At 37.6% G+C, this 288358-nt stretch overlaps 1 pseudogene; it reads right to left on the bottom strand.

Moving 5' to 3' along the window:
- Positions 1–152780: 152780 nt before the first annotated feature.
- On the bottom strand, positions 152781–286671 carry LOC103350272 (cyclin-dependent kinase 17 pseudogene; annotated as a pseudogene).
- Between the last annotated feature and the right edge of the window lie 1687 nt (positions 286672–288358).

The following is a 288358-nucleotide window of genomic DNA, read 5'->3' as shown; positions in this document are numbered from 1 at the left end:
GTATGGATCTTTGTTGGAAAGATGTGTTTCTTGTAAGCAGCAAATAGATGGGTTTTGTTCCTTAACCCAATCAGCCAATTGGTGTCTTTTAACTGGACAGTTCAGGCCATTCACGTTCAAAGTGACTAATGATAAGTGGTAACTTTGCCCTGCCATTTGCCAAAGATAAGTTCTAATATATGCTTTGAATTCCCTGTGATCTTTTGCTGTGAGCTTTCCTTCCTTGGTTTCCTTCCTTTACCTTCTTTCATATTGATGACCGTGTTTCTGTGTTTCTGTGTGTAACACATCTTTAAGCATCTTTTGCAGGGCTGGACGAGTGGCAACAAATTCTTTCAATTTCTGTTTGCAATGAAAAGTCTTTATTTCACCTTCATTCACAAATGATAGCTTTGCAGGATATAATATTCTGGGCTGGCAGTTGTTCTCTCTTAGTACCTGGGCTATATCTCGCCATTCCCTCCTAGCTTTTAGAGTTTCTGATGAGAAGTCAGCTGTGAGTCTGATTGGAGATCCTGAGAGTAATCTGACGTTTCTCTCTTGCACATTTTAGGATCTTTTCTTTATGTTTCACTGTGGAGAGTTTAATTACAACGTGTCGTGGTGAGGATCTCTTTTGGTCGTGTTTATTAGGGGTTCTGTGGGCTTCCTGTACTAGGATTTCTCTGTCCTTCTCCAAACCTGGGAAATTTTCTGCTAATATCTCACTAAAAAGGCCTTCTAATCCTTTCTCCCTCTCCATGCCTTCAGGAACTCCTAGAACCCGAATGTTGGGTTTTTTAATAGTATCTTGAAGATTCCCGACAATATGTTTCAGATTTCTAATTTCCTCTTCTTTTCTTTGGTCTGACTGTATCCTTTCCTGTTCTCTGTCTTCTAAGTCCGATATTCTCTCTTCTGCTTCACCCATTCTGTTTGTAAGGCTCTCTATTGTGTTTTTCATTTGATCTATTGAATTCTTCACTTCAGTCACTATCACAGTTTCCTGTTGTACTAGTTGTTTCGTTTCATTTTGATTCCTCCTTAATATTTCATTTTCACGAGAGAGATTTTCTATCTTGTCCAGTAAGGATTTGTGTAGTTCCAGAATTTGTTTTTGAGAACTTCTTAATGTTCTTATCAATTTTTTGAGATCTGCTTCTTGCATTTCTTCTATGTCATCATCTTCATAATCTTGAATTGGGGTGTCTTTTTCATTTGAGGCCGTCATGGTGACTTCCTTGTTTTTATTACCCCGGTTTTTGCGTTTGTTATTTGGCATATTGGAGATATTTGGTTTCTTCACTGTGGTGCTTTTTCTTGTTATACTATGACTCTAGATTAAGTGGACTATCTGTTTTTGATGGAGCCTTAGGGCTTGAGATGGGTGTGGCCTGAGAGCTCTGTTTGGTGTGCCAAAGGTGACACTCCCAGGTTAGGCGTGGTAAATCTCTCTCTCTCTCTCTTTTTTTTTTTTTTTTGATTCAAAAGGGAAGTAATTCCGCACAGCTGAACGAAGTTGGAGGTAGTTAGCAGGCAAATGATATACCCACAGGAGCCAGAGATCGGAAGCTCTTTCCCAAGATCCCCACAGGGAATCTGTTCGGCCCTCAGAGTGGGCTCAAATTTTCCTTCAGCCTCCCACTGGGTTGCCAAAGTTACGGAATTGTAGCGTCTCTGGAGAGTGCTCACGTGAATTCCGTGAGTTCTCTCCCCCACCGTCTCTTTTTTCACAGTCTCAGTTCAGTAGCACCACAAATTTACTAGCTCCTAATCTCCTGTTAATTCGCCCCGCCCAGAGTCAGGTTTTTCTGCTAGGCTCAGGGCCGGTGCAGACCTGAGGTCGCTCTGCTTATGACGTATGTCCAAGATGGCGCCTGCTCTTTGTCTTGCTCGCCCTTGAGAGGTGAGCGGAGAGAGAGAAACCCGTGTCCGTACTAGTCACCCTTTTTTCTCTCTCTCTCTCTCTTCCAGTTAGCCTTGTGAACTTCCCCCCCCGGGGGTCGTTCCCTCTAGTCTCCTCTCTCCGCTTGCCTGCCGGTGTCTCGGGCTATTGAGGTTCGGCTCACCTCGCGTTCCAGCGCTGGTGTGTTGAGTCTGCCGCTGATGTCCCGAACTGTGGGCTCCCACGCTCTCCACGCAGGTCCGCTGTGAGTCACGCGTTCCGGAAGAGTTTCTTCTGCTGTTTCCTCCCCTACTCTTCCTTGAACCTGCAGTATCTCCACTTTTATTAAACTATCTCTCCCCAGACTATCAGTGTGCTCCCTTCCTATTCCGCCATCTTGGAACACCTCCAACAATAGCTACAAAAACAATCAAATACCTTGGAATAAACTTAACCAAAGACGTTAAAGATCTCTACGATGAAAATTACAAAACCTTAAAGAAAGAAATAGAAGAGGATACCAAGAAATGGAAAAATCTTCCATGCTCATGGATTGGAAGAATCAATATCATCAAAATGTCCATTCTCCCAAAAGCAATTTACAGATTCAATGCAATACCAATCAAGATACCGAAGACCTTCTTCTCAGATCTGGAAAAAATGGTGCTGAAATTTATATGGAGGCACAAGAGACCTCGAATAGCTAAAGCAATCTTGTACAACAAAAACAAAGCTGGAGGCATCACAATACCAGACTTCAGGACATACTACAGGGCAGTTGTAATTAAAACAACATGGTACTGGTACAGAAACAGATGGATAGACCAATGGAACAGAATTGAAACACCAGAAATCAACCCAAACATCTACAGCCAACTTATATTTGATCAAGGATCTAAAACTAATTCCTGGAGCAAGGACAGTCTATTCAATAAATGGTGCTGGGAAAATTGGATTTCCACGTGCAGAATCATGAAGCAAGACCCCTACCTTACACCTTACACAAAAATCCACTCAACATGGATTAAAGACCTAAATCTACGACCTGACACCATCAAGTTACTAGAGAACATTGGAGAAACCCTTCAAGATATTGGCACAGGCAAAGAATTTCTGGAAAAGACCCGGGAGGCACAGGCAGTCAAAGCCAAAATCAACTATTGGGATTGCATCAAATTGAGAAGTTTCTGTACTGCAAAAGAAACAGTCAGGAGAGTGAAAAGACAACCGACAGAATGGGAAAAAATATTTGCAAGCTATGCAACAGACAAAGGGTTAATAACCAGAATCTACAAAGAGATCAAGAAACTCCACAAAAACAAAACCAACAACCCACTTAAGAGATGGGCCAAGGACCTCAATAGACATTTTTCAAAAGAGGAAATCCAAATGGCCAACAGGCACATGAAAAAATGTTCAAGGTCATTGGCAATCAGGGAAATGCAAATCAAAACCACAATGAGGTTTCACCTCACCCCGGTTAGAATGGCTCACATGCAGAAATCTACCAACAACAGATGCTGGCGAGGATGTGGGGAAAAAGGGACACTAACCCACTGTTGGTGGGAATGCAAACTGGTCAAGCCACTATGGAAGTCAGTCTGGAGATTCCTCAGAAACCTGAAGATATCCCTACCGTTCGACCCAGCCATCGCACTCCTTGGAATTTACCCAAAGGAATTTAAATTGGCAAACAAAAAAGAGGTCTGCACCCTAATGTTTATTGCAGCTCAATTCACAATAGCTAAGACCTGGAACCAACCTAAATGCCCATCAACGATAGACTGGATAAAGAAATTATGGGATATGTACTCTTTAGAATACTATACCGCAGTAAGAAACAACGAAATCCAGTCATTTGCAACAAAATGGAGGAACCTGGAACACATCATGCTGAGTGAAATAAGCCAGTCCCAAAGGGACAAATACCATATGTTCTCCCTGATCGGTGACGACTGACTGAACACCAAGAGGGAAACCTGTTGGAGTGAGGTGGACACTATGGGAAATGGTGGCTTGATCAGCATAGCCCTGACTGTTAATGAACAACTAAATACATTATCCCTCTTAGTAGTTTTTTTATCTGTTCTACTTAATATGACTGGTTTAGATCTGTAATTGATGCACAGTTATTCTTAAGTGTTGAAAATTAACTGAAATGTGATCCCTGTTGAACATGGTGGTGGGAATGGGAGAGGGAAGAGATGTATAATTTGGGACATGCTCAGGCTGACTTGCCCCAAGTGGTGGAGTTGGAAGCATACCAGGGGATTCCAATTCAATCCCATCGAGGTGGCATGTACCAATGCCATCTCACTGTTCCAGGTGATCAGTTTCAGTTCACAGTTGGTCATGGTGATGGGACTGGGAGTCAAAGGGAGCACATAGACAAGTCTAGTACCTGCTAACGCTAACTGATGGAGTAAATAAAGGGGAGAGTGATCCAACATGGGAAGTGAGATACTCAGCAGACTCATAGAATGGCAGATGTCCTAAATAGCACTCTGGCCTCAGAATCAGCCCTAAAGGCATTCGGAGCTGGCTGAAAAGCTCATGAGAGTATTTCAGGCATGGAAAGCCAAGACACTCTGGCAAAAGATCTCTGCGAGTGAGATCCCAGTGGAAAGAACAGGCCATCAAAGAAGGAGGTACCTTTCTCTGAAGGGAGGAGAGAACCTCCACTTTGACTATGAGCTTGTCTAAACAAGATAAGAGTTGGAGAACTCAGAGGGCTTCCATAGCCTTGGAAACTCATGACTGGAACATAGGGAGATTACTGATGCCATAGACAGGAGTGTCAATTGGTAAAGTCAACAACAGGAGTCACTGTGCACTTACTCCTCATGTAGGATCTCTGTCCTTAATGTGCTGTACATTGAGATTTAATGCTATAACGAGTACTCAAACAATATATTTCACTTTGTGTTTCTATGGGGGTGCAAACTGTTGAAATCCTTACTTAATGCATACTAAACTGATCCTCTGTAAAAAAAAAAAAAAAAAAAAAAAAAAAAAGAAAGAAATTATCAATTCCCAACTTGACTCTCACTGGGATTAAACATGACAATAGGTCTGCTCTGATTTCATCATCATTTAAAAAAATCATCTATTATTTTTCACTTTATGTTTCTGTGTGGGAGCAAACTGTTGAAATCCATACTTAATGGATACTAAGCTGATCTGTATATTAAGATAATCGAAAATGAATCTTGATGTGAATGGAAGGGGAGAGGGAGTGGGAAAGGGGAGGGTTGTGGGTGGGAGGGACGGTATGGGGGGAAAGCCATTGTAATCCATAAGTCGTACTTTGGAAATTTATATGCATTAAATAAAAGTTTAAAAAAAAATTTTTACAATAACATATTTTCATTTTGCTTTATTATCACAAGCTTAACTCTTCACCAAAGAAAAAATTCAACAAGTGTGGGGAGCAACTGAGACTAGACTAAGTTACTGGAATTAAGACTTATTCTATGCATCTGCTCTCCCACAATATGGCGCTGGGAGAGGAGTAACTTCTGCGCAGCTGCCTCTCGCCAATTTGACTGATGAGCTGCAGGAGCTGATCCTGCTCCTGATTGGAGGAGAGCAGCGTGCTCGGCGTGTGGGTAGCAGAGCATGAATTGGTGGAAAAGGACTATAAAGGAGGAGAGAGACAACATGCACCAGGAACATCTGAGGGAACATCTGAAGGAACACCTGAGCAGCCCCCGAGAGAGCCGGCTGGCAGTGTGCCGCTCCTCTGTGGAAGTGGGGAAAGTGGCAGGGGGTATCGCCCCTCCACGGAGGTGGAGGGGTCGGCAGCCAACCCGGGAAGGACCAGCAGCAAACCTGGGAAGGGCCGAGCAGACAAAAGAACAGCGCAGGGTCCTGTGTCGTTCCTCTGCGAATGGGGGAGTGACAAACAAGTAGTAAGTAGATCTATTTTCACATTTCTGAGGAATCTCCATTCGGTCTTCCATATGGTTATACTAGTGTACATTCCCATCAACAGTGTATTAGGGTACCTTTTCCCCTACATCCTCAATAGCATTTGTTGTTCTTTTTTTTTTTTTTTTCAAGGAACACAAGGAACACTTTGCTTTATTACAGTTGAGTTTTTTTTTTTTTAGCTTTTATTTAATGAATATAAATTTCCAAAGTACAGCTTATGGATTACAATGGCTTCCCCCCCATAATGTCCCTCCCACCAACAACCCTCCCCTTTCCCACTCCCTCTCCCCTTCCATTCACATCAAGATTCATTTTCAATCCTCTTTATATACAGAAGATCAATTTAGCATACATTAAGTAAAGATTTCAACAGTTTGCTCCCACACAGAAACACAAAGTGAAAATACTGTTTGAGTACTAGTTATAGCATTAAATCTCAATGTACAGCACACTAAGGACAGAGATCCTACATGAGGAGTAAGTGCACAGTGACTCCTGTTGTTGACTTAACAAATTGACACTCTTGTTTATGGCATCAGTAATCACCCTAGGCTCTTGTCAGGAGCTGCCAAGGCTATGGAAGCCCCCTGAGTTCACTGACTCTGATCATATTTAGACAAGGCCATGGGTCAAAGTGGAAGTTCTCTCCTCCCTTCAGAGAAAGGTACCTCCTTCTTTGATGGCCTGTTCTTTCCACTGGGATCTCACACGCGGAGATCTTTCATTTAGGGTTTTTGTTTTTTTTTTTTTTTTTCCCCAGAGTGTCTTGGCTTTCCATGCCTGAAATATTCTCATGGGCTTTTCAGCCGGATCCACATGCCTTAAGGGCTGATTCTGAGGCCAGAGTGCTGTTTAGGACATCTGCCATTCTATGGGTCTGCTGTGTATCTCACTTCCCATGTTGGATTGTTCTCTCCCTTTTTTATTCTATCAGCTAGTATTTGCAGACACTATTCTTGTTTCTGTGATCCCTTTGGTTCTTAGTCCTATCATTACGATCAATTGTGAACAGAAATTGATCACTGGGACTAGTGAGATGGCATTGGTACATGCCACCTTGATGGGATTGAATTGGAATCCCCTGGCATTTGTTGTTTTTGATTTTTTAATGATAACCAGTCTAACTGGGGTGATATGAAACCTCATGGTGGTTTTTATTTACATTTCCCAGTAGCTGGTGATTCTGTGGATTGTGTTAAGGGTCTATTGGACATTTGAATTTCATGCTTTGAAAAATACCTGTTCATGTCCTTTGCCCATTTATTAATTGGATTGTTTGGCTTTTTGTTGTTGTTGTGTTTCCTGAGTTCTTTATAGATTCTTGATATTATTCCTTTACCAGTGGCATGATTTGTAACTGTTTTCTCCCATTCTGTCAGTTTTCTCTTTAGTTTTTGAGTACTTTTCCTTTGTTGTGCAGAAGCTTCTTAGCTTGAAGTAATCTCATTTGTCTATTTTTGCTTTTATTGCCAGTGCTTTTGGGTTCTTATACAAAAAGTCTTTGCCTTTGCCAATATCTTGCCATGTTTTGCCCATGTTTTCCTCTAGTAATTTGATGGTTTCAGGTATTATATTGGAATCTTGTTCCATTGTGAGTTGACTTTGTATTGGATATAAGGTTGAGATCTTGCCCATATGCAGAGATCCAATCTTCCCAACACAATTCATTGAAAACTGTCCTTTCACCAGAGACTGATTTTAGCTTATTTGTCAAGAATTACTTGGTTGTAGATGAGTGGATTAATTTCTGGGGTTTCTAATCTGTTCCATTGGTCCACATGTCTATTCTTGTGACAGTACCATATAGTTTTCATCACAACTACCCTGTAATATGTCTCAAAATCTGGGATTGTGATGCCTCCAGCTTTATTTTTATTGTTTAGTTTTACTTTAATTATTGGGGGTTTCTTGTGTTTTCATATGAAATTTTAGGGTCTTTTTTTTCCAGATCTGAGTAGAGCATCTTTGGTCTTGTGATTGAGACTGCAATGAATCTGTAAATTATTTTTTTTAGTATGGACATTTGGATGATATTAATTCCTCCAATCCATGAGCATGGAAGATTTTTCTGTTTTGTGTGTCTTCTATTTCTTTCCTTTGTGTTTTATAATTTTCATTGTAGAAATCTTTCACATTCTTGGTTAAGCTGATTCCAAGGTATTTAAAATTTTTGTAGCTATTGTGAAGAGACTGATCTTACAAGTTCTTTTTCAGCCAAGTCATTGTTTGCTTATACAAAGGTTATTGATTGCTTTGTGTTGACTTTATATATTGCAACTTGACTTCCAATAATCTCTTAGTGAAGTATTTGGTTCCCCTATATGTATAATCATATCATATGCAAAGTAGGATTATTTAATTTCCTCCTTTCCCATTTGTATCCCTTTGATTTCTTTTTCTTGTTAAAAGGTTCTGACTAGAACTCCCAGGAATATATTGAATTGTAATGGTGAGAGTTGGCATCCATGTCTTGTTCTAGCTCTTAGTTTAAATGCTTCCAGCTTATTCTCATTCAATATAATTTTAGCTATGGCTTTATCATATATTGTTTTATTATACTGAGATGTGTTACTTCTACACCCAATTTGCTTATGGTGTTTTTTTTTTAAAACATGAGAGGATGTTTATTGAATGATTTATCTGCATCTATTGAGATAATTTTATGATTTTTCATTTTAATTTGTTAATGTGATGTATCATACATACAGATTTGCTTTGTTGAAACTTTCCTGTATACCAAAGACAAATCTCACTTTGCCAAGGTGAACGATATTTCTAATGTGTTGTTAGATTCTATTAGGTACCATTTTTGCATCTATTTTCATCAGGGATATTGGTCTTTAGATCTATTTCTTTGTTGTATCTTTTTCTGGTTTTAGAATTAAAGTTATGCCATCCTCAGAGGTGTTTGGGAGGATACCCTCAATGTCTATTGCTTTTAATAGATTAAGAAGATTTGGAGTTAGTTCTTTAAAACTTTTGTGAATTCATTACTGAAGCCATCCAGTTCTGATTGTTTCTTTGTTGAAAGTGTCTTTATAACTGATTCAATAGCTGTGTTGGCTACTGATCCATTAGATTTTCTATGTCTTCATGACTCAATTTTTGTAGATTGTGTTTGTCTAGAATCTATCCATTTCTTCCAATGTGTTGGCATTGAGCTGTTTGTAGTAAATACTGATGATTCTTTCATTTATTATAAAATCTCCTTTTTCATTTCTGATTTATTTTAAAAAATATTTATTTGTTATTTATTTGAGAGACAGAGTTACAGAGTGAGAGAGGGAGAGACAGAGAGACAGAGAGAGAGGTCTTCCATCCACTGGTTCTCTTCCCAAATGGCCACAATGACCGGATCTGTGCCATTCTGAAAACAGGAGCCAGGAACTTCTTGAAGGTGTCCTACAAGGGTGCAGGGGTCCAAAAATTTGGGCCATCTTTCACTGCCTTTGAAGACCTGTAGGAGAGAGCTGTGTTGGAAATGGACCAGCTGGGGCATCAACTGGCACTCATATGGGATACTGGTACACAGGCAGAGGATTAACCTACTATGCCACAGCATTGGCCCCCATTTCTGATTTATTAACTGGGGTCTTCTCCCTTTTTTTTTTGATTAGTTGTGCCAATAGTATATCAATTTTGTTTATTTTTTTTAAAAAATCTCTTCATTTCACTGATCTTGCGTATCATTTTTTGTTTGTTTCAATTTTGTTTATTTCTTCTCTAATTTTAATAATTTCTTTCCTACTACTAATTTTTGGTTTTGTTTGTTCTTGTTTTTCTACATCCTTGAGATGCATTGTTACGGGTAGAATTTCTCATCCATGTCATAAATGGATTTCCTTAACTAGTATATTTGATTCTCTGTGTTTTTGAGTAATATTATGATCATCCTTTGGATTCCTTTTCAGGCATTTTATCAGTCACTTTGTCTTCACATTCTAATATTGAACTGTTGTTGTATTCCTTTAGGGGAGTCATATCATCTACCTTATTCACATTTTTTGTAGTTCTCCATTTATTTTTAGCCATTTTTGAAAACACTTGTTGACTTTCCCTTCTGAGAGTTTTTATCATGCAAATATGTCTTTCATGGCTTAGTGGAGTGTCTTCTCCTTCAGCAGATATCCAGAAGCATGTACTGGTTGAGGCCAGGGAGCTTTGCTCAATATTTGAGTGTGAGGCAAGGGCCCAAAATGATACAGAAGTTGGGTGGTAGATTTCCTCTATCAACAGCATGGAAGAAGGTATGATTACATCAGGTGGCATGATCACAGCCTGAGCTTTCTCTGCAAAGGGGAATCAACTGCCCTGGGTGAGCCTACAGTGTCTCAGTATCCCACACATTCAGGCACATAGACAGCACAAAGGGTCTATGTGCTCCTCAGTTTGAATGCAACGGTCACAGAATTCCCATAATCAGTGGGAGCAAGGGATCTACTCTCAGCTTTGTGAAACTTTCCAGTCTACAGAGAGTGCTATGCCATTCCCAGAGCCAACAGAGACCAACAGAGATTGGTCAGTGTTCCACCTTGGCAAGTTGAATCCAGGCACTTTGATAGAGTGAGTCAAGAGGAGCACTTCACAGGCCCAAGTGGGTACTCCAACTCCCTGCCAACCTCCAGACATGTTTTGAAATCAGTGGGGATCATGGATTTATCCCTCTGATAAAATCCCCCAGTCACTCACAGGCCACAGCAACCTCTACTTGCATTATTGAGATGGAACTTCCTCTCTGTGTCATTGGTGTCTTTTTGAGGAAAGGGGAGATGCTGTGTGCTCTCCTTCCCTGAGGTTAGGTACCTGCACCTTGCTTGCATTTCAGGCTGTACTCAAAGTCAGTGGGGACTGCAAAGTTCTTTCTCAGGCAATGTCACCCATGGCATGCGCTGTTGCTGCTTCCTCTCACTTCGTTCCAAGAAGATGATACCCTCTCCAGTCACCGGCTATGGGAGTTGGTGGTGGTGTCCAAATTGCTGCAGTGTGATTGTATCACCTCCAGTGCTTTACAGCATCTCTTTTCTTTCTGTAAAATTTCCATTGTGAACTTCCCTCCATTGTCCCCTGGGAATGCAGTATTTCCCCTTTTCTTCTATGATCTTCCCACGGTCAAAGTCAGCACATCTTTTCCCTATTCAGCCATCTTTGATCTCCTTCTTTCTTTTTTTCAGAACTGTTTTATGTTTTTGAAAGTCAGAGTTAGAGAGAGCACTCTTCTATCCACTATTTCACTCCCAATTGGCCACAAGAGCTGAGATTGGACCGGGCCAAAACTAGGAGCCAAGAACTCCATCTATAGCTCCCACATGGTTGCCAGAGAACCAACCAGTTGGGCCATCTTTTGGGGCTTTCCCAGGCATATTAGCAAGGATATGGATTGGAAGTGGAGCTTCTGGTACATAACCAGTGCTCACTTGGGATTTCAGCATCCCAAACAATGGCTTTAGCCACTGCACCAGAAAGCTGGCCCCAACCATTTACTTTTTTTTTTTTTTTAAGTCATGAGATGAGACATTCTTTCAAGATTTTATGTCATTTATTTGAGATGCAGAGTTACAGACGGAGAAAGAGAGAGAGAGAGAGAGAAAGAGAGAGAGAGAGATTGAGAGAGAGAGGTCTTCCTTCTGCTGGCTCACTCTCCAAATGGCCAAAATGGGTAGAGCTGGGCCTATCCAAAGCAAGGAGCCAGGAGTTTCTTCTGGGTCTCCCATGTGTGTGCAGGGGGCCAAAAACTTGGGTTATCATCCACTGCTTTTCCAGGCCATTTGCAGGGAGCTAGATAGGAAGTGGACCAACCGGGACTTGAACTGATATGTATATGGGATGCCTGCACCACAGGCAGGGACTTAACCTGCTATGCCACAGTGCTGGCTCCATCAACAATTTGCTTTCTACATTTGTTGCTTCCACATGATTTCTGTTTTGAAATGCTCATCTTAAGAAATGTCTCTACCTTATGGTTTGGAGCCTTGGATTTTCTACTGTTACAATTTTAGATCTGTGAAATTCCTATGCATTTTTTCATGTACTAAAGATTCATCCCAATTAACTGGTCCTCATCTGTGGGTATAACATGATTCTTAATTTGCACTCCTACTAACAGCAAATGAAAGTTACTGGTTTTCTGCTTTTTGCAAAAACACTTGGTATTAGAAGACTTTTTTTAGGAGAATTATTTTATTTATTTGAAAGACAGAGTTATAGAGAGAGGTGGAGCAAGAGAGAGAGAGGTATTCCATTCCACTAATTCACTCCCCAAATGACCGCAATAGCCAGAATGTCATTACATAAATGAAAGTAGCAAAGTTATGGAGAAACAGCCACAAAAGTAATAACTGGGGAAAGTGTTGAGCCCACTTGTTAAGATTTCTGTTAAGATGTAATACTGGAGTGCCTACATTAAATTCACTACTCTGTTTCATCACTCCAGATTCTTACTAAATCAGATCCTAGGAGGTAGTGGTGATGGCTCAAGTGATTGGAATCCTGCTATACTTGTGGAGGACCTGGTTTGAGTTCCAAGCTCCCACCAATAGCCAAGTCAAGCCCCAGTCATTGGAGGAGTAAACTAGGGAATAGAAGCACTGTTTCCATCTCTGTCTCACTCTCATTCCCTCTAAAAATCCCACCTAAATAATGTTTTAAAGCGCCAGCAGAGCAAGTGTTTATCATCTTAATTAAGACACTGCGTGGGATCCCACATTCTATATTGCAGTGTCTAGGTTCAAGTCCTGTCTCTGCCTTTGGTTCTAGCTTCCTGTGACTGAGACAGCAGATGATGGGTCAAATACTTGAGTATGTGCCATCTTCATGGGACTACCAGCCTGGGTTCTTGTCTCCTAGATTCATCCTGACCCAGCCTTTTCTACTGTGGGCATTTAAGGAATCAAGCAGTGGATGGGAACTGTTTGACTCTGTTTATGTATGTACATGTATTTGTATGGGTGTGTGTGTGTGTGTGTGTGTGTGTGTCTTTCTCCCTTTTTTAATATCAATTAAATAAATTAAATAAAATATATATACTTTTAAAGATGATCAGAGCTGCCTAATGGAGTCCAGGAAATCCTCAAGAATGAGAGTGTGTGAACTGAATTAAAACTACAGAAGAAACAAAAATTTGTACATAGATATGATACTAATATAAAACATTTTGACATAGAAACTAGAGAAAAATTGAAATTTTGTGCTAGTTAGTAATGTGTCAAATTTTTCTTCCTAAAATCTGACATTGAGATCAATATTCCCCAGTGTTTCTTAGACAATCAATTATTGTATAAGCACTGTGAAGAATCAAGTAATACAGGGCAAGATAATGCATATCTGGCTTCTGCTGTCAAAGGTAGGGTATGCATATACTTGATCATCCAAACAAGTAAGATGTTATTAATAATTACAGCATGGCATCTGCCATTCTATGGGTCTGCTGTGTATCTCACTTCCCATGTTGGATCTTTCTCTCCCTTTTTGATTCTATCAGCTAGTATTTGCAGACACTATTTTTGTTTATGTGATCCCTTTGGTTCTTAGTCCTATCATTATGATCAATTGTGAACAGAAATTGATCACTGGGACTAGTGAGATGGCATTGGTACATGCCACCTTGATGGGATTGAATTGGAATCCCCTGGTATGTTTCTAACTCTACCGTTTGAGGTAAGTCAGCTTGAGCATGTCCCGAATTGCACATCTCTTCCCTCTCTTATTCCCACTCTTACATTTAACAGTGATCACTTTTCAGTTAAGTTTCAGCACTTAAGAAGAATTGTGTATTGATTACAGTATTCAACCAAAAGTATTAAGTAGAACAAACAAACAAACAAAAAACTAAGAGGGATAACATATTAAGTTGCTCATCAACAGTCAGGGTGAGGGCTGATCAAGTCACCGTTTCTCATAGTGTTCATTTCACTTTAACAGGTTTCCTTTTTGGTGCTCAGTTAGTTGTCACCTATCAAGGAGAACAAGTGGTATTTGTCCCTTTGGGATTGGCTTATTTCACGCAGCATAATGTTTTCCAAATTCCTAACAGGGATCACTTTTCAGTTAAAATTTAAACACCTAAGAATAATTGTGTGTTAATTACAGAGTTCAACCAATGGTACTAGAACAAAAAAAAAAATACTAAAATAGATAAAGTATTACATTGTACATCAACAGTCAGGACAAGAGCTGATCAAGTCACTGTTTCTCATAGTGTCCATTTCATTTCAACAAGTTTCCCCTTTGGTGCTCAGTTAGTTGTCGCCGATCAGGGAGAACGTATGATATTTGTCCCTTTGGGACTGGCTTAATTCTCTCAGCATGTTTTTTTCCAAATTCCTCCATCTTGTTGCAAATGACCGGATTTCGTTGTTTTTGATTGCTGTATAGTATTCTATAGAGTACATGTCCCATAATTTCTTTATCCAGTCTACTGTAGATGGGCACCCATAGAATGGCAGATGTCCTAAACAGCACTCTGGTCTCAGAATCAGCCCTTAAGGCATGCGGATCCAGCTGAAAAGCCCATGAGAGTATTTCAGGCATGGAAAGCCAAGACACTCTGGGGGAAAAAAAAAAAAAAAACTAAATGAAAGATCGCCGCGAGTGAGATCCCAGTGGAAAGAACGGGTCATCAAAGAAGGAGGTACCTTTCTCTGGAGGGAGGAGAGAACTTCCACTTTGACCATGGCCTTGTCTAAATATGATCAGAGTAAGTGAACTCAGGGGGCTTCCATAGCCTTGGTAGCTCATGACAAGAGCCTAGGGTGATTACTGATGCCATAAACAAGAGTGTCAATTTGTTAAGTCAACAACAGGAGTCACTGTGCACTTACTCCTCATGTAGGATCTTTGTCCTTAGTGTGCTGTACATTGTGATTTAATGCTATAACTAGTACTCAAACAGTATTTTTCACTTTATGTTTCTGTGTGGGAGCAAACTGTTGAAATCTTTACTTAATGTATGCTAAACTGATCTTCTGTATATAAAGAGAAATGAAAATGAATCTTGATGTGAATGGAAGGGGAGAGGGAGTGGGAAAGGGGAGGGTTGCGGGTGGGAGGGACGTTATGGGGGGGAAGCCATGGTAATCCATAAGCTGTACTTTAGAAATTTATATTCATTAAATAAAATTTTTAAAAAAATAATTACAGCATGGCAACAGGTGAAAATTAGGATTTTTCTAGGTTAATTAGAATTTATGACACTATATACAAAGAAAATAGTATACAATATGATAAGAATTAGGGTTCTTAATCCTTTTTGAGACCTTATACAAGGCTGTGTAAATAATATTTCTCCATAGGCTCAGGGACAGCATCATCAACCTGCACCCTGTGGAGTTGTACAATGTCCTGCACTTAGCTTAATACTTTGCTATTTACAATTAAAATTATGGATATTTCAAAGAAGGATGTCTACACTTTCATCTTGTTGTTTGCTGCACAAATTATGTAGACAATGTTGAAAAGAAAATATAGCTTACTGGTTTGATGGGAAGAGGATAAGAATAACAGAAGATTTGGAAACTAAATGGTATAAACATGGCTGAAACACCTGAGAATAGTTACATAGATAAAATATCTAACTATAACATAAATAACTATGTTAATAAGGTAATACTAATTGAGGTGATTCAGATAAGTAGGGAAGAGGAAATAAGAACAATTTTTCCCAGAAACATTTTATTTAATATGTGCAATCTTCATGCATTTCGAAAATACAACTTTAGGAATATAGTGATTCTTCCGACAGTATCCATCCTCTCACCCTACTCCTTCCCCTCTTCTTCCTCCCTCTCCTATTCTCATTGTTATTTTTTACTAAGATCTATTTTCAATTAACTTTATACACATACAATTAACTCTATGCTAAGTGAAGAGTTTAGCAAATTGCATGACAAAATAAAGACTATTCTTCAACAGTTGAGAGATAGGCACTGTTCAATGTCATTGCATTAAAGTGTTAATTTAACTTCTATAGGTGATCTATTAGTTATCACAGATCAGGGAGAATATATGATATTTGTCCTTTTGAAACTGTCTTATTTCACTAAGTACGAAGTCCAGATTCCTCCATTTTGTTGCAAATGACCAGATTTCTATTATTTTTTTTACTGCTGTGTAGTATTCCATGGTGTACATATCCCATAATTTCTTTATCCACTCTTCAGCTGACAAGCATTTAGGTTGATTCCATATCTTAACTATTGTGAATTGAGCTGCAATAGACATGCAGGTACAGATAATTCTTTCATATGCTGATTTCATTTCACTTGGATAAATTCCCAGGAGTGGGTGGCTGGGTCATATGGTAGGTCTATATTCAGATTTCTGGATTATTCCCATACTGTCTTGCACAGTATCTGTAGCAGCTTACATTCCCATTAACACTGGCTTAGGGTACTTTTTTTCCCCCCAACATCCTCTCCTGCATTTGTTGTTTCTTGATTTCTATATGAAAGCCATTCTAACTGGGGTGAGGTGAAACCTAATTGCCTTTTTGATTTGCATTTCCCTGACAGTTAGTGATCCTGAGCATTTTTTCATGTGTCTGTCGGCCATTTGAAAAATGCATGTTCAAGTCCTTTCTGCATTTCTTAATTGGGTTGTTTGTTTTGTTGTTGTTGAGTTTCTTGAACTCTTTATATATTGTGGTTATTAACCATTTATCAGTTGCATCGTTTAAAAATAATTCCTCCTATTCAGTCAGTTCCTTCTTTACTTTGCTGAATGTTTGTTTTGCAGTATTAATTTTTCAAAAAACCATCTTTTTGTTTTGTTGATCTTTTGTATTGCTTTTTGGTTTCAATTTTATTTATTCCTTCTCTAATTTTAATTATTTCTTTTCTACTACTAGTCTTGCATTTGGTTTGCTCTTGTTTTTCTAGGTCTTTGAGATGCATTGATAACCTTTCCAATTTCTTGATGTAGGCACCAATTGCTATAAACTTTCTTCTTAACATTGCTTCTGCTCTATCCCATAAGTTTTGATTAGTTATACTGTCATTTTCATTCATTATCAGAAATTTCTTGATAACCCTTTTGATTTCTTCAATGACCCACTCTTCATTCAAGAGCATGTTGTTCAGTCTCCATGTGTTTACCTAAGTTCTAGAGATTCTTTTTTTTTTTTTTTTTTGAGATTCTTGATCTTGAGTGTTGATTTCCAGCTTCATTCCACATGGTCAGAGAAGATGCATACTATGATTTCAATTTTTTTAAATTTGCTGAGACTTGCTTTATGGTGTTGCCTATGCTCTATCCTAGTGAAAGTTTCATGCAGTGGTGAGAAGAATGTGTATCCTGCATTGGTAGGATGAATAGTTTTGTATATAACCATTAGGTCCATTTGGTCTATAGTGTTGATTAACTCTGTGATTTCCTTGCTGATTTTCTGTCTGATTGATCTGTCCTTTGCTGAAAGTGGAGTATTGAAGTCCTCCATTACTATTGTATTGGAGTCTATGTCTCCCTTTAGATCCATTAGCATTTTTTTGAAATTGCCAGGTGACCTGTAATTAGCTGCATATATGTTTACAGTAGTCACATCTTCCTGTTGAGTTGATCCCTTAATCATTACATAGTGTCCTTCTTGGTCCTTTTAACAGTTTTTGGTTTAAAGTCTATTTTGCCTGATATTAGGTTGGCTACACTAGCTCTTATTTGGTTTCTGTTAGCATGGAATTTCTTTTTCCATCCCTTCACTTTTTATCTGCTTGTACCTTTGTTGGTGAGATGTGTTTCTTGTGGGCGGCAAATAGATGGGATTTGTTTTTTAATCCATTCTGTGTCTTTTAACTGGAGAGTTGATGCCATTTAAATTCAAGGTGACTATTAATAAGTAATGAATTTGCCTTAGCATTTTTCTGTAAATATTCCTATTGTTTACTTTGGATTTCCTTTGTACTTTTCTGCCTTCACCTTCTTTCATAGTGATGACCACATTTTTGTGTTTCTGTGTGTAACACATACTTAAGCATCTTTTGTAAGATTGGACAAGGGGTGACAAATTCTTTCAATTTCTGTTTGTTATGGAAGGTCTTTATTTCACCTCATTCATAAATGAGAGCTTTGCAGGGTACAATATTCTGGGCTGACAGTTTTTTTCTGTTAATACTTGGACTTTGTCTCACCATTCTCTTCTAGCCTGTAGGGTTTCTAATGAGAAGTCAGCTGTGAGTATAATTAGAAATCCTCTGAAAGTAATTTGGTGTTTTTTTGGTGTATATTTTAGAATCTTTATGTTTTACTGTGGAGAGTTTGACTACAATGTGTCATGGTGAAGTTCTTTTCTGGTCATGTCTATTAGGAGTTCTATGTGTCTCCTACACTCGACATCCTTTTCCTTCTCCAAATTAGGGAAATTTGCTGTAGTTATTTCACTAAAATTACTTTCTAAGCCATTCTCTCTTTCCACACCTTCAGGAACACTTAAGACCTGTTTGTTGGGTCATTAGATGGTATCCTATAAATCTCCAACAGTGATTTTTAGTTTTTTTTTTTAAATTTCTTCTTTTATTCTTTTGGTCTGACTGTAAAATTTCTAGAGATTTGTATTCTAACTTGGATATTCTTCTGTCTCATTCAGTCTGTTCTTAAGGATTGCCACCATATTGTTTTATTTGTATATTGAATTCTTCATTTCTAATATTCCATTTTGATTTCCCTCTAAAGTCTCAATTTCATGGGAGAATTCTCATTCATGTCATGTATGGATTTCTTCAGTTCATGAATTTGCATCTAATTACTTCTAAGTAATCCTACAATCAAGTTTCTGAATTTTGTTTCTGGCATTTCATCAATCTCTTCATCTTCACATTTTAGTACTGGAGTTTTGTGTTCTTTTGGGGTCATCATATTGTCTTCCTTATTCTTATTTCTTGAATTGCTGCATTTATTATTAGGCATTTGTGGTGACACTTGTTTTTTTCCCCTGTGATGGTTGTTATCTTTTGACTATGCCTCTGTGGCTTGCTGGTATGTCTACTCTTTCAGACAATATCCTGAGGTATGTGCTGGGTGTGGTCAGGGAGCTCTGTTCAGTGCTCCAGGATGAAGGGAGTGTCTCAGGAGATACCCACGTTGGGCATGGTAAATTTTTTTTTAAATTTATTGGAAGGGATGTTTGTTCTGCTCTGTTGATATATTCTCATGCTCACTCCCTCTCATCCAAGGAGACCAATTCCTGGACACGTGCCCATAGAACCACAGAAACATACCAAGGATCCATGCAATCCTCAGTGTGAACACGGATCCTGCAGCAATGACCCTCACCAGGGTGTTAGGGTACCTAGTCATGTGGAATCACCCTCAGTGACTGCCTAAAGTGCCAGCCACACCCTGTGCCCTCCTCTGCAGCCACAGTGTTTTCACAGTCCCAGCACACAAGCTCCCACAATCAGGAGCTCATAGTCCCCTGTCAATTCTCCCAGCCAGACTCAGGAGTCTCCTCTCAGCTGGTTGCTGGGCACTTGAACAGGAGCTGGCACAGCTGTCATGTATGTCTAAAATGTCTCAAGCCCTCTTTTGGCTAGTTACAGGATGCTGGTGCCAGGTGGTTGGGGAGAGAGAAATGTGCCCTCCCCCTTTTTTTTTCCTTGGTTGGCAAAAACACTGTGGTTTCAAAACAGACTCATGCCAGCTTCATTACCAGTGGCTTGGGTTGCTGCAGTCTGGTCTCACCTCACTCCAAAGCTGTTACTAAGGCTTTCAGCTGCTGCAGTCTTGAGTTGTGCATGGCCACACCCTCCATGTACATTCACAGTGTCCCTCTAATTTGTGTGTTGTTTCCTCTGCTGTTTTCTTTTTAACTTTTCCCTGAGACTGCACTCTCTCAACTGGTTTTAAACTTTCTTCCCTTAGACTAGAGCAGTAAGCTCCCTCCCTATTCCATTATCTTTGCCTTTCAATAAAAACAATTTTTAAACGTTATAGGAAAAGTGGGGAAAGGCAGAATTTCTGAACAAATGAGAGGCAGGCTATCAATAACATTAGAATCCTTGGTATCAACAGTATTGAAGCTAAGCTTTGTGAACATCAAGTTGTAATTGTTGAGCATATATTTTTAACATTCATTACAAGGAAACACAATGAGGTGAGTACAATGGTAGAAGGAAATTGTAAGATTTCATGTTTATAAAATACATTGAAACATCCTTGTCCAAATAATAGACATTTCACAGTTTCAGGAAGTGAAACATAGGAATAGGAAAATAAAATTTACTTTCAACTATCTTTATATATTTTTGAACCTAAGAAGTGAAGATAAATTGTCAGACTGATAGATTCTCTCTTAAATCTTTTCACCAATTAGTACACAAATCATTTTGTCCTTAATTATGGATATTATCCCCAAAGACTTTTAAAATTATGAGCCGAGAGGAAGACATTTGCAACCCCAGTGTGTATAATCCCGTGTCAAAGTGCCTGGATCAAGTCCTGGCTACTCTGCTTCTGATTCAACTTCCTGCTAATGTGCATTCTGGGAGGCAGCCATTGGTGGCTCAAGAGCTTGGGTTCCTTCTACCTACATTGGAGATCTAGGTTGAGGTCCGGATCTTGACTTCTTCTTGTCCCATCCCCAGCTATTTATAGGATTTGGGGAGTAAACCATTGGATGGAAGACCAAAATAGAATTCTTGACTCAGCTTTATGGTTTCATACTGGACCAGACCTGGCTAGTGCAGCCATTTAGGGAGTGAAGCATTGGATGGAGAATTTCTCTCTCTCTCTCTCTCTCTCTCTCTCTCTCTCTTCCTTCTCTCAATCTTGCTCCAACTTTCAAATGAATAAATGTTTTATAAATGAACATAGCTTTTGACAATAAGAATTAACTCACTCATTCAGCCAGTGATGTCTGTTTTAGTTGCTTAAGCCTCACAAAGGACTTCTGAGTTAAAATGCATTATTCCATTTTATATGTGAGAAAACTAAAACTCAGAGTTGAATTTTTCTTAGTCACATAGTAAATTAACTGAAAATCAATTAACTGGTTTATTCATTGAGCTAATTATTGAGTACCCAGCATGCTTAGATGGTGTGCTATGTGCTAAGAATGCAATGTGAGCAACCCAGAATGGTGTTTATACTGTGTCTTAGTCCATTCAGGTGCCTTAGCAAAATGCCATAGATTGCAGGGCTTGTAAACAGGAGAAATTTATTTCTAACAGTTCTGAGAGATGGAAGTCTGATAATCAGTATGCTAGCATAGTTGTGTTCTGTTGAGAACTCTCTTCCAGTTTGCAGACTGTTGACTTTTTGCTGTTTTCACAAATGGAAAAATAAAATCCTTTGCTGTCTGAGTGTCCTTTTTTCAAATCTGACAAATAAAAAGTATACATATTTGTGGTATAAAACATGATGTTTTGATACTTGTATGCATTTGTAATATTCAACTCTGAGCAAACATCTACTTGCATATTTAAAAGTTTATGAAGATGAAATTGAAAGATGAATTTATTTTGTAGCAAAAATTTTTGAAATCCATGAATAACATTTCATGATACACATTTTTCATGACATTATTTATTTTTTATTTCTTAACTTTTATTTAATGAATATAAATTTTCAAAGTACAGCTTAGGGATTACAATGGCTTCCCCCCGATAACGTCCCTACCACCCGCAACCATCCCCTTTCCCACTCCCTCTCTCCTTCCATTCACATCAAGATTCATTTTCAATTCTCTTTATATACAGAAGATCAGTTTAGCATACATTAAGTAAAGATTTCAACAGTTTGCTCCCACACAGAAACATAAAGTGAAAAATACTGTTTGAGTACTAGTCATAGCATTAAATCTCAATGTACAGCACACTAAGGCCAAAGATCCTACACTAGGAGTAAGTGCACAGTGACTCCTGTTGTTGACTTAACAAATTGACACTCTTGTTTATGGCATCAGTAATCACCCTAGGCTCTTGTCATGAGCTACCAAGGCTATGGAAGCCCCCTGAGTTCACCGACTCTGATCATATTTAGACAAGGCCATGGTCAAAGTGGAAGTTCTCTCCTCCCTTCAGAGAAAGGTACATCCTTCTTTGATGACCCGTTCTTTCCACTGGGATCTCACTTGTGGAGATCTTTCATTTAGGTGTTTTTTTTTCCCCAGAGTGTCTTGGCTTTCCATGCCTAAAAAACTCTCATGGGCTTTTCAGCCAGATCCACATGCCTTTAGGCTGATTCTGAGGCCAGAGTGCTGTTAGGACATTTGCCATTCTATGGGTCTGCTGTGTATCTCACTTCCCATGTTGGATCATTCTCTCCCTTTTTGATTCTATCAGCTAGTATTTGCAGACACTAGTCTTGTTTATGTGATCCCTTTGGTTCTTAGTCCTATCATTATGATCAATTGTGAACAGAAATTGATCATTGGGACTAGTGAGATGGCATTGGTACATGCCACCTTGATGGGATTGAATTGGAATCCCCTGGTATGTTTCTAATTCTCCGTTTGAGGTAAGTCAGCTTGAGCATGTCCCGAATTGCACATCTCTTCCCTCTCTTATTCCCACTCTTATATTTAACAGCGATCACTTTTCAGTTAAGTTTCAGCACTTAAGAAGAATTGTGTATTGATTACAGTATTCAACCAAAAGTATTAAGTAGAACAAACAAACAAACAAAAAAAACTAAGAGGGATAACATATTAAGTTGCTCATCAACAGTCAGGGTGAGGGCTGATCAAGTCACCGTTTCTCATAGTGTTCATTTCACTTTAACAGGTTTCCTTTTTGGTGCACAGTTAGTTGTCACCTAGTAGGGAGAACAAGTGGTATTTGTCCCTTTGGGATTGGCTTATTTCACGCAGCATAATGTTTTCCAAATTCCTAATAGGGATTGCTTTTCAGTTGAAATTTAAACAGCTAAGAATAATTGTGTGTTAATTACAGAGTTCAACCAATGGTACTAGAACAAAAAAAATACTAAAATGGATAAAGTATTACATTGTACATCAACCATCAGGACAAGAGCTGATCAAGTCACTGTTTCTCATAGTGTCCATTTCACTTCATGACATTATTAAAGATATCTTCTAGGGGCTGGAGCTGTGACATATAGGTAAAGCCACCATCTGCATTGCCAGCATCCCATAAGTGTACCGGTTTGAATCCTAGTTACTCCACTCTGATCCAGCTCTAATCTATGGCCTGGGAAAGCAATAGAAGATGGCCCAAGTCCTTGGACCCTTGGACCCACATAGAAGAACTGGAAGAAGCTCCTGGCTCTTGGCTTCGGACCGGACCAGCTCCAGCCATTGTGGCCATTTGGGGAGTGAACCAGTGTAGGGAAGACCTCTCTCTCTGCCTCTCCCTCTCAGTAAATCTGCCTTTCAAATAAATAAATAAATCTTGGGGCCAGCACCCTGGCTCACTTGGTTAATCCTCCATCTGCCCTGGCATATCATATGGGCATCAGGTTCTAGTCCCGGTTGCTCCTCTTCCAGTCCAACTCTCTGCTGTGGCCCGGGAGGGCAGTGGAGGACACGTATTTGGGCTCCTGCACCCGCATGGGAGCCCGGGAAGAAGCACCTGGCTCCTGGCTTTGGATCGGCACAGCACTGGCCATAGCAGTCATTTGGGGAGTGAACCAATGGAAGGAAGACCTTTCTCTCTGTCTCTCTCTCACTGTCTATAACTCTACCTGTCAAATAAAAATAAATAAATAAATAAATCTTTTAGAAATGATATCAGCTTTCTCCTCAAATATAATTTCTTTATGTTGAAAACATTCAAAATAGTTTTCTCTAGCTTTAAATGTATATATTAGGTGATCTTTATCTATAGTCACCCTCTGTGCAATACAGCCAAAGAATTTTTCCCCTAACTACAAATTACTATTCATTAATCAAATTGTTATTGCTATTTTAGTACTACCTAATTTTTCCAGCCTCTGATAACCACCAGTGTACTTCCAACTACTACGAGAAAAGCTATTTTAGATTTAACATATGAGGGAGATTATGCAGTGCTTATCTTTCTATACCTGATGTATACCCTTAACTCCAGCAATGGACAGAATATTCAGCCAAAAATCAACAAAGAAACAGAGGAGTTAATTACTTTGTAGACAAATTGGACCAAGTCAACAACTGCAGAATACGCCAGCCAACAGCAGTACAATATTCATTCTATTCAACAGCATGTTGAGCACTTTCCAGGATGGATTATGGTCATAAAACAAATCTCAAGAAATTTTTAAAAAATCAAACTTGTATCAACTATCTTTTCTGACAGCAGTGCAATAAAACTAATAATAACTAGAAAAACTTTAGGAAATGTAAAAATACATGAAAATTAAACTACTCTTTTTTTAAAAAGATTTTTTTTTTATTTAAAAGGCAGAGTTACAGAGAGAGAGAGAGAGAGAGAGAGAGGGAGAGAGAGAGGTCCTCCATCAGCTGGTTCACTTCCCAAATGGCCACAACACCTGTAACTAGGCCGATCCAAAGCCAGGAGCCAGGAGCTTCCTCCAGGTCTTCCACTTGGGTACAGGGGTCCAAGCACTCGAGCCATCTTCTACTGCCTTCCCAGGCCATTAATAAAGAGTTGGATGAGAAGTGGAGCAGCCAGCACAGTAGCTGGTGCCCATATGGGATGCAGGCACTTCAAGCAAAGACTCAACCTATTATGCTACAGCACTGGCTCCTAAACATTTTACTCTTGAACAACCAGTGGTTCACGGAGTAAACTTATAAGGAAAGTAAAAAATATCTTGACAAAGTATGCTAAAACCTATGGAATAAAGCAACAGGCATACTAGGAAGGAAGTTTATTGCAAGTAATAATTACACTGAAAAAGAAAAACAATCAGAGAATTTCAAATAAACTGTCTATCAATGTACCACAAGGAACCAGAATAAGAGAAAGCCAAACCAAACTCATAGAAAGACTGGATGTTAATGGTTATGAGAACTAAGCTCATAACCTATTCACCCATCCAAGCCCTCACATCCCTTACCGTCACACATCAATTTGGAGTATTGGAGGAGGCATAAATAGTCCATTGCATTCCACCCCTAGACATTAAAATAATGTGCAAAATGCATTCATTCCATTCCAAAAGCCTTAGCTCACTCTAGTATGAAATATGAATCAAAGTCTAAGGCCTAGAGTCTCATCTAAATATCAGCTAAATCAGATATAGGTGACAGACAATTTAGCATATGTCCTGAGGTAAAATGTCACCCAGTTGTGACGCTGGGAGATAAATCATGTTATGTGCTTCCAAAATGAAATACTATTGTGGGGCAGGTATAGGATGTACACTCTCATTCAAAAAGGTAGAATAGAAATGTTGAGGGGTTGAATAGATCCTAGCCTGAAGCTCAAAATGGCAAAAAAAAATTGTTAAATTTCAACACTAGAGAAATTCTTTGTTAACTCCATTTCTTATCTTCCAGATATACTGGGTGAGAGCTGATTTCCCAAGGTCCCAGTTTACCTAGCGCCTTGGGCTTTGTTGAATGTAGCCCATGCTGTAGCTTTTCCAGGCTGGAATTGCATACTGAGGATTCCTCCCCATAGAGCAATTTTGCATTTCTCTAGTGGAAATGATCTCCCATGATCTGTCTTCTGGTTCTGTGCTTGAGTTTTGTGCCCAAGGCTGCTTCATTATTTGAATCTACATCTTCAATTCCATTTCCATGGCTACAACATTCTGCCCCAGCAAAGATGGCACCAACTTGCTGATATGAAGGATTTCCACCCCATTGAGAGGGATGACCAGTGTGGAGCTTTGAAATAGTTCTTCCCCATTGAGGGGTAGCCCCAGTGACTTCTAAAAATAATTTTTTGAATCGTTCTTTCCTTGTATTAATGGGTAGCACCTGGGTTTCCTGAAATGGATGAGACAAACTGATTTCCTTATCTAGTGATGGCTTAGTGACACTCCATTATCTCCTAAATAGGCTTTCTCATTTTTTCCCAAGAAAGCTGAGAATTTTCTAAATATTTAAGTCCCACTAACCTTTTGTTTTAAAAATCTATCTTTAAATTACTCCTCTTTATATCATTGATATTCAAGAGAAGGTGAGTCACACCTTCAACAATTTTGTAACCAAATACCCACTTTCATTTCTCACAAATTCATATGAGCCCTATTAACTCAAGCCCTTTGCTACCACTTCCTAACAAGGAGGGCCTTTCTTCCACGGTCCAGTAAAGCGTTCTTCGTTTCCATCCAAGATCTCATCAGAATGGCTGTTACTCTTATTTCTACTAACATTTTGTACATGACCACTTATGTGTTCTCTAAGATCAAACTTTCCACACAGTTCTCTTTTCTTCCCAGGCCCACACCAGAATTAACCTTAGCAATCACTTCATGGCATGGTAGGCCTTTTCCTAGCAGGACATCAAAACTCTTATAGTTTCTACCCATTCCTTAGTTCCCACATTTCATCCACATTTGTAGATATTTGCTACAGTAGCATCTCCATCTTTCAACAATAGTGTTCTAGTTTAGTGCTTGTGAGCTGCTATTAATAAGACTCTGCAACTTAGATAATTGATAAGCAACAGAAATATATCTTCCATAGTTCTGGAGACTAGGAACTCTGAGATCAAAATGCTGGCAATTCTGGTGCCTGGTGAGAGCTTGCTTCCTCATAGATGACCATCTTCTTACTCTAACCTCACATGGTGGAAGGGACTAGTCAGCTCTGAATCTCTTTATAAAGACACTAATTCTGTGCACATCCATGATCTAATTACTCCCAGAAGCCCCATTCCCCATTGTCAATTATGATCACCTTGGGAATTAGGATTTTAAAATGAATTTTGGAGGAATGTGAACATTCAGTCCATTACACACTATAATAGACTAGGCAGGATATAGTCAATTTTTTTCTTTAATGTAATCTGAAGAAAACTTTCAGGTAATATTTCTCTTCTATGCAACTATTATTATGGTTAATTCTGATTGGCATGGGCCATATTTGATATTGGGAAGTGAAGAAGATATGTTCCTTGTCTTTCGAGAGTTTTAGTAGACTCATGCCTAAGCAACTGACTAAAAACAAACAAAACAGAATAAAATAAGTAGTAAGTAGATTTGGAAATACTGGAATGTGGGAAAGAAAGAGGAGGAGAATTAAATGATTGAAAGGCTTCATGAAGAAACTTAGCTGAGACTCATAATGTGTGGATTGAAATTCAAGATTATTCAAACAATTTCCAGAAAGGTCACATTATGATAATTAAATTGGCAGATCTGCAGAACTTAACTCTACAATTAACAGATATCTAGCGAACAGCAGTATCATTTTGAAATTAATGATATTAAAAATTAATTTATTGGTATGTATTTAATACTGAACAAGAAGAAAGACAAAAAAATCACAATGGTATGAATATTCATACCATTTACTGTCTGTTGAGTATTAGTGAACAGTTGTAACACAAGCTTTTGGACAATGTATTATAGAAGAAAGAGGAAATAAAACCCAGAAAGGCAAGAAGAACCAAATTGTGGAAAGAGTTGCTTTTCAAGTGAAGTTTAAGTTAGCTTTCTAGGTAATGGCAAGCCTCTTGTTTTCAGTATCTAGCACCTACATCTGACATGAAAGCAAGCAACATGTGTTTGTTGAATGAAAAATAAAAATGTGAAATAATAAATAATGAAAAGTGTAACATTCATCAATTTATGCCACAGATATTACGGATCAGTGCTCTAAGCATTGTGCCATAAAAACAAGGAAGGATTTCTGTCCTCATATATTCCCCAGCTTTTGTGTTACACATATGCCACATATGCCAGTCAGTAATGACAATGCTCTAAGAGATGAGACTTTGGAGAGGAAAAATAAAATCCTTTGGAATACAACAGGTAGACTTCTTAACCTAGCTCTTGTGAGTGTTCAGATTTGCTTTTTCAGGGAAGGATGGTTAATGAGGGACAAAGAATTGGAAAAAATGGCATCTATGGTAAGGCTTGAAATATGAACAGGAATTGGGGAGAAAGAAGAACAAAGTATGTAAAGAACTAAATGGCGTGGGTGCAAATTTGGCTACTGGTTAAGATGTTGGTTAACATGACTGCATCCCTTATCAGAGTGTAGGAGCTGGATGCCTTCCATAAGCTCCTGATGCCATCTTCCTACTAATGCAGACCCTGGGATGCAGCTATGATAGCTCAAGTAATCAGCTTCCTGGATTGACTTCCTGGCTTCTGGCTTAAGCATTGGCCATTGTGGGCATTCAGGGAGTGAACCAGCAGATGAGTTTCCTCTTTTTCTGTGTGTCATTATGCCTCAATAAAGTAGATTTTTATAATAAATGATGGAAAGCAGTAGTAAAACATTCAAATAAAACAACAGAAGGAACTGTGGTTGGAGATGTAGAAAAGAAAGAGATAGAAGATAAAATTGTAAACTGAGACACTAAATGTCAGAGTGTCAGTGAGGTGACTACAGTAGTAGCTCATGAGTAAGGGGTGACTAAGGCAGTGACAATGAGAATGGAAAAGAAGAATGTCTTTGAAATGCCACAGACTCAATGTTGAATAGATACTGCAGGGCAGCAGGATTGGGGGGCTGAAGGGATATTTAGGATTAAGTAGAAAGAGGACATAAAGTTGACTGAGTTTTTTTTTTTATTTTATTTTTTTATTTGAGGTGTTAAATTGATATTGACAATAGGGGTCGGAGCCATGGCTCACTTGGTTAATCCTCCGCCTGCGGTGCTGGCATCCCATATAGGCACCGGGTTCTAGTCCCGGCTGCTCCTCTTCCAGTCCAGCTCTCTACTGTGGCCCAGGAAGGCAGTGGAGGATGACCCAAGTGCTTGGACCCTGCACCTGCATGGGAGACCAGGGGGAAGCACTTGGCTCCTGGCTTCGGATTGGCACAGTGCCGGCTGTGGTGGCCATTTGGGGGGTGAACCAATGGAAGGAAGACCTTTCTCTCTGTCTCTCTCTCTCTCTCTCTCTCTCTAACTCTACCTGTCAAAAAAATTGATATTGACAATATAATTTGACATTGGGAATACAGTCATTTCATTAGGGTTTTCCAGAGAAACAGAAAAAGGAAACAGGTAGGTAGGTAGGTAGATAGATAGATAGATAGATAGATATGATAAGGGATTGCATCACATGCTTATGAAAGCTAAGAAATCCACAGGTCTGCCATTCACAGACTGGATACCCAGGAAAGCTGATGCTGTAATTCCAGTCCAAGCCTAAAGTCCTGAGAACCAAGTGTGCCTCGGGAGCAAAGGGATGTCCTGGAATTCTCCCTGCATCCACATCTTTGTTCTGTTCAAGCCTTCAGTGGATTGAATGATGCCTCCTCCCTCATTACTTAAGATGGACTTCTAGCCTCAGTCTCTGTACAGTCAAAGGCCTCTCAAAGGCACATCCAGAAGTACTGCTTTCCTATCTGTCTAGACATTCCTTATCCCAGTCTCATTAACACATGCAGTTAGTTAATCACCACATATTTTGAGGAGATTTTCGAGGTTAAAATAGGAAACATAAATATAATTTAGATATAGCATGTTTAAGAATTTGATGGAACTCAGACAATGCTGTTCCAAAATATGACATCTTAGTGATTGAGAAAATAGCAGAAACAGAAATGTCACTCTCACATTCTCCTTGTACTTCACCCCTGAAGCAAGTCATAAAATGTTCATACCAGAATTGTCCTCCATGTAACTGGAAAAAAGAAGCATTCTATCCTTGGAGACACAAACATATCACCAAGAAGCTGAATAAATAAGACTTGCTAATCCCCTACCCCCCAGTTTAGTCTTGCTAAATCATAGTTCTGGCTGGCACCACTGCTCACTTGGCTAATCCTCCGCCTGCGGCGCCAGCACCCAGGGTTCTAGTCCCGGTCGGGACTTTGGGTTCCATAGGCTGCTCCTCTTCCAGTCCAGCTCTCTGCTGTGGCCCAGGAAGGCAGTGGAGGATGGCCCAAGTGCTTGGGCCCTGCACCTGCGTGGGAGACCAGGAGGAAGCACCTGGCTCCTGGCTTCGGATCGGTGCAGCATGCCGGCCGTAGCAGCCATTTGGGGGGGGGGGGGCGGGGTGAACCCACAGAAAAGTAAGACCTTTCTCTCTCTCTCACTGTCTAAATCTGCCTGTTAAAAATCATATTTCCATTGTACATTTATATTTTTGCACAACTGACCACTCTTCATAAAACCTAAGCATAAAATATACAAATTTCTCTGTTCTTCAGGGTCTTCATTACTGAAACATTTTTTCCCTCTTCAAAATACACTTGCTAGAGTAGACATGTGGCACGGTAGTTACTGCTGCTTGAAACACACCACACATTAGACTGCCTGGTTCAAGTTTCAGCTGCTTTGTTTGTGATCTAACTTCCTGCTAATGCATCCTTGGGTCCCTGACACCCACATGGGAGATCTGGATAGAGTTCCAGGCTGCTGGCTGTGCCTTGTTCCAGCTTCAGCTGTTACAGTTATTTGGGGAATGGACTAGTGACAGAAGATCTCTCTGTGTCTGACTCTGTTCTTTGCCTTTTGAAGAAAATTAAAATGACCACACCCAATTTTTTTTTTTTTTTAATTCTGCTTGCCATCTCTTCGGTTTTGCCTAGCAGAGTAGATATATTGTATCCTATGCTTAAATGTCATCCAGTGCTTAAGGACAATCCTCAGGAATTCTCTTCAGCATATCACCATGAAGCTCTTTCACTTTTTCATGGAAAGCAAATTAACAAACAGTGACTATCTTATATTATTCTTAAGCAAGAGATTCTTGATATGGGATTGCTTCTCCAAGGAGGTTCATTGCTTTACTGCATTAGAGAACATAAAACTACTGCTAGTCTCCTACCAAAATGCCTTTTTAGGTAGAAATCAAGCTTGTTTAATCTTTACATGTGTATGCTTAAATAACAAAACTTGTAGAAAAATATGTTCCACTGATTATTGAATACAGAAAAATAAAATTATGTTTGGGTATTTTTTAATTTCTGCACATAGAAGATAATGAAATAATCAGAACAACTCCTTCTCCTTGGAGAAAAGGTTGCCAGCAAAGGACTTGTCTAGACTGCCAGCACAGATCCTTCAGCATCCACTGTTTTCACTAAGCTAGATCTTCCAGGACTTCTTAGAATATTGACAAATCCCATGTTCAAAAAAGACCTAAGTGTAGTACTTTGACATTTATTTTATTAAGGAATTATGGGGTAAGTGAAAACCTTTTACAAAATGGACTTGCTCTATTGAGTTTTGTAATATATACCTAATTGCAACCAGAGAAATCATAGTTCGACATAGAGAGATAGGCATTCATCAATTTGGGATTCTTGGCATATATAAGATTTGAGACCAAGTATTATCTAGAGAGATACATCATTTGAGTTCATAGGAAAGAATAAAAAAAGTAGAGCAAAGGATACAGGAAAAGGGAGAAGGAAAAGGAAAGGGGTAGAGGAAAGAGAAGAAGGGGTAGGAGAAAGAAGAGGGGAGAGAAGGGAAACGGAGAAGAAGGTAATTCCAGATAGTGGAGGACACTTCTTAGAGAAAAATACCTTATAGCTTTCTGAAGATGACACTTCTAGAGGAAGAGGCCCAAATGAATAATCTAAACTGAATATTCTGAAGAATATTCTGAAGGAATAGTTGAGAGGATGAAGACAGGTAGGACAATTGTATCCACATGCGTTCTTTGGTGATTCAGATCCAATCTATCACACAAACATTCCCACTAGTTTTCAAGGGGAAAGAGATGGCAAGTTTTAGAGACACTACTTATGAGAGTCATGATAAATGTGATGGAAGTGAGTGAAATGTTTTAGGGTTTAAAGAAAATCAGATTTTTACAATATCATTTTACATCACCTTTAGCTCAATTTCTGTACTTAATAGCTATGATAAAGTCTGGTAAGATGACAAAATTAGCTGCTTGTGGAGAGTCTATTTCTCATTAAGTCTATCCCTCAATATTTTGAGTAAGGAGCAGAAATTGAATACACAAGGTCAGTGCATTTCAGTCATTCAGGTTAATCCTTATAATTCAGATATATTAGGCAGATAGATGACACTTATGTCTCATCATTTTTCATGTCTAGTTGGTCCTTAATCCTAATTGTGCCTGACCTGATTTAAAGTTAACAAAAATTCATTTTCAATGAAGTAAACTGGAACCATAGAGCATTTGTTATGTGTTGGAACAAAGCCTATTAAACAGTAAACCTCTGCTCTATATTCCAATTATTGTTCATAGGTTTTAAGGGTCCAGGTTAAGTAGAGTTGTCAGATTTCACTTTATTGGATAATGAACTCAGAAACATGAATTGATAACAACAGCTCAGATTTGTGTCATGTTTTGCAATTTGCTGGTGCATCCATTAGTTCATTATATTCTGATAAGGCTGGAAGTTAAACATGTCTGGCTCCTCATCTGTACAATGAGGATAAGAATTGTATCTTCCTCATAGGGTTGTTGTGAGGATTAAGTAAATTGTGGGAGCTTAAAACTGGGTCAAGCACATAGCAAATGATCAGTGAATGTCAGGGATTTTTTGGTTTGTTTCCTTGATGCTATTATGATTATTAAGGTCAATGTACTTGGTACAGTTTGTATCCCACAGGAAGAAGAAGAAGAGAAAAAACATGATGAAATGGGAGTGAGGGTAGTCAGATAAATAAAAAGTGGAAGAAATGATTAATACCAGGCATTTACTTGTAAGGGGCTGAACTTTGCCTATTTGAAAAGGCTTTTCACGATAGTACCATGTCATTAAGTAAAGTGAATTGAAGCAGATATATTAAACTGGTATTGATTGGCTTTGTAAATATCCATTTTCTTGCAGTCAGTAATGGGAGACCATTTAGATTAAAGTGTGAGGAGACAGACATACTAGGGATTAAATTGAAGAACTAAGAACTACCATCTGTACATATGAGCCTGTGTGTTTAACATTAATCTGCCCAGATTTGAGCTACAGTTTTATAGCTGAATTAAATAACACTTTCATATGTTTATCTTGCAATGAAGCTGCTAAAGTCAGAAAGACATTTGGAGTGCTTTACTGGGCTGGATACAATAATAAAGAATCCCAACAAATCGTTCTCATTGGTTGTTTTTACTCACCTGCTCATTTTGTTCTCTCACCTGACATCAAGCCCTCATTATGCTTTACCTGAGGATTGCATGTTTTGTCATCCTTCCATCTTCCTCTCCTCAATCCACCTGCCATGAAGTCTACCAAACACATTTTGGATCAAGGTAGTCCCACTTCCTGGTGAGTAATCCAGCCACACCCTGTAGCATGAATTTCACAATCTAAGCTAAAAACTTTATCAACACTCATTCAATTTATTCATTAATCCTTACATTTATTGTTATTTAGAGTATGATCCTCCACCCCCCAACACACACACTTCGTTGCACCATAATTAACTGTGTGATCCAGGAAAAAGTGTTTAACCTCTCTTGGCCTCATGTTCCTGCGTTAGCAGTGATTGTCAAACAAGGGTGGTAATGCATCACAGAGGACATTTGTCAATATACAGAGGCATTTTCTTTTCACAGTTTGTGAGGAGTGATGCTATTGACATCTGGTAAGTGGAGACCAGGAATACTGCTGACCATCTGACAATGCAAAGGGTACAGACTACCATAAAGAATTATCCACTCTTAAATGTCATCAGTGCCAATGTTGAGAAGCTCCACATGACAGAGGTTATCAACCTACTGACTCATACAACCATGAAAGTTGAAAGTTGAGTACTGTACTAGTGGCTGACATTCACAGTCAATAAATGTTAGTGCTTATGACCTTTCCAATCTTATGTCCTGTCTTTTCTGATTTCTATTTTTATCTTTAACAAAATCTTTCCTACTTAATATGTGCCAAATATTTGACAAATATTGTCCTATTTAATTTTAAAACTCACCTTTTTTCAACTTTTACTTAATAAATATAAATTTCCAAAGTACAACTTTTGGATTATAGCGGCTTTTCCCCCCATAACTTCCCTCCAACCTGCAACCATCGCATCTACCACTCCCTCTCCCATCCCATTCACATCAAGATTCATTTTCAATTATCTTTATAATATACAGAAGATCAATTTAGTATATACTAAGTAAAGATTTCAATAGACTTCTTCCATACAGTAACACAAAGTATAAAGTACTGTTTTACAAGTTTTACTGTTAATTCACATAGTACAACACATTAAGGACAGAGATCCTACATGGGGAGTAAGTGCACAGTGACTCCTGTCACTGATTTAACAATTGACACTCTTATTTATGACGTCAGTAATCATCCAAGGCTCTTGTCATGAGCTGCCAAGGCTATGGAAGCCTCTTGAGTTCGCCAACTCTGATCATATTTAGACAAGGCCATAGTCAAAGTGGAAGTTCTCTCCTCCCTTCAGAGAAAGGTGCCTCCTTCTTTGATGGCCCTGTTCTTTCCACTGGGATCTCACTCGCAGAAATCTTTCATTTAGGTCATTTTTTTCCAGAGTGTCTTGGCTTTCCATGTCTAAAATACTCTCATGGGCTTTTGAGTAGGATCCAAATGCCTTAAGGGCTGATTCTGAGGCCAGAGTGCTGTTTAGCACATCTGCCATTCTATGAGTCTGCTGTGTATCCCGCTTCTCATGTTAGATCATTCTCTCCTTTTTAATTCTATCAGTTATTATTAGCAGACACTAGTTTTGTTTATGTGATCCCTTTGACACTTAATCCTATCAACTGTGAACGTAAACTAACCAGGGCCAGCATCCTATTGAATGGGGTAAAGTTGGAAGCATTTCCACTGAATCTGGTACGAGACAGGGATGCCCACTCTCACCATTGCTATTCAATATGGTACTGGAAGTTACAGCCAGAGCCATTAGATAAGAAAAAGAAATTAAAGGGATACAAATTGGGAAGGAAGAAGTCAAACTATCCCTCTTTGCAGATGATATGATTCTTTACTTAGGGGACCCAAAGAACTCTACTAAGAGACTATTGGAACTCATAGAAGAGTTTGGCAAAGTAGCAGGATATAAAATCAATGTACAAAAATCAAAAGCCTTTATAAACACAGGCAATGCCACAGCTGAGAAAGAACTTCTAAGATCAACCCCATTCACAATAGCTACAAAAACAATCAAATACCTTGGAATAAACTTTAAAAAGGATGTTAAAGATCTCTACAATGAGAATTACAAAATCTTAAAGCAAGAAAAAAAAGAGGATACCAAAAAATGGAAAAATCTTCCATGCTCATGGATTGGAAGAATCAATATCATCAAAATGTCCATTCTCCCAAAAGCAATTTATAGATCAATGCCATACCAATAAAAATAGCATAGACATTCTTCTGAGATCTAGAAAAAATGATGCTGAAATTCATATGGAGGCAGAGGAGACCTCGAATAGCTAAAGCAATTTTGTACAACAAAAACAAAGCCAGAGGCATCACAATACCAGGTTTCAGGACATACTACAGGGCAGTTATAATCAAAACAGCATTGTACTGGTACAGAAACAGATGGATAGATCAATGGAATTTAATAGAAACACCAGAAATCAATCCGAATATTGAAATCCAACTTCTATTTGATCAAGTATCTAAAACCAATTCCTGGAGCAAGGATAAGCTATTCAACAAATGGTGCCGGGAAAACTGGATTTCCACGTGCAGAAGCATGAAGCAAGACCCCTACCTTAAACCTTACACAAAAATCCACTCAATATGGTGTAAGATCCAAATGTATGACCCGACACCATCAAATTATTAGAGAACAATGGAGAAACCCTGCAAGATATAGGCACAGGCAAAGACTTTTTGGAAAAGAGCCCGAAGGCATAGACAGTCAAAGCCAAAATTAACAATTGGGATTACATCAAATTGAGAAGTTTCTGCACTGCAAAATAACAGTCAGGAAAGTGAAGAGGCAACCAACAGAATGCAAAAAAAATTTGCAAACTATGTAACAGATAAAGGTTTAATGACCAGAATCTACAAAGTGATCAAGAAACTCCACAACAACAAAACAAACAACCCACTTAAGAAATGCGCCAAGGACCTCAATAGACATTTTTCAAAAGAGGAAATCCAAGTGAATAACAGACACATGAAAAAAATGTTCAGGATCACTAGCAATCAGGGAAATGCAAAGCAAACCACAGTGAGGTTTCATCTCACCCCAAGTAGAATAGCTTACATACAGAAATCAACTAACAACAGATGCTGGTGAGGATGTGGGGAAACAGGAACACTAACCCACTGTTGGTGGGAATGCAAACTGCTAAAGCCACTATGGAAGTCAGTTTGGAGATTCCTCAGAAACCTGAATATAACTCTACCATACAACCCAGCCAGCCCACTCCTTGGAATTTACCCAAAGGAAATTAAATTGGCAAACAAAAAAGCTCTCAGCGCCTCAAGGTTTATTGCAGCTCAATTCACAATAGCTAAGACATGGAATCAACCTAAAAGCACATCAACAGAAGACCAGATAAAAAAATTATGGTATGTGTACTTTAAAGAATACTATATATACATTAGTAAAAAAAAAAAAATGAAATTCAGTCATTTGCAGCAAAATGCAGGAATCTGAAAAACATCATGCTGAGTGAAATAAGCCAGTCCCAAAGGGACAAATATCATATGTTCTCCGTAATCTGTGACAGCTAACTGATCAAACTCACATTAACTACCAGGTAAGTTTAGACACATTTTCACAGGTGAGGAAACTGAAGCACAGGGAGTTCCAACCACTTTGGTAAAGTCACAGAGCTTGTAAGCTATAGATGTGGGATTGGAACAACCACAGATCAGCTTCAGGGCCTGTGTTCTTTTTTTTTTTTTTTTTTTTTTTTTTTTTTGACAGGTCGAGTTAGACAGTGAGAGAGAGAGACAGACTGAAAAGTCTTCCTTTTCCATTGGTTCACCCACCAAATGGCTGCTCCAGCCGGCGCACTGCGCCGATCCAAATCCAGGAGCCAGGTGCTTCCTCCTGGTCTCCCATGCAAGTGCAGGGCCAAGGACCTGGGTCATCCTCCACTGCACTCCAGGGCCACAGCAGAGAGCTGGCCTGGAAGAGGAGCAACCGGGACAGAATCCAACGCCCCAACTGGGACTAGAATTCCGGGTGCTGGCACCGCAGGCGGAGGATTAGCCAAGTGAGCCGTGGCACCGGCAAAGGCGGCAACTTTTCCAATCCCCTCTGCTGATCTCTTCAGATTTCAGTTCATTTTCATAATATTGGAAACATTTCCATACCACAGATAAGAAACTAATGAGCTTTTTAAAGAATGAGAACATCCTATTACCCCTCATAGACACCCTTCAAGTACTACAGTGCGTAGTCTGAAGTAGATCATATGTGAATAAATGCACCAATCTATCAACCTGTTGACAAGAGATCTCAGGCACAATTTTCCTTCTGTTTGCAGTACAGGAGCAGGGGTAGAGATTTTGACCTTAGAGAAGAATGCAGTCCACTGATCCCCCTAGGAAACATACAACATTCCAATACATTTTTTTAAGGCCTACTTTAGAAGTTTCAGGTATAAGTCCCAGATCTGCTACTTCCAAATTCTGCAACCTTAGCCATTTCAGTTACTCTCTCTGTTTTTGCTTTTACAGCCTGGAAAAAAAAGAAATTAATGCATACATCACATGCTCTTGCCATTCAACACTATTGAAAAGATCAAATGAGAGAAAGCACCTAGGAAATGAAAGTAAGAATTCCTCTTTGTATTTCTCAAAAAGGGAATAGGTGAAAAGAATGCGTTAGGAGTGTTATAAAACTTGTCTGTTTTGCCTTTAACAAATTAATCAAAAATTAGCTAGTGCTGAAGATAGTTGATGTCAGAAGTCTCAAATTTGAAAATAAGCACAATTTCCAGTAAATGCTTTCTTGTTTATGAATATGTTTAGCTTTCAAGAACTCTCATTTTCAGAGCAATTCATAAACAAGCTCAGCCTTATCCTCCTCCTCCAAGCTGCCCTCACCTCCTCTCTCATGACTGAAAGTGGACCTCACTCCCCTGTAGTGGATTCTTATGCTCAGTCATTTTTCACTTCTGATTCTATGAGGTTGCTGGAGACAGACATGCTGGGTACAACATTTTCTTTTCTTTTTTAAAAAACATATTTTTAGCCTTGTCTTTGACTTTCGTTGTTTAAACTCATTGTTTGTTTTTTGTTTTTTTTTTGTTTTTTTGTTTTTTGTTTTTTGTTTTTTTTTTGACAGGCAGAGTGGACAGTGAGAGAGAGAGAGACAGAGAGAAAGGTCTTCCTTTGCCGTTGGTTCACCCTCCAATGGCCGCCGCGGCCAGCGCGCTGCAGCCGGCGCACCGCGCTGATCCGATGGCAGGAGCCAGGAGCCAGGAGCTTTTCCTGGTCTCCCATGGGGTGCAGGGCCCAAGCACCTGGGCCATCCTCCACTGCACTCCCTGGCCACAGCAGAGAGCTGGCCTGGAAGAGGGGCAACCGGGACAGAATTCGGCGCCCCAACCGGGACTAGAACCCCGTGTGCCGGCGCCGCTAGGCGGAGGATTAGCCTAGTGAGCCGCGGCGCCGGCTCTGTTTTTTTTTTTTTTTTTTTTTTTTTTTTAAAGAAAATTCTGTCATGGTGCATCATGTCACAATTAGAAAGATAGCTCCCTTTCCCCCAAATCCCACTCAGCTCTGAGACTGTGCAGGTTATCAGTACTTTGCAGTGTCTAACATGTGATTCTAATGTATGTGCTTCATTATTATTTGTGAGAGAAAGTTAACTGCTATGCTTGGATACACATGTGGTATTTTCTACACATTTAGGAAAAGTCATGTCCTCACATGTGAACTTTAATATCATACGATAAAATTCATTTATCTAGAAATCCTACCATAGTTCCCATTTCTTCTCATTTCCTTCAGAGTAGAGGAGTAACAAGAAATAGGGAAGATTTAAATGAAGCTCCTGTAAGTGCCTTGGATTATGCTAGATATCTTCTGGTTCAGATCTCCCACAGTCTCCCAGCCTTCCTCCTTTAGCTTAAACTTTTATTGCTCTGCTTTAAAAATTGCAAAAAAAGTATCTCTATGTTCCTGAATCTGTATATATGAAATACATGAGATTTGCATGCCTTAAATAAAATTAAATTTAAAATACCCTCTTACTATAATTAGCTCACTGACTTGAGGGAGTGGTACAGCTAGTACTGTAGGTCCCAGAACACAGGCTCATGAGGTCATTTATCTACCCTACAGATATCTTCCTGATGTTTCATCTTTTCTTGAGAGGTTTTTTTTTTTTTTTTTTCCAGTGACCCCACACTCAAGCAAAATGTAACTACCACCTGCATGCACCTCCTAGACTATGTTGTCAGGGTTCTGTAGGGGTTCCCAGCTGGATTTATTTCAGGTTCTTGCCTCAGCATAAGCAATGAATGTAAGGCAAAGACATAGATAAAGTGAAAGAGTGGGAAAATAATTTATTTAAAGAGATTAAAGATATAGTACACACACAAGTGAATGCAGGCAGTCTCATGAAGAGAATCTCATCCACTTCAGTTTGGCTTCACCCTAACTGAATGTACAAAATGAGTGGAATTCTGGCAGGGTTCAGTGTGTGTGATGACCCTTGAAAATCTTTCAATACGTCCCAACATGGAGTTTCACTTACTCATGTTCATCATGGATCTTCAAGATGGAGGAAGCTCAGGTTCATTATGAAAAGTTGGTGTACCAAACTGGCATAGAAGTGGGTGAAGATTTTGTGGCATAGGGTTATGACACAGAGACTGCTGGAAGCCTCTTAGCTCCTTTTCCCTCACTAAGTCCCTGCCTAGGCTGCAACTGGAGCCCATCAAATTTTCCTAAAGAACATTATGTCATTGACCAGTTGAAGGAGGGCCTTGAGCAGTGCAGGCCAACCAGGAACACAGGCATGAGCTGAATATGTGTATTTCGATGATGCCAAGCAGTTTTGAAGAAATAAATGAATTGACAGTGGAGAGAGATAAATTTCTTTTACAAAAGGAGAGCCTTTCATAGCCACTCATTTGTCTGCAAAGGTCTGCAGTTTCTCTGAATAGTCAAGTAGAAACTTGCCAAAGAAATAAACTTGAGATGTGTCATTTCACTCTGCTACAGTCTGGCATTCTGCACACTTCAGTCTCCTGTGTGAAAGGATATAGCAGTGAATATCCCAACATGTCATTTAATGCAGTAAAGTTTTGCATTGGAGATACTTACCAAATGAAGAATGATGCTCTTTAAATAGTTAATTAATGCTACCCATTAATGTTGGTATGTTATGTATTTCAATGATAATGTTTGGATATCTTTAAATAATAATCTAAATATTGTGTTCTCTAGACTGAATGAAATCTGGTGGCCTACCTGTTGACAATGCATAATTAGGTAAGAAACTATTTGTGCAGAATGACAAGAATACAGAGGAAAAGAATTACAGATGGACTAGAGTCTTGTGTCGTACACAAAAAACATTTCCTACTCTTGTAGAATTCCAACAGCATCAAGATACAGTAGCATGAACATTCATTTAAGAGTCACAGATCTCTGCATAGCAATTTCTTGCTTGCCACTCACTAGTGGGTAACTTTCCAGAGTGTTAAACATACTGAGCCTTAGTTTTCCTATCTGTAAAGGGAAGGTAGTAGTTCCTAATCACAGGCTGCTTTTGAGGTTTAATTGATATAGTATATTCAAAATCAACAGGTGCAATATAGGTTACAGAACATAGAGCAGAACACAATGTGGTCCCACTGCCAAGAGTTTAATCTAATGAGGGAAACAGACACAAACAAGTATGATCACAATTGGACAAATACCATGAGAAATACAATAGCAAAAATGATTAAACAGTGGCTTGGAGTACTGCACAGAAGATTAAGCTGTGACCTGCAACTCCAGCATCATATAACAGAGTGCCATCAGAATCCTGACTCCTCTGCCGGGATCCAGCTCCCTGCTAACCTGCCTGGAAAGCAGCAAAAGAAAGTACTTGGGTATCTGCCACCCAGGTGGTTTATCCAGATGGATTTCCTGGCTCCTGGCCTTGGCCTGGCCTAGCCTCGTTCATTTGCAACCATTAGGGAAGTGAACCAGGGATTAGAAGATTTCTCTCTCTCTCTCTCTCTCTCTCTCTCTCTATCTCTCTATCTCTCTCTCCCTCACTTTGCCTTTCAAATCAATAAAATAAATTTTTTAAAATAATTATGAAACAATGATGAAAATATCATGAAAAATGCCCAGGGTTATTTTATTGTGCTGTCTATTTTGGAAATAGACTTGAAGAAGGGAAATGTCATGTTTCCTTAAGTTGCTTGGCAGAAGCCCTAGCAACAAAGATGTCATACTTAAAAAAATGGATTTGATAAATGTGACTGATTATTGCAGTCTCATCACATAAGTAGGTGAGGCACTTTGGTTAATACCATGGTAAATAATAAGATAAGTAAGACAGAGTGTTTGTTCCACACTTCAGGGAATCTAAACACTAGAAGATATTAAAGAGAAGAAATACATTTGGACAAAGAATAGACAGGCTTCTTCTGGCAGCAAAGGTTCCCCTTTTAGGCAGCTTTTGGAGGGAAGAACCAAACAGAGAAATGCAACAGAGAAAGAGAAAATCTGACTTGCTAGCAGATAAGCCCAATCAGCTCTGTCAACCGGAGTGGTAGTTTTCCTCAGAAGCATATCCTTCCCAGTAGCCACAAGAAGAAGGCAGAACCGTTCAGCTGACATGAAAGAGATACAAATAAGTTAAACTGGCTTCAAAGAAGATGAATGAAAAAAGATTCTTGCTAATCCTGCAAATTTGAGGAGTCCAAGCTTCAAGCGTTCACATCCGTTGAAAACAATTTGCACAGTATTCCAGCTTAATTGATAATTAGATAGAACTGGTTAACTAGGAGGTCATTAGGCTGAGTACCTTGAGTTCCCACCTAAGTAAACTTAAACCAAATTGAGGATGAATGATCATAATCTAAGAAAAGAAAACTCAAGCTTGCTCAAATACAACCCACTAACTAACCTCTAATATGGACTTTTTATTTTGAAAAAAAAAATTTTTTCTTTATCTTGTTTCCAGGAACACCTTACTATAAAGGTTATCCACATGTGCCCTTTTGATGGAGCCTAGAGCGCTTGTGATCTGGTGCCCCCATTCATTAACGAATGTTCAAAAAGCTCTGCAACACTCAAATATGCTTAAATTTATCTTTTAACAAAGTGAACTTGTATAATTGCTAAGTAAACAACAGAAGTTTTCTGCTGTTAGTTCCTTCTTTTTTGTCAATTTTTCTTGGGTACCCACTCATTGAAAGAATAAAAGTCATGAGCTACACAAAGGAAAGGTAAGGTACCTGGTGCCTTTTGTAGCAGATGGGTACAAAGATTTCACTCATCTTGCTTCAGAAAATGTATGTCAAAGAGAAGAGACCACAAGACTCCAGGAAATTTTTGATTTTTATACACATAATAGAAGCTTAAATATTACTATTAAATAATTGCCACCATTTCATAATACTTGTCAAAGGGTATGTTTACATGTGCTCTGGCAGATCATTTTTATCTTGTCACTGTAACTGTGCAAATCACAACGAAATAACAGCTAGCAATGGGAAACCTCCCCCTCTTTTTTTAAAGGACAGTTTTTAGAGATACAAGCAAATTGTGTTTCTTTCCATCAGAGTTACTAGCTTCTGTCATTCAAATGACTTTCCTTATTTCTTCAGAAAATGCAAGCTTATGTTTTATCAGAAGTTGTAGGTATCTTCCAATAAATAACTTAAAAAATTTTTGGCAAAGAGTATTCCCATGAAAAAAAATGAATAATATTACAAATGGTTCATTAACACTCTATTCTTAAACTCATGATAGAAAGCTATATAAAAAGACTAATCCATTTACTTTATTATTTTAATAAAATATGGAATTGGGCAGATATGGGAAAAGGGATCTTTTGGAGTAATGATTGATTTCAAATATTTTGTCTTTTTTTTTTAGTTGGTAAGTTGGAGAAGTGAGTGACAATGTCATGTTCACTCATTAAGACAAAGATGGAGAAATCAAATATTCTGATTATCATGTGCCCCACTCTTGTCTACATGCCAAGTACAGAGCTTTCAAATCTTGACTAGACATAGCAATATAAGGGAAAAGTCAGTGTATCTCATAATAATAATAACAGCAACAATAACATTTTTGAAAGGCTAAGGAGAAATAACTTTGTGAATCTTAACGTACCAAAGAACATAAGGCATATAAATATCTTACAGAAATTAAGTGGGTAGAATAGTATCAGCAATACCTGTCCCTCCACTTTCAACATGTAGGGCACAGCAGAGAGAACTCCTGTTGTCATTTTTCTGTTCCCTGTACTTCCATTGGCAGAAGAATGTTGTCAGCTCAGCATGATGCTGGATAACAGGAGTACGAAGTCAGATACATTTTGACAACTGTGGGTGATACCTAGAAACTCATGAAAAAGTTCCTGAAATAAGTACTGAGTCTCTTAAATTATAGATGGCAAAAGCTAGAAAATCATAACAATTATTTCAAAAGAATCAGCCTCCCTCCAGGTCACAGTGTTATGGGATTTGAACACAGAATATTTCAAAGGAGTAGTGTCCTTTGATTTGACATGCTTTACAAGAAGTAAGTGTTAGCAACTCTTATTTTTATACACATCAAAAATGTATAGCTTATCAATTTCTGTCATTGTCTAATAACTTGGAAGAAAGGAAAGATTATGTCTGTTATTTTCCTACTTCTAGTCCTTTCTTGTTAAGATTTTTATTCTGCTCAAAATGCAGATTATATTTTTTAAAAAAAGGTGTATTTGTAAATATGAATCACCTGTGGTGTGGACGCAATGCAGCACAGGTACTGAATGCCAAAACTTTGCAGACACATCAACCTGAGTTGTACTGTCAACTGATAACTAGAGTTGTTATGTCACACTTGTTGTCTGTGTCAGATACAACTTATATAGTTGGCTATCAATAGCTAATCCACCCGCTTGTAGGATGCTTTCCTTTACTGTAGAGGCTAAAAGGCTGAACACTACACTTTCCTGATTCCCTTGCACTCTGGATTCTGGAGGCAAATTAGATTTATCAATTTGATATACTTCCCAAAGTTTTGAAAGGTAGAGGGGACATTATATAGATCATATTCCCTAATAGTTAGTCTCCTCCCTCTCCCCAGTAAAAATACTATGGAAACAAGGACTTTTGTGAAGCACTGGCCTAGAGTCTAGCTCTATAAAAATTGTGATGGTTTTGAGAGCTTCCTGGTCTTGTCTTCCAGTTCCATAATATGCAGCTACAGCTGCGTGTTCTAACAGTCAGTAGGTCGGTAGGGATCTCCTGAATCCCCACCTTTTCCCTGGGAAATCAGTGCTGCCCCCTAAGATTTTTGGGTATGGTTCCTGTGGGCTCAGCCTAGAGCCACTCTTCCTGTTCAGTGAGCTTTGTAGGTACTTAAGTCCACATGTAAAGTCTATCTATGCAGAAACTGCCTGAAGTACTTTCTTTTTCCTGGACAAAAACCTCATTAATAAACCCACCTTAAGCATTATTTTCCACATAGGGGCAAATTGGGTGTTCTTTAATAGGAGTATTGTGAGAATCATGCCAGCTGACTTAATGTAACATGTTTGACCCAATGCCAGGCTGAAGTACCCAGTATATTAGCTATTATTTTCAATATAAATTTAATGCTGCTCTGTTTACATGTGTACTTGAATCTTTGCTAAGTAATAGTAATAGTGTTATATTAAACCACATTTAGCCTGAGGATGCCTCCATACCTGAGTCCTTATGTAACAAATTGGAATATATCAGTACATGAACCTTAATGAAAAGTCTAACCTAAGAGTTACTTTTCTAACAATTAGCTGAGTCTCAGCCAATCACAAAGGCCAAGCTGCCAACTAATGCAAACATTGAGCTATATCCAATCAATTTGTTCCTATACTTAGATATTTTGTCTATAAATATTGCCTCCTCATGTTGTGAGGCAGAACTTGACCTCTTCCAATGCAGTAAGCCATTGGATTCAGGAATCATTCTTTGCTCAAAGTCTGCTAAATTAATTGGCCTAAAGTTTCTATTTTATCAGGAGGAGCAATTGATAAAAAGAAATAGAATAGGAAAATTGAGATAAGATCTTCTGATTGTATCAGTAACGAGGCTGTAAAACACACATGCTCCATAAAAAGAGATCTGGGTCACAGAATTATGTGGAAAGAAGAGTCACCAAGAAAAAAAGAGGTAATGTGTCCCTAGCCAGCAAAAACTGTTAGAAGAATGATCTAAAAACAAAGAAATAGCTGAAAGTGAATGGGGTGGTGGGATCTTTGAGACTAACTATCACATTGAAACAATTAACCAGAAATTTAGTAAGAATGAGCTGGTGCAGGTGTTATAAAGCACAAAATAAAATTTTGATAATGCTACCAGTACCTGAAATCCCTGCTGCCTGGATCAGTGCCCTTTGATCCAAATTATTTGATTGGTATTTAATCCCTGATTGAAGTGAAATGCATGTACTCAGGGGGTTAATTTTAAGTACTATCAGAAAAAAGGATTATGAATGTATGTATATTATAGTTCGTTATTATTATTATTTTTTTTTTGACAGGCAGAGTTAGACAGTGAGAGAGAGAGACAGAGAGAAAGGTCTTCCTGCTGTTAGTTCAACCCCCAAATGGCCGCTACGGCTCGGAGCGCTGCGCCGATCTGAAGCCAGGAGCCAGGTGCTTCCTCCTGGTCTCCCATACGGGTGCAGGGCCCAAGCCCTTGGGCCATCTTCCTCTGCCTTCCCAGGCCACAGCAGAGAGCTGGACTGGAAGAGGAGCAACCTGGACAGAATCCGGCGCCTCAGGCGGAGGATTAGCCCAGTGAGCTGCAGCGCCGGCCTATATTATAGTTCTTAATCATTTCACTATCTTTTGGATCTGTTGGAAGTTAGGTATTTTCCTCCGCACCTTTGGCAGGTTCAGTCCTGGTAGTTTAAGTTATAACTCTCTTATGCAAACTGGAGGTCACATGATAGGACAGAAATTTAGAAGAGTCTCTACAAAGAGACTATAATGGAAGTTATTGATCTGCTCATCTCTTGGTCTTCAATTTTTAGCTGGAAATAACTTAACTGAAAACCATCATTAATACAGGGCAGGTCTGCTAGCATGGGAAATGTATAGAGATATAATCAGATATCAGAACTTTTTAGACATGTATGAACGATCCCCTGTATTTCCCCAAAGAGCAGAGGAAATGTCTTTTACTTTATTTTTTGTGTGTTTTTAAAGATTTGTTTTATTTATTTGAAAGGCAGATTTACAGAGAGAGGAAGAGAGAGGGAGAGAGGAAAGGGAGATCTTCCATGTACTGGTTCATTCCCAAAATGGCCACAATGGCAGGGACTGGAATAGGCCAAAGCAGGTGCCTGGAAGTCCATCTGGGTCTCCCACATGGGTGCAGGGGCTCAGGCATTTGGGCCATTCTCTGCTACTTCCCCAACTGCATTAGCAGGATATTGCTGATTGGCTTTAGCAGGTAGTGGTGCAGCCTCCACTCCAACCAGCAAGCAGAGGACTAACCTGATGAGCCACAATGCTAGACCTGGAAATGCCTTTCTAAAAGCAGTCTTCCTTTTGATCTTCTGGTTCCCTCAACAAAAGGCATTATAAATTCTCATCTAGACACAATTTTGAACTGGGACTCATCTCTTTTTGAAAACATGTTATGTGCACTTCTGAAATCTTAGAACTAAAAAACTAATAAGTAGAGTTTATTACTCACTCAGAAAAAGGGATCAGATTTCCTGGTGGTCCACTCATGTGAGTTTTCTACTGTATCTAATTTCTTCCCTTATCTGTTGTTATTTTAATTCATATAACATATGCCTTAATGAGATTTATTTTTTTCTATGCTGTAAATTAATTGTTTCATTCTCAACATTACACTTCATTATATAATGGATAAATCTAGTGTCAGATTCACATACTTTTAACCAAATGTCATCATTTCACTTTGTTATATATATGAGATTGATGTAGTTTTTTACATAAATATGACAGTGATCATGAAAACTAGTTTTTGAGAAATAGAGCTTATGAGGTTCAGACAATCAGCTTCATCTTCACTGTCTTCTTAGGACATGCTGGTGTCCTATAAAAGAGAAAACATTCTCAGCAAACAAAGAGAAAAACACTAAGGAGGGCGGGGAGATGGAGAGAATAGCTTTTCTTTTCTTATACAGTCAAAAATACTTTCTGATTTAGGGAGAATAAATTAGAATTTTAATGTGATGGAATGCATAATTTGCAAATAAGGAAGTCATACCCAACTCATTAGGAAAGATCCTCAAGAAATTTTGACTCTCCTGCTCTTGTCAGATATCCTGTAATAGATGTCTGGTCATCATTTCACCTCTTAGGGCTTTTGTGCTCATTGTCAACAGAATTAAAAGATGACTCTATGTTCTTCAATCTGATTTCTACAGTGCTGCGGGCTTCGCCTTGGAGGTCTGGGTGAACAAGGGGATATCAACATGGTGGGACTTCAAGAAAAATAGAGCAGCTTTGTTTTCAAATCTTTGATGAATTTCACTTATGGTTTTGTTTAAAATTAGCGTTCACTACTAAAAAATATAGTAAGCCCTGATTATCTGAATGCACTTCTATTTATTTGAAAATCAGAGGTACAAAGAGATAGACGAAAGGAGAGAGTTTCCATTTACTGGTTCACTCTCCGAGTGCCTAAAATAGCCAGGGCTGAGCCAATTCAAATCAAGAGTCTCTAACTCAGTCTGGGTCTCTCATGTAGGTGACAAAGACCCAAGTATTTGAGCCATCATCTGCTGCCTCACAACACACACATTAGGAGGAAGTTGAAATTTGAAGAAGAGCAGCTGGAACTTGAACCCAGTCACTCTGATGAGTTGCAGGTGTCCCGCGTGCAACTTCTGTGCCAAGTGTGCCCCTGCTATTCCATCATTCCAAATGGCTGTCTTACTTGCCATATCTTCCTGTTAGTACTGGATTCAGATGTGTCAGAAGGAATTCATCTAAGAGGTAGAAAAGAATGAATGTGGTCAATGGAAACCATAGGAAAAGGTATATACATATATTTCTAATATGTTAATGAACTAGTGTCAACTCACATGGTACCCATGGTGTCTTTTTTATTTTTATTTTTTTTAATTAAATTTTTTTTTATTCAGGCAGAGTGGACAGTGAGAGAGAGAGAGACAGAGAGAAAGGTCTTCCTTTGCCGTTGGTTCATCCTCCAATGGCTGCCGCGGCTGGTGCGCTGCGCTGATCTGAAGGCAGGAGCCACGTGCTTCTCCTGGTCTCCCATGGGGTGCAGGGCCCAAGCACTCCCGGGCCACAGAAGAGCGGGCCTGGAAAAGGGGCAACTGGGACAGAATCTGGCACCCCGACCGGGACTAGAACCTGGTGTGCCAGAGGATTAGCGTATTGAGCCGTGGCACCAGCCACCCATGGTGTCTTGAGTTAACCCTGTGTGGGTCTAAATTCTGTTACAATCAACAGACAACAGGTATTAGTCTTCAACATGCAGCTACACTTAACCAACCAACAAATTATTTCCTGAATCTTACCAGTTCTCTCAATTCTAGGCCCCAGGAATAAAGAGGTATGTAGCTATGTGTATCAGCCTCTTGGAAGCTTCTACAGTCATGGAGAAAACTGACATTAAATGAGTCTACACCAAATAAGCATGTTCATTTTTTTTAAACTTTTTATTCTGAAGGAAATTTTGTCTACAGCATAGATGCAGAGATAGCACAGAGTTCCTGCACATTCTTCACCTTGTTTCCCCTAATGTTTTCCTCATACATACCAATGAAATATTAGTCAAAACCAAGACATGGACAATGGTAAATACCATTAACTAAAATTAGAGACTCTATTTGAATTTATCCTGTTTTTTTCTTATTATCCTTTCTCTGTTTCAAAATCTGCTCTAGGTACCAGATTAAATTTAATCATTATGCCTACCTAGTCCATCTGTGACAGTTTCTTCAATCTGTGAGCATTCCTCTGCTTTGCCTTCCTTTTCATGACTTTGATTCTTTATGGAAATATTAACAAGGCATTTTGTCAAAGTTCAACAATTTGGGTCTCTCTGATATTTTTCTTGTGATTAGGCTGCAGTTAGGGGTTTGAGGAACGACTACCACAAATGGGAAGTGCTTCTTCCTCACATCACATTAGAGAACACATGCCATCAACATGTTTCTGGACGTGTAAACCTTAAGTTGCTATTTTTACTTTTCATACTCTATTCACTAGAAAGGAGTTGCTGTGTCCGGCCACACTGATGGGGAGAAAACGTTGTCTTCATCTCCTCAAGGGAGGAACATCTACAGTTGATTCAGTCTTCTCTGAAGAATTGTCTCTTCATCTCATTTCCAATAGGTTTAGAAATTGTGAAAAGCATTAGGAACGAAAGTAAAAAGTGGATGTGAGAGGCAATAACAGGAGAAATCTGATCACAAAGCACTATGAACAGAACATCAGCCTTTGTTTCTAAGGCCAGTCCCTGCTAAGGACACAGGAGAGGCAAATTATAAAATTATCTTTGTAGATGAACATATGTTTTCTCATTTACTTTCCGTCTTCTACTACCTACAGTAAGGATTCCTTATAGGTATTCAGGACTGGTGGTAATGGCAGCCAAAACAAACAAACACAATATTCTATATGGAAGTGAATAGAATTCATATATTTCATTGTGGGCTATCATTGAAATACAGGGTATTTTGAAGGAATTATTAAAGAAATAGCTAATATGAGTAAATAGCTAATATGAGTAAAAGAAAAAAGAAAGTTCACAATTAAATTTTGCTTCCTAGAATCATCAAGAAAGATTATACTCGTTTTCTTCTACTTTTTCATATTTGTTAAATCCAATTGATATGCAAAAGGAAAAATATAATCTGCATTACCGCAGGATTGTAGACTGACATATTTAAGCTACACCAATGAAGAAAGTAATTGAGGCACGGATATGGGGGCATAGGGTGGAGTCGACATTGACACTTCAGGTGGAATGAAGTAATTAGAATGTGTTCACATCCTAGCTTAAATACCCGTGACCTCAGTTCCTTGGACCAAGGAGAAATTGCCAGACCTAGATGTCTGGCTTCAGAATCTCTCCTCAACAGGATGTGAAAGTACAAGCTACTTGTGAGCTTGCAAGTGCTATCCAGAGATGAAATACAAAATGCAGGGAAACCAATATTTTAAATGAAATTTTAAAAGATGTGACAACTGCATTATGAGATCAAAGAGAAACAAGATTGATTAGGTAATTGATTCTCTACGTCTAGCAAAAAAGTAGATGAAGTAAGTACATAAGGTGCTTTCTAAGCTCCCTGTCCTTGTTTTGTGTGCTTTAACTTCCTTTCCACAGCTCTCAATCCTGTGCCCTATTTCAGAGCCTTTTTTTCCACTCATCTTGTGAACCTCAGGACACTGAGGAAATTTGATGTTCAGACATTTTATTTTTAGGATATCACATTATGTAATATCTTAGGCTGGTGTCATTCATTCTAAAAACTGCTGTTTTGAACAAGAACTAAGAAAAATGTACCCAGTAGATATCAACCTTTTATATCCAAACTCTCTTAAAAACACCTTCTAAAAACTCAGCATTCCCTCCTGAAAGTGCTTTTCTTCTTTTATCTGTTAACAAACACATATGTGACTCTAGGTTCATTTACAAAGTCTAATGCCTGTGCCTCTCTTTCTGGCAGTGGTTCTCCATTAATTAACATTCCTAAGAGCACAGTTAGGCACAATATTTAAAAAGAAAACTTGTATTTATTTGGTTTCCCTGCTGTGTAAAGAATGTTACAACTCCAGTATACCTAGTTCTTTGAAAAAGTATCCTCTTGTTTTGCATCAAAGATACCACAAAAGCAAAGCCAATAGGAAAGGAGAAAAGTTACAAGGATGTTGCATGGGTGCTAAGGCTTAAATATCAATGTGACTCCACCACATGAAGAGCCTGCAATGGCGTCTATTCACCACCCTACATGCTCTTTTCATCTCAGAGGAAGACGTTCTGTGGGGTGTCACTGACAACAAGATCAATGTCAGTTTAAAAATTCTGCACAGTAAACAATAATGAGGTTCTGATCAACAAGTATCATAAAGCCAAAACATCTTATAGTTTATGCTGCATTAGTAAAATACTTTTGAAATGGTATTTAATTGAAAGGCATTTCGTTAGCCCCATCCATCACTAGCTCAGTGTACCCAGCTAATGTAGCTGGTCTGATGCTTACACAGAATTCTGTAGGAGGCCTGAGCCGTGGCTCACTAGGCTAATCCTCCGCCTTGCGGCGCCGGCACACCAGGTTCTAGTCCCGGTTGGGGCACCAGATTCTGTCCCAGTTGCCCCTCTTCCAGGCCAGCTCTCTGCTGTGGCCCTGGAGTGCAGTGGAGGATGGCCCAAGTGCTTGGGCCCTGCACCCCATGGGAGACCAGGAGAAGCACCTGGCTCCTGGTTTCAGATCAGCACAGTGCGCTGGTCAAAGCGCACCAGCCGCAGCGGTCATTGGAGGGTGAACCAATGGCAAAGGAAGACCTTTCTCTTTATCTCTCTCTCTCTATCACTGTCCACCTTGCCTGTCAAAAAAAAAAAAAAAAAAAGAATTCTGTAGGAGTAAAGAGCAACAGCAGTCCTAGAAGGCTGCTGGAATGTCCACAGATAAGCCAACCTAGTCATTAACTTTATTGCTAACAAAAAGGAAAATCATGCACATAATTACAGGGATTGCAAATCCAGCAACAAGAGTTGGCATCAGAGAATTATTTCGCCGCCACTTTTAATTCATGGGGATCAGAAGCTGCCTGTATGTCTTCAAAGGAACACAGGGATGAGAACAAAATAAAGAGCATTGTCTTTACATTGTAGATTATTTTTCACCCCCCAGCAAACCTCTATCCATTGCCAGCTCATCTATTTTTAGAAGGGAGTGAACCCAATGAGTCAGTGGCTTTAAGTTTCTTATGACTACTCAGTCTAAAGTCAATCCAATATTAGTTGAGTTACTCAAAGTTACAAGGTTAGTAGTTTGTGTGTGTGTGTGTGTGTGTGTGTGTCTGTGTGTAGAGCTACAGCAAGAACCTAGGTCTTTAAGCCAGTCTTACGTCTTCTACATCTTCTATATGTATATTTTGCTCACTGTTACCACTAAAGTAGGATATAAAGAAAAACTTTGAGGTTCAGTCACAGATAGGATGCCTCTAACTACCATAGTGGAATATAAACACAGGACCAGATAGATCTACCACTTGTACCTTCTTTAAGCATTTTTATATTCATATTCTGTAAGTTTCAGCTAGCAGTTTCAGAGTCATTTACATCTCTCTTAACTGATGCACTTAAATGCCACATCATTCTCTACCACAGTTCCTGACAAAAAGTAGGCACTCTCCCTTCTCCAGACACATTCCCAACTCCCTCTCCTGATGTAATGAGGCAACCTCACCTTGGAATCCAATGGAACCTTACTGCCAATGATTTTTGTTGTTCAGATTCCTTCATATGAAGTACAGACCATAACACCTGTATTTTTCCCAAGGAGCTGATGTTAAAACAGAAGGAGAAAATACACATAAAATTATTTAATTTACTGTGGGTTGTGTGATTGATTGTATAGTCTTTTCATAAAGCAATATTGCTTGAAGCTATTAGAATTTCTTTCCTCTGAGAAACCAGACTTTGTCATCATCTCTGATTGTCTTTGGCAAATTGTGATACCTATTGATCATAAGAATCCCCTTCAATATATCTAGTGCCAGGAGATTTGGTAGTAAATAATAATAAAAAAGCAGTCCTTGTAAGCTTTGTCAATCTTGGGATATTGGCAAGATGAAATATTACCATGCACAGTGAAGATAAATCACAGCTCCCAATGGCTTTACAGCTGGAGGCCTCCCAGTGACCCAGCTCCGCTCGCAGAAGCAGCTGAAGTAAATAATAGCAAAGTCATGCTGCTCATTGTGAGTCCAGTCCATTATTACGTGATATGCATAAAATGTAGGTCAAAGCTTCTTGCTAATGCCATATTTATCTTCAGAACATGAAGTATGAGAATGCTATTCTGGCACTTAAAAACAGAGGTGATAAATGAGTAGTGCCCCAAGTGCTATTTAAATGACTACATTCAGTTTCTATCTCCTCATTGAAATATAAATTCTGTAAGGGAAAGGATCATGTTTATTTTGGGTTCTACCATCTTTTATGTAGACTGTCAATCAGAGACGTGGAAGAGTTGATACTGTTTTGCTTAGTTATTTATAACTGTTTTTCCTATACTAAACACAAATATACAAAATACATAAACACACACACATATACATGTGTACACACACACATAGGCTAGTAACCTCATAATTTACCCTCTAGTTGGATGGGTGCTTGTTCAGCAAACAAATGGTTGTCAGAGGGAGGCTGAAGAAGGGGAAGTTGCTGCCACCGATCGCTTTCTTCTCTGGGTCTTAAGCATATGTCAGAAGAGGAAATCCTTGTTTTCAGGTATCAAATCAGCCAGAAGAGGAACCGATCAATGAAACAAGACACAAGCTATTATGGATAGAAAAAGACAAGAAAATTAATGGGATGTTCTCAGCACAAACTAATTGGCGCAGAAGACAAAGTAACTCTGGAACACGGAGAGAAGAAAAAACACATGGAGAGAATTCACAAAGTCAAGGAAGCTAATGGAGAATGGTAAATACAGCATGTTGCTTTTTAAATGTCAGAGCACAAAGAAAAATTTAGAGTTAAGTTATGGGTTTCAACAGTAAGAATTTAAAAGAAACAGCGTGGAAACAATTGTTGGAGGGTTAGTGATGTGCTTAGATGTAATTATGTGAGGAATATGGCAGTTTTCATTGTGAAAAGCTGTGGTTAGGAATATAGGGAATTTTTTTTAAGCTAAGTAAGTAAATTCGGATTGTTGGAAAAGATCCAGCAGCTGCTGTGCATAGAATTTAGTGCCTGCATCCTAGCGACTAGTAAATTACATTTTGCCTTTAGTTAAAGATGACTTATCCAATGCTGTTTTTTCCAGATAGATGATGTAAAATTTTTCAGAAATTCCATTAAATCAGTTGAAAAATCTTGGAGAAAATATTTAGTGGCTTTTTTGCCTTTGGGGCACGAACCAGCTGATGAAACAATTCACTCTCTCTTGCTCTCTTTCTCTCTCTGTCTCTTTCTCTCTGTGTGTGTGCGTCTTTCCCTTTCTCTCTCCATAACTCTGTTTTCAAGTAAATAAAATAATCTCTTTAAAGAAAAATAAGTTCAATCAATGGAACCTAAAATCTATAAACCAAGTACTTTAATATGAATGGTGTATGCCATTCTTAACTGTTGTATTCACTATCTGGCTATTTTTGATGGAATTTTGAAATATTTAAATTATTATTGTTATCTGAATTGCTAATGTCAATCTTATTAACAGTCCAAATGTGAGTTATTGTTTCTGATTTACTAATAAACAAGAAAATCACATACTTGGGGACATTTATCATCTGACTAATATTAATGTTAGGAGGCTAATATTGATCTGAATCAAGTCTAACAGGTATACAAAATATGATAAAATCCAGACTAGAGCATTCGACTGCTCTGGTATATATTGTGACCAAAAATCAGAGCTAAAGTAAATTATTTTATAGATAGATTAACATTTTAGGTAAGTGGTTTCAGTTTCAACTGCCTATCAAGACCAATACTATAAATCAAGCTACATTAGAGAAAGAAAACAAAGAAGTAAAAAGGAAGGGAAGGAAGAAAGAAAACTTTCGAGTACCTTTTTAACTATGGTAGGGGCATCTGTGAATTTGTATCTGTTAACTTTTATTTTAAGATAGAATTAGTGTAGCAGTACCAAAAGGAACAGAAATTGGATTACAATTGTCTGTTTACTTATATGAAACAATGAAATCAAAATATCTTTCCAAGAAAAGAGTTGATCCTGCTGATCCATTTTCAGACAACTTTCAAAAGGAACATTTATCATTATCTCTCCTAATCTCTTTTGCCACATGAGCCTTTAAATAATTGACAACATGAAGTGTTCAATGAGTAAGTAAATTAGAGATCACTGTAACCCATTATTTTTCATATGCTCATTTGAGACGTAAAACATACAGGAAGAACTACATGTAGATTGAGCTGTCCATTCACCGTCCCAGATATCCTAAAATATCAAGACAGATCAATAGGAAGGTAAACAGTCATGCTCTATCTTGCAGGCTATATGTCCTTCAACAAACTAATTGTTCTGAATTGTCTTCTGACATAATAATATCTTCAGTCTTCGTGAACATTGATGATAAGTGATAGTCTTGTGAAATCCAGTTCACTACAATAAATTGTGGGGCCATTATCATGCGGTGACTAATGTGGTAAGGTTGATACAAAAGTGAACAAAACCAGTGTATTCTCAGCTTAGATGAAGCCGGAAGAAGTGTGTAAGTCCTTACAGCATGGCGGTGAATACCATAGTGGAAATCTTGCATGGCATCCTGGGAGCCAAGATGGAACCCAGCGTGGTACTTCAGAAAGGCTTACCAGAGAATGTCATAGCCTCACTGACAAAATAATAAGATAATGATAAGCGAAGTAATAAAGTAATAGCCTGATGAGGAAGAAGGAGCCAAGAAAAAGGACAATGTTGTGCACCATTAAATGTTCTTTGGTCTTAAGAATATTGTCTATTTTTTTAATTCCAAAAATAGCACTCTGACATAAAGACACCATATGAAGAATTCCCTTTTAGCCTTACTAGAAGCAGCCGTAAGAGTAATTTATGTTTGGGTTGGTTTCATGACTCTTTGCTTTCCTCTTGAACACTTCTTTTTTTCTTCTCGTGGATGTAGTTAAACTACTCACTGGCTTCTAAGGGTTCTGTTGAAGTGGTGAAGTCATCATGGGTTCCATGGTTTGCCTAGCTACTGGGACCCACTATGTCACTACTGTTTCTTTTCTTTCACTTGAAAACTAGATTATTTCATGGAAATGATCTTTCTGGTTGCAAAAAAATTGAAAACAGCAATATAAACAAAAAGGCCAAGATGAAAAAAAAATCACCCCAAAATAAGCTCAAAACAATTTTAAATAAGAATATAGATGAATAGGACCAGTCAGTGATGTGGCATAGTGGTGATATCAAGCCACCTGTGATAACAGTATCCCTTATGAGCAACAGTTCATGTATTGGCTGCTATACTTCTGATCCAGCTCCCTGCTAATGGCCTAGGAAAAGCAGTAGAATTTGGCCCAAGTATTTGGGCCACTGCCACCCATGGGGCAGACCCAGAGGAAGTTCCTGGCTCTTGGCTCAGTCCTGGTGCTTGTGACCATCTGGGGGAGTGAATCAGCTGATGGAACTTCTCCATCTGTATTCTAAAATATAAATAGATAATGATATATATTTTAAATTGAACTACACTACATTTTAACTGGTCATTTAATTGTCAGTATACCACAAATGCCTTTAGTTATCTTTAAGTATTGCTTGGTAGCAATATTTTAGAGGTTATATAACAGCTTATCCTCAGTAAGTACTATGATTTATTTGAGTTATTTATTTTCAGACAACTATGTTCCCTCCAAATTTAGCCCTCATACATGACTCAAATTTTCCCTTATTAAATATTTTATCAATGAATAGCTTCACTTTTGTACTGGGTTCTTTTTTGTTGTTGTTCATTGCCTTGCCATCAATAATGTAGTTTTTAAAATTTTTCAGTCTTTCAGTCTGTGTCATGGAAAAGTGTGCTATAAATTGAAATAAGATTAGCATATTAAGAACTGGAAATTGATCCAGTTACATAAGAATTTCTGACACTACCTTATTTAAATATTTGTTCCTAGGTGTTTGTATGGCTTGATATAGGATGAATTGCAATGTTTTCAACTTGTTTTTATTTATTTTATTTATTGTTTTAATTATTTCTGTAATATATTTCAACCCACAAGAATATTTTGTATATTTATACCTTCAGTTATAATCTTTGCAAAGTACTTCACCATAAAGCACACACATACGCACACACTCATACTTGCGGTCATACTTGCGGGCCTTCCAAAGTTCGTAGAAAAAGGAATTAAAAGGTCCAGGCCAGCTCTGTGGGGTAGTAGGTTAAGCCTCCACCTGTGGTGCAGGCATCCCATGTGATCTCCTGGCTGCACCACTTTCCATTCAGCTCCCTGCTAATGTGCCTGGGAAAGCAGTAGAGAATGGCCCAAGAGCTTGATCCCATGCACACTCATGGGAGACCCAGAGGAAGCTCCTAGCTCTTGGCTTCAGATCAGCCCAGCTCAGCCTGTTGTGGCTGTCTGGGGAGTGAACCAGTAGATAGCAGATCTCAATGTCTCTCCATGTCTGTCTTTAACTCTGTCTCTCAAATAAGTAAATAAATCTTAACAACAACAAAAAAAAGAAAATAGAGATAAAGATTATTTGGGTTAAAAAAAAAACAAAATTTATGCATAGTTTTTCATGATATACATTTTCCACAAACATTTGGAGAATCTTTTGTCTATTTAACTTTTTAAAAATTGACATATTTATGGAGTACCCTGGGCTGTTTGATTAATGAGGACATTGTGTTATATCTTCTTTCTTTAGGACCCTGATACTTTTATTTTATTTTCATCTTATTTATTTTATATACTGTTTTAAATTATTTATGGCAAAAGGTATATAGGTATATAAATATGCAATTCTTAATAAACATTGAAATATGAATAATAATGTATAGTAAATATCAATGAGCATCTTTTAAATTAGAATTCACCTTGTAATTTTCAGTAAATATTGACTTAGTGCCTTATAACTTGATTGTAAGAATCATGTTTCATGAGTTGAAGGCACATATTGTAATAATTAAGGCAAATACATTCTATTATAATTTTAGAATTGAAAGCATATTTGACTTAGACATCTTAGTCATACTAATTAATGGTCTTCAAAAGGGAGTGACAAAATCTTATTTAAGCCCAGAAAAGCATTATCTTTTTAGCAAAGGTGGAACTCATAAATGTGTTTTTGCAATTCTTTATTGTAGAGAGTAGTCAGTAGTCAGTATTCTGTGGTTTGCTGTGATGTGCATAAGAAACACAGGGGAAAAGGAAAACATTAATTAAAGAACAGCAAATTGAGACAACATTTTATTTGGCAGTGACCAGATAATGAAGTTATTCTTCTAATTTTAAAGGCAAGTTTAACCTTTTTAAAAATAAACTTTTTAAAAAAAGTTTAAGATGTAATACATGTACATTTTTCTGGAGTACAATGCAGTATTTCAACAGATTTACATAGTGTGAACCAATGAAAGCAGGCAACTTGCCTTGATATTTCTTTTTTGTGTGTGTGCTCAGAGACTACCAGCTCTTCTCTGCCAATTCTTCATGTTGTAGGTAACACATTACCTTGAACTATACTCATTTCTCTGTACTATGGGTCACTAGAACTTGTTCGTTCTTCCTACTGTGTTTTCTGATTAAACAACTCAAATATTCCCTTCAACCTACTCTTCTCAACTTCTAGTAATAACTATATTTTAAATTGAAATAAATTATTTTTAACTTTCATATGAGAAAATATGCAGAATTTTCTTTATGTGACTGATTTATTTCACTTAACATAACAATCTTCATTCCTATCCGTTTTGCAGAAAATCTCAGAATCCCATTCTTTTTTATTACTGAATAATATTCTATTTTGTTTATATTTATTTGAAAGGCAGAGACACAGAGAGAGAAGGAGAGAGGGAGGGAAGAAGGGAAGGAGAGAAACAGAGAGAGAGCAAGAAAGAGAAATCTTCCATTTGCTGATTCACTCCCCAAATGGCTCCAATGGCTGGGGCTGGGCCAGGCTGAAGCCAGGAGCCAGGTGACTCTTCTGGGTCTCCAGTGCAGATGCAAGAGCCCAAGAACCTGGGCCATCTTCCACAGCTTTCCCAGGCCATTAGCAGAGAGCTGTATTGGAAATGGAGCAGCCAGAACTCAAACCTGCACCCATATGGGATGCTGACAATGACAGGCAGAGGCTTAACCTGTTACATCACAGAGCTAGCCCCCTTCCCATTTTCTTTATCCATTCATCCTTGGAAGTACATTTAGGTTGATTCCCTATCTTGGCTATCGTGACTAATTCTGCAACAAATGTGGAAGTAGAGTTATTTCTGTGGTCTACTGATTTCATTTCCTTTGGCTATACACCCAGAAATGGGATATTTGGGTAATAGATCTGTTTTTAGTTTTTTGAGGAACTCTTATCTCATCTCCATAATGGCTATACTAATTTGTATTTTTACTAGCAGCCTGTAGGATTTCCTTTTCTCCACAAACTGGGAAACATTCGTTATTTTGTTGCTTTTTGATAATAGCCATTCTAATTGTAATGAGATGATACCTCCTTGTGATTTTGGTTTGCATTTCCCTGATGACTAATGATATTGAATATTTTTTCATGTGTTAGTTGAACATTTGCACTTCTTCTCCTGAGAACTGTCTATTCAGATCTTTGCCCATTTCTCAACTGTGTTTTTATTGTTGTTATCCTGTTGAATTTCATGAGTCCTTTTCATATTCTGAATATTCATCCTTTATCAGAAGCAAAGTTGCAAATTTTTCCCTCCATTCTTCAAGTTGCCTCTTCACTCTGTTGTTTTGCTATACAGAAACTTCTTTGTTTAGTATAATTCCCATCATCTATTTTTCTTTTTTGCTGGTGCTTTTGGAGGCTTATGTACAAAAATCATGCCTAAGCCAATGCCCTGAAGTATTTCCCTACTTTTTTAAAGATTTTATTTATTTATTTGAAAGGCAGAGTTACAGAGAAGTAGAGGCAGAGAGAGAAATTTTCCATCCACTGGTTCACTCCCCAGATGGCGGCAATGGCCGGAGCTGGGCCAATCTGAAGCCAGGAGCCAGGAGCTTCTTCCATTCATCCCAGGTGGGTGCAGTGGCCCAAGGACTTGGGGTATCTTCCACAGCTTTTCCAGGTGCATTAGCAGAGAGCTGGATTGGAAGTGGAGTAGCTGGGACTCGAACCAGCACTCAGATGGGATGCCGGCACTATGGACAGTGGCTTTACTTGCTACACCACAGTGCCAGTCTGCAATGTGGTTTTATCTGGTGCTGGGTCTCACTGCATGCCTGACTGTGAACATAAAGTGGAAGCCATAACATCAGTCCCTTTGTTACTCTCCAGATACTGGAGTTTCCCTTTCCTGTCTGCAGAGTTAGGGGAAGAGGTAGCACAAGCAGTTCTTTGATCACTCAGGCTGACAATACATGGGGTCATATCTGGGTCTCACAGACCCTGGGCCTTTCACAGCCACATGGGTCCATGCTTACCCTGCACCAGGCAGAGAGTGGTCCAAGTCAAAATGAATTCATCCTGCTAGTGCTCAGGTTTCTAACTAAAGCTGTGGCCAATCCCGATGCTGTGTCCTTGAGTACTGTCCCACAAATAAAGGCCTTAGAGTTATCTGATATTGCATATCACAGTGACAGGCCTAATTCTGAACTTGAAGGCAATGTCCTATCACTTTCCTAAGCAACACCCCAAGGTTAAACTTCTCTTATGCAGTCTGCGGGAATTTGGGGTCAACGCTTGACCAAAATTTTAGTCTGAGGATACTGGTCCAGGGGCGGATACATTGGAGCTGTGTCTGACTCCAGATTTCACTGTCGCAGGTCTAGTGGCCTGGCACTGAGTTTTACACATTTAGTTTGACATTTATTCATTTTTCCTTCCCCAAGCCAGGAGCGACTCTTAATGCTACAATACCAGGAGCAGGGGTAAGAATAACATGGCAATTCTCCTTATTGTCTTCTTCAAATTGTCTTTCTTCTTTTAATATTAAACTAGGCACAGTGGTCTGTCTCCTGGCTTTTTTGGCTCTTGTGAGGGTGATTTGATACTTGAATAGCTGTTCAAATTGGTATCTCTGTGGAAAGATTTCTAGAATGCTGCTCAGCGCCATCATGCTTACTTCAAGTAGAAGTTTAATCTCTTCAGAGGACACACAAAAGCATGCAATGGACAAGTCAAACAGTTTGTTTCCACCTAATCAGTAGTTTTTAGATATACCCTGAATTGAACCAAATTGCCCAATATTTACATATAAAATTGCTTAATATATACATTTACAATGTTTGGTGCTGAGTTGAAGTATTTGATTTTACTGAAAAATACCTTAATGATTATATAGGGCAGAAATTTGGTATAAGAATTTCTGAGATGGTAGAATAAAGGGTTGTACTGTTTTAGACTAGGGGAAAACAGCTTTTAAAAAGTTGAGGAAGTGCGTCCACAGGGGAGCGTTGGAGAGAAGACTGCAATGGAAACTCTCCGGAAAGAAGAAGACTGCTGAGGTTCAGTGTGGAAGGTGTGGATGCACAGACATAACACGTGACCCCAGCAGCTGAGAGCCAGGGGAAGTGCCAGCTTTGGAAAGTGAGATGACATCAGACTGAAGCAACCTGTGACATTGGTGTCATAGCTGGAGGGAGAGCCTGATGGACTACACTGTCTTTGAGTCTGGGCTGGAGCCCTAAGAGGACAGGGTACCTGTCAACTCAGAGGAAAAGAGGGGCATGTTTCTCTCCCCATCACAACCCACATCGGCGCCCAGAAAGCAGCTGAGAGAAGGCGGGCAGCATTTTGGACATAAGCAGCAGCTGCGACAGCTCTTTTGCAGGCATCCAGTAAACAAGACCCATCAATTTGTTGCCTACAAGAAACACAACTCAGCCAGCGCCATGGCTCACTAAGCTAATCCTCCACCTGTGGTGCCGGCACCCTGGGCTCTAGTCCTGGTTGGGGCCCCGGATTCTTTCCCAGTTGCTTCTCTTCCAGTGTAGCTCTCTACTGTGGCCCAGGAATGCAATGGAGGATGGCCAAGGTCCTTGGACTCTGCACCAGCATGGGAGACCAGGAGGAAGCACCTGGCTCCTGGCTTTGGATGGGCGCAGCGCGCTGGCCACGACACGTGCGCTGTAGCGTCCACTTGGGGGTGAACCAATGGAAAAGAAAGACCCTTCTCTCTGTCTCTCTCTTTCTCTCTCACTATCTAACTCTGCCTGTCAAAAAAAGAAAAGAAAAGAAAAAAGAAACACAACTCATCAACAAAGTCAAACACAAAATGACTGTAAGAGGATACTAAAAGTATGTTCCATGCTAATGGAAAGCAAAACGAGCAGGTGTGACCATTTTATTATCAGACAAAATAGACTTTAACACAAAAACTGTTAAAAGAGACAAATAAGGCCACTTGATAACAATTAAGGTGCCAATTCAAGAAGAATATAAGACTATAAAAAGTGTACATGTACCCAATGCCAGAGCATGTGGCTATTTAAAACAAATGTTAATATATCTAAAAAGAGATTTAGACCCCAAATACAATAGTTATGGGGGACTTTGACACCTGATTATCACAATGGATAGATCAACTAGACAGACAATCAACAAAGAAACAACTGAGCTAATTGATACTACAGACCAGATGAACCTAACTGATATCACAGAACTTTTCATCCTACATTTGCAGATTATACATTGTTTTCATCAGTGCATGAAACTTTATCTAGTATAAACCTCAGGCTAGGCCGTAAAACAAGTCTCATCAAATTAAAAAAAAAAATGAAAACATACTATGCATCTTCTCTGACTGCAATGTAATGAAGCTGGAAATTAATAACTCAAAAAAGCAGGTGTAGCCATTCTAATATCAGACAAAACATATGGAGTCTTAAAAACACACTCCTGAATGAACAGTGGGTCACAGAAGAAATCAAAAGAGAAATAAAAGAATTTCTGGAAATGAATGAAGACTACAACACAACATATCAATACTTATGGAATACTGGAAAATCAGTTTTAAGAAGAAAGTTCAAAGCTATTGGTGCCTCACAAAATTAGAAAGGCACCAAATAAAAGAGCTACTAGAGGATCTCAAGGACACAGAAAACACCAACAAATCAAACACAAAATTAAAAGGAGAAAAGAAATAATTAAACTTAGAGAAGAAATTACCCCCCCCCCGCCATAAATTAAAAGCTCAGTGAATTGAAGAAATGGTTTCTTTGAAAAAATAAGAAAACTTGATATACCATTGGCCAGAGTAGCCTAACCAAAAAAAGGGAGAGAGAAGACTCAATCAATAAAATCAATAAAATCAGAGATGAAAAAGCAAATATAACAACAGATACCACAGAAATAAAAAGAATCATTGGGACTTACTATAAAGAGCTGCATGCCAACAAATCAGAAAATCTGGGAGGAATGGATAGATTCTGGACACATACAATCTACCAAAACTGAGTTATGAAGACAGAAAACCTAAACACACCCATAAATAAGAGATTGATTCAGTAATAAGGACCCTCCCAACAAAGAAAATCCCAGGACCAGATTGCTTCACTCCTGAATTCTACCAGACATTAAAAGAACTGATTCTAACTCTTTAAGCTATTCAAAACAAGTAAAAGAGGGGGGAAATCCTCCCAACCTCCTTCTGTGAGGCCAGCAGCATCTTAATTCCTAGACCAGAAAACATACAACAGAGGATGAGAATGATAGACCAATATCCTTGATGAATCTAGATGCAAAATAGTAGCTAATAGAATCCACAAATGCATCAGAAATATCATTCAAGCAGATCATGTTAACTAATCCCTGGTATGCAGGGATGGTTCAGCATTGGCAAATTACTAAATGTCATACATCACATTAATGAACTGAAAAGTAAATACCATATGATTATTTCAATAGATGCAGAGACGCATGTGACAAAATACATGATGAAAATCTTAAGCAAATTGTGTATAGAAGAAACATTCCTCAACACAATCAAGGCAATTTATGACAATCCCATAGCTAGCATCTTATTAAATGGGGAAAAGATGGAAGCATTCCCTCTAAGATCCAGGACCAGACAAGGATACCCACTCTCAGCATTGCTATTCAATATAATCCTGGAGTTTTAGCCAGAGCTATTAGGTAAGAAAAATAAATCAAATGGGTGGAAATTGGAGGTCAAATTATCATTATTTAAAGATGTCACGATTCCATATATAGGGGTATCAAAAGACTACACTAACAGACTATTGGAACACATAAAAGAATTGGGTAAAATGGCAAGATAAAAGTTAACATACAAAACTCAACAGCCTTAATATACGGCAACACTGCCATGGCTGAGAAACAGCTTCTAAGTTCAATCCCATTCACAATAGCTACAAAAAATTAAATAATTTGGAATAAATTTAACCAAGCATATAAAGATTTCTGTGATGAAAATTACAAAACATCAAAAAAAAAAAGAAATAGAAGAAGATATAAGAAAATGAAAATATCTTCCATGATCATGGATTGGAATAATTAATGTCATCAAAGTCTCCATTGTACCGAAAGCAATCTACAGATTCAATGTAATCCTATTCCAATTATACCAAGGACAAAATGATGCTGAAATTCATATGAAAACACACGAGATCCTGAATAGGTAAAGCAATCTTATACAACAAAAACAAAGCCAGAGGCACCATAATACTATATTTCAAGACATACTACACAATAGTTGTAATTAAAATAGTTGGTACTGGATAAAAAAAAGGTTTGTATACAAATAGAACAGAGCAGAAACTCCAGGAATCCATCTACACATTTACAATCAACTGATGTTTCACATAGGAGCTAAAATCAACACTGGAGTCAGGACAGTGTCTTCAACAAATGGTGCTGTGAAAAATGGATCCCTGCATGCATAAGCAAGAAACAATACCCCAAACTTACACCTTACACAAAAATCCACTCAAAATGGATCAAGGATCTACACCTATGACTCAATACCATCAAATAATAAAGAACTTTAGGGAAATTCTGCAAGACATTGGCATAGGTAAACACTTTTGGAAAAGGCCCCAGAAGCACAGGCAATCTAAACCAAAATTGACAAATGGGATTACATCAAATTGAGAAGCATCTGCACTGCAAAAAGAACACTCAGCAAAGTGAAGTGGAAACACAAAGAATGAGAGAAAATATTTGCAAACTATGAAACTGATAAAAGGTTAATATCCATAATTTATAAAGAAATTCAACAACAATGAAACAAACAATCTAATTAAGAAATTTGCAAAGGGCTTGAACAGGCATTTTTTCAAAAGATGAATCTCAGATGGCTAACGGACACATGAAAAAATGCTCAGGATCAGCAGCCAACAGGGAAATGCAAATATAAAACACAATGAGGTTTCACCTCACCACAGTTAGAATGGCCATTATAGAGAAATAAACAAACAACAAATGCTAATGAAGATGGGGTGGAAAGGTACCTTAACCAACTGTTGGTGAGAATGTAAACTGTTGCAGCCACTGTGGAATACAGTACCTCAGAAAGCTGAAAGTAGATCAATCATATGACCCAGCAATTCCACTCTTGGAATTTACCTGCATGAAATGAAATCAGTGTATTAAAGTGTTATCTGTACCCCCGTTTTCACTGAAGCTCAATTCACAATGGCTAAGATATGGAATCAATCCTGATTTCCATCAACTGATGAGCGGATAAAGAGATTATGATACACACACACAATCTGTAATACTACTGTGGTTAAAAAAATGAAGTCCATTATTTTGCAACAAAATGGATGCAACTTGAAACCATTATAGTTTATGAAATAACCCAGTACCAAAAGGACAAATACTATATGATTTCTCTGATCTGTTGTAACTAATAGGGTGCCTAAAAGCAATGTATATATATATATATCTTAATAAAATCTTAATAAAAATTGAGAGTTGTAATAAGAGAGGAAGGAGGAAGAAATATGGCAGCAGGGAGAGTAGTATGGGAAGTATCACTATGTTCCTTAATCTGTATATATGAAATACTTGAAATTTGTTTACCTTAAATAACATTTTTAAAAAGTAGTTTGGTATATAGAAAAGAATGGAATATGGAGTCACCTCTTCATTGGGTAGTATTCTTTATGTATAATTTTAAAACTTTTTTCAAATTGTGTATCTTGTGTTTTATCTATTTAATAGGAGTAAAACTAACTAATTTGCTGGAGTTTATACTAATTGTTAAACTAAATAACTATATGGAATTTTAAAGCACAAAGCACCCAGCCCCGAAGACAGTAGGTACTCATGATCATTCATGTTTTGTCTTTAAATATTAAACTTCAACACCAGTGTTTACATATGAGAAGGAGAAACAAACTTTAGTTTACAAACAAACTAGTTTATCATGATGCCATAATAAACATTTTCATGCAACAGGCTTATTATTTCTCACATTGTATAGACAAAAATATAGACATACAACTTCAGTAATGTTTCACTATTATACTTCAAGCATACTCCTCAATAAGGAGATACACCCAATCCTCCTGACACTATATCCATACTAATAAATTTTCACTGTCATATTGGAAACAGATATTTAAGCACTGATATATATAGAACAAATTATTTACAATAGCCAAAAGGTTGACAGAACTCAGGTGTACATTACCATTTGAATGGATATAGAACATGTGGTATACACAAGCAATTGCCATTACTCAGCCAAAATAATAAGTCTTTCATATTCTACAGCACAGATTAAAGTTGAAAACTTTATGCTCAAATAAACTAGAAGAAAATGAAAAATAGTGTATGATTCCACTGACTTGAGTTATCTAGAATAGGCCAACTTATAAAGGTAGTAGACTAAATGTTATCTGGAGCTGAGTGAGAGGGAGTAGAAAATTATTCTCTCATTGGTATAAATTGATGTTTTGATAACAGAAAGTTCTAGGAGAGAATAATGGCAATGCTTGCATAACATTCTGAAAATATTCAATGCCAATAAATTGTATACATAAATGATTAAATGATAAATCTTATGTTGTATATAATTTATACCAATAGAAAAATGAGAGTGAGAATACCAGTGGCTTCAAATCCCTGAAAAATGCAAAGAAATGCTCTCCCAGGTAAATAAAACACCCTCAAGTGCGAAATCAAAGTCTCATATTTACAATATAGGCAATGTAATGCATCGGATCAGCAATGAAGACTTTGCTGTGTCCTGTTTGGTTCTAATTACCAAGTTAGGAAACAGAGTCCACATTATAAGTGAGCTTAAAGTGGATTAAACCTGCTAACATGAAAGAAGTGAAGTCTAAATGAATTTGCTAAATCTGAGGAAAATTTTCCATGAACCTAAAACATGGTCCTTCCAGCATACCTTTTCTGGGAAGAACTACTTGGGATGGGGCCAAAGGGTAACAAAGTTTAATTGTGAAGGAAAGAAATAACAATGAAAGGGACAGTACAAATAAATCACACATTAAAGTAACCAACCAAAAGACATTATTATGGAATAGATTAAAATTATTCTTAAATATAGATGTGTATGTGCATCAAAGGTGTGATATAAAATTTCAGAGAACAGATGGACAGAACTATAGGAAATATTACAGCCATATTTAGGAACAGCTCAAGAATAATTAAAAATAAAAATAAAGTAAAAGCTATAAAAAGAGAGAAACTGATCAAAATAAAATGGAGGTAAACACTGAGAAAGACTTCAGAGAAAATGATAGACACAGGAAATAAACAAGAGATCTGAAATATGAACTACAGGATTCCACACAAAAGCAAAATACCGAACAGAAAAAAAAATAAACTTGGAAGTTAAAAAAACAAGCAAACAATTCAAAGAATCTGCCTTTGGTACCAAAAAGTCGAGTCTGTTGATTTTTTTTTCTTTTTTACAGGCAGAGTTAGACAGTGAGAGAGACAGAGAAAGGTCTTCCTTCCGTTGGTTCACCTCCCAAATGGCCGCCATGGCCAGCGCTGTGCCGATCCGAAGCCAGGAGCCAGGTGCCTCCTCTTGGTCTGCCATAAGCAGGTGCAGGGCCCAGGCACTTGGGCCATCCTCCACTGCACTCCCAGGCCACAGTAGAGAGCTGGACTGGAAGAGGAGCAACTGGTACAGAATCCGGCGCCCCAACCAGGACTAGAACCCAGGGTGCCAGCAGCGCAGGCGGAGGATTAGCCTAGTGAGCTGCGGCTCCGGACTTGAGTCTGTTGATTCTACAGACATCAAATATAAATATTCCTCTTTAAAAATGCTCAAGATAGAAAATAGAGACGTTATAAAATGGAAATATTTAGTATTTTTCACTAGTTTCAGTGTGCAAATAGAGATGTAGTGGGGGCTTGGATGGTGAAAAGAGGGCCTAAAATGCCTTCGTGAAAAGAACCTGTGACCCAGGAATTTTGTATTCATTGGATCATTAAACTGTAAAGGTACAGGTAGATACTTTCCAACATGCTAGGAATTAGAGGATATTGGCCCCATTATTCTTTCTTAACAAAAATAAAGGAGGATGAAAATTAAATATCAATTATCAAGTTTGCTTGGAACATTATAGCAGAAGAACTAGTTGTTAATGGTGAATTTATTTGTTAATGACTCTAAGGTTAAATTAAAAAAAGAAGTATTCTTATAGAAAATATTGTAAATGGTTTAAACTGAGATAATACAGAAATGACATCATTTAAAAGGAGAGACAAAGATGGGAAGGAATAGAAATGATGGGAGGAATGTCATTCTGCTGATTTCTTCATACTTACTAACAAAAGGTCAAAAGATACTTGTGGGAGTTGGTATATCAATAAATAGTGCTAATATCAGAGTTTCAGCAGGGTGCAAATGACATACTTGAATAAGATAATCAAGATGAGTTTAATGAAGGGACTTTTCTTAATGTTGCCAAGTTTAAAGGAACCAGCAAGCAATAATGAAGTTCCTAGGAACTAGCAGCAGTGGAGAGCAATTACTTCACTTAAAAGGTCATTCAATGAAAACTTCTATTGAATAATGGAAGCCCGAAAGTAACAGAAACTTTTAAAATATATATTTATTATTGATTTGGAAGGAAAGGAAGATAGAGAGAAATCGTAAATCTGTGGCTGTCTCACTTCCCAAATGTCCACAAGATCTAAGGCTGGCTTAGGCTCAAGCTGTAAGCTGGGAGGTCAAGTGTGGGTCTCTCATGTGAGTGGGAGAGACTCGAGTACTTGACCCATCAGCTGCTGTGTGTACCAGCATGCGCCTAACTAGCAGGGAGTGCAGCCAGGACTCAGGCTGGGCACTCTGAATGCATGTGTCTCAAGCACCATCTTAACTGTTGTGTCAAATGGCCACCTCTATTAGAACATTCTGCTAGAGCCCAGGCAGTCAAATTTTCAGGGCACAGACTAGAAGAAAAAATTAGAGTAGTTTTTGAAAAACAGGAAGAGCATATTCAATACAAAGCGATTTAAGAAAAACACTAAAAAACATAATATAGTCTGTAAAGAGGAAAAGGAAGAGAAGGAAAGGGAAGGGAGAGGGAAGGAAAGGAAGTAAAAATCTTTTCATCACTTGTTAATGTGTGAAATCAATAGATACAATATGAAAACAGAGAGAATAGAGGTACTATATGGAAGTATATGTTTAAAGTTAGTCATTATTACAATAAGGAAACCTTCCAAAATAACAGAAGATGCAAGAGTCAAAAACAGTGCAAATATAACACATAGTGACTCCATCCTAATACGAAACCTAAATCTAAATGACGTTTAATAAACAATGTGATTCTGTAAAACAGAGAATACACAGAGATTATATATATATATATAATATATATTTATAGAGAGAGAGGAAGGGGGGAGTAATGGTGATTAATTGTAATTAAGTATAAGAATGAATGGGGAACAATTTCTGAGAGAATTTGAAGTGCAGGTAATGTGAGCATGGGAGGAGTTGTGCAGAGTTGATACACAATCTGAATAACTGCCTAATAAGATCACCCTGCTACATGAAGATTATGTGGTATAAGAGGAAGAATAGGAGCAATGAAGCCATGGCTAAAGGGCCTCCAATTGACCATGTCAGGAATGTCAGTGGATCTGTAGTACGGTAGTGGCACGGTTGCTAAGAAATGGATATACACTTCTGTGCTTTGAAAGGACAGTCAATATATTTCAGAAAAAAAGGCAAACAATTATTCATACATTAAAAGCTCTTCCTTCTTCATATTGAATTTTTAATGAAAATTATAGTAAGATGACTCTTCCAGAAAAAAAATGGAAAAGAGAGATAATCCTAAGTGTTAATGAGGACTTGGATATACTGTTGGTAAGAGTGTAAATTGCTATGACTTCTTTGGAAAACAGTTTAGCTCAACCTACTAAAGCTGAACCTATGTACACTCTGGGACCCAATAATTTTATTTCTATGCATAAACCCAAAGAGCTGTGTGTATAGTCCCACTGGAGGACATGCATAAGAATCTTCCTAGGATAACTATTCTAACAAGCTCAAAACTGAAAACTTCCCGGGGTTTATCAGCAATTGAATATAAATTGCAGAATAGTCACTCAATGGAAAACGATATAGGAATGGGAATGAACAAATGATACCTACGTTAAAAAATATGGACAAGTCCCACATAAAATGTTGAGTGAAAGAATTTAGATACAAAAACTCACAAGAATGCAGTTCAAATAATGGTCAAAAGCAGGTAAACTAATCTACCACGTTATAAATCTTATGGAGGGCTGGCACCATGGCTCACTAGGCTAATCCCCCGCCTTGCAGCGCCAGCACACAGGGTTCTAGTCCCGGTCGGGGCGCCGGATGCTGTCCCGGTTGCCCCTCTTCCAGGCCAGCTCTCGGCTGTAGCCCGGGAGTGCAGTGGAGGATGGCCCAAGTCCTTGGGCCCTGCACCCGCGTGGGAGACCAGGATAAGTACCTGGCTCCTGCCATCGGATCAGCGTGGTGCGCCGGCTGCAGTGCGCCGGCCACAGCGGCCATTGGAGGGTGAACCAGCGGTAAAAAGAAGACCCTTCTCTCTGTCTCTCTCTCTCTCACTGTCCACTCTGCCTGTCAAAAAAAAAAAAAAAAGTCATATGGAGAACATCATTGGATAGGGGTTGGTGACTATTCCTGAGGATAAAATAAGAGCTACTAGGATCACACTAATTCACCATTTCTTGATCTGAGTGAAAGTCACATGGGATTGTTCAGCTCATGAAAATTTATTGATTCATTCGTGATTGTTTAGTTTTCCCTCTGTTATATTTCACTTTAAAAAATGAATGCAGTGCTTTTCAGTTATGAGAATGGCAGAAATATAAAAAAAGTATTTTGGCTAGGGAATGGAAAGAAAAATGTTTTCTTGCAGTAGTGGCATGAGTATAAATTAGTGCAACTTCTATGGGAAGCAATTTTTTTTGTATATTTATTTATTTGGAAGGCACGTGCGCACACACACATACACACACACACACGCTCCACACAATGAAAGAGTGCTCATAGTTGCTTTATCCCACAAGTGTCCCCAATGACTAGAGCTGGGCCAGGGCTCAAGCTCTGAACTGAAAACACAATACCAGTCTCCCGCATAGGTGGCAGGAACCAAATTACTTGAACCTCACTGCTATCTCCCAGGAAGCTAGAGTCAAGAGCAGGAACCTGGAACCAGGTACTCAGATATGGAATGTCTTCAACAACAAGACCAAATGGCTTCCCCCAAAGACAGGTTTAACCATATATACAAATGCACTTGTTCATTTTTCCCCATTTAATTTACTCCTGAGAATATATTTCTCAGATACTTTCCCAAATGAATTTTATGATAGATGCTCAAAGTTATTTATCGAAACATTGTTTATATTAGCAAGAAACTGAAAAAATCCTAAAGACCATCAATGGAGGCATGTTTAAATAAGTTATGACAAGATTTCATCAATGGAAAATTATGGAGTTATGAAACAAACATAAGGAAGAAATTATGCACAGGTAAGGAATAACTATCTGGATAACATTAATTTTTTTTAAAGGGAAAGGTGTGTTAGTTTACATTCCCACCAACAGTGGATTAGGGTACATTTTTTCCCACATCCTCACCAGCATTTATTATTTGTTGATTTCTGGAATGTAAACTTGTACAGCCATTATAGAAGATATTATAGATTCCTCAGAAATCTGAATATGCACCTACCATATGATACAACCATCCCACTCCTGGTAATTTAAGCAATTGAAATGAATCAGCATTTGAGAGAATTATCTGTACCCCCAAATTCATTGCAGATCAATTCACAATAGCTAAGATATGGAATCAACCCAGATGTCCATCAACTGTTAACTAGATAAAGTAATTAATCTACCATCGACTACTACTCTGCCATAAAAAAGAAAGAAATACTGTCTTTTGCAACAAAATGAATGCAACTGAAAACCATTATTCTTAGTGAAATAAGTCAGTCTCAAAAGACAAGTGTCCTATGTTTGCTTTCATCTGTGGTAACTGAATACCAAAAATATAACGCATAATGCATGGGAGTAAAATTGACACTCTGAGCTTTGATCATAGGTTGCAACCCTTGTCTCTGTGTTGAGAAACAGTGCTTTTTTCTTCTTACTTTTTGTTTAACTCTTTACTTAGGTATGGCTAATCTTAGGTGTATAAAGTAAAGTAAAAGTAGATCATTGTAAAAATTAGGAGAGGGAATAGGAGAGGAAAGAGGAGAAGTGTGGAAGCATTGGCAGGAGGGAGGATAGGGTGGAAGTATCACTACATTCCTAAATCTGTACAATGAAATACATAAAATTTGTATACATTCAATAACATTTTTAAAAATATAAAATAAAGAGGATTCCTAATGTGAGCGAATTATAGTAATACGAATAGCTGGAGCTTGTTAAATTTGTGCTTTCCTTGATAAATGATAATCAAGAATATCACAAATGATATATATCTTTGAGTATGGTTACATAACTGTCTAGGATATATCATGAAAATATTTATATAAAATTCCTCAAACATTCGGAGAGATTTGTGTTTATTCTTCTGTGAATAATGAGGGAAATACATACTAAAACAGAGTAATTGAAAAAAAAAATAAATAAATAGAGGTAGAGGCCTGAATTGTACCCTCCTGCATACTTTAAAAGAGTATTAGCGTGACTTGATCAGCCCTCGCCCTCACTGTTGATGAACAACTTAATATGTTATCCCTCTTAGTATTTTTATTTGTTTGTTCTACTTAATACTTTTGGTTGAATACTGTAATCAATACACAATTTTTCTTAAGTGCTGAAACTTAACTGAAAAGTGATTGCTGTTAAATATAAGAGTGGGAATAAGAGAGGGAAGAGATGTGCAATTCGGGACATGCTCAAGCTGACTCACCTCAAACGGTAGAGTTAGAAACATACCAGGGGATTCCAATTCAATCCCATCAAGGTGGCATGTACCAATGCCATCTCACTAGTCCCAGTGATCAATTTCTGTTCACAATTGATCATAATGATAGCACTAAGAACCAAAGGGATCACAGAAACAAGACTAGTGTCTGCAAATACTAGCTGATAGAATCAAAAAGGGAGAGAACGATCCAACATGGGAAGTGAGATACACAGCAGACCCATAGAATGGCAGATGTCCTAAAAAGCACTCTGGCCTCAGAATCAGCCCTTAAGGCATGCAGATCCAGCTGAAAAGCCCAGGAATATATTTCAGGCATGGAAAGCCAAGACACTCTGGGGGGAAAAAAAAAAAAAAAAAAAAAAAAAAAAAAACAACTTAAATGAAAGATCTCCACGAGTGAGATCCCAGTGGAAAGAACAGGTCATCAAAGAAGGAGGCACCTTTCTCTGAAGGGAGGAGAGAACTTCCACTTTGACCATGGCCTTGTCTAAATATGATCAGAGTCAGTGAACTCAGGGGGCTTCCATAGCGTTGGCAGCTCATGACAAGAGCCTAGGGTGATTACTGATGCCATAAACAAGAGTGTCAATTTGTTAAGTCAACAACAGGAGTCACTGTGCACTTACTCCTCATGTAGGATCTCTGTCCTTAGTGTGCTGTACATTGTGATTTAATGCTATAACTAGTACTCAAACAGTATTTTTCACTTTATGTTTCTGTGTGGGAGCAAACTGTTGAAATCTTTGCTTAATGTATACGAAACTGATCTTCTGTATATAAAGAGAATCAAAAATGAATCATGATGTGAATGGAAGGTGAGAGGGAGTGGGAAAGGGGAGGGTTGCAGGTGGGAGGGACATTATGGGGGGGAAGCCATTGTAATCCATAAGCTGTACTTTGGAAATTTATATTCATTAAATAAAAGTTAAAAAAATAAAAATAAAAAAACATAATTATGATATTACAAACCAATATTTATGCCATAAAAAAAAAGAGTATTAGTGGCCAGCGCTGTGGCTCACTTGGCTAATCCTCCACCTGTGGTGTTGGTACCCTGGATTCTAGTCCCGGTTGTGGCGCCAGATTCTGTCCTGGTCACTCCTCTACTCCTCTTCCAGTCTAGCTCTCTGTTGTGGCCCAGGAATGCAGTGGAGGATGGCCCAGGTCCTTGGACCCTGCACCCGCATGGGGGACCAGGAGGAAGCACCTGGCTCCTGGCTTTGGATCAACGTGTTGCACCGGCTGCAGCATGCTGGCCGCAGCAGCCATTGGGGGGTGAACCAATGGAAAAGGAAGACCTTTCTCTCTGACTCTCTCTCTCACTGTCCACCTTGCCTGTCCAAAAAAAAAAAAAAAAGACGAGTATTAGCTCATAAGTAGGTAAGTAGGGATAATAAAATGATAATACTGAATGCTTCCAGGGAGATGGGTAATAAACAGCTGATCCTAGTATTGGCAGGAAGACTTCCTCTGTATCCCTTACGGTTTTTGAATAGGTAAATGGATCATCTATTCAAAAAACAAACAAAATGTACATTGAAATGAACCAAAGTATTTCACTAGGCAGGAAAATATTTTTTTTTTCTTTTTAAGCCTTTAATATGGTTACCAGAAATTTTCAGATGTATAAGTAGTTTATATTGTTTTATTGCAGACAGGACAAAGGTAAAGTAGAAACAACTTATTCTACTTTGCACAACCTGTGTTAGCTACCTCCTGGTGTTTCTTTTGTTTTTCTTTTCAATTTAAGATATATAAATTTCATAAATACAGATTTAGGAACATAGTGATACTTCTACCCTACACTCATGCTGATTTTCCCACCATTCCTCCTCCTTTCTCTCTTACTCCCCTCTTAATTTTTATGATGGTCTACTTTCAGTTTACTTTACACTCATAAGATTAAACCTACACTCAGTAAAGAATTAAATAAATAAGAAGAAAAACAAAACACTGTTCCTCAATAGTCAGGACAAGAGCTGTAAAACATCACTGAATCTCAAAATGTCAGTTTCAGACCTATACATCACATATTGGTACTCTATTAGTTACCACAGATCATGGAAAATATATGGTATTTGTCTTTTTAGGACTGGCTTATTTCACTTAGTATAATGGTTTCTAGTTGCATCCATTTTGTTGCAAAAGACAGGATTTTCTTTTTACAGCAGAATACTATTCCATAGTATATATAAACATTAATTTGTATATCTAGTTATCAGTTTATGGACATCTGGGTTAATTCCAGATCAATTGATCTGCAATCAACATTGTGGTACAGATAACTCTTTCATGAACTGATTTCTTTTGGTTTGAGTAAATTCCCAGGAGTGGAATTGCTGGGTTATATAGTAGCTCTGTTTTCAGTTTTCTGAGGTATCTGCATACTGTTTTATATAATGGCTATACTAGTTTACATTCCTATCAACAGTGGGTCAGGGTAGCTTTCTCTCCACATGCTCACTAGCATTTGTTATTATTCGATTTTTAGAATGATATCCATTCTAACTGGGATGAGGTGAAAGCTCATTGTGGTTTTGATTGCATTTCCCTGATGACTGTGATCCTGAGCATTTTTTCATGTGTCTGTTGGCCATTTGATTTGTGTGTTTCGAAAAATGCTTGTTCAAGTTCTTTGGTCATTTCTAATTGGATTGTTTGTCTTGTTTTTGAGTTTCTTGAGCTCTTTATAGATTCTGGATATTAATCCTTTTTCAATTGTAGAGTTTACAAATATTTTATGACATTCTGTTGGTTGTGTCTTTGCTTTGTTGTGTATTTATTTTGCAGTATTTAAACTTCTAAGCTTGATTAATCACATTTATCTATTTTGACACTGATTCCTGTGCTTCTGGGGATCTTTCCAAGAAGTCTTTGCCTATGCCAATATCCTGTAGTGTTTCCCAATATTCTCCTCTATTGCTTTGATTGTATCAGGTCATATATTTAGATCATTGATCCATTTTTAGTTGATTTTTATATAAGGTGTAAGGCAGTGTTCTTGCTTCCTACTTCTGCATGTGGAGATCAAATTTTCTCAGTACCATTTATATAAGAGCATGTTCTTTCTCCAGGGATTTATTTTAGGTCCTTTGTTAAAGCTTAGTTGATTGTAGATGTGTGGATTGATTTCTGGAGTTATCACTCTGTTCCATTGGTCTATAAGTCTATTTTTGTGCCAATATCAGACTGTTTTGATTATAACTGCCCTGTAGTATGTCTTGAAAACTGGTATTATGATGTGTCCAGTTTTGATTTTGTTGCATATGATTGCTTTAGCTATTCGGGGTCTCTTGTGTTTCCATATGAATTTTAGCATTATTTTTTCAAAATCTGAGAAGAATTTCTTGATATTATGGTTGGGATCTCATTAAATATGTAAATTGCTTTCTATTAACATTTGTTTTAAATAACCAGGTGCCCTGGAATTGGGTGCATATACATTTATTATGGTGTGACATCTTTGTGGTGCATTAATCCCTTAATCATTACATAATGCCCTTCTTTATCTCTTTTAACAGATTTTGTGTTCAAGTCTATTTTGTCTGATATTATGATGTTTTTGCTTTCCATTAGCATGGGATATCTTTTATTATCCTTTCACTTCAGCCTGTATGCATATCTTTATTGTTGAGGTATTTTTCTTGCAGGGAGCAAATTGATAGGTCTTGTTTTTTATTCCATTCAGCCAGTTTGTATCTATTAATTGAAGAGTTAGGCCATTTACATTCAGTACTTGGGCTTCCCGTTCTTCCTCCAAATTATAGAAGTTCCCTTTATTTATTTCACTGAATAGGCCTTCTAATTCATTTTCTCTTTCCACATCTTCAAGAACTCCTAAAACCTGTATGTTTCCTCAACTGATAGTATCCCATAAATTTCCAACACTTGTTAAAATTTTTCTCATTCCTTCTTCCTTATTTTTTTTCTTTTGGTATAAGACAGTTTCAAAAATTTGTCTTTTACATCAGATATTCTTTCTTCTGGCTCATCAAGTCTGTTGTTAAGTCTTTCCACTGTATTTTTTATTTGACTTATTGAGTTCTTCATTTCTAGTATTTCAGTTTGATTTCTTTTGAAAATATCAATCTCATGGGATAATTTTTCTTCCATTTCATGTATGGGATTTCTTTAACTCAGAACTTTTTTTCTCATTGCTCCTGAGTAATTCTATGATTAATCTTTTGAGTTCTTTTTCAAGCATTTCATGAATCTTTGTCTTCACATTCTAATATTGAAGTGTTGTTGTGTTACTTTGGGGGAGTCATGTTGTCTTCCTTATTCTTATTTCATGAATTTCTGCATTTAGTGTTAGGCATTTGTGGAAATAATTATTGATTTCCACCTCTGCTGGCTTTTATGTTTGAACTACATCTCTGTGGCTTAGTGGAGTATCTGCTCTTTCAGTGAATACCCAATGGTGTGTGCTGGGTATAGCCAGGAGTTCTGATCAGTGCTCAAGGATAGGTCAGTATCCAGGTTGACATGCAAGTTGGATGTTTCCTCTATTGTCAGCAGGGGAGAGGGTCTGGTCACCTCTATTGGCATAATCACACCCCTACATCCTCTCTTCCAAGGTGATCAATGCCTAGCATTTGCCCACAGTGGGTTCACCAATCACCTGAAGTGCCACATAAACCACACAAAGGATCTGTGAAATCTACATGTGAGCACAGATTGTGCTACAATGACCCACTCCATGCAGTCAGGACCTCTGACCCTATAGTGCCTAGCATAGTGATTGCCCAGAGACCCAGCTACACTTTGCACCTATCTTGTAGTCATACAAGTCTATGTACCAAAAGTCATGGTGCATAGAGGACCCACTCTCTCCCTCTAGCCTGTCCCATCCTTGGAGAGGTAGAGATGTTTCCAGAGCCAGCGGCCTGTGCATGCTCTCCCTTGGTGATTTTAGCCCCAGAGCCTGTGATATGTTGAGAAGTTGGGGGCACCTCACAGTCTTACATTCGTGCCCATCCACCTGTCAATTTGTCCAGCCAGACTCATAGTCAGTGGGGAATGAGAAGTTTTTTCCCTCAGGTAAAATCCCCAGATCACATGTGTTACTAGAGCCAGCTCAAGATGCTTCCTTCTCCCCACTGGTAGCTGGGTGCACATACATGAGCTGCTGCAGCTGTTGCTGGTGTCAGAATGGAGCCTTTTTCCTGCCAGTTGCCAGGCATGTACAAGAGCTGCTACAGCTAGTACTGGTGTCAAAATGGCACCCTCTCCCAGTTGGTTGCTGGGTGCCATTGTGTGGGAATGGGGAGGGAGAAGCTTACCCTTTCTTTACTAGGTTAGGTTGATATCCTATCTCCCTTAAGGCTCCAGCCTAGACTCAAAGACAGTGTGCTCAACAAGGCTCTCCCTCCAGCACTATCACCAGTAGCACAGGCTGCCGTGGTCTGCTCTCACCTCACCCTCCAAAACTGGTATTTCCTCCATCTCTTTGCTGCAGGGATCACGTGTTGTGTCTGTACTCATTGCTGCATGTCTACAACTTCCACACTGATTCACATCGTGCTCTTCCTTCTGTAGAATTTCCACTGCAGATTTCATTCCAAGTCTTCCCTGGGAATGCACTTCCTCCACTTTTTTGCTACTATTTTCCCCGAGACTAAAGCAGTATTCTTTTCCCTGTTCCAACATCTTGGAATTGACTGAAAATAAATACATTTTACCCCAGAATTGTTGTAACTATAAAGGAAAGTGAATTTCTTACCTGGATACTATACCAATGCAGTAGCAAGTATTCTAAAGTTACACCTTATATTATTAAGTGTGCAATTCAATAAATTGTTGAAGACATTCAGAGAAGGCAGTTTTATAGTTCCTGTTTAATGGGATATTGTATACCCTTGTGGATGTATTTATTGGACTGTGTCATTGTCAATTTAAGATCATGTCAACTTCTTTATTCTTTGAATTGGAAAGAAAATAGATTAGCTAACAGTCAATTTATACTTGCCTTTCTGTTTTCCAGAATTTCTGTTTTCATAATTTAAATGAAATACTGCAGAGACATGCTCTTTGTAAGTGCCTATGTTTACAGAATATTTTATGTATAAAAGAAAAGTCAGAAACACTTTAATTCTAACATTTCCTTTTGCTTATATTCCTGGGTTTAATAACCTTTTCCTATTTCAGAATTATAGAAATGGAGATAATGTGTCTGTAATCTTAAGCACTTTACGAAAAATCCATTGTTTCATTTATTTATTTATTTTTATTTTTATTTTTGGCCAGGCAGTGTTAGACAGTGAGAGAGAGAGAGACAGAGAGAGAGTTATAGACAGTGAGAGAGAGACAGAGAGAAAGGTCTTCCTTCCGGTGGTTCAATCCCCTAATGGCCACTATGGCCGGCACTGTGCAGATCTGAAGCCAGGAGCCAAGCACTTGCTTGCAGGGTCCCAAGCACTGCTCTCCCAGGCCACAGCAGAGAGCTGGACTAGAAGAGGAGCAACCGTGACAGAATCTGGCGCTCCAACTGGGACTAGAACCTGGGTTGCTGGCGCCACAGGCGGAGGAAGATTAGCCAAGTGAGCCACAGCACTGGCCTCATTTTTCTAATTTAAAACATATATGGACATTTTCAATGAATGTATTTGCAAAATTTACTTCTCTTTAAAAGGTGAATATGTTTAATTACACATATGTACCACATTTAATTAACTATTCCTCCATTAAAGAACATCTAGGTTTTTTGTTTTCCCATGTCTTGGTATTGTGGCTAGTCTACGATGAATACACAAATAGTAATATCTCTTCTAGATCCTGATGTCAATTCTTCTGGATAAATACCTAGAAGTAGGATTGCTGGATTATATAGTAATTGTATTTTCAAATTTATGAGGAAACTCTACATTGTTCATCATAGTAGATGCACATTTTTCACCAGTTTGTATGTAATATTTCATTTTTTCTGCATCTCCACTAGCACTTGTTAAATATGTATGTCTTTACTTTCTTTTATAATAGTCATCCAGACAAATATAGGGTGATATCTCACGGTGGTTTTGATTTTCATTTCTTAAGATTAGTGATGTTGAACATCTTTTCATATACATGTTGGCCACCTATATGTCTTCTTTTAAGAGGACTCATTTTAAGACTATAGAGGTCATTCATCTTTTTTTAACTGTGTTACTTATTTTATTTGAGTTCCATATGCATCTTGGACATCAATCACTTCTCAGATGTATGACTTGAAAAGTATTTTTTTCATTCTATAGGTTGTTGCAAGTCTGCTGGCCGTTTTTTTGTCTTGTTGAAGTTTTGTTTTGGTTTTGGTGGTTTTTGTTTGGTTGTTTTTGTTTCGTGTAGTCCCATTTATTTATTTATTTTTGTAGCGTTTGTCCTTTTGGTGTCATATACATGAAATCATCTCTAATTTTTTGTTTTCTTCTAAGAGTTTATAGGTTCAGGCCTTACATTTAAGTCATTAATACCTTTTCAGTTGTTTTTTATGTGTGGTATAAGATAAAGATATAATTGTATGTTTTTGTAAGTGAACAGCAAGTTTTCCCAGTACAGTTTGCTCAGGAAACTATTCCTTCCATCTTGCATATTCTTGGCACCTTACGCAAAGATCTGTTGACCAGATATACATGGGTTTATTTCCATGTTCTTTATTCTGCTTCAGTGATCTTGATTTCCATTTTTATTATTTATTTTAAAAGATTTTTTTGACAGGCAGAGTTAGAAAGTGAGAGAGAGAGAGACAGAGAGAAATATTATTTATTTTTTAGCATTTTATTTCAGGATGATTTGAAATTTATGAAACAAAAGTTGTGCGGTAGTAACACAAAAAGTGCCCATAAGCCCTCACCTAAGGTCCCCTTTTAATATTTTATATCAGTATCCTTGTCAAAATTAATGAACAATACAAAGTTTCCCCCAATTGTTTTATCTAAAAACCTTTTATTCCTCCAACATCTAGAAATCAGGGAATGTGGTGTCTCCAGCTCTATTCTTCTTTCTCAAAGTGGATTTGGTCATGTATTTTTTTTTATTAAAGATTTATTTTATTTATTTGAAAGACAGAGTTACAGAGAGAAGTAGAGACAGAGAGAGAGGTCTTCCATCCTCTGGTCACTCCCCAGATGGCCACCATGGCCAGAGCTGTGCCAATCTGAAGCCAGGAACCAGGAGCTTCTTCCAGGTCTCCCATGTGGGTGCAGGGAACCAAGGAGTTGGGGCATCTTCCACTGCTTTCCCAGGCTATAGCAGAGAGCTAGATTGGAAGTAGAGTAGTCAGAACTTGAACTGCACCCATATGGGGTGCCGGCACTTCAGGCTAGGGCTTTATGCCACTGTGCCACAGTGCTGGCCCCCATGTGTGGTAAAAAATACCATTGGGATATTGATGGGACTAGCACTGAATCTAAAGTTTATTTTGGATAATATAGAGATTCTAGTAATTGTTGGGGACACTCTCCCCCTACCTAATAGCTCTGGGCGTGGAAAGGTGCCTGCATAGCCTCTTGCCCTGAGGACTGAAACATTCTGCAATAACTAAAGAACACCCTGTGGTTAAGATAACATGTGCCTGCTTGCGATAACTATGTCCTGCCACCTGACCTTCAACCTTTAACAGATCCTGAAACAGCTCCTCTTTCCCACCTCCTACTGCTTCCCCTAAGAAGTATATAAACCCCTGTGTAAAAAATAAACTTTGCAGCTTGATCAGAACTCTTGTCTTGCTGCCTTCCTTGTGTCTCCTGTCCCTTCATTCCTCCTTATAGGTGCTTGGCCCTAGTTGACGTCCCGTGGGACGGGACAAGTAATATCAACTTTTCCTAGCCATATGCACAGTCTCTTTCCAATTGTGTCTTCTTCAATTTTCATCAATATTTTATTTTTATGGATTCATTAATTTATTTATTTGAAAGGCAGAGTGACATAGAGAAGAAGAAACAGAGATAGGTCTTCCATGCCCTGGCTCACTCTATAAATGGATAGAACAACTGGGGTTTGTCTGATTTGAAGCCAGGAACCAGGAGCTTCTTTCTGGTCCGCTATAGAGGTGTCAGGGGTGCCATTTCTGCTGCTTGCCCATACACATTAGCAGGGAACTGGATCAAAAATGATGCAGCCAAGAGTCAAGCTGGTCCTCTGATATGGGATACAGGCATCACAGGCAGCAACTTAACCCACTGCACCGCAACACTGGCCCCCATCAATATTTTGTAGTTCTCAATATTGTACCAAGTCTTTTGTCTCCTTAGGCAGGTTTTATTATTTTTGATATTGTTATAAAAATGATTTTCTTTTCTTAATCTCATTCTCAGCCTGTCCTTAACGTATAAAAATGTAATGCATTTTATATGTTGACTTTGAATTATGCAACTTTATGGGATACCTTTATAAGTTTAACAGTTTTTAATGGAATCTTGTATGGAATATTTTCTCTATCTATCTATCTATCTATCTATTCTGTCTTCCTCCCTTCCTTTCTTCCTTATACCCTTCCTTCCTTCCTTCCCTCCTTTCTCTTTCCCTATCTATCATCTGCAGATAGTAGTAATTTTACTTCTTCCTTTTGCTCTGGCTGGGACTTCTGATACTATGTTGAAGAGAAATGGAGTGGGCAAGAGTGGGCATCCCTGCCTTGTTCTTGATGTCAGAGGAAATGTTTAGTTTCTCATCAGTGAGTATGAAGTTAGCTGTGGCCTCATAGATAGCCAATTTATTCTGAAGACACAATAGGAAATATTAAGGACACAACAGGAGATAAGAAAGAACTAGAAGCCACAGGAGGTATGAAAATTACTGAGAAATCAAAAAATCTTTCAACTATATTAAAAATATAGAACAACAAGATCTGGTTTCTACTGGAAAGTTTACTTCATTTTGAATATAGACTATTTATCTGTAAATATTTGTATAAATATTAAATTTCATGTGAGTTTGCAGATAACAAATATGGCACAAGAACACACATAAGACACAAGGGTCTACTGGGAAGACAATTAGGAAGTTGACATGACTACAGGGAATCCTAAGAGAAGCTTATTAAATCAAAGTTTTCTCAGTTTGAATATATAGAATGTCTACTCTGTGGGGACAGAGAATTCACATAGTTGAAAAAAAAATATTTGTTCAATGAATAATTGATTTTTTATCTTTTTAAGAAACTCATAATATCTCATAAATACAAGTATTTTCATAATTAAAAAAAGACTAGGAAGAATAAATATATGAGTATTAATGCAAATACAGTGGATAAAGAACTTGTATAGTAGTACTTTGCGAATAGTAAGGAAGTACTCTTTGTTTCACTGTACCTTAATTATTATTATAACTATATTTTAATAAATTATAAGCATTCATGATTGAAGTAAAAGTATTTAGAAGTAGTGATACACTGAGACCCTTCTATAACTCTGCATTAAGTTATATGGTTCTAGAATATGCTACAGAAGAAAATAAAAGCAACAAATCAGAATTTGCCCCATGTCTCCAGACACAACTGTTAACATGTTTAACAGAATGTTGTGAATTCAGCTTAATATAGCACATTGGTGCCTAGAGAATAGATGAGTATGCATTTCCCTCAGTAAAATTTGCAATCTGGTTAGCATTCCTTGGGTGTAGCTAGACTATCCTAACCTTGGACATTTTTCCCAGTCACCATGCCTGATTCTCTGTCAATGAACAGATGATATGTAAAGAAAACAGCATTATCTGACACCAATATGGCCCTTTAGGTAAAAATGAGATAACCTGCATGACCAGAATTAAGGTTGAAGTTTTAGGGAGGTATAGTTTTTAGGAAACAAGGGTCTTAGTTCTTTGAAGGCAGCATTATTGTAGAACTAGCGACTAATGAGGGCAAAAGTAGAGATAGGAGAAGACAAATATCATAAGAATTTAGTAACCACTTATCAACAGTTAATAAAGTGTGGCTTCACAGACTTTTGATCTTCAGTGAGTTACATAAGCTTTCTTTCTACGCCTTAGTTATTTATCTATAATATCCATCATATGGAGTTGTTAATTTGTATAAAGCCAAGAAAACATGATAACACATAGTAAAGGCTCTGTAATTGTTGTCTGTTATCTCATACAGTATTACAGGCAGTTTTGTGTGAGGGGAAAGCTCATATCCCATGACACATGGTTGTAAAATCAGAATCAAAATGGAGTGAGTGTGGCTAAAAGCTAATTGCAGATCTCTTGCTTCTGTACATATTAGCCTTGCTTGCTAACGGCTGAGTGTGTATCTTGTGAAACTATGTGGACCCAAAATTCCCAGGAACTAGGTTGACCGAAATGTGTCCTTCACTGTTATCTTACCACCATATCTTGGATCTGTTATAGAGTTTGTTGTTGTTAACTGTTATGTTACAACCATATTCTGGTTTTCCTCTTTATTGTTCACTGCATACCAGGGGTCTGGTTCGAAATTATGAGCCCTAGTGGATAGAATACTATAAAAAGCTGTGTAACCCGCTGTTGGGGACCGCACTCTGGTAAGGAGTGTTGGTCCCAATTGGTGGCCAGTTCTGATCGGTTACCTTACCTCTCATTTGTCTCTCATTTGCTTCTCATTTTCAATAAATTTCATGCGTGACTGTAACTTGTTTTTGTAACATTTTGTTTTAGCTGAGGAGTAGATGCAACATGATACATTCTCAAAAAATATTTGCTCAGTAAAAATAAAGAATTCTGAAAAGGAAAAAAGGGGGTTTAGGATATTACTGCTGAATCATTCATTCACGTATTAAACAAACCCTTTATTAATATCTATTCCCTGCAATGGCAAGTGAAGTAGATCTCTTCTTTGTTTTCCCAGAAATTACTTTTTAGAGGAGATGACTGCAAGCAAATAATACATCAAAATAAAAATTTTAGTTTTAATAAACTCCTCAATTTTGTCATCTGCAAATGAAATATACCTCCTTTCTAATGTTATTTCAATGATTATAGGGTATTTAACTAAATAATGTATTAGATGTTTTCAGCATTTCAGTAGTCAATGATCTAATATACTGATCAATCTTCACTCCTGAGTCTGGCCAACTGTTTTTGTTTTAGTTTTTAAATAAAGTGTTATTATAAATAAAATTTTATTGGAAAACAGTCATTTTTTTTTACATATCTACAGCTGCTTTCTTGCTACAAAGAGATTTATGGGCAACTGAATTGTTCCCAAGTAAAATATTTATTATATTTTATATATATATATATTTTATATATATTTATTATATGGCCTTTAAAGAAGTTTTCTCACCCCTGAGCTAATGAGCGAGGGAAGTCATGTTTACCAAATATTAGATCTATTATGTTTTATCCAATGATGGATAAGTGATGGATAACAATCAATTGTATTGTGAAAAAGGACAGATTCCTCCAGACTGAGGTTATCAGAGAAATATTTTCTAGGAAGAAAACATTTGAATTACACCTGACAAATAATTCAGGAGACCAAAGTGATTGGGGAAGCGAATTACTGGCAGAGCTTTCTAGGAAGAAAGGGTTCGGTTCAATAGAAGCATGGCAGGTGGAAATCTCCACACTTGTTTGGATACAGCCTGGCAGCATGATAGGAAATAAATTGACACGTGTTTTGAATGCCAATGTGGTTGAACTTCACTTGATTTGCAATAGAAATTTACCAGAAATTTCTGAGCATAATGAAATAATTAATATTTCAAAGGTATTCATTTGGCAAAGTGTGAAAAATGAATTGAAGTAAAGCGATAATGAAAAGAATACAGTCATTAGTGATTTAAAAAGCAGCACAGACTAGGCCAGTGCCGTGGCTCACTTGCCTAATCCTCCACCTGTGGCGTCGGCATCCCGGGGTTCTAGTCCCGGTTGGGGTGCTGGGTACTAGTCCCGGTTGCTCCTCTGCCAGTCCAGCTCTCTGCTGTGCCCCAGGAGGGAACCAGAGGATGGCCCAAGTGCTTGGGTTCCTGTACCCACATGGGAGACCGGGAGGAAGCACCTGGCTCCTGGCTTCAGATCAGCGCAGTGCCGGCCATGGTGGCCATTAGTGGAGTGAAACAACGGAAGGAAGACCTTTCTCTCTGTCTCTCTGTCACTGTTCATAACTCTCTCTCTGTCTCTCTCTCACTGTCTAATTCTGCCTGTCAAAAAAAAAATTTAAAAAAAAGCAGCACAGACTTAAGATAAGGAGGGTTAACACTAGGATGATAAATGGAAAAGAAAAAGGTAACCACAAATACTGCCATAATTACTCTGAGCATGTAGGGTAGAACTGAGGGAACGAGAAAAGCTAGTATGTTCCATCAGCATTAATGATGGCAAGAATTGATGAAAGTGATGACCTAGTCAATATCCAGGTCACTGTGGGCTGAGGAAAGATCACTGGATTGTGGTACCCAGGAGTCAGTCGTTGCCTGTACAGTGTTGGTGGCAGATATAAGGTTCTGACTTAAAGAGATGCTGCACTTGAAGTAAAGGAGAGACAATAAGTAGTAAGTGCTGATAGTAAAATCTGTCCCCCTGTCATAGAAGGCTTCTGATGTGCTTTAAGCACTTTCAGGGCACTTTTGCAACCAGTTATACTAATGATCTATTATTAGCATGTCCATCTCACTGGTGACGAAATTAACTTAGCATGATTAATTTCACCCAGGCTTTCACATTTAGTGACTATTAGAGTTCTAACCCAGGAAATCTGACAACAAAGCCTTGTGTGGAAGAAAGCAAAGTAGATAAATCAAACGAGTGGTGCTCTTAATTTTCTTGCTGATTATTAGAACTTTCATTGATATTTGGTAAGGATTATTTAGAAAGAAATTTTATGGTCATGGGGATGGAGATGCTTAATTTGGAGTACAACAACTACTTACCAAAACCTTGGATGGTGGTATTTTACTTAGTGAGCCTCTTCCTTCATGTTGAGAGGAGAGTAGTTACTTAAGGCTGGCCTGGGTTTGCAGAAAGGGCAGCCGACCTGTTAGACCTGTGATGGTGGCTGCAGCATCCTATCTGAAGAAGTAGCAGCTCTTGGTGGACCAGTTCTGCAGTCCTGTTCTCTAAGTCATCCTAGAACTTCAGGCTAAAACCTACAGAGGGAACTCAAGCTCTCTAACTGATTGTGTAAATACCAAGTTATCTCTGTTAAATTTCTTTTTATCTAACCTAGTTAGAATATTTCTATCAGACCTATGTTAACCTGCCCTATAGAGCAGTTAAGCAATAAAATTATCAAGCATGAGATTGATAACATTGAATTTCTGTGGATTTCTTTTTTTTTTTTATTTTTTTTATTTATTTATTTTTTTTGACAGGCAGAGTGGACAGTGAGAGAGAGAGACAGAGAGAGAAAGGTCTTCCTTTGCCGTTGGTTCACCCTCCAATGGCCGCCGCTGCAGCCGGCGCACCGCGCTGATCCGATGGCAGGAGCCAGGAGCCAGGTGCTTTTCCTGGTCTCCCATGGGGTGCAGGGCCCAAGCACCTGGGCCATCCTCCACTGCACTCCCTGGCCATAGCAGAGAGCTGGCCTGGAAGAGGGGCAACCGGGACAGAATCCGGCGCCCCGACCGGGACTAGAACCCGGTGTGCCGGCGCCGCAAGGTGGAGGATTAGCCTATTGAGCCACGGCGCCGGCTATTTCTGTGGATTTCTACAAAACTTCTTTTTAAGCATTCTCTGTTTAACATTTGTGCCTCAACAAGCAAGGGCTGGAACAAGGGTGGTATTTATTGCATGGAGCTGTTTTTAAAATTGACAGACCCTTAGAGGAAAAGACCAGCAGTCAACAGATTAAATTTTTCAAGTTTCAAATCCTTTCCTCTGATACATTTTTTTTTTTAATTTGAAAGGCAGAAATCCAGAGATTGGAGGAGACAGAGGAAGAGAGAGAGAGAGAGAGAAAGAAAGAGAGAGAGAGATTTTTTATGCGCTGGTTCACTTTCCAAATGGCTTCAACGGCCAGGGCTGGGTCAAGCCGAAAACAGGAGCTTCTTCTGGGTCTCTTACATGGGTGCAGGGGCCCAAGCACATGGACCATCCTCCGCTGCTTTCCAGGCACGTTAGCAGAGAGCTGAAACGTAGTGGAGCAGATAGGTCTCCAACGGGCATCCATTTGGGATGCTGGCATCACAGGCAGAGGCTTAACCTGCTATGCTACCACAATGGCCGAGATACAGTTTATTCTTTTATGGGAATGACAGAATCCAATAATCTTCATGTCTTCTAGAATTTTAGGAAAATATGTTGCAAAAAATATCTGCCCAGTGCTAAAGAAATCCCTGGGCCACCAAATCCGCATTCACAGAAGTAAGGTTAATTAATGCTGAACATTCCCTAGAAAGGTGGCCTCTTCAAAGCCTAACTCATTTGGAAATTTTCTTTGGTTTCTATTTGACCTTTCCTGTTGAATGGTATTATTATAATGCATATTCTACTATTTCAAATTTAGAATTAAATATATTTTACGTTGAAGTACAATCTAGTCCATTTACATAACTTCCATGAATGAGTTCCTTTTTTTAACTACATGTATCTATAAATCAGAAAGCTTTTTTATTAAATCCATTTTGCTCTTACTTAGATTTTTTTTTTCTATGCACTATAACACAGGTTAAAAAAGATACATTCCTGCACTGATTATTATTTATCTCTCATGTGAAGATTTGACTTTCAGTATATTGATGATGTAATATATAAAAACCCACAGCAACTATGTTCCTTTTGTGAATTTGTTTATATTATAATATTATAACATGCTATTGTCTATATCACGTAGTTTTCTATGATTTTAATTTCATCTGATACCATTTTTATAAAGCTTTAAATAGACTATCATTTGTTCTGATTGAACAACCATGAAATTTAAAAGATAATTAATGGACAAAAAGAATCCCTTATTTCCCCAAAAGTGTCATTATTTCTTCAGTCTATTTGATCTGAAGTTCCTAGGCATAAAATGGTTGTACAAGTATATGAGTCATAAACTATTTGTGTTTATTTACATCCTTTTGTCATTGATATGTGTGTAATTTAAGGGATTAGAATTTATTGAGTGAACCTTAATTTTCAATATTCAAAATCTTAACTACTATTTCATTAATTTGTTCTCCCACCAATTTGGTCAACATAATAGATTTGAACTTTTTATTAATGTTTTCACTGAAGTAAAATGAAATCCCACCCCTAAAATCCAAACAATTAGATTTGCCATAGCTTTGCTGAACAATTGCCTCAATCTTAAAAGAAATTTTAAAAAATCCATTCACCATCATTGTTGCTATCAGAGTTCTTCCAGGCCTGAAATAATCTTGAAAATGAAAATACCTCTAATAGCAACTAAGATGCCCCAATCTAGACTGCCCGTTGTGATCAGACTCAGTTGGGAAATCAATGCTTAGAATCATCATTTACATCAAATCTGAGTCTCTTTTTATTTTTCTCATGTTTTATTAGACTTTACCTTCCTTTTTGTTATTCATGACACATATGGCAATCGGATTAGAGAACTGTTTTTGGCATTTGAAAAGTGTCCTCATTTGGAAGGACATCCAAGTACAATAGACTTAGTTTCTGGGCTGTTACAAGTTGTAACTTAATAAGAGCAAAGAAATGTAGAATAGAATTTTTTTAAAAAGCTCTTATTTTCTACTTTATTCTTTCTCTTCTATGTTTTATTTTTAATTTGTCAAGTTCATTGCTTTCACAATTTGAAATTTGCTTTAAAAAGATTTAAACAGTTACTTTGTCACAATTCCTCCACTTAACCTTGTGAAGTACTAATACCTTTCAAAACTTGAACATTCAGCTCCACCTTTGATCACTGTCTCCCCAGAATTATTCTAATGCCTCAGTTTATGATCAGCCTGACATTTAAGATTTCGCTCTTTGGCCTTCTGCATAGTTCACTTGTTAAGTCTACTCAGATCCATCCCAATGTTTTTACCTGCTGTTCCAATTCCTTCATGTGCTCTTTCTACACCATGATACTCCAACTTTCTTTTTCTGCTATTGAACCATCCTTGTCATCTGCTTGGCTTGTTTTCCTTTCAGGTATGTGTCATCTTTGATGATGATCTATTTAGAATAACCCCCAAACCACCCTAATCCTGAGTATAACCACAAGGTTGGCTGTAAAGATTGTACAGTGATTCTTGCTATAGCCATCCCTCAGAGTGCTTTGGCGTTTTTAAATTTTTAAAATTGTTTTTAAGATTTTTTTTTATTTATTTGAAAGGCAGAGTTACAAAGAGGCAGAGGCAGAGAGAGAGAGAGAAAGAGAGAGAGAGAGGTCTTCCATCCACTGGTTCATTCCTCAGATGGCCTCAATGTCCTTATCTGTGCTGATCTGAAGCCAGGAGCCAGGAGCTTCTTCTGGGTCTCCTACACAGGTGCAGGGGCCCAAGGATTTGGGCCATCTTCTACTGCTTTCCCAGGCCACAGCAGAGAGCTGGATGGGAAGAGGAGCAGCCGGGACCTGAACAAGCACCCATATGGGATGCTGGCACTGTAGGCGGTGGCCTCACCTGCTACAGCACCGGCCACCACTTTGGCATTTTTAAAAGTCTCCCACTTCATGTGCAAAAACAGTTCACCCAAAAGTATTCTACTATCTTGATCATTGTTTTGTTTCTGAACATTTAGATTTGGTACCCTGCATACTCTGCTGAACCCAGTTTCCCTGCAAAATCAAGCTACCTTAAACCCCAGTTTCTTCTTAATATTCTTCACATCTGTGTCTCAATAATCCACATTTCCATGTAAAATTTACTTTTATCTTATTTTTATTTATAAAATTGAACAGATTACATGTATTCCATACATACAGTTTTAACATCATAATGATGCAACCTACCCTCCCTCTCTCAGTCACACAGTACCCTGTCTGACACCAGCCTCTAGGTCATACATAGATGAGGGACCTTAGGGCTCACATATACTTTGAAATATTAATTTCCTGACTATTATCTTACCTTACCAAAGTGGATTTTTCTTTTCCAAATCAAAAATCAGTTTTTCCATCTCTCTTGTACTGACATTAACACACAATTGCATAGATTATCATAAGAGACTAGATATTGGTAAACTGCTTCTAGGACATGAAACGTTATTCCATGTGTGTGAATGATTAAAGTGTTTTTAAATGTTTTAAAGTCAGTCACTTTTACACAATAATTGTGTATAATTCTAATGTGTCTATTATTTATATAGATGCAGTTCAGTATTTTCTAAACTTTTATTTGTTGAATACCATGAAATTCTTTGCTCGTGCCCTTGGCTACCAAAGTTGAATTTTATAAGGGCGTAAACAATGTCTACTTATGTTGCTTTCAATAACAAGGGGATAGGCTAATAGATGATTTTTTAAATGATGATGAAATCAGATCAGACCTATTGTCATGTTTAATCCCAGTGAGATTCAAGTTGGGAATTGATAATTTCTTGACACAAATCTCAAAACTGATCAACTACACAAGACTGCATTACCACACAGCATCTGGATATAATTGGTCCCTGTTTTCCCTCTGTACTAGCCAGGGCCTCAAAGGACATAAACAAAAATTAGAGAAAGCAGAGACTGATTGGCTCTTAGGCACTTGGGAAATATTTGAGCTATTAGAAATCAGAACATCCTATTCCAAATCTAATTCACATAAAAGGAATTCAAGTTCTTTGAGTTTCAAAACTGGAGTTTCCAGTAGGCTTTTGATTCTTTTTCCTCCTATCACAGTTATCAGAGCAGGAGGATAAACAATGCCTATCCAGTCCTTGTATTTTTCTGAAGTTTCCTGACAACTATTTTGAATCCTAACATTAAGCTTAGTCATGTGTCTTTGAAGATTTTAAATATATAAATTGAGATGTCTGAGTTATTCCAAAGTTTATTATTATAAAATAATATAAGAAATTACAGTAATATTTAAAACAAATGACAGAGCAGGAAAAATGATGTTAATCACTTGTGGCTTTTACAATTTGAGAAATTAATGGTTCATCTTGATATAAAAACACGGAATAACATTTCTTGTCTGTCCACTTAGCACTGTCAGGAAAAGCTCTCAAAACTTGTCAACAGATGTTTGTTTATCTTTTCAATGTCCACACTGAAGCACTGTTTAACAGAATCACTGAGGTAATGGTTAATTAAGTAGAATAATGCACCATTATTTGTGTTGCTTATTATTTTTTTTTGACAGGCAAAGTTAGACAATGAGAGAGAGAGAGAGGCAGAGAGAAAGCTCTTCCTTTCCATTGGTTCACCCCCCAAGTGGCCGCTAAGGCCAGCGCCTTGCGGCCAGCGCGCTGCGCTGATCTGAAGCCAGGAGCCAGGTGCTTCTCCTGGTCTCCCATGGGGTGCAGGGCCCAAGCACTTGGGCCATCCTCCATTGCACTCCCGGGCCATAGCAGAGAGCTGGACTGGAAGAGGAGCAACCGGGACAGAATCTGGTGCCCCAGCCGGGACTAGAACCCAGGGTGCCGGAGCCACAGGCAGAGGATTAGCCTAGTGAGCCTCGGCGCCGGCCGTTGCTTATTATTTGTTATGAATTCAGACTGTGTTGTGAAAATGCAGCTGAACTTGGAGATTTTTATCTGGTACACATAAAAATAATTTCTGTTGTAAAAAAGTTACCCTGAAGGTTAACTGTAGGGCATTTCCCAGTTTTTAAAGTCACTCTAGTGCTCTTTGCCCTACATTATTTTACCAACTGCCTTTAAAATTACCCAGGCCCTAAAATATCCTTTCAACAACCTTGACTATCATACTCATTTCCTCATTAATTTGTGAGCAGTGTAAATCTTGTTCATTTTATACTTGTATAAGGGTTGTGATTGCACCTTTTGGAATTGTACTTGAGTTCTCTGTCTCTTTTGCAATGAATGTTAAGCCTCTGTGACAAGTGTTTCTGCAAATTTAACTCATTAATTCTCCACAGTTGATGAAATTAAAAGAATTCTGAAAATCAGAAAAGGAAGATCTCTTCTGTGAAGGCTTAAGCTTAGGCATTAATTTAATCTGATTTCCGGTGCTTCCTGGCAGAGGAGCCTTCTATTTAGAATAGGATGAGAGTAATTATCTGACATGTCCTTGAAGGCTTGAACTAGATGAGTATTAATGAGGTATCAGGCTGCCTCTTTCCACCACTTTCCATGTGGACACTATCTGAATACTATTTTCTTAACATTTCTTGCCTAAGCAGGCCCTTTGATTTTACTCCATGGACCTCTAGCCCCGACTGCATAAACACCTTGCTGTTGCCTGCAGCCAATTAACTGTGGTATGAAAGGAAATGCAGGATATCATAACACACTTGTTCTATTCTATTCTATTTTGTGAATAGAAAGGATGCAATAGAAAACAAAACCATTCAAGGAAAAAAATCACAGATGAATACAGATTTTATCTGTGAAAATGGCTTTAGAATTGAGCAGATGTTTATTTTCTACTTTTAAGATGAGAAAATTTGAGAGTACACATCAAAGGGACAACATCATTGTTACAAAAGTTCCTAGGGGTCAGAGAAAGCAGACTTCAGGCATAATGCTGTGGGCAGTTGATATGGCCACTGTGCAGACTTCAAAGAGCAAAGAGGGTCTGAAGGATGCAAAGTGGCTCTATTGGCAAGTTCTAAAAGTGGCATCTCAACCAGTGTTTTAAAACTGTGATAGGTTTTGTGAAATTCAAGGGTAATAATTTATATGGAATGGAAATAAATACTTTCTGATCTATATTACCGTCATAATCCAAACTGTTTTCAATCTTTGCATCATGAAATAGAGGCAGTTAGTAGAAGGTATTTTTTGGTATTTTCTTTTCCAGGAAAATTCCTATTGTCCTTAGTTTTGGTATTATACGATGTCATTCACATTAACAATTAGCTAGTTTAACACAAACTGACTGAATAAAACTTCTCTTAGCTGATTCTATAAAGTCAATAACATATTTGATGAAGTATGCATATTGAGATTTGGTATGGAGATTGTGAGATATTTTTACTTTTTGCTTGTTCAGTGAATTACTTTGTCTCAGGAATTTACTATATGAGCCATAGCATGACACACAGACAAAAGCAAATGGAAATAGTTCTATTTTGTTGTTCATCAGTCAAACTGTCTGTCCGGTATTTTATAGACCACAGACTTAACTGCCCACATTTGTTTTTCTAGAATGTACTTAAACCATAATATGTGCTAGCATGCCTCTAAAAAAACTCTTATGATGGAATTCCTGAACTTATTGAATATATCTGACTGCAGAAAATACAGACATCTCTCTGAGGGAACATGGCAGGAAATCCAGCAGCTGCCACCGTGACTGGAGAAATCCCTTGGATGCAAAACCGCCTCTGTCTTAATTTCCTGTCCTCCTTTTTGTTAGCTTATTTAACCTGTAACTTTATAATTAAAGTACAATGTTTTCAGCTCACTGAAAATAGCCTTATTCAACCTGTCTCCTGTCTTGTGGGTCCCTAAGCCCTGTTTGCAACAGGTTTGAGGGATGATTACTCCTTTTTTTTCTGAGCTTCTGCATTCTGCATGGAATTTTATACTTCTGATGTCTTACTTTACAGTATGAAAGCAGATTAGAACTACCATTATTACTTGAACAAAGGGAAAAGATATATTCAAATAAAATTGCATTTTCAGTTAATAAAAGGAAGCCCAGAAGATAGGTTGCAAAAGCAACAACTGTAAAACATAGCCTTTTGGGGCTAGCACTGTGGCATAGTGGGTAAAGCCAGCTACTCCACTTCCAATCCAGCTCCCCGTTGGTATGCTTGGGAAAGTGGTGGAAGATGGACTAAGTGCTTGTATCCCTATGCCCACGTGGGAGACCTAGAAGAAGCTCCTGGCTCCTGGCTTCAGATTGGCCCAGCTCTGACAACTTGGGACATTTGGAAGTGAACCAGCAGATGGAAGATTTCAATCTCTCTCTCTCTCTTTCTCTCTCTCTCTCTCTCACTTTCTCTCTCTCTCTATCACACATACACACACACACACACACAACTCTGCCTTTCAAATAAATAAGTAAATAATTCAGAAAAAAACTAGCTTCTTGGCTGTTAATTATGCACTAATATGTGGATTTTTTGGTCTCATATCTATAATTTAAACAATACAAATATAAACAATACAGTGCAACTATTTCTCCTATAATCAGAAATGCATTCCTGTCCATAAGTATTTAACCAAAAACTCAAGCAGTGCTGCTTATTATTCTAAATTTGTCTCACTGAAAGATGTGCATTACACAGGTAAGATCCTGATACAGAACATTGTGTTCCAAAACTCATGATGAAGAGATAAATAAATAAATCTAAGCAACACTTAACATAATCTAAAACATTGAAGGATAACTGCCATATAAATGCTTCTTTGAAAAAGAAGAAAAGGAAATAATATGGAGGGGTTTGCAAGGTTACATCATATCAGGTCCCCAAGATGGGTTGGTAAACTTTTGCCATGATGGTCAAAGAATTACAGATAACCATTTCATGTCTTGGAAGAATATATCCCTTAAAACTACAAATAGAGGTCGGCGCTGCGGCTCACTAGGCTAATCCTCTGCCTGCGGCGTCGGCACCCCGGGTTCTAGTCCCGGTTGGGGCACCGGCTTCTGTCCTGGTTGCTCCTCTTCCAGTCCAGCTCTCTGCTGTGGCCCGGGAAGGCAGTGGAGGATGGCCCAAGTACTTGGGCCCTGCACCAGCATGGGAGACCAAGAGGAAGTACCTGGCTCCTGGCTTCGGTTCAGCTCAGTGCCGGCCATAGTGGCCATTTTGGGGGGTGAACCAATGGAAAGGAAGACCTTTCTCTCTGTCTCTCTCTCTCCCTCTCTATCTCTGCCTGTCAAATAAATAAATAAATAAAAATAGAGAGCTACTGAGACACAAATCCTGAGTCAAGGATTTCAGCACAAAAGGAAATCCAGAAGGGTGATGCCCTGGGTACTTACTACTTCTCCGCATTGGGCATTGGCTGATTCATAGGCAGCTGCAGAGAGGCTGAAAATGCAGGGCTGTGCAGAGGAGAAGCTAAGCAGAGTTTTCAGCAGTGTCACATAGTGAGGAACCAACACTGATGAGGGTTTTGTTTCCTGGAGAATTAAGAATTAGGAGGGATGGATAATTAAAAGCCTCCAGCTATTATAGCTGTCACATATCTGTGGATACCATGTTGCAATGTTCACATTTATGTTTTTGCTGTCTTGCTTTTAAAATTAGATTTTGTGGAACCACTGGGTCACAAATTGTTTATCAGTGTCTAGACTTACGAAACACAAGGACAAGAATTGCAGTGTTTTCATTGTGCATGCAAATATAATTTTTATGCTTTGGTCTTGAGAAAATTTTGTTGTTATCTATCCGTTCACTCAGTCAATAGTCACTAGTGCTTAAATAATGACTTTCAAAGCCTAGACATAGAATAGACTGCCAAGGTGGCATCCTTGCTCCATTACTTATTAGCTGTATGTGCCTGGGCAAGATAATTTGCCTGGAGTAACTTCAGTTTTCACATCTGTAAAAGGATAAAAATAGTACTAATATAACAGGAGTTCCTTTGGAGGAATAAATGTTAAAGCATATTCAACCAATGAGATATATATAGTTGTGTTTTTCTCTGCCTCATCCTCCTCTTAGTCTTCCTCTTCATCTGCCTCCACCTTTTCTTTCTCTCATCTCCAGCCTTCTGTGTAGCCAGGAAAACAGAATTTTCTTACTTGAGGATAAACTTTAGTTCATTAAGTCATTATTTTTTCCCAATAAGTTTGTTTAGTGGATTTTTATATATCTGAGTACTACAAAAATTTCGTGGAACAATGAAAGCAAAAGATATCTATCTTAATGCAAATATTTTTGAAATCCATTATTTTTTAACTTTTATTTAATAAATATAAATTTCCAAAGTACAGCTTTTGGATTACAGTGGTTCACCCCCCCCCCAAACTTCTCTCCCACCCAGAACCCTCCCATCACCCACTCCCTCTCCCATCCCATTCACATCAAGATTAATTTTCAATTATCTTTATATACAGAAGATCGATTCAGTACATATTAAGTAACAATTTCAACAGTTTGCATCCACACAGAAACAAAAAGTGTGAAGTACTGTTTGAGTACTAGTTATAGCATTAATTCACATTGTACAACACATTAAGGACAGAGATCCTACATGGGGAGTAAGGGAACAATGATTCCTGTTGTTGACTTAACAATTTGACACTCTTGTTTATGGCTTCAGTAATCACCCGAGGCTCTTGTCATGAGCTGCCAAGGTTATGGAAGCCTCTTGAGTTCGCCAAATCTGATCTTATTTAGACAAGGTCATAGTCAAAGTGGAAGTTCTCTCCTCCCTTCAGAGAAAGGTACCTCCTTCTTTGAGGGCCCATTCTTTCCACTGGAATCTCATTCGCAGAGATCTTTCATTTAGGTTGTGGTTTGTTTGTTTTTTTTTTTTTTTTTTTTTTTTTTTTTTGCCAGAGTGTTTTGGCTTTCCATGCCTGAAATACTCTCATGGGCTTTTCAGCCGGATCTGAATGCCTTAAGGGCTGATTATGAGGCCAGAGTGCTCTTTAGCACATCTGCCATTCTATTAGTCCGCTGTGTCTCCTGCTTCCTTTGTTGGATCATTCTCTCCCTTTTTAATTCTATCAGATTGTATTAGCAGACATTAGTCTTCTTTTCTGATGCTTTGACTCTTAATCCTATCATTATGATCAGTTGTGAACTGGATGGATGATCTTTCTGATGTGTTGTTGCATTCTATTGGCCAGAATTTTATTGAGGATTTTTGCATCTATGTTCATCAGGGATATTGGTCTGTAATTTTCTTTCAATGTTGCATCTTTTTCTGGCTTAGGAATTAAGGTGATGCTGGCTTCATAGAAAGAATTTGGGAGGATTCCCTCTTCTTCGATTGTTCTGAATAGTTTTAGAAGAATTGGAGTTAGTTTTTCTTTAAATGTCTGATATAATTCAGCAGTGAATCCATCTGGTCCTGGGCTTTTCTTTGTTGGGATGGCCTTTATTACTGTCTCAATTTCTGTCTCAGTTAGAGGTCTGTTTAGGTTTTCTATGTCTTCATGGTTCAATTTACGTAGGTTGCATGTGTCCAGGAATCTATCCATTTCTGATAGATTTTCCTGCTTGCTGGCATACAAGTCCTTGCAGTAATTTCTGATGATTCTTTTCATTTCTGTGGTGTCTGTTGTTACGTTTCCTTTTTCATCTCTGATTTTACTGAATTGGGTCTTTTCTCTTCTTTTTTTAGTTAGTTGGGCCAATGGGGTGTCAATTTTGTTTATTTTTTCAAAAAACCAGCTCCTCGTTTGGCTGATTTTTTGTAATGATTTTTTGGATTCAATCCTGCTGATTTCTTCTCTGATTTTAATTATTTCTCTTCTTCTACTAGATTTGGGTCTGGTTTGCTGCAGATTTTCTAGATCCTTGAGATGCATTGAAAGCTCATTTATTTTGGTGCCTTTCCAATTTCTTGATGTAGGCAGCTATTGCTATAAACTTTCCTCTTAACACTGCTTTTGCTGTATCCCATAAGTTTTGGTATGTTGTGCTGTTATCCTCATTTACTTCCAGAAAGATTTTGATTTCTCTTTTGATTTCTTCTATGACCCAGTGTTCATTCAGGAGCATGTTGTTCAGTCCCCATGTGTTTGCATATGCTCTAGGGATTCCTGATTTGCTAATGTCCTGATTTGCTTCGTTCCTCTGTGGTCTGAGAAGCTGCATCGTATGATTCTAATTCTTTTGAATTTGCTGAGACTTGCTTTATGGCCTAGTATGTGGTCAATCCTAGAGTAGGTTCCATGTACTGCTGAGCAGAATGTAATTTCTTTAAGTGTAGGATGAAAAGTTCTGTAGATATCTGTTAGATCCATTTGGGCTATAGTGTCATTTAAATCTACTGTCTTCTTGTTGATCTTCAGTCCAATTGATCTGTCTATTTCTGAGAGTGGAGTATTGAAGTCCCCCAGTACTATTGTATTGGAGTCTAAGTCTCCCTTTAAGTCCCTTAACATATCTTTTAAATAAACCGGTGTCCTGTAACTAGGTGCATATACAATGATAATCATTATATCTTCCTGTTCAATTGATCCCTTAATCATTATATAGTGCCCCTCTTTGTCTCTCTTTACAGTTTTTGTGGTAAAGTTTATGTTGTCTGATATTAAGATGGCTACGCCTGCTCTTTTTTCATTTCTGTTGGCAAGGTATATCTTTTTCCAGCTTTTCACTTTCAGTCTGCATGCATTTTGTTGGAAAGATGTGTTTCTTGTAAGCAGCAAATAGATGGGTTTTGTTCATTAACCCAATCAGCCGATCTGTGTCTTTTAACTGGGCAGTTCAGGCCATTAACGTTCAATGTGACTATTGATAAGTAATAACTTTGCCCTGCCATTTTCCCAAAGATATTTTCTAACATATGCTTTGAACTTCCTGTGATCTTTTGTTGTGAGGTTTCCTTCCTTTACCTTCTTTCTTATTGATGGCCATGTTTCTGTGTTTTGTGTGTAACACATCTTTAAGTATCTTTTGCACAGCTGGATGAGTGGCATCAAATTCTTTCAATTTCTTTTTGCTATGAAAGGTCTTCATTTCACCTTCATTCACAAATGAGAGCTTTGCAGGATATAATATTCTGGGCTGGCAGTTTTTCTCTCTTAGTATCTGGGCTATGACTGGCCATTCCCTCCTAGCCTGTAGGGTTTCTGATGAGAAGTCAGCTGTGAGTCTAATTGGAGATCCTCTGAGAGTAATCTGATGTTTTTCTCTTGCACATTTTAGAATCTTTTCTTTATGTTTCACTGTGGTGAGTTTGATTACAATGTGTCGTGGTGAGGATCTCTTTTAGTCATGTTTACTAGGGCTTCTATGAGCTTCCTGTACTAGGATATCTCTGTCCTTCTCCAAACCCAGGAAGTTCTCTGCTAGTATCTCACTAAAAAGGCCTTCTAATCCTTTCTCTCTCTCTCTCCACGCCTTCAGGAATTCCTAGAACCCAAATGTTGGGTTTTTTAATAGTATCCTGTAGATTCCCAACAATATTTTTTAGATTTCTAATTTCCTCTTCTTTTCTTTGGTTTGACTATATACTTTCCTGTGCTCTGTCTTCTAAGTCTGATATTCTCTCTTCTGTTTCACTGACTCTGTTTTTAAGGCTCTCTAATGTTTTTGTCATTTGATCTATTGAGTTCTTCATTTCATTTTGATTTCTCTTCACTATCAGACTTTCCTGTTCTACTGGTTTCTGTGTTTCATTTTGATTCTTCCTTACTATTTCATTGTCGCGAGAAAGATTTTCTATCCTGTCCAGTAAGGACTTCCATAGCTCACGCATTTGTTTTTGAAAACTTCTAATTGTTCTTATCATAAATTTTTTTGAAATAGGTATCTTGAATTTCTTCCATTTCATCATCTTCATAATCTTGGTTGGGGTGTCTTGTTCATTTGGGGGTGTCATAATATCTTCCTTGTTCTTATTTCCTTGGTTTCTGCATTTGTTGCTTGGCATTGTGGAGATCTTCTTTGGATTCTTCTTCCCTCGCTGTGGTGTTTTTTCTTGTTATACTATGACTGTATTAAGTGGCCTGTCTGCTTTTGGTGGAGCTTTAGAGGCTTGAGATGGGTGTGGCCTGAGAGCTCTGTTTGGTTCCTCAGGGTTAAGGGTGTGTTAAAGGTGACACTCTCAGGTTAGGCGTGGTAAATTTCTCTCTCTCTCTTTCTTTCTTTTTTTGATTCAAAAGGGAAGTAATTCCACACAGCTGAGTGGAATTGAAGGTGGTTATCAGGCGAATGATAAACCCACAGGAGCCAGAGATCGGAAGCTCTTTCCCAAAGACCACACAGGGAATCTGTCCTGCCCTCAGTGTGGCCTCAAATTCTCCTGCAGTCTCCCACTGGGTTGCCAAGGTTACCGAGTTGTAGCGTCTCTGTCCAGTACTCATGTGAATTCCATGAGTTCTCTCACCCACTGTCTCTTTTTTCAGAGTCTCAGTTCATTAGCACCACACATTCACTAGGTCCCTATTTTCCTGCTATTTGACACTCCCCCCCACCCCACCCCCCCGGTCAGGTTTTTCTGCATGGCTGAGGGCGAGTGCAGCCCTGAGGTCTCCCTGCTTATGACGTATATCCAAAATGGTGCCTGCTCTTTGTCTTTCTTGCCTTTGAGAGGTGAGCAGAGAGAGAGAAACTCGTGTCTGTATCAGTCACTTTTTTTTTTTTCCTCTCTCTTCTAGTTAGCCTGGTGAACTTTTCCCCCATGGGGTTTCACGTCTTGTTCCCTCTAGTCTCCTCTTTCCACTTGCCTGCCAGTGTCTCAGGCTATTGAGGTTCGGCTCACCTTGCGTTCCAGCGCTGGTTCGTTGATTTTGCCGCTGGTGTCCCGAACTGTGGGCTCCCACGCTCTCCACACAGGTCCACTGTGAATCACTAGTTCTGGAAGAGTTTCCTCTGCTGTTTCTTCCCCTACTCTTCCTTGAACCTGCAGTGTCTCCACTTTTATTAAACTGTCTCTTCCCGGACTACCAGTGTGCTCCCTTCCTATTCTGCCATCTTGCCAGTCTCCTCCTCCTTCCTTTTTTCAAAATCACTCTTTCAAAATAACTAGTTTTATATCCCCCTATTTCCTAACCCTGTGTGGAACTTTTTTACCATCAAACATTCTGATTCTTTCTATTTTCAACAATTGTGTGTACAGTCAACTTTTTGTAATGATTTTCTCCTCTCTGCCTACAAATCACACCTCACCAAGAACTTCCATCTGGATCAAAATGCTCTAAACTTTGTTTCTGTATTTTTGATATAGATGTTCAGCCTTTTAAAATTAGTTAAAGGCAAGTTTTCTCACTGTTCTTAAGCCCCAAAATTGACTCATTTCTTTTTTTTTTTCTGTTGTTATCTCTCTCTGTTCCGTCTGGGAATATTCCTGACATGAATGAGATAATTCATGAGAAATCAAGACAGTCAACTCAGAAAGTTGGCCAGATCTGTAATTTTAAGCTAACATTCTATTTATTTTACAAATGTGTATTTAAAGTAGGAAGTTCAAACTGGAAGAAATAAGCAATCTTCTAAAATGAGCTTCTCAAGTAACAATGAAAACAACAAAAAATAACTTAGGTTTCCTATTTCTTTATGTAGCATCCATGCAAGCATTAAAATTACTGCTGTTAACCTAAGGTACCACATTAATTTTCAGAAATGTTTCATTTATAAGAAGACAGGATAAGTCATGCTCCCTTATAAGTACTTCATATTTCCATTTCAGGTGAAGAGAAATTGAATTGAAAACAGTTAATAAAAAGTGTAAGCTGAAAATAAGTAAGCTCCTGACATTCAGTAGAAATGGCAGCTTGGCTGGGAGAAGAAAATGTGGTTTATACACAATATCAAATTTATCTGAAAGATTATTGGAGAATTAATGAAAATTTATCTGCTTAGGTAATGCAATTCCTGTTACTAAATGAGTTCTCAATTACTTCTGCTGTGCATATATAGACAATTGGACCTTTAGTGACTAAACCAAAAATAATTTTTAATTATGTTGAACAGATTTTCTAAAACTAACATAGCACATTGTTAGAAAACAGTATTCAATATTGCAATCAAGATTCTTGGAGAGATAGTGTTATGATCATCATAATGTACATATCACACTTATAGAAAAATCTGGTGTTAATTATATGTTTAATATTTTACATTAGAAATATTATCTGTTGCTTTCTTAATTTCAAACAACAATCATAAACATGCAGAAATTACTAGTCACTTTTTAATATAAAAATATTAAGATATAATTAGTAAATTTAAAGATTCAATGTGAATCTAAGTTGGTCTGATTCCAAAGTCCATATTTTTAAAACCAACATAACCTTAACTTTCAAAGATTGAAGATCAATTAGGAAGCCATTGAGCATTCAGATTAAAGACATGTCTGTTGAAACATAGGTAGTGATAATGTTTGAAAAAAATTGTAAGAATATTCATGAAAGTAAAATTTATAGAATTTGTTAGTAGATGGAGAAAGAGAGAATTTAGAGAGGACTCTTGGCAATCTTTCTCAGTTGTACCCAACTCAAAACTCCCTTTATATGTAAACAATGATCAAAGCCTTTCTTGTTTGTCCTGAAAAATAATTTCTAGATACAATTTAAATATGATATATAAAAGAGAAATTAAAGAAAAATAATTTAGTGTAATATGTTCTGCCAAATATAAATTCTTAGCAGAAATACTCTGCTCTGGAAGGGCACAGTGAAGTTGATATGTCTAGAGTGAAGGAATGAATGATGAACTGATTCTTCACGTCTGCACACAAATAAATAATCACCATGACTGTAAGAGCTGCAAATTTAAATATATGCTATGCTTGTGTATTGGTGACTCAAACACCACGAGTTGTGCTGCCAACAGTGAGATGATTTTCTGTAATGGTGAAAAATTCTTGGCACTGTTTGGGGAAAAAAGGACAATTTCCATAGTGCATGAATTTATGAAAATTCAATATACATTAAAATGTTGGCAAAATTTCTTTATGTGTAATGTAAAACAGAGTCATATTCTAAGCTGAGGGAATTAACAAAATGCCTGTGTATGTGAGTGTGTGCCTCTGTGTATGTGCTATTCCTATTTGAATGTCTGGGAGGCATTTAAGTTTTCAAAGATGTGGAACAATTCTTTTTGGGCTTGAGCAGCCTGATCTATAGGATGTGCAGTATATGTACCTCCTACATACTAAGTGTTATTAACAATTCATAATTTCTCCTGTTGAGAATTTCTGTCTAAGCTTCTGGGTCTGAATGTTGGGGGTAATATAGATACCGTTAGTGATGATAGGGATCATAAAAGAAAGCTCATGTTTTGGCATAAGATAACGAGATGAATCATAGATACATTGAAATGGAGAAATCATGTGGTATGTTCATACAGAGCTATCAATCAAAAGTTGGAAATGGGGAACAAGGATTCAAAAGAGAGTTTACATAATGGTTTTAAACAGTAGGAACAGGAGCCATGGTCAAGACAAGGGTGTGGGAATCATAAGCAAAGAAATGTGAAGACATGATTAGAAATTACATTTAGGTAAAAGGAAACAGAACGGCAACCAGCAGGTTTGGTGAGTGGCACAGTGGATTAGGTCACCACTTCTGTACTGGTTTGAGTTCTGGCTGCTCTGCTTCTGATCAAGTTCGCTGCTAACATACCTGGGAAATCAACAGAATATGGCCCAAGTACCTTGGCCACTGTCAACCACATGTGAGACTCTGATAGAGTTTTTGGCTCCTGGCTATAGTATCATGTACCTGTCAACATCCCATGACCAGGAGGAAGCTTTCTATCTTTGGCCAGGTCACATCAAAAACTCTTCAGTTCCAATTCATGCTCATTGAGACACTATACAAGTTATTTTTGGCATTAACAGCTACCACCTTAGCTTCTTCCTCTTTCTATCATCCCTCATGTTCCAGCAAACCAATGGGTAAAACTTGGATGAATAAAGTCAATCAAAAAAAAAATAGTAGGAATAGCCATCCAAGAAATTTAGAGGCAAAAATAGGCTGGAAAGAGAGGGACAGTAGTCCCATTTTACTTCTTAAAAAGGGCAGTAAGTACATATAGGTTATTTTTTCCTTCATGCTTTTCTGTCATTTTCAGGTTTGTTTCATTGAACACAAAATAATTTTATGCCCAGGGAAGATCAAATAGATTATGACTATGAGTGTAGGAATATGTAAAATCAAATTCATAAAACTTGTAGCAATATTAATGTTGAGAAAATAATTACAAATGAAAACAGGTTAACTTAAACACATTTTCTCTCTAATAAAGTCAAGAAACACTTTTAGATTCAAAGAGGATAAAAATTTTAAAATAAACTGTTAGTTTGAGAAGTTTAACATGCAAACTTTTTAGGTAGCTAATTATTGGTGGATATTAGACACTTTATGGAAGCAACTATTACTTGATTACTCATAATAAAGGATGACACAAATATAAAGACATTATTATGTGTCTTTATTTGTGTGCAGAGAACATTTGTACTCATTTCCTTGAAAAAAATTATTAAAATGTTAATAGACTAGTACTCTTTTACACTTATTGATTCATTGGTCTCCTCAAAAATACTTTATCAAATACTTTCTAAATTATTTAGGTCCTGGATTAGGCAATTGAGACTACAGAAATAGAGAAATAAATTGCAAGGGCCTTACTCTATATTCAAGTATGCACATTAAAATGCAATGTGTTACATTACATTATATTGTATATTTTATAAATAATGTGTTATATGTAACTGAATTACCTATAATCAATTTATTTCATTCTGCGCCAGCATTTGAATCATCTTCCTCTGTATTAATTCTTTCCAGAATCTTGCATCATTCATTTGGAAATGTTTGGCTCACCAACTCATGTAATATCCCATTTCAAACTGATATTAGTTAGGCACTGGATTCCAAACTGTAATTTCAATAATTTTTAAAATTCAGAGTCAAATATTCTATTCTTAATCCATTCAATTTCATTAAAACAATCATAAAACTACATCAATCACTATAAGTCAGTTATGGATATGGTAAAGCACCTATAGATTCATCAAGGCAGTGACACCTGAAATTCAAAACTGGTAGAAGCTATAATAGTTGTCTATTCCAATGGTTTTAAAATTTTTCAAGCTCTTCATTTCCAAATGGATGGCTAGGAGCTTGACAAAACAGGATTAAATACTTTAAAATATTTATTTTGCTTGCTTGAAAGGCAGAGTTGCACAGAGAGAGAGGGAAAGACACACAGAGAGAGGTCTTCCATCCACAGGTTCACTCCCCAAATGGCTGTAATGACCAGGACTGAGCCAGAATGAAGACAGGAGCCAGGAGTTTCATCTGGGTCTTCCACATGGGTGCAGGAGCCATCCTCTGCTGCTTTCCCAGGCACATTTGTAGGGAGCTAGATCAGAAGTAGTGCAGCCGGTACTTGAACCAGAGCTATAAGGGATGCTGGCATTGTACGTGGCAGCTTTACCTGATGCACCACAACACTGGCCCCAGGATTAAATATTTTAAGTTATAAAATGAGGTGAGTATATTTCTATTTTCATATCATTGACATTTGCAAATGATAAGAGTGCAAAATCAGTCATCATTTTGAGTTGTAAAGAGATTCAAATAGGAAAAAATAATCATGGTATCATCACAAATTTAATGGTGGTTTTAATTTGGATGAAACTCAAAATTATTTTGAAAACTGATGACTCAAAACTCATGGGGCAACATCAAAATATTAACACTGCATCAGCACATAGCTGTCTCTACTTATTCCAGAACTCTTAGTTTCATATTTCAGAAAAATCATCAACCCCTATCTGCCCAGTACATTATATGGCTGAGAAGCAGTTCTGGTACCTTAAATGTAGTCATGGCAAACTCAAAGTGTTATGGAAGTGGAAAAAGAATAGAGTCAAGAATTCTTTGTCATTAATGATCAAAACAACATTCAGTGAAAGTATTTATACATAATAATCTTGATGGCCAAGTCTGTTAGATCATATTCTGCTTCTTTTTACATTATTATCAAGTTCCCAGGGTTATTGCCAAAACAAAATGTAGCAACAAACTATTTGACAGGGGTGTAAGTACTTCAAAAAAGTCATGGGAAATAAAATTAAAAGATACATTTATTTTGGGTCAAAAAAGATAAATCTATATGTATGAGAATTCTTTGAAAATTTCATAGAAATTTATATTATGGAAAAAATTAAGCCTTAAAAACAGAGTCAGTGAAGCAGAAGAGAGAATATCAGACTTAGAAGACAGAGCAAAGGAAAGTATACAGTCTAACCAAAGAAAAGAAGAGGAAATTAGAAATCTAAAAAATATTGTCAGGAATCTACAGGATACTATTTTAAAAAAAAACAACATTTGGGTTCTAGGAGTACTTGAAGGCATGGAGAGAGAGAGAGAGAAAGGATTAGAAGGCCTTTTTAGTGAGATACTAGCAGAGAACTTCCTGGGTTTGGAGAAGGACAGAGATATCCTAGTACAGGAAGCTCATAGAACCCCTAGTAAACATGACCAAAAGAGATCCTCACCACAACACATTGTAATCAAACTCATCACAGTGAAACATAAAGAAAAGATTCTAAAATGTGCAAGAGAAAAACATCAGATTACTCTCAGAGGATCTCCAATTAGACTCACAGCTGACTTCTCATCAGAAACCCTACAGGCTAGGAGGGAATGGCAAGATATAGCCCAGGTACTAAGAGAGAAAAACTGCCAGCTCAGAATATTATATCCTGCAAAGCTCTCATTTGTGAATGAAGGTGAAATGAAGACCTTTCATAGCAAAAAGAAATTGAAAGAATTTGATGCCACTCATCCAGCTGTGCAAAAGATACTTAAAGATGTGTTACACACAGAAACATGGCATCAATATGAAAGAAGGTAGAGAAAGAAATCCTCACAGTAAAAGATCACCGGAAGTTCAAAGCATATATTAGAAAATATCTTTGGGAAAATGGCAGGGCAAAGTTATTACTTATCAATAGTCACATTGAACGTTAATGGCCTGAACTGCCCAGTTAAAAGACACAGATCGGCTGATTGGGTTAATGAACAAAACCCATCTATTTGCTGCTTACAAGAAACACATCTTTCCAACAAAATGCATGCAGACTGAAAGTGAAAAGCTGGAAAAAGATATACCTTGCCAACAGAAATGAAAAAAGAGCAGGCGTAGCCATCTTAATATCAGACAACATAAACTTTACCACAAAAACTGTAAAGAGAGACAAAGAGGGGCACTATATAATGATTAAGGGATCAATTGAACAGGAAGATATAATGATTATCATTGTATATGCACCTAGTTACAGGACACCGGTTTATTTAAAAGATATGTTAAGGGACTTAAAGGGAGACTTAGACTCCAATACAATAGTACTGGGGGACTTCAATACTCCACTCTCAGAAATAGACAGATCAATTGGACTGAAGATCAACAAGAAGACAGTAGATTTAAATGACACTATAGCCCAAATGGATCTAACAGATATCTACAGAACTTTTCATCCTACACTTAAAGAAATTACATTCTGCTCAGCAGTACATGGAACCTACTCTAGGATTGACCACATACTAGGCCATAAAGCAAGTCTCAGCAAATTCAAAAGAATTAGAATCATACGATGCAGCTTCTCAGACCACAGAGGAACGAAGCAAATCAGGACATTAGCAAATCAGGAATCCCTAGAGCATATGCAAACACATGGGGACTGAACAACATGCTCCTGAATGAACACTGGGTCATAGAAGAAATCAAAAGAGAAATCAAAATCTTTCTGGAAGTAAATGAGGATAACAGCACAACATACCAAAACTTATGGGATACAGCAAAAGCAGTGTTAAGAGGAAAGTTTATAGCAATAGCTGCCTACATCAAGAAATTGGAAAGGCACCAAAATAAATGAGCTTTCAATGCATCTCAAGGATCTAGAAAATCTGCAGCAAACCAGACCCAAATCTAGTAGAAGAAGAGAAATAATTAAAATCAGAGAAGAAATCAGCAGGATTGAATCCAAAAAATCATTACAAAAAATCAGCCAAACGAGGAGCTGGTTTTTTGAAAAAATAAACAAAATTGACACCCCATTGGCCCAACTAACTAAAAAAAGAAGAGAAAAGACCCAATTCAGTAAAATCAGAGATGAAAAAGGAAACGTAACAACAGACACCACAGAAATGAAAAGAATCATCAGAAATTACTGCAAGGACTTGTATGCCAGCAAGCAGGAAAATCTATCAGAAATGGATAGATTCCTGGACACATGCAACCTACGTAAATTGAACCATGAAGACATAGAAAACCTAAACAGACCCCTAACTGAGACAGAAATTGAGACAGTAATAAAGGCCATCCCAACAAAGAAAAGCCCAGGACCAGATGGATTCACTGCTGAATTTTACCAGACATTTAAAGAAGAACTAACTCCAAAATTCTCAAACTATTCAGAACAATCGAAGAAGAGGGAATCCTCCCAAATTCTTTCTATGAAGCCAGCATCACCTTAATTCCTAAGCCAGAAAAAGATGCAACATTGAAAGAAAATTACAGACCAATATCCCTGATGAACATAGATGCAAAAATCCTCAATAAAATTCTGGCCTAAATAGCACTCTGGCCTCAGAATCAGCCCTTAAGGCATGTGGATTTGGCTAAAGAGCCCATGAGAGTATTTTAGGCATGGAAAGCCAAGACACTCTGGAAAAAAAGAAGACCTACATGAAAGATCTCTGCGAATGAGATTCCAGTGGAAAGAACAAGACCATCAAAGAAGGAGGTACCTTTCTCTGAAGGGAAGAGAGAACTTCCCCTTTGCCTATGACCCTGTTGGAATAAGATTGAAGTCGGTGAACCCAAAAGGCTTCCATAACCTTGGCAACTCATGACTATAGCCTAGGGAGATTACTGACGCCACAAACAAGAGTGTCAAATTGTTAAGTCAACCACAGGAATCACTGTGTACTTACTTCTCATGTGGGATCTGTCCTTAATGTGTTGTCCAATGTGAAGTAATGCTATAACTAGTACTGAAACAGTATTTTACACTTGTGTTTCTGCGTGGGTGCAAACTGATGAAATCTTTCCTTAATATGTACTGAATCGATCTTCTGTATATCAAGAGAATTGAAAATGAATCTTGATGTGAATGGAATGGGAGAGGGAGTGGGAGATGGGAGGGGTGCGAGTGGGAGGGAAGTTATGGGGGGGAAAGCCTTTGTAATCCATAAACTGTACTTTCGAAATTTATATGTACTAAATAAAAGTTAAAAAAAGAAAAAAAAAGGAAGGAGGAAAGATAGATTTAATGAGAAATGTAGGTATAAAATTATAGATGTTTTGATGAAAACATTGTCAGTCAAGTCATACAGTAAAATTCTATGGTAAGAATATTTAGTTTAAGAAAAGTAGTTGACATCTATAGTGTAGTTATTAAAGACAGCTTGTGCCTGTATGTACAACTTCATATTTAAAACATCTATTTTTAAAAATATGTTCATTGTCAAAATGTCCAACAGTTAATTCAAAAGTTTTCTTCTCCTGTTAGTGATATAAACTGGACAAATTAGGAATTATTTGGATTTTCTAATTAGCTGCCAGAGTGGAAAATAGGATAGTCTACTTTGCCTATGCTGTTACTTTAGACTTTTTGAAAATTAATTTTAAATATTATTACTTAGAGAAGCAAAACATAAATGAACACTGGACCCTCTACTTGCAGTTCCTTCCTATTTTAGGAAGTAATAGACTAATTGGACTGTAATTAACATTGTGTTGTACTGATTTCAGGCATAAAAAAGCATCCAATGCAGAAGCACATTTTTGAGAGAAGTTAACACATCAGGTGATGAGCTTCCTGTTCATCTCACCTCTCGATCTTGAGGCATGTTCTTGGATATGGCACTAGAAGGTCTACCCCCAGGAGAGCAAGGTGAGAGGCAGAGTGAGGAAATCAAGGCTCTGAACCACTAGAAATGTGCATGGCAGGAATCTAGAGAAAAGTTAACTGTGATGGAAACTATCAGACATCAGAAGAGGGAATAAAGTAATCTATTGCCAAGGACAGTACTGAACATCATATGGTAAGATTATCAATGCCTTACAGAGAGCAAACGTTGTGGGCTTGAGAGGTGAGAGATACCAGAAGGTGTACAATGCTGTGAGGCATTGTGGCTCTAGCAAGTGGGGAAAGACTTCACTTAAAGGGGCAATTCCAATATTCAGTAAGTAGGAAGAAGGAAGGACTAAATCCTAGTAATTGGCTATATTCTAGAACCAAATTAAAGCAATGAAATAAGTTGTTTCTTGGGTAAGCCCTGTGGCATAGCGGGTTAAGCCACCATCTGTGGTGCCAGCATCCTAGTTGGACACAGATTTAGGTCCCGAATGCTCCACTTCCAATCCAGAGTTAGTTCCTGGGTCCCTGCCAACCATGTGAAAGACCCAGAAGAAGATCCTGGTTCCTGACTTCAGCCTGTCCTAGCCCTGGTCATGGAGCCATGTGGGGAGTGAACCAGCAGAAGGAAAATATCTCTGTCTCTCTCTCTCTTCCTGTAACTCTGCTTTTCAAATAAAAAGAGAAAGAGATTGTTTCTAATAAAGATACCATCAAGCCTTATGGAGCCAAAAGCATCTCATCAGTTTATCTGTCAGAATAAAAGTCAGTATCAATTAAAGCAATGCATAGACATCCAGACTCTCCATCCCTCAGCAAGTCATCCACACAAATTCTGTATCTAGTGAAATTAAGGTACTTTTAGCAAAAAGGGAAGGGACTTCTCTCTCAGCAAGCCAACACTATCAGAATTGTCCAAGAAAAATCTTTTAGGTGAAAGAAATGATACTAGAAAAAAAGCCTGAATCTAAGAGTGACATGTTGTTTTACTTCGTCTTCAGTAACAAGTAATAGTTTAACCCTCCACTCCCCTCTCCACAGTTGGCAGGGGTAGGGAGGGTGCTCTTAAACAACAGAAACTTATTGTCTGAAATCCAAGAATTGGCAGAGTTGGCACCTTCTGATTCTGAGAACTGTGAAGGAAAATATGTCCCATGCCTCTTTCTTAGATTCTAGTGTTTTTCTGGAATTATTTTGTGTCCCCTGCCTAGTCAAAGCTTTGTTTGATCTCCGCCTTCATCTTCATATGTCATTTTTACATGCATCAAAGGTCAGTAAAGCAATGGCAAAGGGCATTAGATATTATAGCACACTGAATGACAACACATATACAGCACATCAAAATTTGTGGGAAAAAAATAAAGCAGTGCTTAAAGGGTAACTGCTAGTATAAATAGCTTATATTTGTAAAACAAGAAAAATTAAATTCCATGTTTTTATGTTCAAGCATGAAATAATAGGAAAAGCAAGAAAAATTTAGGTTAAATTAAGTATAAATTTGAAAAATATAAGTAATAACAGGAATGAATGAAATAGAAAAATTTAGTAGTGGGAAAGAATAGAAGTAAATACTTGGCAAAAATCAATACACACAATTTGTAAAACTTTAATTACACTAATAAAGATCTAAAGGTATAAATATATTACATTTAAAATATATTAATATTAAATATTAAAATTAAAAGCTGTGATATCTCTATATATCTTACAGATACGGAAACTACCACAAGGAAATATTATGAGCAATTTAAAGCCTATTAATTTGATAATTTAGATGAAGTGAGGATATTCTTGAGCCACACAATTCAGAAAACTAACACAAGACAATGAAAGAAAATATGAATAGCCTGTTTAAATAATTCATTGTCAAAATCTTCCCAAAATAACATTCATGCCCAGAAAATATTCTTGTCAATTCTATCAAATATTTAAAAACTTCAAAGATCGTTTTAGAAAATACAGAAACATAACCCATTTTATAAGCCAGCATATCTCAAATTATAAACACTAGCACAAACATTATGAGAAGAAAACTACAAACCAATATCTTTCATAGATATTGTTGTAATCTTGCTTAATAAATATTCATTGTTGACATTCAAAAAATAAATAAAAATATATTATTAACAAATTGAGTCATTCGCTCATGCAAGAATGGGTAAAATTAAGAAATATGTTGGGAGCTTGTGGAGCAACTAGAACTCTTACACTTTGCTGTCAAGTAGTAAGGGAGTAAAAACTGTATAACCACTTTGGAAAACAATTGTTTTCCTATCCCTTCCTTCTTTCCTTCCTTCCCTTGCCTTCTCTTCGCTTCCATTCCTTTCCATTTCTTTTTGTTTCACCTACTTAAACAAAGACAAAATAATTTTAAAAATGTTGAGACCCAGAAGATATTTTTGTGAATTCTATCAAACACAGCAATGTTCCACAGCTCTCCATTCTTTCTTCTGGGTATGTAGATGTACATACGAATTATTGGTTCTACTCTGAGATCATCCTTATTTTTCATGAAAAGTGTCAAGTGTTTACAACTGAGTACTTTTATCAGTTTGCTTATAGAATATGGAGGTGTGGGGGCAGTGAAGAGCTATTTTGAATTTCTGGTTCTTATCACATAAGTCAGCACTTATAACTCATGCCTTGCTGTCAGGTAGAAGAGAATATAATATAGTATAACCACTTTGAAAAACTCTTTAGCAGCTTTGCATTGCTTTGCTTTGCTTTGCTTTTTTTCTCCTCTCTCTCTCCTTCCCTCCCTCCCTCCCCCCCTCCCTTCTGCCCTTCTTTCCTTCCTTCCTTCCATTCTTTTTTTTTTTGACAGACAGAGTGGACAGTGAGAGAGAGAGACAGAGAGAAAGGTCTTCCTTTGCCGTTGGTTCACCCTCCAATGGCCGCCGCGGCCAGCGCGCTGCGGCCGGTGCACCGCGCTGATCCGATGGCAGGAGCCAGGAGCCAGGTGCTTTTCCTGGTCTCCCATGGGGTGCAGGGCCCAAGCACCTGGGCCATCCTCCACTGCACTCCCTGGCCACAGCAGAGAGCTGGCCTGGAAGATGGGCAACCGGGACAGAATCCGGCGCCCCGACCGGGACTAGAACCCGGTGTGCCGGCGCCGCTAGGCGGAGGATTAGCCTAGTGAGCCGCGGCGCCGGCCCTCCTTCCATTCTTTCTTTTCTCTTCCTTTTGAAAAAAAAAAGAGAAATCTTCCTTTTACTGGGTCAATCCTCAAAATGCCTGGAACAATTGGGGCTGGCCCAGACTGAAGTTGGAAGCCAGGAACTCAATCATGGTCTCCCACCATGGGAGGCAGGGACCCAACTACTTAGACCTTCACCTGCTGCTTCCAAGGATCTGTATGAGCCAGAAATTAGATTGGAAGTGGAGAAGCTCGGATTCAAACAAGATACTTTGTGTGGGATGTGGACATCCCAAGTGGTGATTTAATTACTAAGCCAAACACATGCCCCATTTAGCAGTTTCTCATGATGTTGAAATAAGCTACACAATGATTAGTAATACCCTAAGGCATTTATTGAATGAAATGAGTAGGTAAAATGAAAACTTGGATCTACTTGGTGTTTCCTCAGGAGAAATGAGACATAGCTACAAAAAATCTAATACAAGAATGATTATAGCAGTGTTATTCATAATAATCAAAAACTGGAAATAAAGCACATTTTTATCAATAAGAGATTGAATACAAAATTATTGGATAGTCATACAAAGGTACTCATTGATTTAAATAAAAAACTATTCATAGACTATACATATATATGTGTGTGTGTGTGTGTATTTGTGTATTACCATAGGATTGCACGTAGTTACCTAAAAAGGTTCATGTAAAGCAATATTAAAAGGTTTAAAAGGTAAGTTTAGGGGCAGACATTTATTAGCAGTTAAGATAATGATTAACATGCCCCAAACCCGCATCAGTGGACCTGAGTTTGACTTGCTCTGGTTTCTGACTTTAGCTTCTTGCTAATGCAGGATCATAGGTACAGAAATAATGTTTCAAGTAATTTGGTCCCTGTACTTATACGAGAGATCTGGATTGAGTTCCTGACTCCTGGCCTTGTTTCAATCCAGTCCCACCCATTGTAGGCATTTAAAGTGAACTAGAGGATGGAAGCATTATCTCTTTTTGTTAGTGTGATTCTCTCTCTCTCTCTGCCCTCAAATAAATAACTTATTATATGTATGTAATTTTTAAAATGATAAGTTTTTTGGCACAAAACATTTTGAAATAAGCACATAGTTTTATATATATGCATTTTCAGACTTCTCATATGAATGAATTTCAGATTTTTTTCATCAAGACAAATATCTGTAAAACATTTTTAATTTTTTTATATGAGCAGCAGAGAGAGAGAGAGAGACAAAACCATACAATAATTCACTATTCAATTGCCTATACAGAGTAGTCTGAACTGGGGCAGGATTTAGGATTGTATACACAATCTAGGTCTTCCACCTGGGTAGCAGGAATCAGTTAACTTGAGCAATCATTGGCTTTCTCTCAGAGTCAGAACAGGCAGGAAGCTGGAGTCAGAAGCCAGAGCTGAATAGCAAACACAGGCATCCCAGTGTAGAAGGCAGAAATCTTAATTACTGTCTAAATACATACTTGTAAACATCATTTAATTCCATTTACCACTAACTTTTTGAGCTCCTCCCATGTTGTATGAAGTCCAAGAAAGATACAACACTAACAGATGTGGATAGAAATGAGATGAGAGGTCACCTATACCAAGGGTCAGAGGAGGGGGAAGAGGACGGGTGTTTGGTAGACTCAGTAATTATAAGAAATAACAGGGGATGTTTCTGAGATCATGACAAATTGTAAATATTAATTACAGTGTTTCCTACAGTTTTGTTAGAATGAATTGATTTATATACCCCTATAATTTTTGCATTTAATTATGTGTAAATTGTAATTCAAAATAATGATCATAATGAACCATTTCCAAACTATTGCTAAAGTTCAAGTGCTTATATTTAATGTCTGTAAAACATCTGTACCACACTCAATGAATGTTCAATTATCTCCATCCTCCTCTCTGTTCTTAAAAATTGGCTCCTCTTCTTGACTCCCACATTTCTGACAATTGGCCTTGGAACACTAGATTTGCCCTGTCTAAATGATTCCTATCAAACTTGTCATGGTCAAATCAAGGCCCCTTGCCAGAGGTTTTTTTTTTTTTTTTTTTTTTTTTCTCTTACCAACGTATATTAATAGAAAATAGCTAAGGCTTTTCAATTAATACCATGTCTATTGCAGCAAACATCACCCCACTAATAAAAAAAGAATAATGTTTAAGAGAACCAGAGGCCAGCGCCACAGCTCGCTAGGCTAATCCTCTGCCTGCGGCACCTGCACACCGGGTTCTAGTCCCGGTCGGGCCTCTTCCAGGTTAGCTCTCTGCTATGGCCAGGGAGTGCAGTGGAGGATGGCCCAAGTCCTTGGGCCCTGCACCCGCATGGGAGATCAGGAGAAGCACCTGGTTCCTGGCTTCGGATCAGCATGATGCGCCGGCCACAGCGGCCATTGGAGGGTGAACCAACAGCAAAAGGAAGACCTTTCTCTCTGTCTCTCTCTCTCACTGTCCACTCCACTTGTCAAAAAAATAAAAATAAAAATAAATAAGAGAACCAGAGGCAGAGAGAGAAAGAGAGAGAGACATAGAAAGACAGAGAGAGATCTTCCATCTGTTGGTTCACTCCCAAAATGGCCAAAATAGCTGGAGCTGAGCCAATCTGAAGCTAGGAACCAGGAGCTTCTTCTGGGTCTGCCATGCAGGCATGCAGGCTGAAGGATTTGGGCTATTCTCCACTGATTTCCCAGGTCATGGCAGAGAGCTGGATAGGAAGTGGCATTCTTATTTTTGTATTGGAGTCTGTGTCTCCTTTTGGATCCATTGACATTTGCTTTAAATAGCCAGGAGCCCTGTTATTAGGTGCATATACATTTGCTGTAGTCATATCTTTCTGGTGAATTAATCCCTTAATCATTACATATTACCCTTCTTTATCTCTTAAAACTTTTGGGTTTAAACCTAGTTTGTCTGGTAATAGGATAGCTATCCCTGTTCTTTTTTTATTTTCAGTTATCATGGAATGTTGTTTTCCAAATATTCACTTTTAGTCTGTGTGTATTCTGTTGGTGAAGTGTTTTAGGCAACAAATAGATGGGTCTTGTTTTACAATCCATTCAGCCAGTCTTTATCTTCTAATTGGATAATTTAGACCATTTTCATTTAAGGTGATTATTGGTTAATAAGGACTAGATCCTTCCATTTTTCCATAAATATTCTTATTGATTTCATTTTTACTAGATTTTCTGCCTTCACATTCTTTCATTATGACTATTTCTCTGTGTAGCATTTCCTGAAATATCATTTCTAAGGCTGGATTAATGGTGATAAATTTTCAAATTCTTTCAATTTCTGATTGTTTTGGAAGATCTTTACTTCATTTTCATTCATAAATAAGAGCTTTGCAGGGTACAGTATTCTGGATTGACAGTTTTTTTTTTCTTTTAGGACTTGGATTGTATTTCTACATTCTCTCCTAGCCTGTAGGATTTGATGAGAAATCAACTGCAAGTCTAATTGAAGAGCCTCTGAAGGTAATTTGGTAATTCTCTAGTGCACATTTTGGAATCTTTTCTTTATGTTTTACCATTGAAAGTTTGAACTATAATGTGTTGTGGTGAGGATCTCTTCTGTTCAAGTGTACTAGGAGTTGTATGTGCTCCCTATATTTAGATGTCCCTTTCTTTCTACAAATCAGGCAAGCTCCCTCTAGTATTTCATTGAATAGACCTTCTAATCCAGGAGATTATCTTGTGACTGGAACCCACATTTATTAAAGTGACAAGATATCCAGGTTCCTACATTGTGACTTATACCTTACCAATTCCATACTGAACATTCTACTTCTGATGGTGGCAGAAAAATGAGCCTTTATCTTGTTGCAACAACTGTTATTTATTCATATAGTGGTTTATTCTTATTAATATTTACAGCAGAATTGTTAGAATAATATTTCCAGAGTTTCAAATAGTCAGTTTGTGGAGCCAGCATTGTGATACATAGGTTTAAGCTGCCTCCTGTTATGCTGGCATCCCAATGGACCCAGTTTGGGCTTTGTTTCTCCACATCTAACTCAGTTCCCTGCTAATGCATCTGGGAAGGCAGCACAAGATGTCCCAAGTGTTTGTACTCCTGTCACACTTGCGGGAGACCTGGATGAAATGCCTGGCTCCTGGCTTCAGCCTGGCACATCCGTAGCCCTTGCTGCATTTTGAGTAGTAAACCATGGATGCCATAGATGGAAGATTCTCTCTCTCTCTCTGTCTCCCTCTCTCTCCCTCTCTCTCCCTCTCTCTCTCTCTCTCTGTATCTCCCTCTCTTCTGTATTTTTGCCTTTCAAATAAATAATAAATAAATAACTCTTTAAAAACAGAAAAACTCAGCCAGCACCGTGGCTCACTAGGCTAATCCTCCACCTGCGGAGCCAGCACACCTAGTCCCAGTTGGGGTGCCGGATTCTGTCCTAGTTGCCCCTCTTCCAGGCCAGCTCTCTGGTGTGGCCTGGGAGTGCAGTGGAGGATGGCCCAAGTGCTTGGGCCCTGCACCCACATGGGAGACCAGGAGAAGCACCTGGCTCCTGGCCACGACGGCCATTGGAGGGTGAACCAATGGCAAAAAGGAAGACCTTTCTCTCTGTCTCTCTCTCTCTCTCACTGTCCACTCTACCTGTAAAAAAAAAAAATAGAAGAAGAAAAACTCAATATGTAGTTACATAGAATTGAACCTGAATATTCACTATATTGTTTACTTCATATATAACATTGAGGCACTTGCTTGACAGACTCAAGACTCAATTTCCTCAATTCCTTTAATTTTGTCTGCATTCTGTACTATACACAAACATACACACACCTATTCACACAGAGACACGTAATTAGATAGATCGTGGAAAATATACAGACACACACATACATATAGAAATATAGAATATATTGTGTACATAGTAATACAGAGTATGTTGTGTATTTAGTAATACAGAGTATATTATATGTATATATAATACAGAGTATACACACACAAATATACACACAATAAAGTGTATATAGGGTTAGTGTTACTGTATAGAGCTGCGTATATGAAAATGCTGGATCAACGTTAGCAGTTACTAATGTAAGTTAACAATGTTACTAGATATTCCAAAGCAATTTCTTTTTGTTTTTAATATGAATTTCCAAATAAAGCATAGATTAAATCAAGGATCAACTCAAGGCATTGATGAGAAGAGTGAGGGGCAGTTTAATCTGAGAGTTGTTGAAGACAACTGTTATGATTTACCTAGGATATTGCGGACACTAGCCTCTAGTTCATGAACAACAATCCAATGTTATCTACAGAGCTACAGTCAATATTTTTACATTAAACAGTATATAATTACCAAGAAAGCATAGAGAATTTTCTTAGCTCAGTGCCTGGCAAATGATGATAGCTGAATACAAGCTAACATTTAGGTGAATGAATGCCTCAAAACTAGACCAACATTTTAGGAGAAAAAACTGAGGATACAAAAATAAGATAATAAACTAAAAGGACAAAGTATTTCAAATTCTTTTTCTTTTATTTTTTGACAGGCAGAGTGGACAGTGAGAGAGAGAGACCGACAGAAAGGTCTTCCTTTGCCGTTGGTTCATCCTCCAATGGCCGCCGCGGCTGGCGCACTGCGGCTGGCGCACTGCGGCGGGCGCACAGTGCTGATCCGATGGCAGGAGCCAGGTGCTTATCCTGGTCTCCCATGGGGTGCAGGGCCCAAGCACTTGGGCCATCCTCCACTGCACTCCCTGGCCACAGCAGAGAGATGGCCTGGAAGAGGGGCAACCGGGACAGAATCCAGCACCCCGACCGGGACTGGAACCCGGTGTGCCGGCGCCGCAAGGAGGAGGATTAGCCTAGTGAGCCGTGGCGCCGGCCAAGTATTTCAAATTCTAAGTAATAGTAATTTGGAGATTGTTATGGTGAAAGTTGCATCTAGCTTCTCCAAGTATTTTATACTTAAGAAAGCAGTTTTATAAATGTAATATAAGATTTTCATTTAGTAAACTATTTTAAACCAAAATTCATGAAAGCCTTCAATTTGTTAAAGTACAGTAAATGTCTTCAGAAGATGATATAAAGCTAATTATTTACCATACTTCCATCCAAATATAGTTACCTGGTTGCAGTTCCAGAGTATCCCAGAACACAGTTTAGACAGTGTTGCACTGAGAAGTTGTAAAGTGTTCAGTAACATGGTCTGTGTGTCATTCAAATCTCTATCTTCAGGACAGGTAACAGAAAAAAGAAACCAATGCCCAACTCGATAGTCGATGGCTGAAATGAGATTTAATTCTAACCTGCAGCCATCTGCTGTGTGAACTCATGTGGCCAGGTTTCATCCTAGAGATAAATAGGGAAATCCACAGGGCAGAAAGAAATTGAAGTGGTGATTAGCAAATGGGTACTCTGTTATCACTACCATTCCCAGGTAGTGTGATTTGCAGTCAATTATGCAGACTTTGTGGGTATTTGCATACTTCCTCTGATATGAAATATAGGCACACATGGCTTAATGACTTCCAAAATACGTAACATTTTAAAAATTCTCTTATGCAATCTGGGTTTGAAAAAAGTGACACAATGTAAATTGTTAAAGATGAGGAAGATAATTTTAGAGGCAGGCAAATTAACTTTCAAAGTTAGCATACATTGGCAAACTCTCCTTAAACTAAGCAATAATAACCAGTCATAATTTTATTATTCTATATGTTTTTAAAATAGTTTTAATTATTTGACAGAGGGAGAGAAGGAGAGAGGGAGAGAAAGAAAAAAAGAGAGAGAGAGAGAGAGGAAGAGCAAGTGCAGCAGAGAGCTCCAGTACACTGGGTCACTCTCCAAACGCCCTAGTTGAGACTAGGCTGGGCTTAAACCAGGAGATAAGATATCAATCCAGGTATCCCATATGGGTGTCTGAAATTCAAATACTTAAGCCACCACTTTTGCCTCTCACTTTCTGCATTAGCAGAAAGCTGTTGTCAGGAGCCAGAGGTTAGTATCAAAGCAGTTTACCCTGGTATGGAGTTTAGGCATCTTACCAGGTGTCCTAACCAACTTACTTGTTCCAAGTTTTCTTGATTTAGTAATAATACTGCTTTTCTATACAATTGTTCTATTATTACTATCATTGATAATATTAGTAACAATCATAATGGTTGCTTTAGAGAACGTCATCATTTCTTAAAACTGTTTCATCATTTATTTTCTTACCTTACCCTTTTTCATTATGACATATAAAGTGAGGGCACACATCTCACTGTAACAGTTGTGTTGGGGCAGCAGGGTATTTGCAGGTCTGCCAATAAGCAAAGTACAGAGTAAGGATCTGCTGACCTCCAGCCTGATGTTCTAGTTTCTAGATTACATTTTCCTTTCTCTCAAAAATGCTTTACAGTGTTTTCTTAGGATGTCTACCTCTTCTTGGTTTAGATTTATCAGCTTTAATTTTGTACAACGATCATGAACTCTATATATCTGAAGCCTGGCTTTTTCATCTAGTTTTCTTCACCCTTGGGCCTTCTTTTTTACCTGCAGATGATTAAAACATCTCACTACTTGTAGGGATGCCCTTTGTAACACCTCTGTAAACTCAGCCTTAGAATCTCTGATGAAAATGCCTGAAACCTCAACTCACAGATGAAGGATCAAACAATAAAACTATACCAGAGCTTTAACAATTCTCTTTTTAAATGACATTTTATATGAATTTTTCACAATAAAGGATAAGAAAGTACTCTAGGTTGTAGACATATTTATTGTTTACTCAAGGGTGAAGATAGTGCTGATAAGAGAATATAATACCTAATATATTACTTAATACTTTAAAGTAATTCTTATGGTGTTTCTTGAGTGGATAAAGTCATTCTTTTCATTGTAATAATAATTCACAAAATATTGACAGAAAAGCAACCATTGCCAGAGTTTGTGCTACTCTGATTGATTGAAAGATAAATAATATAAAAAATAAAGAATCCTGGGCTCTGGAGTCTGCATAGTCTAGTAAGGAAGAGAGGAAAAAAAACAATGTTTTATATTGTTAGAATCCAAGTGAAAATAGACTTCTAATAGACTTCTGCAGAAGATTCCTTGGCAACGACAGAAGGCAGCTCCTTTGCAAGGTTTTCAGAGTCAATTCAGAGAAGAGAACCTGCTTCTGTGCAAAAGCACGGGTTGGAATCCTGCAATCCATGAACTGGGAAGGGAGTTTGAAAATCCAGGCAAAAAGTTTCCACATATTGGAAAGGGATATTCTTTATTGCTGCTAGATTACACATATTTGAAAAAATGCTCTCCTGTGGCTGTGTACAGAAAGTTGGCTTGAGTGGAAGTCTAGATAATGAGGGTGGTAATCCTATTGTTTTCTCCTTTAGATGTGATGGTAAATATCCTACTGCAAATATGGGAAGTAGGATATGCAAGTTTATAATTTAAGCAAGATATATAGGCTAAAATTATAATGTTATAAAGGCGAGACTTAAGACCAAGAGACTAATAAAATCAGTTAGAGAAAATAGAGATAGAGATATCTTCTAGAATTTTGGGTGGGAATATACAAGAAAGACATTTATTTGGAGAGAAGAATTGCCTTAGAGAAGATCAAGCTTCCTTCCTTCCCTTCCCAAAGGCAATCCAGGAATATATTTGAAGCATAAACTAGATAATCCCTCTTAAATAATAAAGTTTAAGACACTGGTTTGTAGGCAGGGATTGCAACACTGACAAAATGCTACCTAACTGTGATGTGGACTCTAGATCTTTCTCTTCCTCCTATGCACCTCAAGATGTTGTAGGAATATCTTCTAAATTAGAATAACAAGCTTCCTGTGTCTCCTTTCTAGTGGATACTCTTTTATCTTCCCATGTAACTAGAAAACTTTGATGTGAGCAGTTTAGACCTTCTGTGTTTAATAATTTAATTTTGCTCATTCAAAGAAATTTGCATATACCTGATATGAAAATAAAGCTGCATAGTATGACAAACAGAATATTACAATTACAAGTACCTTTCTGTGAGCATAACTTTTCAATCTTAATGCCAATCTGAATCTCCTGTTTTCTCTCAGATATGAGAATATGTCTCTGAAGCTTCGATGAGTCATTTTTTGATGGCCTGCTTAAGAAAGTCTGTTTTATCTATAAGAGGTCCCATTTATAAACTTCATTGACAGATTCAACCAATGCAAATGTAGTATTTCTGGTTGACCACCCCCTAAAGAGGGGATGATTCACATCATGACTGAAACCTCTTCCGAGAATGGGTGGAGTCAATGTTCTCATTGTTTTCCCAAAGGCAGAACAAGCTGTCATAACACCAGATATTCTGTTTAACTTAATTCAGAAACACAAGAATCTTAATCAATGCCTGCTAAGAGCACTAGCGGGATTATTGCCTTGCCACTGTATTGTGTCTATAGGATAGGTCAAAGACTATAAACACACTGTGCTAAAGCTATAAGGAGTGTGAAAAGTTGTGCAGTGGAATGTGTGAATGAAGTAGTTTCTGGTGGTTCCCAGGAAGCAAAGCCAGTTCATATGAATAAACAGATATATGGAGCTACAAATTATTCATCCATTTAACTCTCAATGTGTATTTTCATAGGTGACAATGGAAATCTCATCATTCCGTTGCTAGTGTTATTATGACTTTATTGATGAATTCCAGAGAGTATAAGTTTTAGGGGAATAAGTAATAAAATTAAAGCTCAAAACAAGAGTCTTCAGAAGACTTCACAAGTCGTCAGGGAAGAACATGAGGTTTTGACATGTTAATCAATGCAAACACTGTAGTGGAAAAAATGGGAAACAATATTCTACAATTAATTAGTGAAATTTAACTTAATAAAGCATTTAAATTCTCCAAAATTCTTTAATCCTATTTGAAACTCTTCTCTGACCTTTTAAAGAATTTCTGTATTTATGTATTTATTTGAGAGTCAGAGAGACAGAAAATGATAGACAGAGCTCTCACCTGCTGGTTCATTCCCCAAAGGCGCACAAAGACCGGAGCTGGGTTGGAGCCAAAGCTGGGAGCCAAGAATGCAGTCCAGGTCTCTCATGTGGGTGGCAGGAACCCAATTATTTGAGTCATCACTGTTTACAAGGTTTGCTTTCAGAGGAAGGTGAAGTAAAGAGCTAGGGACAGGAATTTAAACCAGGTACTCCAATGGGGTACACAAATGCCTGAACTGCTGGGCTAAGTACTCACTCCTCTTATCTTGTCCTGCTCCCTAAATGCTTAATTTAGCAAATAAAAGGTGTCAAATGGAGATCCTGGTGTCTTTGACATAATCAGTTCTAGGCTCAATACTTTTACTTTCTTGCCATTGGGTTAAAAAAACAAACAAACAAACAGAATCAGGCAGGTGTTTATTTGTCTTTAATGTCTTGATCTCACACCGGAAGAGAGCAAAAGAGGGAGGTAGACCAAAGACTAAAAGCCCCTACAGTTACCTGGGAATGTAGGTCATCAAACCAAGTAAAATGAAAAGACATTTTGCAGACATAGTCAAAATGAAGCCAGCATAGGTTTAATATTTTAAAATATATACACACATATTTCCTGTCAGAGAATTTGGTTCATTTGATAGCTTGGATAAATATTTATATACTGTGCATTATGCACTTGAATTTAATGTAAAATCAGTCTAAAATAGTCTCGATTGCACCATCACTGGCAAGTTGCATACTGAATAGCATTACTGCTGTAAGGGAAAGTGTTCTGCTGATTTGCCTCAGGTAAAATGATATTCTTGTATGTGTCCCTCAACCACGAATATATTAACTTCTTGTCAAAAGGACAATATAGAAGACTTCCATTTTCAAATTACTCTTCTTTTCCAAATAGCCAAATAGAATTCTGGTAAATCCAGAAAATATTACAGCCATTGTAATACTAAGCATTAGAGTATAGAAAAGAAGCATTCTCTTGCTCTCAAATAACAATGTCATAATAATGCCATTCATGGACATGAAAGGCTACCATTTTTAACTTTCTTTGACTTAAACAATCTAATTTTAGTTTCCTTCAATATGCATTCCATTTTGTAACTGAACCAGCTGCTAAAATTAGACAACCAGCATGGGATCAGAACAGGACTAGCAGCAGTTTCCTATTCTATTCCCCAGGTTAGGTCCTCTGCTACACCAACCTTCTACAATTTTCTCAGTGAAATTTATTTGTGATTTATAAGTTAGAACAACTTGTTGTCACTAGTTTTAAGCATTTTTTATTAGCAGTCATTGTACAAATAATATGGGCTACAGTGTGGTATTACAATATAAGCACACTATGTGTACTGATAAAAACAGAACAGCTATCCACAATTCCCCTTCCTTGGCCTTACTTCAGAATACTTTTAAATCTATAAAATAAAAATTTGAGATTCTACTACACATTTCCATATAACCCACATCCAACTTCTATTATTAACATCTGATATTGCTTCATTTGTCACTATTTATGAGCCACACCCAGCTTCTCCCATTTTAGTGTATCCAGACTTTTTCTATCCTTCCCACCCCCCAAGCCTTTAATAATCAATGTTTTGTGTTCAGATTGATGTGTTTTTGCAGGATTGTTTTTAGCTCCCATGTGTGAGGAAAATCATACAATATTTGTCTTTCAGTGTCTGGCTCAACTTACCCAACATGATGCTCTCCAGTTCTATCCATTTTGCAGCAAACAAGATTTCATTCTTTCTATCACTGAATATTATTCCATTATATGCATATACACATATGTACATATACATATATGCACCTACACGTGTAGATGCATATCACATTTAATTTATGCATTCTTCTTATGATAGACACATTGATAATATGTCTTTGGGATATATTTCCTGTAGTGTGATGTACGGATCATATGGCAGTTCTATTCCTATTCCCCATTCTCTACTACATCACCAGCATTTTTAGTTTTTGGTTTATTTATTTATTTATTTATTTTAATGCTTTGACAGGCAGAGTGGACAGTGAGAGAGAGAGAGACAGAGAGAAAGGTCTTCCTTTTGCCATTGGTTCACCCTCCAATGGCCGCCACGGCTGGCGAGCTGCGGCCAGCGCACCACGCTGATCTGAAGGCAGGAGCCAAGTGCTTCTCCTGGTCTCCCATGGGGTGCAGGGCCCAAGCACTTGGCCCATCCTCCACTGCACTCCCAGGCCACAGCAGAGAGCTGGCCTGGAAGAGGGGCAACCGGGACAGAATCTGGCACCCCGACCGGGACTAGACCCCGGTGTGCCGGCGCCGCAAGGCGGAGGATTAGCCTAGTGAGCTGCGCCGCCGGCCTCTGTTTTTATTTTTTTAATAACCCCTCTAACGGGTGAGGTCACATCATTTTGGGATTTTTATCTGCATTTTCCTGATAGCTAGTGATGCTGAGCATATTTTCATATATTTGTTGGTGACTAGCATTTTCTCTTTTTTTAAAGATTTATGTATTTATTTACTTATCTGAAAGTCAGAGTTACACAGAGAGAGGAGAGGCAGAGAGAGAGAGAGAGAGAGAGAGAGAGAGATCTTCCATCCGATGGTTCACTCCCCAATTGGCCGCAACGGCTGGAGCTGCGCTGATCCGAAACCAGGAGCCACAAGCTTCTTCCAGGTCTCCCACAAGGGTGCAGGGGCCCAAGGACTTGGACCATCTTCTACTGCTTTCCCAGGCCATAGCAGAGAGCTGGATCAGAAGAAGAGCAGGTGGGACTAGAACTGGCACCCATATGGGATGCCAGCGCTTCAGGCTAGGGCATTAACCCATTGCACCATAGCACTGGCCCCTAGCATTTTCTCTTTTCAGAATTGTGTATTAAGCATCTTTGCCGATTTCCGAACTGGATTTTTTTGTTGTTGTTGTTTATGTTGAGTTTTTTACTTTCTTATATATATATTTTTATTTCTATTTCTATTTTATTTTATTTTATTTGGACAGGCAGAATAGAAAGTGAGAGAGAGAAACAGAGAGAAAGATCTTCCTTTTCCATTGGTTCACCCTCCAATGGCCGCTGCGGCCAGCGCACCGCACCAATCCGAAGCCAGGAGCCAGGCGCCTTCTCCTCGTCTCCCATGCAGGTGCAGGGCCCAAGCACTTGGGCCATCCTCCACTGCCCTCCTGGCTCCCGGGCTACAGCAGAGAGCTAGACTGGAAGAAGAGCAACCAGGACAGAATCCGGCGCCCCGACCGGACTAGAACCCGGTGTGCCGGTGCCGCAGGCGGAGGATTAGCCTAGTGAGACGCAGCGTCGGCCAGACTTTCTTATATATTCTTGATGTTAATCCTTTGTCGGATAAATACCTTGCAAATACTTATCCCCTTCTGTAAGATGTCTCTTCACTCTAGTGACGATGCAGGAGCTTGTGAATTTATTTTCCTATTTGTCTAGTTTTGCTTTTGTTGTCTGCACTTTAGAATATTTTTTATCCAGTGTATGTTCTTTGCAGTTTTATAAAAAAATCATTTGGCTGCAAGATTAATTTCTGGGATCTCTATTTTATTCCACAAATCTGTATGTTGGTACATGTGTCCTACTATGTTGTGTAAATTATTATTGTTTTGTAGCATGTTTTGAAATCAGGTATGATGATTTCTCCAGTTTAATTTTTTTTTCTCAGAATCACTTTGGCTATTGTGGATGAATTTGGGGACTGTATTTTTTTTGTAATTCTATAAAGAATGGTACTTTGATAGAGATTTCACTGAAATCTGTATTTAGATATTTTAATTATATTAATTCCTCCAGTCCATAAACAGGATTATCTTTTCATTTTTTGTGCCCTTGATTATTTCTTTTGTCAACATTATAATTTTCACTGTAGAAATATTTCATGTCTTCAGTTAATTTTATTCCTATAGAGTTAATTTTTGGCAGCTATTACAATGAAGTTTTGTTTTTAATGTCACTTCAGAAAGATCATTATTGTGCATAAACATGCTACTCTGTTTTACACTTGACTTTCGCTAAAAGGGCGAGAAGCAATGCTACTCTCTTTTGCATGTTTATTTTGTGTTATGCAACCTTACTTTCTAATATTTTGGAATTATTTGAGAAGTAGTATAACAGTAATAATAGGACCTTCTATTTCCTTTTTCATATTTTAGCTAACAAAAAACAACTGCTAACATTTTGATTTATCCTTGACTATTCTTGTGAGTAATAAATGTTTGCATAAGTATCAAGGGCATACTAAAAGGGGATGACTGGAATGGCAGACGTCACACCCTATTAAGAAGAAAGCTTCTACCTGCATGACCTGACTAATGGTAACCTCCAGCAAACCTCCACTTGATTGACACTTAGGATTTCCCAGATAGAATCATCAGAACAAAGCCTAGAAACTGCCTAATTATCAACTGACTGGACTCATTTTTTTAAATAACTTTCTTTCCAACTACCGCTTTCTGTTTTAAAAGTGTTCTTGCTGGCTTGTTTGGTGGAAAGAGCACATTTTAGTTCAAGACATCTCTTTGTCCCCAAGACTGCAGGTATCTTGAAACAAACTCTTTCCTCTGTCAAACACTTATTTCTGGTGAATTGGCTATGCAAGCAATGAACAGCAACGGCCTGGTGATTTGCCCTTCAACTGTATTGGAGTTAGTTCCTTTTAAATGTTTTGCAGAATTCAGTTACGAAGCCATCTGAGTTCTGAAGTTTTCTTTGATGAGAGAATTTTAATTACTGCTTCAAGGTCATTATTTGCTATGAATCTGTTTAGGTTGTCTTTATCGTCTTGATTTTTGTTAGTAAGTTGTATGTATCCAGGAATATATTCATTTATTTGAGGTTTTCTAATTTGTTAGTATATGCTTATTCATAGTAGTTTCTTATGATTCTTCATACCTGTGATATCAGTTGTAATATTTTTCTTTTTCATCACTTATTTTATTTATTTGATTTTTTTCTCGTTGCTTTGCTAATCTAGCTAGAGCTTTCTTTACTTTGTTCATCTTTTGAAAAAGCCAGGTTTTTGTTTTGTCAATATTTTGTACTTTTTTCTTTAGCTTAAATTCACTTATTTCTATTCTGATTCTTATTATTTCTTGCCTCCTACTGTTGGGGTTTAACATGTTCTTGGTTTTCCAACTCCTGGAGATGAATGATTAGATCATTTATTTGAATTTGTTCTCTATTTTTAATATATTCTTTTTGACATAAATTTCTCTCTTAATATTGCTATTGGTGTACCTTACTGACTTTGGTATGTTGCATTTTTATTTACATTGCTCATGAAATTTCAAAATTTCTTTTTAAATTTCTTCATTGGTTATAGTTACTGGTTATTGGTTATAGTCTATTGGTTATTCAATAATTACTGTTCAATTTCCATATATTTGCAAATTTTCTATTATTCTTGTTCTTTGCTGATTTCCAGTTTTAATGTTTTGCCATCTGATAAGATAAATGACATGATTTCACCTTTTTAAAATTTACTGTCTTGATTTTTGGCCTAACATATGATTTGTCCTAGAAAATTCATGCAGTATTTAGAAGAATGTGTATATTCTGTAGCTATTTGATGAAATGATCTGTAAATATCTGTTAAATACATTTGCTCAGTAATATGATTCAACTCCTATTTATCTTTGTTTATGTCTGAATGACCTGTCCATTGACAACAGTGAGGTGTTGATGTTCCCTACTAACATTTTATTGGAGCCTATCTCTTCCTGTATGTTTAATAATATTTATTTGTATATATTTGGGTTATCTTGCATTGACTGTGAATATATATAATTATTATATATTTTTTGCTGAATCAATCCTTTTATCAATGAATAATGCCTTATTTCTTTTTAGAGATTTCAATTTGACATTTGTTTTATCTGACATATCAGTATGGATACAACAACTTATTTTTGACTTCCTTTTGCATGATCTAGCTTTCTCCAAATATTTGGTTTTAGTCTCTGTATACTTTTACCTGTGAAGTTGGTTTATTGTTGGCAGCATAGAGTTGAGTACTGGGTTTCTTTTCTTTTTTTTATTTGTTTATTGATGGCTCTTTATTTTTTTATTGATGATCCAAAATGCATACTAGCCTTTGTTCAACAGTAAACATTGATAAACAATAAAACATCATTTAATTAGATGTTACTCATAACAACACCCTAAAAAGTACAAACAGCAAGAAGTTAGATTTCTCATCCTATCTCTTGGGTGCCTGCAAGGGTTTTACATAACCAAAACTATTACTAATATCCAATTTTGCATTTATTTATTTTTTTAACTTTTATTTAATGAATATAAATTTCCAAAGTACAGCTTATGGATTACAATGGCTTCCCCCCATAACGTCCCTCCTACCCGCAGCCCTCCCCTTTCCCACTCCCTCTCACCTTCCATTCACATCAAGATTCATTTTCGATTCTCTTTGTATACAGAAGATCAGTTTAGCATACATTAAGTAAAGATTTCAACAGTTTGCTCCCACACAGAAACATAAAGTGAAAAATACTGTTTGAGTACTAGTTATAGCATTAAATCTCAATGTACAGCACACTAAGGACAAAGATCCTACATGAGGAATAAGTGCACAGTGACTCCTGTTGTTGCCTTAACAATTTTTTTTTTTATTTTTATTTTTTTGACAGAGTGGACAGTGAGAGAGAGAGACAGAGAGAAAGGTCTTCCTTTTGCCGTTGGTTCACCCTCCAATGGCCGCCGCGGCCAGCGCGCTGCAGCCGGCGCACCGCGTTGATCCGATGGCAGGAGCCAGGAGCCAGGTGCTTTTCCTGGTCTCCCATGGGGTGCAGGGCCCAAGCACCTGGGCCATCCTCCACTGCACTCCCTGGCCACAGCAGAGGGCTGGCCTGGAAGAGGGGCAACCGGGACAGAATCCGGCGCCCCGACCGGGACTAGAACCCGGTGTGCCGGCGCCGCTAGGCGGAGGATTAGCCTAGTGAGCCACGGCGCCGGCTCCTTAACAAATTGACACTCTTGTTTATGGCATCAGTAATCACCCTAGGCTCTTGTCATGAGCTGCCAAGGCTATGGAAGCCCCCTGAGTTCACCAACTCTGATCATATTTAGACAAGGCCATGGTCAAAGTGGAAGTTCTCTCCTCCCTTCAGAGAAAGGTACCTCCTTCTTTGATGACCCGTTCTTTCCACTGGGATCTCACTCGCGGAGATCTTTCATTTAGGTGTTCCCCCCCCCCCCCCAGAGTGTCTTGGCTTTCCATGCCTGAAGTCCTTAACAGCACTCTGGCCTCAGAATCAGCATTAAGGCATGCGGATCCGGCTGAAAAGCCCATGAGAGTACTGGGTTTCTATCGATTCAGTTAAGTTATATTTTGACAGGGGGGCCTAGCCTATTTGCATTCATGGTTAATACTGATAGATAAGAACTAGCTTCTGTAATTTTGCTGCTTGTTTACTGTGACTTGCTTACTGATTGTTTAACTCTGTTTCTTTCTGCCTCTCTCATTACTTATCTTTGTGTTTTAGTAACTTTCTGTAATGATAAAGTTGGATTCTCTTCTATTTCTCTTCTGTTTCTCCTCTGTTAGAGAATTTTGAATTGCCATGTGTTTTCATTATGTTCCTCATAGTCTTTTCACTTCTTTTTTTTTTTTAAATTATTCATTTATTTGAAAGGCAGAAGGAGAGGAAGAGGGAGTGACAGGGTGTAGGGAGAGAGAGAAAAGGAGATAGAGACTTTCATCCACTTGTTCACTCCCCAAATGGCCATAATGTTCAGTGTCCTGGGCTGGTCCAGGTCAAAGCTGGGATCTTGGAATTCCAACAGCTCTTCCACATAGGTGGTAGGGACCTACATACCAGGATCTACATCTGCCGCTTTCCCAAGCATATTAGCAGGTCATTGGATCAGAAGCACAGCAACAGGAACTTGAACCAGCACTCCTATATGGGATGCTGGTTTTGCAGGTGGAGGCTTAATCTGCCATGCCACACACCAGTCCCTATCCTTTTTTTTTTTCTTCACAAGTGTATATATTCAATTTGAATATGTGCATACACCCATCCATATAACTTCTGTGTCAACAGTAGCACTTTGTGTCTTTGTGAGGGAGTCAAATTTTCCCCATCCAGAGCTGTCAGGGGAGGGTTTCTGAGCAGTATCCTGAAGGGATCCCCCACGAGAGGGTTGCTGTGTGTGTGTGCAGTGGGTGTGGGTGCGGTGGCAGCGTCAGCGTCTCAGTCTCAGCCATCATCTGTTGCAGGGTCGCATCATCATGTAGTCTCTATCCTTTTACATCTAAGTTAGGACCCCCATCAGGATTTCCTATAGGGTTGGTCTGCTGAGATGAATTATCAGTTTTTGTTTGTTAGGGAAATATTTTGTGTAGCGGATAAGGCTGCTGCTTGCAAAGCCAACGTGCCATATGTGCAACATTTCGTGTCTTAGTTGCTCCACTTCCAGTCTGATTCATGTGTGTCTGGCTGCTCAATTTATAATCCAGCTTCCTGATTATGCCCTAGGAAAAGCAGTGGAAGATGGCACAAGTATTTGGGTCCCTGCAACTCATGTGGGAGACCAGAATGAAATTCCTGGCTCCTGGCTTTGGTCTGGCCCAGTACTGGCGATTGTGACCATCTAGGGAGTGAACCATTGGATGCAAGATTGATCTCTCTGTCTCTGTCTCTATCTCCCTAACACTGACTTTCCAATAAATCAATAAATATTTTTTAAAAAAGTTCTATGTGGTCTATTCTTTTATTGAATTATTGATGCTATTTTTACATTGAATTTTTTTAACTTCAGAATGTCTAATGGATTTTTAATCGTTTCTGTCTCTGTTGAATTTCTCATTCATGAATGCATTTTTCCTTGCTCCTTTGATTTGTATATCAGTATTATTTTACATTCCAACTTTCTTAAGATGATCACTTTGAATCCTTTTTTCGGCATTTCCCTGATTTCCTATAAACAGGATGTGTAATTGGAACACTATTGTGTTCTGTTGGAGATGTTGTGTTGCCTTGCTTTTTCATATTCCCTGTGTTCCTACATTGAAATCTGCACACCTGGTATACCAGTTCCTTCTCTATGGAGTAGATTTCAATGTTTAGATGGAAGGTAAAGTATAGTTAAGTAGTTGCTTCGGCTCTGGCTCTAGGTGATTCCAGAAGTCTAACCTCTGTTTGATTTCTTCTGTGGTAATCTGTACCAGCAGTTTGTGAAGGTAATAGTAAGATTTTGAAATGCACATGGTTCCCAAGTTGTGTATCTTTAGGCCCTAGAGATTTGGGTGTTAATAACACTCCAGTTTGTGGTGACAGGAACTATAATCTTAGTGCTGTGGGATACAGAGGAAAGTGTCTCCCTGTCCTACTAGACAAGCTAGAGTGATTCTGGGGACTGTGGCACAAATACTTCTGGCTCTGGAACTACATAATATGGTTTGAACCTTCCACAGTTCCTATTGCATGGGCATGGGTAATACAGGCACTTATAGCACTAAAGATAGTAGTCCCTGCACAGGGATGTGAAGAGGATCTTCCTCTTGTCCAGTAGTGTGAAAACAGGTTGTTCTGGAGATTTTCCACTGTCAACTGTGAGCTTGTAATAGTAGAATAGAGATAAAATCTTCTCCAAGTCCCACTGAGGAAGCTCAGGTGTTCCTGGGACTTACAGAGCCAATAAGCCAGTAGCCATAATCCCAGAGCTACAGCATGCAATGGAGACGTTGCCCAGGTCTTGTGTTTTACATCCAGGTTATGCTGGAGATTGTACAGTAGAATGCACAGGTATGGGGCAATAAAATGCAGATTGGTTTCTCCCCTGGTTCCATAGGGAAAATACACATGACTGTACATTATAGCTCCCACAGTTTTCATCCCAGAACTGCAGGGCTAGAGCGTAGTTTATTCATACCCCATAGGTAGATCATAGATTATTCTGGGAATTGTGCACTAGCAGGTGCATACCTGGATAACCTGGATGTAGATATGGTCTTTCTCAGGCCCCAAAGTGGAGTACAGAAGTCACTCAGACTTTTATAAACAACAGTCCTAGTCCCAGAGCTGAAGGATGCAGCGGGGTCCTTATCCAGATCTCACAGGTCAAATGCTGGTTAGTCAGTGGACTCTGGATCTTGTATCCAAAGCTTGAAGCAGAGGAATGCAGAAAGGATAGTGACAGTTCCAACAATGAGTCAATCAACAGTAACAGAGCTGCAAGATACAGAAAGTATTGCGCTAAATTCCCATAGGCCAGGCAAGGGTGACACTTGGACTATACCCCGGCCACCAAGCACCATGTGCTACAAGATGCAGAAGGGCACTTCTCAGGCCTTATGCTCTGTGCTGGTGTATGGGCTTCTGCTGGCACCGAGCTCCAAGAAACACAGGGGAACTGCCCTAGATGGTACAGAGCCAGAGAGCATGGTTCCAGGGCTTATGCCTAGCAACTCCACAACTGCAGGTTTCAGAGGGACCTGCTCTCTGCCCTGCAAGTCAAGTGCCCTTTATCTGGTTCTGGAGGTTTCTGGTAGTAATGGGATTGCTTGGTGCCTTCTAACATAGAAAGTAGTTTAGGAGAAGCTGTACAAAACAGCTCAGGTCTGGGAGCCAATGTGTGTTCCTTTTTTGGAGTAATGTACTTGCTGAGACCCGAGTCAGTTTCCCAGACTTTATTTAAAGCCAATAAATAGTGTGGAATTCTCATAGTTTTAATCTGTGGCAATGGCGGGTGTTGTGGAGCTATTGTCTTACCTTTCCCCTGGGAAATGGTGTCACCCTGGCTGATGAACCAGTTAGGAGCTGCAGTGTGTTTTGTTCCCCTCTCTCTGCTGGCCTTCAAATCTCTGTGCTGTTTAGAGTTCCCTTCACTTCTTTACTGAAATTTCCTCTCTGTCAATCTCCTCAAAATGCGGTCTTTGTTGTTCTGGTTCTATGTGGCAGAGGTGCCCACTGGCTCCTAATCAGTCAACAAAGATATTTCCAGTGCTAGAAATTTACTGCACTATTCAAACCCGAGAGGTTAATTTTCTTATTGCAATAAAAACATTTGAAATATAAAAACATTTGAAATAAAAACATCTGCATAGTTGTCTTTCTTCTCTTGGAATTGGAAGAAGAAATGGACGGAAAGTAAAAATCAATGAAGAACGATGAGAAAGAGAGAAGGAGAGAAGCAGGGTGGGAGGGACCATTGTGAAATTATGCAGACATATTGTTTCTTCTATATTAAATATAAGTCACCCAGAGAATGGAAACTCTGTCTTCTCTTCACTCTTTCGAACAGAAGTTAGCTAATCTGTCGTTGTTTGTAAAAACTTCCATGAAAACCAGCAGCTAGCTCTCGAGCAGGCTCTTTCTCAGGACTGATTCTCTCATCTCACCTAGACATTATTTTGAGATAAAATCTAAGTACTTTATTTCATTATTTATAGTCCTAAAATATACTACATGTATGACATGTTCTTCTCCAGTTTACTAATTCTACAATAAAAACCTTGTGATTCTATCAGCAAGTGAATAGAGGTCTTGGGAAGAATAATACTGATGCTGATGCTTGCTTATACAATTATCTTGCTTATAAATTAACAAGTTGTTGAAGCATAGTAATTATTTAACATGCATATCTCCTTCAATGGAAAAGGAGAGATGGTGTTTAGACTCGAATTGGGTGTAGTTTGAGCTTGAGGAAATCTCATTTTGAAAAGTAGATGTTTTCTTCTTGTAGCACAATATGGCTTTTATATTCACAAATACTGTGTAGCCTTATGAGTTACAGAATGTGTAACATAAGGGCCGAATTTTTGTACCTTTAAAACTGTATCTCTTGAAATTTTCAAAGCATAGGTATCAATAGTTATCACTCCTTTCAAAGTGAATCATCAAATCTCTGTTGTCTTAAGTGTAATACAATATCATGAGAAAAACATGGAATTACAAAAATTGGATTATGGTAAAACTGATTTTTAGCATGTTGTGTAAAATTTTCCATGTATGAGAAAGTGTGCTTTCCAATTATTAAGTATAAAAATTTTATAATTCCATAGCTATTCAGAAAAATAACTGAAGTGGGAAAAATTATCAAATACCTGAAACATAATGAAAACAATGTTTAGGTTTTATTTTTTTTTTTGGAAATTCATTTATTCATTCCTTGAATCAGTAAATATTCATTAAGCTCTTATTCCATTGAGTACATTGTGTTTGGCGTGTCTGGTGTCTGGTGCCTAATGATCTCAGTCTCCTTGTGCAAGTGGCTAGGTTGTTATGGGAAGAGGTTTGGCCTTGGCAACTGTAGTGCAGGTATTAATTCTCTCATTTACTTCTTTTTGTTAGTGCGGTAGCTATGCATAGATATCTTAATCATCCTAACATTGTTTCTTCTCTAAAATAAGAGTGATAACAGAAGCGTCATGAGTTCATGAGCATTAATGGAGACATTAGACGTCATCTAGCAGAGCATCTGATCTAGAATTATGCAGTTACTGGGACTTTCGTGCTGCAATTGGTAAAATTAAAGATATTTACAAGTCAACAAAATTCCTCTCATTTGACTTTCCCTCTGCAAGATGATAAGTGTTAAAGGTGCTCAAAAGTTCAACTCTGTAAGTTCATGGAAATTCTTGTAGAAATCTTAAAAATTTTGCTGGGAAATTTAATCAAATAAAGCTGGAGATGTGAATATAACCATCAAAACACTTTATGTAAAGGTACATGCCTAAATCATTTAGAAACCTCAAAGTGTTTGTTTTACAATGATAAAAAATTAAAATGCCATTCTTTTGCTTATATTCTTAATTGTTGAATATATTGCACTGGTTAACTTTATGTGTTTATTTGCTGAAGTATGAGATGTCCAGGGAGCTGGGTAAACAATGATTCTGAGCATGTCTTTGAGAGTGTTTCCAGAAGAGATTCACCTCTGAACAAGTAGACTGATTAAGGAAAATCTGCTATGACCAGTGTGGGTTAGGATCATGAAATGCTGAAGGTGTCAATGAAACAAAGAGTAGAGGGAAGATTAGTGAATTTGCTTTTTCTTCTTGAGATAGGACATCCATCTTCTCCTGTGCACAGACATTGGAGCTCCTGGTTCTAGCTTTTAGACCACGGAACTTACATCATTATCTCTTCTACTTTTCTGGCCTTCTGAGTCTAACTGCTGGCATTACTGTTCCTCTGGCTTGCAGATGGCATAAATTGGAGTGCTCGACCTCCATAACCCCATAATCCCATAACGTAATTTATCTATCTATCTATCTTTGTTCTGTTTCTCTGGGGAACCTTGACCAATACTGTATCTTAGCTTTAGGGAGTTGGTTTTTTTTGTTTGTTTGTTTTTTTTTTTTTTTTTTTTTTTTTTTGACAGGCAGAGTGGACAGTGAGAGAGAGACAGAGAGAAAGGTCTTCCTTTGCCGTTGGTTCACCTTCCAATGGCCGCCGCGGCCGGCGCGCTGCGGCCGGCGCACCGCGCTGATCCAATGGCAGGAGCCAGGAGCCAGGTGCTTTTCCTGGTCTCCCATGGGGTGTAGGGCCCAAGCACCTGGGCCATCCTCCACTGCACTCCCTGGCCACAGCAGAGAGCTGGCCTGGAAGGGGCGCAACTGGGACAGAATCCGGCGCCCCGATTGGGACTAGAACCCGGTGTGCCGGCGCCGCAAGGTGGAGGATTAGCCTAGTGAGCCGCGGCGCTGGCTTAGCTTTAGGGAGTTTTTAAACATACATTTGAATTTCAGGAAAATTAGTTAAAGGAATAACTAAAAACCCACAATCCAAGTTAAGATGCAACACAACTAGTAATTTAGAACCTTCTATGACTCCTGTGCATACTTCCTTAATAATACTGTTAGCAAACACAGAGGTCTGTTTGCTTGAAATTTTGTCAAATAATCGGTGTCTGGTACAAATCACTTAAAGAAAATCTTTCCTGCCGGCGCCGCGGCTCAATAGGCTAATCCTCCGCCTAGCGGCGCCGGCACACCGGGTTCTAGTCCCGGTCGGGGCACCGGATTCTGTCCCGGTTGCCCCTCTTCCAGGCCAGCCCTCTGCTGTGGCCAGGGAGTGCAGTGGAGGATGGCCCAGGTGCTTGGGCCCTGCACCCCATGGGAGACCAGGAAAAAAGCACCTGGCTCCTGGCTCCTGCCATCGGATCAGCGCGGTGCGCCGGCCGCAGTGCGCCGGCCGCGGCAGCCATTGGAGGGTGAACCAACGGCAAAGGAAGACCTTTCTCTCTGTCTCTCTCTCTCACTGTCCACTCTGCCTGTCAAAAAAAATAAAATAAAAAAAATAAAAAAAAATAAGAAAATCTTTCCTTATGTGTGACAAGTACCGGAGACAGTGAGAGTATATGGTTTCTTAAAGACACTGCTACTCAGAGAGGTAGTTTTCTGGGGCATTTATGGCAGGGTTGTAAGGGGGGTCTCCAAGATGTAGAAAAGGACAAGGAAGTCCTTTCTACTTGTAATATACATCCAGGATGTAGAAAAGGGAGAGCAGCAGGGCTCTTCCTGATTATGACATGCGATCAGGGTGTAGAAAAGGGGGAGCAGGAGTGCCCTTCTTCCTCAAGAAACACACATCTGCATTAAAAAATCTGATTCCAACTGGCCTCCTGTAGCTTTCCTTGTTCAGTGGTGGTCTAGCCCACTCTGGTTAAAATATTGCAAGATCAGTTTTCCTGGAGCATCCTCTTTAGAAGAAAGCTGGAGGGAGTGAACTGCTTCATACCTCTTGCCTAAAACTCTTCAACACAAAATTAATTTCACCTCAGGAGGAAACCACCATTCTGATTTGTGTGCTAATTGGTCCATTGAATTTCCTATTGTTTTGTTTTCTTTTTATCAATGACTCAAAGGGATTAGCAATTTATCAATGACTCAAAGCATTAGTAATTCTCATTTAAAATTTTTTAATGATGGAATATAGTGCGTATGGTTTCATGAGCCATTCCTCCCAACTTTACGCTTTCGAAAACTGGATTAATCCAGTTCATAAACGGAGTTAATTTATTGTGATTATTGAATATTATTAAATTTTCTAACTATAGCAAAATTATATATAATTGCATACAATTGGCTGGCACTTTATTGTTCACTTTATTTTTTTTTTATTGCAGGTACTGCTGTTTCATAAATCGCCTTATGCACATGTGCAGGATTTTCCTCAGTGTGTATACCTGAGAGTAGAATTGTGCATACTGTATGACACATTGGCAAATTCTCTTACAGAGGGCTTGCAATAAGTTCCACTTCAAGAGCGGAGGATGAATGTTGCCATTGCTCTACCTGCTCACCAATAGTCTGTGTTGTGAGAGACATCCACCTGACATATCAATATATGCTTCCAGCATTACTAATGAGTTTCGACAGCTTTTCATGTACTTGAAGGTCATTCATGTATCTCCTCCTGAAATGCTTGTTCGGTTTTTTAGCTCAATTTCAATTGGCCGCTTCCTTTTATTCTTATTGATTTGATGGTAAGATTATAATTCTTGGTTGGCTATATATGTTGTGAAATTTTTCTTAGCTTGTATTTGTGGCATTTATGGTGTCTTGTGATGACTGGAATTTGTAATTTTATCTAGTAATGTATTTTTATTACTATTTCCCTTCATGAATTACATTTTGATTCATGTTTAATAAACTTTCCCTGCCTTGAAGTCATAAATTATACTCAAATGAATAGAAGTTTTCATTCCAATTTACATTTTTATTAATCTGCAGTTAATTCTTTCAACGATGTAGAATGTTAATTTGACATTTTCCCCCAAAGTGAGTAAACAATGATCCCATCACCATTTATTGAAAATCCTACTCCTTTCAACTGCTCTATGCTACCATAACAATCATAAATTAAATTAAATTACTTTTCATTTGTGATTATTAAAATTTCTGGATTGTTTATTCTGTTCCACTTGTGTGGAATTCTGTATTTGAATCAATACCATGATATTAAAATTATTACATCATGGTCACTTTTATTGTAGTAAATAAAACATTGGACTACTTTTTGTCCATATATTCCCCTAACTAACTTTAAAAAACTAGTTTCAAAATTTCTGCAAAGTTCCTATAGAAATGTCCATTAGAACTGGTCTAGGAAGAAATACAATTTTATCATGGTGTATATTTCTAACTTAAGACATGGACACCTTTCCATGTTTTTATCTTCTGTAATATCTTCAAATAAATGTTATAAATTGTTCCACAAAATTCCTAAGATATTTTAAAGCTCTATTCCTACATGTCATTTTTTCTTTTCTGTATATAGAAAATGACTCACTTTGTATTACATTATCTGATCTGTCATTACTTTCCTTTTACATATTGAGTTGTTATCAGCTATACTTGCTAAGCTGTTTTATTAATTATAATGTACCATCTGTACAGTCATTGGTGAATTTTAATAGCAATCATATCATCTGCAATTTTGCCAGGATTTTTTTTCCTTTTTAATAACTATGGCTTATTTGTTGTTGTTTGTGTTCTGACTGTGCTAGCCAAGACCTTTAGTGCAATGTTAAGAAGTAAGGAATATCTTTGGCTTCTGTCTGATATTTAAAAATAATAATTTCATTACTGCACCTTTATATATAATACTTATTCTAGATATTTTTGTAGGTGTCCTATATCAGCTTAAAGAAGTTCCTATCCTTTTTGATTTATGTTTGCTTTTAAGTCTTGAATAGATATTTTTTAAAAAGATTTATTCATTTGCTTATTTATTTGAAAGACTTGGAGAGAGAGAGGGAGAAAGAGAGAAGGGGTTCTTCCATCCAAGGTTCACTCTTCAGATGGCTGCAGTGGCCAGGGCTGGGCTGGGCTGAAGGCAGGAGTCAGGAGCTTCTTTCAGTTCTCCCACATGGGTGGCAGAGGCCCGAGTACTTGCAGCATCTTCTGCTGCTTCCCTGAAGCCATTGGAGGGAGCTGGATTGGAATTAGAGCAGCCAGGACATGAACTGGCACCTATATGGGATTTCAGATTGCAGGTGGCAGCTTTATCTACTGTACCACAATGCTGCCCTCTTGAAAAGGTATTCTTGTAAAATGACAAGTCAGTACAAATGCTAAAGTGAAAGCCTTTCACTAACAGGGTCCCCAATATCTCTTCCATCTCTTTTCCTATGCCAGCCTTGTCCACAACTCCAAATAGGACCCTTTGGACTCCTCCGCTATACCTGACAAGCTTCTGTCTCATAGTCTTGTTTCTCTTATTCTTGTATCTTCTGTGTTTTCATGAAGCTATCTGGGTGTGTTACCCCTTCCTCCTTCCATCTTTGGGTTATTACTTGATGGTCTCCTCGCATTTCTGGGGTACCATGCCTGATGTTGCAATTCCCACCCTCATCCTGATACTTCTGTTTACTTTCTTTCTTTTTCTTTTTTTTTTTTTTTTTTTTTTACAGGCAGAGTGGACAGTGAGAGAGAGAGACAGAGAGAAAGGTCTTCCTTTCCCATTGGTTCACCCTCCAATGGCCGCCGCGGCCGGCGCATCACGCTGATCCGAAGCCAGGAGCCAGGTGCTTCTCCTGGTCTCCCATGGGGTGCAGGGTCCAAGCACTTGGGCCATCCTCCACTGCACTCCCAGGCCATAGCAGAGAGCTGGCCTGGAAGAGGGGCAACCGGGACAGAATCCAGCACCCTGACCGGGACTAGAACCCGGTGTGCTGGCGCCGCAAGGTGGAGGATTAGCCTAGTGAGCCGCGGCGCCGGCCTGTTTACTTTCCAAACTTTTTCTTTGCCATTAGAACCTGTTAGTAGTATGATAAGTATATTTTTATCTTGGTCATGTCCCATTAGGAAAATTTACCTTATTAGTATGCATCTCTGCTTTTCCAAATAAATTAACTGAGAAATTGCTTTAGCGTCAAATAGCTTTTTGATTCTTTTTCTCCATTAAAAGCTTACCACCATTCTAGGTGAGCGGAGAGGTTTTGGTCAAATAGGAAAAATAGCAAGAAGCTTCCAGTAACATATAAATATCTACAATTATTTTTTTATGGAACTTCGTTGCAACTTCTTCCATTGATCATATTCTAAGTACACAGGCTGAATTGTTGTTATAGGTTTTTCTTTTTCCATATTTTTTTTCTACAAGACAGTGACTTACTTATAAAAGAATATAGTTACTTTCCTAGTTAAAGAAATGTTATACAGAGTGATAAACAATTATTTTTAACATGAAACACATTGATCAGAATCATGTTTCTATAGTTACTAGGATTCTTTAACAAGAGACAAAATAGCAAGCAGATTGCTTGATATGGTCTCACTGCATTTTGTGTTTTTTGTTTGTTTTTTTGTTGTTGTTATCTTAAAGGTAACATTAATTGTCCTTTATACAAAGTGAAAAATAGTCATTTTTTTTATTTATTTGTGAAGTAATTTATAGACACACATTGTGGCATTGGTGGTGTTGATAGTCTTACTTCAGGAGTAAGGATTGGATGGGTATTGTGCAGACAAAATGCATATTGTAGCCCATTCTTTAGATTGGTTTAACAAATTCCTTCCAATCATTTCCACTGGGAAAGCTGTAAAATTGGGAATTTTAGCATGTTAGCATGGCTGGAGTAGGATAAGGCAAGTGAGATGCCCATCCCCCCAAATTTAAGGAGGGACTTACTTTCAGTTTCATGTAAGTACAGACTTGACAATTGAGAATGAGCATCTTGGGTGTCTTACCCAGGTGATGAAATTTTAGAGCCAAAAGTTCCATGGTAACATCTTCCCCTCACGGCTTCAGCAGAGCTGGGAAGATCCTGGAGCCAGAAACTAGAATAACATTTCCCTAACTCAAGCGTCCTGATCAGACAGGCAGGAGCTTCCCTAGTGTCATTGTCTGTGACGGTATTCTGCAGGTAATCTTAGATGCTCAGCCTATAGCTGGCATTTCAGCCCTTAGAACAATTTTTCAGTGTATTATTTCCTTTCTAGTACATATAGTAGAGGCTTGACTGATAACAAAGAATAAGCTTTTTAATCTATTGAGAAAAGAAAGACTGAAATAAAGGTGAAATAAATGAATATGCCACAACACCAGACCCCATTTTTAATTATTCCTCATAATACTAAGCATATGGATACTTGTTTAGATTAACAAGGAGGAAATTCACTTTGCATCAGGTAGATAAATCAAACAATAAATCTGTATTAATTACATCACTAGAAGTCCTCTCTAGAGAATGTGAAACACAAGACAGAATAATATAACAGGGGCTGGCACTGTGAAGTAGTGGGTGGAGCTGCTGCCTGCAGTGCCGGTGTCCCATGTGGGTGTTGGTTCGAGTCCTAGCAGCTCCACTTCCAATCCAGCTCTCTGCTATGTCCTAGGAAGGCAGTAGAGGATGGCCCAGGCTCTTGGGCCCCTGCACCCACATGGAGACACAGAAGAAGCTCCTGTCACCTGGCTTTGGATCAGCACAGCTCTGGCCATTGCAGCCAGTTGAGGAGTGAACCAGCAGATGGAAGACCTCCCTCTCTCTCTCTCTCTCTTTCTCTCTCTCTCTCTTTCTATCTCTGTGTAACTCTGACTTTCAAATAAATGAATGAATCTTAAAAAAATTATATGAGAAAACGTCTATAAAGATGCTTCAATTATTGTCAACTTGATCTGACTGAAATAAGGCTGCCCTCAAAGAAGGCAGAGAGAATTGGGAAGATTGAACACATATGAATAAAGACATTCATATCCAATGTTACCTAACAAGAAGATATTAGTAACTATAAAGAAGGAGTTCATCAATTAGAAAGAGGGATTGGTGCAACACAGAGAAATGATAAAAGAGAATGACAAAAGAGAATCAAAGAGGCAAAACAGTCATTTGGGCACTGTCCCAATTAAAGGAGTGTTACTCACGGGCCTTGGATAGTCACAGTTCCTACCCTAGGGTATAGACCATTCTCACCATGACATGAACAAATCCAATTATTTTAACTTTATACCACTGTATTTCCAGTTCCTCCGATGCCCTTTATTCTATTACCATGCAACCAAGTGATATTCTAATTATATTTTGGAGAAAGTGCATTGACAATGTTCAGCTCTTCTGTTTTGGTACAGAGGTTATACACCTCACACTGAGCTATGATGTGGATAGTCTTGCTTCATTCATCTCTCTTTAATTCACTTTTGTTGCTAGAAAATATATTACTTTTCAACAGTTTTATAATTTTTTTTTGATATTATAAAAGCTGAAGTTTGCTGCCAAGGAAAATTTACCATTTATAGCTTATGCTGCTCTTCTCAGACAACAAATGCACATTCTCATAGTAAACAAACACAAAGCAGACATTACAAGAGAACAAATAGAATTAAAGGGTTTTTTTTTTTTCTTACAAAAAGTTTTACTACTCTAGATGCATAAAATAATGATTCCTGGAATTCGAGTTCTACTTGTTCATCCATTTTATCTAAACTTCCCAAATTTCTAAAGTTATGGTCAAATTCCTTTCATTTCCTGTACAGATACATTAAAATCTAATACAAATAATCCATGCTATGCTAAGATAGGACATCATGCTATACTCTAGATTGTTAAAATAATAATAATATTTGCTGTATCATTCATTATTCTAGATAATTTCTAAGGTAACATCTGACTATAACTTTTGGAATATATAAAATGTTCAACATTTCTTTAGGCTCCTGATGTTTCCATATAGTGACCTTGTCATTAAAATATGAATACTTTATTTTTAAACTTTTTTAAAGATTGTATTTATTTATTTGAAAGGTAGAGTTACAGACAGCGAGAGAGAGAGACAGAGGGAAAGGTCTTCCATCCGCTGGTTTACTCCCCAAATGGCTGCAACGGCTGGCGCTGGGTCGATCTGAAGCCAGGAGCCAGGAGCTTCCTCCAGTTTCCCCATGTGGATGCAGGGGCCCAAGGACTTGGGTCATCCTCCACTGCTCTCCCAGGCCACAGAAGAGAACTGGACTGGAAGAGGAGCAGCTGGGACTAGAACTGGTGCCCATATGGAATGCTGGCGCCGCAGGTGGAGAATTAACCTACTGAACCACAGCGCCAGCCCCCTAAAGTTTTTTTAAAAAGCAGTTATCAACATTGCCATGTTCAAGTATTCCTTTTTATTTATTTATTTTCACTTTCTGGAAGTCAGAGAGACTGAGAGAAAGAGAGGGAGAGAGAGATCCTCTATCTGCTGGGTCACTCTCAAAATGCCCACAACAGCCAAAACTGGACTAAGTTTGAGGTTTTTTTTTTGTTTTGTTTTGTTTTTTTTTGCGGAGACGATCACATTTATTGTTTCAAGGTCACTGGTCAAGTTTGTCACTCATCTCCACGGGGGGTGGAGGGTGGGGGGACAGGGGCGGCCGGCCTGGGGCCTTGGACAGCCAGCGGGCAGCTGCTTCATCCTGTCCTGGGAGGCCGCTGGGGCCTGGGGGCATAGTTCGGCCCCAACCGGGTCCCACGCAGCTCCTGGCCCTGCGCGGGAGGGCGCCGGACCGCAGAGGAGCAGGCCTGCGGGGGCTGGTTTCACACCTGGCGGCTCTCCGCGCTGGCTAGAGCTCGTCGTGGTCGCCGTCGGCGGGGGCTTCCGGGGGCGGCTCCGGGCAGGCAGCCGGCGTCGCCAGCTCCATGAGGTACTCGCAGCGGCTGGGCTCCGTGGTGCTGGTCACTGCCGGCTCCTTCCCGCACAGCAGCCACACGGTGGTGGAGCGGTCGGGGCCCTGCCAGCAGCCCGTGCCCTGCTCGTACTTCATGGCGCTGAACTTGTCGTGGTCCGTGGTCGGGGTCCAAAGTCGAAGGAGATCTCCTGCTCCAGGTTCCTGATGGACTCCTCCATGTCCTTCAAGGACCACTCGGCCTCCTCGAACTTGCCCCGGGCCTCCTGGGCAGTGTCAATCAAGGCCTGTGTCTGCTCGTCGTACGGTGGCATTTCGTCCTCGGCGGTGCTGGGTGGCTGGGGGGCCGCGAGTGGGGGCGGGGCCTCCTTGGGCTGCTCCCCCGGCACCTATATTGCATGCAGGTATCACAAGCAATGTCTGGTCTTCTAAATCAAATGCCCACCCCAAGTCATTAATACTTTAAACTGAAATTTAATTTAACTTTAAGTGTGTTATGCTCACTTTTTTACCACCAAGGGCTTCATAAAAACCCTGAGGCTTATAAATATTTCTTGCTAATAATGAAATATGGTTGTATGAACATGAATAGTGTATGAATTGTACCTTTTCATAATTTTATCCAATGGCTGAATTTGAAGAAAATGAATAGATAACTTTTTTACCACTTAATTTCTTTATCTCTTTAAAGAATAGGAGAATTTTACTCAATTTTGAATGAAGAGCAGGGAATTGTAATGTAGGGTGTGTAGCAAACAGTTCCCTGCTCTTCAAAATATACCCAATCCTATTATAAAAGCAAAATACCACCCAATTCTATAAACTTTTGATCCAATAGTAAATATCTCATAACTTATTCTATAGTGCTTTGAATTTTAAATAGTACTTTTATATCCATCAACTACATGATTATGGCTTATGAGCAAACTTGATTGGCAGAACAGGTAAATGTTTTTCATTCTTTCCACCAAGTGGTTGTAGAAAATGGAGTTCAAAGGGAGTACTGGCTTACTTGTCACCTTGTTACTTGGTAGTAGACCCAAGTCTAAACAAAAGGTTTTTCTTTTCTAAAATCAGCATTATTGAGTTATAAGTTATAAACTACACATTTTACTCTTTTGAAATATTCAATTTGATGGTTTTTGAAAATTTCATATACGCATGAAACCACAGCTACAATCAGAATTTACAAATTTAAATAAATTCAACAAGTTTCCTGTGTCTATTTAGAGTGACTGTCCCCATCACCATCACTGTTTTATGTTCACAGAGATTTGTTTTGCTTTTCTAAAATTTTATATAAATGAAATAAAACAATATATGCATTATTGTGTCTAGCTCATTGCTGAGTATGTATTTCACTCATTCATGCTGTTATGTATACATATGGAACTCAGATTGTTTAATCGTAGGTAATTGTTATTTACAAGGTACTTTGTTGCATACTTTTTTCTCTCCCTTCCAGCTTTAAACAATTTTAGTTTTTATTTTATTGGACTACTAAAATTTTCTTGTAATTAATCTCATTTTGAGTCTCAACACTATCAGGTGTAATGTTTAAGAATCCTTTCAAAAATACAACACCATCACCTCTTTCCTAACATCACATTGCCTACAGAAGTAGTTTGCACAGTACTCGATTTGGGGACAACATTGTGGCACAGCATGTTAAGCTACCACTGAAATGCCATCATCCAATGTACGTGTTGGTGTGAGACCTGGCTGCTCCACTTTCAATCCAGTTCCTTGCTAATGCACTGGAAAGTCAGGGAAAGAATGACCAAGTTCTTGGGCACCTGTCACACATGTGGGAGTTCCTGGCTTCTGATTTCGGCCCGGCCCAGTCTCAGCCATTTAGTGAGTGAATCAGAGGATGGAAGAGCTCTCTTTCTGTCTGTGTGCCTTTTTTCCCTCTGTTTCTGCAACTCTGCCTTTCAAACAAATAAACAAATATCAATAACAAAAATAACAAAAAGTGTTCCATTGAAATATGGTATGGTGACAAAAGCAAGTTGGACAAGCCCTGCCTATAGATTCACCTTTCTGCTTTCACCAGAGCAAGCCAATGTCTATTTTAGAGATGCAACATCTATGGAAAATTTTAATGGCAGAAAAAGTTCTTTAAAACTTATTAATATCTATCTACAGAACAAATCCATTTTCTAGCCGCAGACTGACCTTCTCATTTGTGCCTCATCTTTTATTTTAAGAGGTATTTATTTATTTTAAAGGCAGTTACAGAGAGAAGGAAGGAGAGAGAGAGGGTGAAGGAGAGAGAGAGAGAAGAGAAAGAGAGAAAGAGACAGCAAGCAAGCTTCCATCTTCTGGTCCATTCTCCAATGGCAACAACAACCGGGACTGGGCCAGGTTGAAGCCAGTAGCCAGGACCACTTCTGGGTCTCCCCTGTGGGTTCAGAGGCCCAACATTTTGGGCCACCTTAAAATGCTTTCCCCGACATATCAGCAGGGAGCTGGATTGGAAGTGGAGCAGCCGGGTCTTGAACTGGCCAAAATATGGGTTGCCAGGACTGCAGGCTATGGCTTAATTCACTGTACCAGAGGGCTTTCCCCTCTGTGTCTTTTCTAAAGCACCCTCCTTTAACCATTTCCCTCACAATCAAAATTACAAACAGTGCTCTCACCTGTGGCTCATCAGGATATTGCATTCTGGAGTCTTCCCCAGCTGCATCATTTGCCTGCAGAGGTTTTCTGCCCTCAGTATTTACCCTTTTAGCAAACACAGATTCGTCACTGGTGACTTCAAGATCTAAATTCACTTTATTTATGAATTTTTTACTGCCATTGTACACATAACAGCTTCCCATGATGGCTCTAATCTTCCTTGAAAATTGAGAAGAATTTTTCAAAGAGTTTATGGAAAACACGTATTATGAAAAAACTATGCACAGATTTCAAAATTTTTCAGCAAAATAAGCTTTTCTTTTCACTCCTTTTTTATTTTAATAATATGGAGATTTTGCTAATATAAATTTCAAAATGAAATGGAAGAATTTTCACATAATATTTATAGCCTTCTAAGTGCAACATTAATACATGTCTGTCAGAAATTACAGCAGTTTGTTACATAACAGGGTTTAGCATAAACCAACTTACAAATGTGAAAAGCAGCAGTGGTCCAACATTTACTGTCACAACATAAGTCTGTTTTTCCAGACCTTTTTATAAATTAAAACTTTAGTATCATGAAATATTAAAATATCCACAAACATGCCAAAATCACTATTCACAAATATAATGAAATATAAGATTTTGTGAACAGAGATGGGAGGATGCCTGAATGTTTCACAGTGAATGTCAGAAAAAAAATTAATTTATGAATAATTTTGTGATATGAGGCAAAATTTGGCATGGCCATTTCAAAATATATCAAGTAAGAGTTATAGTTTATAAGATGCTCTAAACAAATAACAGTCCTTAAAAGTGAATACAGATGCTATTAAAACACTATTTCCAACACTAAAGTGTTTATGATGTTCTCTCAAAACTAATATTTAATTTTTGGTAAACAGATGATACCTATGATACTTTAAATCAGTCCTCTAAGTTTTCTTTCTTTCATTTATAATTTATCATGGCTCATTCATATACATATTACAGCTTTCAGCTGACTCCAAATGAATGTTACAGAAAGACACAAATACCCCAAATGAAAGAAATTGTTCCCCAATGAAGTATAGTCCTTTCTAATAAAAAAAGTATTTAAAACAAATAAAACAAAATCAGTTTTAATTTTATTTAAGTTAAACAAGTTTCTTGTACTTCATATATACAGATTTAGGAACATAATGATACTTTCCACCATATACTCCCTCTTGCCCACACTCCAACCCTACTTCCTCTTCTCTCTCATATTCCTATTCTTAATTTTTACAAAAATCTACTTTCAGTTTACTTAATGATTATTAGGTTAACCGTAGAGTAAGTAAAGAGTTAAACAAATGTATAAAGAAAAAAAAACTGTTCTTCAACAGAAGAGACAATCATCAAATCTCAAAATATCCATTTAACTCATATACACTACATTTTATGTGCTCTATTAGTCACCAAATATCAGTGAAAACATGTGAAATCCGTCTTTTGGGGACTGGTTTATTTCACTAAATATAATGGTTACCAGGTGCATCCATTTTGTTGCAAAAGACAGGATTTCTTTTTTTTTATCTCAATAGTACTCCATAGTGTATACATATATCATAATTTCTTTATCCAGTCTTCAGTTGATGGACGTCTGGGTTGATTCCATATCTTAGCTATTGTGAATTGAGCTAATGCACATGGGGTACAGATAACTCATTCATACACTGATTTCTTTTGGTTTGGGTAAATTCCCAGGAGTAGGATGGCTGGAAGATAGGGTATGTCTATATTCAGAATTCTAAGGTATTTCCATACTGTCTTCCATAGTGGCTGGAACAGTTTACATTCCCCTATCAGTGGATTAGGGAACCTTTTTCCCCACATCCTCACCAGCATTTGTTGTTTGTTGATTTATGTACCACAGCCATTTCATCTGAGGTGACATGAAACCACATTGTGGTTTGAGTTGCATTTCCTGATGGCTGGTGATCATGAGCATTTTCTCAAATGTCTTTTGGCCATTTGAATTTCCTCTTTTGAAAAATGCCTGTCCAAGCCCTTTGATCAATTTTTAACTGGATTGTTGGATTTGTTGTTGAATTTTGTAAATTCCTTATAGATTCTGGATATTAACTATTTATCAGTTGTATAGTTTGCAAATATTTTCTCTAATTCTGTTGGTTGCCCCTCACTTTGCTGAGTGTTTCTTTTGCAGTGCAGAAGCTTCTTAGCTTGATGTAATCCCATTTGCCAATTTTTGGCTTGATTGCCTGTACTTCTGGGGGCTTTCCCAAAAAATCTTGACCTAAGTCACTGTCTTGAAGAATTTCCCAATGTTATCTAGTAATTTGATTTCATCAGGCCACAGATTTAGGTCTTTGATCCATTTTGAGTAGATTTTTGTGTAAGCTGTAAGGTAGGGATTTAGCTTTATACTTTTGCATGTAGAGATCCAGTTTTCCCCAGCACCATTTGTAGAAGAGACTGCCCATGTTCCCGGGATTGGTTTTAGCTCCTTTATCAAAAATAAATTGGTTGTAGACATGTGGATTGATTTCTGGAGTTTCTATTCTGTTTCATTTGTCTATAAGTCTACTTTAGTGCCAGTTCCAGGATTTTTTGATGATAACTGCCCTTTAGTATGTCATGAACACTGGTATTGTGTTGCCTCCAGCTTTGTTTTTGTTGTATAAAATTAGTTTAGCTATTCGGGATCTCTTGTGTTTCTATATGAATTTTAGCACATTTCTTTCAAGATCTAAGAAGAATGTCATTTGTATTTTGATTGGGATTGCATTTAATCTGTGAATTGCTTTCACTAGTATGGACATTTTGATGGCATTGATTCTTCCAATGGATGAACATGGAAAATTTTTCCATTTTTTATGTCTTCTATTTCTTTCTTTAATGTTTGTAATTTTCATCTTAGAGATCTTTGACATCCATGGTTAAATTTATTCCAAGGTATTTAGTTTCTTTTATAGTTATTATGAATTGGATTGATCTGAAAATTTCTTGATCAGCTATGGCATTGTCTTTGTATACAAGAGCTATTGATTTCTGAGTTAATTTTGTATCCTGCCACTTTACCAAACCCTTTTATGAGTTATGATTTGTCTCTCCATGTGTCTCTGAGATCCCTTATATATAGTCATGTCATCTGCAAATAGGGATAGCTTGACTTCCTCCTTCCTGATTTGTATCCCTTTGATTTCTTTTTCTTGCCTATTGGCTCTGGTTGAAACTTCCAGGACAATATTGAATGGTAATTATGTTAGTGGCATCCATGTCTGGTTCCAGATCTTAGAGGGATCACTTCCAGCTTTTCTCCATTCAATAGGATGTTGGCTGTGTGTTTGTCATAAATTGCTTTGATTGTGCTGAAGAAAAAAAAATGTTCCTTCTTTACCCAACTTGCTTAAGGTTTTCATCATGAAAGGAAGTTGTATTTTATGAAATGCTTTCTCTGCATCTATTGAGATAATCATGTTGTTTTTGTTCTTCAATTTGTTAATGTGAAGTATCACATTAATTGATTTGCAAATACTGAACCATCCCTGCATACCTGGGATGAATCCCACTTTTTCAGTGTGAATGATCCTTCTGGTATATTGTTGGATTCAATTTGCTAATATTTTTGAGGGTTTTTGCATGTATGCTCATCAGGGATATTGTTCTATAGTTCTCTCTCTGTTATACTTTTTTCTTGCTTAGGAATCAAGGTGACAATAAATAAAATATTTAAAAATAAGGGCTTTTATGCTTGAATGGACATATATGGCTAAGTTTTAACAAAGGACAATGTAATATATGTGAGTGTATTAGTATATAAATACCCAGTGATATGCAGCAGATTTTTCTGAAATGACAAATAGACAAAAGTGAAGTTTTAGCATTTTAATTTATGAATGTCTAATTTGAGATCTCCAAATTGTCAGATATCCATTTTCCTGAATGAACTTCTGCATCACATCTTTCCTAAACATAAAAGGTTTGTCAATCTTTTAGCTACTCTCTTTATTAATGTTCAATAAGAATTATACAGCATGAATGCAGAGTGTTCTAGATGGCTCACTTATTTTACAGTTAAACAAAGTTAATTTACATTCCAGGATACACTGAAGTTTAATCTTAAGCAAACAAACAAAAAAACATAGGAGCAACCCAATTCATGAGTCTGAACAGATGCTTTAAATATAATAAAGCCACTGAAACTTCAGGCATCCAACTATTGTATTAAATGATAGTAATTTAGCAGCAACAATTCCACAATAAATAGTGCACTGTGTTTTCAGGCCTGCACAAAAATTGCAACTACAGTTACATCAATGGCTTAACCTATGAATTCAAATGGCAGAGAATATCCTAAAATGATTGCACAAGAACATTGTCACACTGTGACAACAAATATAAAAACAATCTGTAGGTCTGAAATAAATACTCCTCTGTGAAGAGGACAGTGTAGACAAATGGAGATCCAAGTTCACCAAAAGAAATAATTGCCTTCAGATCTGAGTCCTTGATTGATAAGAAAGGCCAGGGGCTGGGCTTAAAACCATGTTATCAGACTTATAAGAGCATGCTCAGTCTTCTGTTATTCCCACGTCCTAAAATATAAAGTTATTTTATGAGGTAGTTCAAAGTTCACTTGTTTTATCCCACATATAGTATTTGGTGACTCTGGGAAGCTATTGTTTTCACCAGCAAAAGCTGATATTCCACGGTAAGTGTGATCAGCATTTTTTAAAGGGCCCTTTGGAGATGGAGTCAGTCTAGAGATTCTATGCTGCAAAGTAATAAATCTGATGACTAGGGAAGCACAAGATGCATCTTCTCCCTCAGGTACCATAGATGGCACAGGTAGTGGTCAAGCTGGAAGACTTGTAAAAGGTCGTTTTGCCATCTACAGCTCTCGGGATCCCTGACTTGAGTGAATTAGATCCCTCTCTGAAGATTTACTGACCTGCTCACATCATGCAGAAATGTGACTATGTGGAATGCTAAACATACACAGTTGTGGAATGCTCTGTTCATTGGTTTATCAATTTATAAACCAAAAGCTTGGTTCCATGCAAAAATTCAAGATTGACATGTGAAATGGTTTATGACAAAGACACCTGTCTAGATAACAAGAAGTTTGAAAACTTAGGTCCTTCTAAAGCTGAATTTCTTTCAGAGTGAATATTGATACACTTTGTGGTAAAGCCTGTATTCTTTTTCTCAGACTTTGAAAGAATACATGTTTTATGGCATTTTCTGCTTAGATCCTTTAATTGTATTCATACTGAAGTAATTTTGTTATCAACTCAATTCCATCAGAGTCCAACCAGGTGCATTACTAAATAGAGCTGTGGTTTATATTTTGGATAGTTGTAGTTCTTGAACTCGTAATTTGAAAAAACACCTCATCAAGATTCCTGAGATGGAGTTCCTAACAGTCGGGAAATTAATTGGAGTTCATTTTCCATATTGATCCTGGAAATAAAGGTCTTCCAGAACCATTGAAAATAAAGCACAACCAATGCCCCACATAGCAATCTTAGTTGAGTACCCTGAGGAACCCAAAGCACATCAGGTGGCCAGTGCCACAGTATGACAACTTCATCTGAGTTGGTCTTTGTGGGAACTGACTTGTTTCTGGCTAATCCAAAATCTGCAATCTTTAATTCTCCTTGTTCATTATTGAGGAGGTTCTCTGGTTTCAAATCTTGATGAAACAGCTTTCTTCCATGGCAATATGCCAGACCATGTAGAATTTGGTATAGAAAACTTTTACATTGTGCATACTCATGATATTTCCAAATACAGCCTTAGGTCTTGATCTAGATACTCAAAGACCAGAAACAAGGATTTATCTGTTTGAGGTTACCATATTTGCATGTTTTAAATCTTTTAATAGTGAGCTTCTCTTATAGTTGTGCACAGCACACCTTCTTCATATTCCAATAGGATCCTTTTATTACCACCAAATTTTCTGTTGATTTACTTCTTTCTTTCCATACCGCTGCATATGTACCATCTCCAAGCTTTTCCAATTTTATATAGGCTTCCATTTTCCTAAACCCAATTTCTGATAAGGAAGGCTTTTGAGATCTTCAGCTCATTGGTTGATCAAATGGTGGACAGTTGATTTGCAACTTTTCAGGATATCCATCAGGTATTCTGATGTCTACAGGCAGTTATAAATCTTTATTTAAATCCTCATTGAGATCCATCTATATATACAAATTTGAGGCTGGTAGGACTGGACTTCATCATATGATGCCCCATAATTTTGGTCATACTCACCATCTGACCCAGTTTTTAGATTTTCATGAACAATATCTAATCTACTTCCATTTATAGGCCTTTCCATGAAGTATCCAAGGTTTCCTCATTATCACTGTGTCATCTCCACAATGAGAGCTTCTTGAAATACCCTGTGTACATTATCGTTGTTGCAGTTTTCTTTAATAGTCATCTGTTCAGCCAGTTCACATAGGGACTCATCAATAGTCTGGCTTTCTTGAAGTCTGAGGGAGAGTTTTCTGTTAAGTTTTTCATCCTGTCAATTGAAAGTGACTTGAAATATCCCTCCCCCAGAAAGGATTTTTTTTCCCTAGCAGAAGCGAAGCAGATCAAATCAATTCCATCAGGGACTGGGATGATTTGAGACTAGATTTTGACACAATAAAGAGAGGTCTATCTCTGCTTTGTCTCCACTCTTATGATGTGTTCTTTCAAGGGATCAGAACTGTAAACCTAGGGCCAGCAAGTGCAGGAATCACCCCGGGCGAAGTGCTGAGGGAAAGCTTTTGGTTCTATTTTCCCTTGAACTCTGTGTAGTACCTTCTGTTATCACTGAAACATTGTGCAAGGAAAAAAAAATTCTGAAAATGCTTGTTTTCTCGTAATTATTTCTTCCTAGTTATACGACTACCTTTGGAGAAGATACTTTATACAGCTTTGACACTATCCAATGGCCACAGTCAATTGATGTGCAATAATTCAAAATGCAGCCCTTTGTTTCCTGGTGGGTATGTGAAATGCCATAGATTACCCAAGGCCAGTAAGTTCCCTCTGTCATCTTAGTCTACCTAAAGTTGAATTTTTGTTATTTGTGACTAAAGGCACTCCTGAAGTTTTAAACATTGAAATACTTTTATTTGTATTTTCAAATCTGTATCAATTTATCTCAACTGCCTTTTTAGGTCTTTTTTTTTTTTTTTTTTTTTTTTTTTTTTTTTTTTTTGACAGGCAGAGTGGACAGTGAGAGAGAGAGACAGAGAGAAAGGTCTTCCTTTGCCGTTGGTTCACCCTCCAATGGCCGCCGCGGCCGGCGCGCTGCGGCCAGCGCACCGCGCTGATCCGATGGCAGGAGCCAGGAGCCAGGTGCTTTTCCTGGTCTCCCATGGGGTGCAGGGCCCAAGCACCTGGGCCATCCTCCACTGCACTCCCTGGCCACAGCAGAGGCCTGGCCTGGAAGAGGGGCAACCGGGACAGAATCCGGCGCCCCGACCGGGACTAGAACCCGGTGTGCCGGCGCCGCTAGGCGGAGGATTAGCCTAGTGAGCCGCGGCGCCGGCTTTTTTAGGTCTTTATATCCCTAACACTTAACCCTCTACAAAACAAATATTTAAAAAATGCTTCTGGAGTGAAAGAAGAAATGAATGAGTAGAAAATATATCTGTGAAAATCTTCTATGAGTTCCAGTAATCTCTTAGTAGAGTTCTTTGGGTCCCCTAAATAAAGAATCATATCATCTGCAAAGAGGAATAGTTTGAGTTCTTTACTTAATGCATACTAAACTGATCCTCTGTAAAAAAAAAAAAAAAAGAAATTATCAATTCCCAACTTGACTCTCACTGGGATTAAACATGACAATAGGTCTGATCTGATTTCATCATCATTTAAAAAAATCATCTATTAGTTTTCACTTTATGTTTCTGTGTGGGAGCAAACTGTTGAAATCCTTACTTAATATATACTAAGCTGATCTTCTGTATATTAAGATAATCGAAAATGAATCTTGATGTGAATGGAAGGGGAGAGGGAGTGGGAAAGGGGAGGGTTGTGGGTGGGAGGGACGGTATGGGGGGCCATTGTAATCCATAAGTCGTACTTTGGAAATTTATATTCATTAAATAAAAGTTAAAAAAAAAGAAAATATATCTGTGAAATATAATTCTTAAGAAATTATAGCAACTAATCTATTTAATGATTCATATCCAAAACAACTACCTAAAAACAAAGGAAAATTTAAAGAACATAACATAAGGAATATGACAATAGCAACAGAAAAACACAGTGCTTAGAGGAGGATTGGATTAAAGCAGGTTAACAATTTTTCCAGAATTTTAAATTTTAAACTGGCATAAGGATTTGACACTTTTGAATCTTGCAGAGGTATTATCCTGAGTTAAACATTCCATCTGATGGTCCACAATCATGAATAGTGGTCTCCAGGAAACTGATAGAGAAAAAAAACAAAATTACAGAAGTAAGCATAATCACACATGGATAGAAATAAGGAAAGTCACACTAATTTGCTTTGCTTTTCATCATAAACAAATGAGACTTGAATACTCATTCCTTCCTGGATAGCATATAACATAACACTGGTTAATATGCCATGACATCTTCAGAAGAAAACAATTTAAGGGGAATTATAAAAGATCATTTGGCTTCTACACTTTCTTTACATACCATTAAAGCATCCATATGAATAATAATGTGTAGAACGTATTTTCTTTTCTTCCCTTTAAGCCTTATTGAGTACATAAAAAGTAGCAGACAATGTGAATATGAAATCAATGGAACCAAGACCCTATTGTTGGTTATTTAATGTTTCCATTGGGTACATGAACAGAAAAAGAAAATTATAAAACAAAATAATAAAGTGTTGTAAAAGAGTATGCATGCAGCAGACATAACTTAAAAATCCATCAAAAAAATTTTTTGAGGAGCTTAGTAGATTCAAGAATATATCCTATTCTGAAAGTGAAAGTTTTGACAACTAATCACAATTCTTGTTTTAAGATTTATTATTTATTTCAAAGGCAGAGTTGCAAAGAGACAGAGAGATAAGAGATAGAGAGAGAGAGAGAGAGGTCTTCCATCCGCTGGTTCACTCCCCAGACGACCACAATGGCTGGAGCTGGACCCATGCGAAGCCAGGGGCCAGGAGCTTCTTCTGAGTCTCCACATGGGTGTAGGGGCCCACAGACTTGGGCCATCTTCTACTGCTTTCCCAGGTCATACTAGAGAGCTGGATTGGAAGTAGAGCAGCCAGGACTTGAACTGGTGCCCATATGGGATGCCAGCACTGCAGACAGTAGCTTTACCCACTAAGTTACAGCACCGGCCCCAACCATTCATATTTCTTCAGTGAAGTATAATAAATTTTATTGACTATCTCTTTCCAAATCCCATACTTCATTGAGTATAGCATCTACAGAGTATCAAGGAGAAGTAACAATTCAATAAATGGGATAGGATCCAAATGGTAGGAAGATTTAAGCTGTGTTATCTATTGCCCTCAAGAATATTTACATTGCATATTCTTATGCTTGATCATCTCATTAGGTAATAATTCTGATGAGTTCAAAAACTAACCATAATTGATGGATTTTCTCCTTATGTATGTAATCTCCAATTGATAATTATTGTATATAAAGTTCAGATTGATTCAATGAAAGAGGAGAATGGGCAGTTAATTATGTGATGTGAGTTATAGATCATATTTGATTAAAACCATTAGTTTCCAACTAAGCTTTCTCTGAATGAATTTCTTATGATGTAAGCCATATTTCTTTGATTAAGGCATTTCCTCCAGAAATTCATTTTTGCTATGCACATGAGCTTACTTGGAACTTATTGGCATGCTGAGGATGGCTAATGTGCTATTTTTTTCCATGAGTGCTTGTCCCAAGAACAATATGAAGGAATAGGATATAAAATTGTTGAGTTTTGCCAGAAAGAAGGAAAAACAAAAAGGCGTTGAGAATGAGAAACATTTCAAAAAGGCAGATCTAGGAGCCTGTGTTATGCCTTCAGGAGCTTAAACCCTTACAGAAGATACACTGCAATGTGGTGAAATATGTTATATAATAATAGATATACTGGAAATGTGAGCATATTGAGGGAAACTTAAGTCTGATGAGAAAGACCAAGAGTGACTTCCAAATAACTTACATCTAAGCTGAAATGGGATGAGAAAATCACATGGGCCTGGGAGAGGAGAGCAGGGGTCATGGAGGCCAGTGTTGTAACTCAGCTGGCTAAGCTGCTAGCTGTGATGCAGGCATACCATATGAGCACCAATTTGAGCACTGGCTGCTCCACTTCTGGTTCAACTCCGGGCCAGTGTACCTGAAAGCTGCAGAAAATGGCTCAAATTCTTGGGTTTCTGCCACCCACATAGGAGCCTCAATGGAGTTCCAGGTTCCCATCTTGTTGAGGCCATTTGGGGTCGTGAACCGGTGGATAAAAGATCTTTCCTTCACTCTCCCTTTCTGTGTAACTCTGCCTTTTAAATAAATGAATGAATGAGTGAATGAATGAATCTTTTTGTTTTTACACTTTTAGATGCTGTACACTCTGAGATCAGGTGCTAGCAAATATTCTAGGTTATAGATTGCCCAGTTTTTCTTGGATAGCAGAGTTGAGATCTCACTTTTTTAATTTATTTATTTTATTTGAAAGGCAGAGTTACACACACACACACACACACACACAGAGAGAGAGAGAGCTTCCATCTGATGGTTCACTCTCCAAATGGCTGCAACAGTCGGGGTTGGGCTAGGCTAAAGCCAGGAGCCTGGAACTCTAACCAGGACTCCCAAATGGGTAGCAGGGTCCAAATCACTTGGGCCATCTTCTGCGGCTTTTCCATGCCCTTTGGCAGAGAGCTGGATCAGAAGTGAGGCGGTGATACTCAAACTCATGCTCATATGGGATGCTGGCATCACAGGAGTCAGCTTAACCTGCTGTACCACAACACTGGCTCCAGCGCTCACTCCCTATTTTTTTTCTTAATTTTTGTAAAGAGAACAAGCATCATGTATTTTATATGTATAATTTAAGCACATAATGATACACCCCAGCTTCCCTCCCTCCTCCTTCCTTCCTTTTTTTTCTTTTAATTTTTTCAAGAACATATTTTAAATTGATAATCAAAGGCTTAACATTCCATTAAAGAATTTAACCAGTAGACAGTAAGAAAGACCACTCTTCCACAGGAGTGGAGACCAGGGCTATAAACAGTCACCAAATCTGGCCAGCGCCGCAGCTCACTAGGCTAATCCTCTGCCTGCGGCGCCAGCACACCAGGTGCTAGTCCCGGTTGGGGCGCCGGATTCTGTCTCGGTTGCCCTTCTTCCAGGCCAGCTCTCTGCGGTGGCCCGGGAGTGCAGTGGAGGATGGCCCAAGTGCTTGGGCCCTGCACCCCATGGGAGACCAGGAGAAGCAACTGGCTCCTGACTTTGGATCAGTGCGGTGCACCGGCCTCGGCGGCCATTGGAGGGTGAACCAACGGCAAAAGGAAGACCTTTCTCTCTCTCTCTCTCTCTCTCTCTCTCTCTCACTATCTACTCTGCCTGTAAAAAAAAAAAAAAAAATCACCAAATCTCAAGATGTCAGTGTTAGTCTCTACAGGACATGTTTTAAATATAATCATTAATGAGGTTCCATTCATGATCTACTTTTCTCTAAAAGGCCCCACCTTCTAGAAATATCATACTGGGGCTTGGGTTTCAACATGTGAATTTCAAGGGGTCAGAAATCTTCAGTCCATATCAGAGAACATACTTTAAAAGTTGTATTGGTTGTTGATGGAAAATATTTAGTATGAAAAATTTCTGTATGTATGTCAAAATTTTTGCAACAAAATAAACATCTTTCAATTCCAAAGAAAAAACTGTATTACTCATCACCCACTTCAAAAAAATTTAACAATTTCTAAAGCTACAGGAAGAAGATACGGCAATTACTTTGGAAAAATTACCAGTGTATCCTGTGTTTCATTGCTAAGTGTGTCACCCACTGGAAAAGACAGGGGATGGGAGGAGTTTACTTTGCTGTCACATGAGAGAAAGAGATGCTCTAAGACTTTGGATCATCTGATTCGGTACATATCTCTTGAAAGTCAAAGAATACTATGGCTGCCATCTGGCGCAAAGATGAAATAAGTAGCCTACAATAAAGAATAAAAAGTCTTCATTGATGGCAACCACCCTTCCTGTGTTTGCCTAGGTAAGCACACTCATGTGAATTCCATGTACCAAAAAGGATATAGCTGTGACTTGTAATGACTTCTTGCTAATTTCCTTCCTTCAAAGGCTAAGCTTTTGACCTTGGCAAAAAGAAGCTAGAAAGAGGAAAAAGCTAAAGGGAGTTGGATGTGACCACCTGGAAATTGTCATTTGCGCCAAGGAGCTGAAGTCAAAGATCCATAGGGAAGACAGGAAATCAATAAATGTCTTAGACATCTACCACACCTTAAAGGTGTCACTGTAAGATTAGAAGTAAGATGTCCTTTGTTCTACAACTTTTCTACCTTCCATTGTGTCACTAAATAAGCCTCTGAGAGTCAAAGATGTCAGGTGAAAACAAAAGTTGAATCCCATCTCCACTAGAGAATGAGAGTAAAGAAAATATTTTAACTGAATTAGAATTCAGTATTTTAAATGCTCATGGACAAATATTTTATTAAAACCTGAAGAAATATTCTTCAAGTGACTGATAAAAGTTAAATGTTCCATAACATCTCCAGAAATTTTATGCAGATTTAGAGATTAATAATCTCTAGAAAAGATGACCAGCCAGTTAGTTGTTGGGAGATAATCAAGTATGCTTGCCTCTTATTTAGGTTATTTAATAATTTCAATAAACTTGGTCCAGATACAATACATTTTATTTAATTCTCATAATAACTTCAATGAGATAAGAAACATTATTGCCTGAGACAGATAAAGGATAGCCATAAATTGTTGATATTTGCTCCATCAAGAGTAGGAGTTCATGTGTCCTTTCCTTGAATAAGGGTCATCACTGTGGTTCCTATAATGAAAAGCTCAGAGCAGAAGCAATGTTGTATCGGTTTCTGGGCAGAAGTCTTATGAGACTGACAACTTCCATTTCTTTTATCTTGAGAAATTCTCTCCAGGAGTCTAGAGCTACAGGGAAGTCCAATTACCCTAACAGTATCATACTAAAGAGGACATACGTAGGTGCTCCCATCAATTCCCCCCGGCTGAGCCCAAATAGTCCATGCACAGGTGGAAAAGTAGTGTACTCATCCAGGATAATTCAGACCAGAACATCTCCTAATTAATATTATTGAATTATATTAGTCAGCACTTCTTGGATTAGAGATTCCAGCTGGGCCCAGCCTCAATTTATGGTTCACAAAAGCATGAGTTATAAGAAAATAGTTAATGAATATCGCTTTAAGTAATTGCTTTTAGAGTAGCTTAAATAAATAAACAGAAGAACTATCCTCATTTTATGAGGAAACAATCAGAAACAGTAAGATTTCTGAAGAAAGCATGTTTTTAAAATAATAGAAAATCCTAAAGCTGATTCACTTTTACTTTAATTTCTTTTCATTATTAACTTCTACCTCAAAATCAAGTAGCATACTGAACAAGAAATTTACTTGTTATACCACTTCTACTATATTTCACATATAGTAACAATAATAACAAAGGACCATTATTGTAGTTAGAATTTCAATTAGGGTAGACTATAATTGTTTGGGGTAATTCCTTTTAGAGTTTAATAATTGATTTTATAGCTCAACCTACATGACAGATAACTTTTCTATTTTGTGTATTTGTTATCTAATGTGTCAATAGTTAGTATATGTTTCTCTCATTTAGGTAATAGCCATGTATTTCTTTGTAGAAATATTGCATAGATATTAGTGTGTGTAATACATGCAATCATTTACTTATTTATTCATTCACCTGCATTCATTTGCTCATGCATTACTGCTAACTTTTCATGGCTTTATGACCAGTTTCCATAGTTAGATCAAAACTTTAGAAGAGGCATACGGTTTTTCATTCCTTTCCAAAACTTCAAAGAGAGATTTCAACCTGGAGTGTACAGAATGGTCCCAGTTTTATTTCACAGACTTGTAAGCTCCCATAAATTTCATGCAAAATACTATATAATTTTAAAAATGCACATTTTTACAAAGGAAAATGCCCAAAGTTGTTTTTACAAAATGTTTAAAGTTAATCCTTTTTAGATTAAGAACCACTGATCACTTTGACTATGACCTTTTCTAAACAAGATAAGAGTCGGAGAACTCAAAAGGCTTCCATAGCCTTGGAAACTCATGACTGGAGCATAGGCAGATTACTGATGCCATAAACAGGAGTGTCAATTTGTAAAGTCAACAACAGGAGTCACTGTGCACTTACTCCTCATGTAGGATCTCTGTCCTTAATGTGCTGTACATTGAAATTTGATGCTATAATGAGTACTCAAACAGTATATTTCACTTTGTGTTTCTATGGGGGTGCAAACTGTTGAAATCTTTACTTAATGTATACTAAACTGAACTTCTGTAAAAAAAAAAAAGAAAAAGAAATTATCAATTCCCAACTTGACTCTCACTGGGATTAAACATGAAAAAAAAGAAAAAGAACCACTGATCACGAGTACTTTACAGTGTTCTGGGCTTTCAGTGAATCTCACATTAAATATGAGTAATTTATGATCTACAATAAAATATCTACTTTCAATAAATAAATTATGACATTGTGACTCTACTAGACTTAAGTTCAAATTCAACTTTCAAAGGAACATATATAAACATATGAAATAGTAAAGACCAAAGGGTAAATGAAGTACAAGATACAAATCCAGCCACATTTTACAAAACATTTCATGAATTTCTTCTTCACATCTTCTAGATAAACAGTTCACAAAAACATAATTATATTCCAAACATTGTTAATTTTTTACTTTAATTTTTTTGAGACGTTCACTTTATTTTCACCATAAAACCAAAATTCAGCCATAAATAAGGAAGTCAGATGCTAGAGTCACTCACTCCATCCTGACCTTCACCCCTGGGCTCCAGTAATAGCTACAGAGTGGAATTCCATCCATTCATTGAAACAGTAAAAGGGAGACCATGAGACCCCAGGTGTTCAACACATTCTCTGTCTGTTTTATGAATGTGTATCTATTCTTGTTCTTCTAGGTCTACTGTGCTAAGTCACTGGTACAGGTAATTATTGACTTGCCCAAGAAAACACCAACCTAGAACTTCTTCGCTATTTGTGGCAATTTTACCTGCCTGATCTTACTCTGTAATCTCTTTCTAAATTTTATCTGCATTAATTCTAAATTCAAACCTGAATATCAGATTCCTTGACTAGCCGACTAGAGGCTGCCGGTTCCAATTTCTAGAGCTCCATCCTGGTTCTAGTATGCATTATATTGTCTTAGCACTCTCTCCCTAAACAGTGACTCCCTGATACTTCAAATACCATTTATCTGGAAGACTTAGATAATATAACAATGCATCCCATTTATCACATCCTTCAGAAAATAACATTAGCCCAAATGACACTTGAGTTCATACAGTCTGAATCTGATCCCTGAGCTTTAAAATTGTGAAATAATGGGCCCTTGTTGAGACTCTTAGCTCCTCTCTGAGAGCATGTTGATGTCAGCCCTTGGCTCACACCCTACTTCTAGTGAAGTTTCCAAGCCTATAACATGACCTGCATATATATAACAATCAAAGTTTGTATAAGAACATGAAGATCCCTCTTGATGCAATTTAGGATGAAGCCATCCTAATTTTCTTCCTCGTCTGAGACCTCTCAAGCCTCCTTGAATTCTGTGAAGAGAAAGGATCTTAAGTATTACATGAATACTGAAAATCATTCCTTTAGTTAACTAGCAAAGTGTGTGTTTAAATTTAATGTCCCTGTAAAATTATTTGTCTCTATTATTTAAAAATTATTTTATTTTCTATTTCTGCATTTTATTTCACTTTTACCTGAGGCCTTGCAATGTTTTTATAGTGGTTATTTTCAATGAAAAAAAAAAACATTTTGAATTTTTCATTAAACTCAGTGCTATTTCATATCTACTCTGGTGTACTTTTACTAGGGTAATTATTGGTTGTTTTTCATACCTCCATAGATGTTTTATCAACTAAACATATTCATCCACTCATTTAACACATATATTTGAGTATCTAATCCATATGAGACACTATTTCAGGCATCAGGAATATAACAGAAGCAAAATATATAAAAATACTGCCCTATGAAGCTGATTTCCTGTATGGTGGGAACACAAAGAATAACCAAGAAAAATGATAAAGGGAAAAAATAAAGTAGGAAATAGATGGAAGTTAAAATATAAGATATGCTGGCCAAGTGAGGCTGAACCAGGATGTTGGTCTTGAGTGATGATCTGAAGGAGTTGTGGAAACAAGCCAAGTGGATTCCAGGAAAGAATACTCAGCAAAGAGAAAAGCAAGAGCCAGAGGCACTGACAAAAATATGCACCGTTTTTCCAGTGGGCTGGATAATTTTCATATTTCTGAAATATTATCATGAATATTGTTAACAATGTCAAGTCAAGAGTTAAAATAAAGATGTGTTATGCCAAAGTGAGCATACAGCTGATGGTGTTGAGAAGTGTAAACATTTGAAGTGAGAGTCAATGAGATTTATTGATATACTGGATAGGGTTGTGAGAGTAATGAAGGAATCAATATTAATCTTTGGATTTTGACCTAAGTAGCTGAAAAACTGGAGTGGCTATTAAAAGAGATAGTAATGAGCATATCTAGCATGTGGGAAGGGTAAATGATAAAAAGATGGATGGATGAATGGATAGAAAGATGTTTATGTGTAAAAGAAAATTGGAAAAATATGCATATCACCAGAGCTGCCCTCAAACCCAGCTCTCATATATATATTTTAAAATAATTAATATGCAGCTCAGTTGTTACAATGAACTCGGCATTATACTATGTTTTTATTTATTGCAATAGTTGAAGTTCAGTTAGGGAAAACAAAAACTATGTCAAGTGTTTAAACAGGGGATATTTTATGTTGAGAATCAATTACATAGTTGCAACCACAGTTGTTAGGAACTTGGTAGCCAGGCCAGAATTTATAGAAGTCAACATACAGTTTTCTGCAATAAGCAGTTGTGAATAGTTAGGTAGATAGGATTTAATAGGTTTAAAATTAGCTATGATAAAGTTAAAGTATTGAAAAGGGCTGTGCAACATTTTGAATGTGTCAATGTAGCTACACTTCAGCTGTTAAATCAAATAATGATTCTGTGAAAGGGTTAAAGTCTATTAATTGCAGGTGGGAGTTTGACCTAACTGTTAAACTCCTGGTTGGGAAACCTACATCTATAGTGGAGGCCAGTGTTCAAGCCACAGCTCCACACCTAATTCTAGCTTTCTGCTGACATACATTCTTGGGAGACAGGAGGTTATGGCATAAGGGTAGTGTCTCTGATCCACATGAGAGAATTGGATTGACTTCCTAGCTCTTAAATTCAGCTCTCTGGCCATTGTTAGCATTTGAGAGTGAACCAGAATATGACAGGAGCTTGCTCTGTCACTTTCTTGCTCTGACTATCCAAAAAAAAAAAAAAAAAAATCTGTAGTCATTGATTTGAAAAGAAACTATCCTAGATATTCTGGATGTATCTTATCAAATCACTTGATAAAGCACACCAACAGAGCTGAACTTTACCCAAAGAAGAAGGAATTCTACTAGTGGACAGCAGCTTCAGTTCATATCCCAGAATTTCAGTCTGTCCTTCCCACTAGCCTGCCATATATGTTTTGGACTTGCCTAGCCAAACCTCACAACCAACATGAGTCTTGTAATAAATTTGATGTCTTCCACTGGTTCCTCTATTCCAGCTTATTCCTAACTGATACAAGTACTAAAAGTAAAGACAAGGGAAAGTATGTCTATAGCAAATAATAAGCTAATGGTAAGGCGGAAGTGGGGATGGGAATAGGAGAATGAATTAAAGGCAAAAAAAAAAAATAAATAAGTTGACACCTTGATAAATAAAATATCATTTGCCTCAGCCATGGACTTGTTTCTATTGAGATTGTAGCAAGTCCTTATGCACAATTTACTCCATATTTCTCTGAGATTTAATTGCTAGGTTAAAATGCTTCACATAAAGTCAGAGAGAAGGGAGGCATTGAATGCGGTAGATTGTTATACTAAGTGTTCCCATTGAATTGTCTGTAGTATCACACCCTTATGTGATCCCCTTCCACTTTGACACTGGCAAAGAATGAATACAGTCAAATGAGTGAACCCACACCAAAAATGCTACCCAGCCAATCTACAAAATAGAACAAATGAAATGCTATATTTTAATATCTACTAAATTCTCGGTTGGATACAACTAACTATACATTGGTGTTTTTTGATAATGCGATATCTGGAGACCATAGTCCCCATTAGCAATAATAGAATGTCAAAATGTAATGTTTTATTTGTGTTTGTTTTAAGAAATGTTATTCTCTAGGTTATTCAGTCACTTAGATTTATAATAGTTAGAATATACACTTCTTTGCTGTAATTCCTCATGTGAAGAAAGGATAAAAATAAATGTAATTACACAAAACAACTACATGAGAATAAGTGAAATAGTAGTCATTGAGGACTAAGAAAGAAGGTGTACATAACAATAACATCACCAGACAGACCATTTTATATAACTTCAGAGGACAATAATATGAAAGAATAAAACATCTTGCTTCCCAGTAGGGCTGCAAAGTTGCTCTGAGTCTTTGAGTCAGAGTCACTCAAGGGATATGGTGCCTAAATTACTACTAATTCCCTCTGAAGAAGTTGTTCTGCCTAGTAATACAGAGTTGGAAAACTCCCAGGAGAATACTTTTGCTTCTGCTACTGCTGTTTCTGAATTTGTTGTTAGGGCCACCTGCATCACATTTCTGTCTCTTTGCATTCTGCACAGCTGAGAGTTAAATTCAGCTATTCAGAGCTCCATTTCCCCATGTTCTTTTCTGTCCAAAATTTATTGATGAACTCTCAAACCTGTACTTTCTGTTTATCTCTAATGTCCCTTTTCCACTGTATTAATAACTATGTTATCCTACTGGCCAGCTGGCTTAATAGATGTACAGGCCAATTCTTGGCAACCATATCACTAGATTAATGAATCAGTTAATCTGATTTCAAACTATCAAACTTTCAGGAATGCAAAATGTGCAGAAATGATACTCAAGCCCCCTCCTTCCACCTTCAACCCATTTTAAGGTGAGAACTATATTTTTTATGCTGAACAGTGATTCCTCCCCATATGAAGGTTCTGCAACCACAAATCAACCAACTTTAGATCAAAATATGGAAAAACCAACCATAAAAAAAGTTGAATTTTTCACACACTGAGCACTATGCTGAATGCACCCTGATATAGCCTCCTGCTTTTTCACAAATCCTCGATCTCTCTCCAGCACTCACTTGTTGACCTTGGCTCACCTTGAATCTCATTTGCTTACAATGTATTTAAGCTGATGGTTGCATCTGTATGGAACTTGTGTAGATTTTCTTTTCTGGTCATTATTTTCTAAAAAATACCATGTAACTATACTATGTTTTCTTAGGTACTATAAGTAATCTTGATTGACAAACTATAGGGAAGGATGAACATTAGGTTAGATGCAATGAGATTTTATAGGAGAGATTTAAGCACCAACATATTTTGGTAGCTGCCAGAGATCCTAGAAGCAATTCCTGTGAATATCAAGGAATGACTGTATTACTAGAAAGAGTCTTACCCAACGAGAACAAAGGAATGAATGCTTCTGTAATCTTTTTCTTTTTCCAATTTTTTTAATGAGCAAGAGGGGCTGGCACTGTGGCTTAGCAGGTAAAATTGCAGTCTGCAGTGCCGGCATCCCATATGGGCGCTGATTGGAGTTCGAGTCCTGGCTGCTCCACTTCTGATCCAGCTCTCTGTTATGGCCTAGGAAAGCAGTAGAAGATGGCCCAAGTCCTTGGGCCCCTGCATCTGCAGGGGAGAGCAGAAGAAGCCCCTGGTTCCTGGCTTTGGATTGGTACAGCTGCTGCCATTGTGGCCAATTGGGGAGTGAACCAGGGGATGGAAGACCTCTATCTCTCTTCTGCATCTCCTCTCTCTGTGTAAATCGAACTTTCAAATAAAAAATAATTTTTTAAAAAAATAAAAAAAGGCAGAGCAAGAAAGAGGAGAGGAGGGGAGAGGATTGGAGGAGAGGGGAGGAGAAGAAGAGAAGAGTGGAGACATATCCCATACATTGGTTCACTTCCTAAATACCTGTCACAAGTGGGACTGGATGAGGCTGAAGCCAGGAGCTTGGAATTCCATCCCAGGCTCCTCCATGGGTGCAGGGAGCCAAGTAGTTAGATCCATTAACTGCTATCTAGGATATGCATTACCAGAAAGCTAGACTGGAAGCCTTGGGGTAGCTGGGACTCAAAACTGGCACTCTGATATAGTGTGCGGGACTTCCAAACAACAAACTATCCTGCTGTGCCACAATGCCTGCCCTTTTATTTGTTTTAAATTATGATACACCTATATCTTCAAATATTTATTCTCTATATATTGAGAAAAACATTTAGTCAAGTGGTTAGGTTAATGGATTCTAGATTCAGATAGGTAAGGATTTAGCAGTCAAGGTGATGTTCGGTAAATTATACTTCTCAGATGATATCAACTAATAATATCAACTAATATGTCATGTGTTATAAAGCTGTAGACAGTTTGTGGCTTCCAAATCATTCCTGACTGTGGATGTTATCTTCACATGTTTGCTTGAGGGGATAAAAACCACTACCAAAAATACCCCAAATAATCAACTTAGTAAGTTAGATGAAGACAAGTCATTATTAGTAACTTATTTGCTGCCCAACAGAAGGCAGATGACTTCAGGAAAATTACACCATTTTTTTACAAAGGAAAATGATTCTAGAGTGGATTCAATGAGCTTCACTTCTGTGGAGCTGGGACTGAGTCATTCCTCAAAGGCTGTTGAAAGCCACCTGTATCTGCACTAACAGTGGCAATATCTCTGCTTCTCGTGACCCTCTTGTTGTGCTGTCACTCACGGGTGTTAAAGGCTCTTTTCCCATCGCATCCCTTTTAAATACAAAGCCTCCAAGTGAGTTTAAAGTGTTGTGACAAAATTAGGTACTCTGGAAAGAAGCACACAGTGTGTGCTGGAAGTTGTTAGAATACATGATCTTAATAATTGCTACCAGCTAATGAATCTTAGGGTGCTTAAGTATGCTGCTGAGAAAGCTCTAAGTGGACAAACTCGTTTTTTCTAAAAGAGATTCTTAGTACAAAATAAGACTGATACAGTGAAATAAACTTGAACTTGACACCGAGAGAACTAGTTGGCATTCCAACTCAATTTACAGATGACTCTGCCCCAGTGGTTGACCTCTCTGTGTCTGAGTTTCCTTATAGGGAAATTACATTCTTCATACAGACTCCTGAAGTCTCTGTGAGGGAATGCATGAGGGCATTTCCAAAAACTCATGGGAAATGGAATTAAAATATAAATTTATTTGGATAAAAAACTTTTGAAATTGTGCATACAAGAGGCCTTCAAAAAGTTTATGAAAGACGAATTCTTCAATGTAAAATTTTTGCACCCCAATAGGTTTATCTTTTAATTTTATTTTTCCAGAAATGTTTTGATTTGCCTTCCTATGTGACACAGTTTCTACTTTAAATATTTTAAAATATGTACTTGAATCATGTTTGCATTGAAAACTTATTAATATACTAATTCATAGGTCTTCTTCCAGAGATTCCAGCCAGTTTTGGTGCGAAACCTATAAATCTCAATGTTGATTATGCATTCTATGGACTTTCTGAAAGTTTCTGTACACAACACTTTCAGACAATTATAATTTTTGCATATTGCATACTTTTTACTTATTCAGTATTGTTATTGGACATAAAAGAAGGAAATGCACCAAATTCCTTTCTGTAATGTTAAAATATGAAATATGAAAATCCATAAGAAAAATAAAAGATTTCAGAATGTCCCTGTCTTCTGCACTATTTTCAGTGTGATAATTCTTATCTAAAATTAGAAAGGGAACAAGGCATTAATGTAACCAATAAGCAAAGACAGATTGTAAGGCTCTACCCATCCTACTATCTTATGCCTAAAGATACTTACAGCTTGAATGTATACAAAAAAAAAACTGAGAAAGAAAACATAGTGTAATATTTCCAAATGAATCTTTGTTTTCACTTGAATAGGTGTTTCAGTGTTGCAGTTATTGCCTCAAAAATCTTTTCTTAATAGGAAAGCCTTGAACAGTGTAATAAATGGGACGGGGGGTTAGAATCAGTATCTGAAAGGATATCATGGTTCTTCCACCCTCTCAAACTGGGCTCTGAGCCATGGTTGCCTTTATGCAATTTATACTCTGGAAACAAGTGTTGTGATTAGTTTATAGACACCACTATTACGAACACAGATGACCCCACCCAAATGACAGCCATTTGCAGACACAGGGTCAAAGTTTAACTCTGTGATACCATTTGAAAGCTGCATAAAAGGCTCCCTTCTCTGGCCAAAATATTTCTTCCAATAATCTGTCACTGGCTGATTCCAGATAGCCTCTATTATACACAGTGTTCCTAACTCTTAAAATTTAAATAGCCATTGGAGGTCTTAAATCTGAAAGTTTTGTTTAAAACAATATAGACTTGTTTATTTTGGAAAAAAAAAACCCTGCTTAGAACAACTAGAAATTATAAACTATGTAATAAATAAAATCTGTCTGAAAGCATGGTTTCTAAGCTCCCAAGAATATAAAGTTCATGAGACCTACATTACAAAGATGAAGGAAACACAGAAACCTGTAAGTGATACTTGGAACAATTTTTCCCTTCAACGTATTTGCTGATTTTAACATCGTAGCTGAGAGACTGCAGAACTTAATAAAACTTTTGGCAGATTCATCAGTTGAGGAAATGAAAGTTAGAGATCAGGGACCATCAAGAGGTCCCATATTAGGACACCAAAAGTTTGTATACTGAGAATGATCAACCCACGACATACAGCCCTTCTGGGGCTTCAAATCCTCCCAGTCCCTGTTTCTATTACAGTAACATGCCCTTAACCTGGCTGTCTGATAGAAGCAAATCCACAACCTTACTGCAGTAAGATAATGTTATACAGAACTGCAATCATCACTAGAAATATTTACCCACTATTTCCAGTCAGTGGTACTGAAGAACAAAGATCAGTTAGTGCTTCACATCACAAACACACACACACACACACACACACACATACACACAGATATTTAACAAAATCAAAACTGACTGGCAAACCAATACAACTTATTGAACACATCATAGAAGCAGTAACTACCAAGAAAAACATTTTCTACATTAAAATTAAAATTTTCCTTAAATAAAAGAAATCCATAAAAGCGGGTAAAGACAACTTACTAAGATATGACATTTGCAAAACATATACTCAGTAGAACTTATGGCTAAACTATATAAGGAGTTTGTATAAATCAATTCAAAGTCAGAGAGCCCAACAGAAAAATGAACAACATACTTGAACAGTGTCCAAAGGGAGGACATCCACATTTCCATCATCAAAAAATAAGATGAAGTAAAAAGAAAAATTATAATGAGTCTTCTTGTACAGCCACTATAATAGCTAAAACATCTAGAAGATTAACAATTGTGTCGGCAAACATGTGGAGCAATGAGAACTAACACACACTGTAGATAGCAGTATAAATCGGTACAATCACCCTAAGAAAATATCTGAAAATAACTATTAAAAAGAACAAATAGGTAATCAGAAATACCAACCCTAGCATGTGTATGCAAGTATACCAATAGACAAATGTAAGTCAATAATTTTTACAGCAGCATTGTTTATGATTGGTCCAAACTGAGAAACAGCCAAAATGTCCATAAAATTGTAACATATTTATATAATTATGGAATTATAAAACACGAAAAGAAACAAACCTCTTCTACATAAAACAGTGTGTTAAGTTTACCAACATAATAGTTACTGAAAGAATCCATACTTTAATTAATTATGAAGATTCTTCAAAAGTTCATGGAAATTGCATGTTATGAAAACACTTGCATGGATTTCAGAGGTCTTTTGCACTGAGTGTTCATATCTTCTGATTCCATATTTCCACCTTTTGAAGTACCCTGGTATTTTATTAATATGGTATTCAAAATAGGTAAAACTTATCTTCAGTATAAAAATTTCAGAACAATTTCCCTTTGGGAAGGGAATGTTTTAAGACTTTAGAAGGAGCATGAGAGGGACACTGCTTGCTGCTGTTATTCCATTTCTGGACATCAGGTAGTGTCACATGGGTATGCTTCTTTCTGGTCCCTGTAACTTTGTATTTTTTTCTATCTATAGTAAGCATCAATTTTAAAAGTTAAGAGTCTTTGTGTATTCTTCTATTTCTGCCTTTAATGTTTTCATCATACAGATCTTTGACATCCTCTGTTAAATTTATTGGAGGTATTTAAAATTTTTGTAGCTATTGTGAATGGTATTGTTCTCACTAGTTTTTTTCTCAGCCATGACATTGTTGTATATACAAAGGCTATTGATTTTTGCATGTTGATTTTATGTTCAACTTTGCTAAACTCTTATGACTTCTAATAGTCTCTTAGTGGAGTCTTTTGTTCCCCTACACCTAGGATCATTTCATCTACAAACAGGTATAAATTGATTTCCTCCTTTTTTATTTGTGTCCCTTTGATTTCTTTTTCTTGCCTAATAGTCTAAGACTTCTGGAAGTATAATGAATAGCAATGATGAAAGTGGGCATCCTTGTCTGGTTCTGGATCTTATTGGAAATGCTTCCAAGTTTCTCCCATTCAATATGGTGCTTGCTGTGGGATGGTCATATATTGCCTTGATTGTGTTAAAGAATGTTTCTTCTTTTCTTCTACACACAATTTGCTTAAGTTTTTTTTTTTTTATCATGAGAGTATTTTGCATTTATCAAGTGGTCTCTATGCACCTATTGAGATGATGATGTGGTGTTTATTCTTCAATCTGTTAATGCAATACAGCGCATTTATTGATTCACATATGTTGATCCATCCCTACACACTAGGGATAAATCCTACTTGATCTAGGAGAATGATCTTTCTGATGTGTCATTGAATACGATTAGCTAGTATTTTGTTGAGGATTTTTCCATCTATGTTCATCAGGGACATTGGTCTACAGTTCTCTTTCTTTGTTGCATCCTTTTCTGATTTTGGAATTAAGGTGATATTGGCCTCATAGAAGGCGTTCAATTGTTTTGAATGTTTTGAGAAGAATTGGAATTAGTTCTATTTGGTAGAATTCAGCAGTGAATCCATCTGGTCCTGGGCTTTTCTTTGTTGAAAGGGTCTTTATTCAATCCCTGTTATAGGTCTATTTAGATTTTCCTATATCTTCATGACTTCTTTTTAGTAGATTGTATATGTTGTTGGCAAAATAGCTGTGTGTAGTAATTACTGATGATTCTTTATATTTATGTGGCATCTATTATAACATCTTTTCTTTCATATCTGATTTTATAAATCTGGGCCTTCTCTCACCCCCACCCACTTTTTTGTGGATAATTGTGCCCATGGTGACTCAATGTTGCTTATATTTTCAGAAACCCAATGCTTCATTTCGTTGATCTTTTGTATCTTTTTCTGGTTTCAATTTTGTTTAGTTTCTCTCTAATTTTAATTATTTCTTTTATCCTACTAATTTTGGATTTGGTTTGTTCTGTTTTCTTCTAGGTCCTTTAGTTACATTTTTTAGATTAGTTATTTGATACATTTCCAATTATTTCTTTATATAGGCAATAATTGCAATAAATATTCCTCTTAACACTATTTTTGCTGTATTGCATAAGTTTTGCTATGTTGTGTTGTCATCTCCATTAATTCTAGGAAGTGTTTTTTATTTACCTTTTGATTTTCCTTTGAACTACTGTTCATTCCAGAACAGGTTAATCAGTCTTCTGTGTTCATGAATTGGAATAATCGCTATAATCAAAATTTCCATACTACCCAAAGAAATGTACAGGTTAAAAGTGATTCCAATAAAAACACCAAGGACATCCTTCTCAGATATATTTAAAAATCCTAAAATTAAAATGGAAATACAAGAGAGCATGAAATAGCTAAAGCAATTTTAAGCAGCAACAACAACAAAAAAGGAAAGCATTAGAATAACTGATTTCAAGGCATATTACAGAACAGTTATTACAAAACAGCCTAGTACTAGCCAAAAACAGACATGTAGAGCAATGCAACAGAATAAAAATTCCAGAAAGTAAACCATGCAGCTAAAACCAGCTAATGTTAGATAAAGAAGCTAAAATTAACCCCTGTAGAAAGAACAGTCTAGTCAACAAATGATGTTGGGAAAATTAGACCTACACATGTGGAAGTATAGAATAAAATCCCTACATTATAGAAAAATCAACTCACAATCGATCCAGGATCTAAATCTATAACTCGCTATCATCAGATTACTAGAGGAAAACATCAGAGAACTCCACAAGACATTGGCATAGGGAAAGAGTTCTTGGGAAAGATCCCAGAAGCACTGGCAATAAAAGCATAAAACAGACAAGCAGGATTACATCAAGCTAAGAAGCTTCTGCACAGCAAAGGAATCATTCAACAAAGGGAAGAGGCTACCAACAGGATTGGAGAAAATATTTGCGAACTGCGATATGGATCAATATCCAGGATCTATAAAGAGCTCAAAAAACACAAAAACAACAAAACAAATAAAGCAGTTAGGAAATGAGCAAAGGGCACAGACAGTCATTTTTCAAAGGATGAAATTCACATGGCCAACAGACACAAGAAAAATGTTCAGGATTAATAGCTATTAGGGAAATGCAAATAGAAAGCACAATGAGGTTTCACCTTACCCCAGTTAGAAAGGCTATTATCCAAAATAAAAAATAATAAATACTAATGAAGATGTGGGAAAAATGTATCCTGATACACTGTTGTTGGAAATGTTAACTGGTAGATTATGGAAGACAGCATGGAGATTCCTCAGAAATCTGAAAATAGATCTACTAATGTGTCCCAGCCATCCAAATCCTGGGAATTTACCCAAACAAAATTAAATCAGCATATGAAAGAGTTATAGGTACCACCATGTTCATTGCAGCACAATTTGCAATAACTAAGATATGGAATCAATCCAGATGTCCCTCAACTGATGACTAGATAAAGAAAATGTGGTGTATTTATAGAATATTACTCAGCCATAAGAAAGAATAAAATCCTGTCTTTTGCAACAAATTGGATGCAATTGGAAACCATAAACCAGTTCTCAAAAGATAAATATATATTTTCTCTGATATGTGGTAGTTAATATAGAATACAAAAAATGTTTTGGAATGAAATGGATATCTATCTTGTCATTTGATTCTTGTTTATAGTCCTTGTTTACACTCTTGTGGAACTGTGGTCTTTCTACTTTTTACTTGCTGAATATTATGATTAGTGGTGCAGTCAGTCTGATTATACAGTGGATTGCAATTATGTTTTTGCAAAGATTAAAGAAAAAAAGCAAGGGGGGAAGAAGGGAGGTTGAGGGAGAGCTATAGGGAAGGAGAGAAGTATGGTTTCCTTCTTAGAAATGTACTTATGAAATATAAAAAATCTGGTCTAATTATATTAAAAAATTAAAAGAAAATAAAGTGAAATATTTGGATCACACATCTTGTTTTTGAAGCTTTATTTTTCTCCCTTTAAAGTATAAATTTCCTGAGGACATTGGTTGATGCCATTTTAAAGATTAACTATGACCATGACCTGCAATTTAATTAGGACTTTTAGGAATGTGACTCAGAGGTTTGTCCATTTTTTCTTTTGTTTTGTTCTGTTTTTCAATGTCTCTAGCTGCTTTTTTAATCTGAGGCTTGAGATCCATTTCTCTGGGGCATCAAATCAGCTTCAGTTGTACTTATGCACACAAAGATTTTTTTATTTGTTATTTAATGGTTGTATGTATAATTGTTAATACATAAATGTATATAAGGTGAAGACATAAAAGAAGACTTCAAAAGTTTATGGAAAATGGATATAAGATAAATATTTTCCTTGAACTTCTTATAGCCTTATCATAAATATATATATATATATACATATATATATTCAATAAAGATTTCTGTAGGTTCAATTTTCAATAAAAGATGATAACTGAGCTTTGGATACAATAGAATTATTTGGATTTAAAAGGATTTTGCCTCTTAAATTATTATATATAAAACTTAGATTCCTGTTACATTTATTTATTTATTTATTTTTTATTTTTGACAGGCAGAGTGGACAGTGAGAGAGAGAGACAGAGAGAGAAAGGTCTTCCTTTGCCGTTGGTTCACCCTCCAATGGCCGCCGCTGCAGCCGGCGCACCGTGCTGATCCGATGGCAGGAGCCAGGATCCAGGTGCTTTTCCTGGTCTCCCATGGGGTGCAGGGCCCAAGCACCTGGGCCATCCTCCACTGCACTCCCTGGCCATAGCAGAGAGCTGGCCTGGAAGAGGGGCAACCGGGACAGAATCCGGCGCCCCGACCGGGACTAGAACCCGGTGTGCCGGCGCCGCAAGGTGGAGGATTAGCCTAGTGAGCCACGGCGCCGGCCTGATTCCTGTTACATTTAGTAAACTGAGTTATGATTTCTCATTTTAGATTTCAGTGAAATTCATTAAGCATTAGCTAAAAGAGTAAAATTCAGAACATAACAATTCTTGGAACATTATGACTATTATTGTCTTCTTGATATTATTTCTGAGTAAGAAAGAAGAATTGAACCTTGTTTAAGTATGCCATTGGAGAAAAACATTGAGCTAGATTATGTCATTCAAAAATTTTTAACATACAATATAATTTTAACGGTAGACAAAATTCCAAGATGTTCCCCAAGATTTCCTACTTTTCTTATGTGGATGTTCTGTATAATCCCAGGTTAAGGAAGATAATAGATTTTACTCCTGTGGTTATGTTATGTCAAGAGGCATGGTTGACTTTTGGAATATGAGATCATCTAGGTGGAACTGACATGATCATATGAAGGGTGGGAATTAGTCTTAGTGGTAAAAATACTAATTAGCTTGCTCACATCCTACATCCAGAAATCTGGGTTCCATTTCCAGATCTATCTCCTGATTCCAGCTTCTCACTAATGCAGACCCCGGGAGGCAGTTGATGGCTCCGGTATTTGGACTCCTGCCACCACGTGGGAGTTCTAAATTGAAAAATTGACTCCTGACTTTGCATTGATATGAACCTGCATCACTACAGGCACTTGAAGAGTTTGTTCTGACACCAATGCAAGGGTCACCTCGGCCACACAGCTGCTAGGAAGTTGTTTCTTCCAACAACATGTGAGTGTGGAAGGTGACCCTAGGCCACAGATGAGAACTATAGCCCCAACCAACACCATGACATCAGATTTTTGATACCCAGAGTGGGGAATTCAGCTGTGCCACATCCAGACATCTGTGTACACAACCATAAACTATTAACTGCTGTTGTCTTAAACATTATGTAAAGTTTTTACATTGCAGTAAAAACCTAATGTATATTTTGGTATTCAGAATGGGGTACAGCTGTAACAAATACTTAAAATGTGGATGCTTTGGAACTGAGCTGTGAGAATAAACTGGAACTCTGAGAATGTCAAGAAGTGTGCTAGAGAAAATCAAAATTGTTTTCAATTGGCTATAAAAGCATGGGTGCTGAAAATGCTGCTGTTGACCGTTCGGAAGGAAATGAAAAATGTGTTATTGGAAACTAGGAAAAAGGAGATGGATTTTAGTTATACAGTGGCAGAAATTGTGCCCTATGGTTATATGGACAGCGGAATTTACAGAATCTGGATAAAGAGCTATGGAAATGCCCTAGCAAAGATACAAAGATGCACCCCAGTTTCTTCTTGACTGGTGATAGAAAAATGAGAGTAGAGAGGGCGATAGTTTGGATGTTGGCCTGGTGTATCCACAAAATATGTGTGTTAAATCCAAAATCTTATGTTAATATGTTAAGGTGGTGGAAATATAATACAGTTGTGGTGTTCAGAGGTGGAGCCTTTGGGAATGATTAGATCAGATCATATATTTATAGTGAGTCCCATTATTGAATCATGGCAGACCTTGTAAAGAGGGAAATGACAGACACACTCACTCCCTCTCCCTACATGATACTTTGTACTGCCTTAGTACTCTACCAGAAAGATTTCATCACCAGGGCCTACTTGATTTTAGACTATGACACTCCAGAAGTGAAAGTTAAAATACAGCTCTCTTTTCTTCATGAGTCACTAGTCCCAGGTATTAGCTCCAGTAATGAAAAGCTCACTAGTACAGAGACACAGAGAGAAATTTTGGGAAAAACTATCAAAATAAGATGTTCACTATCTAGAGGCATATTCTTGTTGGATGACTCTATAGTCAATTGCTAGAATCTGAAATTATCAAAGGGTCAGAGTAGTCATTCACAAGAGATTAACAATGTGCCTTGTAGATCCTCTCAATCAAACCAGACAGCCTCCATAAAGCTTCAGTGTTGTTTCTTAGGTCCCTCAACTAGCGGCCAGAATAGAAAAGCCATTATCTTAGAAAGCTCTGGATGAAGTTTTTGTCTAATGAAATGAATTCTCCATGAAATCCACGTGGGATCCATACAGTTCTTGAGAGAATTACGTCAGTAAAAACTCTTCTAGTTTATTCAAGATACACTTAGAGTGCGAAATTAAAAATTGCTTTCAAACCCTTAAAATTCTATTAGCAAGCTGATAAAAATAATAAAAATAATCAGCTGTAAATAGTTTTAAACTACTTTTCAAGATAAACGAGGATGAACAAGTAGAGTCAAGAACCAGAAGTGCCCAGAAGAAAGAATGAAAAGCCACAAATTGCTAATTCCAGGCTTAGGCACTTAACCGAGGAAGTCTGGCTGAATTTTGCCCAGGTGGATTTCAAAATTACTTTAGACAATGTATTCTAGTTTAATTTTCTACCTTTTTTCTATATTTTTCAATAACATTTTATTTATTTGCATATTTTTATTTGAGAAACATAAGGAGAGAGACGGAGAGTTCCCATGGTCTGGTTCACTGCTCAGATGTCCACATGGCAAGGTCTAGACTAAATTGAAGCTGGGAGCAAGGATCTCAGTCCAGGTGTGTGGCAGCAACCCAACTACTTGAGCCATCACCAGAAAGCTTCCAGAGTGTGCACTAACAGAATTTTTATGCCAAACGGGAGTCAAAGGGAGCACATAGACAAGTCTAGTACCTGCTAAAGCTAACTGATGGAGTAAATAAAGGGGAGAGTGATCCAACATGGGAAGTGAGATACTCAGCAGACTCATAGAATGGCAGATGTCCTAAATAGCACTCTGGCCTCAGAATCAGCCCTAAAGGCATTCGGAGCTGGCTGAAAAGCTCATGAGAGTATTTCAGGCATAGAAGCTGGAATTAGGAATAAGAGCTGGGACACAAGCCTAAGCACCCTGATAGGAGACTCAGGTGTCCCAACAAGCACGTTAACTTTTATGCCAAACATTCACCCTACACGTTTTGGGTTTTGGACATAAAAGCCTATAATTTTTATCCAATACTTGCCCCATGACGTTACACTGTGAGTTCTGCGGCCAGATAACTTGTGTCTGTAGTTATGAAAATCAAAAAACGTAGCAGAATGGTGCTCAGAAGCATCATTTAATGAATTACTCAGTGACACCTGATTTAGGTGATTAAATCTGGCATGTTGAACCGAGGCTGTAATGAGATGAGATCTTCACTCACCCTAGGAGGTGTGAGGGGAAGGAACAGGGCAGAATGTAAGTGTACAGCACCTTAAGATAGGCTAAGAAGTCAAATATTCCATATGCAATAGGGAATCCAAAGAACTCATGAATTTTAAAAAATGACAAAGTTCAAGAAATGCCTAAAGGAAAAGCCTCTACCTCTATAATGCAAGATCTATTTTTTTTCTATTTGTGTGTGAAATGAGGCATCCTTCAGAAAATTCTTAAAAACTCACAATAAAAGAGGCTTGATATTCTCAAAGAGATTTAGTGTCTTGTCGGGGAAGATCTATAGATTTAAAGGCTTCTACAAAATAGGATTTAAAGATTTTTTTCCATTAATCATTTTGAAATTTGCATTTTGGTTAGAAATATTTGTTAAGAACTCCTGGACATTTTAGAAATTATAAGCTTTCCGCTCTTTATGCCAAGAATGAATTTGTAAATGGTCTCAGTTTTGTGTTTATTCATGCCAGGAAATGTAAGACAAGAGTCTTATCAGCATTGTATGTGATTAGATTACAAAATATAAGTTAGAATTTCCCCCTATTATTCTTTACTTTAACTGTAAAGAATGTCATTTCTCCCATAGTTTTATTGCATCATATATTCAACGATAAAGAGGATACTTTTTCCTTTGTTTCACAAATTCCAGAGTTGTATGCTTCATAACCCCCATCATGGTTTCTTGTCACAGTTTCTCTAGCAGATGATGGTCTCCAGAGCTGGAACTGACAGTTTGTTCTAGATTTATGGTGTGAATGAATCTCCTAGGCTATCCTGTGCATGTGGAGTTTCCTGAATTTTAGTGTAAGCACTCAACCACAGACTTCCCAATTAAGTGGAAATCAGTTTCAAGAACCACATTCTTACAGGAATTTTGGCATAGTCCCAAGAGGTCTAGAAACTGTGTCATATGAGAAATGACTGGAGAAATCAGGTGGAAATAAAGTGTTCACCAAAAGGTCTGATAGCAATTGGAAGAAATTAAATACAGACCACTTCTGAAAGACAAGACTAAGACATTGATTTTTATTCCACAAAATAAGTTATTCTTCTAAATAACTTGTGAGTGTAGTTTATCAAGACTCCACTGAACACTGACAACTGCACTGTTTGTGCAGGCTGACCTGGGTAAAATGGACTATACAACCTAAACTCCTGTACAACTGAGTCTAGAATTCTATCTGGCAGGATCTGATGTAAACAAACCCAGCTCAGCTGATTCAAAAGAAGTGAGAGATAGAGCAAGAAAACATGAATAAGGGTAACCTACATCTTTCTTGAAATAGAAACTTTCCCTGATGGAATTCAAAGCAAAAACAGAAGTGTCTTATTTCAGAAAGATGGGCCAACAATCCTGGAATTAATCTGGCCCAAATTTCTCTAACTAATGAGGAAACAGGCCAAGAGACTTGATGCAACCTGCTGGAGATCATAGCAAAGTCACACTCCCACATGTAGGCAAATAAGCCTCAGGTTCTGGGTAGTTACCTTGTAGCTTTTAGCATAGCATTAGGCCAGTTTACAATTGCAGCTCTCTTTTTTATTTATTCCCTTTTGAATAATCCTTAAGGGGCAGTATGTCTTTCCTCAATTTTTCTCTGTCATCCATGTAGTAAATTGACAAAATAATTTTCTACTTCTCTTTCTTGTCCCTTAGCATCACCTGCAACCTCATACTAAGCACTCACAAGCCCCATCTACCTCTTCAGTGAAATAGTAGGAGAAACGTCTGTCTCTTCTAAAGCAGAGTGGAGCTTAGATCTTAGGGCATAGAAACCAATACTAACAGGGGAAAAATCTGTTAATTATTATTGTCAAAGATCAAAAACGCTGATCCAAAGCTTAAAGTCAACAATGAACAAAAAAATGAGGGAGATCTTTAAAGGAAACATAACCAATTGAAGGATGGGCATTTAGCCTAATGGTTAAGACACCAGTTAAGTAAGATACTCATGTCCTATGTTTAAGTATTTGGGCCTGATTCTTGGTTCTGGCTCTTGATTCCAACTTTCTTGCAATGCAGATCCCTGAAGGCAATGGTAATAATTCAAATGATTGAGTTTCTGCCCACACCCCTCCAACATGTGAATGACCTGAATTGAGTTCCTGCATCCTATCTTCAGCCTGGCCTAGACCTGGCTATTATGGGCATTTAGGGTGTGAACTAGCTCATAGGAGTTCTCTCTCTCTCTCTTTCTCTCTCTCTCTCTCTCTCTCTCTCTCTCGCTGTCTCTCTAACACACACACACACACACACACACACACAAAATTCCTCTTTCTGAAATAAAAATACATTTTTAAAAAGTTTTTGTGTAGGAGACCCGGGATTAAGGTTTCTAGGAATGAACAAGGTGGGAAATGATGAGGACAGACTACTTGCCTGCTTTGACCTACTGAAGCTCTTAGCTTACTCATATAACTCAAGAGACTCAGTTAGTGGCCCTATACTACAGTCAGTGTTAACAAATACTGAAACCAAACTTTCAAAGAGAAACACATTTTCTGCAGGTATCTAGCCTTCTTTGAAACTGTAGACTTACGTGGGAACAACAAATGTCAAGTTGCTATTCTCCTGTGTCCAGTGGGTCTGAAGTTTTTTGAAAGGTTCTCCGAAGATAACTTAAACATTGAATGTAAAATTAGCTTAAAATGCTTTATCTCTGTCTGAAAATGGAAACTTAGAATTTAGAATAAAAAGAGAAGTCTATTTTAGCTGGCCATCTGTACATCAGCTAACCTTACTGACCACCCCTGGTCATGGATTAATATATTTGTGGTTTAAATGTGTCTATCATGTGCTGGGTAGAATGCTATTATGCTTATTCTGAGATAATTTTGTTTTGGGTATTTAAACGCAGGCAATGGTTCAGTGAATTCCTATAATTAATTTTTCATTTTGAAATTTCATTCCTTTCAATTGATATGTATTTCGTGTTCTAAGTGCACTAAGTAAACATTGTTTTCCTTCCCCCTACTCCTTGTTTGCACGTTGGATATTTTTGTGAAAACGTCAGGCTTTCTTATGGGGATTGTATGTTAATTCTCAAATAGTTCTTTTTTCGATAGGGTATGGTTAGGAAAGAATTAATGGGGAGATGGGGTATTAATGGTATTTTCAATGACCTATGAACATCACATGCTTTCACATATGTACTTGAAAAAGATTTATGGGAAATTGTAATTATCCACACATCACTGGGAGATCAGGGTACTATAAAATTTTGGTAAACAAGTACGACAATTCAGAATGATATGCAGTGTTTAATAAACCTGGAATGAAAGAATTCTTAATACCGGACTCTTACTAAGGTGTATTGCTAATCTGTTTTGTGCAGTCAGGGCACTTCTGATTGTAAAATGTAAATGGAAGGGGTCAGCCACCACCTGAGATGCCAGCTTCCCAGATGACCACCAGTTCTGATCTAGCTCCCTTCTAACACACCTGAGAAAGCAGTAGATGATGACTCAAGTGGTTGTGGCCCTGCCACCCATGTGGAAGACCTAGAAAGAATTTGGTCTCCTGGCCTCAGCCTGGTACAGCCCCAGTCAGTACAGCCATCTAAGGAGTGAACCACTAGATGGAAGATATCTCTACCTCTCTCTGTGTGTCTCTTCTGTCTATGTGACTCTGTTTTGGAAAAAACAGTGCAGATGGGAGGCAGTTTGATTAAATATTTATTTGTAACAATGTGTAAAGATACTCTGAATTTCAGGACATGTAAAAACAACATGAATTATAAAGAATGGCCAAACACTTGATATGAAAATAACAATTAATTTATATCAGTATCTATAATTAAATACTGGTTCCTCTAAATAACATATGTATTACGGTTACAATGAAAAACATAAATTTTTCTTTTTAAGGAAATAACAAAGCAAATTTCCGTGTTTTCAAGACCAAGTGTATAGTCTGAGCCTCTTCTCCCTGTCCTTGGCTGCCTATGTGGTTTATCCTGAGTCACAGCACGCTCTCCTTTAACTCACTTGTGTTAGAATGTCAACACATTTTATTTGGCTATAATTTGTAAGTACAGAAAGTATGTTGTCTTTTTTCCCTTTTTAAAGTTTTTTTAAATTTATGTAAGGTGAATAATTTCATATACATAGATTTAGGAGTGCAGTGATACTTCCTACCCTTCCCTCCCTCCCACCCACGCTCCCACTCTCCCTCCTTTTTCCTTTCTTATTCTTCTAAATTTTACAATGACACACTTTCAGTTAATTTTATAATCCTAAAATTAATCCTCCACTGAGTAAAGAATTCAACAAAAAGTCAGAAAAATATGTTCATTTTTTATATTTTATTATTTTAAAAGATTATTTATTTGAAAGTCAGAATTACAGAGAAGGAGAGACACAGAGAGAGATCTTCCATCGGTTCATTCACTCCCCAGATGTTCACAATGGCCAAGGCTGGGTCAAGCTGAAGTCAGGAGCCAAGAGCTCCATCTGTGTCTCCCATGTAGGTGGAGAGGCCCAAACACTTAGGCCATCCTCCACTGCTTTCTCTGGCCATTAGCAGTGAGCTAGATAAGAAGTAGAGCAGCTAAGACATGAAACAAAGTATGTTATCTATCTTTAAATCCTTATCACTGGTATCTTATATGTATTGGAGTGAATTCAATGGCTATAATTCATTTAAATACACACAAATTCAGAGGAATTTATGAAATTCTAGAGGATGGAGAGAATATGTGGCAGTCTATTCTTGCCATGTTAGGAGTATGGTAGTACAAAGATGTTCACATTATCATTCGTCTGTTTTGGCAACTGTTGACACATACTTGTTTCCATCTGACCAGTGGTCACAGATTCACCCAAGCTTCTGTTCATTCTCCTTGTTCAAATACAGGACACTGATCCACTCCATGCCACACTGGTCTCCATGTGCAGAGATGTTTTCCTACACTGAAAACCCATCAGACTATTATCTTTTGTCCCTCACCTTTAGAAACCCTTGTCTTAATTTTCATATTTCTTTCACTCTATGAACACGCTTGGTGTGTAATTACTCTAGGATCTACTCTAGGGACAAGATTACAAGCCCCCTCTATTCTTGGTCTCTTAGTATATCCAGAATATTCTCCTATTTTCTTCCTCAGCAACTCTATATGTTGGTAGTGCAAGGGTGAGGTACAATTCTACTTCCTGAGGAAATGCCACAGAAAATCTTTTTATCATTTCGTTGCAGAGAAACTCTATCTAGACTGGGGAGACACGTAAGGTGGGCAGGCTACTTCTTCATTTTTACTTTCAAAGTTACCATCTGTGGAATATTATTTCTGGGTTCCTAAGAGTAAACTCTTTTGGAAACCAGAGTACCTGAATTTTGTGCAATTCTAAACAGTTTAATCCCCCTTCCCCAAAGGGTAAGTGCAAAGGTTATAAGAAAAGCTGAGAGAAAAAAATCCTTGGTAAATATTTCAAATACTTACCTTTGTATTTACTTTCTTTTAAAATACTCTACACATATCCTACTGTGCCTTCCGGCACTGTTTTCTATGTGTATTTCTCCTCTAGTTACTTCTGTCTTCTACACAAATTGTAGCAACAGGAGGGAATGTTACTGTTTCTACGAAAGAGCTGATTTTTAATTTTCTGTTTATGACATTAGTGGCTTCCCCATTGGGAAAAATATAGATGAAATAACTCATACTGAGCTATGTCATCAAACATTCTCCACTCTGCTACATTTCTACTCTATTGGCTTTGGTAGCCCAATAAAAATAATCATGTAATAAAACTATGCTGAAAATTGTATGAACTTCAAAAGCATATGATAATCTCTGAAATAATATTGACATGCTTAATGCCAAGCAATCAGTAGAGATCGAAGAATAAGCCAGTTTAGTAGGATGAGATCCAATTTGATTCATTGTTGTCCAGAAATGGTCAAGGATGGTGACTCAAGAATATTATAGTAATTGACTATCCTATTGAACATAGTGCAGATGCCAACATTATCTTGCAGGCTAGTAATATATTTATTAAGTAAATGATAATTGTCTCAGTCTTGGACTAAAGGACATTAGCTGTATTTTCTGCAACACCAATATAGAACAGTGAATCCTGTAGATCCTGTGCTCATGATGCATCAATAGTAAAAGAAATTGACCTATAGTAATTCATTAAGCTGAAGGATTCTTCTAAAACAGACTTCTCTTGGATCACAACAAAAATATTTTCTCTGATTAGAATAAATATACTAAAATAAAACTAGCAAGTTCAGAATTAAATTTTAAAATGAATGATAAGCTTCATTCAAAGATAATTATTTTAAGGTGTTATGAAAAGTCACTTATTTAAGTGTTCATACTCAAGAGTTTTCAAAACTCTGCATGGAGAACTTGTCATCTTAGACAATCTTAGAAGAGATCTAAGACTTTGAATAAGAGACATTAAGAGTAAATAAAAGAAAATATAAACTTCATTAGGATGGAGAACTGTATGAGAACTATGAGGTATATACAAGAAATAGTTTTGACCTCTGCAATTTGAGCATAAGTACATTAAAGATACAGGCTAAACTAAAAACATGTCTGAAGCCAGATACTGAAGGGCCCACATGTCAAACTAAGAGTGCTTATCAAAATTGCTAGGCAATGTGAGGCTACAGAGGGAAAGTGTGTTTTCCAAAACTTTTTCTGGATTATAAATAAGATCTTAAATATAAAAACTAACTCTTATTGTTCTTTCTTGGTCCTCTTTATCGGTTCAATATCTTATCTAAGCTTCAGATGTCAGTCCTTGCAATCCGCTTGCCCCTGCCTCCAACTACCATGTGAATACACAATCTGATAATTTTTTTTTCCAGAGTGACTTCCTTTTTGTTGTTTATTTATGACCTATGTGTGTATATTCTCCACCCTAAAAATAGAGACAATAATTTTAGAAAAACATTTATATGATTTCTGGTTGCCTTGGGTAGGAAACCCAACCTCATTTCCTACCCTTTTTCCTTTTGCTGTTTCTATCAAAGAGGATGAAAGGATAAATTCTTCTTTTCCTGGATTCTGTTTCAAGTGGCAAATGGTTAGAAGGTACAGATTTTTGTGTGTAAATAGAAACATTTTAGGGAGAAGGAGTTCGACCCAGCAGTTAAGACACCAATTAAGACACCCACATCCCACATCAGAGTACTGGGATTTGGCTTCTGATTCCATCTTTCTGCTAATTCAGATCCAGAATGTCAGAATTATGGACCAATCAATTTTATTTTCCTCCACCCATGTGGAAGACCTGGGTAGCATTTCTTGCTTCCAGCTTCCATCAGGCTCAGCTAGGTCAGTGCTGGCATTTGGGGAGTGAATCAGCAGATGGGAATTCTTTCTGTCTGTCTGTCTGTCTCCCTATCTCTCTGCTTTCAAATAAATACATTTTTAAAATATACTGCTAAAGTTTCTGGGAAAACATTCGATTTCCAGGTTAAAGTAATTGGATCAGAATCACTGGCATCATTTCCTTCCTCTTTCTTCTCCCCGGAATATAGACATGATGCTGGAACCTGAAGGTTGTAGGGAGAGATGAAGAGAATTTCAAAAATGCTGATTTTAATATCTGTGCTATTAAACTAATAGATTTCTAAATCCCAAATTCTTTAATCTGATGTTAGTTCACTTGCTGGCAAAAATAATTCCACACTATTATACATTTATTTACATTATGCAAATCTTGACTTTACATAAATCTGTAGAATATGTTTAAGTAAAGTCAAAATTTTTATCTACCAAATTAAATGTATCCTCTCTGAGTCTCACATTTTTCATCTATAAAATGATTAAAAAAACCTCTGACCCTGAAGAATTATGAAGACATAGAGAAATAAAATACCTAATTCAGGATAAACGATGACCTATCCATGGTCTGACCCATAGCAACAGTTAAGTAAATATTTCAAAATAAATCAATGGGTGAATGAGTAAGACTTTCACACTTATAAGAAGCTCATTTGAATGATATTAAGCTCTTGTGTGGTTTACTGTTTGGATGGATCCATGAACAATAATTTTAGAGGTCTTTTCTTACTGTTAGAAATACGTACTATTAAAGATAGTTTGACAGCAGTTCAATTATAGATTTGAAGGTCAGTATCATGTGTATATTTAAACTAAATGATTAAGATAGCATCTTGGGTTTGCTTTCTCTACCTTCAGCTATACTTTGATACTAAATCAACCTTAGTTATTAACAGGTAACAAATTTATTCAAATTTAATGCTGATATGATTATGCAATGTTTGGGAGATTACTAATGAATTTTTGACTTCTATGAGTCAAAATTATATTTTTTCTCTATTTTTGAATTGCTTATGACCTTGCTAGATAGATAATGGGGTAAACTATCAATTCTCTATATTGTAAAGGAAATTTAAAAAAAGGGTTTAGCTCCTATATGTAGCCCTCCCTTATGTAACTATTCCATTCAATACAATGGAGCATCAATATGATATTAACTTATACTATAAAATAATTCTCAATGTAATGCTTAAAAAGCATCACATGAAGGGGAGATTGACATAAAATCACCCCAAAAACAGTATTACCATCAGGAGTTTGTTATATAGGCAGAAGATAATACTTGACTTCCAGATGAATAGGAGGTATAGAAAACAAAGTCAGAACCTGGAACCGTGGCTCACTTAGCTAATCCTCTGCCTACGGCGCCAGCATCCCGTATGGGCACTGGGTTCTAGTCCCGGTTGCTCCTGTTCCAGTCCAGCTCTCTGCTGTGGCCCAGGAGGGCAGTGGAGGATAGCCCAAGTGCTTGGGCCCTGCACCCGCATGGGAGACCAAGAGGAAGCACCTGGCTCCTGGCTTCGGATCGGCACAGTGCCAGCTGCAGCGGCCATTTGGGGGGGTGAACCAACGGAAGGAAGACCTTTCTCTCTCTCTTTCTCTCTCTCTCTCTCTTTCTCTCTCTCTCTCTCTTTCTCTCTCTCTCTCACTGTCTGTAACTCTACTTGTCAAATAAATAAATAAATAATCTTTAAAAAAAAAAGAAAACAAAGTCAGATCAAAAGAGCTGGGAGCTTATGCAACTGGCAGTTTGAGATCTGCCGATATCAGTCTTCACTGTCTTGTAATGTCAGTTTAGCATGACCATTGGATTTGTACTGAGATCCTTACCAAATAGCATGTGGAATTTCTAAACTGATTTTAGTAACAATCATAAAAATTGGCTATTGTTTTATATTTAGTCACATCCAATATTATTTTCCTTTATAAACTTTTCCTCCCAGAACTCAAATTCTGCTGAACATAAGAAAAATTTTGAAGAAAATCTATGGAGTGTTCTTTATCGTGTCTCCCTTTCAGGAACTAGATTGCAGTTTAAAAATAGTAAGCAAAGCCTTGCTGGACATGATATCATCTGTGAAAGAATCACTTGACTTCAAAGAGTTTTGGCAAAACTTTCTGCTTTTGAAGTTTAGTAAAAGCCAAATGGAAGTACTGTCAAGGCTCAAATACTTCATTTCCATAGAAAAATTTTCCATTCCTTCTTCCACTAAGAACCTTTTTTCAGGGTCTTCATGTCAATAGTGAACATTTAATTTTACTCTCTTTTTTCAGTGGACTTTAATTGGACTCTCTTTTCATTCTTAAATAAGTATAGTGTGGCTCAAAGGTTCAGTGAAATCATGGACTTGGTATCAGATTTTAAATGTTTTTCATCTATAAAGCTAAATTGTTCTCAAAGTTTCCCAAAATATATTTGGATTGAGTACAAAACAAATGGTTGAAATCATACTGAAAATTTTAGTTTTAATAGGTCAAAATTTTCCAGGTAAATTAAGATAGTTATCCACAATGGCACTGATGATTAAGGTTTCTCTTTATGGCTTAAAAACAAGTTATGAACATTTAGCATAAAGATAATCAAGGTTATGACTGGGATGATATATTAGATTAGGGTGGACCTTAAATTCAACAAAAGTGACTTTAGAAGAAACAGAAAAGGATACACAGAGACACAGAAATGATGGTGAGCTGAAGATAGATGCAGACATTGGAGTTATGATATAAGAATCCAGCACAGGTCAGGAGCAACCGTAAGCTAAAAACGATGAAGACAAACCATTCCCACAGCCTTTAGAAGGTGTGTGTGTGCCTCCCAACACTCATCTTGGACTTCTGGACCCAACAGCTAATTAGAGAGCAAAGTTCTGTAATTTTGGTTTTCAAGTTTGTGGGAGTTGGTTGTGGCAGTCCTAGAAAAGAGACAACTGGATACACAGTCCCTGATTCTTCATCCTATATTTGAACATCTGAAAATCTAGATGTCAATTCTCCCAAAGCCAAGAAAAATAGGTCTAGACTCACACCCTGTAGTAGTTATCTATTTAGTGGGTTCAAACAGCACACATTTGTTATTTCACCATTTCTGAGTGGCTGGTCTAGACAGCACTTACCCGGGTGCACTGGGACTCCGGTTCTAGCCAGGACGGCAGTCTCATCTGAGGCTCAACAGAGGCAGAATATCCTCTCCTGTGTATGTGGTTATTGACAGCAAGCGGTTCCTGAAGGATTGCTGGACTGAGGACTTTAGTTTCTTGCTAGCTGTCACCAGGAGACCACCCTTTTCCACCTTCCCAGGCCTTTCCCATCTGGCTTTCTGTTTCCTCAAAGCTACCAAGGAATCTGTCGCTCAAGAGAGTGGGTATTACATCTTAGGTAACATAATCAGTATCAGGCTTTCAGTGGAAGCCTTTTCAGTGGCACTCTCCAGGACCAGTTCTGGCAGGTTTCCAGGTTTCCAGAGGGCGCTGTTGAGACAATTTATTGCCAGGGGTAGTGGTGATGTCATCAGACTAATCCACAGCATGACTTCAGCTGTGATTTGGGCTACAAATATCCCTTATTACTGATTATTTTATTCATCTATTTATTCATCCTTCCTGGTGATTTTGTGAGCTACCTGAAAACTTTCCAATAAATCCATTTTATGCTTTAATCAGCTAGACTTGCTTTCTATTGTGTATAATCAAGAATCCTGACTGTTACACTTAGGAAAATCAAAATTGTTTTCTAGGATTCTAGCCTGCTCAAATACACTTCTCCTGCTTCCCTGTACTGTAGACAATAGAGACAATCATTAACTTGTTTATAAACAGCATTGGAACAGATGTAAAATAATCATATTTCTCTCTAGAAAGGCCTCTGACTTATCGATTATGTTAAGTACTTCAGTTACATGTTTTTGTAGCATGTGCCTGTCATACCAGTTATTGCACCTACTGTCATTATTTTCTAAAGTGTTCCCTGCTACACTCAAAGTCTCCCTTAGTCACAGATTTCATCAGCTTTTGAACGAACATCTGGTACATAAAAGGACTTCAAAAATTTGTGGAAAATGAAACCAAAGGTTATTTTAGTGCAGAAAAAATTGAAGTCCATGCATACGAGGGCCCTTCAAAGAGTTCATGGAAATGCATTCTATGAAAAAACTGTGTATATATTTAAGATATTTTGTGTCAAAACAAACTTATTTCTAATTCCATTTTCCATGAACTCTTTGAAGAAGAATTGTAAAGTATTTCTTAAATACTTGCTAAAATAATGAATGTGTTAGTGAATGATGAATGAATTATATTATTTCTCTGTAGATCTGTTTGCGACTAGTAAAGACTTATGTCTAACATGATAGTTTCATGTTTTAAGAGTTAACTTTGCTATGTAATTTTGAATTTTTATCCTTCAAATACTGGTTTCGAAATTTATTCATAGCTAAATGTCCTAATTTCCTCAATTTAGTGTCAGAAAACAGATATGTTATTTTATCTTTTGGCCCACCTGAGATTCTTGAAGTTGTGTTTCAGAATTTATAGTGTTGATACAATATCAGATGAAATTCTTAGTGGATGCTTGCAATTAAGCTCATTTGTATTACTGCCATATATTTTACTATGCATCCAACTATCCTCTCTCTTTATCTTCACATATTCTTTGCTGATTTACTCCATTTCTAATTCATACCACCATATTCTACCACATAGTTTTATTTATATTATTGCTTCCCACTCAATGTTCACTTCTTTCTTCACAAATCTTCAAATACTACTCATTCTTCAAGATCCAACAAAAATATTGTATCTCCTGGTATGACTTTCTTGTTCGGCCCAAAGTAATTTTTCTTCCTTCAAACTCTCATATTTATTATTTTGTAACTTCTGTAATAATCATGTATGTCTTATCTCTTTTTAGTATAAGTTCCCTGAGGGTTTCATGTATTACAGATTCATTTTAATATTCTCTGAATACATTATATATGGGGCATTCCATAAACATATGGATTATTTGATAGTGAGAGGAACACAGAATGCAATAGCTGTAAAAGTCGTTATATTAAAGACTGCCTGGGGATATTCATCATCTCAAAAATAAAAGATGCTGAGTTCTCTAAATTACCTCATATTAGGTATAATAGAAATATTACATTTGAGTATTATCCAAAAGCTTGTTACATTCAAATAATATCATTCATAAAAACCTTACAAAATGGACCACTTCCCTGGCTGTGATAGCCAGTATATGTGCCAAATACTTCTGATTTTCTCCATCTACCCTCCAGGCATAATCTGGAATTGGGTGCATGCAAGTGACAATCCTTGCTCAATGAGTGACAGTGAAAGTGACCCCTGCTAATCCACAGTCACAACACTTAATTGCTCATGTCAGCCTCAGAACCATCCTTCATTCTGGCATAATGACTTGCTGAATTTGAGATGCTGGGGCTAAACACTCTGAGTCCCTGAGACACTGTGATGAAGAGAGATCTTTGCTGATTTGCAATAGTCATGTAACACGAACAGAAATAGAATCATATGCTTTAAGCCCATTGAGAATTGAAATTTGTTACAATAGTATCACCCAACCTATTTTAATGGATGGTAACCTTATATTCTTTTTGATCTACAAAGCCTGAAGATTTTTTGTTTGTTTGTTTTTGTTTTTGGACAGGCAGAGTGGACAGTGAGAGAGACAGAGAGAACGGTCTTCCTTTGCCGTTGGTTCACCCTCCAATGGCCGCCAGCGTGCTGCGGCCGGCGCACCGTGCTGATCCGCACCGCGCTGATCCGATGGTAGGAGCCATGTGCTTCTCCTGGTCTCCCATGGGGTGCAGGGCCCAAGCACTTGGGCCATCCTCCACTGCACTCCCTGGCCATAGCAGAGAGCTGGCCTGGAAGAGGGGCAACCGGGACAGAATCTGGCTCCCCGACCGGGACTAGAACCCAGTGTGCTGGCGCCGCAAGGCAGAGGATTAGCCTAGTGAGCTGCAGCGCCGGCCGCCTGAAGATGTTTAATAACACAAAGTCACTATAGTTTTTCATTTCTCACTAGTCTTTGTATCACACTTCTTGTCATCTACTGCTTAGAACAGCAGCCAAAAGTTATGTATGTGTCAAAAGAAGATAGAATCACTGATGGGAAACATTTACTTTTATGAATTGGATATGAAGCTAGGTTTACTTGGTTAAAATATGGGGATATAAAGATGAATGCCTTTAGAAAAGAAGTAAAGAATTTAACTTTACGTGTAGAAGGCCTTGAATTTCATACTGTTGTCTCAAATTTAAATGGACATTTCTTCTTTATTTGGGGAATTATTTATAAAGGACAAATTAATGAATGTAAGTAATAAAAAATTTCTATTTTAGGCTGACTATAAAGGTAAAATTTCTATGCTAAAATTAAGTCTGATTTTTATTAGATGAGAAATGCTCAAGAATGAAATTTATATCAATATGCAGATGCATTAATATACCTTTCTAAAGATATGCTGCATTTGTCATACATTATCCAAAATTTCAATGAATTTTTAACAAGTTTTTAAAAATTTATAAGGAATCATTTTATTTTATAGAGCATCTAAGTTTTTGTCACAAGTGACTTGTTCTACAACACAAACATAAGCAATAGAAATTTGAAAATAATATGACTTACTCACTTAGGTTTGGAATGCTTTGTGATGGCTTAGAAGCCATTTAACATAAGAATTATCTATTTAAGATCAGAAGCAGAATTCATCCTACAGTACATTGCTTAAAACTTTTAGTAATATTATTGTTTTCACCCATTATGAGATTTGGCATGGTAGGAAATTTTTTGAACCAATGTGTCTAAGGAGGACCACGATAAAGTTCTAGAGGAACTAAACCAAAGAGTCATCCATCCACAGTCTTAGAGATACCAGGAGAAAGGAGGGAAGGGGGAGTTATCTTGGAATATGTGAGGACAACAGTAGTTGAAACATTCAAAGGCCTATAGCTGCAAACATTGGGGGAAACTTCCAGTAGCTTTCAGGTTCACAATCACAGGTTTAGTATGGAGAACCAGGTGGCCACCACATTCCACCTACCAGGAAACAACTGCAAGAAGCTATATTTTGATGATCACAACAAAAGCATTTTTAAAAATGAAATCTGTTGAAGCCCATGCTGCTGCCATTGCCAAAGAAAAAATCAGTATGTCCCTGTCTCCTTCCACATTTCAAATCCAAATCATGCTCAAATGCGCCTCATTGGTACAGCATAAATTGTATTCCAAGCCCTTGAGTCAAGAGAATCTGGAACATGAAGCTCCCAAGTCCACAGCCCCAACAAAATAAAAGAAATCCTAGAGGGGTTTTACTGCTTACCACATTAAACTATATTAGCACGCTAAGTTTTATTCTGTTACTAAAAATGTTGGAAAGATTTAATGTATGTGCCTAGCAAGGTTTATCATATGTATTCATTTGCCTCTCCATACCTCTCCATGCTGCTCCATCGCCTCTCAGTTACCTTGCCCTCAAATACCTTTCCTGACCCCCCTTCTTTTCCTCTTTTGCCTATCCCCTTCTCTCCATTATTTTATTCTGTTTCTCAGTTGAAAAAAAAAATTAGCAAACTTTGGATCTGTTACATGGTGTGAGAATTGGGCTTCAAGCAGTTTTTATGTAAATTCCCTATATCACTCAATTTTTTAAAATGTTAAGTTCTTAGGTTTTATGAGCTCATGGTCACCTTTTGTAGAGAAACACCAAATCCCTAATCCACACGGATTCTTTTATGGGAGATGGTCTCTTGCCCTTTGCTTACTCACCACCGGATTCTTGAAGTTCACTATTAGTAATGGCAACACTGTTCTGACAGGGTACAGCACCACATAGAAAGGATAAAATTGGACATTCCCCGTGTTTCTTTCTTTGGCCACTTATACCACTGATAATGTTTTCCTCATATCCTCACTTGACTCTCCTGTCCCATCTAATCATACCATTTCCTTCCATTCTTTCCAGTTCCCAAAATCTCTTATTTTCTATGCAGAATGTTGTTTAGGATTTTCTTTAACCAGACCTATTCTCTAATTTTTAAAAAAATTATTTACTTGAAAGACACAGAGAGAGAAGGAGACAGACAGAGATCTCCTATCTCGTGGTTATCTCCCCCAAATATCTATAACAGCCAAGTTTGGGCCAGGTTGAAGACAGGAGTAGGAAATTCAGTTTAGGTCTTCCGTGTGTGGCAGCTTCCAGGTACTTGATTCATCACCTCAGCCTCGTAGAGCATGCATTAGCAGGAAGCCAGTTGGGAGCCAAGCAAAGGCTCACACACAAGCCCTCCATTATGGCATGTCAGCAGCTCAGTGTTGTAATTACTAGGCCAAACGTTCACTCCTAATATTTAGTTCTTAAGTTCACAAAAGGGATGACTATGTATTTAACACAAAGACATGCTACAAACTAGATTATTCAGAGAAAAGAGCTAGTTTGATAACCTGGTGCAGAAATCAGGGCAGCTCAGGCTTCCATAGTAAAGGTTTCAGTGATGTGTACAGGACTAGAATGATAGCAATCCTTCTTCCTCCACAATGTGATGATTAACTCTGTGGAGAACTCATGCGTGTAGTGGAAAAAGGTGCAGAATCTGGATTCCCCCTGCCTGCACTAGAATCTCATCACTGGTTCTTAGTTCTTAAACAACTTTGTTACCATATCCAAGACTGCATCAAGTGAAAGAGAAATAAAAAAGACAAATACTGCTCTTCCCTCATAGTCACTGACAGTAATAAACAAGGTGCCAGTGTGAAGCATTACATAAAATGTGTACATTAATACACACACACTTTAATGAAGTACTAGTCACCAAAACAAACATTCCAGACTCTTACCTGCACTTGAGTTTGAATATCCATTTGCTCACAAAATTTTACCAGTTATGCCTTTTAAATATTTTCCAAATCTTTTCCCACCCAACTGTAGCTTAAACCCTCAACAACATCTATTTGTGTTGTGGCAATCACATCTTGACTCATTTTTTTTTTTATCATTATTGTCTCATCTCCTACCTTACCAATTTATTGCCTACACTGCAGTCAGTGATCTTACTGTAGGAAAAATGTGAGCAGTCTAACTCCAAGTTTGGGGACTGGCACCGTGGCTCATTTGGTTAATCCTCTGCCTGCGGCACCAGGCGCCAGCATCCCATATGGGCACCGGGTTCTAGTCCCAGTTGCTCCTATTCCAGTCCAGCTCTCTGCTGTGGCCCAGGAGGGCAGTGGAGGATGGCCCAAGTGCTTGGGCCCTGCACCCACATGGGAGACCAGGAGGAAGCACCTGGCTCCTGGCTTCAGATCGGTGCAGTGCCGGCCCTGGCACCCATTTGGGGAGTGAACCAATAGAAGGAAGACGTTTCTCTCTGTCTCTCTCTCTTTCTCACTATCTAACACTATCTGTCAAATATATATATATATATATATATATAACTCCAAATTTAAAATCATCATTGTTTTCCAAATACCTGAGAGGTAGTATGTGGCAAGTTCCAGCCCCCACCAGAAAGCAAAATCAAGATCTTGACTGCACAATAGCAGCAAGTGGACTAAAGACTGGCACAAACTGGTGGGTTCCAACATGGTATCCAGATTAACCATTACCCACTTGCCAGACTCATTGTATCCTCATTGTAATACATTAGCATAAATGCATTAACAAAACTCACTTTCTTCACAATATTTACATATTACATTATAATTTACAATTGCCATGACAATGTGCAGAATTAGCCCTGTAAGAGTAGAAAAGGGATAGATTCCTGATTCCCAGAAATTTCCACCTTTATCTCAAAAAGAAAATAAGTATTCTGCCCAAATATTAGCATATGTTTAACAAACCTCACAAAAAAAGAGGATTGAAAACAACCCATAGGGGCTTTACTGTCTGTGGACTAGCCTGTTCTCTTCCACTGCCTCTAACCAAATATTTTTCTTTCAACTTCTCTGGCTCACTACTGACTTCAATCTTTCTCTGAAGCCAAGACCCCACCCGAGGCTGTGGTGGCCCACGTGGGGTTGCTGGCTGTCCAGTATCACCTACCGAGCAAAGTTTAATCCTGCAGTTTTGTAGAGAAAAACCTCGTCACCCAAATTTGTCAGCCACGGATACTGCAGTATCAAACTTCAGAGTGGGTCAGCTTTACCTGGGATGTTTATAAAAACTGCAGATCTTAGATTTCTACTCCATGGACAGTCTCATATGGTAGATTTCAATTAAAGACTTTAAACTGAATTTTTATCTCTCAGTCCAAAAGTTCTGAAGCAGGGTTTCTGACATCATCCTGTGGGAAATGTTCTGCTCTATAGCCTCATGGCCAACCATTTGTTCACACACATTTGTCCACTCTGTGTGGCCAGTGGATCTTCAAATATACCAAGCTTTATATGCCGCCCTGCTTTACAGCTGCTGTTCTTACTTCCTGGAAGATCCTCCTACCCTTTCAGAACAGTCAATTTCCATTCATCTTGCAGCATTTCATTCAAATATCACTTCTAAACAAGACAGTCTCTAGTTCTCTCAGGGGGGCTTTTAGTTATATGTTCTTTGACGTTTCAGTGAGTTCCTGTACTAACTTCGACTTGTTCTTGTTGCATTGGATTACACGTTTGTTAGCTCTCTCAACTAGAGCATAAAATCACAGCAGGCAGAGAATGTACCCACTCATTCTTCTGTTGTCTTTATCATGTGCCTGGTACATGTTAAGTACACAATAAATACATGGGTTTTCTTTTTCTTCTTTTCTTCTTTATTTAATTATTCATTTGAGAAGCATACAGAGAGACACAGAATAAGAGAGAGTGATTCAAAGAGAGAGAAAGAAAGAGAGTGCTCCTATCCACTGTTTTACTCTGCAAATGTCAGCAATGGTTAGGGCTGAACTGGTCAGAAGCCAGCAAACATGTATGCAATCCAGGTCTCCCATGTTGGCAGTAAGATCCCAATGACTTGAGCCATCACTCTACCTCCAAGGTTCTGCATTAGCAGGAAGCTGGAATGAGGAGATAGGGCTAGAACTCGATCCCAGGTACTCTGATGTGAAACTGAGTCATTTAACTGCTAAGCTAAATGCCCACTCCTGAGTAAATATTTATTGGTAGATTGAAGAAACTAATAATTGCTAGAAAGTCCCTTACCTGAGACTATTTATAGATTAGGGCTTCCTTTATGTGACAAAATATTTCCTTTACAGGCCTTTTACTCTTTTCTGTACTACTATGTTTTGGATAGCATTCATTAAGAGATAAATATTATTAATACCTAACAAAATTGAGACTGATTTTTTATTTGTTTAGTTGATTTCAATGACAAAGAAAACATAAGATACTGAAAGGAAAGAAAATATAAAAGGTGTTTTACTTTTTCTTTAATCACTATTAAATACAGTGTCCAGAACAATCTAGACACAGCTTAACTGTTGATGATTTTTGAAAATGTAATTCACTAACCATCCCAGAGGGTCCCCAGGTGTGGCAACTTGTGTGATTCATTTGATCATGGGAGTGAATGACCCAGAGGTTTACAGGAGGTCTTTGACCAAACTCTTATTGCACAATAGAATGAATTCAAAGAGGGACTAGTACCCTTCCAACATTTTAATATAGCATACAAAGGAAGAATTAAGATTAGATGGTATTGAGTATACTGGAGCCTTAAGCTCCTGGAAAAGAAAAGGAGGTTTTAAAAAATACGTCACTCTTTTGTATTCCAAGAAATTGTTTACTGAAAAGAAACCACAAAACAAACCAAAAACCATCCTATCACTATTACTTAGATAAGTCTACTAGATGAATTTTTATTTCTCCTGTGACAAAGCCAGATGCAAATCTTCCAAATACTCATTATTTGTATTATAAATAATTAGCCAAACTATTCACTCCTACTCATCAATCTGGGCAAAAATGCCTGCAATTTGACTTATGTATACTATATGCAAGATTTTCCATGTCCTTTGGGCCCCTGAATTTGTCCCACCACTGAGCTCAAGTAAGGACTGGGAGCTTAAACAGGAATTGGAGCATGAAATAATTCCCACTCAATAGGCCCTTCCAAAATTTAGACATTTCCTGCTCAACTACCATTCATTCCTACCTGCTTAATGCGCTCTCCATACCCATTCGCCAAAGCATAATATTAAACAAAGAGACACATAAATTTTGATTTTCTTCTTCCCTATATGTATTTACTGTAATGGTTTCTTTTTCAGAAACACCACAGGCAATTTATTAAGAATATGGAAATAAAAAGAGTAATGAACAAATTGCCTATCATTCATTGAGTAAGGTTTCTACTATGGATCACATAATGTGTTCAAATCTTACTTCTTATAATTGAAAGTGGGGTGAACATTTGGTGCAGTGGTTAGTCTCTGCTTGGGATGCCCAGACCCCAAGTTTGAGTGCCCCATTAGAGCCCTGGCTACTCTGCCTCCTATCCATCTTCTTGCTAGTATGCATCCTCAGAGACATAAGATGATGGCCCAAGTACTGAGTCCCTGACAGCCACATGAAAGACCCAGACTGAGTACAGGGCTCCTGGCAATAGCCTTGTCCAGCCTTGTATATTGTAGACCTTTGGGAAATGAACCAAGAAAAGAAGGTCTCTCTCCATCTGTTGGTCTGTCTTCTTTCCAAATAAAATAAAGTAAATAAATAATTTTACTGAAATAAATTCAAGTTGAAAGGTAACTATTTTAAATTAACTAATTCTACTTGATATAATTTATTCATTATGATTGGTGTTTAATTATGGGAGGCAGTCAATAAAAAACAGGAGATTGCCAATTAGATCTTTTTTAATTGTAACAGATTGGGTTACAGTTTTAAAAGGCATTAAGCACTTCAATTTTGGGTAGAAGTCTCCAGAAATTAAAGAAGGGTTATGCATAAATTCATAAAGGAGAATTGTCTAAAACAAATGTCACATTTAGTTTTTAAAAATTGTTCCAGTTACCCTCCAATGGACCGTAACATACAGATGTGGAGTACTGAGAGGTTCCTGTGTGGTGGGTAGAATTTTAGGCATAAACTTGGCATGATTTATGGTTTTAAAACCTCAGTTACATGATTCTTGATAAAAAGTTCTTTTCCTAGGGTATTTATTAATTGAGGTATTATTGTATGAGACAGAATGCAATATATTCACCTTAAGAGCTTCATTTTAAAAAATGAAATTTTCCCTTGACTGGAAATTCTGTAATATAATGCTAGAGTGTTTAGCTTCTGTAAGTTCACAAATTGAATGTCTTATTATGTTCTAATTCTAGTCATATTACAGAAATCATTATTTTGGTCTTACATAGTCTAATCACATTCCTAAGATATATAGGTGCGATTAGAAACACTCTGATATTCTGTGTATCACAATGGCTTTTAAAAGTGATATTTATGGCTGGTAATACGTGTGCTTCATCATTCTTTATCTGAGCTAGTATTCGCTTAAAGAATGGAAGTAGCTACACTTGTATCCTAATGAGGACAGAGTATACAATAAAAGACTAAAAATAAAGCTAGCAAATAAAATTTCCCAAATTCCAACATTATTTTAGTGAAGTTACATAAAAAATATAAATACCAAGGGAAAGGAATAGAAAACTATAAATAACTGAAATTCAAGTATAAAAGAACAGAGGTACTATGGTGGGGATTCGAATTCTGAAAAGCCTTCAGTGGCACATGTGATGTGTAATGTAATATTTTTTCCAAACACTCATTGCTTGACTAAAACAGAGCAGCCTGTTACTTTCATACAACTATTAATATTGAAAGATATCCCAAGATTTTGCCTTCCACATGACACCATGACAAATTAGATAATAATTCCTACTTCTTTTTAGCCAGCGTCCACAGGGAAATCAAGAATAGTGAATATTATTTTAAGTCATTGCCATTTTTTTAGAGATTTATTTATTTATTTAAAAGTGAGTTACACAGAGAGAGAATGAGAGGCAGAGAGGTCTTCCATCCACTGGTTCACTCCCCAAATGGCCACCACAGCCAGAATTGTGCCAATCTGAAGCCAGGAACAGGAGCTTCTTCGGAGTCTCCCATGTAGGTGCAGGGACCCAAGGACTTGGGCCATCTTCTACTGCTATTCCAGGCCATAGCAGAGAGCTGAATCGGAAAAGGAGCAGCCAGGACTAGAACCGGCGTCCATATGGGATGCCGGCACTGCAGGTGGCAGTTTTCCCCCTATGCCACAGCCCTGACATTGCCATTTTTTAATGTAAAATTAATTAGGTCAGGAATAATGTTTTGGCACACATTATACCCTGACAGGCATGTTATGAATCCATCTGTGGAAACAGATTTGAAACAGAAATAAGTGCCTTACCAATTGAAATGAACCACTGTATGCACAATGAGGGAAAGAAGTCTAATAGAAACAGTTTATTACTAGATGATTAACCTGATCTCTCACAGGAAATTACACTTTCTTCTGGGCTCCATAGGAGCCTTATTTGTTGGTAAGCTTAACACATAGTAGACAAGTAGAAGAAAACACAAACATAAATATATTTATTATTCAGCCCTTTACAAAAAGAGTTTCTCAACCTCTGCTCTATGAAAGTGGGCTGCTCTCATAGAAGTGGATTGAAAGAGATTAAACAATATAGTTACTATAATATTATCAGATCTTACAATTTTATTGGGTCATCAAGACCTACTCAAGTTCAATTTTGTATGTCTATTTTGATGTCATGATGATGTGCTGGCATACTCACTGAGATCTTGGATCAGATAAGCTAGATTTTGGTATCCCATAGTCAGGGAACCAGATATCATTTTTGGTCTATAGCAAGTAAGGTATTGTTCTAGAAAAGAATAGTTATTTCCTAAAGAGTATACCAGTTTGTTTCACAAATTCTGTAAATTTTATCTGAAATTGACTCAATAGCATCATTTTGTATCATATATACAAGGGTACTTAAAAAAGATCATGAAAAATGCAATTAATCAATGTTTATTTTGGTGCAAAAATTTTGGAAATCCATGGAGAATAGTTTCATAATGACTTATTGAACACCACTTTTACTTTCAGCATCGTCTAATCTTTAAGATCATCTGGATAAGGTGGCAGGAAGCTTGCATCACATACTGAATCTCTTACACATTTACCTCTGACCTTAGGTATGTCTCAAGACTGTTAAGCTTACAGATTATTTATTAGTTGAATCAGAAAAGCACATATAAATCTATGTCGTTGCTAAAATCCACTAGTCATTCTGTCTTTTTCATAGTAGTAGATTAAAGAAAGAGTGAAATTCTTCTCTAATGTGTCCGTGTCCCACATCACTACTCAAGCATCACTAAATCCCTTTTGTTTTCATAATTACATCTTTCACATTGGGATTTTTGTGTTTTTTTTTTTTCAAGTAATTTAGGACACTTCTTGCAATGTGTCAATTATGTTATCAATGTAGGGGACCAGTGTGATGTTTTTGTAGAAGCAAATGATTAACATTCCTTTGGTCTAGATCATAACAGTGACTCAAAAAGCAAACACAGTAAAGTTATACAATTGTCACTGCCAGATGAAACCAAATTATTTTTCATGGACCTTGCTCAACAGCATAAGAAAAGCATTTTTCATCTCAATAACTCTGTACCAAATGCCAGAGGCTGTGTTGATTTGTTCCAATTAAGAGCTCAATCTGGAACAGAAGCTACAATTGGAGTACCCATTTGGTTAGGTTTATGATAATTCACATTCTCCAGGACACATGGGCCTTTTCATAAGTCAACAAGTAAATTACATGGAGAAATTATAAGAATCACTACCTTGCATCTTTCAAATCTTTGATGGTAGCAATGTTTCCTACATGCTCCAAGTATGCAGCACTACATTTGATTTTGTATTTTGGAAGGTGCTGATACTTCAGTAACTTCTACTTGGCCTTTTATAATAATGGACCAATGTAGGGATTTTACTTGTTGCCAAAAAGTTCTATTTCAATACTATATTCAGGAATGTATTATGTCTACATAACCACTGGGCTTACTTTGAGAAGATCTTAGACCAAAATTCAATTCAACACCTGATTCCCATAAGTCATTAATGGGACTATTGAACCACAGTTTTATCTCAGTTCCTGGGAATTAATGTCATATCAGAGCCATTTTATCATAATCCTCTCACTTTCTATGTATTTCCCCACACTTTCTATGTATTTCCCTCCATTTCCTCAATTGCTTTAGCAAAGAATTAAAGTCTTACAATATTACTTATCACAGTACTGCAAGGGACTTTGACCTCCCTTTCAACCAAGTGACTCAGGATCTGGGTATCTTGGGTACTGAGACTAGAAAAAGCACATTATTGTAATTTAAGTTGAAATTCTTGCCTCCAGGGGCAGGTGTTATAGTACAATAGGTCAAGCTACCACTTGGGATACCGGCATCCCATATTGGAGGTTTAAGGATTCAGTCCTGCCTCTGTTCCCAATTGCAGCTTCCTACTGATGTGCACTCTTGCAAGCAGCAGTGATGTCTCAAGTACTTGGGTCCCTACCACCCATATGAGAGATCTAGATGGAGTTTCTGGCTCCTGGTTTTGGTCTGGTCCAGATCTGACTGTTGCAGGCATTTGGAAAATGAATCAGCGGATGGAAGCTCTATGTCTCTCTCTCATTTTGCATTTCAAAAAAATAAATAAACTTTTTTAAAAGAGAATTTTGACCAGCATGCCTACATTTTTCTTTTTATGTTATTTAGATCACATAGATTGTCTATCCCTGCCATTGCTCTGATTGCTGAGATTACATAGCCATTGCCAGAATTCTTTGGTTGCCTCCTGATGGCTGCCACTATGTTAACTATATCCCATGTTGTATACTATATTTTAGCTTCCATTACCCCAGGATCCTATTATCCCCCCAGAAACTCAGAAACCCATTTCAACCATGGTACCTCCCAGCTATCATTATTTGATTGTAAAGGAAACCCACCAAAACTTCAACCCAAGTGGAAGTCTTACATGGAAATATTAGCTCCTAGCTTTAACCTGGTCCAACTCTGGTGGTTGCAGGTATTTGGAAATGAATGAGTAGGTGGAAGACCTTTCTATCTGTCTGTGTCTCTGTCTGTCTCTCTTCCATATTTGTGTCTAACTATCTCTATTTCTTTTTACCTCTGTTTCTCTTTTGCTCATCCTTTCCAGCAAATAAATAAATCTTTGAAAAGGAAATTAAAATGTTCAAAGCTCAATCCAGGCCTACTGAATCAAAAACCTTGGAGACAGGGTCCAGCAATCTGTGTTTTAATAAATCTTCTAGATGTTTCTAATTCCACAACTGACCACTCTTCTATATCAAAGTTTTGGTATCAAATTTTAATCAGCACTCAGTTGTGGTTTCAAATGAACTCAAAGCATTCTTTTCAATCAAATAAATTATTTGATTCCATCCCAGATACTTTTAATGACATTAAAACTGAATGTCACTATATTAATTTGCTAGTGCTACCATAAGAAAATATCACAGATCATATGACTAAAACAACAAAATTTGGTCTTTTGCCCTGCTAGAGTGTGGAAGTCTTATGTCAAGGTGTCAACAGTTTTGGTTTCTCCTGAAGACTTTCTGCTTGGTTTGTAGTTTGTTGTCTTTTCTCCGTGTTCTCAGATGGCCTTACCTACAGTTGATGAGCATCCCTGGAGTCTCCCCATCTTATTACCAAGACACCAGCTATTTGGACTTGTTCTATAAAAACCCTATCTCAAATACATCACATAGATTAGGGCCTACTCATATTACCTCATCTAATGATTTAACATTTTTATTTATTTATTTGAGAGAGAGGGCAGTGAGACACACACACACACACACAGAGAGAGAGAGAGAGAGAGAGAGAGAGAGTATGTATATCCACTTGTTTATTCCCAAAAATGCCAGTTTAGGAGCCAGGAACACAATCCCAGTCTCCCGTATGAGTGGCAGGATATAACTACTTGAGATATCATTGCCAACTCCCAGAGCCTGCATTGCAAGAAGCTTGAGACATGAGTTGAAATCATATATCAAACCTAGGTACTGAAATGTGGGATGTGGGCATCTTAACTGGCTTCTTCACCACTATGTCTCTGTCTCACATTTAATCCTAATTAATTTTATTACCTTTTAAAGGCCTATTTCCAAATACAATTACATCCTGGGCACTAGGTTGAGAGTCTAACGTATGAAGGATAGGGGCCTAAGTTGTTTCGTAACTGTCAGGTCAGTGCAGTAATGTCCGTAAAATTATCCCAATTTTGTCCTTCTTAAGCTAACAAAGAGTACAGTATTATATGCCTTTCTCGGTAGTTGGTAATACAAGTGGTCAAATTCTAGCCATACCTTCAGTGAGCAGGTTACATTCTCCCTATTGAGACTTTATTTTGTTCCACTGGAGACTATCTGAGGTATTCGACTCTAGTTCAATAGAAATGGAGGGTAGTGGGATGAAGTTTGAGAAAGGAAATGTTAGATAAAGTAACTGATGCTCTACAAGGGTTGTTTAGATTCCTGAAATAGAAAAGAAAGGGCTTTTACTACTGTCAACGGAGCTGTATAATACGAGGGTTCATCATTCCTTAATTCACCCAAATTCATTTAGACATAATTATTTACATCCTCAGGGTCCTACTCCTTCACAATCATGTGTTAACATCAGAGACATGGCAAAGCTGAGTTCAAATCACATTATAATTCTGAAACTTACACTAAATTAAATAATTTAGTGTCTCAATGCTATAGTTGTTCAGTATCTTCAGAAGCCCTTCATCATGGCCACTGCTTAAAAGAGTGACATAAAGATATATAACACTACCCCAAATCTAGAAATACTAGTTTCAGACTAAAGCTTCAAAAAACAGAAACCACTCGAGTCTTAAAGTAGGCAGGAAGTTAATTCAGGATATTAGATAAAATGTTGAAAGGGCTAGAGAAACTAAAGGGGTTTATGTTATTATCCTTAGTTTTAAAAACTATGGGAAGTCATCACCACTCCATAGGAGCCCAAGAGCTCACACAGAGCTGATAATTCTTCAAGCTGCCATCTCTGCTATTTAGCGGTAGGTGAGTGGCTCTCACTCACTATGGCCATTTGTGGAGCCACTGCTCGAAATTGGAATTGTTGGAGCTAATGCTGCTGCTATTTCCAAAAGCAAAATCATTTTCACCTTTTTCCCACCTTCTGATCTCAATTGAATACCTTTCAGAGTCTCTAAATAATAATCCTCAGCATTTATTATTTTATATGCTTTTTCCACAGGATTTTTATAATCTATAGATATGTTTGAGGAAGTAAGAGTATAGGGAAGTTTACCAAAATATCAAAGCACAGACGTCTGCTGGCTGTGGCTGCAAAAATCCTTCTCTTACTGGAATTCTGCCAACTTCAACAGCCAATGAAGGCCAACTCTCATCTCTTTTCTAGACTTAGTGTGTCTTTGCTGGCTACCTCTTTTGTCTCTATTTATTTTTAGAATATAAATCAATATCACACTTTAAGCTACAAATCCTATCAACCCAAATATACTAGACCTTCTATGTTCAAATATCATTTAGTTAATGTTTTTATTTAGGAAGTATTATTTCAATACATTAATCTTCATATGAATTTCATGCAACTGGTAGTAGGATGACCTCCACTCTACAGATGAGAGTTGAGGTAAACAAAGATTGAGCAGTTTGTTGAAGGTCACAGAAATATTAATGGCAGAGCTAGGATTATCAGCCTACACTGTTGACTCCAGAGGCCACACTATAAACCAAGATGTTATGTGGTTCATGGAGTCGGAATGTTTTGTGATTCTATAATGAATTACATATTTTTAATATTTCATAGTATGCATTTCCAACTACTCTCCAGTCTTTTTCCTGTCTCACATTTGCTGAAACCCCTTCCCCAATGTGTGAGCACACATCACACTCTCATTTTTTTTTTTTTTTTTGAAAGGCAGAGTGGACAGTGAGAGAGAGAGACAGAGAGAAAGGTCTTCCTTTTGCCATTGGTTCACCCTCCAATGGCCGCCGCGGCCCGTGCACTGCAGCCAGTGCGCTGCAGCCGACGCACCGTGCTGATCCGAAGGCAGGAGCCAGGTGCTTCTCCTGGTCTCCCATGGGGTGCAGGGCCCAAGCACTTGGGCCATCCTCCACTGCACTCCCTGGCCACAGCAGAGAGCTGGCCTGGAAGAGGGGCAACCGGGACAGAATCCGGAGCCTCGACCGGGACTAGAACCCGGTGTGCTGGCGCCGCAAGGTGGAGGATTAGCCTAGTGAGCCGCGGCGCCGGCCCACACTCTCATCTTTAATACTGGTGAACTTCTGGTAGTTCTCACAACACAAACACATTGTTTTCTACTTGCATTCTTCTACTCAAACTCTTCCCTAGAATGCCTCAACTTACCACATTACCCTGGAGAAAACCTCTTCTATCTTTTAAATCCCTCACATATATTCTAAATAAAATTACTGCTTCTTTTAAATCAATGACGTCTTTGATGCTTGTACAGACTTCTATCAATTTAATTAATATTTATATGTCTATCTCTACTTCTGCTAACATATAATACATGAAATGAAGACAAGGTTTCGATTTCATTTGTCTTTATACTCCTATCACCCAGCAATGTTCCTGGAACACAGTAAACACATTATAGATATTTGTCATGCTTAAGTAAAATCCACTTTGCCATTCCCTCGCCTTAAAAATTTTTCAAAAACTCCATACTGTCTACTCAAACAAAAAGCTTAAAATTCCTTCAGCAATGCAGTAAGTGCTCCTTAATTTGCCAGTAGCTTTCCCCCCAGCCCTCGTTTGTGCTTAAACACAAATAAAAGCACACATCGAAATAAAGCGCACACATCACATTTTGCTCCAGGAAAACTAAACTGGGATGACTTGAAAGCTCCAGAGCAGTTTGTCTGAAGGCACATTCACCATGCTGCATACACGTCCTGTAGTTTCCTGCTTTTGTGTTGTTGATCATACTGTCTTCTCCACCAAGAATTTACCTAATTTTCATTATTCTCTGAAATTCTATTGAGCTTTCAATGCTCCTCAAATGCTACCACCAATGAATTAAATTGTCCTTTTTTGCCTAAATCAGATCAAGTTTAAATTGTTATCTTCTGACCACTCATTATTTTCAACTTTCTCTCACGTGTATATATAACCATGCATCAGTTGCTCCATGAAGGCAGACACCTATTTATCTCTGCATTTTCCATACCATTTCCCCAAAGCATTTTTCCTTGAGAATTGTCCTCAAACAATTAATACATACTGACATAGTAGAGCAGTATTCTGGTGCACATTCTTATTCATTGCTATATAATTATTGGCACATACATTTTATGAATCAATAATGATTAAGGTATAATCAACAATAGAATAAATATCTGTTGCTATTATATTGTATTATTCAGAAAACTTGGAAAAATGAAACCAGAAAGTAATACAAGTGGCTACCATTTTCTAAGTACTTATGGTATGTTACTTCTCCTAGTGCTTGATATACTACTGTAGATTTTATTATACATATTTTATTTTAAATTCTTTTAGTGTCTTAAAACAAATTTGACAGATGTGTAAAAATTGTACATATTTATTGGTTATTATGTGATATTTAGATAAATGTATACATTGTGTAATGTCCAATCAGGGTAAATGTATCTGTCTCTTCAAACTTTTTTAAAAAGATTTAATTATTTATCTGAAAATCAGATTTAGAGAAAGAGAGATCTTTCATCTACTGGTTCACTCCCCAGATGGCTCAATGACCAAGGCTGGGCCAGATTGAAGCCAGGAGACAGGAGCTTCTTCCAGCTCCCCCATGTGGGTGACAGAGGCTCAAACACTTGGGCCATCTTGCACTACTTTTCATAGGACATTACCATGGAGCTGGATGAGAAGTAGAGCAGCTGGAACCTGAATCAATGCACATAGGGGATTCTGGTGTGGCAGGTGGTGGCTTAACCTGCTATGCCACAACACTAGCTCCCATTTCAGACATTCAATATTTCTTTATGGTTCTTACATCCATAATCCTATCTTCTACTTTGTTTCTAATGGAGAAATCAATAGCACTTGAATGTTATCTAAGTTTTCCTACTGTGCAATAGAATTCCAAAGCTTCTTTTTCTTCTCTAGCTATAACCTAGTGCCCATTAGTCACCTCCTTACCTCTTCCATCCCTAATCCCTGGTAACCACCATTATACTTTTAACTTCTATGACATAGCCTGTGTTTTAGAATCTACATATGTGTATTATTATGTAATACATTTCTTCCTGTGTTTAGCTTATTTAATATAATGAGCTCCAGTTCCATCTATGATGTTGCAAATGACAATATTTCATCTTTTTTGATGATTGAATAGGGTTCCAATATGTTCATATACCCTACTGCATTTGTCAGAGAGTGGAAACATACTGTTTTCACTTCTTAGCTATTGTGAATAGTAGTGCAATAAATGTAATACAGAAATCTCTGAGATAGATGGATTTCATTTATACTCTGAAGCAGAATTGACAGATCATATGGCAGTACTATTTTCAGATTTTTTTAGAAAACTCAATGCCATTTTCCACAAAACTACTGATTTATGCTCCCACCAACAGTATGCAAGGTTCTCTTTTCCCCATGTCCTCTCCAGCATTTAATACTTTTTTTTGTTAGAAATAAGGATAACAAGGCTAGAAAGCTTAAGAAACATGCCTAAACTCACACATCTAGGAAACAGAAGAGCCTAGAGTTAAATTCTAGTTGATCTACTGTATATGCATACTATGAAGCTGTATTTTCCTTTTTTTATAAAATGGGAAATATAAGCATCATAAATCCACATATATATATATATATATGTATCATGTTTGATCCTTAGAACAACACTGAAATATGTGCAAGGGATTTTCAAAATGTTCATAGAAAGTATGGTGCAGGCAGAACTGTCAATTTCCTGTTAGAGATGCCACCTGCCTTCTCTTCAAGCCAGCTCTCCTCCCAGGTCTGCTAGGTAATGGAAGTCAACAGGGTGCCTTCCAGGAGAAGGTTCAAACCTCCTTCATGATGTCTCTTCCAGTACCCCATGTGAAGAGATAGATCTGGCTTTCTATATACCTGGCCAGGCCTTAGGCCACCTGATTGTTATCAGGCCCCTCCTTTTAGTTACTATTCAAGATGATTTAAACTTCAAGATGATTTAAACAGCACTTTGCTTAGATTCTCTAATAATGACTCTGTCCTTTGTTTCAGATTTTGTGAATTTAATCTGCTTTTGTGAATTTAATCTTCTCCAGATTTACAACAGTGAAATTCTAGATGGCCACGCACATGAGATTTGAGATAGAAGCAGTTTCTGCAAGCTGGCAGTACGTCCCCATTGAGAAGCCACCTGCTAGAAGCTGGTCTTGACTGCCATTCCCTACTCTGCCCCTTTTCAGCAAGAAGTAGTCAGAACTGTCATCACCCAGTTCCCCTAATAGAAGTTAGGATCCTTTCCTCTGGGAGAGAGGAAATATGAGGAGTCAGGTGGATTGATCCATAGTCAGGATGGTTCTAGTGGAAATTGAGGGTGCAAAATGCTTACTTTCCCCAAAAGTTATAGTAAGCAAGATCAAAAGTGCCTGCCCTGTTTCCTTAGGAGTCTCCAGTCTTATCATGAGAAGGGTAATGGAGTGCAGATTCCTTCTGAGCTCCCAGTTTACTCTATGAGAAATTAGGCATCCCACCCTCCTGATGAATCTTTTTGTTTCATCATGAGCGAGCTATGCAGGATAAAAGATTGCAAATCAGGTTTTTGATGGTTTTGTCTCTGCTTTGAAACTGAATGCAAACGGTTAAGTTTTTTCTTCCCCAAAATTGTGCTTAAAAACCCCACTACTGGGCTGGTGCCATGGCTCACTAGGCTAATCCTCCACCTGCGGCGCCGGCACCCAGGGTTCTAGTCCCGGATGGGGCGCTGGTTCTGTCCCAGTTGCTCCTCTTCCAGTCCAGCTCTCTGCTGTGGCCAGGGAGTGCAGTGGAGGATGGCCCAAGTGCTTGGGCCCTGCACCCGCATGGGAGACCAGGAGGAAGCACCTGGCTCCTGGCTTAGGATCGGTGCAGCACGCTGGCCGTAGTGGCTATTTGGGGGATGAACCAACAGAAGGAAGACCTTTCTCTCTGTCTTTCTCTCTCCTCTCTCTCACTATCTAAATCTGCCTGTCAAAACATAAACAAAAACAAAAACAAAAACAAAAACAAACAAAAAAAACACTACCACCAGCCCTTTGGGATTTACCTCTCTTGGAGCCCCCATCCATGCCACTCTGGAGGCCTCTGAGTCTAATAAACTTTGCTTTTAAATACTTTTTAAAAATGTTTAAAAAAAAAGTGAAAAGAGAAAAGAAGAAAGTATGTATTACCAAAAAAGTGCGTGTTTCAAAATATGTGCAACAAATATTTTAATTCAGTGTTCTACGTACTATTTTTCTTAAGATTTTATTTATTTACTTGATAGGTAGAGTTACAGACAGTGACTGGGAGAGACAGAGAGAAAGTTCTTCTATCTGATGGTTCACTCCCCAGTTGGCCACAATGGCCAGAGCTGCGCCATCCGAAGTCAGGAGCCAGGAGCTTCTTCCTGGTCTCCCATGCGGGGGAAGGGGCCCAAGGACCTGGGTCATCTTCTACTGCTTTTCCAGGCCATAGCAGAGAGTTGGATGGGAAGAGGAGCAGCCTAGACCAGAACCAGCATCCATAGGGATGTGGGCACCACAGGCAGAGGATTAACCTACCTCGCCACAGCACCAGCCCCCTATGTACTATTTTTAAATACCCTCATATTATAAATCATATTTAATGTATCAGGAAACCAATATCCTGACAAATTAATTTTTCAAAAATGCACAAAATCAGTAACTGGTAGAGCTGAAATTTGAACCAGGATTATTTCATGTCCATTTTAACATTAAACTATAAACTGACTTGTGTATAGGTGTTTCTGTTCTTTTTTCTTTTGGAGGTATGAATTATTTGGAGGGTGAAGGCAAGTTGTAACAGGGACATCAGATACATAAGATGCTTTCCTCTGGAAGGTACAGGACATGAAATGCCCCTAAGGGGCTGGTGCTGTGGCGGAGCCAGTAAAGCTGCCGCCTGCAGTGTCAGCATTCCATGTGTGCACTGGTTCAAGTCTCAGCTGCTCCACTTCCAATCCAGCTCTCTGCTATGGCCTGAAAAAGAAGTAGAAGATGGCCCAAGTCCTTGGGCCTCTGCACCCCCGTGGGAGACCTAGAAGAAGCTCCTGGCTCCTGGCTTCAGATCAGCACAGCTCCGGCTGTTGCGGCCAATTGGGGAGTGAACCAGTGGATGGAAGACTTTTCTATCTGTCTCTGCTTCTCCTTTGCCCTCTGCCTTTCAAATAAATAAATCTTAAAAAAAAAAAAAAGAAATGCCCCTAAGCCACAATGCATCATCCATTTCATCCTGCTAAATAATTTCTTATTTTTTGAGTCCCAGTATTGAAGAAATATCTAAAACTGATATCTGATTTATTTTTTAGTCATCTAATTACCTTTAAAAGAATCATTTATGTAAAGATTATTGATCCATATTGGAGCTTATTTTTAATTGTTTTCCCTCTCTTACAATAATGTTTATGCTTAAGTTTATAGGTAAACAGAAAAATAACTCATAACAGGTATATCCACTCAAATTCTCAATTAATGTCTTACATTCTTGGTTTTGGTAGAAATCCTGTGTTCGGTTATTTGCTGACACAGACTAAAGTCATTTTGTTGCTTCTTTTTAATTAATTTATGTTACAGACAGAATTATTGAGAGAAAGGGAGAGACAGATTGAAAGAAATCCATCCACTAGTTCAGTCACCAAATGGCCAAAATGACCAGGGCTGGGACAGGCCAAAGCCAGGAGCCAGGAGCTTTTTCCAAGTCTCCCATAGGTTCAGGGCCCAAGCACTTGAACCATCCTCTGCTGCTTTCCCAGGTGCAATAGCAGAGAGCTGGATCAGAAGTAGAGAGAGGGGCCTGGACGTGAACCGATGCCCACATGGAATGCTGGCACTACAGATAGTGGATTAACTCATGGCACCACAGCACTGGCCCACAACTAAAGTTTTAATGAGCAAAAGCCTCACATTGTCCAGCAATAAGAGGTATGGTAAATACAGGAAGTGATTCTAATTCCCCAGAAGGGAAAGAGAATTGAAACTTCAGGCTGGCCTGGCTCTGAAGCAAGGAGCCAGCCCTCATCTCAATGTGCCAACCATAAAAGTAGATATCCCAGAGAAAGCATAGATGTATATTGGCTCCCACACTAACTTCCTTATCAAAGTAGTGGCCTACTGGTAAAAATAGCAATGATGAAAAATAATACTCCCATGTCCTCATGCTCTTTTACAGTGAATAGTATTAGAGGCTTTGACTTTGAGCTATGCTTCTGAAGTTACACGGCCATAGACCGTAGCATTGCAGGTGGTTGGCACTGCTTCCTGCATCATCAGTTTTTCTGTTTTTGGAAATTGAAAACATTATTTCATATAAAGGCAAATATAGGTGTATTACGGAGTAGACTGAAGAATAGGCATGGAATTTTAAGATGAAACATCAAGTTTCAAATGTCAGGTTTGGGTCAGCTTGTTTGAACTGCTCATCTAGAACCTTGTGAGTTTTCTTTCACTCTACTTTGCCATAGCGGCACTTAAGGCATTAACACATAATTCATTTTATGTTTATTAAATAAACATTTTTATTAATTTTACATTATGATGATTTCATGGTATAAGGTAGGTATTTTATATTTCTACTTCTTGTCCTTCCAACATGCAACTGTAAAACATTCAAAGCTCTCAGGACTCTAAGACCAAATGGGAGAGTGGGCTCTCCAAGAAGATGACAGCTTAACAGTACTCCATTTTTGTGTTTCCTGGGAATGCTCCATTCTCTAAACCTTCCTTGTCATTTTCCCCCACATCTTGGATTAACCTACTTGTTGGGATCTGTAAATTGTCTTGGATGGTGTATGTGATCAGCTGACAGTTGACAATGGCACACTCTTTTGGACTTTAGTTCATCTGAGTTAATACTCAGTAGTGACCAGTAATTATGTCAACATTCTCAGTTTTCTTTCATAATTTTATCTTAGAAATTATATCTTGAGTGACATCCAATCATTGTAGCATATGGCATATCACAGTTCTCTTACACCTTCTCTGCTAAGGCACTTAGACCTTCAACGTACATTTGCTCTCTTCAGTTTGTGCTGTACAAAACAGCATTAGGGAACAGCATTAGAAAGTGATTTAGTGCATGCATTCTGATATCAGCTGGCCTGACTTTAATTCCAGCCCTTCCATTGAAAAGAACTTTGTTTAACCTTTCTAGTAGCAATTTGTTACTTGTATAATGTATATGAGTCTTATACCTATGAGACTGAAGTGAGAATTAAACAGTGATATAAAAAACTACTCAGTCCTTAATTTAGAATGTGCGATCAAAAATGATTATTATACTTGTTATTATTGCTATCACTATTTTTTTTAATGTTTTAATCAAGAAAACTTCAAAAACCCTTTGGTATAGAGCAGACACTAAGGTCAAGATTTCAGCACAATAAAATCTTGTTCATGCCCCCATTGAATCACTAGCTACTTTAAGGAATTAATATTTCACTCATATTACCCTAAATTAACTTATGTGTGTTTGTAATTTTCAGGTATAGAATAAAGTTATATGTACTCATTTATGTCTGGCTTCCTTTTCCCCATATTAGATTGTGATTCCTTCTTGTTTCTGCCTACAGCAGCAATTTGTTCATTTTGTTTCCGAGTTGCATCAAAATAAAATGTTTTATTCATTCTTTTGTTGATAGTCATTCTACCATTAAATGATAGCATTCATTTCTGGTTTGGGATTATGATGAATAATGCTACTATGTATATCACTTATGTCTTTTGTTGTCATTGTTTTTAGTTTTATATCTGCTCTAGAATTGCAGGGCCATAAAATGCATATTTTCAGCTTTAGTAGACACTACAAAACATTTTCCCAAAGTAGTTGGTCTAATTTACACCTCCACTAGCAATTTATGAGAGTTGGAATTGTTCCCCATCTACACAATTTGTATTGTCAATTTTTAAGCCATTCTAAGAGACTGTGGAGCTTTCGAGGGTAGAAATAAATTTGCATTGAACTCCATTCAGAATGCTTATAGCCAGTCTAATATAGCCAATCTCATGTTCCGTTTGTTCAAATTTTTCACTAATATTTCCATTGTACTCTATTTTTTATGTTTTAATTCAGATTTTGTATATATTCTGAATCTCAATCTTTTGTAAAATATGTGTACTGCAAATGTGGTTATGTGTTCTGTGGTTGTGATTGTCATGCCATCAATGCCAATTTTTGATGAATAGGTTTCAAAATTAAAATGGAATCCAATTTTCTATCATTTCCCTTATGATGAATGCTTTTCATTTTTTATTTTGAAAATATTTGCCTATCTCAAGGCTTCATATATTAGGAGAATTTATTATTTTAAACCTCATATTCAGATATATAAATAATATACCAATTATACTTATATATGTGAATTAGAGATCAATGTCAACTGGTCTGTAATTTATCTTATCATGCCCTTCACAACTTTTGTTTTCGATGTACTATTGGTCTCATAAAACAACTTGGGGAAATAAAAGTATATATGATCATCCCAATTACTCCTGAAACTGATGCTCTTTCTTTTTTTCTTGATCAGTCTTGCTAATAAATGAACATTTTATTTATTTTAATAATGAATTAACTTTTGTGACCTCCTTTGTTGTATGTTAGTTTTTATTTCATTGATAATTCTCATGTTGTCACTATATCCTTTTTTTACCATATTTTGTGAATATTTTGGTTTTCTTCTGCAGCCTTTGAGATGGTATAAATTTAATTCCAGCTCTTTATTGCCCAATTCATAGATTTATATCTAAATACTTTCCTTTAATTGCCCTTCACATATTTTGATGAGTGACATTTTAATATAATTTATTCAAAATAATTCTAATTTTCATTTTGAAATAACCTATGAGTTATTTATAAGTCTGATTTAACTTCAAAGTACATGGGGATTTTCTTGCTCTCTTTTATTATTAGGTACTAGTTTAATTTTTCTGTTGTCAGCGAATTCTTTGAATTATCATAAGACTTTCTGTGAACATAATAATTGGTCACTTTTGGTAAATGTTCCATGCATATTTGAATATATTGTTTTTCATGTTTTTGTTGATGCTGTGCTTTTAACATGTAAATTAGGATATTTTGCTAATTATGGTATCTGAATCTTCTATCCCTTATTAATTTCTTCAGTGTATTTTTCTCTCCATTTGCAAGGTGTCTGGCATGTAACAAATCTTCCCAGGCAGACGAATCAATTAATTCACAAGCTTTTATTGGGATTCTGCTCTCAGGGGAGGTTCACCGGTCCCAACAGAGTGGAAGTCGCGCGTTAAAGGTTGGGAGGGCTCCTTTTATAGATACAGGGTGTGGGGGTTAAAGTTTGGGGCAGGTCTGATCCTCATTGGTTGACCTTTAGGCACCCGTGGGGACCTTGACAAGGACTTTTCTTCCCCGGAAGTGCAGGTAGGGACTCTCCATTCCCAGAAGTATAGGCCTTCTCTCCTTGCGGATTCCAAAGCTACCACATTTATGACAGAGGTATGATAAAAATTTCTAGTTATAATCATAGGTTTTCTTATTTCTTTCATAATTCTGCCAACTTTTCCTATAGATAGTTTAGATCCATTTTGTTAATTGTGCATAATTTATGGAATATTATCTTTTTATTGAGTTAACCCTTTTATTATGAAAACTCTCTTTCATCCTAGTAATAACTTCTTGCCAGTTGCAGGTTTTACAGCATATCTTTTTCATCATTTTACTTTTGATCTTAATCTGCTTTTATTCCAGTAGTAAAATTTTTCATTATAACTGGACATTTTATACAGACAAGGAAAATATTAACTTATTCACATTTCATTTACCAAATGTAGTAAACTGTTTTTCTTTGCTTCATCTCTTCTCTATTCTTTTTCTTTTCTTCTATTTGTTATGTCAAGTATGTTTCATTAATTGTTCCCATACGGGGCTTTTTTTTTATGGTTCTAGTGATTTTCTTACAAATAAACAATAAGTATGCTTGACTTGGTGCACCCTGCTTTAGTCCATTTTCCATTTTGTAGACAAAACAAAGACTTCAGAATAATAACTGTTTCACCTCACTCCCAGCTTTTACATTATTATAAGCATACATTGCAGTTATTCCTATTATTAACTTACACAAATGTGGTATCTGTTATCCAATTATCTAATTATTGTTTTCCAGCTCCAAATCCATCCCTTTTTGCTTGCTTTGTCATACTCAAGTTGTACCCTCCGAATGTTTCCCCCACCCTAAGAGCAATGTTCAACTTTGTCAATAGAAGACATTGTAGTGATAGTGGAAGACAATGACAACAAAGAAAAGTTAAATGTTTAAGATTTTGTTTCGTATGGGAGCCCTGCAAACTTCACAGGTCAGTTTCAACCACACCTTCAGACCTTGCTCTCTTCACTCAAAGGTCATTTCTTTTCTTTTTGATTTTTAACAAAAGATGTATTTATTTATTTGAAAATTGGAGTTATCGAGAGAGAGAGAGAGAGAGAGAGATTCTGCATCCCCCAGTTCACTCCCAAGACGGCTGCAATTACTGGGCCAGGTTGAAGCCAGATACTAGGAGTTTCCTCCAGGTCTCTCACATGGGTACCAGGAGCCCAAGTTGTTCAGCCATCTGCTGCTGCTTTTCCAGACCATTAACAGGAAGCTGGATCTGAAGTGGAACAGCCAGGACACGGAATGGTACCCACCTGGGATGTCACAGATAGTGGCATTACCCACTACACCACAATGCCAACCCCTCAACAGCCAGTTCTAAAGTCTTCAGATGTAGTTTTCTCTCTTAACCCTTTCTCCCACCCCAGTGGCTGCTTCTGAGAAGATCCAATGTAATGTTTACACAGCAACACTGGACACATTTCCTAATGATCTTTTCTCTGTATATGTCAGATTAGTCTGTCTACATTTTCTTGCAATGGGACAACATTTCTAAATCAAGTTCTACCCTGTTCCTTTAAACATCTCTTCACAGCTGTGGGACAGCATGTTCCTGTTGCCCTCTCTGAAGAAGTCTGAAGCTCAGCTTTGGAATTAGGAAGCCGTCACTCGAGTCTTCAGTTCCATTATTTTCTATTCTCCAATAAATCTTGAAACATCAGATGTTGTATGATTGTTTTGTGTGCCACTTCCTTGTACGGATCCCTCAATATTCTGTTAGTAGTTAGCTATCACTTATAAATGAGCAATTTTTATGTTATATTTTCCCTGAACTAATAACTGGTTTGGTATCTGACTGCTGACTGGATGCCAGCTAATATACTTAAAATTCAAGGAGTGTTTTCCATTTTCATCATTCCTGATGCTCTCTTTTCATTTTTACATTTCTTTGATTCCATCTGAGATAATTTTCTTTCTGTCTAAAGAGCATGCTTCAGGATTTTTTGAACTCCTTGTCTGCAAACAATAAATTATCTAAATCGTTATCTAAAATGAATTTATTTTGCATTACTTACTAGTGAATAATTTTGTACTATGTGGAATCTGATTTGACAGTTATTTGTTTTCAGCACTTAAACAATACATCTTTAAAATTTGGTTTCTTTTGATGAGTCAGCTGCCAATCTCAGTGATTTTTTGAAGGTAATGTGCTTTTTTGCCTTTTGCTTTTAAGGATTTTAATTTTCTTTGTATTTTAAAGATATTACTATTACATGACTATGAATGATATTCACTCAGAGTTTATAGAAATCATATGGACTCAATGTTACTTATGGGCTTTAGAAAGTTCTTAGCCACTTTAAAAATATTACTTGTGCCCCACACTCATTTGTTTCTTGTTTCTGTGATATCAATTATTTTTACTTTAAATCTTTTCATCGTGCCCTTTTACTCATTTGTGTTTTCATATTTTTTTATTCCTCTCTGTGCATCAGTTCGAAAATTCTTGTTAACTTGTCTTTTAATTTATTATTGCTCTCTTACGCCTGTTTTAATTTGTTGCTATACAAATCTACCAGGTTTTATTTCTTCCATTATGTTCTTTATACCACACATTATTTCCATAAGATCCTATTTTCTACAGAGACCTGTATTTGCTCTCCAGGTTTTCCTCTATGTCCATGAGTACATTAATAACTTCTGTTATAAGAGCCTTTCTCTCCTTCATAGTAACTCACATTTTTCTCAAAACACCGAGTCCATGTCAGCCAGTAAAAAGTGATTGGCACAGCTGCCGGTCTTAAGACTCAGGGGCAAGGCTAGCTGACTAAGGCCAGATCAATCCCTTGGAACTGGGCTTCTATCCTAACCCCTCCCCTCCCTCTTGCATGGATCAGCCCTTCGCATGGGACTGGAAGAAGGCCTAGAGACAATTGATGGATTCTGGCTGGGGCTACTCTCCAGTATTTTCAGGTCTCCTGGCTGGGCACCAGGCTCTGATTGTTGGAATGGTGTTGGGCTGTGAAACACCTCCCCTCCCTCTTGCGTGCATTGGCCCTTCGTGTGGGCCTGGAAGAAGGCCTTGAGACAACTGATAGATTCTGGCTGGGGCTACACAGTTTCCAGCAGGGAGCCAGTCCCCTGCAATTTCGGAGCCCTCAGCGGCTGGAAAGCCAGAGACTCCACTCCTCTTGCTTCTCATCTCAGCTCTGGGAATGTTGGTCATGGCCCAACTCAAGTTCCTTTCGTGGGAATCAGCCCGACATATGGACTGGGAGAAAGGTTTAGTGTAACCTTGAAATTCAGGCCAGGTCCCCTCCCTGGCATTTTTCAAGGACTCCCTGACTGGACACTAGATCCAATGGCCTATTAGGATGTTGGCTGAAAACTGCATTCTGTTCTTCCTTCCCAGAGATTAATCTGTTGGTGAGACTGGGCGCAGTCTGGAGTGTGGCCATGGGCTCCGGGCTCCATGCCTCAGTGAGATTTTCCTTTACCTCAGATCTCCACAGATCTCTCTCTCTCTCTCTCTCTCCCCCTCCCCCCTTTCTCTCTGCTTCTCTAAATGCTTTCTATAACCCATCAAGTCTCCACAATTTCTACAAACTCTATTTGCTGGTCTCATTAGTGCGTATTTCCTAGATATTTTGTTTGTTAGTTCTGGATTAAAGTCTAACTATCACATTTGCATACAGGCAGTCTATCGATCTAGACTGCCATTAGCTGCAGTCCCCACGTGGCATAAACGAGTCTCAGCACGTCTCTGGTACCCCCACCTTCCTTCTCCAGTCTGCCCTTTTAGGTACCCACTGTCAGCTAACTCGGAGGAGTTTTACTGGGGAGAATTACATTCCCCCCACTCTGCTTCTTTGGGTTTTGCTCTCTTGGAAGCCACTCTGGCTAGAGGTCCTTGATTCTAATAAATACTTTTAAATTTCTTTACTGTATGCTTGGAAATTCTTCTTTCATGTAAGACAAAGAACCGAGGTAACAATAATTTCTCTGCCGCCATTTTCCCACAACAAAAAGAGACACCCATTCCTTATTCCTGTTATTAAGGGAAAGGCATTTGATACCAGAAATGAGCCCCTAAAATATATATCAAAATGTGGCCGCTTAGAGTTCCCCAGAAGTGCCATCTGGGATGCCACATGTGTTACCAGAATTTGGGGTGCCATTCAATATCACCATATGCTTATTAATAAATCCGCAATACTGGCTGGTGCTGTGGCTCACTAGGCTAATCCTCCACCTGTAGCGCCGGCACCCCGGGTTCTAGTCCCAGTTGGGGCGCCGGATTCTGTCCCAGTTGCTCCTCTTCCAGTCCAGCTTCAGAAATATTTAGGTCAGGGCTGGGTAATTAGCCGAGTTGTTAAGACTTTGGTAAGATGTTAAGACTGTTAGAACACCTGGGTCCAGTCCTAGCTTTGCTCAAGATTCCAGCTTCTGGAAGGCAGCACATTCAAGTAGTTGGACACCTGGGACACCAGGATTGAGTCCCCAGTTCTCAACTTTGGTCTGTTTTAGCTGTAGTTGTTGTTGACATTTGGAGAGTGAAACATAGGTTGGGAGCTCTTTGTCTCTCTCAAATAAATAAATAAACTTTAAAAATAAAAAAAAAACAACTTCTGTTATAATGTTTGATCTTATAATTCCAAAATCTGGATCATATGTGGGTCTAATTCTATTATAAAATTTCTTGACAATTTAGTCTTGCTTTCTGAAATGCTTGCTAATTATTGATTCAACATCAGGAGATTTATAAAATCATTAAAGTATCTATTTTTTGTTTTAATTTCTAAAGTTTTATTATCTTCATAATAAAGCAGAAATTTTATATCTAACAAAATTTACTCTGATATTTGTTTTTCTGTTTGTGTGTTTCTTTATAAGCAGTAATTCTAGAATCCAATGTATAACTAAATTCACTATAATAATTCACTACATATTCACTACTGGGTTTTTCAATTTATTTTGACATCTTCTAAAACCTTTCTATATAAGAGTGCATGGGAAATATTTTTGGAAAGATTGTAGAAATAAATCTCCAGTAAATACTATGTTTATTGATGGAGTCAATTGCATTTGGAAGAGAGCTGTTTTGTCCTGAGGCACTCATGATATAAATATAGAACACATAATTATTTCTAAAAACTAACAGTTGTTATTAAAATGAAAAGTCTGCCAAACAATTTAAATTTTTATAGACCTTGTTAAGTCAGTAACATGCAGGTCACAGCAAGGTATTTAAAGTCTAGGAATATGTCTCCAGCACTTAATGTCTTAAAGCCAAAGAACTACATATTGCAAAAAACACTTGTGGAGAAAAAAATCTTTAAACAATAGTATAGCCACATGACTGTGGAAAAAAACAGAAGTATTAGAAGAAGGAGAGAGAGAATGAGGGAGAGAGAAAGAGACAGAGACAGAGTTAGAGAGGGAAAGAAAGAGAGTACATAACAAAAGGTAATTTTCCAATAAATTTTATATTCTACTATTGTGGGAGAATTATATTTAGTCAGCTTTCTCTAAATAAAACAGAATAAATAAGTATGCTGATTGTAATTAAAATTACAAAGAAAAATTAAAAATTAAATTACAATTTAATTAAATTTAATTAAAATTAAAAGAACAAAAATTAAAATAGCAACACCAGGGCATGAAGTTAGCAGGCAACAAGAAAGACTTCAAGTTTCAGTCTGGAAGAAGGTGTTTTCTTCCTGTGTTCTAGTTATATGTGTACACCTCTTGTGAGTGTTAATAAGTAGCACATTTTATAAATAATGCTGTCTGCCTAGGTTAATTCAGCTAGCACCACTGCTGCAGGATTTTTAAGTTTATTTATGATTTTTGTTGTTGGAGAGACAGAGAAAGAAAGAGAGAAAGAGTTGGCTGGTTCATTCTCCAATGCCTGCAACAGACAGAGCTGACTGAGACTGAAGCTAGGAACTAGGAACTCTATTTGGGTCTCCCACACTGGTAGTGTCCCAAGTACTTGAACTATCATCTGCTGTACTGGATGCACACTAGCAGGAAGCTGGATCAAAAGCAGAAGTAAGGTTTGAATACAGGCACCTTGATATATAAAACAGGCATCCCAAGCACTGGCCAAATCTGTTACTGGATAATACCTATTCCATTTATTAAAAGTTTATTTATTTGTTTATTTATTGAGATTTAAAAGCAAGATTTATTAGAGTCAAATAATAATAGAGTGGCATGAAGGGGGGGTGCTCCAGGAGAGGCAAAACCCGAAGAGACTGGTGGTAGTGGAGTTTTAAAGCACGATATTGGAGAAAAAAAAACTTGACAATCGCATTGACATTCAGTTAAAAGGTAGGAACAAAACTTATCAAAAGACCAGATTTGCAATCTTTTACCCTGTCTGGCTTGATTATGATAAAACAAAAGAGCCATCAGAATGGTGGATACCTAATTTATTTTACAGTAAACTGGAAACTCAGAAGAGTGGCATTACCACTCCCGTGCTATTCTCATGATAAGATTGGAAGTTGACCAAGGAGTGGGGTAGGGACTTTTAACTTGATAAAGATAACATTTTGGGGGAAGAAAGCATTTTGCATCCTCAATTTCCACCAGGACCACCCTGACTGCCTATTAACCCATGTGACTCCTCACATTCCCTACACCCCAGAAGAATGGGCCCTAACTTCCTTTAGGGAGCATAGGATGATGACCACTCTGGCTTCTTCAAGCTGAGGAGGAGCAGAGGAGCAGTCAGATAAGGTTCCAGCAGCAGATACGGGATGTGGTGCCAGCTTGCAGAAACTGCTTCCATCCCAGGTTTTGTGTGCATGGCCATCTACGATTCCAGTGTTTCAAGTCTGAGAAAACAAATCCAGCAAGAAGATTAAACTCCCAGGATCTGAAACAAAGGGCAGAGTCATTAGTAGAGGACCAAAGAAAGGAGCTGTATAAACCATGAGGAAGATTGCTCATTGGGAGGCAAATAGAAACTGACAGAATGGACTTGATAATAATCAGTTGGGCTTTCAGGCCTAGCCAGGTATGAGATCCAGACCTATCTATCTCTTCAAATGAGGTACCAGAAGAGAAATCCTAAGGAGGGGTGAACCTTCTTATGGAAGGCACCATTACCTAGCTGGCCTGGGAGGAGAGTGGCCTGAATAGAAAGTAGGTGGCCTCCCTAAAAAGAAATTTGCAGTTCTGACCCTAGTTGGCCATCCCTTCAGCAGTGGTGGTTACTTTGGAAGTTGGGCTGAGTGAAGTGCTTTTTGCAGCTCAAAGCCAACACAGTCTGTGGCTCTGACCCAGGAGTCTGTCAACGGAAGTTCTGTTTCCACTGACCCAACTCTTGGCTGGTAGAGCTGCTAGGGCTCTTCATAAGCTTACTTCCACTGAAGCCCTGGTTTTCCACATAGAAAACTAATGCCATTTGCAGTGGACTAGCCTGCTGGGTCTCCTTGATGGCGGATCACTGTGTAGAGCAGCCATTAAGTGGCCTGACACCTATCTTTACATTGCATCTGCTGCAAAGCTTTCTCTTCCTCTTGATTTCTGTTAAAGCAGACCAGAGGAAACCTTTAAGAGGATACAAGTCAAGGGGCTACTCCATCCCATCTCTAATCTTTGGTGGCCCAAGCTAGAAATCTATAGTCACAGGCATGTTCTGACAGTGGTTTTTCTGTGAGGTAGACAGTGCCCATGAGGAAAGCTATATCTTCACTTTAAAACTTTTTCTCCCTTCATTTAGTTTGAAAAAAGAGGTTTTGTCTGTTTACTGTGCCCATGCCAAAGTAAATCTAGCTGCGAAATTGTAATTTAAGCACTCATTTTGGCTATGCTATTATCATAGAAATAGCATCCCTTTTATAATATCATCCATTTTATAAGGTCTAAAGATCAAACTGCATCACAGTGGAGAGTCATTCAGAAGAGAATCAGTTTCCCACTTCGAGGAGTGTAGAGAAACTAGGGGGCAAGTCAGGCTTACCAGATCACTTACTGTCAGTAACTTAATAGCAAGTGAAAATTTAACAAACAATCCTAACTGTTAAATAACAAATTACAAAAACATTTATCATAAGGTCTAATGCCTTATATAAATTTCAAGACAAGAATACATGTATTTGAAAACATCTCTTAAATATCTAATGCAGTGTGTAACTTGTTTGACTTGCAAACCCAAGTACAAACATGTCAATGACTTAAACATTTTTAGTTTCTTTCTATCAATAAATTTAAAACATCTGATACAGAGATTTATTTAGGTCATTTGAACCAAAAAGTTAATTTGTCATTTTAAATTTCTGAACAATATTTTACCTGTAAGAATAGAAATAGTTAAAACAGAGCTCTTAATAAATGTTTCCATGCAGACATACAATATTTATACATGTATAACATAACATACAAGAAAGTTTATTTACACTGATGTAAGTTTTTGCCACCCACCCTCTCTTCTGTGATCTAGCAATTTAACTATTTCTATAATAACCTATAGAGTAAGAGCTGCCCCAGATATCTCAGTTTTCAAACACTGGGCTTTGATCCATATGTTATTGGTTATAGTAGACTATGACAGTGGCAATTCTGTTCATTATGCAATGATATCTGTCTCTTCATATGTCCAGTAGATGCCTGACCTGCTTTTCAGTAAATCTAAGATTATGTCCATGACAGGTGCAATTACGATTGGGTATGAGATAGTTGATTGCTAGCTTTAGGACTTAAAAAATGTTAAACTTTGGTGAGAGAAAGGAAAAGTAGATGATTACATGAGAGACACTCAGTATGACTTGTTAAACAATCTTAAGTATTGCTTATTGAAATTGTATACAAAGCCTTCTTTCTGCTCCATGGACCTAAATGAATGGATTTCAAGACATCTCAATCACAAAAATCATTACCCTATAATTAGGTAATTGTTTACTTTTTAAATTATCATTTCAGAATAGAAATGGTATTTTTAGGAAAACACAGGAAAATGACAAAGCCAAAACACTGCATTTTAAGTATTTCTATTCAGATCTTCAGATGCTGTATTCTATCTACCACTCAATTTGTTTTATGTGTTTTATCAACAATCAAGCTTTGACTGAATTTAAGAATTATATATTTAGTATTAAACAAAAGTATTGCAATGTTTCTGGGGGAAAAATCTTAATGGCACCCTAAGTGGGCACTACCATTTGATATTTCACTGTTGAAGCTTGCTGTGTTAGTTTCACTCCACCCAACTTATTCTATTCAAGAAAGTGTACCAGGCACAGAGAGAAAAGATGAGCACTAGTCTCTGCCAGGAAGAGAAGAGACACAAACCTGCAGGAGGATCTGCTGATTTAGTTTACATATGGATGTCAGGCTTTCTAACTTCCCTTTCAGCTTCACAGGAATGGAATTTTTAGATATCTCATGAGATTATGGGTCAAACAGAGTAATTAGTCAAAATAAATATAAATACCTAACTTTGCTTCCTCATTTTTAATATTTACAGAGTTTTTGTCCAGTTAAAGGAGTAAAGATAACCTCTTTCTTCATAAATACAAGAAAATGTGACCCAGAGATAAAGTAACTTACAGACCATTTTTAAAATCTTTTCTTCAAAGCATCGGTTGTGTGAGATTTTCTGGATTAAAAAAATTCTAATCCAAATAATTTTATAAAATAATGCTTATTAACTTCTAAAGTAGACAATCCCAACACACAGAGCATATAAAAATATTTGAGAATTCTTCTAATTTAAAAAGTCTAGTAACTTTAATTTATTTTTCTCAAACTTAAGCCACAGAGACTGCTTTATAATATAAAGATATCATCAAAGTTTGTGAGAAAATGGAGTTTAATAATAAGTTTATTTAGGTACAAAACATTTTTAAATCCATGAAAAACTGTTTCATTTTAGGCATTTTCCACAGACTTTTTGAAGTACCTGCAGAATCCCAAAAAATACATTAGAAAATTGTGAAATAACCAGAGTATCCCCAGCAAAGTAAATAATACTGAAATATCTATTTTCAAGCATGGGGCTTTCCACTATCTACTCCTGCCAGGCCAAGTAATGAAAAGAAGGCAAAGTTAAGGGCCAACATTGTGGCATAATAGATAAAGCTACTTCCTGCAACACCAGCATCCCAGATGGACATAGGTTCAAGTCCTAGCAACTCTGCTTTCAAAACAGCTCCCTACTGATGGGCCCCTGCAAACAACATGGGATACCAGGATGATGCTCCTGGCTTCTGACTTCAGTCGGCCCAAGCATTGGCCATTGTGGTCATCTCAGGAGAGAACCAGTGGTTGGAAAATCTGTGTGTGATGTGTGTGTGTGTGTGTTTGATCCCTTGCTATAACTCTGACTTTCAAATCTATAAATTGTAAATAAAAAAACATAGTAAAGTTAGGGTCCTCACATTGTGATTCAGCCCATGGCATGAGTTTTGTTAAGACAAGAATCCACAAGGTGGGATGTTGATTAGAACACACCAAAATGGTGGTTTTTCAGGGAGATAAACAAAACAGATAAATCTCTAGCCAGACTAACAAAGAAAAAAAGAGAAAATACTCAAATAAATAAATTTTGTGATGAAAAGGAGACATTACAACCAACACCAATGAAATACAAAGGATCATAAGAAGCTATGATGAAGAATTATAGGCTAATGGCTGGCACTGTGGCATAGTACGTAAAGCCACAGCCTGCACTGCCAGCATTGAGCCCTGGCCACTCCATTTCTGATTCACCTCTCTGCTATGGTCTGGGAAAGTAGTAGAAGATGGCCCAAGTGCTTGGTCCCCTACACCTGCGTGGGAAACCTGGAAGAAATTCCTGGCTCCTGGGTTTGGATCTGTACAGCTGTGGCAATTGCAGCCTTCTGGGGAGTGAACCAGCAGATGAAAGATCTCTCTCTCTCTCTCTCTCTCTCTCTGCCTCTGCCTCTTTGTAACTCTGCCTTTCAAATAAAATAATTTTTTTAAAAAAAGAACTATAGGCTAATAAACTGGAAAAATGCAAAGAAATGGATAAATTCCTGGATTCATAAAATCTATCAAGTTTAAATCAAGAACATACAGACAGTCTAAACAGAGCCATAACAAACAATGAGAATGAAGCAATAACCAAGTCTAACATCAAGGAAAAGTCTGGGACTTCATGGCAAAACCAAAGACATGACATGAAACTACTGACCTGTATCCTTAATCAACATAGGTGCAAAGACCCTCGACAAAATACTAACAAATCAAATCCAAAAACATATCAAAGAGATCATACATCACAATGAAGTGGCATTTATCCTGGAAAGACAAGGATGGTTCAACATTCATAAATCATATCAATAGAATGAAGAACAAAAACCATATGGTCAGCTTAATAGATGAGAAAAAGCATTGGATAAAATTCAACACTCCTTCAGGATAAAATGCCTCCACAAATTAGGTGTAGAAAAAACATTCCTCAAAATTATGAAGGTTATATAGTACAAGCCAACAGCCAAGATTATACTGAATGAGGAAATGCTAAAAAGAATTGTCCTCAGGTCTGGAATAAGACAAGGATGTACACTTTTGGCACACTTATTCAATATACTACTGGAAATTTTAGCAAGAACAATGAGGGAGGAGAAAGATAAAGGGCATCAAAATGGGAAAAAATAAAGTCAAATTATCCATTTTGCCGATTATATGATGTTGTACATGGAAAAATCTACACACTCTACTAAAAAACTGCTAGAATTGATAAATCAATTAAGTAAATTTGTAGGTTATAAAGTAAATATACAAAAAGCATTAGCTTTTTTGAATGCTAGTGATTAACTCACAGAGAGATAAATGAAGAAAGAAATGCTATTCACAATAGCCACAAAAATTCAAAAATTTAGGAATAAATTTAACCAAAGAAGTGAAATCTCTACAATAAAAATTATAAAATAATGATGAAAGAAATCATCAAGGACACAAGAAAATGGAAAGATATTCCTTGCTCATGGGTCAGAAGAATCAATATCATTAAAATGTCTATATTGTCTAGTACAAGCCACAGACTCAAGGCAATCCCTATCAATATACTAACAACATTCTTTACAAAACTAGAAAAAGCATCCTGAAATTCATAAAAAATAACAAAAGACCCAGAATTGCCAAAGCAATCCAGAATAAGAAAAAATCAAGCTGGAGACATCAAAATATCTTATCTGATTTCAAAACATTCTATAAAGCTATAGTTATTAAAACAGCATAGTACTTGAATAAAAACCAATACAAAGATCAGTGGAACAGAATAGAAAGGCATGAAATTAATCCACATACATACAGCCAACTGATTTTTGACAAAAAGGCTCAGATCTTATAGTGGAGTAAGGCTAGTCTCTTTCTATAAATAGTGTTGGCAGAAACAGATTTATATATGTTGAAGAATGAAATTAGATCGACACCCCTCACCATGTACAAAAATAAACTCAAGATAAATATCAAGCATCTAAAACCAATCCCTGGAGTAAGGACAGTCTATTCAATAAATGGTGCTGGGAAAACTGGATTTCCACATGCAGAATCATGAAGCAAGACCCCTACCTTTCACCTTACACAAAAATTCACTCAACATGGATTAAAGACTTAAATCTATGACATGATACCATCAAATTATTAGAGAGCATTGGAGAAATCTTGCAAGATATAGGTACTGGCAAAGACTTCCTAGAAAAGACCCTGTAGGTGCAGGCAGTCAAAGCCAAAATTGGGATTACATCAAATTGAGAAGTTTCCGTACTGCAAAAGACACAATCAGGAGAGTGAAGAGGCAACTGAGAGAATGGGAAAAAATATTTGCAAACTACACAACAGATAAAGGGTTGATAACCAGAATCTACAAAGAAAACAAGAACTCCACAACATCAAAACAAACAACCCACTTAAGAGATGGGCCAAAGACCTCAACAAACATTTTTCAAAAGAGGAAATCCAAATGGCCAACACACACATGAAAAAATGTTCAAGATCACTAGCAACTCTTAAGTTTAGTAAGGAAATGCAAATCAAAACCACAATGAGGTTTCACCTCACCCCGGTTAGAATGGCTCACATACAGAAATCTACCAACAACAGATGCTGGCGAGGATGTGGGGAAAAAGGGACACTAACCCACTGTTGGTAGGAATGCAAACTGGTTAAGCCACTGTGGAAGTCAGTGTGAAGATTCCTCAAAAACCTGAATATAACCCTATCATACAACCCAGCCATCCCACTCCTTGGAATTTACCCAAAGGAAATGAAATTGGCAAACAAACAAGCTGTCTGCACATTAATGTTTATTGCAGCTCAATTCACAATAACTAAGACCTGGAACCAACCCAAATGCCCATCAACAGTAGACTGGATAAAGAAATTATGGGACATGTACTCTATAGAATACTATACAGCAGTCAAAAACAATGAAACCCGGTCATTTGCAACAAGATGGAGGAATCTGGAAAACATTATGGTGAGTGAATTAAGGCAGTCCCAAAGGGACAAATATCATATGTTCTCCCTGATCGGTGACAACTAACTGAGCACCAAAGAGGAATCCTGTTGAAGTGAAATGGACACTATGAGAAACAGTGACTTGATCAGCTCTTGTCCTGACTATTGATATACAATGTAATACTTTATCCATTTTAGTATTTTTTTTTTATTTTGTTCTAGTACTGTTGGTTGAACTCTGTAATTCATCACAATTATTCTTAGGTGTTTAAATTTAACTGAAAAGTGATCCCTGTTAAATATAAGAGTGGGAATAAGAGGGAGAGGAGATGTACAATTTGGGACATGCTCAAGCTGACTTGCCCCAAATGGTGGAGTTAGAAACATACCAGGAGATTCCAATACAATCCCATCAAGGTGGCATGTACCAATGCCATCTCACTAGTTCCAATGATCAATTTCAGTCCACAATTGATCACACTGAAAGGTCTAAGAGTCAAAAGGATCACACAAACAAGACTAGTGTCTGCAAATACTAGTTGATAGAATAAAAACGGGAGAGAACGATCCATCATGGGAAGCGGGATACACAGCAGACTCATAGAATGGCAGATGTCCAGATGTCCTAAATAGCACTCTGGCCTCAGAATCAGCCCTTAAGGCATTTGGATCTGGCTGAAGAGCCCATGAGAGTAGTTCAGGCATGGAAAGCCAAGACACCCTGGGAAAAAAAAAAAAAAGAAGACCTAAATGGAAGATATCTGCAAGTGAGATCCCAGTGGAAAGAATGGGGCCATCAAAGGAGGTACCTTTCTGAATGGAGGAGAGAGCTTCCACTTTCACTATGACCTGTCGGAATAAGATCAAAGTCAGTGAACTCAAAAGGCTTCCATAGCCTTGGCAACTCATGACTAGAGCCTAGGGAGATTTCTGACGCCATAAACAAGAGTGTCAATTGTTAAGTCAACAACAGGAGTCACTGTGGACTTACTTCTCATGTGGGATCTGTCCTTAGTGTGTTGTCCAATGTGAAGTAATGCTATAACTAGTACTCAAACAGTATTTTTCACTTTGTGTTTCTGTGTAGGTGCAAACTGATGAAATCTTTACTTAATCTATACTAAATTGATCTTCTGTATATAAAGAGAAATGAAAATGAATCTTGATGTGAATGGAATGGGAGAGGGAGTGGGAGATGGGAGGAGTGCGAGTGGGAGGGAAGTTATGGAGGGGGGGAAGCCATTGTAATCCATCAACTGTACTTTGGAGATTTATATTTACTAAATAAAAGTTAAAAAAAAGAAAAAAAGATAGATAAACATTTTAAATTTAAGACCTGAGACTATAAAGTTGCTGGAAGAAAACTTAGGGGAAATACCTAAAGACATTGATGTAGGGTATGACTTCTAGGATAAGATCCCCAAAGCATAGGCAACAAATGAAAAACTAAACAAATGGACTATATCAAACACTGAAACTTTCGCACAGCAAAGGAAGTGATCAATAGATTGAAGAGACATCCAATAGAATGGGAAAAAATATTTGCAAACCACCTGATAAAAACTAATTAAAAATTAAAATTTTAAAATTTTATAAAAGAAATCCATATTGGAGAAAACATCAAAGTTTCAAGAAAAAGCCTAGGTTAGCAGCAATGGATTTTGCAGCCAAACTCCTCCTGTTCAAATTTACTTCAGATATATTAGCAATATGACCTTAAAAATGCTTATCCTTTATGTTCCTCAGTTTTTCCATGTTTAAAATAGAAATGGTGGCCGGCGCCGCAGCTCACTAGGCTAATCCTCCGCCTTGCGGCGCTGGCACACTGGGTTCTAGTCCCGGTCGGGGTGCCGGATTCTGTCCCGGTTGCCCCTCTTCCAGGCCAGCTCTCTGCTGTGGCCAGGGAGTGCAGTGGAGGATGGCCTGAGTACTTGGGTCCCTGCACCCCATGGGAGACCAGGAGAAGCACCTGGCTCCTGCCATCAGATCAGCGCAGTACACTGGCCACGGCTGCCATTGGAGGGTGAACCAGCGGCAAAGGAAGACCTTTCTCTCTGTCTCTCTCTCTCTCACTGTCCACTCTGCCTGTCAAAAAAAAAAAAAAAATAGAAATGGTAATACAGCCTATCAAAATCTCATATTATGATTAGCAAATTATCTAATATTATTAAAACATTTAGAACAATGATTAGCACATAAGTAACAGCTCTTAAGTTTAGTAAGTAAATATTTCTTATAGTTATTTATAGTTATTTGTCTTTATAAGGTATCTTAATTGATGGATTTTCTTCCTCTATTTGGAAAATTCCTCTTTTTCCTACAAATGCAAGCACAATGGGGTACATCATCAACTATATGTGGCAAATTACAAAATGTGCTTATATAGTGAATGGACAAAAAGGAAATGTCATTTATACTGGCCTTAATTTCAGTCCATGTTCATATTCAGTACCTTGAGACAAGTTCACTGGAGAAAACCAGCCAATCTCATGAAATGAGAACAGCAGATTATGTTCTGTGTTAGTCCCTGTTGCCTCTAAATGCTTCCTGTGGACTTGGTTATGCAATGTTAATAACAGTGTACTTACTGAGTACTTGCCATATGCCCTGTGCTATTCTTCAGGATTTGAACATAATATTTTCAATTAACCTGTACAACAATCCTGTGAGTTAGATATCATTAATATTGTCTTTTGATAGATGAGATAATAATGGAAAATATTATTACACAAACTTAGATGCTCAGAACTTTCAAAAATATTAGAAATATTTTCAGTTCTTTTAGCATGCAAAATAGTTATTAAAAATATAATTCTAAACATGGGAGAAGCCGGGGAGAGTAATTATATCCTACAGGTGCTGGATGTTCACAATGTATCCATAACCAAGTAGGAGGGGCATTTCTTTAATGTTCACCAAAACCCGCGTGGTTGCTGTCATTACTGCATGTTGCAGAGAAAGCAAATTGAAGTTCAGTGAGATTAGTTGACGCTGTCTGTATTTACAATGAAAATGATTCACTTCTCTCTTTTTAAAAAATGACCTAAACTTTTTGAACATACAACGCTCAGATTTTCATCAATAATGTTAAAAAAAGAAATGTAACAGCACAGGTACATATGCAAAATATTATCAAACATAGCTCCAGTGCTAAACTAGAAAAGCAGAATACCATTCAGATCAAGCTTTAGTGAGAAATTTTTCTTACTGCTTACTCACTGTGCAAAGGCTAATCATGGATTAATTTATCTCATCAAGAACAAAACACTTAGCAGTCATTTTCTGTCTTAAGTTGGACAAAAGGGAAATGGATATTTCCACGCAGGTACATGCACATCTCCAAACTGAACATAGGCATTTGAGCCACTGTTTCAATTATTGGAAAGGTCAGGAGCAAATTCACAGCAATCGCTCATTGTGTCTTTGTGTACCTGGTTTCCCTGACAAAATGACATCAAGCATCCTCCAAAGGGCATGAAAATATATCTCTTAGCTATATGCATATTGTGAAATCACCACAGCACCTTCAGTCTCAACAAAGAGTGCATTTATTTCCCTGTTAGCTACGGATCTGTCTCCTCTAGGAACAAAATAGATGATTTTCCTGACTTTTTAACTGTCATTTTGAAAACTTTGCCACTTAGTTATTTTTAAAAAAATCTGTACACTGAAGTAGACTAGGTTTCTTTTTATTGCAAAGTTTGAAAATAATCAGCTAATTGTCAGGAAAATTCTCATTTTACATTCAAATTTTCCATCATCAAATATCCTGAAAATGCGAAGAAGAACTTTCAGTTCCCTTCACACATTGTAATATTTAGATCTACTGACTAAAGCATGATAAAATACTGTGTGACAAAATTTCTCTGAATAAAAGGTATGGAAACTAAGTAAATGTGACTTGATTCTCTTTTACAATCTAGATATACATATGCATGGATGAAAATTCAAATCATATTCAAAGAGTTTCAAGTACTTCATTGTGGCCCTAATGTGGAGATTAGCATCCTGAGCTTTAACAGCAGGCTGACTAGTGTTTGAACCCCACTCATCAGTGCTGTAACTGGCTGTGTGATTGTGACCTAGTAATTTTACTTCTCTTAACCTTGATTTCTTCTCCATTAAAATTATACTAATTATTATGATTAATTAACTAATCATGAAAGATGAATTATAATTATATATTATATACTTACATAATGTACGTTAATTCCCAAGTAAAGGGATATTATAAAGCTTAAGTGAGGAAATACATGCAGCCTACAATTTATGCAATGAAAATGTAAGTACTTTATTGCATTAACTAGTTAAAAATATCACATTTAAACTGGAGGAATCAAAGCTATAGCACAAAATGTCTTTTACGTCATCCAAGAACTTTTGATTTCAAACTGTGATAAACAAATGGAAAGTCACTGAAAATGGTATCCAGAAGAGCATTTCTTCTTTTTAAAATTTAATTTTTTCTGACAGGCAGAGTGGACAGTGAGAGAGAGAGACAGAGAGAAAGGTCTTCCTTTGCCGTTGGTTCACCCTCCAATGGCCACTACGGCCGGTGTGCTGTGGCCAGCGCACCGCACTGATCCAAAGGCAGGAGCCAGGTGCTTCTCCTGGTCTCCCATGCAGGTGCAGGGCCCAAGTACTTGGGCCATCCTCCACTGCCCTCCTGGGCCACAGCAGAGAGCTGGCCTGGAAGAGGGGCAACCAGGACAGAATCTGGCGCCCCGACCAGGACTAGAACCTGGTGTGCTGGCACCACAGTTGGAAGATTAGCCTATTGAGCCTTTCTAAAAAAAATACTTTGGTCTGCTGCATGGAGGATGGGTTGTATAGTTGCAATATTCCATGAATGAGAAGTGATAAAGACTTGAGCAAAACCAACTGCAGAAGCGATGGAAATAAAAGAATAATAAGAATGTATGAGAGCTGCAAACGCTGAAGCATAGCTACTAAAATACTGTTGCATCATGGGAAAGGGAGAAATCAAGCATGGCACCCAGCTGCAGAAGGATGGTTTTAGAAAGATAGCAAATCCAAGAGGAAGCATTAGTCAGAGTCTGGTGAAGGGGCCCACTAGGCATAAGAACAGGAAGGATTAAGTGAAAAAGATAAAGTTGGTGTTGAATAAGTAGAGTCTGAGAAGTCAGTAAGACAGGATATCACAGTCGTCTATTATGCAGTTGGTTACATTGCTTTCAACTTTAAGTTCAATGATTCATGGGTCACCTAAATATAATAATAGAAAATTATGGGATTATATTCATATGACTGTCCATAGAGAGTAGATAATGAAAAGAGAGCTAGGATTCAATAATATTGGGAAACTTCAATATGTAAAATGTTTTGGTAGAAGACATAGCACTTAAAATAGAAACAGAAGACACAGCTAGGTAGTACAAGGGAATCAGGAGATACTAATGTCAATAAAGACAACTTGGAAGAGTGGTAAGGATAAGGAAATAGAAAGCCATGTCAAATGTTACAGGCCACAATAAAATAAGATTAAGATGAAAGAAATACCACGAGATTTGGCAATTATTGTTTTACTTGTGATGTTTGCAAAGAAGTTTCATAGCTACAGTGGAGACTGTAATTATATTGCAGAGGATGAAGTAAAACGACAAGTTTTGATACATTTATCTTGTTCTAAAGTAAGTTCAGCAATGTTTCTGTTATCAGCTCTTCTTCCAAAATCCTGCCACTCTCATGATAGGTGGAACTTACTTCCTTCAACATGGTAGGACTTTGTGATTGCCTCAACAAACATTGTAGCAGAAGTCATGCTGTGTGACCTCTTAGTTTAGATTATAGAAGAAAATAAATTTATTATCCTTCTCTGGTTCTTAAAACCTCTCAAACAAGTTGTGAGTAAACCAGGGTACGTGAAAAGTCAGTTTGTATTTCTTATGGTCATCAGAGACAGTTGTGTCTTAATTGCAGCACCAGCACTACTGGTTCAGTAAGCAATCACTTGAATGATTTTGCTCCCTAACCTTTTAGCTGCTCCATCCCATACATCTGAAGTAGAAATGAGTTATCCCCATTCAGCCCTTTTCAAGTTCTAGGTTAAATATTCTAGATGCTATAAGCCACTACATTTGTAGTCATATTTTACACAGCTATAATAAATAGTTAAGAAGCCAAAGAAAAGAAACCATAAGTATCAAAGTCAGCAAACTAAAGAGGCTTCCATAGCGTTCGAAACTCATGACTAGAGCCTAAGGAGATTTCTGACGCCATAAACAAGAGTGTCAATTTGTTAAGTCAACAACAGGAGTCACTGTGGACTTACTCCTCATGTGTGATCTCTGTCCTTAATGTGTTGTCCAATGTGAATTAATGCTATAACTAGTACTGAAACAGTATTTTACACTTTATGTTCTGTGTGGTGCAAACTGATGAAATCTTTACTTAATATATACTAAATCGATCTTCTGTATATAAAGATAATTGAAAATGAATCTTGAGGTGAGTGGAATGGGAGAGGAGTGGGAGATGGGAGGGGTCCGGGTGGGAGGGAAGTTATGGCGGAGAAGCCATTGTAATCCATAAACTGTACTTTGGAAACTTATATTTACTAAACAAAAGTTTTTATAATAAAAAAAGAAAGAAACCATAAGTATAAATTTTTGAAGACCTTAGCAATGAAAAATTGTAATAGAAAAAGAAATTAACTGCTGGTTGAAGACAGAGAGTCAAGAATGTTGGGCATTTTAAGTTTCATTTTTTGAATAGGGTCAATGTGAAGTATGTAACATGTAACATGAAAATGAAGAATTATTAGTGTGAATTCCATATCCATGTAAATACAGCTGCTATGAAAGACCAAAATGGTGCTTCTATATTTGAATAGAAAAATCAACATTTAAACTGATATAGGAGGTCATACATATTGGAATAAGAAGTTGAAAAAGATCATGCCCAAGTTTTTAAGCTGTCTATATGAAATCATAAGCAAAGTAATCTATTTTGAAAAAAAAAAGCAATGAGCTAGATGAGAGGAGAAATTGGAAGAATGAACAGAATAGGAGAAGTTTGTAAGGAAGTGTATAGGAGAAGAAGAATAAGTAGAAGGTGATGGTCCAATTTAGTTACAGAATTTTTGGGTCAATTGAAACTGGACCCAATATTTACTAGTGGCATAAATTCAAGTAAATGTATACTTCTATTTTGGGTACCATGCAGTACCTTGGCTCCTTAGTGATTCGCATTCTGGTAGCCATCTGTAAAGGGGTGTGGCACTAAGCTGCAGATCATTTTTTTTTTAACTTTTATTTAATGAATATAAATTTCCAAAGTACAGCTAATGGATTATAATGGCTTCCCCCCCCATAACGTCCCTCCCACCCGCAACTCTCCCCTTTCCCACTGCCTCTCCCCTTCCATTCACATCAAGATTCATTTTCAATTCTCTTTATATACAGAAGATCAGTTTAGCATACATTAAGTAAAGATTTCAACAGTTTGCTCCCACACAGAAACATAAAGTGAAAAATACTGTTGTACTAGTTATAGCATTAAATCTCAATGTACAGCATATTAAGGACAGAGATCCTACATGAGGAGTAAGTGCAGTGACTCCTGTTGTTGACTTAACAAATTGACACTCTTGTTTATGGCCTCAGTAATCACCCTAGGCTCTTGTCATGAGCTGCCAAGGCTATGGAAGTCCCCTGAGTTCACTGACTCTGATCCTATTTAGACAAGGCCATGGTCAAAGTGGAAGTTCTCTCCTCCCTTCAGAGAAAGGTACCTCCTTCTTTGATAACCCGTTCTTTCCACTGGGATCTCACTTGTGGAGATCTTTCATTTAGTTTTTTTTTTTTTCCCCAGAGTGTCTTGGCTGTCCATGCCTGAAATACTTTCATGGGCTTGTCAGCCAGATCCGCATGCCTTAAGGGCTGATTCTGAGGCCAGAGTGCTGTTTAGGACATTTGCCATTCTATGGGTCTGCTGTGTATCTCACTTCCCATATTGGATCATTCTCTCCCTTTTTATTCTATCAACTAGTATTTGCATACACTAGTCTTGTTTCTGTGATCCCTTTGGTTCTTAGTCCTATCCTTATGATCAATTGTGAACAGAAATTGATCACTGGGACTAGTGAGATGGCATTGGTACATGCCACCTTGATGGGATTGAGTTGGAATCCCCTGGTATGTTTCTAACTCTACTGTTTGAGGTGAGTCAGCCTGAGCATGTCCCGAATTGCACATCTCTTCCCTCTCTTATTCCCACTCTTATATTTAACAGTGATCACTTTTCAGTTAAGTTTCAGCACTTAAGAAGAATTGTGTATTGATTACAGTATTCAACCAAAAGTATTAAGTAGAACAAACGAAAAAAATACTAAGAGGGATAACATATCAAGTTGCTCATCAACAGTCAGGGTGAGGGAAATATTTTTATCTTTTACTTTTCTCTTGTTTTGTTTCAATCCTAGGTTGAAGTCTTTTGTCAGATATATGCATTACAAATTCTGTTTCCATTCTGTTTCCCCTAATGATATTTAAAAAAACCAGACATTCATTTTAATGCCATTTAATTTATCAGTCTTTTCCTTTCTTGTCTTTTGCAATCTTCTTAATAAATCTGTTTATCCCAATGTCTTTTTTTATGTTGCAGAAACCTAATTCTGTGTTATGTTAGCATATTTAATTTTTTAAATGAAATTTATTTATTTATTTATTTATTTATTTAAAAGGCAGAGTAACAGACAGAGAGAGAGGAGAGAGAGAGAGAGAGAGAGAGAGAGATCTTCCATTTGCTGATTCACTCCCCAAATAGCCACAATTGCCAGAGCTGGGCTTATCAAAAGCCAAGAGCCATTAGCTTTTTTTAGCATCCCTTCATGGATGCAGGGACTCATGCAATTGGGCCATCCTCCTCTGCTTTTGAGACACATTAGCAAGGAGCTGGATCGGAAGTGGAGCGGCCAGGACACAAACTGGTGTCCATATGGGATGTCACACTACATGCAGCAGCTTTACCTGCTACACCACAGCACTCACTAGTCCTTATCCCAAGGTCTTAAATATATTTTCCCATGTTATCACATGGAAGTTATATTCTTTACATTTATATCAATAGTGCATTATGAATTAATTATTGTGTGTGATTTGAGGTAGTTTGAGCCACACTCTTTTCCATACAAGTGACCTAATACCATTTACTAAATAACCATTATTTCACCACCACATTAGTGTCATCTTTATGAATATGTAAGTCTCACTCTGTTTTGGGCTTTCCTCCATTGATCTGTTGGTCTATCCTTATGCAAATGAAGCACTCCAAATATCATTGTAACTGTTCTATTAAATCTTCATTAGTGCCCATATAAGGACTCAATCTTTGTCGTCATGAAGATTGTCTTGCTATTGTTCTATTTCTGTTTCCATACATTTATTTTTTTTTAGAATTACCATTTTCACACAAAAAATAAAATCCTATAGTAATTTGAACTGGAATTGCAGTAAACTTTATAAAAATTTGGAGATAATTGATTTTTAAATTTGTATGAAAATTATTTATTTATTTGAAAGTCAAGCAAAAGAGATAGGGAAAGACAAAAAGATCTTTCATCTGGTGGTTCACTACCCAAATGATGGCAATGCCAAGGGCTTGTTCAGGCTGCAGCCAGGAGTTTGGAACTCCAGATCCCTGACGTGCGACACAGGGGCCATGTACTTTGGCCGTGTTCCAGTGTTTTCCCAGACACATTAGTAGGAAGCTGGGTTGGAAGTGGTACAACAATGCTGCCTCCAATTTTTAAAAATTTAGTTTTATGCTTATATATATTTTAGATGATCCATAGTAATTTTAATTACTTACAGGTTATAGTGTAGCAATTTAACAGTTACAAAGTATAATGAACATATCCGGATAACTGGCAAATCCAAAGCCTCAGACATATCATTTCATTGTATTAACAATATTCAAAATCCTCTCTATTAACTATTTTCAAGACTCAGTTAATGCTATCAACCATAGTTATCCTACTATGCTATATGTTAGAAGTTTATCTTCCAATTTTTCTGCAATTGATACCCATTAGTCATCTCCTCTCCGTTCCTCTCTCTCTCCCATGCCTTACCAAGGCTCTGGCAGCCACCATTTTTTCTTTGAAAGCATTTTTAGCCTCTGTAATGAAACTATTTGAACACTGTCTTTCTGAAACTGACTTATTTCACTTGATGTAATACCTTCAAATTTCATTTGTGTTGCAGTAAATGACAGAATTTTATTATTTTTATGACAGAATAATGTTCTATTTTGTATACATCACAATTATTTATCAATTCATACATCAGTGTATCTGTAGGCTGATTGTATCAATTGGCTGTCATAAATAGTACTCCTTCATAGATATACATGTACAGAGGTCTCCTCAACATACTGATTTTAATTACCTTGGATGTATACCCAGCAATGGGGTTGCTAGATCACATGGTAGGTCTATTCCTAGTTGTTTTTTTTTTTAAGAATTATTTTATTTATTTAAAAGTCAGAGTTACGCAAAAAAGCAGAGACAGAGAGAAAGGGGTCTTCCAATAGTGTGGTTCATTCCCCAAAAAGACTGCAATGGCCAGAGCTGAGCTGATCCAAAGCCAAGAGCCAGGCGTTTCCTCCCAGTCTCCCACATGGGTGCAGGGGCCCAAGGACATGGGCCATCTTCTAATGCTATCCCAGGCCATAACAGAGAGCTGGATTTGAAGAGGAGCAGCCAGGACTCAAACAGGCACCCACATGGGATGCCGGCGCTGCAGGCTGGGGCTTTTTAACCCACTATACCACAGCACCAGCCCCTATTTCTAGTTTTTTGAGGACCACACATACTGGTTTTTTTTTTAACTTTTATTTAATAAATATAAATTTCCAAAGTACAACTTTTGGATTATAGCAGCTTTTTCCCCCCATAACCTTCCTCCCACCTGCGACCATCCCATCTCCCAATCCCTCTCCCATCCCATTCTCCATCAAGATTCATTTTCAATTATTTTTATATATAGAAGATCTATATAGTATTTACTAAGTAAAGATTTCAACAGTTTGCAACCACACAGAAACACAAAGTATAGAGTACTGTTTTACAAGTAGTTTTACTGTTAAATATCATAGTGCAACACATTAAGGACAGATATCCTCCATGGGGAGTAAGTGCACAGTGACTCCTGTTGTTGATTTAACAACTGACACTCTAATTTATGACGTCAGTAATCACCCGAGACTCTTGTCATGAGCTGCCAAGACTATGGAAGCCTCTTGAGTACACCAACTCTGATCTTATTTAGACAAGGCCATAACAAAATGAAGTTCTCTCCTCCCTTCAGAGAAAAGTACCTCCTTCTTTGCTGGCCCGTTCTTTCCACTGGGATCTCACTCACAGAGATCTTTCATTTAGGTCATTTTTTTGCCACAATGTCTTGGCTTCCATTCATGAAAACTCTAATGGGCTTTTTAGCCAGATCCGAATGCTTTAAGGCTGATTCTTAGGTCCAAGTGCTGTTTAAGACATCTGCCATTCTGTGAGTCTGCTTACCATGTGTGAGTCACTTACCATGTTGGATCATTCCCTCCTTTTTAATTCTATCAGTTAGTATTAGCAGACACTAGTCTTGTTTATGTGATCCCTTTGACACTAAATCCTATCATTATGATCAATTATGAGCTAAAACTCATCACTATGACTAGTAGATAACCTAGGGAGGTACATGCCATCTTGATAGGATTGAATTGGAATTCCTTGGCACGTTTCCAACTCTACCATTAAGGGGTAAGTCTGAGTGAGCATGTGCTGAACTGTACATCTCCTCCCTCTCTTATTCCCACTCTTATATTTAACAGGGATCACTTTTCAGTTAAATTTAAACACCTAAGAATAATTGTGCGTTAATTAGAATTCAACCAATGGTATTAAGTAGAACAAAAAATACAAAAACAATAAAATAGTAAATTGTTCCTCGACAGTCAGGCAAAGGGCTGATCAAGTCACTGTTTCTCATAGTGTCCATTTCACTTCAACAGGTTTCCTTTTTGGTGCTCCGTTAGTTGTCACTGATCAGGGAGAACATATGATATTTTTCCCTTTGAGACTGGCTTATTTGTATTCCAGATTCCTCATTTTGTTGAAAATGACCAGAGTTCATTTTTTAATGCTGTATAGTATTCTATAGAGTACATGTCCCATAATTTCTTTATCCAGTCTACTGTTGATGGACATTTGGGTTGGTTCCAGGTCTTAGCTATTGTGAATTGAGCTGCAATAAACATTAGGGTGCAGACAGTTCTTTTATTTGTCAATTTACTTTCTTTGGGTCAATTCCAAGGAGTAGGATGGCTGGGTTGTATGGTAGGGTTAGATTCAAGTTTCTGAGGAATCTCCAGACTGACTTCCATAGTGGCTTGACCAGTTTGCATTCCCACCAACAGTGGGTTAGTTTCCCTTTTCCCCCACATCTTCACCAGCATCTATTGTTGGTAGATTTCTGTATGTGAGCCATTCTAACCGGGGTGAGGTGAAACCTCATTGTGGTTTGCTTTGCATTTCCCTGATGGCTACTGATCCTGAGCATTTTTTTCATGTGTCTGTTGGCCATGTGGATTTCCTCTTTTGAAAAATGTCTGTTGAGGTCCTTGGCCCATCTCTTAAGTGAGTTGTTTTATTGTTGTGGAGTTTCTTGATCTCTTTGTAGATTCTGGTTATTAACCCTTTATCTGTTGCATAGTTTGCAAATATTTTTTCCCATTCTGTTGGTGGCCTCTTCACTCTCCTGACTGTTTTTTTGCAGTACAGAAACTTCTCAATTTGATGCAATCCCTATTGCTAATTTTGGCTTTGACTGCCTGTGCCTCCAGGGTCTTTTCCAAGAAGTCTTAGCCTGTGCCTATATCTTGCAGGGTTTCTCCGTTGTTCTCTAATAATTTGATGGTGTGAGGTCTTGGATTTAGATCTTTAATCCATGTTAAGTGGATTTTTGTGTAAGGTGTTAGGTAGGGGTCTTGCTTCATGCTTCTGCATGTGAAAATCCAGTTTTCCCAGCACCATTTGTTGAATAGACTGTCCTTGTTCCAGGCATTGGTTTTAGATCCTTGATCAAATAGAAGTTGGCTGTAGATGTTTGGGTTGATTTCTGGTGTTTCTATTCTGTTCCATTGGTCTATCCATCTGTTTCCGTACCAGTACCATGCTGTTTTGATAACAACTGCCCTGTAGTATCTCCTGAAATCTGGTATTGTGATGCCTCCAGCTTTATTTTTGTTGTACAAGACTGAGGAATTTAGTAGAACATTAAATTGAGATATTGATAAGAAATTAAAATGAAATGAAGAATTCAATAGAACAAATAAAAAGCACATTGAGAGCCTTAAAAACAGAATCAGTGAGGTAGAAGAGAGAATATCAGACTTAGAAGACAGAGCATGGGAAAGTACATTCAAACCAAAGAAAAGAATAGGAAATTAGAAGTCTAAAAATTATTGTTGGGAATCTACAAAAATACTATTAACAAACCCAACATTTGGGATCTAGGAGTTCCTGAAGGCATGGAGAGAGAGAAAGGATTAGAAGGCCTTTTTAGTGAGATACTAGCAGAAAACTTCCCGGGTTTAGAGAAGGAAAGAGACATCCAAGTACAGGAAGCACATACTGAGGAATATCCAGACTGACTTACTTCAGGAGTCTAAAACGCAATCTGAATATTTTATGTGGCTGCCAGGTATTCAAATACTGAGCCATCACCTACATCCCTCCATGATAAGCCTTACCAACAAACATGTTAAGGAAAAGAGTGCGGAGACAGGACTCAATGTCAAAAACTTCCTTATGGAAATCAGATGTCTAAAGTGATAGATTAATATGTTGCACCAAATGCCCACCATCATCTTTGATTTTTATTTAGTCCTAATGTATTCACTGTATTGTCATTATGAAATAGTATTCATTATTTCTGGTAGCGTCTTTGTCAAAATATGTTTAGTCTAATATTCACGTAGTGATTCTATATTTCTGCTTGATGTTTACCTGATAGATACCTTTCATCTATTTTCAAATTCTCTCTGTATGTATATTCATAGTATATCTCTTGTGACAATTGGTTATCCCTTTTTTATCCACACTTATAATCTCTCAATTTTAAATTAAATGTTAGTAACATTAAAATTGAATATAATTTGTAACGTGGCAGAATATTTTATTTGTTTGCTGCTGGACACTGCCTCTATCCTGAATTATTATTCTCTGTTCCTCCAGTGCTGCCATATTTTATATTACTTGAATTAATTTTAGTTTCTATTTTTTATTGATAAATATTGATAAGTGTGGTCATTTCTCAAAGAATTTCAGAGTGTTGTCCATTAAGTTTTATAGCCTAATAAGAGTTAATATTCTACTATTTCACACAAAATTTTAGTGAATCAGCCATCAAGTAGATCAATTTTTCATCATCCAACCCATGCTATAATTATCAAACATATCAGCATACATTATAAAACTGCAAAAGAAAATATAATGATTTTTCTTTCAATAGTACATGTATTTTGAAGTTATCAGAAAATATATATACAATTACACAATTACTTAATACATTTTGATGCTGTTTATTTCCTCCTAGTAAGCCTAATTCCCATCCCATCTGGTGTCATGTCCCTTCGACATGAAGACTTCTTTCAATGTTCTTTGTGAGTAGATCTGCCAGTAATAAGTTATTTAAGTTCATTTTATATTTTAAAGTGTCTTGATTTATCCCTGGTATGCAGGGATGGTTTAATGTGCACAAGACAATCAATGTGATACACCACATTAACAGACTGCAGAAGAAAAACCATATGATTATCTCAATAGATGCCGAGAAAGCATTTGATAAAATACAACACCCGTTCATGATGAAAACTCTAAGCAAACTGGGTTTGGAAGGAACATTCCTCAATACAAAAAAGCAATCTATGAAAAACCCACAGCCAACATCCTATTGAATGGGGAAAAGTTGGAAGCATTTCCACTGAGATCTGGAACCAGACAGGGATGCCCGCTCTCACCACTGCTATTCAATATAGTTCTGGAGGTTCTAGCCAGAGCTATTAGGCAAGAAAAAGAAATTAAAGGGATACAAATTGGGAAGGAAGAACTCAAACTATCCCTCTTTGCAGATGACATGATTCTGTATTTAGGGGACCCAAAGAACTCTACTAAGAGACTATTGGAACTCATAGAAGAGTTTGGCAAAGTAGCAGGGTATAAAATCAATGCACAAAAATCAACAGCCTTTGTATACACAGACAATGCCATGGCTGAGGAAGAACTTCTAAGATCAATCCCATTCACAATAGCTACAAAAACAAGCAAATACCTTGGAATAAACTTAACCAAGGATGTTAAAGATCTCTACGATGAAAATTACAAAACCTTAAAGAAAGAAATAGAAGAGGATACCAAGAAATGGAAAAATCTTCCATGCTCATGGATTGGAAGAATCAATATCATCAAAATGTCCATTCTCCCAAAAGCAATTTACAGATTCAATGCAATACCAATCAAGATACCAAAGACCTTCTTCTCAGATCTGGAAAAAATGGTGCTGAAATTTATATGGAGGCACAAGAGACCTCGAATAGCTAAAGCAATCTTGTACAACAAAAACAAAGCCGGAGGCATCACAATACCAGACTTCAGGACATACTACAGGGCAGTTGTAATCAAAACAGCATGGTACTGGTACAGAAACAGATGGATAGACCAATGGAACAGAATTGAAACACCAGAAATCAACCCAAACATCTACAGCCAACTTATATTTGATCAAGGATCTAAAACTAATTCCTGGAGCAAGGACAGTCTATTCAATGAATGGTGCTGGGAAAATTGGATTTCCACGTGCAGAATCATGAAGCAAGACCCCTACCTTACACCTTACACAAAAATCCACTCAACATGGATTAAAGACCTAAATCTACGACCTGACACCATCAAGTTACTAGAGAACATTGGAGAAACCCTTCAAGATATTGGCACAGGCAAAGAATTTCTGGAAAAGACCCGGGAGGCACAGGCAGTCAAAGCCAAAATTAGCAATAGGGATTGCATCAAATTGAGAAGTTTCTGTACTGCAAAAGAAACAGTCAGGAGAGTGAAGAGACAACCGACAGAATGGGAAAAAATATTTGCAAACTATGCAACAGATAAAGGGTTAATAACCAGAATCTACAAAGAGATCAATAAACTCCACAAGATCAAAACCAACAACCCACTTAAGAGATGGGCCAAGGACCTCAATAGACATTTTTCAAAAGAGGAAATCCAAATGGCCAACAGACACATGAAAAAATGTTCAAGGTCATTAGCAATCAGGGAAATGCAAATCAAAACCACAATGAGGTTTCACCTCACCCCGGTTAGAATGGCTCACATACAGAAATCTACCAACAACAGATGCTGGCGAGGATGTGGGGAAAAAGGGACACTAACCCACTGTTGGTGGGAATGCAAACTGGTCAAGCCACTATGGAAGTCAGTCTGGAGATTCCTCAGAAACCTGAAGATAACCCTACCGTTCGACCCAGCCATCCCACTCCTTGGAATTTACCCAAAGGAATTTAAATTGGCAAACAAAAAAGCGGTCTGCACCCTAATGTTTATTGCAGCTCAATTCACAATAGCTAAGACCTGGAACCAACCTAAATGCCCATCAACGATAGACTGGATAAAGAAATTATGGGATATGTACTCTTTAGAATACTATACCGCAGTAAGAAACAACGAAATCCAGTCATTTGCAACAAAATGGAGGAATCTCGAACACATCATGCTGAGTGAAATAAGCCATTCCCAAAGGGACAAATACCATATGTTCTCCCTGATTGGTGATGACTGACTGAACACCAAGAGGGAAACCTGTTGGAGTGAGGTGGACACTATGGGAAACGGTGGCTAGATCAGCATAGCCCTGACTGTTAATGAACAACTTAATACATTATCCCTCTTAGTAGTTTTTTTATCTGTTCTACTTAATATGACTGGTTTAGATCTGTAATTGATGCACAGTTATTCTTAAGTGTTGAAAATTAACTGAAATGTGATCCCTGTTGAACATGGTGGTGGGAATGGGAGAGGGAAGAGATGTATAATTTGGGACATGCTCAGGCTGACTTGCCCCAAGAGGTGGAGTTGGAAGCATACCAGGGGATTCCAATTCAATCCCATCGAGGTGGCATGTACCAATGCCATCTCACTGTTCCAGGTGATCAGTTTCAGTTCACAGTTGGTCATGGTGGAGGGACTGGGAGTCAAAGGGAGCACATAGACAAGTCTAGTACCTGCTAACGCTAACCGATGGAGTAAATAAAGGGGAGAGTGATCCAACATGGGAAGTGAGATACTCAGCAGACTCATAGAATGGCAGATGTCCTAAATAGCACTCTGGCCTCAGAATCAGCCCTAAAGGCATTCGGAGCTGGCTGAAAAGCTCATGAGAGTATTTCAGGCATGGAAAGCCAAGACACTCTGGCAAAAGATCTCTGTGAGTGAGATCCCAGTGGAAAGAACAGGCCATCAAAGAAGGAGGTACCTTTCTCTGAAGGGAGGAGAGAACCTCCACTTTGACTATGACCTTGTCTAAACAAGATAAGAGTCGGAGAACTCAGAGGGCTTCCATAGCCTTGGAAACTCATGACTGGAGCATAGGGAGATTACTGATGCCATAGACAGGAGTGTCAATTGGTAAAGTCAACAACAGGAGTCACTGTGCACTTACTCCTCATGTAGGATCTCTATCCTTAATGTGCTGTACATTAAGATTTAATGCTATAACGAGTACTCAAACAATATATTTCACTTTGTGTTTCTATGGGGGTGCAAACTGTTGAAATCCTTACTTAATGCATACTAAACTGATCCTCTTTAAAAAAAAAAAAAAAAAAAGAAATTATCAATTCCCAACTTGACTCTCACTGGGATTAAACATGACAATAGGTCTGCTCTGATTTCATCATCATTTAAAAAAAAATCATCTATTATTTTTCACTTTATGTTTCTGTGTGGGAGCAAACTGTTGAAATCCATACTTGATGTATACTAAGCTGATCTTCTGTATATTAAGATAATCAAAAATGAATCTTGATGTGAATGGAAGGGGAGAGGGAGTGGGAAAGGGGAGGGTTGTGGGTGGGAGGGACGGTATGGGGGGGAAGCCATTGTAATCCATAAGTCGTACTTTGGAAATTTATATGCATTAAATAAAAGTTAAAAAAAAAAAGTGTCTTGATTTTGAAGAGTGTGCTCATTGCATGTAGAATTTTCTGCTGAATATTTTTTCTAATGCTTTGAAAATCTTACTCTCTTGTCTTCTGGATTCCATAGTTTCTAATCAGAAGTCAGGAGCATTTCTTTGTTTATCATTAGGTACAGTTATAATAACTAGTATAGAATCCTTGAAGACTAGATCCAATTTCTGAATCTTCTTGAATTTCACTTTTTTCTGTTGAGCATGGGTCACATTCTCCTGTTACTTTTTGTTGTAGCTTTGCTTGTTTTTTGTCATTTTTTAAGTTTGTACATTATGAATGTTATATTTGTAACTGAATCATAGGATAGTTCTTTGAGGAGTCTGAATTTGCTTCTACTACTTGTTTAATTTCACTTCATCCTGATTCTTGGTATTGCAAAAGTATATCTTTTATTTATAGATTCTGGATAATGATATCTCCCTATATGGATAATTACCCTACTCTCTGGATAGGAACAGATCACCTCAATATAACCATAAGTGCAACTGACAGAATGTTAGCTTGAAGCCTCTGTTTAAAACTATTTTTTTGTATACATGTTACCAGAATATAGGCCTCCAGGATTCTCTTTTAAAGGAGAAACTTGACTTATTTTAAATTTTATTTTGAAAGATAGTGCAACAGAGAAAGAGAAGGGGGGGAGGGAGGGAGGGAGGGAGAGAGAGAGAGAGAAGGAGAGAAAGCTATCATCTTACATCTGTTTATTCACTCCCCAAATGGCTGAAAAAGTCAGGACCCCGCCAGGCTGAAATCAGGAGTCAGGAGTTTCTTCCAGGTCTCCCACGTGGGTGCAGTGACCCAAGCACTTTGGCCATCCTCTGCTACTTTTCCAGGCATGTTATTAGGGAGGTGGATTGGAAGTGGAGCAGCTGGGACTCAAACTGGCACCCATAAGGATGCTGACACTGCAGACATGGCCTTTAATCTGTTGGGCCACAGAGTCAGACCCCAGAATTCTGGATTGGCAGTCTTCTTGTAATTTAGAGGCTTTCTTCTTAGTGGCTTCTAAAATCCATTACTTTTTCAAGACCAGAAGACTGCTAAAACTTTTATTCTGCTTTACAGTCTGCATAATCCTTATCATGCTATTTACAAGGCTGAAATGGAAAATGCTTTGGTGGTTAAAATTTGCCCAATGCAAAGGTGGCTTTATTTGGCCTTTTTTCTTGTAGAGATAATAGTCTTTCAAATTCTGGCAAACTCAAACTCAAAATTTACTTTCCTGTACTGAGGAAGTTGCACTGAAACTCCTCTGATTTTTCTATCATTATCTAATCTGGTCTGAAATGGGGGATGCTTTGAGAGGAAAGTAACCTGGACACACCTTGATGAACTTCATTTCTCCTTTGATCTGATACTCATATTCTCGTACTTTAGAAATTATTTAGTATCTTCATCCAGGCTTTTACACAGTATTTTTCCAACTCTAAAAAGTCATTGTAAGTAAATGTGTGATAATATTCCATTATGGTAAGGCAAAATACCTATAATAAGTCTCTGTAGATATTTGCTAAAGTGATTTCATAGCAAAAAATGTATATGATCATACTATATTCCATCAAACTGCTGTACTATATCTTCCTTAATACCCTTCTATTTTACTATATTTACAATGATCTCAGAATTTTTTTGCAACAACTACCTTAATTAATTAACACACACACACATTTTTCAGAATAAATTACCAAGAGCAAGAGACCTTTTAATGTTTCAAAGAATATGAACAATGTTTTGTTCATTAAAGTAATTTCTTGATAACCTTTCAAAAAGATGTAGCAATCTATCACATCACCTAGAATTATATTTCAAATGCTCCCCCATTGAAGCATTTTACAGCGTTTAACTCTAGATGATTTAATAATTATAAATAATATATCTTCTTTTTCTTTGATCACTTACAAAGTTAAAAATTCTGTTATTAGGAGGAAATTGGGAATAATTTCAAAGATTGCATGGCAGTAGAGCTACTGGGGAAATTTCCATAATCGTAACAATATGAGTTCATTTCCCCAGTTGTTTGTGATATACATTTCCTTCTATTTTCAGAATTTTGCATAATACTCAAGACATAGACCTCACTCAGTAAGCATTTATTACATTGATTACCATTTGTTCTTTCATTTTTTTCAGTGACTTTAGTCTTTGAACATTTCAAAGGCTTTAGTTGCACATGGTATAAAATTGTAGTTTATCTGTTCAAATCATTTACCCTATGTCCAATATGTTCTTTTCCAAAATACCTCTTTCTGATGTATTTTACCATTATAAGAAATAATAGATTCATAAGTTATATGTCTGTTATCTAGACTTATATTGGTAGGATTTCTTCTTATCTGTAGCAAACTGACAAAGAGGACTCAGCTATATTCCTGGGCTTGAGCAGGCACATAATAACAAAGGTTTGAAAAATGAGGACATTATTCAAGGCTGCCAGATAAGCCATGTCAGAGTTTTTGATTGGAAAACAGTTAGTTTTGCCCAATCATTATATAAAGTCCTATCATTCTGTAAGCAAAGATAATGTGGCTAACTTGTCATCACTAATGTGGTGCTGAGTTGATTTTCCAAGACTAGTATTCATTTGCAATGATCCTTCTTATTTGATAAAATGTCTCAATAAGTTGGAATCATGGCAAAGAAGTTTATTATCGTTAATGTCATTTTCAGAAAAAAAGTCCTCTTAAAATGTACAATATTAAGAATTACTTATACATTTAAATAATTCTTCAAAAATTCTTTAGAGATTCAAAATCATTTAGAAGGATAAAATGTATTATGGGCACCTTTTCACATGAAACAAATACATTTGTAAATAGTTATGGTTTAGTTTAGCCAAGTTTAATATAGTTTAGTTTAGCTAAACAACAAATTAGCAATGTTATAATTTAATTTCCTTGTAGTTTTTTATAACAAAGCCATAAAGTACTTAATATTAAACATTATAACACCTTTTCTGTATGAAGCAAACTAAAATTTTGAAAAGGAAGACTATTCATTTGTTAAATATAAATAAATACATGCTTTTGATCTACTGCTTCCCAGAGAGACAAACAGAAAAACAGTAATTTTTAAATTAAGTATATCATTGTAAAAATTATAAGAATAAGAAAAGAAAGAGGAGGGAAGGCAGCATGGGAAGTATCACTATGCTCTTATGTTTGTATATATGAAATTAGTTCACCTTACATAAATAAGCAATGTAAATTAAAAAGTGAAAAAAAATAAATTGAACCTCCAAATACAGGGAAAGAATATTTATTTGGTTTTATTTCCTAATTAAAAAAAAAGCCCTTCAACTCTATTATGTTTCTCATCTACACCATAAATAAACATTCCTTCCATCTTCTCTCATAGATAGTTACCTACACTCTGGAATTTCATAGTTGGTGAAACATTCATTATAGGAATGATCCATGGAATCCAAAGTTGTTTTGAGGTCTCATAATTTTGTTGGGCTTATACAATAAACCAGTAACTAAGAAAGCCTGACATCTCAACTGTGTCCCATTATAAAGAATATTTTAACACCAAAAATAAAAAAAATAGTAAGACATAGACTTAGGATAAAGATAAGCTTTTTATTGAATACATTTAGCTTTCTAGAAAAATTGTAGTTTCATTTTTTATCATTTTTAATTTCTATATTTATCTATTATTTTGAGGAACAATTGTTAGTTAGATGATTATATTCACTTTGCCTCAAAACACAAACATTTTTAAAGTTAAAAACAAAAACTTTATCACAGATTAGATTGAATTATCTAATTATCTAATCTATGTACCCACTACAAAAATATTAGTGCTTTTAAAAATTAAGACACTCCAGCTTTTAGAAGTATTTTAATTCTTTTAAATTAAAATCTACTCCCTTACAATGTTCTCCCATACACTCTAGATTTATCTTCTAGATCATTTGGAATAAGGCTATTCTTTTCTGTAACACATCCCATTAAGTATTAAACAATTAGTGGGGGCGGGGGAAAAAGACTGGAATCACATTAGTTGTTCTAAATGTCTTCATATCAGCTTTAATTATTTTCAGGGTCTTCTGAAACCTAAAGCTTTGAACTGATTGAGGACAACTTTCTACAATTTAATGGGCTAATTCATTTATTTTGTGAGACTTCAAGCAGGTATGTGAGCTTCAGATAATAAATGATACTTTTGAAATAAGTAGTAAGCCAGAATCAGATTTTCTGCCCAAAGAGTGCCAGATTGCTTTCTCTGTTGAATGTGGGATTCAATTCCAGTATCAAATGCTGGAGCTTCATTTCATCTTCTGACTTTCAGAAATGCCTTTCCATAAGTCCTTATGTGAAGCATGGTGTTCTATCCCACAAATACCATAATGGGCATTTATCTAATGAGAAGTGTCCCTGGTGGCAGACATGGATCTTACTTGCTTTTCAGAATTATGTTGTTTGTCTTTGGTTATAGAAATCATGATGATGTATTCCTGCATAATTTAGCATCCTTCTATTTCAACATTCATCAAAATCACTCTGGATTGAGTAAAAGCTGAGTAATAGAATTATGGCATTTATTCAAAGGGCTTTAATTCGAACATTAGTCCCATCCCATTTTCCATGTTACTACAAAACTTTCTACAAATGTCGTCATCACTTTCATAGTGGCAAAATGTCATTTTCAGAGTAAAATACAGGATCTTCTACATGAATTGGAGATCCTTCCTGACCTGACCCTTCCTGCTTTATCTGCATCATCTTTTGATAGGACTGACCTGATTCAAAACTACAAGGATATTGAACTAGCAGCACTTCAATGCCTAAAAAAGATTCTTTTCTCAGTGGCTTTCTGTTGAGTGCTCCCTTTTCCTAAAATACCCTCCACTGAGGCATGACAGTTAAGATGCCCACATCCTGTATCAGAGTGCCTGCTAAGACTTCAGTCCTGGCTCCACTCCTGATTTTAGGTTCTGCTAATGCTCACTCTGGGAGACACCAAGTGATGGCTGAAGTAGTTGGGCCCTGTCACATATTTGGGAAAACTGAACTGAGTTTCTAGCTCCTGACTTCAGTCCCAACTTAGCCCAAGTTCTTGTGGGTATTTGGAGAGTGAAACAGGAGGTGGGATCTCTCCCTGTCTCTCTTACTCTGCTTTGACCTCCCTCTGTGCGTCTCTCTGCTTCTCAAATAAATAAATAATTTAAAAAATAGTTTAAAATGTTCTATCCCCCAATATCTCTTTTGGATTATATTTACCAATAGTTATCACCTCATCAAATATGATTCTCCTAAATTTGCATACCTTCTTGCTAGCATAGCACTATATATACAGCTCTATTCCAGCACAGCAAAAATTGTAATGGAGCTTTTATGTTAACCTCCATTAGACTGCAATCACCTTAAAGATGAGGACCTTATCATATCCCTTCTATCCCTGATACTTTGAACAGTGCCTAGCATTTGGTAGTCTCCTTGGAGAGTTTGCTTTTCCAGTTTTCCAGTTTGATAGTTGATAAATGTTCTTTAATACAATTCATTTTATGACCAACTGCACACATTTGAAGGGAAACTGAGTAGAAGTTGGGATGAAAATGAAAGAAATCTACACTCCCCTAATACATAACAAAACAACACATTTAGCCTCACTGAAAAAAATTACCCAACCATATAGTGAACATGTCATGAGCCTTGTGATATCCATGTCTCACTACAAATAATAGGCATTTTCCTTTCTGGTGGTGCAGTGATCCTCGCTGTTTTTGTAAAGATACATCAAATTCTACTGCTAGTGACAACCATAGTGCTTATGTGGCCACTGTATGTAGAACAGATGACAACTGTGAAGTCAGGATAACAATGAATTTGTCATGCTGTTTTATAGTGAGAAGCAGGAAACACTGCTTTATACTTTTAGTTTCCTGGTAAGTACATTTTATATCTTCTTTCAAATATTTCCCAGCCATCATGCCTGATGGGTTGAGAAGCTCAAAATCATTTTCTCACGGAGAAAATTTAGCAAACTATCACAACTTGGTTTAAGATAGAATGAAGTTCAGAAAATAAAAAAAAAAGGAGTAAAAATGATTACTGAATGTATTTACATTATTTCTCCCATTTACATTAGGGAGAAAACTCAAGACTCTGCATGAGAGCATTCCACCTTTGTCCAGACACATACATATACATTAATCCTTCTGAGTGCAGTAAAATAACAAATGCTGCTAACAGAGAATCCTGAAAGCAAAGAGTGCTATTTTTTCTTAAGGTTAATGCATTAAAAGTAATCTGGTGACTGGTCATTTTAATTACACTAATCCAGACAATATCTCTTTGTAACTCTGTGCAAATCTTTTGCTATAGATATGACCAGTTTAATTATCACATCTGTGTGTGTAGTGAGTCCACCAATGTCAGCTGTATGCAATCATATACTCAATTGTGAGTGTGACATAATCAAAGGTGAGATATTTTTTGAGAGTTATTTGTTCAAGCTAGCTATTAGTTCAGCTTTATTATATGATTATTTAATCTTTAAAAAATTATGGGTAGTTTTATGTCTTTTTGCAAAGGAGGAAACTGGATCAATTCAACAGTCAACCCAGGATTCAAATCCAGGTCTTTATTTTGGTATCATATGAGTTCCTAGCCCCTACTATGATGCTGGTTTCACATTGTCAAGGAGGCTGCACTTACAGTCACATCTTCATGTAGTCTACATGAACACTGAGTAGAGTAGGGAAGAGCTCAGGAGCAGCAGTAGGTGACCACCAAATCAACCTAGATCATCTGCTTCAGCACCATTTGTCCCCATTTCTTAAAATATATAAGCAGACATTTTCATGGACAGAAAACACGTATCTGTGGATTTGAAAACTTCACAGAAGATTCTGAGGTGTTGCTTAATTATCTTCTACATTTTTCTTTCTATTGGAACCATGAACACTTACTGAAAATCTTCTGAGGCACTCTACCAAAGTAGATTTTCCTAACTGACATTTTCTTGGAGCCTGGGCAATGGCCTTCATTGACCAGATACTGTCTCAAGGGTGCATTAGATGTAAAATTAACTTATGAACCCACACAGATATCTTCCAAATATAAGCGAAACCAGGGGCTGGGTTGCTTTGCTTTAGCTTATCAGGAAGCAGTCTGTGCCTGATCTCTGCTCTTTGTGATAAATAATAGTACTTCAAAAAGTCTGTGGATTTCTTCTCTCTCTCCCTACATCCTTTCCAAATAAAAATAAAATTAATAAATTTTTAAAAAATTTTGTCTTAAAATGGAAAAAAATAAGTTTAATTGAGTGCAAAAAATTTTTGAAACTCATGCATAGTTTTCACTACATATTTTCCATGGTGTTTTGAAGATGCCTCATACAATCTCATGTCCATATGCCTTGGCCTTTTAAAAAATCAAACCAACAAACATGATTTCCTTGATTAAAGATCAATGAAGTTTAAAATGTTACCTTAATGATCTCATTCTATTACCAGTGCATCTGAAATGACCTTAGTTTCTTCAAGTTAAAAGGAAAATAAATTATAGCTTTGGGAGAGAGACAATTTTCTCTTTATTACAAAACACAAACCACAGACTCAGAGTTTGTTGTCTGATATGTAAGAAGTATAGAAGTCACCCCCCAATCCTAACAACAAGCAAAAAGGCAAACAGTCTGAAAAATCAATAATTCTACTGTATATCAGAGAAATACAGCCACATGGAAAAGTGCTTCTGCCAAAATTGGAGAGACACACAGAAACAGAATCACAAGTTATTGAAGCAAAGATCCACAAGCAGAACTCTCCACAGAAACCATGCCAAGTTGCGAAAACCTAAACTGTATTTGGCAACTTGATGAAGGCTCATTGTGGACAAGTTTTAAAGCAGATTTCCACACTTTTGAATTTTCCCCAAGGAAACCTACCAGTAAATGTCAGAGGGAAGTCTCCCAGGGCTGTGGCAGGGAGAGGAGAAACATATTCATTTTCAAGTACATTACAGCAGTCTTTTCTTCACAGGTGCCATCAGAAAACACTATTCAACCAGGACCAAACCTGCTGGGGTTATCTGAGCCTAACATACCTGGAGACAAGGAAATGCTCAATTCCAGTTCCCACTAGCCTTCTGTACTGTGTAGAGGGAATACCCAATTCTAGATCCTCCAGCCACGCTGTTCCACTTAAGAAGGCAGGAAGTAGGGGGCTGAGATGCACTGGTGAATTCTGCAGCTTAGGGGCACAGACTTGTCAAAAGACCAAGACCTAATCGCAGGCTATGCTTCCACTCCACTCACATTTTAAAAAATGCTGTGTTTTCAAAGCCTTAATTACCAGCATTCTTTTTACCTGCTTCATTATGCCCATCCCCCAAGAAAAAAATATAAGATATATTAAAAAGAAGAGAGACAGAACAATCATTAGTGTGTAACAGATATAAAAGAAATGTTTGCATTGTCAGAAAATAATTTTTTTGAAAAATATGACTAATATGCTAAAAATGGAATGGAAAAGAAGTAAGCAATACACAAAATCAGATGGACAATGTTAGCAGAGACATAAAATTTGTGATGAATAATCTAAAGAAAAACTAGAGATCAAAACAATATATCAGAAATAAACATCATTTGATGAGCTTGTTTGTAGACTGCACAAAGCCGAAGAAAGAGTCTGTGAAATTGAGGATATGACAATAGAGACTTCTAAAATTGAGGAGTAAAGAACAAAAAAGATTAGAACAAAGAAAATAGTTTAAAAAGATTAGAACAAATAGAAAAGTTTACTCAAGAACCATGGGAATAGTACAAAAGATGTGACTTATGCAAAATGGGTTGCTGGAAAGAGAAAGGGGAAAGAAACAGAAGCAATATCTAAGGTAATAATGACTGAAAATTTCCTCTAAATTATGTCATACATCAAATCACAGATTCAGGAAGCTCAGAAAACTCCAAACTGAATAAATGCTACAAAGCTGTACCAAAAAACCTACTTATTATATTTAAACTTCAGAGCATGAAAGATAAGGAGAAAAATCTAGAGCCAAAGGAGAAAAACTTATTCCCTATAGATAAATAAAGATAAAAACTTCATGTACTTCTCATCAAAAGCCATGCAAACCATAACAGAATGAAGTGAAATATTTAAGGTGTTGGAAAACAAAACTCTGCAAACAGAATTCTATACCATGTAAAATTATTCTTCAAAAGTCAAGGTAAAAGAAAATACAGTAAAGTTCTTATTCTTGTTAATCTTTCAGATAAGTAGTATAGTGCTATTTGAAAAGGGAGTTGGATTAGTTGTAAATAAATGCTAGGGCAACAAATAAAATGCCCTTTAAAGGTATAATTGACATGCCAATTAAAATGCAAAAGGCAGAGAAAACACAAAAGACAAAGATTGAACAAAGACAAGAATGACAAAAATCATTAACAAATACAGTAGATATTAATTCAACTCTATCAATAATTACTTTGAAGTTGCTGTAATTGTACAAGCAAAATATTACTGAGCCATAATATTAAGTAGAATGATAAGGAGAATAGGGATTAAGGACTGGAAAAATTTTTCTTAGTTGTGGGAGTGTTGTGTTCTGAGACCATGAAAGTCCCTGTAAGACATCAAAGTTTTGATGTTAACAAAGCACATGAGCAACAAAACACCTGTTACTGGACTAATGAAATCAAGAATAAAGCTAATTGAATATATCTTTCTGTCTCTATAGGAATCCAACAACCACAGCTACATTTTTGTTTTGAAAAAGATTTCAAGTAATAAAAACATTGGGCTGCAGGACATCAGACTTAAAACTCTCCAAAAATGGAAAAAAAGATTCACTTCCAAAATGTGTTTATGGACGTTTATCTAAACACCAGAAATTGAACACACTTGAGTACATCGTAAGTGTTGTCTTAGCACAGGACACACTTTTTAAAGATTTATTTATTTATTTGAAACTCAGAGTTAGAGAGAGAGAGGGAGAGACAGAGCAAGAAATCTTCCATCTGTTGGTTCACTCCCCAGGTGACTGTAACAGCCAGGGCTGGACAAGCTGAAGCCAAGAACCAAGAGATTCTTCCAGATCTCCCCCATTGGTAGCAGGGGCCCAAGCACTTGAGCCATCTTCCACTGCCTTTCCCAGACTGGATCAGAAATGGAGCAGATGGGACACAAACTAAATCCCTTATGGGATGCTGACATTTCAGGATACGGCTTAATCCATGACACCATAACACTGGCCCCCACTGGGGCACTTATTGGTGAGAAACTCGGTAATGTCCCACAAATGTACTTTGTTTTAGCTTCCTTGGAGTTTTCCCTTTGCACAAGGTGAACAAGCTGGGAGAAATCAGAGGTCTAAGGGCAGAGACTGTACTAGAAGATATGATGATATGACAAAATATTGACGTAGAGAGATCAAATTTGAAAGAGCATAATAATGAAGGAGAATGAGCAAAGGTAGAATTTTGAGAAGAATTAGATTCACAGGAGACCATTTCAGTCTCAAGGAATAGTAATACAGCTCGCTCCTGAGGATGAAGAGGACAAGACTATGAACAACTGCAGCAGACGAGGTGGACAGGCAGACACTGACAAATTATGAAAACTTGAGTCTTGGCCGGCGCCGCGGCTCTCTTGGCTAATCCTCCGCCTGCAGCGCTGGCACACTGGGTTCTAGTCCCGGTCGGGGCACCGGATTCTTTCCCGGTTGCCCCTATTCCAGTCCAGCTCTCTGCTGTGGCCCGGGAGTGCAGTGGAGGATGGCCCAAGAGCTTGGGCCCTGCACCCGCATGGGAGACCAGGAGGAAGCACCTGGGTCCTGGCTTCGGATCGGCGCAGCGCCGGCCGGCTGTAGCGGCCCTTTGGTGGGTGAACCAACAGAAGGAAGACCTGAAGACCTTTCTCTCTGCCTCTCTCTGTCTCACTGTCTAACTCGGCCTGTCTAAAAAATAAAATATTAAAAATTAAAAAATAAAAAAAAATTTAAAAATGAAGACTTGAGTCTCAGATTTTCCAAATCAGCTGAGTTCAGGGTCAAATGTACTTTTGAAACCATTCTGGGGTATTTTTCCTCTCTTGGACGCCCCCTCTACACTGCTCTGGCTGGAGGCCTTTGACGCTAAGAAATACTTTTAAATCGGAAGGAAGGAAGGAAGGAAGGAAGGAAGGAAGGTAGGAAGGAAGGAAGGAAGGAAGGGAAAGAAAGAAAGAGAGAGGGGGGGAGAGGGAGGGAGCGAGCGAGGGAGGGAGGGAGGGAAGGAGAGAGGAAGAATTCCTATTAGTTAAGTATGGCTCAAGAATGCAAGGACACAAATAAACACATCTAAAAACTAACCAGTAGTGGGTGTAGGCTGAAATTATGTCTCAAAGAAAGAAATTAACAGTGAGGATAAAAGCAAAGGAAAATGAAAATATATAGATCTTCAAAAAAGATTTATGAGTCTGTTAACACAACATTGTATTACTTCTCACAGCAAAATATAAAAAACAATCAGTTTCAAGTGCTAAGTCTAACCTGTAGATCAGTCTCTTCCTGAGATCATTCTGTTTCAGAGGAATTTTGCCAAGACTGTCTACTTTTGAAAAAGATACATGAAGACACCAATACTTTCTCCTCCGGGTTTTGTCAGTCACCTTTTGTTATCATGCAAGTATTTGTGTGATATTCAATTCAAAAACAAAATGCCTGATTTTGGAGATGGTGTCAGAAATAAATTTTTTAGACACTTAAAAGAATGCCCTAGACATGAACCTTTGAAATGTGTGTTTCAAACTTAAAATACCATTTTTTTTCAAATATATGAAATATGAAAAAAGGTGAAAATATTAGTAGAGGTCTGTTTGCATTTGTATTGTCAGGGTTAACGTCATAAGTGTTAGCAATTGTGTGTGTGTGTGTGTGCATGTGCAGAGTTTTACTTTAAGTAATAGACCTGGGGCTGGCCCTTTGGTACAACAGGTTAAGCTCTCACCTGCAAAGCTGGCACCCCATATCAGAGGGCTGATTCAAGTCCTGTCCGTTTCACTTCCAATCCAACTCCCTATTAATGTGCCTGAGAAAGCAGCAGAAGATTGCCCAAGCACTTGGGCCCCTTCCAGCAACATAGGAGACTTGGATGCAGTTCCAGGCTTTTGGCTTTGGACTGTACCAGGGGACATGTTCCTTCTTTCTCACTAACTCTGCCTTTCAAATAAGTAAATAAATCTTTAAAAAATAATTGACTCTTGAGATTATGAAAATTGGCAAACATAAAAGATGCCAAGTAGACTAGCAGGCTGGGGACTCAGGAAGCATTGATACTACACTTCAAATCCCAAAGCTGCCAGATTGGAGAACCACACAGGATCAATGTTTAGTTCCAAGTCTGAAAGCCTGCTGCTAGCAAAATTCCCTTCTGTGGTCTTTTCAAGCCTTAAGTTGATTGGATAAAACCCACCTGCATCATGGGAGAAAATTTGCTTTATTCAAAGTCCACTGATATATAAATGCTAATCTCATCCAAATAAACACTCTCACAGAAACATCCAGAATAATGTTTGACGTCATATCTGGGCACTGTTTCCCAGCCAGTGCTTCCCAGATGCATAACATTAACCATCAGAGTATCTACATAACATATTCATTTTTAAAATTTCAGTCTTTCTTCCCCAAATTATAAACATGTTGCCAGAGAAGACCTCTTAAATATAAAATATTTCATTAGTGGTCTACAATATGTAATGAATAAGAAACTGTCACAGTTCCTATTTATAGCAGTACTTTAAGTGTGGATATAACTGGCATTTTCTCAATGCTCAGTAAATTAGATTCTGCCACAGAATTATCTTCTGCTTAACAATCACAGAAAAGGAATATGACAGGCCACTATTTCCAGAAAAATATCTCACTTTCTCTAAGTCACTTTATACTCAAAGTTGCAAAAACACTAAGAGATCAGAAATATATAAGGTCAGTTCACAGAAAGAACTGCTAATAAGAAGCTCAACTTGAAGGCCAATAGTGTTTGACACATCGAGGCATTCAATAAATGTGCATGATCAGCAAGAATAGAAATTATCTGTGAATAGCATGCATTCCTTCTTGCTTTTGAGATAACATAAATAAAAGTATAACCACCTTATATCACATAAATATTCTCTCAATTTAAAAAAGTCCATTCATTTTGGACTCTCTTTCTGCTCATTAAGTAGTGTTCCAAGTAATTTCTGAAAAAGCTTTATAAATTTTTTATACATGCTTGTACTGAGCACTCAACATAAATACATGCATGTCTTTTTTATTACTTTTTTCTTCATTTGACTCCTTTCTTTACCCTTACCATCCTTCTGTTTTGTGTTTCTCATTTATTTTCTTCTTTACAGGGCCTTAGGCTTAATAGTGCCCTCCTCAACACTTCGGTATTGTTTAGTCCTTCCAGACTAACCTAAACCAGGCAGTTTTTCAGGTCTTCAGTGGTCTCCAAATCAATCATTTTGCTCTTTGCATTGATAAATTTAGACCTCTATGTCATAAGGTCCTGTACAAAGTTTAAATTTAATGAAAGATATTATAAAGATGATAATGACTGATAGAATGATGATGACGATGGTGACAGTGATGATAGCAATGGTGCTGGCAAATGACTTGCAGTATGGATTATTAGTATTTATCATCCTCTATTATAACTTCTCATTTTGGTAGAATAAATGACCTTTGACAAATGTGGCATTTAGAAAAAATTTTTCTCCTAAGTGAGGCAATCAAACAAAATGACACCTAGCAATGCTGGTTAAATGAAGACCAAACCGGTCCATGACTTATAATTTATGAAAAAGAGAAGTTGCCTCTTAAGATTCCAACTCAAGGACTGAAACCTGAAGTCTTCATTAAGAGTATGTGCTAAGGCCGGCGCCACGGCTCACTAGGCTAATCCTCCGCCTTGTGGCGCCGGCACACAGGGTTCTAGTCCCAGTCGGGGCGCCGGATTCTGTCCCAGTTGCCCCTCTTCCAGGCCAGCTCTCTGCTGTGGCCAGGGAGTGCAGTGAAGGATGGCCCAAGTGCTTGGGCCCTGCACCCCATGGGAGACCAGGATAAGTACCTGGCTCCTGCCATCGGATCAGTGCGGTGCACCGGCTGCAGCGCGCCGGCCTCACCGGCCATTGGAGGGTGAACCAACGGCAAAGGAAGACCTTTCTCTCTGTCTCTCTCTCTCTCACTGTCCACTCTGCCTGTCAAAAAAAAAAAAAAAAAAAAAAAAAACAGAGTATGTGCTAAGAGGTAGTGATAAAAGCTGATGCTAGTGGTCATTATCTGAATATATCCATGTATCTTAATAGATTAAAGTCAGAGCATTAGTGGATCTCAGTAGTGAAGATAAACACAACCAGCTCAGGAGAGTAACAAAGTTGAGGAACTACATAGTGTCTGAGAGATGCAAGCAAACTAATTTTCCACTTGAAATTTCCGATTCTATTTCCTTTTTCTCTATGATTTCTAATATTCCTGAGGTGTTTTCTGTTTCTTTATATCATAAGAGTCTTGTTTTTAAAATTTTTTTATTTACTTGAGAGGCAGAATTACAGAGCGAGGAGAGACAGAGAGAAAGGTCTTCACTCCCCAAATAGCCACAACAGCTGGAGCTGAGGCTATCTGAAACTAGCAGCCAGGAGCTTCTTCCAGGTCTCTCACATGGTTGCAGGGGCCCAAGCACTTGGACCATCTTCTGCTGATTTCCCAGACCATAGCAGCAGAGAGCCGAATCAGAAGAGGATCAGCAACGACACGAACCAGCATCCATATGGGATACTGGCGCCACAGGTGGAAACTTAACCCACTACACAGCAGTGCAGGCCCCGTAAAAGTCTTGAGAGTGTCAAGAGTCTCTACCTCACAAGAAAGAAGAATTGCGATTGTGATTTTTAATGGTATTATATCCTTAAATTACATACTCTACACAGTTGTTCAATCTTTCCTCAGCTTCTGCCTCCCTGGGAATCAGAACTAGTATATAGAAGTATTGTATTTTGTCTTAATAAACTTGAATATCTCCCACTACCTTTTCTCTCTTCCCTTTCCCTTCCTTCTTTCTTTCTTCTTTCTTTTGTTTCCCTTTTGTAATAGAACCCCCAAATCATAGCATGTGACGTGTGCCCACAATGTTCTGTTTCTCTGACAACCCCTTGAAGGTAGGAAAGGTTATTTAAGTAGGTTCTATCTGGGAATGGAAGTGATATATGCGACTTCTACTTTAGAATGTGAAAGATAGGAACATGCTGCTTACACTGTCTTATTCCTTTCCCATTGGCTAGAAGGCAGCCAATATTGTAGCAATCATCCTAAGACTATCTTAGCTCATGATAGTCATCTCCAATATTAAAGACCCTCCATTTAAAATCTGCACTCTTGTTTCTTGTAATTTTGCACAAAATGTCTATGCTATTTAAGCCAATGTTATTTTTTCCTTTTTAGAGTAACCAAAGAGATAGCTTAACATACATGAAAATTAAATTCTGTTACTAGAATGAAGGAAAAGAATCAAAGGTAACTAGATGAAATAAGATGATTGAGTTTTTGAATTTAGTGACAAACACGTAGTTCATGAAGATGTTGAAGAAAGTAGACAAGAAGAATGAAATCTGCATAAAAGTCATTCTCAAAACCACAAAAACTGAGTAAAAATGAAGGGAGCAGATGTTTCACTGAATATACTTAGGATAGTAGTTAAGGCTGAATATTGCAAACATCTTCCTGATTGCCATGAGAGGAGGGCCCCTTCTCTGTGTTAATATCATTAAGGTAACTAATAATACATATAGATAAAGCTGGAACAATTCATATATCAGGCAACATCACATCCAAAGGAGGTTCAGGTATTTATGTTATCAACACAAACTAAGGGCCATGAGTGAAAAAATTTCTGTTATATAAAAAAATCTAATTAGAAACTATGCTTGAAAAATATTCTGTGAATAGCATACTTGTTCTTCCTTATGGCTGTGCTACATGTTGCATATATAATAGGTAGGTAGCTGCAGACCCACATAGTCTCACCAGTTTTAGCTACTGACCTTACTGACTTGAAGAGTTCCTTAAGAAATGATGTTAAGCTCTTTTTCTTGGTGACCCGTGTCACTGCTTTGTGATCAGGGTGCTTGTAGAAGCTTGCTTCTTAGATTCTTTTCCTTGCATTTATCACTACTAACCAGGCAGATTGGAATGGCCTTGAGGGGGCAGTGGGAGGAAGAGATAGAGGGAGAAGAATCTGTGTTAATCTTAGAAGTTTAAGAAAAATTCCGAAACCAAATGTTCTCAAGTCCCATCTGTAATCAACATAAAGTGCCTGTTTTGATGAAGTGTCTTCACATCTATGGTGATGGTTCATCAAAGTTGGAATAGAAATCTTAAAGACAATAGATGTGTTTATTCCTATCAAATATTGGCTATATTTTTGGTATGATAATAATAATGATCATTATAGAATTGTATTTGTTAAACATAGTCATCACTATGTAAAATAGATTCTCAAAGACAGTGATGAATAAAGAAGTAAATAATACTCACTCACAGACACTTGTTACATTTCCAAATAACAATAAGAGTTTCATTTCTCAAAAGACACAGGTAGTTTTCACTCTGAGAAATCTCAGAATTCTTACTCTTGAATTTATAGGAGGTCTTCCTCCTCTGTGCTCCAATAACAAAACTTAACACCTCCTTGTAACATTTTTGTAAATTACTATTCTGCCTTTATAAAGTAAAATTTCTGATATTGGGAACATATATATTACTTGATCAGCACATGTTCAAGTTATTGATTACTACATAACAAATAGCTCCTAAAGTTTGTGGCTTAAAAAAAGAAGAATCCATTTTTGTTTTTTTGTTTGTTTGTTTATTTTTTTTCTTTTTCTATTTCAAATCTGCATTTAGATGGGACTCAACAATGAAGTCCTGTCTTTCTTACAACACAATGATAGTGAGGTGGTTAAATTTAGGGTTGAAAAACCACTTACAAAATGGGACTTTTGAAGGGCTAATGTATTTTTATCTTTGAGAGTATTTTAAAAACTTCATGGAAAATAGAATTAAAAGATAAGTTTATTTGAATGGAAAAACATTTTTGTTAAAGTGATAATATAGATAAGATGAAGGGTCTGGTAATAATAATAGATACAATTAAGGAATGAATGCTCCAACAGGGGAGCAGTCCACACAGAGGATTCATAAAATGACAATTGCTTTAAGAAGAACTCTGACCCAGAATCAACCCTTAAGGTATTCTGGTCTGGCTAAAAGCCCACAAGAGCATTTCAAGCATGGAAAGCCAAGACACTATGGCAAAAAATGTCCTACATGAAGGACCTCAGTGGATGAGACCTCAGTGGAAAGAAATGGTCATCAAAGAAGGAGGTACTTTTCTCTGAAGGGAGGAGAGAACTTCTACTTTCCTTATGGCCTTGTCTAAATACTGACAGAGTCTGCAGATTTAAAAGTCTTCCATAGCCTAAGCAGCTTATGTTAAGAGCCTTGGGTGATCACTCATGTCATATGTAAGAGTGTTAACTGTTAAATTAACAACAGGAGTCACTGTGCACTAACTTCCCATGCAGGCCCTCTGTCCTCAAAGAGTTGTATTAGAACTATGTCTAAATGCTCCCAAAAGATGTATCATTCTTGGGTGCTTCTTTAAGTTAATTAAGTTTCCAAAAAAAAAAAAAAGAAGAAGAAGAAGTGAAATTACCTTCATGATGCAATGACTTTGAATAGCCATTGTCTCTACTGTTAAAGAACAGGTTTTTTTTTTCCATGCAAATTGTTGAACTCTTTACTTACTATAGAGTTGGTCTTCTGTGTATAAAGTTAATCAAAAATGGATGTTAGTTGAGAGTGGGACTGGGAATGGGAGAGGGAAGAGGAGGAGGATGGGAGTGTGGATGGGAGGAAGGGTATGGTGAGAAGAATCACTATATTCCTAAAGTTGTACTTATAAAATGCATGAAGCTTGTATTCCTTAAATAAACGATTTCTTTGGGGGAAAAAAAGAAACATATGCACTCTATTCATACTATGCATTTTCCATGAACTTTTTGAAGACCCCTCTATGTGTGGATTATAAGCGGTTTTTGGCATCAAAATAAAATCTTTTAACATTATTTCCATGAACTATTTGAAACATATTTGTAGTGTTGCATAACTCAGATTTAGAAGTTTAATAAGACAATAAACACTTATTTTCCACACAGTTTCTGTGAGTAGATCATTTGAGGAAAACTGGTTGGGTTTGTTATGACTTTCACTAAAAAGCCGAGACTTTCTCTAGGGCTGCGATTTCCTAAGGCTTTAATGAGACTAGCAAATTGTTTCCAAGAGAGCTCATTCATAGGGATATGAGTTGGTATTGAGAAACATAAACAAAAAAAGATCAGTTCCTCACCATGTGAACCTCTGCACAAGGCTGCTTGACTGACCTCATGGTATGGCAATTGGCATTCCTCTGTGTGATCTGAAACATAGAAATAAGCTCAACAGCTTTCAAAACTTAGCATAAGAAATCACATGCCTTTATTTCAACACTATCTTATTGGTCACCCAGTAAAATCCTAGTCAATATATGAGAACATTGTAGATGGCCATGAATGCTAGAAGACAGGGATAATTTGGGGCCACTTGAAAGGCTGGTCAGTTAACACAAATGTCATATTGATATTGCCTATTACTAATGTTTCCCCCTACATAAGACTGCTTGGGCTTCCTTACAGAATGATGGCTCTGTCTCAAGACAACAAAGCCAAGTCACAGGAAGAGATACAAGTGACTGGGTCAGTTTTCAATTCTGTGTATAGAGATTGATACAGCATCATTATCGCCTGAACACTTCATCAAGGAAATATCAAAGAATTTGTGAGTCTAAACTCTGACGTGATTGTTATGACGATCATGTGAATAACTTACTTAGAACAATATTTGGAATGCCATAAGCATCAACCAAATACAGATTCAAAGAATGAATGGACTTTGGGTTTATTTTTTTAAAGTATTATTTGGCATCAGTACATGCTACAACATTTTAGAAATTTTACATATATTAGTACAATCACAAATAAAGGGAATAGAAGCTGTTTTCATTTGTGGTTCCAGTTAAAATACACATTAAAATACACAAAAGTAACATTATGTTACTTAAGGTGGGAGATGTAAGTGTTGCCCTTCCAAAAGGAGAAAATCACATCATGGAAGTTACCTTTTCAAAATAACTTTGTAAAAATGAGTCTTTAGTAACTGGAGACTGTAAAGCCTCTAATGATATAAAACCATTAATATTTAAATTAATAGAGGTACATAGTATGTCTATTAAAGAATGGAATTCATGTATTACTTTCAAGGATTTTAGTACCTTAAAAGGTAGAGAAATAAGAGGACTGCTAAGAAAAAGGTTCATGATATTTCTAGGTATCTTCTAACATATGATTTACTCAGAACCAACAATACTAGGAATGTGTAATTCCATTTTGTTTTTTACACTGTTACACAAAAATACACTCTAAATAGTTTGAGCAAAACTCCTTCAATTAAAAACAGCACTTGAGGGGCCGCCCTAGCCTGCAGCACCAGCATCCTGGATAGGCACCGGTTTGAGTCCAGATCTGATCCAGCTGTCTGCTATGGCTTTGGAAAAAGCATTTCTGAAAAAGCTTTAGGGAAGGCAGTAGATGTCTCAACTCCTTGGGCAACTGCACCCCTGTGGGAGACTCGGAAGAAGCTCCTGGCTCCTTTTTTCAGATCAGCCCAGCTCTGGCCATTGTAGTCATTTGGGGAGTGAACCAGCAGAATGGAAGGCCTGTCTCTCTCCCTCTCTCTCTCTGGCTCTACCTGTCTCTGTCTTTCAAATAAATAAAATAATTCTTTAAAAAAAACAGCACTTGAAGTGTTAATGTCTATGTTGTTCACACTTTTTAACAAAGGGCTCACTGTACTTTTCAAAAGGTACCAAAATACAATTGCAATCCTACTGAGTCCAGTTTCACCTTTATATAAACCATTTCAACCAATTTATAAAGGTTTTATAAAAGCAACACAGATATTTAATTATTATTACAAGAGCATGCCATTCAAATATAACATTCAGTAATATATATCACCAATCAAATTGAATTTTTAAGACCTCTTTGTGCAAAATACACACTTGATTATATTTTCTGTGTCATGAATTGTTTCCTAAGAACCTTAATCTATATTGGCTTTAACCCTGTGTCCTAGGGTTTCTTGCAGCATTATCTGAAGTGAGAAATTTTAATAAATAGAAAAACAGAACAGTTCAGAACAGTATCTAATGGCAGTATGCAAATCATAGCACAGATTGGATTTTGTTCCTATTTCACAGCTAAACACAAACTGTTAACAACCTTACAGTGACCTGAATAATCAGAAAAATAACTTGCATTAATTTTCACCTTGAATGGTTATGCTGAAGCTTTATTTATCAAAGAAATTTTTCATAAAGTTCATTAACACTTCTAGGGAATTATCTTGAAAATAGAGCAAAGATTATAATAGCTCGTTGTATGTATATGCCATACACAATGAAGGTAACTTGTACACTATGAAACATGATAGCCATTCACAGGGGGGAAAAAGTGTCTTGATAAATTTATTACCAGAGAGCAGTAAGAGGGGAGCGTTTGGCCCAGCAATTTAAGACACTGGTTGAGACTTTCATATTCCGTATCAGTGTGCCGGGGTTTAATACCTTCCTCCAGTTCCCAACTCCAGCTTCCTGCTAATGCACACCCAAGGAGGCAGGATGTGATAGCCCAAGTAGCTGAGTCTCTGCCACCCATTGGAAGACCTAGACTGAATTTCCATCTCCTGACTTCAGCCTGGCCAAGTTTCAGTGATTTCAGGCATTTGGGGAGTAAATCAGGAGAAGTTTTGCTATATCTCTCTCTCTTCCTCTCAAATAGTTTTTTTTTTTTTTTTTAAAGAAAGCAATAAATAGAAAAATTCTTTTGGGGTGATGTTTAAAATCAAAATATGTGGGATAGGTGTTTATCACAATAGTTAAGTCAACACTTGAGATGCCCCCATCCCATGTCAAAGTGCCTGGATTTGGGGCCCAGTTCTGCTTCTGATTGCAAATTCCTGCTGTTGCATACCCAGGAAGGCAGCAGATAGTGCAATTAGTTGGGTCCTTGCTATCCAGGTTTCATGAATAGATTATAAGGGTGCAAAATGCAACTGTGGAGACAAATTAAGATATAAGTCCATCAAAGTTAGGGAAGATATTTACTTAAACTAGAGTAGAAAAATGATAAAGGATTGGAGTGAACATGCTTGAAATGTGTTATATCCAACTAACGGAACTAGTGATGGATTGAATGTGGGATCTCCAAGATACAGAAATATTGAGGAAGACTACAAAGTTTCTGAATAAAGTAACTGGTATGATTTTCACATCATTTAACGGGATGGGGGGGAAGACTGGGGAAAACCAGGATTAGAGAAAATTTTTATTTTGAGACATATTAAGTCTGAAATGTTTATGAGAAATGTAAATGAGTAAATTAATAAATAAGAGTATCATGGAAAAATAACCATGCTGTAGTAATAAATATGGGGGTTGACAACTTAAATATGATTTTTTTATTTTTAAGTTTTTATTTAATGAATACATTTTTTCATAGACACAACTTTAGAAATATAGTGGTTCTTTCCCCCATACCCATCCTCCCCCACCAACTCCCATCCCACCTCCCTCTGCCTCTCCCATCTCCTTCTTCATATGGTTCATTTTTAGTTTGATTTTATATGCAGAGGACCAACTGCATGTTAAGCATAGATTTCAACAGTTGGCACTCACACACACACACAATATAAAGTACAGTTTTGGAACAAAATTTGCAGTCGATTCTCAAGTGCAACTCATTAGGGATGGTGGTCCTATTTGGAGAGTAAGTGAACAGTGGCTTCTGTTGTTCCTTTAACAATTAACACTCTTATTTATGATGTTAGTCATCACCAAAGGCTCTTGCCATGGGCTGCCAAGGCTATGGAAGCCTTTTGTGACCATAGAATCTATCAGTATTTGGACATAAGCAAAGTGGATGTTTTCTCCTCCCTTCAGAGAAGAGTACATCCTTCTTTGATGACCCTTTTTTTCCACTGAGGTCTCACAGAGATCCTCTGTGTCGGATTTTTGCCACAGAGTCTTGGCTTTCCATATCTGAAATGCTCTCACAGGCCTTTCAGCCAGACCAGGAAGCCTTAAAGGTTGATTCTGAGGTCAGAGTGTTATTTACAGCAAATTTCATAGGAGTCTGCTGTGTGGACTGCTTCCCATATTGACTTTCCTTCCTTTTTAATTCTATTATTATTACTGGGCACTTGATGTTATTTATATGACCACTTTTATAATTAAACCAATCTATATGTTGACTTTAACATTTAATATGATCATTTTAACAGTTAAGATGGCATTTATACCACCGATTTTTATGGGTCTGGAGACCCGTGACAAGTTCTTAGGCTGTACCCTTAGAGGTAAGTCTGTAGGACTGTATGCAGAGCTATACTGCTTTACAGTTATAGACTACCTCCTCCATCTCTTATCCACCCTCTTATTTTTAACTGGGATCTTTTTCCAATGGACTTAAAACACATATGATTAATTCTGTGTTACATAAAGAGTTCAGCATATAGTATGAAAAAGAGAAAAGAAAAAGAAAGAGAGAAAACAAATCAAAACAAAAAAATATATACAAAATAAAAAGCAACAATGATAAACTGCCCCTCATCAGTCAGGTCAAGGACTGTTCAAGTCATTGATTCTAAAAGTGATGATTTCTCTTGTATAGCTTTCATTTTAAGCATGCTAATAATTCTCCCAAATCAGGGAGAACATATGGTATTTGTCTTTTTGGGACTGGGTTATTTCACTAAGTATTAAGTTTTTCAGCTAGCTCCATTTTGTTGCAAATGACCAGATTTCATCCTTTTCTATTGCCATGTAGTATTCCATAGTGCACATATCCCTCAATTTCTTTATCCGGTCTTTGATTGATGGGTATTTAGGTTGGTTCCATGTCTTAACTATTGTGAATTGAGCTGCAATAAACATGGAGGTGCAGATAGTTCTTTTGTTTACTGATTTCATTTCCCTTTGGTAAATTCCCAGGACTGGGATGGCTGGGTCATATGGTAGGTCTATATTCAGATTTTAAGGTATCTCCATACTGTTTTCCATAGTGGCTTTTTTACCAGTTTACATTCCCACCAACAGTGGGTTAGGGTGCCTTTTCCCCACATCCTCTCCAGCATTTGCTGTTTGTTGATTTCTGTATAAAGCCACTCTAACTGGGGTGAAATGAAACCTCACTGTGGTTTTGATTTGCATTTCCCTGATGGCTAGAGATCCTGAACATTTTTTCATGTATCTGTTGGCTATTTAGATTTCCTCTTTTGAAAAATGCCTGCTAAAATCCTTGGCCCATCTCTTAACTGTGTTGTTTGTTTTGTTACTGTGGAGTTTCTTGATCTCTTTGTATAAATCTTTCTTTAAACGAATATGAGAAGGATGGAATCAAGAAAATAGAACAATAGGAAAGGATACATTCTAAATGGGTACACATGGGACAAGGTATGAAATGATTATTTCAGAGAATGAGAAAAAAATTTTACAGTAAAACACAGCAGAACTAATGTGATAATAAGGGACCTTTTTGAGATTTGTAATTATAAATTTAAAGTGAATCCAGTACTGGTAATTTTCTTTGGAAATATTCTTTATTTTAGGTACAAGTGTAGATGAGAAAATATTTTTTCTAAGGTTGGGATATATTGGGTCATAAAAAAAGAGGGATTGAGGGGCAAATGAGCTAAGGGTATTTGCTAAGATATGACTATAGTTAAAGACTAGGGAATTTAACCTGAACATGGAATACAATAAAGTTGGAGGAAGAGAAGAGGAAAAAGATAATGAGAAAGGATGATGGAGTACATGCTTTAGGTATCAATGACATTGATGACTTAAAGTTGTGGATCTAGAATAAATAGCTGAGTAGTATAGAAAACTGTTAGATACTGGAATGTTTGAAATCCAAATGTAAGAGAAGGCTTCAATTCTGATGACGGCAAGTCCCATTGAGCATTGAGGGGAGCAGCTGGCTGAGATGGGGTGGAAGAAATACTCGTTGTAGGGGTAGAAGTAAAGGACTGAGATTCAAGTTCCGGTAGACATCAGAGATATGAAAGTCACTGAGAATGTGGGGAGGAAATGGTGGAAGCCAGTAACAGGGGTCTTCAAGGTCTGCAATAAGCCACATTCCAGTTATTAAATTGACTAGGAATGGAGCATATTCATTTTATCGAGTTGGTCTCTTTAGCAATTAGATTTATTTCTCTTTGGTTTATATGATCTCATGAAAAGTGAAACATTTAAATTCCACTTTTTTCAATTATATATTCTGAAAATTTATGCATTGCAAACCAGAACACCTAATCACTTCAGTTCTGGGAAATGCTGAATACAGAAATGTTGAGGACAGTAACTAAGATACCCAGACAAAACCAAGAAGGTCACAAAAGAGCTAGACACCTAAGAGCAGAAGAGAGAAAGACATTTGAAAGCCAAAGCATTACATGTGAATAGAAAAGAGGAAATACATTTTGAAAAAAAGTCATGTGATTGTTAAAAGGGATGAATTATGTATTCAAATAGCTCCTCCATTATTTACGAGCTGGAAATTGTGATCATTACATAGTCCAGTATCTTGAATAAGAAGTAAAATGGAGATATGACCCTGGACATCCAATAATTGTAAAAATTAAATGAAAGAAAATATGCATAGACCATTTATTATTTAGGATATTCATGGGTTTTGCAACAAAAGATCTAAAATTATAGTTACTTCTAAATGTAAATAGTGACTCAAGAGGACATTTATTTCTCTGCCACTTAAAGAACTTGGTAGATAGGGTGAGCCTTGCTTCGCAAGGCCATTCAAGGACTCAAATTCATCCCACCCTGCCATAGCTTATGGCATGGTTCTCAGAGTTGAAACTGACTGACCTTGGTGTCTGCATTCCTGTTTTGGGAGACATGAAAGAGTGAAGGGCAGGGAAGACAGATTTTCTTCAGGAAGTTGGAATATGCTGTACACATTACTTTTGTTTGCATCCCACTGATGGAAACTTATTCACAAGGCTAGTAGGGTCTCCAACAGGCCAATCATGTTTTCAGCCTTAATTTGGTGAGTTAAGGGGTCTATTACAAAAGGAAATAAGAGAAAAAGAAACTCTGGGAGAGGGTTTCAGTCTCTACAATAGTACCATTAACAATATTTGATTGATACTATTTCTATTTAATAGCATCATTAACTAGACTTTTCAGAAATTTCTTTATTCATTATTATATATGTTATAGACATTTAAGTGACAATGCATTGAATTTTTATTCATAAATATATTAATAAGACCTAACACCCTTTCAGGAACATTATAGACATGATCCTGATTTATGATGGTTTTACTTTGGATTTCTCAACTTTATAATAGTGCAAAATGATGCAGATTCAATAAACACTGTATTTTAAATTTTGATCTTTTCTCACATGCTATCGGTTGTTCCCTATAAGACTCATGATGAAACTTGATTTCACAGTAAGAATATTGAGCAGTAGGGCCTTTAAGTGATTATTAGGTCACCAAGAGAGATTATCACCTTTTTCCATTGAGTGGGTTCTTTCCTGTGAGAGTGAGTTGTTAGAAAACACAACTGCCCCTTGTGCTTTGTTTGTCCCACATATGTGTTCACCCTTCTGACTTGAGTTGAAGCAGCACAAGGCTCTCATCAGAAGCTAAAAAGACACCTGCACCTCACTCTTGGACTTCTCAGCCTACAGAATCATAAGCTAAAATAAATATAATTTCCTTATAATTACTCAGTCTCAAATATCCTGTCACAGCATTTGACAGCAGACACTAGGTGAGAAACAAGCCATATGATGCCCTTGTGATGCTGGGAAATGGCAGCAAGCTGTGGCTCTGCTCAGCAGTCACAGTGGCAAGCAACTGATATTCCACAGTGTGCTGTGTTGTAAAGCTCTATTAAATACATTTTCCACTTCCAGTGTTTTCACATAACATTGGGTTTATCAGGACACGACTCCATCATAATCCGAAGAACATCTGTACAAGTATGTGCTTGTATTTAATCTGTTGTTTTGCTGAGCCTATTCTCATAACAAAATGATGGAACACTGTGCAGTTTAGTGTATGGAGAATTTTTATATAGACTCCCCACAAAGACATTTGTTATGTCTGGATATAAGTGGAGATGAATCTATTATGTGTCTACATGCAACAGATTTATGTATGTAAACCTAGCCAGGTACAGCTACTCACACGTGCAAGTTAATAAAATAACCATAAATCAAATACCATTCACTTAATTTGGTAAATGACCTTTCAGTAATACATTATCTCTGCCAAAAATATTTATGATTGCCTAGTTTTGTTTCCTCTGTTTCACTTACTAAGCATTTTTCCCTTATGAATACCGTGGGTCATTCAGCATATGTCCACCGAAGCAAGAGAACATTTGCCTCTGATTCCACCAAAGCATTTCCAGTAATGAGCCTATGCTAAATAAAGCAGCTGTAGCAGCACTAGGGACATGTAAATCAGGATGTTAATGAAGAAATGAATGCTTTCAAATTTAAAGACTTCCCAGGAATATGGCTCATAGACCTGAAATAGGTCATTACAACTCGAAGTCGATTTTATTGGGGGAAATAAGACATTTAGCTTCTCTCAGCGAATAACGAATCTTGTAAAAATGACTCTATAAAATCAATGAAAAATATGACTTATTTTTTTAAAAAGTAATAACTTTTTCAACTGTGGAGCTATGGGCAGGACAAAGCACCATCCCACTTTCCTTGTTTGGGTAATATGCATCATCTCCTTTAAGGTTCTTCTACATCTCACTTTTTCAAGAAAGTTTTCCTTCATTATTTTCTGTACTCCTGTGTTCTGTTTTTAACACTTTAAACACTTTAAAATTTTAAAGCTCTTTAGACCCTTTCATATCTAAGTCTGTAAAACCAAACAATATTATTATGACTCATTGCTTAGTTACTAACATTAAAACATAAATACAGGCAGAGAAAATAAAACTGGCATACTTAGCACATGATATACATCAGTTTCATTCATATACATATTTTCATTTAATGCAAAGTTGTATGATGATTAAAAAGTAATGTTCCATAATCACATAGTCCTAGATATGATATACCTGCTTGCCAGTTGTTGCTTAAGTAAGCTTTTCCAAGGTAGGCCTCAATTTTCTCAGTTTAATCATTACAGAACTTATCTTGCAATGTTGCTGAAAAATAAAATATAAGAATGTGTATAAAGCACCTAGGTTATCCTGATATGAAATCAAGTTTAAGTAAACACTTGCTAGGGTTGTTGTTATCAAAAACTAATTCTGAAACTGATATTGGAATTTAGCCCGCTAAAATATATAAGAAATTTGGCCAGATAAAGTTCCCCAGAAGGAAAACATGTTATCAATATTTGGGGTGCCATACGATATCACCATATGCTTATTAATAAATCCTCAATATTAATAAGCCCAAGTGGGTTCTTGCCTAGTATTTAGAGAAGAATTCTAAATACCAGCATAAATGAACGAGGCAGCATGGCACATTTTAAGCTTTTATTTAGTGTGAAAGATGCATAGGAGAGTGAGAGCTTTATCTAAGAGGGAGAGGTAAATATGAGTTCATACGGAGTACCAGGAACCAGCCACATAGAAGACCATCTAGGCCAGAAGCATGGGGCGAGTAGGCTAGGAAGCCTAGGATGGGTGGCCCAAAGGCCACATGCCCTGGAGGCACAGGGCTACAGCCAGCCCCCTCCTAGCAAGAGGTCAGGGCAAGGGAGGGAGGAAAGGCTTTTAATACACTCTCATAGGGGAGTGGTTAATTAACCTGATTGGGCACTAAGATGTGGCCAGGTAGGGGCATGAGGTCACACAGGGGTGTGGTGAAGACATGGTCTTCCAGCTCACAAACTTAATCAATTTTAACCTGTATGCCTGTCTACTTCTTTTTTTTTTTTTTTAAACTTTTGTTTAATAAATATAAATTTCCAAAGCACAACTTTTGGATTATAGCAGCTTTTCCCCCCATAACCACCTTCCCACCTGCAACCATCCCATCTCCCGCTCCCTCTCCCATCCATTCTTCATCCTGATTCATTTTCAGTTATCTTTATACACAGAAGATCAATTTAGTATATACTAAGTAAAGATTTCAATAATTTGCACCCACACAGAAACACAAAGTATAAAGTACTGTTTGAGTACTAGTTATACCGTTAATTCACTTAGTACAACACATTAAGGACAGAGATCCTACATGGGGAGTAAGTGCACAGTGACTCCTGTTATTGATTTAAGAATTGACACTCTTATTTATGACGTCAGTAATCACCCTAAGCTCTTGTCATGAGCTGCCAAGGCCATGGAAGCCTTCTGAGTTCACCAACTCTGATCTTATTTAGACAAGGCCATGGTCAAAGTGGAAGTTCTCTCCTCCCATCAGAGAAAGTTACCTCCTTCTTTGATGACCTGTTCTTTCCACTGGGATCTCACTCGCAGAGATCTTTCATTTAGGTCATTTTTTTTTTTTTTTTTTTTTTTTTTGCCTCAGTGTCTTGGCTTTCCATGCCTGAAATACTCTCATGGGCTGTGTATCCCGCTTCCCATGCTGGATTGTTCGCTCCTTTTTAATTCTATCAGATAGTATTAGCAGACACTAGTCTGGTTTATATGATCCCTTTGACACTTAATCTTATCATTATGATCAATTGTGAACTGAAATTGATCACTTGGACTAGTGAGATGGCATTGGTACATGCCACCTTGATGGGATTGAATTGGAATCCCCTGGCACGTTTCTAACTCTACCATTAGAGGTAAGTCTGATTGAACATGTGCTAAACTGTACATCTCCTCCCTCTCTAATTCCCACTCTTATATTTAACAGGGATCAATTTTCAGTTAAATTTAAACACCCAAGTATAATTGAGTGTTAATTAAAGAGTTCAACCAATGGTATTAAGTAGAACAAAAAAAAACCTAAAAGAAATAAAGCAGTTTTTTTAAAAGATTTATTCTATTTATTCGAAAGACAGAGTTAAAGAGAGAGGTAGAGACAGAGATGTCTTCCATCTGCTGGTTCACTCCCCAGATGGCCGCAATGGCAGGAGCTGGGCCGATCTGAAGCCAGGAGCTTCTTCTGTGTCTCCCATGTGAGTGCAGGGGCCCAAGTTCCTGGGCCATCTTCCACTGCTTTCCCTGGCTATAGCAGAGAGCTGGAATGGAAGAGGAGCAGCCGGGACCAGAACCGGCGCCTCTATAGGATGCCGGCGCTTCAGGCCAGGGCTTTAACCTGCTGCGCCACAACGCCAGCCCTGCCTGTCTACTTCAAAACCATAGTGTTAGGCAGGAAGTCAGAAATGAGCTTACGTGTGTGTGTGTGTGTGTGTGTGTGTGTGGACAAGGGCCTAAGGAACTGACATCTACAGCGGTCCAGCATCAGCATCTCAAAGTCATCCCGATAAACGTCCAGGTGCAGACTAGTGTAAGCACTTCAAAGTCCTGCCCAGATCCTGATGACCTTCCAGGGGATCCTATCCCTTCTACCTGGCCTGGTAAACATCCTTCCTCTAAGAAGGGGTGATGCCAGCCAGGCTTCCCCCTGTCTGATAACTTCAGTGGGAAAAAATCAGAAAGGAATTTTTCGTATTTACACCCTACAAGTCCTTGTGCGGGAGGAGAAGAATGAGAAGGGGAGAGAAAGGGCAGAAAGGCAAGACCCATCCCCTTAAAAGCCCCAGCCTAAATGTGCACTAGGCACTCTCTCCCAGGTCCTGTCTGGAGAGGTGGCCATCTGTTCTTACGGATGTCCCTACCCTAATAAACCTTGCTATTTTGCTTTCCACTGCTCTCTGTCTCATGCTTGAATTATTTCTTGCTCGAAGACAAGGATCCTTTGCTTCTCCGGTAACAACAGTTCTTATAAGCCTGACAGTATAGGCAGAAAAAATCAAGACCAAATATTTTATTTTATTTTATTTTATTTTATTTTATTTTATTTGACAGGTAGAGTTAAAGACAGTGAGAGAGAGAGAGACAGAGAGAAAGGTCTTCCTTCTGTTGGTTCACTCCCCAAATGGCCACCACAGCCAGTGCTGCGCTGATCCGAAGCCAGGAGCCAGGTGCTTCTCCCTGGTCTCCCATGTGGGTGCAGGGGCCCAAGCACTTGGGCCATCCTCCACTGCACTCCTGGACCACAGCAGAGAGCTGGACTGTAAGATGAGCAACCAGGAATAGAAACCAGCACCCATATGGGATGCCGGTGCCGCAGGCAGAGGATTAACCAAGTGAGCTACGGCGCCGGCCCCCAAGTTCAAATATTTTAGATAACCATGAAAACATGTGTGGAATCTAAGATCTGGAATTCAAACCTTTATTAAATCCAAATGTATTGTGTTTTCTTTCCCCTTCCTTCCTTCCTTCCTTCCTTCCTTCCTTCCTTCCTTCCTTCCTTCCTTCCTTCCTTCCTTCCTTCCTCTTTCTTTCTTTCTTTCTTTCTTTCTTTCTTTCTTTCTTTCTTTCTTTCTTTCTTTCTTTCTTTCTTTCTCCTTCCCTCCTCCTCCTCCCTCTTCTCCTTCTTCTTTCTTTCTTTGCTTTTTGTATCTTTGTCTCTACCAACACCTTAACAGTGTTGTTTACAGGACAATTGTTCCAAACAGCAAACCAGTTTCTAGGTAGAGACTCAATGGTTTCTGTATCATGAGTGGGTTGAAGTAGAAAGATAATAATTGCTACCTGATACATTTTGGATCCTGTTGGTTTTTCATATGATAGACCATTGTTTTTGGATTCTACACAGCTTTTGTTCTTCAAAACCAGCTGCCTCACTTCTCTGTGGCATTAAGGGAAGGTAGAGGATACAGAAGAAACCTATATGAGTCAAATCAAAAGCTAATTGTTCAGACAGTGGACAGTGAAGGAACTCGGTGTTAGGAAAAGAGGCACAAAATAGAGAGGAAGCAGTGTACAAATTTACAGCCAGACCAAATTTATTCAGAGAAAATCAATTCATAGAGGTGGGTGACCAACTGCCCGCATGTACATTGACATAACACATGGTGTTGGGGGCTGGGCCTTTTTATATTTGAGGAGAGCTAGCGATGGGGTTGGTGGTGGGGATAGCAGGCAGAGGGGAATTCCTAAAACTGATCTTTCAGGTATTCCAGCAATTGGTCTTTCAGGTGGCTTTAGGGGGTGGGCTAAGAAAGCAATAGGGTGTGAGACCCAATTGAGACTCAAGGCCAAGGAATAAATTCCAGTGCTTATCTATCTTTTGGGCAATGAGGGAGAAGGGCTGAGACTTATGTCTTTGTTCCATCACTAGGCATTGATTAGATTCTGCAGGACTCAGAGCCAGCATATTTACTGTACTACATGCTGTTGCTTCCTGAGAGAAATAAAACTAGCTACCCTCTGAGAACCAGTATAAGAATTCAAAAACTGTATGTGGTACACCAAGTAAAGATTTTAATGAAAAAGTTCTGATATCAAAGAAAGGACATACAAATGTCAAGGTCACGAGTTATCATTCTGAGTCACTAAGCTACACTTTGCTGTCCATTCTGTCTTTTGGGAATCAATTTGCAATACTATTATTATATATGTATATGTATATGCATATGTATATGTATATATGTATATATAATATATATATAACATGTGTGTGTGTGTGTGTAAAATACCTGAAAAGTTCATGGAAATAGAATCGATGCAATTTTTTCACAATACACTGTTTTCCATAAATTTCTTGGAGATCTGCCAAAAATTTGGACTTAAAATACTTTCACATCAAAAATAATTCCATTCCATAAGCTTTTTGATGTCCCCTCATATGTGAGTGTGTATATATATAACTTAATTGAGTTACTTCTAAGGCTTGGTGCTTTGTTTTTTAATTCACAGGGAATTCCTGTTATTTGTCTGAGGGATAAATTTTGCCAAGGATGTTCCATTTTTATACATATCATTTTGTGAACGTAGGTGAAAAAGCTCTGTAAGATTTCAGTGCTATTAGGACACATGGATCCACTGTTGGAAGCAATTTTATTGGTTTGTTGGATGGGGAATATGATTTTTGGTGACAAAATGAGAAAAAAATGTGATGCTCTGGGTGACAGAAGATGAGAAACTGAATTAAATGATGATGTGGTGATAAAATTCTTATAAACAAAACATTAGATTAATATTTAGATGTTAAGCAGGAAAATTACAGAACAACCTTGGAACAAAGCTTGGATATAAGCTTTAATGACAAGTGAACAGGATTTTAAAAGAAAGGTAAAAAATAAATCAGGAACAAGTTGAGTTTTAAAAGTTACGTGATCATAAAAGTCATTTAGATGAAAGTAAACTACACACAGTAAAAAATGTTTAATAATTTTTTACCTTAAACTTAATCAATCATTTAAAAACTATACAAACACCTACTATGTGCTTCAGGATAGTTACCTTCAAGCATCATTTAGAGGTATTATTGTGACTTAACAGGTGAAAATGTGTATTTTGAAGAAATTTAATTGAAAATGTTAAAACTACCCTAATGTTTTTATCTTTATTCAAAGATTTACTTGGCTTTCATCTAGGGTTCTCTGATCCATTACAAATAGAATTAAGTTTGATTATTGCTGGAACATTTAGACCTACAGTCTTATATATTATATATTGGTTTATATTTGTTTTAGATAAATGTTGCTCAAAAAGGATTTTTTTAAATTCCTTATATCATTGCTTTGAGCTCATCATAACTAAACGTCATTCACACTTCTTAGTCTATGCCAAGCATCCAGATTGAGGATAAAAGTTCAGTTAATCTGGATGAGCCCAAATCACTGAAAATGTCACCTGAAATCAACAATTCAATTTTAGTGCACTTTCATCAAAGAAAATGATTTGACTCTGATTTCTCATATTTCAGGACACTAACCATTCAGGTATTTTTATTCATCCCACTCTTTACTACAATTCAGATGGGAGATTTCAATAATGGATAAAAATGAAATATATTTTTTTAATTTTGTTTGGTGACATTCTATTGACATATCTTAGGCAAAGCAACATAACATTAATGAAAACATCATTTCTTTTTTCTATCAGAAGAACACTTCTATTTTTAATTCTACTGTGTTGGGAACAGAAAAACAATTTTGCTATGGTGGTATTAGCTCAATTTGCCATAGATCTCATTGTCCACAAAGAAGTCAAGGATGCCTTCAAATAATATGAATAAGCTAATTTATATAATAATTCTTTCCACCTATTTCTTTTTTGAAAAACCATAAAATTCCAATATATTTGTCTTCCACAATATGAAATTGTATTGCCTCTGATTAGAAAACCAGACATCATTGCAAATTTTGTGAAAATTAACATACTTAACAAATGTTATCTTCAGGTCTCTTATTTACAAAATCAGAATAAAACACTCTAATTCTCAGAATTAATGCAGGAGTGGAGAAATTATTGAGAAAGCAAGTGAGATAGTAAGGTATTTTGTAGAACTGTAAAGCCTTTTAGTAGCAAGGATTATTTTGCACATGCAACACACTTTGACCAGACATTCTCTATTTGCCAGTCATTAGAGATATGAAGATAAATAAGACTAAAACCACTAAGAATCTCAGCCTAAGTGGAAACATGATAATATAAACATATATAATATGTTTAATGCCTCATGACCGAAAAAAAAAACACAACAAAGTGTGAACAAGGCTTGGACAATACATAAAGAAGTCCATATATACCTCAGCTGAGAGATTTATTTATGAGGATCCTTGAAGGACAAGTAGTAGCTATTGATTGGGTTAACAAGATAAACATGACAGTGTTACCTTAAAGGATGTTCAAGAGTAGAGAAGCTCAAATTGGGATGCTGGGGCTTCTGGTTCTACCAGAAAAGGAGTACCCCTTTTCTCTCAGGGCCTTCAATTGATAATTGGAAAATCTTGGACCTAAAATAATAAGGACAGCATCAGCAGTGTCCTGGAGAAGTTTCTGTACTTCAAAAGATACAGTCAGGAAAGTGAAGAGGCACCCGACAGAATGGGAAAAAATATTTGCAAACTATGCAACAGATGAAGGGTTGATAACCAGAATCTACAAAGAAATCAAGAACTCCACAACATCAAAACAAACAACCCACTTAAGAGATGGGCCAAGGACCTCAACAGACATTTTTCAAAAGAGGAAATCCAAATGGCCAACAGACACATGAAAAAATGCTCAAGATCACTAGCAATCAGGGAAATGCAAATCAAAACCACAATGAGGTTTCACCTTACCCCAGTTAGAATGGCTCACATTCAGAAATCTACCAACAATAGATGCTGGAGAGGATGTGGGGGAAAAAGGGACACTAACCCACTGTTGGTGGGAATGCCAACTGGTTAAGCCACTATGGAAGTCAGTCTGGAGATTCCTCAGAAACCTGAATATAACCCTACCATACAACCCAGCCATACCACTCCTTGGAATTTATTAGTCTTTTTAAAGGTGTAATAACATTAAGCTTACAGGTAAATTTAGAGAGAGAAAGAGGACCCCTACATGCTTGTTTACTCTGCAATTGCCCACAACATCATGGGCTGGGCAAAGTTGAAGTCAGGAATCAGGAACTTAATAGGAGATTCCCACAGGGGTGGCAGAGACTCAGCTATTTGAGCCATAACCTCCTGCCTACTAGGGTGCACTTTAGCAAGAAGCTGGAATTGGGAGTGGAGCTGGGAGTCAAACAAAGGCACTGTGATATGGATTGTGGGCATGCCAATTGTAAGTTAAACCACCACTCCAAACACTCAAATCCCCCTTATTATCTTTTAATGATTCCCATTTGTGTAGTAATACTGCTAGTTTAATTGTAAAACTAGTTATTAATATATTTTCTTATTTTACTTTTCTCAGTTTTGTTATAGGTCCCTCTCAAATCCCATTCACATCAAGATTTATTTTCAATTATCTTTATATACATAAGATCAATTTAGTATATATTAAATAAAGATTTCAACAGTTTACACCCACACAGACACACAAAGTGTAAAGTACTGTTTGAGTGCTAGTTATAGCATGAATTCACATTGTACAACACATTAAGGAAGAGATCCTACATGGGGAATAAGTGCACAGTGACTCCTGTTGTTGACTTAACAATTTGACACTGTTATTTATGACGTCAGTAATCCCCCTAGGCTCTTGTCATGGGTTGCCAAGGCTACTGAAGCATTTTGAGTTCACAAACTCTGATCTTATTTAGACAAGGTCGTAGTCAAAGTGGAAGTTCTTTCCTCCCTTCAGAGAAAGGTACCTCCTTCTTTGATGGCCCGTTCTTTCCTCTGGGATCTCACTCACAGAGATCTTTCATTTAGGTCTTTTTTTTTCCAGAGTGTCTTGGCTTTCCATGCCTGAAATATTCTCATGGGCTCTTCAGCCAGATCTGAATGCCTTAAGGGCTGATTCTGAGGCCAGAGTGCTGTTTAGGATATCTGCCATTCTATGAGTCTGCTGTGTATCCCGATTCCCATGTTGGATCATTCTCTCCTTTTTAATTCTTTCAGATAGTATTAGCAGACACTAGTCTTGTTTATGTGATCTCTTTGACTCTTAATCTTATCATTATGATCAATTTTGAACTGAAATTGATCACTTGGACTAGTGAGATGGCATTGGTACATGCTACCTTGATGGGATTGAATTGAAATCCCCTAGCACATTTCTAACTCTACCGTTTGGGGCAAGTCCAAGTGAGCATGTCCCAAATTGTACATCTCCTCCCTCTCTTATTCCTGCTCTTATATTTAACAGAGATCACTTTTCAGTTAAATTTAAACACCTAAGAATAATTGTTAATTACAGAGTTCAACCAAAAGTATTAAGTAGAGCAAAAAAAAAAAATACTAAAAGGGATAAAGTATGAAATTGTTCATCAACAGTCAGGACAAGGGCTGATCAAGTCATTGTTTCTCATAGTGTCCATTTCACTTCAACAGGTTTCCTTTTTGGTGCACGGTTAGTTGTCACCAATCAGGGAGAACATATGATATTTGTCCCTTTGGGAATGGCTTATTTCACTCAGCATGATGTTTTCCAGATTCCTCCATTTGGTTGTAAATGACTAGATTTCATTGCTTTTTACTGCTTATAGCATTCTATAGAGTACATGTCCCATAATTTCTTTATCCAGTCTACTGTTGATGGGCATTTAGGTTGATTCCAGGCCTTAGCTGTTGTGAATTGAGCTGCAATAAACCTTGAGGTGCAGACAGCTTTTTGTTTGCCAATTTAATTTCCTTTGGGTAAATTCCAAGGAGTGGGATGGCTGGGTTGTATGGTTGGGTTGTATTTAGGTTTCTGAGGAATCTCCAGAATAACTTCCATAGTAGCTTTACCAATTTGCATTCCCATCAAAAGTCGGTTAGAGTCCCTTTTTCCCTACATCCTCACCAGCATGTTTTTGGTAGATTTCTGTATGTGTGCTATTCTAACTGGGGTATGGTGATAAATATTGAATTTATAACATTATTTTATAGAATCCTCAAGAAAGCCTTACCTAATACTAGCTAAATAGTTGCACTTTATTTCTACCTGCTGTCTCCTCCATATTGCTTGTTGACATTTAAAATTTCCCCATGTATCCATCTTATTGTCTTAATTCCCACATTAAAAGATAATCTCCTTGAAGGATGACCAATTGTCTGCTTTTTTAATCTTTTTAACTCCAGAGCCAAAGTTAATGTCTGGCACATAGTTGAAATTAAATAAATATAAGTTCATTGACTTCACAGATGAACATAAAGGAGAGTCGAGGAAATTCTACCTGTAATATTTTTTTAACAAGTGAATTTAAATTGAATTTGACAGGCTGATATTGTGGTGATGTGGTACAGCAGGTTATCCCTCAGCTTACAATGTCAGCATCCTTTTTTGGAGGGCTTGTTTGAGTCCTGGCAGCTCAGCATCTAACCCAGCTTCCTGTTAGTGTACCTGTAAAAGCAGCTGAAGATGTCCCAATTCCTTGGGCTGCTGCCACCCATGTTGGAGTCCTGGATTTGACCTTGCCAAACCCTGGCTGTCAAATCTGTATGGAGAGTAAATCAGCTGATGGGAGATCTCTCTCTCTCTCTTTCTCTTCCCCATACCTATTTCTTTATTGCTCTGGTTTTCAAAGAAACAAAATAGATAAATCTTTAATAATAAATAAATAAGTTGAATTTTCCCTAGTTAAACTTAAGTAAACAGAAAGAAAATGTACTTCAGGAAAATTTTGGTGGACAAAGAGGATTTTATGGAATAGAAGACATGACAATGAAATAAATTAAATAAATTAAAATACAATAAAGGCTAACAAGTAAATTAGATAGAGCAATAATGATAGCGGAGAACTCACACAAGCCGGAAAGAAAGGACACAGGCAAGTTTTCATAAGACCAAACCAATTACAAAGAGTTGAAACTCAGAAAAATTACAAATAACACACTGGAAACCATTTTTCATAAAGGCAATATCTAAGAAAGACAGCAGATATTCAATACAAAGATAATTGACATTCCTTGAAAAGATAGCTGGTCTAATAGAGAAACAAAAAATTCAGAATATAAATGAGAGAAAACTTTCTTAAATGAAATATGATATAAATCTGCATTTCCACTAAATCTTTTCATCCGTGTCATGTGTGGATTTCTTTAACTCATGGATTTGCTTCTCATTGCTTCTGAGTAATCCTATGATAATTCTTTTGAATTCCTTTTCAGGCATTTCATCAATCTCTTCATCTTCACATTCAAATATTGAAGTGTTGTTGTGTTCCTTTGGGGGAGTCATGTTGTCTTCCTTGTTCTTGTTTCTTATATTTCTGCATTTATTTTTAGGCATTTGTGGAAATATTTGTTGGTGTTCTCCACTGTTAAATTTTATCTTTGACCTATGCCTCTGTATCTTGGTGGAGTATTTGTTCCTACGGTGAGTACCCAGAGGGGTGTGCTGGGTGTGGCCAGGAAGCTCTGGTCAGTGCTCAGGGTGGAGCGAGAATCCAGGGTGACACCTCAGTTCTGCTTGGTAGATGGCCTCTATTGTCAGTAGAGGGGAGGGTATGAGCACACGTGTTGGCATAATTCTAACCTTATCTCCTCTCTTCCAAGGTGCTCAATGCCCAGGGTTAATCCCCAGTGGGTACAGCCTTCACCCGTGTTGGTGCATGAACCACACAAAGGATCTGTGCAGTTCTCAGTGAGAGCATAGACTCCTGTGCCATGACCCACATCAGTCAGGGAGCTCTGGGGGTGTGACACCAGATATACTGACTGCTGCAAGATCCAGCTACACCCCACATCCTGTTGTGCACTCACAGGGTTCCCACAGTCACAGTTTATAGAGGACCCCTTCTCCACACCATGAGCCTGTCCCATCCACAGAGGGAGCACAGTCATTCCAGAGCCAGCTGCCAGTGGGTGCTCTGCCTTGGCAGCTTGAGCCGCAGAGCCCGTGTTGAGTTGAGAGGATACAGAAACCTCACAGTCCTAGGTACCCAGTCTCCTGTCAACCCTCCCAGCCAGACTTCAGGGCAATGGGAAATCCATGTTTTGCTCTCTGCTAAAATCTGGTTGTGTGTCTGAGAGCTGCCGCAGCCTCCACTTGTGTCAAGATGGCACCTTCTCCCCTCTGGTTGCTGGGTGCTCTCATCGGGGAATGGGGACAAAGAATGTGACTTTCGTTCTCTGTACTGGGGGCAGCCTGCCTCCTGCTGGGGCTCTCAGCCAGAATTCTCATCTAGAAAGGATTTAGCTACAAGAACTAGATTTACTATATAGGAAAAAGCATATAGGCTATCATCAGATTTCTCTTAAGAAACATTGGAGCAATGTCAAAATCTGAGCAAAAAGGGTACAGTTAAAGACCTTTATTCATCCAGATTGTGATTTACTTGTATTGGCAGTAGAAACATTCTCCAATACACCAGGACTGTGGAAGCATCACCTATGTGGTATTCTTCAAAATGTACTTTTAGGTATTCTGGTCAAATGAAAAATGAGTGAAAAAAATCAAATAGGGAGAAAAAGTAAGTCTTACTCTTGGACTTTATAATCTTTATTTTGAAACGCAAAGCTGAATGAATTCCTTGTTCTAGTCAAAGTTTGCCTTCTTTCTAATGCAATGAAAGAGTTGAAAGTTAAGCAGCCCAGAAACAAGAAAAGACTTTGTGAAAAAAAAAGAAAATTTTGTTTACAGTTTTCAAATAACTTACCTCAAGTGGGGAAATTTTTTGGCTCAATTGTTATGCTTATAATTCTGTTGAATTTGATTCCTCAAGTCATTGTGCTTTTTTTTCCCCTTAGATAATCAGCATTGTCATTTCCAGTACATCTAGATTTTAAATTACACATACTATCCTGAGAAATTCTCTCTATTATATCTCACAATTTATTTATTTATTTATTTATTTATTTATTTATTTTGACAGGCAGAGTGGATAGTGAGAGAGAGATATATAGAGAGAAAGGTCTTCCTTTGCCGTTGGTTCACCCTCCAATGGCCACTGCAGCCAGTGCGCTGCGGCCAGCGCACCACGCTGATCCGAAGGCAGGAGCCAGGTACTTATCCTGGTCTCCCATGGGGTGCAGGGCCCAAGCACTTGGGCCATCCTCCACTGCACTCCCTGGCCACAGCAGAGAGCTGGCCTGGAAGAGGGGCAACCGGGACAGAATCCGGCGCCCCGACCGGGACTAGAACCCGGTGTGCCGGCGCCGCAAGGCGGAGGATTAGCCTAATGAGCCACGGCGCCGGTATTTATGATAGCCTCATACATATTATTTCTTTTTCTGTTTTTGTAATATTGATCTTTCATTTGATTTTCTCTATTGTGGTATCTATTTTTCTTCAACAATCAGAAATGCTGGGCTATCTTTCCATGTTTGTGTTGACATTTCCTCCGGGACTGATTGTGGTACTCATGAAAAATGACTGGAAGTGTGAGCTACTAACTTGCCTTTGGAGTTTGGGTACCACTCATCCCTGCTGGAGTTATCAACCCACATGGGACAATCTGCACTCCCCAGTTTCAATGTACACATCTCCTCCTTTAAACCTGAGGGAAAAGACCCCAGCTGCTCTCTATTC

Source organism: Oryctolagus cuniculus, chromosome 7 (genome assembly GCF_964237555.1).
Source record: "Oryctolagus cuniculus chromosome 7, mOryCun1.1, whole genome shotgun sequence".
In the NCBI taxonomy this organism is placed as follows: Eukaryota; Metazoa; Chordata; class Mammalia; order Lagomorpha; family Leporidae; genus Oryctolagus; species Oryctolagus cuniculus.
This window is presented reverse-complemented; position numbering and strand designations above follow the sequence as displayed.